Source organism: Bufo bufo, chromosome 2 (assembly GCF_905171765.1).
Source record: "Bufo bufo chromosome 2, aBufBuf1.1, whole genome shotgun sequence".
In the NCBI taxonomy this organism is placed as follows: Eukaryota; Metazoa; Chordata; class Amphibia; order Anura; family Bufonidae; genus Bufo; species Bufo bufo.
In genome coordinates, this window is record NC_053390.1 from 709,484,953 (window position 1) to 709,773,310 (window position 288,358).

The 288,358-nt window shown below is 41.8% G+C and overlaps 1 protein-coding gene across 7 annotated transcripts; it reads right to left on the reverse strand.

Moving 5' to 3' along the window:
- Positions 1-1,969: 1,969 nt before the first annotated feature.
- On the reverse strand, positions 1,970-229,160 carry FAT1 (FAT atypical cadherin 1). 7 transcript variants are annotated; one of them, XM_040418765.1, is made up of 29 exons: positions 228,565-229,160; positions 164,433-167,709; positions 134,725-135,039; positions 95,041-95,102; positions 90,920-91,249; positions 89,711-89,921; positions 79,171-79,310; positions 68,056-68,331; positions 67,567-67,777; positions 59,149-63,216; positions 58,254-58,450; positions 55,018-55,171; positions 51,938-52,171; positions 50,428-50,817; positions 48,608-48,822; positions 45,826-45,963; positions 45,526-45,669; positions 43,686-43,883; positions 36,523-37,324; positions 36,294-36,422; positions 34,062-34,219; positions 23,911-24,373; positions 22,376-22,529; positions 22,174-22,284; positions 19,964-20,598; positions 14,545-14,679; positions 7,583-7,642; positions 5,759-5,794; positions 1,970-3,463 (listed from the first exon to the last, which is right to left on the reverse strand). In XM_040418765.1, the coding sequence occupies exons 2-29, from the start codon at positions 167,683-167,685 to the stop codon at positions 2,832-2,834; spliced, it is 13,851 nt and encodes a 4,616-aa protein (XP_040274699.1). In that variant the 5' UTR covers positions 167,686-167,709; positions 228,565-229,160; the 3' UTR covers positions 1,970-2,831. The 7 variants fall into 7 exon arrangements, with proteins under 7 accessions (XP_040274699.1, XP_040274698.1, XP_040274700.1 ...); XM_040418764.1 differs by lacking the exon at positions 228,565-229,160 and adding an exon at positions 187,935-188,251; XM_040418766.1 differs by lacking the exon at positions 228,565-229,160 and adding an exon at positions 187,935-188,250 and having other exon boundaries at positions 36,294-36,419.
- Between the last annotated feature and the right edge of the window lie 59,198 nt (positions 229,161-288,358).

Genomic DNA, 288,358 nt, shown 5'->3' on the forward strand with positions numbered 1-288,358 from the left:
CACAAAAACCTGTCACAATTCTGACCATTCATTAACTTTCCCGATCAAGACATATTTTAATTGCAATAGTGTAGGGGTTATTTATGTCATTCATTGCAATATTTGTGATTTAATGTACATCGGAAGTACTTCGCGCAAATTTAAGAATAGGGTTCTGGAGCATTTGAATTATATATCAAACCCTTTGGCAATAAATATTTCCAATGCTGCCAAACATTTTATTCATATACAGTACAGACCAAAAGTTTGGACACACCTTCTCATTCAAAGAGTTTTCTTTATTTTCATGACTATGAAAATTGTAGATTCACACTGAAGGCATCAAAACTATGAATTAACACATGTGGAATTATATACATAACAAACAAGTGTGAAACAACTGAAAATATGTCATATTCTAGGTTCTTCAAAGTAGCCACCTTTTGCTTTGATTACTGCTTTGCACACTCTTGGCATTCTCTTGATGAGCTTCAAGAGATAGTCCCCTGAAATGGTTTTGATGCCTTCAGTGTGAATCTACAATTTTCATAGTCATGAAAATAAAGAAAACTCTTTGAATGAGAAAGTGTGTCCAAACTTTTGGTCTGTACTGTACATGATTGTAGGGTTAACTCATTTCGTGCTTTTGCCATTGAAAAAGTCTCCCCCCCCCTCGAGGGGGAGATCATAAAAAGAGGATTCTGTTGAGAGAAGCCTACTGGATTTTTCGATTGAACACTAGAATGCCGTCAGGTTTAAATCAAAGAAAAGAGTTGATGTATTTTTATCAATGACCTGATTGCATCACTTATGTTTTCTTTTCGCTTTTTGTACTTTGTATTAGAAGTCGCATTTAAATGCCATTCAGTGAATTAATTTTAGATTTTATTGCTATTATGTATGTCCACATTTTTTAAATGTTTTTTATGTCTTCATTCACACCATGCAGGTCTGTTTGTGTTTTAGGAGGACGTGTTTTTGCTTCATGTCAGCCAACTGCACGCTCCAAGCACCAGACCTGCATGCAATTCACATCAGGTGGTTGATGCTGGAGAGGTGATTTTCCTCCTTTTTCTCCCTCCCATTTTTGGGGATCGGATTTCTTGGTGGATTCATAAAATCTCCCATTTCAACATCAACCTTTGTTACGACTAAGGACATCTGTCCGAAACGCGTCAACAACCTCTTTGTGCGAGGATCTGTTTGTACTTGGATTTATGTTGCGTTCAATAAAGAGGAAGTTTTTTTACTGAATATCATTCCAGTGCCGGATATTTTTCCTTTCTTCATATCACCTGGATAACCTGTTCCTTCCGTGCACGTGGAGTTTCCACACAAGGTGAGCTGGATATGTAACATTTTCAACTCCCACCATGCCCTGCTGTAGGCTGATAGCTATAGGTGGTCTGGGCATGCTGGGAGTTGTAGTTTTGAAACAGCTGGAGAGCCTCAGGTTGGCCATCCCTGCCGTATATCATAAATAGATACTCACTACCTATTAGTAAAGTGCAAGTGCTAGCTGGCTGACACACTTTGAGTGTATCCTTACATCTTATGGGGAGCAATAGGATTGAGGGGAATATTTATAGACATACCTCTGATTAACTATTGCACCCTAGCCTGCATTTGACGCTTTAGGTGGGCTGTACTGCCCCAAATTTTAGTATTGAATCCGCAATAAAGTTAGTTTTTGTTTTATTTTAACCATAATTTGACCATAATTTAACCCTATAAGGGTGTCACAAGAATTCCGATCAGGGCTTCTTCTATCATAAGGAAACACTGATTTACAGATATATTTTCTGATCTGCCATTTTGCAGGGACAAGGTTGACCAAGGTTTAGGTGTGACACAATGTAAAGTTCTTGAATGCAAGCTGAATGGAAAGTGAAGATTGGAAACTCGTACTGTGGTCGCATCCTGACATCTAGTGGCTGCTTGGTAAAATGACAAGATATACTCAAAGAATAATGCATTGAACACAAGACCATGATTTTTTAAAATAATTTATTGTCAGTAAGAAAGACTGGCTAATGGTAGTTTTCAGTAAAAACCTTTACAAGACCATTGCATCACAAATATACAGACACCATAAAAACCGTGTCATGGTGATTTTGGTTCTAAACAGGTATGCAGTGGGTCCCCATTTCACTTTCCAAGAAGGGAAAAAAAATCTAAAATACTCTCAGATAAAGATATCTCTTGCTGTTGTTTTGCAGCATCAGGCTTACTCTCAATTATATACAGTTGTTACTGCAAATGTACCTGGAAATTCAGAAGTCAAAACCTCAGTGGAATAGAGATACAGTAAAGCCCTGGGTATTGAAACAATATGCTAACCTAGTAGAAAGGAAAACCTTGAAATAGTTCATGGTTAAAAAGGAAAAGAAATCCACAAAATATCTACAAAATCTAGTTAATGCTATTGAAATCAAAGCTGTACATTACATTTACATTTTGAAAAAAAAAAAAGTTACAATTATGGTTCACACTTTATAAATACAGATGTCATGCTACCATGATGCAGTGGTATGTTCTATTAAAATGACAAACAAAAAAGAACTAAAAACATGGAGTGGAAATAGCCTACCCAAATGGTCTATTTGTCCTCATGATTGTATATCTGGGAATGAAATACATTGTACACACTACTCTGACTTGGCATGACGCACTGCGGCTATACCATATAGATGTCATCAAATTATTATTTTTTAACAAAGCCACAAAGTAACACTACATAAAACAAAACAAAAAGAATAAAAGATGAAAACAAAATAATAATACATAATGAATAGATATAACTTTACTATGAAATGTTGAATCTGACAGATGTCCAGGCACTTTTTATGGTGTTAAACTTCTGTGTGATGTTGGGAATCTAGGGGAGGAATTGTCACATCTTGAAAGTGTCCATCGTCTCCACTCTCATAGTCACTTATCATGGCCTCAGACTCCATTTCACAGCATGCAGACACATCAGTGCATGAAGCTGCGGAAGTGTATCCTGACATGGACATGTTGTCCACCATGGGGACTTGAAAGTCTCTACTGTACCCTAACATGTAAGAAGCAGCATAAGGCTCTCTGTAACTATTGCCATCTCCGTTGGTGGAGGTTTGAGGTTCTGACTTACTCACTGGATATTGGTGATGTGGAAGGTACTTATTCAGGTTGAATCTCTGACTACTTTTTGTTGATGAACCCAAGCTGCCTATAGTAGTCAGCTCACTTGGTGGCTGCATGGAATCAAACTGTTCTGCATACTCAGGTGGCAGAGGTGGAAGTTCATCTGACAATGGAAAGTCTTCCGGTGGAGGTGGGAAGTCACTCTCTATGTCATAGCCACCAGGGTAATAATCTGTATCAATGGCATTTGGGTCTGTGTACTGAGGAGGAGGTTCTTCAACAACTTCATAATGAGGGTATTCCTGAATATCCGGCAGTTGGACATTAGGCATCCAGTCTGAAGTATCCCAGTGATAACCTGTACAGATACAGACAAAATGTATACGAGTAAATAAAAATACAGAAGTAGGAAGAAAAGCACATATACACATATAGAAGAATGTATTATCATGCAAAGCTTTACTTTAACCAAAAAAGCTGACATGACCACTAGTCTAAGGTCCTCCCCATTAAATCCGTCCTTCTATGAATATGTCGTTGGGTTGTCAACTTCTGAAAAGACATATAAATCTTTTCCATAGTTTCTGAGCCATATCTATTAATGGGCAGTTGCTTGAAAACAAAAATGGCCACCATTCACATTCTCCAAGGGGTTGTCACCCATCTTTCATATGTCATTGAAAGAAAAAATGGCCTTCTCCAGCAGCAATACTGGACATCACCTTTTAAAGGGGCTGGAAATTGTAGCTATATTGGTTGTCAACTAGGTTTCCAAGACAGAGAATCAAGATACAGCGGAGAAGAATTTTGAATATCTTTCTTGACATGTGAAATGCTTTTCCCATTAGACGAGGAGACTCAAAATCTATCAATTATATTTTGACTATTATTAATACCTTCTGCAAAGCAAAACTTAAACAGTCTGCTCTCTAGACACGTTTCTTAAACTAAATACTTGTATTCTCTGTGATATAACATTTCAGGAGCAACTTTCCTCTATTACTAGAAATTAATTAAGAACTGGATGTTACCTACTGGAGGTGTAGCCATACACAGTTGTACTGAGAGTATTACACTGTGCAGGGGCGTACCCCTTTGACAAGGAGAATGGTTGTACTCATTTGTCAAATTTTATAAATTTTGTAGGCCTAGGCCCAGAAGAGGCAAGTCTGATAGTGTAGTTTCCCATCTGAAAAAGCCACCTTACCACTGGTAGATTGGACCGAATACAATTCTGATCAAAAATGTGCGTAAAGAGCTGCAAATTCTTATGTATACAAAATAGCGTTGAGCGAAGTTTAGAAAAGTTTGATTTGGTTGCTTAGCCAAATTTCACAAAGAAATTATATTATATATTAGTAATTACACATTTTTACAATTACAAAAAAAATATATAAAATATATAAATTTAATTTAGCCTCTATCCCTGATGGGATTCAAACTCACAACCTTCTACATTACAGCCCAGAATGTTAACCACTAGACTATCAAGCTGCATGGCTTGTTTCTTAAAAAAATATAAATAAAATATGAGACTTCTGCTGTATAGGAATACTTACTACTAGTAAGTATTCCTATACAGCAGAAGTCTCATACTTATTTTATTTTATTTTTTAAGTAACTGGCCATGCAGCTCTATAGTGTAGTCGTTAACATTCTTGGCTGTAATGTAGAAGGTTGTGAGTTCAAATCCCACCAGACACTTTTCAGAAATAGAGGCTAAATTAGATTTAAATATACTGACATGAGCATCGCACTCGAGCTTATGCGATATTCGGCCGAACACCGCGATCTGCGGAGCATAGCGATGCTTGAGCCAAACTGGTTTTCGGCTGAGCATGCTCGCCCAACACTATTTGTGACCACAAAACACGAAGAAATTCGGCAAATCAAAGTTTTCCTGAAATTTGGATCGAAGTCCACTTTGGATACTTCAATTCGCTCAACTCTAATACTAAGTATAGCACTAATGCAATTCCAATTTAGCCATATTTTCAGTGTTTGTGCATGGAGCAGTGTGCTGCTGCACATAGAGGGAGAGTTATCAAAACTGGTGTAAAGTAGAACTGGCTTAGTTGCCTATAGCAACCAATCAGATTCCACCTTTCATTTTCCAAAGGCGCTCTGAAGAATAAAAGGTAGAATCTGATTGGCTGCTATGGGCAACCAGTTCTATGTTACACCAGTTTGATAAATCTCTTCCATAGTGTTTGTTTTGACATGTCAGCTATGGTAGTGTGCACCTGTACTTTAATCATATTGTTAGGAGGTACTGGTCTAACTTTAATTTTTTTTCTTTTTTATTCATAAACCTCTGAAAACAGATGAACAGAACAACATAGAGTTATGAGAAAAAAAGTTGCTCCGGAATTGTTATTTCATGGGCAACCCGCACTGGAAGGTCCCTGGATCAGTAAGAATAACCAGTTTGAAGGTGTCAGTACTTTTGTCTGTGTATAGCTAACACAGCAATGTTCTGTGATATAGTACATCACACACATAAAACATATAATAACACAGCAACACACTGTGCAGACCACACTGCCGAGTACACAAGGCTGCAAGTGAAGGTTAAATAAAAAGCAGCAACAAATTGCAAAAAAAAATAAGTTGAATGATTAGTATCAAGTACACAGCAACATGCAGGAGTCACCTCTTGAGTTCCTGACTTCAGGAAGTGCAAAAGACTCTTTGAAGGCAAAATTGAAAAGAATAGAAAATATAATACATTAGATGTCAGCAGACACATGTTTAAATGCACAGCAAGTCATTCCCAAAAACAGGTCAGATATTTCTGTTTCTGACCTATGCATTGCACTGATCTAACACACACACAGGGGTGAACTCCCAGGAAACACCTTTATTGGGCCATAAATAAGTTCATTAAGGTGTAGAACATGGGCTGTAACGACTCCTGGCTACATGGGTTAAGGTACCTTTACATGAGCCGACTATCGTATCAATTATTGTTAAGTCAAACGAAACTGCATGATTATTGAGCCATGTAAAAGCAATGAACAATAGAGCGACAACCGTCAATCGGTAGATTTCTCGTTGGTGAGATTGTTTGTGTGGGCACAAAAATCATCGTTGCACGTTAACAATTTCATACGTGTAAATGGGAATTGTTCACTGCACGTGCAATTACAACTGCATTAGTGTAAATGCAACAGTCTGCTTTACAAATGATGGAATATGTGATCAAAATTATGATTTTGTGAACCATAATTGGCACGTCTAAAGGGTCATTGTTGAAACATTCACTACACCAAGAAACGACTCGTTTGTCGCTCAGTCGTACCGATCATCCTCTCGTGTAAAGGTACCTTAAAGGTTTTGCACACCTTCAGAGGCAATTTTTGTTTATGACTGCATTTTACACATTTTTGGTTGAGAATCATTTTTTCAATTGGCCTTTATTAAAAATATTGAGCCATTCTGTCACAAAGGGTTAACTGTTTTTCTAGCTGTGTGACTGGAACTTTCACTTTGTGCAGGTCAAATAATAAACCTTATCTCTAAACTACTAAGAGGTCATAGACACTTATTTAAGCCACATTCTTATCCTTAAGGTAAGAACTGGGCTATAATGAGTGTTTATAATGTCAGAGAGCAGAGATAAGGAGTCAGTCTGCTCCTGATCTGACGGAAAAGACAGAAAATCCACAGGCAGCTAGTAGCGCATGTCAGCTCTGTACACAAAAAAGGATTTCATATTGTTAATAAAGACCAATTAAAAAAAAAATTTTAGCTCAAAATGAGTACAATGCAATAATATAAAAATTGCCCCCAAAGGTGTACATAGCCGTTAAGACTAGTAACTGATAAATGCATTGCACATAACATAGGAACAGTATTGTAATCTACCATAGGAATGTTTTCCAGAATGACTGCCTCTTTCACGACATCCAATATAAGACAAAGAAGTCAAGAAAAGTCCAGATGGGCTACTAGTGGAAGCTCAAGATGTTGCACCTTAGGTGAGCTTGTGCTGTGGAGTTTATTCCAGTTGAAATGGCAGCTCCAATGTGTTCCCTGACATGCTAAGAATTTGTATCAATTTATTTATTTTACAGTCTCCAAGCAAATTAGCAGAGCATCTGTTACACCATCCTCCGAGTATAGTTTTCAGTGATTTAGAAGCACAACGTTAAATCTTACTGGAAATAAACAGTCATACACGGTAAATACACAACCATATGACATCTCATCAGAAAAATGTTTTTCTTTACCTATGGCAGATTCAGTGAAAAGGCAGTCATGTGGAAACATTGCCATATATACAGTAGCATACTAGGCAAATAAAACCGACCTAGGCAAAAACCACATCATAATAGGAAGTATATACAGAAATGAGCAACAATGTTATCACACTGACGAACAGGCATCCATATAAAGGCATGCACATTTGTCCTATACAATAAATTAGGCAGCCAGAAGGTAAAGCACAGCAATAGTATCATGTACACATATATACCTTCATGTTCCACCGAGTCAACAACAGCATTGACAAGGTGTATTACTGTCACAATGGAAGCTTGTAAAAGGTGAGAAGAAAAAAACACATTAAAACAAGCCTATAGGTAACTGTACAAGAAATGATATCGACCATACTCTAGCCCAGGCATGCTCAACCTGCGGCCCTCCAGCTGTTGCAAAACTACAACTCCCAGCATGCCTGAACAGCCTACAGCAGGGCATTGTGGGAGTTATAGTTTTACAACAGCTGGAGGGCCGCAGGTTGAGCATGCCTGCTCTAGCCTACTATCACAGAAGATGTAGCTCTAGTTTTACGGGCATGATCTTAAAGGGGTTGTACAGATATTTAAAGGGGTTGTCTGAGTGTTAAATGTTAATAATGACCTATCCTCAAGATAGGTCATCAGTATGTGATCGGTGTATGGTGAAGCACAGCAAACCCCGCTGATCAGCTGTTTGAAGCACAGCTCAGTCCATTGGATATCGGCTGTGCTTGGTATTGCAGCTCAGCCCCATTCAATTCACTGCGCCTAGGCCATGAGAACGGAGCTCCATGGTTTCTTCAAATGGCTGATCAGCGAGGCTGACCTGAGTTGGACCCCCATTGATCAGATACTGATGATTTATGCCAGTGATGGCTAACCTCCGTCACTCCAGCTGTGGTGAAACTACGACTCCCAGCATGCTCTATTCATTTCTATGGAGTTCTTAGAACATCCAAGCAAGCATGCATCTTGGGAGTTGTAGTTTTACCACAGCTGGAGTGCCGAGGTTAGCTATCACAGGCCTCTGCTGAGAATAGGTCATTAGTAGTGTTGGGTGAGCATGCTCGGCCAAACACCAGTGTGCTCACTTCAGTGTATCTAATTTAGTCTCTATTTCTGAAAAGTTTCTGACAGGATTCTTCACAACCTTCTCCATTAAAGCCATGAATGTTAACCACTACACTATTAGAGCTGCATGGCCAGTTGCTTAAGAAAAATAAAATATGAGACTTCTGCTGTATAGGAATACTTACTATTAGTCCCGACACCCTCCCCTCTTCAGAGCAGGGGGTGCCTGGTTTAATGCTCGGGTTCTCCCATTGATTTCCATTGTGCTCGGGTGCTCTGTAGAGCACCCGAGCCTCGGGAAGTGTTCTACTCGAGCACCAGAGCACACAAGCACTTTGGTGCTCGACCAACACTACTCATTAGTATTAAACACTTAAAAAAAACTTTAATTATTTTAGCAGAGCCTGGTCGGCAGACATAGGAAGTAAAGAAACCAGTGGGGATTCTGGGAAGTGTCGTAACTGGAGATTCAGGGGATCAGTAAGGGTCCATTCACACGTCCGGAATTTCGTTCCACATTTTGCGGAACGGAATTGCGGACCGATTCATTTCTATGGGGCAGCAATTGCAGAACGCACATTGCCGTGGATCCGCAAAACACGTTGCGGACGTGTGAATGGAGCCTAAGGTGACTTTTACTTCTTTTTTTATTTGAAAGCATTCTGAGCTTTGTTTTTAATTTTAAGTGACACATTCTTTTTAATCACTTTTCTGGATCAGAATCTAGAGTAGGCCTTAAAAATTGAATGGAGCGGTTTAAATTTTTTTAGACTTTCTGTAGGATAGGATGCAACTGGAATCTATGTAGAAGTGGGATCTGGTTGGAGATGGTTATCCCTCCTTCCATCTCATCCATTATCCATTAATGTTTCTTTTTATTTTTGGTATGGATGATGGAGGGAAGAGAACAGCTTGGCGAATGCCAATGTGCTTGTCATTTTATTAAATAGATTCCAATTTAAGAGTATAGGTGGAAGTAATACTCCTGTAATATAATAATGTGTTACCATACACTCCAGTATTATAAGAAGAGCAGGCCCAATAAACACATACATGAAATGACTGAATAAGATCGATGAATGTAAGAGACATTAGGCTAAATAAGATCGATGGATGTAAGAGATCTTAAATACTGCAAACTGTTCAGGACCACATTTACTACTACAATAAGTGTCCATTCACACGTCCGTTGTTTCTTTCCTGATCTGTTCGGTTTTTTGCGGAACAGATCTGGACCAAATCTGTACCCATTCATTTTCAATGGGTCCTGAAAAAAAATCAGACATTGAGCTGTCCGATTTTTTTCAGGACCCATTGAAAATGAATGGGTCCAGATCTGGTCCAGATCTGTTCCGCAAAAAACGGAACAGATCAGGAAAGAAACAACGGACGTGTGAATGGACCCTAAGGCTGAGTTGTCACTTCAGTTATTTGGTCAGTTATTTTCATCAGTTATTGAGAGCCAAAGCCAGTAGTAAAACCTCCACAGAGATAAGCTATAATGGATCTGCATCTGTTCTGTGTTTTTGACTCGCACCCGGTTTTGGCTCACAATAACTGATTGAAATAACTGACCAGATAACTGAAGTGTGAACTCAGCCTTATGAGAGCATGCAAATGACATTTCTATAAATCACAAGCAGCGAGAAAGGAAAACCTACCAAAACAACACTGTGATAATGTATGACATCAACAAACAAAATGTGACATAGAACAGCCTGTGGATATTCAGAACAGGTAGGCTTCTGACGGAAAACCGCACCTTTATATGTATCTGATTATGTAATGTGTGGGCACAGGACTGGGTGATTTGTTACAGGCGGGTACACAATACACTATGGGGCCAAGAAGCAAAGAATTGGACACTCAATATAAAAAAAAAAAGGATGAACACAGCTGCTGAACACACGCGGCCAAGCCACACCACCATCCCCCCGGAAACCAATGGCTTCAAATTTTACTGCAAGCTTGTCCGACCATAGGATGTTGTGGGTGGACGTGGCTTGGCCCGCAGTGGCAAAAGGAGCTATCCAATTACCCATGTGTCAGACACAGACCTATGTAGGGCATGTAGATCTCACTCAGTTTTGAGTTCTGGGTGCTGGAACCTCTGGATTATCGCTTTGGGATAGAACCTTCAGCTGGAACAAAAGTTACCGTACTTGGTATGTGCAAAAAACTTCAGATGTGGTGTGCTTCCCATATACAACTCCAGTAAGTACTGGATGATGTGCTCAAAAAAATGGAGCTTTTATTGTTAAAAAGAAATACAGTAGATATAACAACAGGAGTATTTCTCAGTGGCAACACGTTGGGAGTAATAATCCTTTCCACAGGTCAGAAAAATACATATTGGGGGTCATTTACAAAGACCTGCTTTTTATACCAGTCCTTGGTTCCCCCCTGTACTGCCGGATACTTTGCCTAATTTATTACAAGACATGAGTCTCATCATAGATCAGGTGCACCTCTGACAGTCCGTGCGCCTGGAGTGAAAACTACTCGATAGTAAATTTGCTGGAGCCAAAGTCCTGGCCCCACTTCTGGCCCCCAAGCAGCGAGGAGAACGTAAAAAGCATGTTTAAAAAGTTGCAAAAAGGGGTCTTGCGACATTTTTTTTACACTATTGCAACTATTACATATCTAGTGAATAGAAATATTTTGTGAATATTCTGTAAACATTGAGACTGATCCCATTTCTGCTGGTCTGAATCCCTGGACCGTCATCACAGATACAAATATTATAGCTCTGATCACTAGATCATGGTCACGTTTATTTCTATGCCGACCTTAAAGGGGTTGTCCACTCCTTTTATACTGATGAACTATTCTCATGATAGGCCATCAATATCTGATTAGCGGGGGTCCGACACCCCGTATTACACCTGCAGCAACCCTCTCGATCGACTACACAATAGACGGAGCTGTGTAGTTCTGGCATTGGAGCTACAGGCTAACAGCCGGTAAACAGATATCGATGGCCTGTCCTAGGAGAATACATGAAAGTAAAAGGAAGGGGATATCCCATTTAAGATATTATTCATTATCATTTATTAATATTGATACTTAAAAAAAATAAGTAATCACCATACACAATCACAAAACACAGCACCAGGAATCACAATACTACACATGGACTCGAAATGGAGAAACAAAAGAGAACTATGTACTGTATATAAAGTTATGAGAAACCCAACGAAGTAATGAAGGAAGCAGCATCACATTCTTATAAATGTTATGGTATTCAGATAAATTGACTCTCTCATATCTAGGACCCAGTTCTTATAGGTCACAGTGATATATAATACTAAAGTGTTTCTAAAAATCCAAATTAAGCATGGGTAAATAATGCGAAAATCGATATCGCTTAGGGACATGGAATAAATTTAGAACTTAGCAATAAATAGAGAGTACTAAAATCTGCTAGAAAACCATTATGAGGTAGAGAGCCCTGATTGTTTCCATACACCTCATGACTCCTGAGCAATGCAGTTCTGCTACATCTGCTCGAGGGCCCTGGTTAGGTTGTTCTTTGTAATATATATATATATATATATATATATATATATTGCATCTTTAACTGCTTCCTTTATTACAAATTCCATCAAACTTACAATGAGCCCCTTGTCAAACTCTGCTCTCGCTCAGGGGTGATTTGATCCATATAGGAACTGTGGCCGCAGCATGAGAGAGAAAGGAGACATCTTTACAAAAGACCCACAAGAAAAGGCAACTTCTGCCTTAAAGTAGTTTTCCAATCAACAACTAATATCATCCATCACAAGGATTGGTGATAAATGTAGGATCGCTGGGGGTACGACCTCTGGGACACCCACCCCAATCATGAAAAGGGGGTCCTCAAGTCCCCTGTGTGAATGGAGTGGTCGTGTGCATGTTTCGCCATTGCTGTATTCACTTCTAAGGCTGTAGAAATGCTAAAAACGTGTCATTTTTCATAGTTCAGCGTGTGATTACAGAAGCAGAGCAAGCATTACTGCATGATTAACAGCAAAACCTTAAGAAGGAAAGTAAGAAATGAGGTTGCATCTGTTCTTGTGTGCCAGCATTTAACCTTAACAAGAAGGTCTAATTAACAAGTAATCAAGACGAGTAGCTCTTATACAAGAGCCTGGGTAGAAGCACTTTATACCACTGAACTGTAAATCATCATTCTGTCACTTCACTTGGAGTTTTCTTAGCATAATGGCTATGAGGTCTCTAAAATTAACCTCAAAACACAAGCTCTAGAAGCTTGAACATGAGGTATGGGGCGTATGGCTCCAAGCTGTGGCCCACTTCATTCTCAGGATCGGTGGGGTATCATTAGGATATGTAATTCATTTTTGACTGGTGTAGGTCTGAACCTCAGCACCCTACCCATTAGCAGAATGAAGAAGCTGAATATCTCCAGCAGATCCTACAGCCCTTTCATTGTTTACACAGCACAGTTTCTTGTCCATATGGGTGACTGCGCCTGGTATGGCAGCTCAGTTCACACCAAATCAATGGGACAGAGATGCAGTACCAAGTACAGAATCACTATTATGTACTGCAACAGGCCTGTGTAAACAATGGAGGGTCCATAGCACATTTTGCTGATCATTGGAGTCTTAGCAATGAGACCATCACCAATCACTGATAACCTTAGGATAGGCCACCACTGTTTATGTTCTGTAAAACCCCTTTAAAAGGGTATTCCCATCTTATAAAGTTGTAGGGTAGAGTTAAACCTCTAGAACCCCCATCAATCTTGAGAATGATGGGGTTTGCAGCCTTAAAGGGTTTTTTTTTTTTTTAACAAGTGCTGCCTCAACTCTATCCATCTTCCGGTCCTGGCACTGTTTACATCCGGTTGGCTAGGGGCATGGTCACATGCATCATTCCAGCCAATGACTGGCTTCAGCAGTGACATACTGCTTGTGGCCACATCACCGCTGAAGCCAGTCATTGTCTGCAGCAGCGTATGTGACTATGCCCATAGCCAACCAGATGTAAACAATGAGGGGACCCGCAATATGGAGAGAGTGGAGGCAGTGTGGACAAATGGTGCAGCGCAGAGCAGGTACAGTAGGTATGTATCTTCGGTCTCAGGAGCCATGCTGGAGAACCTGAAAAAAGCATTTTTACTGGAAAACCCCTTTAAAGTAGCACTCCCACAAAAAAAATTCAAATTGTGGCAGTGTTACTTTAATTTAGTGCTGTGCCCCCTTCACTCTTTTTTCCTGCACAGGTTGTGGCCAGTAAAACATAGGACACAGCTCTAAATCAACACAGTGGCCCCTTCATCTTCTGCATTGGTTGGGGGTCCTAGAGTTGAGACCTCCTTCACTTTACAAGATGGGAATACCCCTTTGAGTGTTTGATTGCTTCTCGATGGTGCCACTTAAAGGGAACCTGTCATCAACTTTATGCTGCCCATACTAACGGCAGAATAAAGTAGAGACAGGTGAGAAGATTTCAGCGGTCTGTCATTTATAAGTTAAAAGTAAGTGGTTGCCGAAAACCAACATCACAATCATTGCAGACTAGGCCTGGAAAAGAGTCCCGGCCACCTGAGAAGAGTCCTGGTTATTCATGACTTCCTGTTCTCCTGTCCACCTGCTGATGATTGACAGTCTTCTACCTAGTTTTCTCCCTTTCTCTCTAGGAGAGAACTGCCAATCATCAGCAGATGGGTGGGGACAGCAGGAGATTATGAATAACCAGGACTCTTCTCAGGTAGATTTGACTCTTTTCAAGGCCTGAGCTGCAATGATTATGATGCTGGTTCTCAGCAACCACTTACTTTGAGCTCATGAGTGACATACCGCTGAGATCAGCATTTCTGTCACTAATTTATGCTGCCCTCAGTGAGGTCAGCATAAAGTTGATGACAGGTTCTCTTTAAATTATCCCAATACCTTATTAACTTTTCACCTATACTTGATGAAGTTCTAAAACATACACTAGTACAAACAGTACTAGGGGACATTGAGCTTCACCAGACAAGGGCACAATTTTAAGAGAAATAACAACATTTTCTTTCACATATATTTCAGGATCTACGAGCTTCACACAGGCCAGCTGCGTTATACTATACATCCAATGTCAGATGCATACATCTGCAAGTATAAAACCTCATACATACCATTATCATCACAGGATTCTGATTGGAAGGAACTAAGAGACTGAATCTCAGACATGCTCTCCCGAGGATTGTAGAGATGACAAGGCTTTTCATCCAGAGATTTCTTTGAAAGACATGGGTCAAGATCAACTTTAGCTGAAAGCGGAAAAAGAAAAGACAATGTCACGATGTTAAGGACACTCAATTAATAAGATCTACCTTTGATCATTTCCCAAAGGGCCCTCTGTTGATGTTCAGTTCAAGCAAAGCAGCACTAAAATATGTTTCAAAGTAACAATCACAGAATTACTTTCAAATGAAATAGTAATTGAAATGACACAACACAGAGAACAAATCTCCAAGGCAGAAAAAAGCAATTTGGTTCAGTAGTTTGTTGAGATTACACGTGTACCACAGAGAGTATCATCCTTCGGGGGGTTATTGCCTTCTTATAAATGGGATAGAGAATACATGGATATTGTAAAATTGTAAATATCACCCCTCTGAAAACTGAGATAAGAGAATTCAGTTTCCAACCTGTGAAGAAGCCAACTTAAAAAAAACATCCAAACATTCAACAAACAAATCTTTTTATATATAATTAAGTGTAAATTTTATTGGCAGACATTAAGCTTATGAATAAAGCATAGAAAACCACAAAACTCATAGTAAAGTGCTCAACAGTCCAATGATTTAGGAATGAGAGCATATGAGAGTAGAAAAGTTTTGATATTACAGCCAAGTCTGTAACATTTTAAGGTCTACTTCTTAGGGCCTACGTCTTGGGCCCTTTTGAACAAGACTAGTCATACTAGGTCAGCTTTGAGCATTTTAAAATACTGCAATACAGAGTAGACACTTTGCCAAATACAGAACAAAACTATTTAATGGAGTTTGGCTGGAGTTGCAAATTAATTTACATATATTGTTCCTCCATTTGCCCCAAAAGAAAAGTAAGGAAAGCCTATAAAAATGTATACACACAACTATCTTGAGACACCTAAGATATGAACCTAGTAAAATATCCACCCATAAAGGAGTTCTTAACGGGGAAAAATTTGTTCTAAAAAGGGACAGAAGGGGTTAAAAATAAAAAGACTCATTATTCACTGATGCAGATACCATCCTGCAGGTGTTCTGATGCTGCTCTAGTGACCCACCTCAACTATTGATTAGTGAGTGGACACTGGGTGACCGGCCTCAGGCAGTGATTAGTGAGTGGACACTGGAAGACTGACCTCAGGCAGTGATTAGTGAGTGGACACTGGGTGACTGGCCTCAGGAAGTGATTAGTGAGTGGACACTGGGTGACCGGCCTCAGGCAGTGATTAGTGAGTGGACACTGGGTGACCGGCCTCAGGCAGTGATTAGTGAGTGGACACTGGGTGACCGGCCTCAGGCAGTGATTAGTGAGTGGACACTGGGTGACCGGCCTCAGGCAGTGATTAGTGAGTGGACACTGGGTGACCGGCCTCAGGCAGTGATTAGTGAGTGGACACTGGGTGACCGGCCTCAGGCAGTGATTAGTGAGTGGACACTGGGTGACCAGCCTCAGGCAGTGATTAATGAGTGGACACTGGGTGACCGGCATCAGGCAGTGATTAGTGAGTGGACACTGGGTGACCGGCCTCAGGCAGTGATTAGTGAGTGGACACTGGGTGACCGGCCTCAGGCAGTGATTAGTGAGTGGACACTGGGTGACCGGCCTCAGGCAGTGATTAGTGAGTGGACACTGGGTGACCGGCCTCAGGAAGTGATTAGTGAGTGGACACTGGGTGACCGGCCTCAAGCAGTGATTAGTGAGTGGACACTGGGTGACCGGCCTCAGGCAGTGATTAATGAGTGGACACTGGAAGACTGACCTCAGGCAGTGATTAATGAGTGGACACTGGGTGACCGGCCTCAGGCAGTGATTAGTGAGTGGATACTGGGTGACCGTCCTCAGGCAGTGATTAGTGAGTGGATACTGGGTGACCGTCCTCAGGCAGTGATTAGTGAGTGGACACTGGGTGACCGGCCTCAGGCAGTGATTAGTGAGTGGACACTGGGTGACCGGCCTCAGGCAGTGATTAGTGAGTGGACACTGGGTGACCGGCATCAGGCAGTGATTAGTGAGTGGACACTGGGTGACCGGCCTCAGGCAGTGATTAGTGAGTGGACACTGGGTGACCGGCCTCAGGCAGTGATTAGTGAGTGGACACTGGGTGACCGGCCTCAGGCAGTGATTAGTGAGTGGACACTGGGTGACCGGCCTCAGGAAGTGATTAGTGAGTGGACACTGGGTGACCGGCCTCAAGCAGTGATTAGTGAGTGGACACTGGGTGACCGGCCTCAGGCAGTGATTAATGAGTGGACACTGGAAGACTGACCTCAGGCAGTGATTAATGAGTGGACACTGGGTGACCGGCCTCAGGCAGTGATTAGTGAGTGGATACTGGGTGACCGTCCTCAGGCAGTGATTAGTGAGTGGATACTGGGTGACCGTCCTCAGGCAGTGATTAGTGAGTGGACACTGGGTGACCGGCCTCAGGCAGTGATTAGTGAGTGGACACTGGGTGACCGGCCTCAGGCAGTGATTAGTGAGTGGACACTGGGTGACCGGCATCAGGCAGTGATTAGTGAGTGGACACTGGGTGACCGGCCTCAGGCAGTGATTAGTGAGTGGACACTGGGTGACCGGCCTCAGGCAGTGATTAGTGAGTGGACACTGGGTGACCGGCCTCAGGCAGTGATTAGTGAGTGGACACTGGGTGACCGGCCTCAGGAAGTGATTAGTGAGTGGACACTGGGTGACCGGCCTCAAGCAGTGATTAGTGAGTGGACACTGGGTGACCGGCCTCAGGCAGTGATTAATGAGTGGACACTGGAAGACCGACCTCAGGCAGTGATTAATGAGTGGACACTGGGTGACCGGCCTCAGGCAGTGATTAGTGAGTGGATACTGGGTGACCGTCCTCAGGCAGTGATTAGTGAGTGGACACTGGGTGACCGGCCTCAGGCAGTGATTAGTGAGTGGACACTGGGTGACCGGCCTCAGGCAGTGATTAGTGAGTGGACACTGGGTGACCGGCCTCAGGCAGTGATTAGTGAGTGGACACTGGGTGACCAGCCTCAGGCAGTGATTAATGAGTGGACACTGGGTGACCGGCATCAGGCAGTGATTAGTAAGTGGACACTGGGTGACCGGCCTCAGGCAGTGATTAGTGAGTGGACACTGGGTGACCGGCCTCAGGCAGTGATTAGTGAGTGGACACTGGGTGACCGGCCTCAGGCAGTGATTAGTGAGTGGACACTGGGTGACCGGCCTCAGGAAGTGATTAGTGAGTGGACACTGGGTGACCGGCCTCAAGCAGTGATTAGTGAGTGGACACTGGGTGACCGGCCTCAGGCAGTGATTAGTGAGTGGACACTGGGTGACCAGCCTCAGGCAGTGATTAATGAGTGGACACTGGGTGACCGGCATCAGGCAGTGATTAGTGAGTGGACACTGGGTGACCGGCCTCAGGCAGTGATTAGTGAGTGGACACTGGGTGACCGGCCTCAGGCAGTGATTAGTGAGTGGACACTGGGTGACCGGCCTCAGGCAGTGATTAGTGAGTGGACACTGGGTGACCGGCCTCAGGCAGTGATTAGTGAGTGGACACTGGGTGACCGGCCTCAAGCAGTGATTAGTGAGTGGACACTGGGTGACCGGCCTCAGGCAGTGATTAATGAGTGGACACTGGAAGACTGACCTCAGGCAGTGATTAATGAGTGGACACTGGGTGACCGGCCTCAGGCAGTGATTAGTGAGTGGATACTGGGTGACCGTCCTCAGGCAGTGATTAGTGAGTGGATACTGGGTGACCGTCCTCAGGCAGTGATTAGTGAGTGGACACTGGGTGACCGGCCTCAGGCAGTGATTAGTGAGTGGACACTGGGTGACCGGCCTCAGGCAGTGATTAGTGAGTGGACACTGGGTGACCGGCATCAGGCAGTGATTAGTGAGTGTACACTGGGTGACCGGCCTCAGGCAGTGATTAGTGAGTGGACACTGGGTGACCGGCCTCAGGCAGTGATTAGTGAGTGGACACTGGGTGACCGGCCTCAGGCAGTGATTAGTGAGTGGACACTGGGTGACCGGCCTCAGGAAGTGATTAGTGAGTGGACACTGGGTGACCGGCCTCAAGCAGTGATTAGTGAGTGGACACTGGGTGACCGGCCTCAGGCAGTGATTAATGAGTGGACACTGGAAGACTGACCTCAGGCAGTGATTAATGAGTGGACACTGGGTGACCGGCCTCAGGCAGTGATTAGTGAGTGGATACTGGGTGACCGTCCTCAGGCAGTGATTAGTGAGTGGACACTGGGTGACCGGCCTCAGGCAGTGATTAGTGAGTGGACACTGGGTGACCGGCCTCAGGCAGTGATTAGTGAGTGGACACTGGGTGACCGGCCTCAGGCAGTGATTAGTGAGTGGACACTGGGTGACCGGCCTCAGGCAGTGATTAGTGAGTGGACACTGGGTGACCGGCCTCAGCCAGTGATTAGTGAGTGGACACTGGGTGACTGACCTCAGCCAGTGATTAGTGAGTGGACACTGGAAGACTGACCTTAGGCAGTGATTAGTGAGTGGACACTGGGTGACCGGCCTCAGGCAGTGATTAGTGAGTGGACACTGGGTGACCGGCCTCAGGCAGTGATTAGTGAGTGGACACTGGGTGACCGTCCTCAGGCAGTGATTAGTGGGTGGACACTGGAAGACTGACCTCAGCCAGTGATTAGTGAGTGGACACTGGGTGACCGGCCTCAGGCAGTGCTTAGTGAGTGGACACTGGAAGACTGACCTCAGCCAGTGATTAGTGAGTGGACACTGGAAGACTGACCTTAGGCAGTGATTAGTGAGTGGACACTGGGTGACCGGCCTCCTTTAGCTTCTTTTGAATAATTTGCAGGTACCTTTTGTGGGCTTACATTCTTTACTTTATGAAACTCAAAATTACGTAATTCTTCCTCTGTGAAAGGACACTTCAACATGAATTTCACTATATAGGCAGGTAAGGGAGAACATAATGCACACAAATTTACTCTTTAGCCATAAATGACCTAATTTTGCTTAGAGAGAGATTTTTATCCTGAACATCTATAGCATATCCATATGATTTGCCACAAATGCTTCGCACCTATGAAGCTGACATCTTACAGGAGAACGATTCAAAGCAACTACTTTCTGCATACAAGTGAATGGAGAGATGCCATGTTTCTGTCTATAGACGCTAATAACAAGAGCCATGTGCATGCACGGCCAGTTCTCCAATCCATTCTACAGGAAAAGCAGACATTAGGAATGGAGGAATAAGGGTCACAAGACTCTCATTTCTGAAAAGGAACCTAGTGCATTGTAACATGTAATACCACAGAAACAAAGCTATAAAGTACATACAATATGATATCTACTCACCATCATAGTCATAATCCCAGCTTGGTTTCTGTATGGAGTCACTGTCAGATGGTGAATTGGATGGAGGTGGAGGTGGCAGATTTGGAGCAACACTGCAAACTGCTACTGCCTTTCTATGTCCGTGTACAGAGTCTGGATTGAAAGTGCTGAACTCTGGATGCTCTGGAATGGTGGATCCCTCAAAAGAGTTTCGGTCCAGGTTATTTCTAGAGTCACTTGGAATGCTTGGAGTGTAGGATATGGGCCTGACTGGCACCTGGGGTGGAATGTCTGGGTAGATATTTTTGTTCACTTTAGGATCTAAAAATGGTCGATGTAAAAATGCTGAAGTAGTCCCGGAGTGTTTGTCCTCAGCTTTCTGCTGCCTCTTCTTCTTCTTTTTAGTGGATACTACTCTGCAGACGACAAAGATCACAACAAAGCAAAAAATCCCTGCTATGAACACAATAATCCCAATGACCTCAGCCAGGCTAATATTCCAGGAGGTTGAGACATATTTGTTCATGGTAATGTCTGCACAGTGCGTTCCACCATATCCGTGACTGCAGGTGCAGTTGTAAGAGCCATAGGTATTTTCACAAAGGGCGCCATTAGAGCATGGGTTATCTTGGCATTCATCAATGTCAGTTAGGCACCTACAATTATACAAATGAATCAAGATAAGTAAAGCTGTGCGTGTGAATTATACGTAAGGTTTTCATATCAGAATATGGCTTGTGTGGAAGTCCCACTTTCGAATGTTGCTTTTTCAGTGGCTGATGTGCCGTTATAAACTACCATGATGGCAGCTCACCAAGCACATACTGTATATACATATGGAATGTGCTGCAGGCAATTATTGCTGAATGGTGAAGTTCAAAGTTACATTAGATTATAGAACTCAACCTCTCAACTAGCGTTGTGAGATCCGGTAGGCTGCTTTGACAGGCAATAGCCTACCTGGTGTCTCTGGATCAGGTATTGCCGAAAGCCACTGCGTTCCCGTCCGGCCCCATTAAACTATAATGGGGACCGGTGGAGATCCAGCTGAATCGGCCGGATGAAAACCGCTGTGTGCTGGATGGGAACACAGTGGCTTACAGCAATGCAGGATCCAGAGAGACCCGGAAGGCTGCTCCCTACCAGATCTCCCAACGCTGGTGTTAAACTACGTTTAGACCTGTAGAAGCAGGGGTCGTCCGGTTTCACGACATTGATGACCTATCCTCAGTATCAGGAATAAAGATGGAACTGGAGATGCTGCCGTGACTGTGTTTTGATTGCTATCCTCAGGATAAGTCATCAATATCAGATTGGTGGTGGTCTGACTGCAAAAACATCAGCAGTTTGAAGCGGTTGCGACTAGAGATGAGTGAAGTTATGCAAAAATTCTAATCAGCTGCTGCACTGAATTTTACAAAGAAATTCACATCGTGACTAATTACTTCATCCTCGAAGCACATTTCTTTGTATGTAGCGGGCGGAATGGCAATGGCGCGGCCCCGGTTTTATCTCCGGCGAAAAAAACTGAAGACGCAGACCTTTAAAAATGAGAAAAAAATATATACTGGATCCGTTTTGCCTGATGACACCGGAAAAACGGATCCGGTATTGCAATGCATTTTTCTGACTGATCAGGCATTTTTCTGACTGATCAGTCAGAAAAATGCCTGATCAGTCAGAAAAATGACATGCGTTTGCATACAGTTCAGGCAACGGAACTGCCTGCCGTAATCAAACAACGCAAGTGTGAAAGTACCCGAAGTGCTATACGCCATTCCTCTTTTATTCCTCCTACAAATTGATAAATACATTGACAACCGATTTGTATTAAAGAGCATTGGTCAGCCCTCCTGATGTCTGGTATAGTAAATAACAATGGCAAGACATCATTACTTGAGCTGCCTTGAGGCACTCCTTTCTTATTCCTCCTAGAAACGTATAAATACATTGAAAACCAGGGGTTACAAGTTGGGGGGGGGGGGTGCACACTCCTACACAATCACTGCTGACAGTATCAAACTGTATAGGAACACACGCTTTGACAAGGAAAAGTGTCAATTTACTCATAAATTCCTAGGAGGTATAAGAGAGGGATGCTCCAGAATTATTATTTCACGGGGAATACAAATATTGACGATAATGGGCATGTCAGAGGTCATCTATAAAACAATGGGAAAAGTCTAGAAACTAATAAGACTGACAGCATTAATGGCAATGCCCTTCTATACCTTTCTCCATGGAAGCCACCTTCACATTCACACACGGGGCCGTCCAGACTGTCTAGGCATTTACCACTGTTCTTACATGGATTGTCTTTGCAGTAAGGACCCAACTGACACCTGCAGTAGTAGGAAACATTAATGTACAGTAAGTGAGCGTCACTCATCTATCGTCTCTAGTAGCATACAATAGTGAAAATGATAAACTCACCTCTCGCCGCTGTATTCACCTCGGCATTTGCAGAAAAAGTCGTCCTTCACCACAATGCAGGTTCCGCCATACAGGCACGGGTTGGTGGCACAGGGATTGATGGCAATCTCACAATGCGTGCCCATAAACAATGATGTACATTTACAGTAGTAACCTGGGAACAAGCAGAAACAGTGGGTGACTAACGGGCACCAGGGCGTAGTCAGAGTTCTGGGGAAATGCCAATATGGGCTCATTGGAGATACATAACTCTTCTTACTGTGGGTTCTGTGGACATAAGCTACTTACACTGCCAGCAGTCTCCATTAATAGCTGATATAGCTAGAGAACTAATAGGTAAGTGCTCCAGACAGGAACGTGGAAGCACTACAAATAACGGACATAGGGCGGCTTCACATTCGTGTTACAGAATTCCGTTATAGGGTTCCATTATAATAGAGTTATAACGGAATATAACTGAATTTTAGGACGGAATGAAAAACTGAACTCTTTGAGAGGCATTCCGTTTTGCTCCGTCCTAATACATTTCTACGGGCACATATTAAGGTTCCGTTATAAATGATGGAAAAAATATTCCTGTCGACTGTAACGCGAGTGTGAACCCGCCCTTATGCTTAACATGGCTCTTGCACTAAGGCCTCATGCACATGACTGTCGGCAAATCGCGGATCCGCAAAAATCCAAAAGAGGTCCGTGTGCCGTCCGCATGTCTTCTGTGGACCCATTGACTTCAAAGAGTCCATGGTCTGCATTCTGCAGGCAAATGATCTGTGTGCTTTCTGCAAACATATGTCCATTCCGCAAAAGGATAGAACATGTCCTATACTTGGACTATGGACCAATTTAAGTCAATGGGTCCGCAGAAAAGGCAGACTGCACACGGACGTCTTCCGTGCTTTGCGGATTCACAATTTGAGGACCAAAGAATACATACAGTCGTGTGGTTTTTTCAAAAGTAGATGAATAGCTGTCATCAATGTGATAGGAAAATCCCGATGCCAGTATCCATCCATCCTAATAAATAAATGCTGATCCGAGCTAAAGTCTTTTTCGTACACCATAAAGATGACATATAACATGGCTGAGGGGTTTGGAGACCATATTTTAATGGCATTCTAAATACCCCTAATCCATTATTTAGGCTGAGGATGTGGACCTTTGTCGCACCCTCATCAATTCGGATTTTGTGGTGTACAACACTGATCTTTTCCATGCGCTGCATTCATTCCACCTTCCCTTAAATAAAATCAGTATGGTATTCTGGCTCTATTAATATTTTAACAATAGCGCTATTAAAATGAAGGATCGGTTCTTTTATGTTTGATTTTATGCGAGGCTCTAGATAAAAACTAAAGATAGATTTTCTAATCTAGATTTTACTGCACAAAGGGGAACAGGTTGTAGAGTTGGTAATCAGCAGTTTTGGAATATACAGCCTCTTATGAAGAGTATTAAATAACATCCACAAAGAAGCACAGTTACGCTACATATTCGGATCATTAACAATAAGGAATCCCATTTCCAGAATGACTCACCTCCACTGGGCAAGGGGGAGCACACTCCACCATTGTGGCAGGGGTTGCCAGAGCAGGCATCAGCAGAAGTCAGAGAACATCCTAGAGAAATATCCACCAATTCTTCTATATGTACCAAGCTCTTTAACTTAGAATGAAGCGGAAGCTCCTGGCCATTGAGATAAACAGAGTCCATACAACCTCTAAAACCATTGGTAATCGGCAAGTTTCTTCCATGTTTTGAACCTTGCTGACGTATGTGTCCTCCAAAATACACATAGTTGTCAAGGTTGAGTGTCCTCAGAGCTCCTGGTGCGGTGCCGGATGCAGTATGGACACGATCCAAGACCAGTCTGGCATAGTTACCGTCCACTTCTAATGACACCGTGTGCCACTGGCCATCATTAACATGGATGCTCTGAACAGACACTATTCCAGGACCGCTGCCACAATCGAATTTATACTGCAGCTTTCCACCATGAATCTAAAAGGCAGCAAGAGTTCATGAGATTAGAACAGGTTTCAATGAGCGTATCAAACTGCACATTATATGTAACCCTTATGACTGCATTCATATTCTAAGGTTAGGTGGTAAGGATCTGATCGATGGGGGTCCTCTACCTTCTGAGGTCCTATGCCTCTTGTTTGAATAGGGGGTCAGTCATGCATGTGCACTGCTGCTCCAATCAAACTCTGTGGGGCCCAGTGTTGTAGTCGGCTATTTCCAGAAGTCTAGAAGACTATTCTGTGAAGGCTAACTCTATTTTTTGTCCACCGCCCCTGAGGGGCATACTTACAAACATGGTAGTTGGCAAATTCAGGTTATTTAAGCCTTGTCCTGGGAATGCCAAACCCACCCAGGACTGGCCTCTTATGGATGGTGTTTGCATAAGCCCCCACCATTTGTAGCCCTTGACAGCCTGAATTAGCAGGTAATGTCTCTGAAAAATGAAAATTAGGGAAAGTCCTAGCATGTTCAGGACTGTTGGAAACTATGATGAGAGTGGTGCATTTTACAGACCAAGCAACAGATCAATGGTATAGAAAGATGATTTCCACCAAAAGCGAAAATTGGCTCCATATTAGTAAATCAGATGTGATAGTGTGGTAATTATATTTTAATTTGCTTAGGCCTCATTCACACTTCAGTGAATCATGTTCTCCATGGACAGCACACATGTCCATTCATTTTTATGTGTCTGTTCACACATCAGTGTGAATCACAGAGACATGCACTACTTTGGTTATTGATGCGGACCAAACACACACATTGAAGTCTACAGGTCTGTGAAGAACCACTGATATAACATGGATGGCATCCGCGTTCATGGACCACTGATAGGAGGTGCTCTGGAAATTAAAGCTGAGCAGTGTCTGTGGAATATGGATTACACACGTAGGACAAAAATGGACACACAGCCCAAACACGGATCCTTCACGGATGAAGCACAGATTAATTTTCCATCTCCACGTCAAATGGACATGGAAATGTGAACAAGGCCTTACGACAACATTGACATCTTTCTGCTTTGTTGCAGTGGTCGTTAGTGTCAAGAGGGACAACAGGTTCGGCCATGTTGGTTGTCACTTTGGAATTAGCCTCTGGGAACCTGATGAACTATGGTTCTGTCAGCGTGTCCTGGCAACTAGTGGCTATTGACTCTAAAACAAGTTAATCAGTGCTTTAAAGGGCCTTTTATATTTGCTGATGTATAGGGAACACCTGATCATTAGTGAGATTGTTGCTCCCCCCCAAAAGTTTGTATATTGTTGGCAGCACATCCCCTGTTTATATGAAGAGATGTAAATGATTCTAACGTTAACATAAAAGATGTGAGTTTAGACACGTCGATAATTGGCTGAATGAATGTTCATGTGAAGTGCAATTTCTCTTCTCCCTGCTGAGTTACTAATATTAAGGGGGTCATTTATGAAACTGTTGTAAAGTAGAACTGGCTTAGTTATCCATAGCAACCAATCAGATTCCTCCTTTCATTTTTCAAAGGAGCTGTCAAAAATGAAAGATGGAATCTGATTGGTTGCTATGGGCAACTAAGGCAGTTCTACTTTACAACAGTTTCATAAATGACCCCAAGTGTTTAGTGAAAATCTGAGTATACCCATTGGCATAGCTATAGGGAAAGCAGGTGAAGTGGCTGCTTTGGAGTCCATACTCAGAACAGGCCCACCCATTTGTCAGGGCCCCCGCAACAGTATTCTAAAATTATTTTATGTACAGTGACAAAGTAGGAAATGGATGGAGAGGCTGCCTGGCCTGGTCTGAGAGAGCGATCTTGAATAGATGCAAGAGTGGGGAATGCACAGGAAGAGAGGGTTGATTAGATGCCGGGCCCATTAAGAAAATTTGCTGTGGGGCCCAGTCATTTCTAGTTATGCCACTGAGTATACCTATGTACTAACACACCCTTTTATTTTGAGGATTGTGGAGGTCTGGCATTCAGACATTCCTATCCCAGCAATATACTTAGTAGGAAAACACCTTTAGGTCCTGAGGGATAAAGCTATTTACTTCCAGGGGTGTCGCTGGTACCCATGGCATCCTAAAGAGGACCTGTCTCCTCTCCAGACATGTCTGTTTAGCAACTGTATGCATCCCCCATGTAATAACAATTCTGCAGCATCTTTTCATATAACTCAATGTTGTGTCATCCCTCAATTTTCCTGTTATGAATGACTTGTCAGCAATCTGCAATAAAAAAGTCTTACGAGTTGGGGTGCGTCAGTGCATAGTCCAACACTGGCACCACTGCATGGCTAATGTCAGACTGTGCAGGAACAGCCCCAACAGGTAACGCCCAGTTGGACCTTGCAGATTGCAATTCATAAACTTTTTGAATTAACAATAGAGCAGGGATGGGCAAACTGCGGCTCTCCAGCTGTTGTAAAACTAAAACTCCCAGTATGCCCAGTTTGCCTACAGCTATCAGCCTACAGCAGGGCATGATGGGATTTGTAGTTTTACAACAGCTGGAGAGCCGCAGTTTACCTATCACTGCAATAGAGGAACAGCAAAACATAAAGTTATAAGAACAGATGCTGCAGAATTACATGGGGAATGCAAAAAGTTACTAATGCAGACATGTCAGTAGCTACCAGGGGCGTAACTACCATAGCGGCAGACCATGTGACTGCTATGGGGCCCAGGGCAAGAGGGGGCCCAGTTTGAATCATCTCCTCTTCTACTGTGGGTGAAAACTTGGTCAGGACTCTACCCTCTAAAGAAACTCTGAAAGGGTTTTAGGCGGAAACCCTTCTGTCCTGTGTGAGGGGCCTGGTTTGATCCTTGCTATGGGGCCCTTACTTCTCTATGTACGCCACTGCTAGCTACAATTGACATGTGACAGTTGGGATGAAATCCAGTTACAAATTCTGCATCAGAGGCTTTAGGTCGGCATCTGCTTTCTGCTACGGATTGCACAGAACACTAATTTCTAGAAATGGCCATAAACAATTCAGAGGAGCATCAGTCAAGTTGTTTTTCATGAAAGAGCCCCAGCGAGAGTGATGCTGGTGTCATATGAGGGACAAGTCCCATACGTAGGGCCTCTTGTGTGTGCCAGGAACCGGTCAGACCTGTCAGAAAGGATCACAAAGACGGGACTTGGCTGTGTATGTGCTTGATGAGGCTGCATATGCATCCGCAGAGGAAATTCACGTTGTCTTGTCACATTTTTGTAAATAAAGCTAATCAACGTTGAATGTTGTAGTGACACCAACTAATAACGCTTTATTCACCGGTTATGTCTCCAGCAGAGCTGCTGTCTGGTAATGATAAATGTGCCTCTGCACAATAATGGAAATTCAAATTTAAGGAAAAATCAGTTTATGTGTTACATAGAAAAAGGAACATGACAAGTGAGCAAATAACAAAATACAATTCATTTTCATATGAACACTTCAGCAGTCATAGCCAGAGAGATGAAGAACAATGAGCGAACACGTCACATTTTATCCTCCACCGCCTGCCTCAAAATTACAGTGTCTGTATTTTGACTGCCGAATTGATATGGTGTCTCCTTTTGCAATCACATATGTTACGAATCCCCTTTGGCTAAACTTGAAATGCAATTCGTAAATTAAGGAAAAGTATGCAAAGCTCCTTCACTTATTACAAAGATAATCCAATTTCTCAAAGTGGCATCACTTAAATAACATCGGTGTAGGTTCATAGTAAGTGTCATTAAAGGGTTGTCTAATTTCTTCCATCATCAATATCAGACTGGTCGGGGCCCGACACCCGGCACCCCCGCCGATCAGCTGTTTGAAAAGAAAGCAGTACTCATACGAGCGCTGCCTTCTCTTCTCGGTTTACCTGCTCGCCGTCATAACTGCACTGACGTAATTACAACTATGGCGTTCCCATTCACTTCTATGGGACGGCTTCCATCTGTTTAAGTAAATAGCTGATCGGTGGGGGTGCCGGGAGTCGGACCCCCGCAGATCTGATATTGTTGAACTATCCTGAGGACAGGTCATCAATAGAAAAAAGCGGACAATTACTTTAAAGGAGTTGCTTACTTTAGCAAATGGCATTTATCATGTAGAGGAAGTCAATACAAGGCACTTAATGTATTGTGATTGTCCCTATTGCCTCTATTGATGGCTGGATTCATTTTTCTATTGCATTATAGATTTCTTGTTTCCATGGTTACGACAACCCTGTAATCCATCAGCGGTGGCTGTGCTTGTATACTATAGGAAAAAACACTCCCACAGTGCCGGCCTCCAGAGAAGTCGGCGCTTTTTCCTATAGTATGAAAGCACGTCCACCCCTGCTCTCCGTGGAAATAATAAGCGTATAATGTAACAAATGGATCAAGCCAGCAAATGAGGCAATATGGACAATCACAATACATTAATAAGTGCCTTATATTAACTTTCTCTACATCATAAAAGCCATTTGCTGAAGTAAGACAACCCCTTTAAGGTTGCAATCAAAACAACATAGTCTTTGAGCTGAAAGATTCAGTAAAACTTGTATATCATTCATTTAGTCAAGGAGGCGGTCCTATCAGTGATTGACAGCCTTCTCCCTATAACTGTGTATACAGAGATAGCTGTCAATCACTGATAGGACCGCCTCCTGGACTTCACAGCCCAGAATGAAGAACCATTTAAATGAATGACATACACTCACCTAAAGAGTTATCAGGAACACCATACTAATACGGTGTTGGACCCCCTTTTGCCTTCAGAACTGCCTTAATTCTTCGTGGCATTGATTCAATAAGGTGCTGATAGCATTCTTTAGAAATGTTGGCCCATATTGATAGGATAGCATCTTGCAGTTGATGGAGATTTGAGGGATGCACATCCAGGGCACGAAGCTCCCGTTCCACCACATCCCAAAGATGCTATATTGGGTTGAGATCTGGTGACTGTGGGGGCCATTTTAGTACAGTGAACTCATTGTCATGTTCAAGAAACCAATTTGAAATGATTCGAGCTTTGTGACATGGTGCATTATGCTGCTGGAAGTAGCCATCAGTGGATGGATACATGTTCTCATTCTGTTTACGCCAAATTCGGACTCTACCATTTGAATGTCTCAACAGAAATCGAGACTCATCAGACCAGGCAACATTTTTCCAGTCTTTAACAGTCCAATTTTGGTGAGCTCGTGCAAATTGTAGCCTCTTTTTCCTATTTGTAGTGGAGATGAGTGGTACCCGGTGGGGTCTTCTGCTGTTGTAGCCCATCCGCCTCAAGGTTGTGAGTGTTGTGGCTTCACAAATGCTTTGCTGCATACCTCGGTTGTAACGAGTGGTTATTTCAGTCAACGTTGCTCTTCTATCAGCTTGAATCAGTCGGCCCATTCTCCTCTGACCTCTAGCATCCACAAGGCATTTTTGTCCACAGGACTGCCGCATACTGGATGTTTTTCCCTTTTCACACCATTCTTTGCAAACCCTAGAAATGGTTGTGCGTGAAAATCCCAGTAACTGAGCAGATTGTGAAATACTCACACCGGCCCGTCTGGCACCAACAACCATGCCACGCTCAAAATTGCTTAAATCACCTTTCTTTCCCATTCTAACACACAGTTTGGAGTTCAGGAGATTGTCTTGGCCAGGACCACCCCCCTAAATGCATTGAAGCAACTGCCATGTGATTGGTTGACTAGATAATTGCATTAATGAGAAATAGAACAGGTGTTCCGAATAATTCTTTAGGTGAGTGTACAAGTTTTACTGAATCTTTTCCCATGAAACTATATATGAATTTGCTCAGCTCTTCCTGTTCTATAACATACTGCCTGCAGCTCAGACACTATGCTCAATGTGACAGGTTCCCTTCTCATTGACACTTTATGCCAAATATTCAAGTTTGTTAATATCTTTAGAGAAGTAAGCTAAAATACGACAGTTCTATCTGACGAGACGAGAGTTCAGTCGGGGTGACAGCCTAGTGTCTGAAGCTCATATCCAGACAGTTGTAGATGACAGGACAGTACAGCTACAAACTTGAAGATGTTTTTGCTTGCTCTGCACAGTCCCTAGATACACTAGAGATGGGGCTAGCGGTTCTCGCAGAGCAACTGCAGGAATCTCCAGAGGAGTCACAGAAAGAGATGAATGAACTGAAGGAACTAGAGTCACTAATAGAAGTGGAAATTCTCCAACTTCAAGAGGAACTTGCAGCTTCTGAGCGATCCAGACTTCATGCAGAGCAGGAAAGAGATGAGCTGGCTCATGAGGTTCTAAACAGCGCCTCAGAATAATCTGCTCTCTTGGAGGAGAAAAGACATTTGGAAGCCAGGATGGCTCAACTTGATCAAGAGTTATGTGATCGGATGGTGGACCTGGACCACCAGAGAAAAACTGTATCTAGATTGGAGAAGAAACAAAAGAAGTTTGACCAGCTCCTGGTTGAAGAGAAATACATATCGGCTCGATATGCCGAAGAACGTGACCGAGCGGAGGCTGATGCTCGGGAGAAAGAGTCCAAGGCCCTCTCCTTGGCTAGAGCCCTTGAAGAAGTGCTTGAGGAGCGAAATGAATTAGAGAGGCTGAACAAGCAACTCAGAGCAGAGATGGAAGCTCTCATGAGCTCAAAAGATGACATCTATGAGTTGGAGAAGCCTAAGCGTGCTCCTGCACAGCAGGTGGAAGAAAATGAGAAACCGGAAGAGGAAGATCCTCTAGAAGGTGCCAAGAATTCAGAGCCTGGTAAGAGTGGGTCTGGAGATGGTGGTGCCGGGGTACTGGCTGTGGCAGAGAAGATGGAAGATGCTTCTGCTGAATCTGTTGATGGGGCTGATGTGGATGCCGTAGACCACAGACCCATGGTAGAGTGTATCCCAGGCCTGGAAGACGTCCCCTTTGCCTACAAGGCCTTCCAAATAGCCAGCAGCCTGCTGGGGAAGAAGTACAAGGAGGGTGAATGATCAGTTTTTGGATCCGGGCTATTACGATGGGCTGTCTCTCCTGACTCCTCCCCAAAAGGAGAACAGTGTCTTGGGTGAGCCTCTGGAGAAAGTGCCAGAAGACGAGAAGTCTGCTGAAGACCCCGGTGCCTCCTGCCTCGATGAGAAAGAGGAGTTAAGAGGGCAAGTGTATGGTGCTATGTCTGAGAAGTCTGAGAAGGCTCTCAAAGAGACTGGAGACTCCAAGAAGACAAAGGCTGAAGAAGTTAAGGCCGATGTGTTGGTTGACACGAAGTCCCCAGGTGCTGCAGAGACCAAAGTTAAGACAAAGGGAGCGGCAGCCAAAGTGGAAAAAGCCACTAAAAAAGCAGAGGTCTCTGAAACTGCCACCATAGCTGGGGTAACTACTGCTGGAAAGAAGGAAGAAGTGACCCAGATGCCCGTAAAAGAAGTGAGCAGGGGCAAGCATGCTCTGCTGAAGCAAAAGCAAAGGAGAAAGTGTCTGGACATGACCATGACTGGGAACAGTTCAGTCAAGAGCTGCAGCAGTCCAAGAAATCACATGAGACGCATGTGCGGGAGCCAGAGGATCAAAAAAGAGAGAGAGTTCAAAATGTACGAGAGTGCATCATTATCACTCGGAAAAGAGTAGAAAAAGAGTATCTGGCCATGAGATGGGCACATGAGGCCTTTAGGCAGTTTATATTGGGCAAGACGTCAGTTTTGATGATAAACCAAGCTCTGCTGGCGTGGGTCTGGCAGAACAAAGGGAAAGTACGTGTCATCGAGGTTCCTGGCCTCGGTGAAAAAAGAACCGGTAATTTTGTGTGTCAGCGGCAGCTAGTGCTCGCTGACTCTGTGTTACTTAGTGTGGCTGTAAAGGCAATCCGGGCCGGTTCTTATAGGGAGCAGCCAAAAAGCAGGGTGGGTGGCTGTTCCCCACATCCAGGCCAGGTGGATGCCCTCTCACCAGCCTCCCGTGGTTATGCAGGTGTTCACCCTCACGGGCTTGAACAAAGGGGGGGGGGGGATGTGAGATGGTGACAGGTCTCACGCAGGTTAGAGGCAAGGAAGGGGTGGATAGTGCGGTCCACGCCCCTATTCCACCACAGGTGAGACCAGCTGGAGGTACTCAGCCTGGCAGAAAGCACCTCGCTGGGCAAGGCTGAGGGACCACAAGGCTGGGAGATAGCCTGGAGTTGGGTGACGAAGCGACGCCTAGGAGGGTCGCAGGGCTATAGTCAGGCGGAGTACTAAGCCCCAATCCCCCACAATAAACACTGAACTGGAGACAGTGGGCGTACTGGACTCTGTACAGCCAGAAGGCCGTGGGACATTGGCTGACAAAGCCGCATGGGTTCACAGGGTGTAAACTGTGACTTAGGTGAGTCAGAAACTTCATGTTTAGTTAGAGCCCAGCCGGGCAGGTGTTTATTTTGTATTATTTATATTTGGTTTGCTGAGGCACAATAAATGCACTGTTTGGACATGAAACCTGGTGTCCTGAAGACGATTCTTGTGAGAATGACCCCCGAATAAGAGACAATCCCTTACTAAATATATATATATATATACTAGCTGAAGGACCCGGCTTCGCTCGGGTATATTTAATCTATTTAATTTAATGTTTGTGTGTGTCGTCAGGGGCATAGCTAGAAATGACTAGGCCCCATAGCAAAAAAAAATTATGGGCCCCCCTTTCCCGGATCTCCCACCCCCACATACCTCTCGGACCTCCCACCCCAACATCCCCACACCACACTATTAAAGGGATTCTGTTATCAGATTTAACCCCTCTAACCTAAACATATGCTCATGTCCAGACTAATAAGAAGAATCCTAAGCTGGCCTTATTAAACCTCACTGTGGCTCTATTTGCCAAAAAAACTGGTTTTTATAACCTGTCAATCACTTACTTAAGGTGCCCAAGGTGAGGTCCGTTAATACAGGGTGCCTGGCCGCACCCCTTGCCGTCCGTTGCCCAGCGCCGCCTTCCCTGTCTTCAGCGCCGCCTTCTACATCTCAGCACCGCCTCCGCAATCCTCCCCGTCCCTCTGCCAGATCCCGAGCCTGCCGCTGCCAGGAGTCCACACGGGCGCATCAGGCTGAGCCTAGTGCGCAGGCGCGGGATCTGGCAAAGGGACGGGGAGGATTGCGGAGGCGGCGCTAAGCTGTAGAAGCCGGCGCTGAAGACAGGGAAGGCGGCGCTGGGCAACAAACGGCAAGGGGTGCGGCTGGGCACCCTGTATTAACGGACCTCACCTTGGGCACCTTAAGTAAGTGATTGACAGGTTATAAAAAACAGTTTTTTGGGCAAATAGAGCCACAGTGAGGTTTAATAAGGCCAGCTTAGGATTCTTTTTATTAGTCTGGACATGAGCGTATGCTTAGGTTAGAGGGGTTAAATCTGACAGAATCCCTTTAAATAATGCAGCTGCGCCTCCCAGGCTTGAGCAGGTATATGTGTGAATATGGATTAGGGAAGATGCTGAGATCTGGCTGTACCTCACTGTGAGGTACAGCCGGATCTCAGCATCTTCCCTATTCACACATATACCTGCTCAAGCCTGGCAGGCGCAGCTGCATTATTTAATAGTGTGGTGTGGTATTGGTTAATGGCATTTTGGCGAAGACACAGCCACCTAATCCTATCTGAGGGGTCACAGACATATATTATAAACTGTGTTTAAAAATAAATAAAAAATGTAATTTGCATATGATCGATTCCTGGAAGAAAATATTTTCTAGAATAATTTGTAAGAATGACCCGTAGCATGGACCTCACCTCGAGGATGCTGTAGTCGGTTCCTTTGGAGTACATGACAACCGCATGTGCAGAGTAGGTTCGAAGCTTCATGGTAAGTTTCATTTCTTCCTTGTTCTCATTTTCCAGCAGTCTGTATTTTATATAGCTGCTGCCAGTAAAGGTGACTGATGAGCCAACTAGGAAGAAAACAGAAATATATTTCAGCATTGTGAATTTCATTTGGTGTGTCTGCGATGGTAACTAATGTGCCATAAGAATCATTCACTGCTGATCCCTTCTCCAAAACAAAAAAAAATATAAAAATCAACCACCAACAAAACTGATATATTATTTACAATGAATAAGAGTAACCTAGACCACTGGTCTCATACCCCAGAGTATAGAGTACATTTCTGGAAACAGGCTTAAAAGTCACATCCAAAGGTCAATGGACATAGGTCAAATCCCATCCAATCTCAGCAACACAAGAGGGCAAAAAAAAGTGCAACCGATTTATGGAAGGCAGTACATGAGGACTATAATAAATTGAGTTTAATGTAGCAATAGCTGCAGGGACAGGGCTAGGAATTGTCATCAGCTTCTGTAATGTGCTTTCAAAATGTCTCATGAATTATGATAAATGTCTCTACCTCTGTCTAACCAGCCCTGGCTTTATTCAGAAAAACCTATGGGGAACTAAAATGAAAAGCAAAAATTAAAAGCTTATTAGGCCGGTCAAAGATAAATCTGTATATTTAGTGCCACACACTGGATCTGATCCCATGAGCACAATGCAGGAGAATATGTTGTACTTTGTCATCTTATGACCATCTAAACTAAGCCTTATGTGGTATTGCAGTGATTGGAAAATATCTCATAAATTAAAGATACTTGAGATGCCAACTGGACAGATTTCAAGACCCTCATGGGCAGGTTCTAAGGCTGCAGCACATTGTGCGGTCCATACTACCAGCCATATAAAATACATACGGTAAAACTGTTTGCCCATCTGCTATTGCAGTGATTAGAAAATATCTCATACATTAAAGATGGATTCCAACCTGACAGATTTCAGGACCCTCATGGGCAGGTTCTAACGCTACAGCACATTGTGTGGTCCACACTACCAGCCATATAAAATACATAAAAGTGTTTGCCCATCTGCTATTGCAGTGATTAGAAAATATCTCATACATTAAAGATGGATGCCAACCTGACAGATTTCAGGACCCTCATGGGCAGGTTCTAACGCTACAGCACATTGTGTGGTCCATACTACCAGTCATATAAAATACATAAAAGTGTTTGCCCATCTGCTATTGCAGTGATTAGAAAATATCTCATACATTAAAGATGGATGCCAACCTGACAGATTTCAGGACCCTCATGGGCAGGTTCTAACGCTACAGCACATTGTGTGGTCCACACTACCAGCCATATAAAATACATAAAAGTGTTTGCCCATCTGCTATTGCAGTGATTAGAAAATATCTCATACATTAAAGATGGATGCCAACCTGACAGATTTCAGGACCCTCATGGGCAGGTTCTAACGCTACAGGACATTGTGTGGTCCATACTACCAGTCATATAAAATACATAAAACTGTTTGCCCATCTGCTATTGCAGTGATTAGAAAATATCTCATACATTAAAGATGGATGCCAACCTGACAGATTTCAGGACCCTCATGGGCAGGTTCTAACGCTACAGCACATTGTGTGGTCCACACTACCAGTCATATAAAATACATAAAAGTGTTTGCCCATCTGCTATTGCAGTGATTAGAAAATATCTCATACATTAAAGATGGATGCCAACCTGACAGATTTCAGGACCCTCATGGGCAGGTTCTAACGCTACAGCACATTGTGTGGTCCACACTACCAGTCATATAAAATACATAAAAGTGTTTGCCCATCTGCTATTGCAGTGATTAGAAAATATCTCATACATTAAAGATGGATGCCTACCTGACAGATTTCAGGACCCTCATGGGCAGGTTCTAAGGCTACAGCACTTTGTGTGGTCCACTGACTCATGACATAAGTAGACAGGCTCCATACTACCAGCCATATAGAATACATTAAAAAAAGTTTGCCCATTTGGCAAAACTCTCCCCTCCTATATCTTTTACTGGTTAAACTGGTTTCCTGTCTACATTCATGATGAATATTTCTGTATTTACCCCCATTTAATATCGCATCACCATGGAGGATATTGGCGTATGTATATAATAATGACAATGACATCTCCTTGTGTCAGGCTTACCATTGCACTGCTGGCCTGCAGGGCACACACAGTTGTACATATCTTCTTTTGTATCGGGAACACATTCCATCCCCTCGGGACATGGGTTTACTTCACATACAGTGTTTATAATAGGACACTTCATTCCTGCATGATAAAAAAAAAAAAAGGGTGAAAATATGATCATTCAGATAAATCTAAACTCTGTAAATAGGACCCCCCACGTCCTCGCACTTCGTCATGTCATTACCTTTGCACAAGCACACAGCTTTCCGCAGGTGTCTCGGTGTCACAAAGCTCAGCCGGGCTGTACTATGTGTTGACATGACATTCTCATCTACGGTAATCTTCTCATCACAGTATCTCAAGGGACAGTCCACATCAGCGCAAAGCTTGTGGAAGACCTTGAGGATTTTAACTCCGCTGAAGTCTTCAATCTCAGCAACTGAAGCGTTTATCTTTTGGATAAGAAGCTTAGGTAGAAAATGTGTGCTGCCCGGTTTATCTACAGCGAGCAGGACGTCAAGGTTTGCAGGTGGATCAGATGGTTGCAAGCTCAGAATCTGAACATCAATTTTTCGCCCACCCAAAATGTTTTTCAGGGTTCTCTGGAAGTTGCGCCAATAATCTCCGATAAATTCCTCTGGAGAGAGGTTCGTAAAACGGAATGTGATGCTGTGATTTAGCAGCTCTTGCGTTATCTGCTTGATATGAACGGTTATATCGGCTGAGGTCGTAAACATCCCATCCGTTACACTGACATTGAGCAGATACTGGCCCACGTCCAATCTCTTATGTGCTATCAGTTTTCCTCCTGTGCTCGAGACCGAGAAGAGATTCTCTACTTTGGAATCTAAGCTATATGTCAACGTGTCATAGACATCCTGGTCTGTCGCATGGATCTTGCCAATCACGCCACCGGCATATTCTTCCCCAAATGTTGTAATGTAAATTTCCAGGGGTAAAATGGCCGGAGGGTAGATACTCTCTTCAATGACACGCACATCCATGTTTGTCACTGATGATAGTCGTGGCTTACCGTTATCTGCCACCTAGAAGCAAGAAAGGAGAATTGCAATGAATTAGAAGATCTAAGATACACCGCAGGGATCAACATATTTGCATCCTTGACATTATACAAGCCCCGCTGAAGATGTGTGACAGCGATTTGATCTGAAACATTGGCAGTCAGTATAGAAACCAACAGTGACAGTAATGTGTCGTGGAAATTATCAGATTTGCCAACATGGTTTGAATTTTCACTAGGACCTGTAGCTCTCCAGCAGAGACCACTTCATATTAATCAAGGATAAATGTCAGAGGAAAACATGTTCCCACCGGAGGCTAAAAACACACAGCTGAATAGTGATGAGCGACAGGGGCTATATTCCAATTTGTGATATTTCACGAATATTTGGGCGAATATTCGTGAATGTGTGAATTTGAGATTATTTTCTTGATTGCGAAAAATCGCCAATGTAATATTTGCGGAATGCGCGCGAAACACAGGCGTGGGTCACTTTTGCTACATTTTCCAAGCTGCTAGAAGTTTCCTGAGACTGGAGAAAATGGTTGGCACGGCAGAACATAAAAAATGGCTTTATATGCAGATAGAGTGCTCCAATATATTCGCGATTGCGCTAATCGGCACTAATGATGCAAATATTTTGGCGCAATACGTGAAACTTCACATTTTAGCAGGTCTGACTACATATTACTGATTGGTGCACTATGTATTGGTGTGACATCACAGCACTATGTCTATAGCATGTATGTATGGACAGCAGAACCTATCACATTACCTAATACACTGCACTGTAACAGCTACACTCTATCACTATCTAACCTACACTGACTATCTGTATTATATATATGAGCTATCTATCTATCTAATGTAATGACACAGGAAAGCACAAAGCACAGCAATAACACTGCTCTCTCTATCAGATCTGCAAAATACTGCATACAAGGGCTGCTGGGGAGGTTCTTATATAGTAAGGGGTAGGCAACTTTCCTATTGGTTGCTAGGGATGTTGCTAGGCTCAGACAAAGACATTGCCACCTTCTCATTGGCCCACAAGCAAGAAGGGAGGTTACTGATAAAAAAAAATCTAAATTACGAATATATATCACTATATTCTAAATATTGGCAAATTGCCGATATTCGCGAGTAATATTTGCGATTCGAATATTTGCGCCCAACACTACAGCTGAAGGTTTGTTACAGTGTAGTGAAGACAATCTTATATCCGCTATACAGCATGATACATTACAGCAAACCCTGACAACAGGTGATAGACTTGTGTTTAAGGCCCCATTCACACAATGGTATTATTGGTCCACATCCAATCTGCATTTTTTGCGCATCAGATGAGGACCCGTTCATTTCAACGGGGACGAAGAAAGTGCAGACAGTACACCGTGTGCGGTCCACACCCGTATGTCCGTTACTTGTCCGCTTTGTGGACAAGATTAGGCCTTGTTATAATGGGGCCCACAAAAAGTACAGGATGCCCAGGGACCGCATCTGTATTTCGAGGATCTGAGTTTACAGACTGCAAAAACAGATATGGCCATGTGAATGCCACCTTAGGGCAATGCCACACATTTTTTGAAGCAGATCTGCCCACAGGATTTTTGAGCTCTGAAATATACTTTAGAGAAGCACATATCATTTTATTAAAACTGGGCAATGCCAATTTCTTAACCTAACTCCTTCCCTCCCGCCATACCTGGAAAACATTACACACAGAGCTGCAAAACATACAGGGTAAGGCTACATGCACACGACCGTTCTGTTTTTTGCAGTCCGCAAACCGCGGATCCGCAAAAAACAGAAGCCACCCGTGTGCCTTCTGCAATTTGCCGAACGGAACGGGCGGCCCATTGTAGAAATGCCTATTCTTGTCCTCAAAACGGACAAGAATAGGACATGTTATATTTTTTGGGCGGGGCTACGGAACGGAGCAACGGATGCGGACGGAGCAACGGATGCGCTGCCCCTCCTCTTGCCCCTACCTGTTGCTGCCTGAGGCCATCGCCTCACCTCATTGGTGGTGCACCCCTGTTCTTAAGGAGACTGGAGGGTAGTATTGCTATATTCATTTATAAAATAATTTTGCTTTAAGATTTCTTGCATCAAAGGCTAGTCTGACATTTTACTTCATCTAAACCATGCATATAATGCTAATTGAGATGATAAATATGCTCCCATTAAAATGCACGCAGCGTTACTGAATAATAAAAAATTTAAAAAAGATATTCACCCAGCAATTTATAAGTGTAGTTTACTCTTTTCACCGGTAGATGGCGATACAGCTCACTTTAACATACAAAAAGTAGCTGCGGTGATGAATATATTATAAAAGTTTTTTTTATTAGCCAAATTCTTTATATCTGCAGCGTCTGACACACTGAGGTTTTATATCAGACATACTAAGATGTAAATTAACCTCTGTCGACAATCACAAAGCAACTAATAAGCTGAAAATGAGTCTATAAATTGACTTGCTTCAATGAACAAAAACAACTTTTATCGTTTTAATAAACTCATATCTGAATTAAGTAGGTTTGAGGAGTACGTCATGTAGTAGGAGGCATAATCAAATCCTAGCATTTAAAGCAAACATTCACTGGCGGCAATCCGAGATTACTTGCATGGAAGGAATTCAATGGGTGAGAGGAAATTGGGAAAGGAATAATAGGTCTTCTGTGTGCTTAGTGTTTGATTCTCTCTTATAAACCAACAGGAAATAGTTTGGGACAGTATTAGGCTTAATTAACCAAGTGTAAATTGAACCAGACGTCAGATTTCTGCGGCACTTGGGATCCCTGCCGCTCAGCTACACCCGGAAGTTTTCTGAACTTTTTACTACGGAATAATAAGGGCTCTCATGGACAGATGACAGGCATTCTGATTAGAAAGGTCTGCCCTCTATAAGTGTATCGGTGGGACCACCCAACAATGTAATGAGTACGGGAACCATACATAAGCCGAGTGTGCATGTGTAACACCCCAGAGTGGTGTTACCACTTCTGCACCTTGCTACTGTCTTTATTGGTCTAACCTGAATGTAATCTTATACATTTATTCCAGGTCCTCCACAATGTGCATTCCTATTTTGTTAATCAACTGTTATGTTCATATGGAATATCCCTGGTTCACCAGCAGGTGGCAGCAAACACGGCAGAGCTACAGTTAGGTAGAATGGAGCTTTCCATTCCATTCTAACCCCCCTCTGTGGAGAGGTGGGCTAGTCCCACTTCCTGCAGGAAGGGTGGGGACCAGTTCTAGTCAGGTCTAGCTTACCCCCTGCTTGGGGAAGGTGTGCAGGGCACATCTCTGCTGGATGTGCTCAAGTCAGCCAGAGCACCCTCAGCTCTGCTGGCCATGGAGGCTCAGGAGCCAGGAGGAAAGTTCCCTGGCCTAATCTAGAGACAGACCATACAGAGATAAAGTGTAGCATCAAGAAGAAAGCAAATATTATATTTAAGCCTGTCAGTACCACAATCCCAGAGAGAAACAGATGTAGTATAGACGAGTTTGCCTGCCAGTTTAATGCTAAAGCCTGCTGGGACCAAGACAAAGATTGAAGATTGTTTCTGATCAATGTTTACCAAAGTAAAGCTGCTGTTCGACTACAAATAAGGTCTGGACTCAATCTTTCTTTCAAATCCCTCAATTATTCCTCCTATTTATTGCTTCGGAGCCAAAGCCTGAGGTCCTGCAGTATCCAGGTAGGAGCACTGTGACACACATAAAGGGACATATTAGGCCGCACTATACCACTCGTCATTCCTACACCTGGGACACATTTTATATATAAAGGGCCCTAGGGGTAGGTGCTCGTTGCACATGTGTATGGGGGAATCGGGAGAGATAGCTGTCTGCTGAACAGCCAACAGCTATTGGAGGTATATGGACGCCTTTGGTCCACGCTCACAAATATTCAGGCTTTTAGAGCTAGAATCCCCCAGTATTCCTTGCCAACGCAATATCCGCACAGAACTTGGGGAGGGGGAGCTTCGACCACAGGATTATTGATTGCTAACAACAGAAACCAGTAGAACTAAAAGTGTGTCCATACACATTAGATGAATGTCAGTTTCAGAGGGACCGGTCAACCATCTATAAAGGTGTTCCAACTCTCAGCCTAGGGCCTCATGCACACGACCATTGTTTTGGTCCGCATCCGAGCCGCAGTTTTTGCGGCTCGGATGCGGACCTATTCACTTCAATGGGGCTGCAAAAGATGCGGACAGCACTCCGCGTGCTGACCGCATCCGTTGCTCCGGTCCGTGGCCATGTTTTTCGAAGCCCTTTAATGCTGGATGATAATGTGATCTGTATAAAGATCACTGCATGTAATATGGGAGAAGACATCATCTTCATCAGTGATTGGAGGCTGAAATATGCATAACACAGGATAAAACCATCTGGGGTATATTTGCTATTCTTACATAGTTCATATGGTTGAAAAAATACATAAATCCATCATGTTCCACCACGGGTGATGTGACTTTTAGAAAAGGGGAGCGAGACCCAGACTTAGGTCATTCCTGAACCTGTTGTTACAGATTGTTCCAGGTCTAAATGTCACATATTCTCCCTAATATTCTACGTCTGTGTAAGCAATGAAAAAGCCTTGATTATGACCAGTCGGTATCTGCTTCCTGAGTCTTTTTGGTCATTATCTGTCTTGATTATAATCTTTATGCCTCACTATTCCTTCTGTCATGGAAAATACACATTTTGTGTCGGGCTGATTTCGTTTCATCTCATCTTACAGTCTCCAGCCTGCTACGATTCCGCCTTGCTATCTTTCTGTCACTTTACTATGATCTCTGAATGCAATGACACAAATTAACTGTGCCTCCTCCTGCAGTCCCAGCAGTACTGACAGCGTACGACACCAATGGTGGCTATTCATTGTTTCTGACAGAGAATGGAAATTTCCAGGTTTGTGTACTTATACAACTGATATATATATATATATATATATATATTCCACTACAAAAACTTAAAAAGTTAAAGAACACATGTCAGTAGGATCAACCCTATCATTTTAATCGGTGCAATCAATCCTACCAGACAGTATAACTGGTTTGAAAGGGTTGACCCTGCTGACAGGTGCTCTTTAAAGGCTACGTACACCTTTGGGGGCAATAAATTTTTTATTGCATTGTACTCATTGTGAGGTAAAAATCATTTTTCAATCAGGGTTCTGTATTAAAAATATGGAGTCCTGTTTTCTGTACAGAGCTGAGATGCTGTAATAGAGGGATCTGAATTTGCTCTCTGTTCCGTCAGGCATTATTTATAAACACTCATAAAAGCTCAATCCTTATCTTACAGATAAGAATGTGACAACCCTTCGTGACAGAATGGCTCAATATTTTTAATAAATACCAATTGAAAAAAAAAGATTTTTAGGACAAAATTAGTAAAATGCTATCATAAAAACAAAATTGCCCCCGAAGGTGTAAATAGCCTTTAAAGGGGTCATCCAACCCCTAAAATGCCTCCCCATATGCCGGGGCCCCTCATACGGATTATACTTACCTCGCTCCCCGGCACCCGCGTCACTCCTGGTCCCCGCATGGATGATAACATGCTAGGGAGGTCGTTCCCGCTATTGAGATGCTATTGGCTGCCCCGACCCCCCCCCCCCGACGCTGGATGTTTTCAATCGCGTGCCGGGAAGATGCAGAGACGGCCGTGCCGGTATGAGAAGCAACGTGGGTGGTGGGGAGCTAGGTAAATACAATCCATGTCTAGGGCCCGGGGCATATGGGGAGGCATTTTAGGGGTTCAATGTCCCCATTAAATTATGCAACAAAGGCACTCCAAACTACAACTCCTAGCATGCATCATTCACTTCTATGGGAATTTTGAGAACAGCCAAGCAAGTGTGCCTGCTGAGAATTGCAGTTTGATAACAGCAGAGTGTCGGAGGTTGCACTATTATATACACTGTTTGTATACCTAGCATGCAATATATCGATGTCACCTCTACTGTTTTTTGCATATATCTGATGGACTAGCAAAGATGATTGTGCATTATATATTTTTTGTATTTGAGCAATAAATTGATTCTAAACAGATGACCCCTGTCTATCAAGTCCCTAATATGGCATATGAAATAGGTTCTTCAACTCTTTTATTCGCATATTAACTGAATGAATTTGATTACATTACAATACGTCCTATCACCATATCTACACCATAGAAATAGACAGAAATTTGCTTAAAGGAGGACGTCTTATAGAAATAAAATAAGATAAAAAGTCTAGTGTTTAATCTAGTGACACAATCACGTTTCCTCCATTATGTTACTTCTACATTATTCTAATAGGCATCTATTATATTTATCTGTAGGCTCCTAATAACTTTTTTTTTGCCAGCCCTCATACCTGAATTTGAAGTAAAAAGTGATCATTGGTTTTCCGGTTCAGTGCAGCCGCAGTCGATATTGCTCCCTGCTGGTTAATCTGAAAAGTATTATCCTCATTTCCACTCAGAATTGTGAACGTAAATGGAGGGCCGTTGTGAGACGAATCCTTGTCAGTCACCGCCAAGTGCAGAACGCTAAAGCCGATCGGCTTATTTTCCTGTAGAGATATATTTTTTTATATGATTATGATACTGTCAAAGCCAGATGTATTTGTCTCCAAGTTGACACAAGTTGCAGTGTATAAAAGAAAGCAAGGTTTTAGTTTCCAGTTTTCTGCCCAGGAATACACCAGCATGAAGAATGGATCTTCATAGAACCAATGAGACAGTACGGCCAATATAAAAACTGACAAGATCACGAGAATTACACTCGACACTTTGTATCTTCAACCTGAATTGAATGTACTCATAGATAAATGAGCTTGTTACAGTTTCAAGAAGGATAACAGAGGCTTCAAAGCCTAACTAAAGACAGGACGGTAAAAATCCATGTTTCTACTGCTTTCTTAGATACATGAGGTTCTACATTAAGGACACTTCCAGGGCTTGTTAGACATCACTCTGTAAAAACTATTAAACTAATTTAAGTTTTCCGAGAACACAACTTGCGGGAAGCAAAATTAAAGGAAGAAATGTTCTTTAGCCATCGGCATTTTCTGCCTGATAGGGTAGACGAATATAGACAGCTCACAGCGAAGCCTCAGGTTTCCAAACACTTGGGAACACTTGGGAATCAGAAAACATAAAAAAAACATTGAAAGAGAATATAAAGAGAGCAGACAGGAAGATCTATCTTCTGCCAAAATAACCCTCTATAGATATGTCTCTTCTCAAGGAAATACTCTGGAGGTGGTGGCTCAGGGTCTCAGGAGGTGGGCTGCATTTTCATACTGAATATAAGAAGACATACAGTCTAATGATATTCAAAGAAGACATAGTCTGCTTTCATATCCCAGGGCACTGAATGGACACCAGGCAAGGGGATTATTTAAATATTTATAATGAAGGAACTCATGAAAAGTACAGTCAAAAAGGGGCCATATACCTGCAAGAGCTGTTGGCCAAATGTTGGCTCGTCTGACAGCCGTTTCTCCTGACTCCCCCTATACACACTTCTGCTCGGTTCTCCAATAAAAGAGTTAGGCATCCTGAATCTTAGGATATCTGATCATTCTTTCCCCTAATGATCTATCAGGGGTGAGTTGATACATCCCCCCCCCACACCTAAGATAGTCAGCTGGTCCCAATGTGATCGGTGGGTTTGGATGACTTTGCTCTTATATGTATGACCAGTGACCACCTTAACATAAATTTGAAGATGTGCATTATGGCACTTATATACAATACATTTATCAACCCTGCCATTAAATGCCACACCAACAGAATGATGATGAGAATGTCTACTACTTATTATTATACTGGCGGCCTATTTAAAATGTATTCTTGCCCATGCAACATGAGCGTGTATGGAGTTAACCCAAGTTGATGAAGCAAGACTCATAATTTCAGATAATACGCTAGCCCCCAAGATTTATTCATGTACAATACTGGCAGCCACTATGCGTCCATATAGAACGAGGTAGGTGGCTGAAGATTTGCCCATTGTTTTTCCTTTTAAGCTGTGCTAGCAGTGTCCCCCTTCACAGACACCCTTTCCATAACCCTACCAAGCAAACAAGGGCAAGCAGACCAAGACACATGTAACCTCTATATAGGACACAGCTATAACTATTCTCCGTAAAGATTCCATGATCAAGGAGCAATCAAAAAACAATAGAAATAGCATCATCACAAACCTACCTGAATAATAATGCTGTAATTCTCTTTGGAGAACACAGGGGGGTTGTCGTTGACGTCAGACACATCAATGTTAACTCTTGTGGTGTTCATTTTGGGTGGCTTGCCATTATCTTCTGCTTGAACAGTTAAAGTATAACCAGAAATCTGTAAAAAAAAAAAAATATCATGACTCATTATGGAAACCCTGTATTGTAGGAAGACAAAGACGGAACTTGGGAGAAATTAATCATTTGAAAGCTGGTGCAGTAATGATGCTTTGGAGGAAAGTACTTGGGAGAATAAGAATGTGACAAGTCTTACCTTCTCTCTATCTAAAAGTTTATTCACTTTTACTTCCCCTCTTACGGGATCAATGATAAAGGTATTCCCCAGATTGCCATCTGTAATTGTGTAGCGGATGTGGCTGTTCAAAGGTCCATCGGCATCGTCTGCAACAACCTAGATAAAAGCACATTCTCATTTGGAGCAGACTCTGGTAGAAAAGTGAACATTTTTGAAATAATTCTTCCTCATGTCCCAGTTTTAAACTTATTAGATGAACTCCCAGCAGATTTATTTCAATAGATTCTGTGTTACCTTCACAAACTCAACCTACTGAACAGAAAAAGTGCCTGAAGGAACATAATACAATGTAACATCCTGCACTATTGTTGCGAAAAGGAATGTGATACATCCTTCCATGAAATCAAACCTGATAAACTAGGTTGGAATAAGAATTCTGAGGCAATAATTATACAATAGCAATAACCGTTTTCACAGTACAGAAAAATGTTTTCAGTTACATCTTCTCAGCCCCACCTTACAATATTTGCCTGTGGAACTGCCAATAACTGCGGATAAATATGACTATCCCTCCATTCTTCCACCAAAAACCTGAATGCCATTACCTATCTCCTGCGCTTCCTCCTTCGTAACCCCCAGCGTGGAGGTCTATAGATCAGTAAGAAAACTGTGGAGGTCATGTTGGTGCTTTTCTAAATTACCTTTAATTATATATAAACCTTTTGATGAATACTTCATATGAAGTTGTGAATTCAACATAACCTTTTCTAATTAGTGATGTGGAATGTGAACATAGATCCTGACATTGGTACATGTCATGTGTTATCATGAATAAAACGGCTGGAGATGTCAAATAAATGAGGCTCCAACTAATAATTAGAGACTGACAGCAAATGTGATTTATTATTAATCTATGGAAAAATCCAGTCGGAGCGGTGGTCCAGAGATGAAGGTAGGAGATGCATGTTAAATGGCCCGACACATGCTATGTATGGCATACAAAGCAGGCATTCTGTGAGGATAGCATAGAATTAAGAGTGGGCTTTACAGAAATTTGAATAAAGTATGTATTTCCGTGACATTTGTGGTTCTAATAAAGCAATTTATGACAGATCTTTTTAAATGTCATTAATAGAGATGCCATTCCTATAATTTCCCCTGTTATGCCTTCAAAACCTGGTTAATATTCAGAAATGTTTAAAAGTCACATGGCCAATGTATGTGTGTATATATTTCTGTATCAATGTATGCATGTGTGTATCTATATTTACACTCATTGGCAAAAAATAAAAAATATAGAAATGTTGGATGGCTGCAGAACTCGTCCTGCAGTTAGGCCTCAGGCAGATATGTAAATGATTGCAGGTGTGGTCTGATTACACACTTGGTCTTGCCACAAGAGACTGCAAAAGTGTTTCTCCCGCTGCCCTAAAAAAAGGCTCTCAGAGGCTACTTTTGGGTAGTGTAGCTTTTGTTGAGAAATTGTTGACTGCTAGACACGCCTCTATGATGCACTCAAACACATTTTGCCCAGTTGACAGACTTTGAGAAGGGGCACATCATTGGACTGAGAGAAGCAGGATGTTATTTTGACGAATCGTCCGTCATCTAGGCCGTTCTGTCCTAGCTGTAAGAAGGTGTTGGGAGCAATGGTTACTTGGGGGCACACAAACATGATGAAAAGGCACTTGACAGCCCAAACAGACAACCTGTAGAGAGGATTGTTTGATCCACCGACAAATACGATCAGTTCCCACAGTTTCACTGTCCATCATCCAGACGCAGGTGGTACCTTCATTACACACCTCTGGCTTTGCCCTGACCATTTGCAGGCTCTCAGCAGGAGGTGATTTGGTGTGACGGCACTCATTGCGTGTCCTGCCCTTAACTGCCAACCATTCTCGTCTTTGTGTGCCGTGGCAGGGCTTCCAACTGGCATTTTTCAGCAGGATAATGCTCGCCCACACACAGCAAGAGTTTCCCAGGAATGTCTCCGCCAGATTGCAACACTTCCTTGGCCTGCTCGGTCATCAGATTTATCGCCAATCAAGAATTGACAGGATCATATGGAACCTGTATGCCTCCATGCCTAACTGTATCTCATCCTGTATCCAGGCTAGGGGTTCTAGAGGCTCTTTTCAGTTGTATAGTTTTTCCAATAACCTTTATCCTTACGGTCTAATATTATAATCACTTACACATATCATCATTACATTCATACATAGAAAGTTTCATTTGATTTCAAATACTCCTTTTTGGTGCATTATTTTTTGTCAATGAGGGTATATGTCTGAGTCTATCTGTCTATCCATCTAATCCATGTGAATAGGTGTGCGTATAGTCTGTTTTCAGTATTATAGTGTCAACAAGAAAATAATATATTTTCATTTTCAATGATATTGTAATTACAGTTAAATACCTAATATGTAATTAAAGTAATTTATTACCTTGACTGAGCCTAATGATACATGTATGACATAACTATATGCTGGTAACAACACAAATGTAACTTTGTGTATTTTTATGTTTGATTTTTTCAAAAGGTATACCGTAATTATCTTTCTTTTTCAAAGACAGTAAAATAATATATTCCGTGTGTTTGGCAATAAATATAGCATAATATATGAATGAGGGAATGGGGTGTCGGGGAAAGGGGCTGCTAGTTCAACAGCTATCTAAAGTGTATGGCCAGCCAACTGCTGCTATAGGGAATAAACAGTCAGTTCTAGATCATTTCCTGTGCAAAAGGGGCTTAAGTCAAACAAGTAAAAATAAAAATAAATACTAGAAATCAAATTACCGTCAATACAGACTGTCCAGAAACAGCATCTTCACCAACCACAGCAGTGTATGAGCTCTGGCTGAAAACCGGCGAGTTGTCATTTATATCAGTTATGTTAATGTTAATAGTGGCAACGTCACTGAGAGGTGGCGTGCCACCATCTGTGGCTTCTACTGTCAAATAATACTCTGCTGATGTTTCATGGTCCAGGCTTTCAATTATGAAGAGAATGCCTAAAGAGAAAACAAGTAGGAAAATGAATGGTTACATGGAATGTTCCCGTTAGGACTATGGGTTCATTGTAAACCATGCACATTTTAATGGTTGTCTCTATTGCCTCTGCCAGATCATTTCTCTAAATCTACCTTCGCACCATAGAAATCAAGGGCATCTTGAATGATTGAACTCTTAAAGCAGAAATGTCACCTGAGTGCCAGGAGTTCAGAAATGAAATCGGTTGGAACATTTGGAAAATCCCCTTTAAAGGGGTTTCTCAGTATTTTTATATTGATAATCTAACTTTGGGATAGGTCATCTATATGAGATTGGCGAGGGTCTGACATCCGGTATGCCCACCAATCTGCTGTATGAAGAGGCTGTGGTGCTCCGTGAGTGCTTAGGCCTCTTCTTAGGCCACGTTAGTCCCATTCAAGTGAATACTAAGCAAATACTAAGCAAAGCCACTTATAAATGGAAGACGCTGTGGTTGGTAAGCTGAGCGGCTTCCGCAAACAGCTGATCAGCAGGGCTGCTGGGAGTCGGACCCTGACGATTTAATGGGTTGATCAGGACAACATCTCCATTTTTTTTCCTAATTCATATAAATATTCTTTTAGGCTACCTGCACATGGCTATTTTGCATAAAATTCTCCACAAATTTATGTGTGTATTTCTGTGCATTTCCACACCAAAATTGCACAAAAACAACATATGACCTGCATTGAAAAGGGTGAAATCTGCACAAAGGAACTGCAAAAACAATTGACACGCTGTGGGATTCAAAATCCAAACTGTAAGTCAATTTCCACATGGAACGAAAAAGCTAAGTGTACATGACATTTGTGAAATCTCATGCACTTTGCTGGTACTGTATTACGCTATAGTTTTTCCATGAAAAAAAAACTTGCAGGCAGCTTTAGAGTTTTAAACAATATTACAGCTAGCAACCCACACACCATTACAAGTGATGGAATTTCAGGGTGTGTTTTTGTAGGCATCATCTTTGTCTTACATTTAGTTCTTTATAGCAGCATGCCAAAACCTAACCTGTCTCACTTTAGTTGGCCAGAAAGTGATATTTCTCACCAACATCTACAGTTGTAAGCCATTTTTTTTCAGATTTGAGCACTCAACTGTTAGCTACTACTATAGTATAAAAAAATATGAATAAAATATGAAAATTTGGTTTCCCTATATTTTAGACATGTGAAATGTCCAACCATAGATGTATAATTGCGAGAAGAACCCGTACTTGTCTGATAAACTGAAATTCCAATGAAATGCTGTAACAATCACTACTAAGGCTTCATAACACATTTTCTTCTGTAGGAAAAAGCATAGCATTTTAAGACACTTCTGTGATTACAGCCTTTATCGCAGCTCATAAACTCAATGCCTGCAGTCTTTTTATGCCTTGTGATAACACATGCACAGGTTTCCAACAAACTGATATCAGCAAGAATGAGGGAGAAGGTTACAAAAACACTTGTGACTGGCTCAGGCTGAGTCTAAGGGTATGTTGCATAGAGACGATCAAGGAGGTTTAAATTTAGTAGCTAAGTATACTGTAGATTTCATATTTTAGTATATTCAGTTGGTAATATTGGTTACATGATTACCTGTTACTTGATTTATACTGAATTTTCCATGTTCATTGCCACTGATAATCTGATATGAAATTTCTGCATTAGCTTCAATATCTCTGCTTGTGGCATACACTTGGAGAACTTCTGTGCCAACCTCAACATCTTCTGGTAGAGTTGCAACGTATTCTCGGTGTTCAAAGACAGGTGGATTGTCATTTATATCCAGGACTGACACCACAACATGTGCGACAGAGGAGAGCTTTCTAGGTAAACCTTGGTCTGAAGCTCTAACAGTCAAGGTGTAAATTGCTTGAGACTCCCGATCAAGAGGTTTCTCCAGACTAATTATTCCAGACACTTCATCAATGGAGAAGTGACCTTCTGCCGAGCTGACTAATGAAAATTGAACCTTTTGATTAAGTCCTGCAATAAAAATATATATTGAATTTGAAACCCTATAATAATTTAGCTACTTGGCACTAGATATTACATGGCATCTTTTTAACATAAAATACATAAATTATCAAAGAGAACTTACATTTCTGTCTAGGGAAAATGCATTCGCATCAACTGCATACGCAAAGCACATATTCATTTCTTTCACATTTTGCATATAGAAATATTGAAAATGTATGGTTCATATACAGGAAAAAGATGAGTTATGTCATAATAAGTGTTATAATAATTTTACTGCACAAATGTTCATATAAACCTACATCTAAGGTAAGTTTGATTCTAGAAAAAAGCCTTGAGGACTTGGTCACGTGTTGCAATGCAATGGTTGAAAGCGACAGAAGGCCTGCTGCGATTCCTGCCGCAATGGCACAGCAAAAGCCGCCCTTTATAGGTGTTTTTTTGCCGAGGATGGATTTCAGAGAAGCCTGCCTCTGAATTTCCATGGCAGAAATTGAGCAGCTGACTCTATACATGTACATGTAAAGGGGTTCTTCGGGTGGTACGCGTAAGGCTACTTTCACACTCACGTTTGGTGCGTCATGGATCTGCACAGACGGATCAGTTCAGATAATACAACCGTCTGCATCCGTTCAGAACTGATCCGTTTGTATTATCTGTAACATAGCCAAGACGGATCCATCATGAACTCCATTGAAAGTCAATGGGGGGCGGATCCGTTTTCTATTGTGCCAGATTGTGTCCGTCCCCATTGACTTACATTGTGTGTCAGAACGGATCCGTTTGGCTCAGTTTCGTCAAGCGGACAGCAAAACGCTGCAGGCAGTGTTTTGGTGTCCGCCTCCAAAGCGGAATAGAGACGGAACGGAGGCAAACTGATGCATTCTGAGCGGATCCTTATTCATTCAGAATGCATTAGGACAAAACTGATCCGTTTTGGACCACTTGTGAGAGCCCTGAACGGATCTCACAAACGGAAACCAAAACTCCAGTGTGAAAGTAGACTTAGATTGTCGGCCAGCCACAGGCAAAAATAGCTTTGTCCATAAATACTGTAATGTGTATGGGGGCCTTTAAGGTGTTATTGTATTGTGTGAAGTTTTCTCTTTGTCATTACAGAACATAGTACCTGCATCAGCATCTATTGCCTGTATTCTTGTCACTGGAGTCTTAGGTTCGGTATTCTCAAACACAGTGACCATATAAGGATCTGAAGAGAACTCTGGAGCATTGTCATTTACATCTTCTAATGTCAATTCCACATTAACTTCACAGAAGTGACCGCCTCCATCTGTTGCTTTTACCAAGAGGTGGTAGACTCCCTGGATTTCTCGGTCAAGAAGTGACGAGGTCTTTAATTCCCCTAAGGAAAGAAAAAGATACCAATTATAAGAATTTTACTCACTGAGATACAAAAAATGGTACATCGATCTCTTTAGAGTAAATCATCATGGACCACCTTGGCTTTAATCTCAGCAACGATACATAATATTACCCGCAAAACTCTATTACCAGCAAAGTGCACTGTATTGAGTGTGCTTCCATTGTAGTACTCCTGGCTGAGTTAAGCTAGCCTCTATACATATGCATGTATGCACCACAGCTAATCCATTTATTACGGCTGCAGACTTTCCTCAACTGATCAGCTCACTAGAAGGTACTTTGTGCAGAGCACACCTTCATTTTAACAAGTCAGAACAGACTGCAGAAAAAAAATTATTCAGTGAAGTACCGGAGAACATGAAAAGTTTTAATGTGTCAAGATATTTCAATACCTACAGCTGGAGATGGAACTAAATACTATCGAGAATGCCAGCAGTGAATTATTCATATCTACGTTTTATTATTTTTATTATTCCTCCACAACACTGACTACATACAAAGTATCTCCGCCAAGTAGAACTTATCATTTTTGTAGTTTGGAGAAAGGTTATTTGCCTTGAGCTGCCAGCTTCCAGTGGGTCCTTCTGAACAAAGTTTTCTTATATATATTTTTTTTTCAAAGCTACTTATCTGTTCAATAGGATTATTACTGAGTTGGGAAATCTCAAGTAATTTTACGTATGTGTATAAGGCGATAGGGAAATCGCAGAACATTATTAAAGTCATCCATGTTTACATTGCCAGAAAAAAATTATAAAACACTCTGTACCATACTTCTAGAGGGTCTGTGGAGTCTATTCTTATTCTAAATCCTCCTTGAGGAAGCAAGTTTTAAACAGAAGGGAAAAAAATTGAAAAATGAGGGGGAAAATTGGTGTGGATTAGTAATAAGCGGCAGGGGCAATATTTGAATTTGCAATATTTCGCGAATATGTGGTAGAATATTCATCATATATTCGCAAATATTTGTATTTGAGATTAAATCTGCAATGTAAAAATCGCGTAAAATTATTTTCATGATTGCGAAAAATCTGTGATGTAAAAATCGCGTAATGCGAAGTGGGTCAAAAACGAATATATAGCACTATAGAATATAGTGCTATATATTAGTTTTTTAGAATATTCGTCATTTTTTCCCATCTGAAGTGAACAGTCATTGGCCCACAAGCAACTTAAGCAGGTAGGAATCATGACTTCAGATGGATAAAAAATGCTGAATATTCGATATAACAAATATATAGCACTATATTTCGAAATATTCGCAAATTCTCAAAGTTGCGATATTTGCGATAAATATTTGTAATTCGAATATTCCTGCTCAACACTAGTGTGGATACAACCATCTTCCAATGAAGCAGGCTGCAGTGGAACTGTTCATATTAGGCCTCATGCACACGACCGTTGTTGTGTTCCGTGTCCGTTGTTCCGTTTTCCGTGATTTTCTGCGGACCCATTGACTTTTAATGGGTCCGTTGAAAACTCGGATAATGCACCATTTTTCATCCGCGTCCGTGATCTGTGTTTCCAGTCCGTCCAAAAAATAGGACCTGTCCTATTTTTTTCACGGACAACGGTTCGCGGACCCATTCAAGTCAAACACGGAAGCACACAAGATTGTCGTCCGCGTCCGTTTTTTTCCTATCATTTGCAAGGGAAACTTGACTTAGATTTTTTTTCACTTTCCTTCATGTCTGGTGATCCTCCAAAAATCAAGGAAGACACACGGAAACAAAAACGGAAACGGATCACAGAACAACGGAACCCCGTTTTGCGGACCGTGAAAAAATACTGTCACGTGCATGAGGCCTTAAACAGGAAGAAATAACTGGATAGATCTTGGCTCTGCATTAACATACTAAACAAATAACAGACTAAATAACATTTAAAAAAAATCTATAAAAGGATTAAAAAAGATTTTCTTTATTCGGAACCAATTTCATAGACATTAATATAGGCATTAAAGGGGCTGTCGAGGATTAGAAAAACATGGCCGGGTGTTTTTTCTGTGATGTGTTTTGCAATCCAGCAGTGATGACTGTGCTTGTAAACTATAGGAAAAAACACTGGTCTCCTTGGTGGCCTCATATCTGCAGCTCCCGTCCCGGCTACCTCATATCTGTGTTGCAGCAGTGGCTGTAACCCCTGGATACGAGCAGTGTATAATGTGATGGAAAAATGAATCAAGCCAGCAAAGGAGGCAATATGGAGAATCACAATATGTCTACATGATAAATGCCATTTGCTGAAGTAAGAAAACCCCTTTATGTGAAACGGTTAAACCAACTCAAGAAAGAGCAGACGTTGTATAATACAATGGAACTTCTTATTCTGCCTTAACACCCTCTGAGGATCACTAAAGATTGCCGGGTAGCATTGTTTTTTTTCTTTTTAACATCAGTTTTAGGCCTCTTGCACACGAACATTTTTTTTTCTGTTTACGTTCCGTCTTTTTTCCGTTCCGTTCAAAGATAGAACATGTCCTATTATTGTTCGCATAACGGACAAGGATAGTACTGTTCTACAAGAGGCCAGGTGTTCCGTTCCGCAAAAAAAACTGAATGCACACGGATGTCATCCGTATTTTTTGCGGATCCTTTTTTGCTGACCGCAAAATACTGAAAAAGCCATACGGTCGTGTGCAAGAGGCCTTACACAAGTCTATTTGGTTCCATAATTAATATAATTCATGCAATTAAGTGACTATTCCTGCAGCAGGAAATTATGTCTAGCTTCTCTTTGAAAAGAATTAGCAGTAATGATGTCTGTAAGACATAATTAAAAGGTCACAGCTAAGAGCTTAGAATTTATTATATTTCTGGAGCTCACCTGTAAATGGATTAAGGTGAAATTTCTCTGAGCCGGGTCCGTGCAATGTGTAAATGATCTCAGCATTAGAGCGAATGTCTGCGTCGCTTGCTGAAACTTGAAGAATTAGTTTCCCGGAAAGAGCATCTTCAGATATAGTCTCAGAATAGGAGTCCTAGAAAATAATGGCAGGGAGGCGTTTGAAAATGTGATTGATAATATTCATTTCCTTGTAGGTCAGGATTAATGGGTCCACAGGACCAAACAGGATCACAGTTAAAGGGGTTGTCCAGTCTTATGTAAATAAACAAATAATTATCAAGTATATAATAACCAGCTATGCATCAATCTAATGTACTCTGTTTTTCAATTTCAAATTGAGACAATTACTGTTAAAACTCAGAGGCTATAAATTGTGCTCTGTAGGCTGGAGTCACACAAAGGCTTTTTTAGGTGTTTTGTATTTTTTTTTTACTGGTGTTTTTTCTTCATTTTTTTGGGATGTTGCATCTTTCAAGCAGAATTTGTTACACTTTATGGTTGAAATGGCGTTTGGGCCTTGAGAATAATTTTCTCTGAAGGGCCCAAGAAACCTCAGTCCTACCCGGTATACAGACTTCTTTTCTACACTACTCTCATTTTAAAAAAGGTCTGCAATAAAGCAGTCAAATCCTATCCCAAGAAAAGGCCTCTTTCTGACTTTGAGAAAATACTTGGCTTCTCCGGTTCCAGCATCCAGGAAAATCTCAACTTTATGCTTCTTTGGGTCTGTCTTTGAGGTTAGGCAAACCAGTCGATCTGCTTTCTTGGGAAACGGGACCTAATATTTCACTTACTAATGCCGAAGCATAGAATTCTGAAGACCTATGGGTGAAATTGTATGTTTTAGGGGCAGGATAGATGGTGGCTCCCTCTCGCATATATTTCTTCCGATTGGGAACAGACTGAATTAAGGGGATCTGCTCAGCTTTGATCCAAATGACTGTCTTAACTAAACCAAGTAAGCATTCTCTCCTTGTAAATTTAATTTGATTACACATTGTATTGCAGGTGTGAAAGCTTTGATGCCTGTCCATTTGTTTGATACTCAGCCTCCATCCCTAATGGAATAGGTAGGTAAAGTCAACCAGATTTGTGAACTGTATATTTGGATTAATGGGTCACATGACAGATTCTTAAAAATATGGTGCCCTTGGAGGTCGAATACCATAAAAATTGTTATACTTGCCTCACTTAGAGTGGAAGCTGACCATATTCTATCGATTATTTAAACACTTGTATTTTTTAGATCTGTTCATGTTTGCTTGACTCACTAGAGATGGACTGACGACACGACAATTCCCCTTCCTTTTATCCCCCTCCCTTATCCTTACCGCCAACCCTCCTTATACATGTTCATTTGTGCTGGCCACTATTCTTTGTTCGTACAAAGCTAATGGCCACATTACAATGTATTTTAAATCAAAATGGAAGAAAAAGTCATGGGTCATAGTGTGACCTTTCTGACATACATTACCCACAAGCTCCCAATGTAAGCACACATGTATTGTAGGATGCCTCTGTATAGAATAATGCAGTTGACTACGCTATTCTATACACTACAAAAACTGACATTATGCCATAGACACTCTTTCGCATACGTAGGATCAACAGGACCCAATGTGTACATTTGATGCATGTGCCGGGAGCTTTACTGGCATGTATGCAAACACAATCTGAATCCACCCTAAGATAAGCACTGAAACATATTCCAATCATAGCCTAGCAGCTGTTTTCTTTGAATCCATTTTCCATCTTGCTTTTTTTTATGATCCAACTAACAATGTCAATCAGAGTGGGTTAATGGTTAATGTACATTGAAATATTTTAATGTGCATTTCTCAAGATTAAGGAATGTTTGTATTCTTCAGTTATTTTTCTTTATCTCTTTGCAAATACATAACTTTCAGTGAAATGCATGCTGTGCGGTCTTCTTAGCAAATGTTTTATGCCGGAAAATGCAGACCTTAATGCTCCTGTCCTTGTACTAAATTTAAATATGGTAGCTGCTTCTTCAATCTTCCAAGAAGTGGTGGAGGAAGATGTGCACAGCTAATTTTTGCACAGATCAAGCAAAAAAAAAAAATTAATAGTCATACGTTTGGCAATATCTCCAGCAATTTAATGAACATGAAGAGAGATGCATTAGGCAGTGTGGGCAGTGCGGAGCAGCATGTTTTTCTTAAGAGATGGAGGGTCACAGGTAACTCAAATCATGTTCCCCCAAACACTTGAGTCATGACCTATCCTCAAATAACATGCATGCAGGGTAAAGAGTTCCAGCAGGCAGAGAATGTCCGACCGCTTAAAGGTTCCAGCCTCTGGATAGAGGCTGTGCTCACAACTCAACCTCAGTTTGTGCATGTGCGGGTCGAAAAGGGTCACGTGATACCTAATACTCACAGAGACGAATGACATGGTGGAATGAGGGAGACGTCTTCTCAGCAATAGTCAGCAAGTTTTATTAAAGGCAGTGTGCAAGAGTCACCAAGCACTGGCAGGAGCATGTGTGGAGAAGTGGGAATCAAGGCTATGTACAGGCAGGTGTGGGCACACAGTGTGGCTATGACTGGAGTCCCACCCTTTGGGGAGCAGCCAATTGAAGAACTCGAGTCACAGACTGCAGCACCATTTGTCAGTAAGTGGACTGCACAGTTGTGTGGGTGTATTATAGTGTACCAAGCCTAAAATCCAACACCATATAGAACAGTTTCTCTTTTTTGGGTTGGGATTTTGGGGGCTTTCACAAGTTTCTATATTGTTATGGAAGTTGTAATAGTTTTGTATGTCCCAGGATGAATTAAGATTTAAATGGACACTGAGTTTTCAGAAAACTTTTGATATGTAATAGTGACATATCAAAGGTTTTGATTGGCGGAGGTCTATTCATTGAGACCCCGAACCACCCCTCAGAACAAGGAGAGAAAAGCGCTCACAAAGAGTGCTCTCTCTCCTTACTGCATGAGATGGAATTCAAACAGGCCTATACACTTTGTATTGGGTCCGTCTTGCTTTCTCGTTCTAGCCAATATTACCAATTTATTAAATGTGAGGGAACACTGTCTGTGCACCCTAGTTTGACTATGCAAGGCTGAACATATTGTTGGTGTTATTTGCAGAAAACATTTAAAAAAATTATATTGTTAAAAGGTTAATTTTCTTTAGAAAAAAAAACTTTAGTATAAGAGCATATGAAAAGATGTAAAACATAAATGTACCTTTTCACAGACTGGGCTATTGTCATTGGCATCAAGGACCTTCACTTCCACCACTGCTCTGCTAGCAAATAGTCCATCTGTAGCAGTTATGTTTAGAAGATAGTTGTCCTTGACTTCTCTGTCAAGTGGTTTTCGAACATAAACTTTCCATTCCTGCTGTAAATTTCCAATAGCAAATTGCCCAAGTGAATCCCCTCCTAGAACAGGACACACAAATCTCTTACTCTTTAATCGAATTAACTAACATGTACAATCTAGACAAATAACAACATTCTTGGTAACATTCTCAGTAAAAGGAGAGAAAACATATTTGGAATTCCTGCTATCTCATCATCTTATCAGATATGTTCTTCTAAAGGCACGCTTTGTGATTGGCTTTAGTAATTACAGTTCTGAAAGTTATACATATTGAGTTCTAAGAACTGAAGATCTGGGAATAAATACACATAAATAATCACCAGTCCATGACAAATCACCACCACAACCATTATGTAGTGTTACGCTGATTAACATTTGAGCAGTAAATGATGCAATTCTGGATGTGAAGATAATGAAAATATCACTAATTATCATATGCTGAAAACAGATAAGAACGAGAAACATGAGGAATGATGATCTGCATTGTAGATTAGAAGAAAAAAGGCCAAGCTGCATCCAACTCAAAGGTTTGCGAGGGAAGAGTGACGAACAAAGCTTTTTGTCATCAAGAATGAGGCAGCAGATATAAAGCAGCTTTTTATGCACTGATGATCATTAGCTCAATAGCATAACCTTGTATTCAAGGACAGAGCAAGTATTTTCTAGTATATAAAGGAACAAAAATGTAATGTAATATACACAGCTAAAATATGGAACTACTTGTACAATTAAGAGAGATAAAACGTTATGTTCCTACCTGTAATATACATTGTGACTTCCTTATGTATATCTTCAAAGTCATTGTCGGTTGTACTCAAGATGGCAATTACTCCACCTGGAGGGTCATCCTCACTGACTGTGCCTTTGTATATTTCTGCACTGAAGCGTGGAAAATTATCATTCACGTCCATCACAGTAACTTCAATTATTGTAGATGATGAAAGCACGTTATCACCATGATCATAGGCAACCACTATAATGTTGTATTTGTTCCTGCTCTCATGGTCAAGCTCAACAAGAGTAGTAACCCAGCCAGTTTCCAAGTCTATTGAGAAAAGATCTTTAATTTCTTGTGGATCCTGTGTAGGTGCCAACATATAGGAAACATGTCCATTGAGTCCTGAATCTGCATCAACAGCTTTGACCTGGATGACCTTAGCTCCCCCAGGGAGGTTTTCCACAATGAAAGCCTCATAAGGATTTGCCTCAAAAATAGGCTTATTGTCATTAGCATCTTTAACCTGGATGTTAACATCCACAGAGGACATCACTTCATGTTCTCCATGAATATTTTGAACCAACACTGAAAACTGGTACCATTTTGTGGTTTCATGATCCAATGCTTTTTCAAGTTTTAGTATGCCATTTTGTTTCTCTATCACAAAAATGTCATCAACATTACTTTCAGGTGTGTCTCCTTTTATAATTTGATATATTATGGGCAGGCTACTTTCGGCTCTGATGAACTCAAGCTCTGTACCAATTGGAGTATCTTCAGAGATACTTAAAGAATAAAAAGGCTCAGAAAACTTAGGTAACTGAACTTCAGGTGGAAGAATTGTAACAGAGACAGGGACAACACTTTCTCTGTGCGGTGATCCTCCATCGGATGCTTTAACAAAAAATGGAAAAACTTCATCTTCTAACCCAACCAAGCTTTCTTTTGTAGTTATAATGCCAGAATATTGGTTGATTTCAAAATTTTCTTCCACACTTTCAGATTTGGCTTCAATGGTATATGATATATCAGCATTTGCCCCCTCATCAGTATCAGAAGCCAGAATTCTAACAATTGAAGTCCCTCGAGGAACATCTGATGGAATACTTAGTTTATATTCAGTAGATCGGAATTTTGGATCATTATCATTATAATCTGTTAGAATGATATTGACAATGCAAAATCCAACTTTTCCACCACCATCCTTAGCCATTATACTTATAGGAATTACTTTGCTAGCTGGACTCTCTCTATCTAGCTTCTCTGCTGTAAACAACTGCCCTTTCTCATTAATGTAAAAGCTGTCCTTTGCAAATTCATTAAGAATATGGTAAGTGACCTGTCCATAAATCCCTGTGTCCCCATCTACAGCATTTAGTTCAGTTACTAGGGTTTGTACTGGGGAATTTTCAGACAGCTCCACTTCATACTGATTTTGAGCAAATGTTGGGTTATGCAAGTTAGAACTTAATACTGCAATGTGTACCTGAGCAGAACTTCTAAAAACACCATCAGAAATGGAAATATTGAGGATGTAGAATGGTTGCATGATCTCTTTCTTTAAATGTGAAACAGTAATTATGCCAGTTTTAACATCAATGACAAAATTCATATCTTCATTTCCAGAAAGTATAGAATATTCCAGCTTTTCTGCATCTGTACTATCGGGATCGGTGGCTTTTACACACGTAACAAAGCATCCTTGTCTTGAATGCTCATTTATTTTGGCTTCATACAGCTGTTGGGTGAATACCGGGGCATTATCATTAAGATCAGTTACAAAAATACGTACAGTCGCATCACTGCTTAAGGTAGGGACTCCACTGTCCACTGCCCGGACTAGGAAGCTATATTCCTGTAAATATTCGTAATCCAATGGTTTTGCAATAATTATGAGTCCACTGTTGCTATCAATATGAAAAAACTGAGAACTATTTCCATGGCTGCTTACAATGTGGTATGAAATGGCTTTATTTTGTCCAGAATCTGAATCAGTGGCCTTTACTTGTACCACAGATGTTCCAATGACCGATGCCTCAGACAAGGTGGCAACATACATTTTCTGCTGAAACACAGGTGAATTATCATTAACATCTTCCAAGATGATATCGACAAAAACTTCGGCATGTGCTCCAGTGACGGAGTCTGTAGCCCGAACTCTGAGTTTATATGCTGGATGTGACTCAAAATCAAGTGGAGCTATAACGTTAATTACACCTGTGTTGAAGTTAATATTAAACTGGCTAAATGGATCACCATCTGTGATGCTGTATATTATTCGAAGGCCTTCTGGGCTGTTGGCTTGCACATGCACAACAGGACTGTGGAGCTGAGCATTTTCAGCAATCACGGCACTGTAGAAAGGCTTTTCAAAAACTGGCATTGCTTTATTCATTACTGTAATTGGGACAACAACCTCTGCTGAAAAGGATGGACTTCCTCCATCTTTTGCTACTATGGTTATAAAATATTCCTTATTAAATGCATCAGGGTCAAACTGCTTTTTTAATGAGATTGCACCAGATGGTCCAATCTGGAAATTTTGTGAATGTTCTTTTAGATAGTAATGTATTTCTCCATTTTTGTCTATATCTTTATCAACAGCAGTAACGTGGCGAATTACATAACCTACTTCAGCATCCACTGAAACCATTGCGTAATATGGAAGGTTGACAAATACTGGGCTGTTGTCATTAGTATCTTCAACAGTTACCTTCACTAAAACATGTGAAACTCTAGGTGGCTTCTGTTCGTCGGTAACTTCTACAACTATCTCATACAGATCCTGTAGTTCTCGATCAAAAGGTATTCCTGTAGTTGATAGGACACCAGATGTGTGGCCAATTTTAAAGTGGATGTCTGGGTTGAGAATATGGAAAAACAGAGGCTCATTAATACGAGTGCCAACTGCACTAATGACAGTTAATGTTTTTATCTGGGTGGCATTTTCTTGCACTACCGCTGAGTAGGAGCGTTGAGTGAATTTCAGTGAACTTTCTTTGCTTTCCTTCACATTAATTTTCACGTAAGCAAGGTTAGAGAATCGTCCATCAGATGCTCGAATGGTTAGCTCATACCGGCTTCTTAATGGACTTGTGCTTTGAACAGTTATGACTCCTGATAAATGGTCAATAGCAAATTTATCTCCAATGTTTCCTTCAACTATTGAATACATTATTTTGGAAAAAGATCCAGAATCATCATCTGTTGCATTCACTGTAATAACCCTCACTCCTTTATATGTTGGTATTAGAATGGAAGCTTCATAGACCTCTTGAGAAAACACTGGAGCACAATCATTAATGTCCACAACATATATAGTCACATTGGCCGCTTGTTCGGCAAATAATCTTGGATAGCCCATATCATGCACTTGTACGGTGAAGTGGAATATATTTGCTTTTTCATAATCTAAAACCACTAGAGAACGTATTGCACCAGTGCTGGAGTCAATGGCAAAATATTTATGGACAGATGGCTCAACAATCTGATAAAAAAGAAGAGCGTTTGACTCTCGGTCAGCATCAGTAGCCCTAATAACCAAAGGGGAGTTTTCATCAGTTAAGATGACACTGTTGGCTGGTGCAGATTCACTGATGAGTCCTCGATATTCTCTTTGCACAAAAACTGGAAAATTGTCATTTTCATCCCGAATGTGAACTACAAGAGTTGCATTTGTTGACCACCCAGCCATATTTGTTGCTTGAACAGTAAGTGTATAAGAGGGAGCAGTTTCAAAATCAAGATGCTTCTGAGTTATGACCACACCAGAATTTAAATTAATCTCAAATGCGTTCATTACATTTCCGCTTTTTATTTCATATGTAACGGAAGACTGGCTGTAACTGGACAGCATTGCAACAAAACTTCCAATTTGTGCTGATTCACTTATTTCTGCTGAATACTCTTTCTTCATAAATTTAGGGGCAGCATTATCGGACACAGTGACAAGAATATGCACAGATGTTATCTGACTCATTGTAGGAGTTCCATGATCTGAAGCTTTGATTACCAACTCATATTGACCATGACTTTGTCGATCAAGCTCTTTTGCTGTCTTAATAATTCCTAAAACTGGATCAATGGCAAAAGCATTTGCAGTGTTCCCTGGGAAGCAAAATAAAAGAACAAGAAAGAAATATCAATTTATAATGAACCATAAATCGTGGGTGGCTTCAGTAAAAAGAGCAGAACATTCATATACACTGTGAATACTGAGATTCTCAAAGAAAAACATCAATATGCAATGCTACGCAGATAGAACTTTAGTTACACATATAATAGAATGTCATTATAGCTAATGTGAGTTTGAAATTCTAATTTCAATTTTAATTAATGCAATATTGCTAGAAATAATGTTTTTATTAATAAAATAGCCATTTTCTAAAGAAAAAAATATAGTTCTCCATTTGAAAATGTTATCTATTGCATTGTTTGTGGGTCAGGGAACAGAGATGGGAAAACAACTGCGGCAGGAGAACAGGACAATGAGCACAAATCGGGCATGACAGAATAAAGAATGGCTTGAGATGAGAATTGTGTCAAGAAGGGACTTGTTTTGTTGTAGAAAAAAGGGAAGCACAGAAGATAATGTTCAGTGGGTTTAGTCCTGCCCCTTGGACTGTTACTAAAAGGTGAGGGATATTATTAAGCAGGAGATGTATACTTCCTAATTAGGATATGTTGGAGGCACCTCTCCCCGTAAGAGAGAAAAGAGTGTTCCGCATCCGTTCCGATTAAAAACGGAAGTTATGCGGATCCATTCATTTTCAATGGAATCCGCAAATAATCGGACAGCACTCATGGTGCTCTCCGATTCCGTGATTCTGTTCCGTTCCGTGGGTTCCGTTATTCGGATCCTGGAAAAAAAATATACCCTGTCCTACTATTTGTCCGATTTTGCGTTCCGTCATCCCATTCTAGTCAATGGATCCATCAAAAATGCAGATGACATGCTAAAAGCATCCTCATGTCATCCAGATTTTCGGATCCGCAAAAAACAGGAACGTTTATCTGGAAAGGTAAAAATACTGACGTGTGAATGCACCCTTACAAAAGAGATGGAGTAGATGTAGTCCAGGCATCAGCAACCTCCGGTACTCCAGGATGCTCCATTAACTTCTGTGGCCATTCCAAGAAGAACTGCATGCTGACGGATAAAGTTTCCCAACAACTGGAGTGCAGGAGGTTGATGGCCCCTGGTGTAGGCTTTCCCACAACTACTTAAAGGGGTTTTCCTATTCTCTGGATAGGTCATCAGTAATTGATCTGTGGGGGTCCAACACCCGGGACTAGTGTTTAGTGAATCAAAGTATCCGAGGTGGACTTATATCGAATTTCAGGAAAAATTTGAATCGCTGTGAAGCCAAATTTCCTCACGCTTCATGGTAATGAATCGATTTTCCCTGAAGTGGTGGTAAAAAAACAACTCACCACGAAAAGCCTGCCACGGCCATCTTGATTGAAGATATTACACAAAATCTCATGCATGGGGACATATGATATCACCACACTGGCAGGCGTAACAACATCATCACGTCACCACGCGAGATTTCGTATGGTGCTTCAATCAAGATGGCCACGGTGGGCTCTTCGCGAGCAAATGGATAAGGTGATAATTATTAGTTTTTTAACTGATTAACCCCTGAAAACCCTCATTTTTTATCTCAGATGCTGCAATCAGTAATGAACGTGGCATCTGAGGGGTTCAATGACAGGGGGAGGCGCAATTGCCGTTCCCCGTCATTGCACCCGCTACATACGAAGAGATTCGCTTTGTGGCGAAATAGTTTGTCACAAAGTGAATTTCTTTGTAAAATTCAACGAAGCAGCCAAATTGAATTTTCCATAAATGTGCTCATCTTTTGCTGGGACCCCCATGAATCAGCTGTTCAAGACGACAGCAGCACTCGCAGTAGCTGCTTACTCTAGGCCGAGTGATGACCCGTTCATCAGTCATGTGGTCTAGGCACAGCTCAGCCCAAAGGGTCATTAGTATAAAAATTTTGAAAAACCCTTTTAAATACTGAAGATATCAAAGCAGACAGTTATTTCTCCCACATTGTGGATTACTGCTAATTGCATTAAAAGCATAGTGACTACCAACCAAAATGGTGCCACTGCAGGGGTAATTTTGGCTACAGAATGTTACCGGGACATCAAAGTAGTGCTTTCCCTTCATAGGCAACATGGTGGTAGCAATGGCCTGAAATTACCAGAACCCTGCAGACTTTGCAATTTGTCCATTGGAATGTGACTGTTACAGGGTGAGATCTGCAGCAGAAAGGACATCCTTCTGAGAAAGGAAAAGCCCCCTAAGCCGCCAGCCTGGAGACAATCTAGCAGAGCAATCGGAGCAATGAATGGGGAGATCTCTGGACCCTTGTGAGGTACAGGGCTGGTTCTAGCTTTGTCAGAATAAACCTGTCATGTACTATATCATGTTTGATTTTCGTTTGTTTCATATAAATCATTGAATAACCCCTTTAAATATAGTTTTCCTCCTTGTTTGTACTGCCTATCTTGACTATTTATCATGATATCACAGTTTCTGGAACCTGATCATAAGTACCTGTGCCTTTTAATGATCACCCTCCCAATAATGTCACACATTACCCTTTTAAGCAAGTCATTTGTATTGCAAGAGAATCATCCCATCATTCTATCAAGTTCTCATGTGTAATTTCCACTGGTTATTAGCATTTACTGGAATATAATGAACACAGAAAAGTAGTTCTTAATGGAGAGAGGGCCAGTGTATAGTCATCAGATGTTCTCACAATATATTTAGTAGAAGTCTGGTTATGTGGGAGTCAGTTGAGCAGCATCATTACCATTTGTACTGTGGATAAAATGCTATCCCTTACATTACTCATTTCCATAAGTTCTAGATTTTTTAAGAGGTCATTGAAAAAAATATTTTACAATCTGCATAATGTCAATGCTAATGAAAGCTCCTGCGTGAATATATAGCACTACTAGACCATACAATATATACCCTCAAGTAAAGGTTTAAATGGTAGAAGAAAACCCTTAAAACCATGATTATACCATTCCATAGTCCTTAGCAAAGCAAATGTGATTTTTAAGTTGTGTTACAGGGCATGGTTTTGAAGAAAAGTATGCAACACATTAATATGAGGTCATTTGCTGTGAAATCTTCTTAAAATAGATTTTGTCTCTTCTACCAGATATATATTTTTTAATAACTGTAGAAGGAAAATGATATTTTCTAAAAGGGACCAATTAGCATAATATGAGATGCTCCATTTGTGCAGAGGGAATTACATTAGGGAGTTGGGAAATGATAATATCAGTTCAGACTGTTGTGCCATGAACACTATGTCAGTCTTAGAATAGAACATTACAAAGCCTATAAAATATCACAAGCATCCAAAGAATTCCTACGCTGCTCACTGGGAAGACTGTCAGTCATAATTTATTCCTCCACAATTTTTGATGGGAAAAATGTGACATTTAAACCCATTTTGCTGATATGTATCATCCGATCCTTCATCACGAAACCAAACTGGCAGCTTCATTTCTACCATTAATAATGCCTGCAGTGGTAAGCAGGCAGGTTACACGTGCTTGTCTTCACTAATCTGCTAATTGCAATTTTAACATTTTGGTGCTACGACATCCAGAACACATGAATAAACATGTAACTGTAGAGACAACATGGAGAGAGAGATTCCTATGGGGTTTTAATGATTTTTAAATGTAATATAAATGTGGTCCAATTATCACTGTTAGGACATGTCCATTGTTGTATTTAGCCTTGACAAAAATGTACCATATTTTTCAGATTATAAGACACTTTTTTCCCTCCAAAGTGAGGGGGAAATGGCAGTGCATCTTATAGTGCAAATGCTAATGACCGCTTCCATTATGGAGCCACGGGGAGCGGTGAGGGAAGTGCTGCGTTGGCTCTACTCACTCTTCCTAGACTTCTTCAGGGCCCCACTTTGCACTGTGTCCTGACTGCATACAGCGTCAGGACGTAGTGCACATAGGTCACAGTGCAATGCGGGCCAGAAGAAGAGCAGGCAGGGTGAGTGAGTGCAAGCAAAGTTTATTCTTTTAATGTCTGATGGGGGTCTGACCTGAGACTGATGGGGTCTCATCTGAGGCTGATAGAGGTCTGATCTAAGGCTGGTGGGGTCTGATCTGAGGCTTATGGAGGCTGGGGGTCTGATGGGGAGCTAAGCTGAAGCTGATGAAGGTTGGGGGTGTCTGAAAGCAAAAAAAAAAGGAAAAAAAAGTGTATGTTCTTCCTATTTAACATATTTAGGGAGTCGCAGAAAGGCATTTTGTGTAAGTGCAAGTGTTCTCCTGGCAAATTCATTTTCCTGATTTGGTATCTGCTTTGTCTATATGGTGATAGTTCTCATTGTGGAAAGTCATATATTCAAGCGCAACCAGTTGAATTTGCTTTTAATAATCCATGAGACATACCTGATTCAATGGAGTAAAGAACCTCAGCATTCTTCCCTTTGTCTTTGTCTAAAGCTGTGACCTGGAGTATAGCAGATCCAATTGCTGCAGATTCGTACACTCGGCCTTCATAGAAAGAGCTTGTAAACCAAGGTGCATGGTCATTGGTATCGGTCACATTAATAACAATTCTGGCAAAGTTGCGCATGACAGGGACATCTTGATCACGTACCTGAAACATGAATTCACAGTTATTACACAAAGGCGGTCACTGAATAATTCCAGGTCTTAGCTAGATACAACAGTGGAGATTTATCAATGCAATTACAACATGTTTGCTCATTTTAGCAATTGGAGGGGGTTTCAGAATCCAGACCCCCACCAATAAAAACTTATGACGTGTCCCTATGACAGGTCAAAAGTGTTTGGAAATGACTATTCCATTTTGAAGTAGTGTACCAGTGTAAATATCCAGATGCATAGCAGGAAAGATCTGGGGTTCGGTCTTACCATCACTGTGAGAATGTGTTGATGAGCAGTTTCATGATCCAACTTTTCCACAACATACAAAGACCCAGTGGCAGGATCTATCCGGAACTTCTTAAGACTAGCCGGGTCCGTGCTGCTTTGCAAAGTGTAAATCATTTTATTCTTTTCATCCTTGTCTGTAGCAATCACTTGCAAAATCTCAGTTTCTGTTCTGATATCTTCAGGAATAAGAACTTCATACACTGAGGTAGAAAACTTTGGACGATGGTCATTTGTGTCTATTACTTTAATATACACCTGAAAGAAACAGATTTAGGACTAAATATGGCAAATAGAAAATTGAAAGACAATTTAAATCGGCAACAATGTGAAAGATTCCAATATTTGTGTAGACCTAATAGAAATCTTGATCTTTTGAAGACAAGAATGTTTTTCCAATATGTTGAGGGAAGTTAGTCAAGAAGCTTGGCCTACATTTTATCTCCTGTGACAACAAAAAGATCACCCATGTTAAAATCCAACTGCCTGATCTTTCTCTCTCCCAACATCTACCATCCAGGGAGAGTCAGGAGGCCCTCATGCATAATATGGTTGGCAAGTCTTGCCCAAATTGTCTGTTATTTATAGCCAGCTTAATGACCAAAGTGAATTATCAGCAGTGATGTCGCATTGTAGGGATTAAGCAAGTAGTAGTATATCAAAGGACAGTGATCATGGTCACTGTGAACCACTATCTAGGGATAACGTACAAAGTGAAATAACAAAACAGTTGATGTCACCATACCTAAATAATAAGCACTGTGAAGTCATATAAATTGCACATAGTGATGTCACCATATCTAAATAATAAACACTGTGAAGTCATATGAAATGCACACAGTGCACACAGTGATGTCATAGAACATGGAGTACAAATATTATGATGCCACAGGAAAGAGCTATTATAATAGTGAAGCATATTATGGAAATAAAGCACATAGTGATGTCACTGAACAGGGATGACATTACATGACACTGATACTAAGTTCAGAGCTACTGGCTAAGGATGACAGTGATGTCACACAATAGGAATAATTTGATGAATTTAACACATTGTTATGTCCACATACAGGGATAATAAACAGCAATGTCACAGCACAGGCAATATTGGGCACCTTGAAGCCCTAGGGCCCATGTGTACTAGAACCTCTGCACTTTCTGTAGTTGCACATCTGAAGAACAACAGTACAAATCCATTGTGCATCATGAAATTCTAATACCAAGTCACATCAGACTTAGTAATGTTTCATATTTTCGGTGAAGCTATTAGTTATTTGTCCTTTTCGTAAAGCCATCATATTTGAGATGTAATAGACCTGTAAGAGCTGAAGACAGTTGACATTAAAGCTCTATTGATACTAAACAGAATGCCAGTTAGCTATTGTGTTTTCAAAGTGGCTCCCTGCTGTGTACTTTGCCAAAATGACTTTCCAGTGTATGAATAGTTATTCCAGCTCTGGCATATAATCATTTATACTACGTGAGCGAATGCCACCGTGGTTCTCTCATAAGAAGTTTACATGTTATTGTCAAACAGGCTTGTAATGCAGCAAGTCACACTTAACCGAAAGACGTGCACATGATGCCCACAGAGATTAGATATCTACTGGTAGAATGCCTGTGGGGCTGTCAGACTATCTTGTTATGTCTGATGCCAAGGAAAAATACACTGGACAGGCTGGCATTTTTTTTCTGTCCAATTCTATTGTTTTCCCTGAGATAATCTGGGCCAGAAGTGTCTTTCAGCTGCTCATCTCACTCCCTTCATAGAATTAACATTGACATTCAGTCTAGCCAAAGATTAATGTTAATGTGAAATAGGCACATTTGGCCAAAGATTAGAGCATGATCAACAAAGGAGTTGTCTAATTTTTTTTTATTTTTATCAACCTTTCCCCAGCCATTAGGACCTGTGGAGAAATCCATACTCACCTCACTTGCCGGTCCGTTCTGACTCCCAGGTTGTCTTTACTGGGCTTTTTGTCCCCATGTGTCAGCTTTCTGCATGGACAGGGTCAGTTGCACTGCTGTGTCCAATGACTGGCCTCAGCATTAACATTTCCCTTGGCGATGCCCATCACTTCTGAGGCCAGTCATTAACTACAGGGGTGCATGTGACCCTGTTCATGCAGATAGTTGAGAGACAGGGAACAAAAGTTGAGTGAAGACAGCCTGGGAACCAGGGAGCTGGAACTGTGCGGTGAGGACCAGGTGAAAATGCATTTCTCAACAGGTCCCAATGGAGGCAGATTTAAAACAAAACAAAAAAAAGGACAACCCCTAAGGCCCAGTTTACATGGACTGATGCATAGACAATGATTGGGAATGAACCCTTTGTTTCCAATCATTGGCTGATTGATGAGAAGAGATGATGGCTACATTTATATGAAACAATCATCTCCTCCGTATGGGGATAAAGTGGTTGCTGCTGCAATCTCTCATCCCCATACATTTTTTTTGCCAACAGGACATCCCTGTTTCCATAGGATGAAGTGATGCTGGCAAACAATGATGTCATCATGAAAAATTAGTGTTTTGCTTGTTTGTTGGGTGAACAGTGGCATATTTTGATGGTGTGCTCATTGGGAACCAGAGTTGTTAGGAACACATCCCTAATCATTTTCCTGATCCTCTGCCTGTGTAAAGAAAAACAAGACCGGTTCTTCACAGAAATAAGCAACGAGTAACCAAAATTGCTACACTGATCTTTGAACAGTTGAATTTGTTTTCTAAAGGTTTAGAGAAAAAAATTGCTTTTAGTGTTCCATCCCATAGATGCACAGATAACTAAACATAGACAGGGCTTCGAATGGTGTCATGAGTTTTTTCTTTCTATCAACTTTTAGTGAACTTTGCCAGTAAATTGATCTCTGCTGATGCTTTCCTTCTCTGCCCTCAACAAATATATCAGCAATGGGCAGATGGGCTGATGTTTTGTCCTGAAATGGTCCCTCACTAAGCTTCACTCCTCTTATGTAACAGAACACCACAAAACTGGAAACAGATCAGAGAATTGAAATTAAATACATTCCTTATCAATGCAGTATGCCAAATCATATATCGCAGATGGGAGAAAACTTACAGATACTGTAAAAAGAACCAAACATTATTTTCCTTGACACGGAACCAATATCAACAAAAGATCTTCCCATAGGATGACTTGTTACGTATACTTGACCCAATGTAGGAGCTAGAGCATGGGTTTATGCTGGACTATGTGGTCAACCCTTAATTTCCATGCCACTTTTACCTACTGTGGTATATTAGAACATACACGTATTCATATGCATGCCTTTGATTGCACAAAAATAAAGGGGTTGTCCAGCCAATAAACATTTTTTAGATTTGGAATGGTGTAAAAATATCCAAATCATACTCACTTCATCGTTACCCTGCAGCTCCCATTCCAAAGCGTCCCAGGTTACAACCATTCTGTACTCCCTGGTGTCTCTCAACATGCAGAAAACGGCTGCTCATCCAATCAGCAGCTGAGGTGGGTCACCTTTATGGCCATTGATTGGCTGAGCGGCCATTTCCTGTGTGCTGAGAGGCACCAGGAAGTAGAGACCAAGAGGAGTTGTGATGCATTCAAAGGGGAACGTCAGAGGATAAGTGAGGTGAGTATTTTGTACAGTTTTTATTACACTTTGAGACTTGTCTAAATACTCTTTATTAGCTGGACAACCCCTCGAACACTATATAATTGCAGATCAATAGTCGAAGAAGAACAATCCCAAAGTGTCTATTTATCTTTGAAAAACTTGTCCCACCCTAGGGAACAAAAATTAAAGCATGGAGAATTTAGATATAGAATTAGACAGAATAAGCAAAATTTGCTGAATAATTTGTTTGCGTCTTTCTTAAATGCTGCTATAACCTTGACCTTGGAGGTGTTGTATAGCAGTGTGATATACAGTAAAAACTGAATATGTAAGCAGTTCTTCAGCTCCGTGTGCTGGAAACCACTGCTGCATGTAACACAGTCCGGTTACTTAGAGGAATGCGCGTTAATTAAGATTTGCAAACAGAGCACATTCCCTGCATTCTTGATTGGGTAAATCCCTATGATTATTCAACAGTTTAAACCACGGGCTCAGTGCGGGTGAGGCTGGGATCTGTAGCTCATGGAATCCACAAGGAAAGTTTAGAAAGAAAAGCAGCTTGAAAATCCATATTTACAGTAAGCAACCACACAAGCATTTTATCAAATACTGCTCCAAGAACAAATATAAATGCCAGGGCCAATGTAATCACCACGCTAAAACGCTAATATAAAAACAGCGAGACTGCTGAACAAATAATAATGCTATTGCTTTCTGCTGCACTGATTTCTTTAACGGGCATCTGTCAGTAGATTTGTACCTATGAAACTGGCTGACCTATTGCATGTGCGCTTGGCAGCTGAAGGCATCTGTGTTGGTCTCATGTTCATATGTGCCCGCATTGCTGAGAAAAATAAAGTTTTAATATATGCAAATGAGCCTTTAGGAGCAACAGGGGTGCTGCTGTTGCACCTAAAGGTTCTGCTTTCTCTCTGCATCTGCTGCACCCTCTGGACTTGGGGCCTGTCATGATGATTTTCTAACAGCCTGGCTCTGTTAATCAAAGTGCAGAGGTAGCAGCAGAGAATGCTGAGCCTGTAGGTGTAACAGCAACGCCCCCATTGCTCCTACAGGCTCATTTGCATATATTAAAACGCCATTTTTCTCAGCAATGCGGGCACATATGAACATGAGACCAACACAAATGCCTTCAGCTGCCAAGTGCACATGTAACAGGACAAATGCCCTATACGCTTTACCAAGGGTACTTTCACACTAGCGTTATTTCCGGCACTAAGTTCCATCCTAGGGGCTCAATACCGGAAAAGAACTGATCAGTTTTATCCCCATGCATTCTGAATGGAGAGCGTTCCGTTCAGTATGCATCAGGAGGTCTTCAGTTTAGTCTTTTTGACTGTTCAGGATGGAGATAATACCGCAGCATTCTGCGGTTTTATCTCCGTCCAAAACTCCGGATCCGGCATAAATTTACATTGAAATGTATTAGTGCTATTAGTGCCGGATAGGGTATTAAAAATACCGCAATGCCGGATCCGTCCTACCAGTCTGCGCATGCGCAGACCTTTAAAAATGTGGGGGGGGGGGGAATAGAAACTGATCCGTTTGTCCGCATGACAAACGGACAGACAGATCCGTTCTTGCAATGCATTTGTGAGATGGATCCGGATCCGTCTACAAATGCTGTCCGTTTGCATGCAGAATGCCGGATCCGGTAGGCCGTTCAGGCGACAGAACTGCTTGTCGGATCACTCTTCTGCAAGTGTGAAAGTACCCTTAAATAAAATGTTGGGTTAAAAGGAGAATGTTTCCAAAATTAAAAAGGAATCTGTCAGCTCCAAAACACCCTCAAAACTAGAATACGTGGTGTATAGTGTAAGTGGTGCTGTGTCCGGTTATGCAATTTTTATCTTCATACTCACTTTATTCTGACGCTGTGCTCCCACAAACCAGCAGTAAAATGCATTGAGAGGACTCCTTTTTGAGTCCTCTCTTATGTGTATGATCTCAGGAGTCCTCTCACTGCATTTTGTTGCTGGTTTGTTGGAGTACAGTGTTGAAATGCAAAGTGAATTGAAGCACGTGTTTTCTCTATAGCTGCTTTACATAGGAATTTACATGGAGTTTCAGGCGGCACTCATGTACTGTAGTTGTATTTTAGTGTCCATATTACAGCCACACCTGAAACTTGTGCAGCTGTCCCTCAGGATTTGAGATTGTAGCTGAATTTAAGACCACTTCCAACCCATATATAATTTCAAGGTATCCAATCTATATAAGGCGTCAGCCCTTAATCAAGGCAATCCGAAGTGGTCCCTTCCTGACACAACAAGCTTGGCTCAGCCCTTGTCTCTGACCGAGTGATCTCGCTTCATCTAATAACTGAAGCAACTTGTCACAAGGTCCCTTGACTGCATTGCTCCGTACAATGTACAGAGAGAGGGGTGCGTGTTCAAGCTGAGCCATTCGGAGATAAATACGAATAATAAAAGGGCATCATTGTAATAAAGCCCAATAACATATTTAATTATGCATAAAGTAGCCAACTTCAAAAACATAATAATCCCAGAAACGACTTAAACTATCTTTGCCTCCAGCTGGCAGGTCATAAAATCCCTTTGCATACACAGATTGGAGAACTGAAGAAGATCCACTACCATGACTCCCATTAACCTCCTGCAGGATATTAACCCGTCTACTGAATATAGGGATATTTGTTCAATTACACTAACAAAATAGAAAAGGAGGCAGGGGTTGGATGAAGTATTTTAAGAATATTGAGTCAAAGCTCAACTAGTAAATCTGTTCCAACAAGTAAAACTGCAACTATAGCTTTTCTAAAGGCAGCAACATATATCATTTATAATACAAACCGTATCTGTAGCAAGAGATCTGAGTATTGCCCCGTTTCTCCTGAAGGCTGCTGCATTGACCCACTATGACCTGCTATACTCAGTGAATCTCAGCCTCCATTCTGTTCTAGCGAGGTTTGTGCAAATAGCTGAAAATGCTAAAGAAAAAACTAGCAGGGGGATTACACGGCCTAGAAGAGCAATGTTTCAGAAGATGTGCTATTGTTTTAGACAACATGGTAGAAATGTTAAGTTCAGCAAGGGAAGGCAAGTACAGGGAGATAGACCTAAATTACAGGAAAAGAGAATGAAGTCTAGCAAGCAAAAGGAGGTAAAAGCACCGAGGGACGCAGATTGCTAAAGTGTTCTCAGATTAAATCAAATCAAAAGGTTACAGGCCCGGCAATGAAAATGTGTATCTGGAAAAAACTGCTTCACTTAATCACTGAAAAATTTTGATTTACAGATGGATCTGGAGAGATTGGAGGCTTGGGCAGAGAAGTGGCAGATGCGGTTTAACACTGACAAATGTAAGGTTATGCACATGGGAAGGAATAATGCAAGTCACTTGTACATACTAAATGGTGAAACACTGGGTAACACTGAAATGGAAAAGGACCTAGGAATGTATGTGAACAGCAAACTAAGCTGTAGAAATTATTGTCAGGCAGCTGCTGCCAAGGCGAATAAGATAATGGGTTGCATCAAAAGGGGCATAGATGCCCGTGATGAGAACATAGTCCTACCACTTTACAAATCACTAGTCAGACCACACATGGAGTACTGTGTACAGTTCTGGGCTCCTATGAACAAGGCAGACATAGCAGAGCTGGAGAGGGTTCAGAGGAGGGCAACTAAAGTAATAACTGAAATGGGTGGACTACAGTACCCAGAAAGATCAAAATTAGGGTTATTCACTTTAGAAAAAAGACGACTAAGGGGAGATCTAATAACTATGTATTAATATATCAGGGGTCAGTACAGAGATAACTCCAGGGGCGTTGCTAGGTTAAAACATTCAGGGCCTGGGCCCCTGATGTTTTGTCCCAGGCCCTGAATGTCTTGCCTGCCATATAGATACAACTGTATTGATGTCCTCAGGATGGCAATACAATTGAATCTAATGCCCTGCAAGAGCTGAAGGACCTGTGATGACATCACAGTCTATGTGATCAGTTCTTAATGCAGTAGCTGATAAGGACCTGTGATGATGTCACCATCATGTGACCAGTGCAAGAGAGGAGGGCTCAGCAGTGAAGAGAAGTCCTGGGAAGACCCTGTGGGGAGGTCTGTACATAAGGAGAGGTAAGTGAAGGGGTAGATTACTCAGTGTGAGAGGCAGAGGGGTGATGTTATTTACATGGGACTGTATGTTGAAGCTGGCTGGGGAGGGGGTGATGTTATTTATGTGGGACTGTGTATTGGAGGGGGCAGGAGAGATGGTGTGATGTTATTTACATAGGACTGTATTTTGGAGGGGGCTGTAGATAGAGAGGGATGTTATTTACATGGGACTGTATATTGGAGGGGGCTGGAGAGATGGTGTGAAGTCATTTACATGGGACTCTATGGTGGAGAAGCTGAGGAATTATATTTTCTGGGGACAGTAAACAGAGGAATGTAACCACAGGGGGCACTGCAGGGAGCATTATAAACACTCGGGGCACTTCAGGGCGAGCATTATAACAGTAGGGGGTGATATAAATACAGGGGGTACTGCAGTGGCATTATAACAGTAAGGGGCAATATAAATACTGGGGCACTTCAGGGTGAGCATTATAACAGTAGGGGGCATTATAAATACTGGGGACATTAGGCGTTCTTATTACTACTGGAGGCTCTATAGGAGGGACTTATAGATCCAGCAGGATAACACAGTGGGGACTCCCGGTTGGGAGATGATGATAGAAATATGAGGAAGCTAAGATGTCTGTGTGTCACACTGTACAGAGATGAGGCGTGGTTGAGAGAAGTTGTAAGGACCAAATTGAGAAGATGATGACAGAGAAGATCTACATCAGAGGAGACGTCACCTGGGAGGCACTGGATGTGAGCAGTACGTGCTGCTGTAGAGGAAGTACAGCAAAATGTCTTCAGTGCTAGTGTTTTCCAGGTGGGTTGGGCTAGGAGGGTTGGTTGGGGGAGTGCGTTTGGCCGACTCAGAGAATTGGGCCATATGCATCGGGGCTTGGGCACCAGATATTTTGAGACCCTAGCAACGCCCCTGGATAACTCCCATCATCTATTTATTCCCAGAACTATGACTGTGACGAGGGGACATCCTCTGCGTCTGGAGGAAAGAAGGTTTGTACACAAACAAAGAAGAGGATTCTTTACGGTGAGAGCAGTGAGACTGTGGAACTCTCTGCCTGAGGAGGTGGTGATGGTGAGTACAATAAAGGAATTCAACAGGGGCCTGGATGTATTTCTGGAGTGTAATAATATTACAGGCTATAGCTAATAGAGAGGGGTCGTTGATCCAGGGAGTTATTCTGATTGCCTGATTGGAGTTGGGAAGGAATTTTTCCCCTAAAGTGAGGAAAATTGGCTTCTACCTCACAGTTTTTTTTTTGCCTTCCTCTGCATCAACTTGCAGGATAACAATCTCAACTCGATGGACAAATGTCTTTTTTCAGCCTTATAAACCATGTTACTATGTTACACGAGGGGCCCTCTTTATAACCAGCAAGTCCAATTTTTTTTCCCCTCTTTGTCATCTTTCCTAATTTACCGCTGTAAGTAACGACAAGGAACTATGTAAAAAAAATGCAATTTCCTTGTTACATTTTGTTTGCTTTCCTATACAGGGCTTTATGTTCTTTCCCAGCAGACAGCCACTTTTACTGTAGAAAGCATGAATATTATTGTCTTATTCAAATTCATGGCAAGGATATAATAAAGTCACTCATGTTGTTCTTAAGGCCCCCAAATCCATGTATTGTCTAACAATCTGTCTTTGGGGGAGAGCCAGGTAGTACCTGCTGAAATCGGAGGATTCAGCTGATATTTATCTATATGACCGACCCAAAAGGGGTATTCTGGTTGTTAAAAGTTAGCCCTTATCTGCAGGATAGGAGATACAGTGCCTTGCAAAAGTATTCACCCCCCCCCCTTGACTTTTTTTGTATTTTGGTGACTTACAACCTGGAATTAGGATGGATTGTTTGAGGATTTGCATCATTAAATTTACAGAACATGCCCATAACTTTGAAGATGTTTTTTTTTTTTTATATTGTAAAGCAAACAACAAATAGGACAAAATAACAGAAAAAGTCAATGTGCATAACTATTCACCCCCCTAAAGTCAATACTTTGTAGAGCCAACTTTTGCGGCAATCACAGCTCCAAGTCGCTTTGGATAAGCCTCTATGAGCTTGCCACATCTTACCACTGGGATTTTTGCTCATTCCTCCTTGCAAAACTGCTCCAGCTACTTCAAGTTGGATGGTTTGTGCTTGTGAACAGCATCATTTCACTAATTATGTGACTTCTGAAGGTAATTGGTTGCACCAGAGCTTTTTATGGGCTTCCTAACAAAGGGGGTGAATACATACGCACATGGCAATTTTCTGTTTTCTATTTCTAAACAATAGTTTTATTTATATATTTTTCTCATTTCACTTCACCAACTTAGACTATTGTGTTCTGATCCATCACATAAAATTCTGAACATTGAACTTAAGACTGTAATGTAACAAAATACGAAAAAAGTCAAAGGGGGGTGAATACCTTTGCAAGGCACTGTAACTATTAAATTGTTGGCAATCCTACTGCTGGGACCTTTTATGATCATGAGAACAGGTATGTCAAACCCCTTGGAGTGCCGCAAAATGAACAGAGTAGCAGGTCGAGCAGGGACACCACTGATCCATTCATCTCGATAGGAGTTCTGGAGACAGGACAACAGAGCTCGGCTATTTCCAGAACTCCTTTAGAGACCTGCACCAATATAATAGTTATCCCCTATCCACAGGATAACTTTTAGCAACCAGAATACCCCTTTAAGCCATCCTGTCCTTTTTTTGCAGGAACTCTTGGAAGGTACTGTTTTTTCCTTGTGGAGATGCAGCTGGTGTTGAGAGTCTCTCAGGCAATGCTTGCTGGTAAACGTATGTACCGTAAATTATACCGGTTTTCAAAATCTAAAATTATACTGGATTTAAAAATTATACTGGATCTAAAGTTAAACTTAATATAATAATGCACCAGTTATCTATGAGGACATTATCACTTGAATAGTTCAACCTACTTTAGGCTACATAATGAAAATGGTTAAACTCTGCAGATATCTTTATGCTGGCAGAGACAGAGCACATATTTCACTAAATGACTAAATAATAATCTACTTTACCATGGAGATTTTGTATCCGCTGAAGTCTAGTGCAGGCCAATGCATTTAGCTGCGAACAGTTAATGTGATTTTAAGAGTCTCCTGAACTGTTGCTGTCCTCGGTGGCCGCCGTCCTTTGTTACCTTTGATAAGTAGTAAATTACTTCTCAAATGTATTTGATGCATTTCCTCCATCGTCATATTTACCCATTGTATATTAACCCTTCCAGCTGCTGTCATGAAGCAGAAGCTCAGGCAAAGCAATTTTAAGTTCATTCAGTATACAAAATATGTTCGGCAGCCACAAGAATACAAAAGAAATTCTTTTTAAACACTTCATTAGCAATTCAATTACCTGTGTGCTGATAGATCTTGTCCCATCTGTTGCCTCCACTGTCAAGTTGTAATTAGATTTCTGTTCTGCATCGAGAGGTCTTGCAACAATGATGGTTCCAGTGCCCTTGTCCACATCAAACCTGCTGTCGTAGTTTCCACCTGGTTAGAATGAGTGAAAACTTTATGAATAACTGTTTGTATATGGTGTAGAGGCATTGAGAACAGAAGATCACCAGAGGCCATGCTACCACAAGAGAGTGAGGATGGAAAGTGAGACACAGAATTACAGCCAAGAATAGTGACGTCTACATACATGACATATGTCATGAAATAAAAACTAAGATATCAATCTATGGTAAGATCTGCAATTACACAGAATATGAACATAACTGGTGAACTCCACATCAAGTGTTGACAACCTGTGGCTCTCCTGCATGTCCTGACCACCACCCCAACATTATTCTTCGGGGACTCCTAGCATAACAACACAGCGAGAGCCACGGGCTGCCTACCTTAGACTAATACATCATACAAATTACCAACTGAACTGGATTGATAAAGGAGTATCTTGAGGATCAGTCCGCGGGTAAGCAAATGGGCAGACTACATATGCCAGTCTGTTGTTATCTGCAGTCACATTTAATGAGTCCCCATTAGCATCATGTTCATAGTCATCAAATGACATTAAGCATATAACGACGCTGTGTGTTATGCAGATTTAGACACGACTATTTTGTCAAATCAAATTGCATTCCTTTGCAGACAGCTCGTATGACTTTTAGATTGAAGACTGCTACAATTTTATAATTAGCTGTCATAAAATGATAGCCACAAGCTAATGCTCATGCCCTAATTACTCCAATATCAATCTTTTCAGGAAGCTAGTGATAAGGAACAGAAATCTGCCCTTGAACAGAAACAACGGAAATGCATACAAAGTTCTGAAGCTAAGCTTGGGGCGCCGGCAATGTGATAAAATACAAACACAGAAGTTCAAAACACAGTAATGGATCTAGAACACAACTATGGAAGGATGTCCCATGGTAGCAGATACCTTCTGCTACACAGCTCAGGTCACAAGCCATCTGAAGGATGTAAAATACTTCATTAGATTGGTCATCTCCTGGCAGCACTCATCGTAAAGACAGAACAGACACAGAAAAACATGGAAGAGTCAAAATTGCTGGCTAGGGAAAAGTCATTGTTATTGTGTACAATAGAAATCAGGATAATTACCATGCAAGTGGACAATCTAATGGAGCTGTGACTATGTACATGGATTTCAGGGATTAGGAGAGGTAGATGGATAATGGATAGAGATGAGCAAATTATTGAAAAGTTCGATTCGTCTGCTTCGCCGAATTTTACAAAAAAATTTGCTTTGTGACGAGTTACTTCATCACGAAGCAATTTTTTTTGTAAGTAGCGGGTGCAATGACAGGGAGCTGCGATTGTGCCGCCCCCATCATTGTACCCCTCAAATGCTGCGTTCATACATGATCGCGGCATCTAAGTGTAAAAACAGTGTAATATTAACTCAAACTTACCGCTCCCATTTGCTCGCGACGGGCCGGCCACCACCATCTTGCTTAAAGGTCTGGTGCGAAATTTCACGTGGCGCGAGATGACATCATCACGCCGGCCTACGTCACCACGCACGGGATTTCGGCTGAGATCTTTAATCAAGATGGCGGCTGGCGGCCCGTTAGAAGCAAATGGAGGAGGTAAGTATGATTTTTTTTTGTTTTTTACACTATTTCAGGTTAAATCTATTCACTAACACAAAGCACAAGGAAATTCGGCTTCGAAGCGAATCGAATTTATCCTAAAATTCGGATAGATTTTCCATTTGGTGGGATTCGATTCGCTCATCTCTAATAATGAAGAGAAAGGGATAGTAAAAAAAAAACATGGTCATTCATATACTGTCTACATTCAGAGCATGTTAATTATCTACTTTTGTATAGATTATATTTGAATATTCACCTCACCATTTAAGGGTACGTTGACATGCAGTTGGCCGGTCCGGCTGAAATCAGTAGATTCAGCTACAGTTTATATAATGTTTATGGGCCACTTAAAGGTGGCCATACACAGTCAACAGCCGTTGTCCAAACTCTCCCGACTCCCCCCATACATATACACATTCAGTTTGATTGGATGTGTATGTGTATTCATTGGGACAGAGGAGACAGCTACTGCCAGACACTTTTGGTGGCGGCTAATCTCCTGGGAGAACAAAAACATCTGGCAGAAAATTCTGTTGATTATTTTCTCCCTTGACATCATCAGTTGGAACAGAGTCGGGATCTCTCCATGCAGATTAGATTGCCAGCCAAACCAGCTGTACTCGGTGGGATTGGCAGACAATACACTAATGTGTATGAAGCCCTTAAAGGCTATGTACAACTATGGGGGTAATTTTTTTAATTACTGCATTGTACTCATTATGAACTAGAAATCATTTTTTCAATTAGTCTTTATTAAAGATATGGAGTCCTTTTCTCCTAACAGAGCTGAGATGCTTTACTAGCAGAATCAGAATTTTCTCTCTGCTCCATCAGGCAGGGAGCTGACAGGCTTACTCATCAAAGCTCAATCCTTATCTTACTGATAAGAATGTGGTTTAAATAAGTGTTTATGAGTTGACCTCTTAGTAATTTAGAGATAAGGGTTATTAGATGACCACAAAGTGAAAGTAGGATGCACACAGCTAGAAAAACAGTAAACCCTTTGTGACAGAACAGCTCAATATTTTTAATAAAGACCTATTGAAAAAATGATTTGTATCCCCAAATGAGTAAAATTCTATCATAAAAGAAAATGCCCCCGAAGGTGTACATAGGCTTTAAATCATCTCTTCCAGTTCAGATCTCTTGGAAGGTTCTGGTTTTCCTTTTGGGGATCTAGCTGATAGTGGGAGTCTCTCAAGCAATGTTCCCTAGGAACAATTATGCAAGTTAAACAGGATCTCAAAATGGAAAAAAAAATCAGATCTAAAAATCACAGAAAAAAGCCATGTGAATTAGCCCTAAGACCTCTTATGTTGTATCTTTTAACAATAAAATCTGCAGTACATCTCTAGCTTAGAGGAACCAAACTTGTGCTTATCCTGGTTAACTGGGTTGTATAAGATTAGAAAAACATGACTGTTCTCTTCCAGAAACAGTGCCACAATGTCCAAAGGTTGTGTTTGGTATAGTAGCTCAAACTCAGTTACATGGGACTGAGTTGCGATATCACACATGGAGCATTTTTAAAGCATTTTTTAAAAACTCCATACAACCCATTAAGACTGTACATCTAATTATTAACATTATATTCATCCATTAAACTGTTACTCGGAAAAGCTGCTGTTTACATCAGCCATTCAGTCAATGTCCTTGCTTCCTTCCTGCAGTTACACCTTACTGATTCCGAGTCCACATGGGGACGGCTCTGTATCACAACGTAATATTTAATGACATATTATACGAGATATGATGTGAGACATACTGAAACATCTGACAGCATGCAACGGAAAGCTTCCCAAGCTCAACTGAAAACTAGACAGCCAGAACAAGCTGGGGGATGCAGCATCTCCAGCCAGAAGGACCACTGTCTCCTAGCTCACGCTTCCAAAAACCTGGCATGGCACGCACACAGCAGCAGATAAAAAGCACTTGTCACAAATCCGTGGATCATGTATTAAATATATAAACACACATTAACTGCTGCATTGTAATTACACCCAGCAACATATATTTGCAATGTGTAAACAGCAGTTAGCAGATAAATCTTTATGAAACGGCATAATTGCACAACATCTGGTGGGATTAAAGCAAAATCAAGGATCAGCAGATGGATGGGGCAACCTTCTCTGAACATGTAAACCTGCATACAAATAGACTGCTAAGAACAGAAGAGTGGAGATAATAAAATATAAAATATGCACAATTATTATCATAGGTATTACTATTGTAGAATACATTTAAAACATTCCAGTTTTCAGTTCCTTGCAAAGTTCTGTTGGAAGACTGTAAGATGAACAGTTACGGGCCAGGTATGACTGCTCCCTGTGAATCCAACTATAATTACCCATTGTAGTTATTCTTTGAAGGAAATGTCTTACCCAAATTTTATCTGCCAGTTGAATCCCGATAGTAACACATATCCTTCTTTTAAATCTGTTTTTATTTTCTGATTGTAGATTTTTTAATTTTATTTTCTGAACATGATTATGGGGGCGGCCATCTTGCCTGAATTGTTCTTAGCAGCATTTACAGAATTGCTTTACGGCAGCCCCATGGGCCATAGACACAATGGTCAGGAGGGGACCTCATTGCCTTCTATGAGAGAGTTTTCTAGGCATGCTCTGTGATCTGTGCTGAGGTCATTGTACAAGGAAAGAAGAGATAACTAAGCTCTGACAATCACCTATTGTGAATGGTGGATCCTGTCTTATACACTCACCTAAAGAATTATTAGGAACACCTGTTCTATTTCTCATTAATGCAATTATCTAGTCAACCAATCACATGGCAGTTGCTTCAATGCATTTAGGGGGGTGGTCCTGGTCAAGACAATCTCCTGAACTCCAAACTGAATGTCAGAATGGGAAAGAAGGGTGATTTAAGCAATTTTGAGCGTGGCATGGTTGTTGGTGCCAGACGGGCCGGTCTGAGTATTTCACAATCTGCTCAGTTACTGGGATTTTCACGCACAACCATTTCTAGGGTTTACAAAGAATGGTGTAAAAAGGGAAAAACATCCAGTATGTGGCAGTCCTGTGGGCAAAAATGCCTTGTGGATGCTAGAGGTCAGAGGAGAATGGGCCGACTGATTCAAGCTGATAGAAGAGCAACGTTGACTGAAATAACCACTCGTTACAACCGAGGTATGCAGCAAAGCATTTGTGAAGCCACAACATGCACAACCTTGAGGCGGATGGGCTACAACAGCAGAAGACCCCACCGGGTACCACTCATCTCCACTACAAATAGGATAAAGAGGCTACAATTTGCATGAGCTCACCAAAATTGGACTGTTGAAAACTGGAAAAATGTTGCCTGGTCTGATGAGTCTCGATTTCTGTTGAGACATTTAAATGGTAGAGTCCGAATTTGGCGTAAACAGAATGAGAACATGTATCCATCATGCCTTGTTACCACTGTGCAGGCTGGTGGTGGTGTAATGGTGTGGGGGATGTTTTCTGGGCACACTTTAGGCCCCTTAGTGCCAATTGGGCATCGTTAAAATGCCATGGGCTACCTGAGCATTGTTTTTAACCATGTCCATCCCTTCATGACCACCATGTACCCATCCTCTGATGGCTACTTCCAGCAGGATAATGCACCATGTCACAAAGCTCGAATCATTTCAAATTGGTTTCTTGAACATGACAAGGAGTTCACTGTACTAAAATGGCCTCCACAGTCACCAGATCTCAACCCAATAGAGCATCTTTGGGATGTGGTGGAACGGGAGCTTCGTGCCCTGGATGTGCATCCCTCAAATCTCCATCACCTGCAAGATGCTATCCTATCAATATGGGCCAACATTTCTAAAGAATGCTATCAGAACCTTGTTGAATCAATACCACATAGAATTAAGGCAGTTCTGAAGGCAAAAGGGGGTCCAACACCGTATTAGTATGGTGTTCCTAATAATTCTTTAGGTGAGTGTATATACACAGAGGTGATATAATTAGGGTCCATTCACACATTTGTAAGTGTTTTGCGGATCCACAAATTGTGGATCCACAAAACACTGACACCGGCCATGTGCACATGCCCAGCACTATAATAGAAAATGCCTATTCTTGTCCGTGGACAAGAATAGGACATGTTCTATTTTTTTGTGGAGCCGCAGACCGGAAGTTCGGGGCCATGGAACGGAAGTGCAGATGCGGACAGCACACTGTGTGCTGTCCGCATCTTTTCCGGCCTCATTGAAAATGAATGGGTCCGCACCCATTCCGCATAATTGCGGAACATATCCAGACCATTCATACGGACGTCTGTATGGAGCCTTATAGGAAGGATTAGAATGAGTGAACTGTAGTAAAGTACTCTGTACAAACCACAAATTGGCGCCTATTATTAGACATAGTGGCCAGTGCAAAAAAGCAGGATTTTTGGTTTTAGTATAAATATAAAAAGTTACATGGAAAATTAAAAATAACATCATAAAAATTCTTTAAAATATGTTAAACTTAAAAAAGTGAACAGCCGGTCATTTTCTGATGACACATTCCCTTTAAGGAGTCTGTCATGCCCATTACTTCATGGTTTTATCTGCATCATATCTTATTGCTATTATTGCACTTTGCTGTTTAAATTTGTCCCTGCAGTCTCCCTGTAGGCAGGCTCTAGTGTAATCAGCTCCTCCCTTCTCCCGATGGTGGAACCCATTTTACATAACTATTTTGTACAGTCCAGATGTTCTGCTGCACCCTGGCAAAGAAATCATCTTTTCACCTACTGTTTTGTGCATAATTACAAGGATTCAGTCTTGAATAAACCTAATCTAGATTCTTCGTATATGCCTGGTCGGTTGAGTTGGCCTGTCTGGCAGGATTTTACTAGCACTGTTCAATACAGACAACAATAACTATAGGTCTTGAGCCAGAACAAATTCCTTACCTAGGGAATTATTATTTGACCCAGATATTTGCAGAGCCTCTGAATATGGTTGAACCACTGCCAGTGGTGCATGTTAAACATTCAGAACTTCATGCCTTTGTGAAGCTTTGTATGTGACTTCCAAATCTAGAGTTCTGGCATATCAAAAAGGGTGACGAAAGTGGCTGTCACTGTCAGCACTGAAACTAAAGCTGGCCATACACTTTCGATAGCTATCGGAGACATGCTCGGTCAGCCGATAGATTTTCCTCCTGACACCTCATACACATGCAAGCTCAGCCAAGCAAAAATTTGTTCTAAAAAAGCTAAAGGGGGGAGACTGCTGGAGACTCTTCTGATGGCATCTTATCTCCTCTGAGAACAGAAGGATAAGGCTTGTTAAAAACCAACAGCCCAATCCCTCTTTTCCATGACACATTCTTTCCATGCTACCACACACATTAGATGGATGGCTGTTCCCACCAAAACTGGCAGGTTCAGCTAATAATTATCTAATGTACATGATCAGCTTAAATGATCTCAAATGTACTTTTGGTGGGGCATGGCAAAAGCAGACTTGACACTCGTCTCTACAAAATCAAAGGTGAAATACATATAATTTTATTTTATTTTTTAAAATTGACTGAATTAAGATTAAAGCACTGAAGGTAAATAGCAGAAACTGCAGGGGGTAAAATAATTGTTTCATATTCATGACTGTTTATATAATTGTGATGCTAACATTGATTCCTGTCGAGGTTTTTCACATCTAATATATAAAGCTGAGTGTATGTATTTATGTATGGGTGTATGTCCGCTAAAGGAATCCTCACCGTCGCATTTACATTCATGAAATTTTGCACAGCTGCCTCCTGTGACTCAGGGAACGTCAAAGACTATGCTTTGTGTAGAAACTTTCACTCCGCGCTTTCCAATTATTTGCCCAAAAATATGCTTAGTAACCTAACTGCCAAACTACAGGAGCCATAGTCTGTTGGCTGTTGTGGCAGTTAGCCTGGATATTCATCAGGTTGCATATAGCAACCAATTACAGCTCAGCTTTTGCTACCGGTCATTAACATTAGCTCTGATTGGTTGCTATAGGCAATGAAGGACATTCTAAGTATAAGACAGCTTATGTGTGAGTTAAGCCAATGTTATTGTAGAGGCTGGTGTAATTCACATGACCTTAACTGTATACTAATTCTGTGAGATTTTATATACTGTCAATAAAAGACAATAATGACCCGCTGTGGAGGTCAATGTAAAGAAGCAGGTTGCTGTAAAGGTCAAAGTTAAAGGGAACCTGTCATGTGGAACTAATTAAATACAATCATTAACTACTAAAAAGTACCTTAGATGTATTCACTTACTGGTGTGACAGATGGTTACCTCATAATATACACACAAAGATGCCGCATGCTAATGAGCTGATTTGAGTCCAGCGTGAATTTAATTAACAGCTATAGCCACTCCCCTGCCCACCTGCTGCTGATTCATATGGAAAATAACTGTCAATCAGCAGCAGGCAGGAGGGTAGAGTCAGGAGCTCATAAATATTCATGACTCATCATTAGTAGCTGTAGCTTTTCAATACAAGATGTTGGCAGATTGACTGGGTCAATTAAAGAAAGTGACCCAGCATTTTGCTAAGAGAATCAGTCACTTATTTATGTTGCCCTTAGTTAGGACACCATAAAACTGGTGACAGGTTCCCTTTAAGGGGTGGGCTGCTGTGGAGGTCACATTTTAAGGAGGCGGGACACTGTAGGGGGGTTAGTATTAAGGAATGGGGGGCTGTGGAGGTCACTGGATGGGGGGAGGTGGAGGTCAAATTAAATAGATTAAATATACCCGTGCGAAGCCGGGTCCTTCTGCTAGTTCATAGATCAATGTATAAATGTACATAAACATCTACCACACACACTCACCATCTTACATCACCATTCGTGGACATCATTTTAATGTATACTAGACAGATATGATACTAGATATAGATATATAACTAAACAAATAGTAAATCAGTTTTGTTGGAAACAAATTCCATGCGGCTTCACAGTCAACGTCAACAGGAAGCCATGATGGGGCTCATTTTCATGATGTCATTAGGTAGCTGTGTGTGACTTCACTGACCTTGCTCGTGAAGGAACCAATCACAGAGCTAGCCTCTACAGAGAACAATTTTGATTGCTACAATATACATGTATTGAGACAACCTAATACACAGATCCCACCAATTCTATACTTAAAAATCAATTTTCCAGTGATGTGCATTAACTAACTGTCCACAAGCATATTCCTTTGAGAGTACAGGGCAAAAAAAGAGGTGGCAGTTTATGACAGAAGCGATTAGCAGCAGTCACCTGGCCGTCGGCTTCACACGTCAACCTTAATCAGGGACACAAATCTAGAGTGAGATTAAAAGTGCAATTACCCTGTAATTTCATAGAGCTGGCTCTATCTTTCACAAAATACAAGGAGTAAATGATATGAAATAACATTACAACCTGGGTTTCTCTTATAAGCTCTTCCCTCTCCATTATACAACACTTTCCAGAAAGCTTAGGAACTCCATTCATCTCATAGCTTTCCATTAGATCACAAATCACTGGAATCTACACTAAACAATAAAAAAAATCAAAATCTGTAATCTAATGTCCTGGACGGTGAATTAGCTTGGAAATTAGTTTCACAAAGGCAATAAAAGAGAACGTTGGTAACCTTGAATGTGCATTATACTGCTGCATATACACCCTCAGGCTTGGCTTTCATTCACATACAGCAGTGCCTTGAGTAGCATTACCATGTCAATGATAAATCTTGGCTTTTGCTTTTAGATGATCACTTACTTAAAATGTATTTAATTCCAACCAGTAGCTGGAAATATAACAAAGCCAAGTAATTGCCAATTGTCCCTGCACACTGCGTCAGTGATACTGGTTTTTAAGCAACTTGCCAATGTGTTCTTTAGTCAGTGGTGTTTCCATGTTACTAAGATTCAGTAACAAACACATAAAAGGGGTTGCCCCACCTGGACATTTTTGGTTAATTGATAGGATATGCCATAAATGTCTCATAGGTGAAGGTCCCATCTCTTTTATCAAGAACTGTGTCCTGGAGAGAGTGAGGACCAAGCCATGCATATGTGGCTACTTCTCAATTCACTGCTATTCAGATGTATCATTTTGATGAACCTTGCTTTAAGACTGGTATTATTATTATTATTAGGAAACTCTTATTGATCATGACAGTGGCTCAAAGTTTTGTATTTCCAGTCTGCATCACATCTAATATTCAGTGCGGCAATATTTTACAGCCCTTGCATAACCCCTTTAATAACACATCTGGATCAGACGTTTTAGGGAGTAAAAAAAATCTTTGAAACATAATATGTCAGCAATAACTCTCCTTGCTATCAGTCTAGTCTACTTTGAGGGCTCCATTTTAATGAAATGTAAGATAAACATAAAATAGATGTCAGAAGCATTCTTTTGTACAAAAATTTCCATTAAATAGAAGGGACTGGAAACATAGACTATTTTCCATAAACTGCAAAAAAATTCCATTCCTGCAAGCTCCAAAAGTCCCCAAATAAACTTCACTATACACTATCTTCTAACCAAAGCCCTTACAAACCAAAATGTTTTCCTTTGACTTTTTTCTGTATTGACTTTCAGAATTCCTTCACTTGATTTCTCCATTTCAGGACATTGCCTATTACATACATATCAGGTAGAGGTATTAAATATAATTTTTCTTTAAATTGTCTTTGAATCACTGAATAATTAATCTACATAATCTGAAGAACTTTTCATACTGTACGTCACGGCACACCTCTAAGCCTCTACTTTGAATCCCCATCTGATGCTCTATAAACATATGTTCTATTCTAGTATTCAGACAGGTTTCCAGATTAAGCATTACTTCCGCATGACTTAAATAATTGTATATACTTACCGGTAATGTCAAACCACAATGGAGATCCCACAGGTTGTGCAGTTATCATGCCAATCATATGAGCAACAGGATCACTCTCCATCACAGAGAAGGTGTAAACTTCTTCGTCAAAGGAAATTGGTTCCATTAATGGTGCTGGTTTTGAGATCCATTCTATATGAAGTCGAGTAGTGGATGATTTCTGAGGTCTCCCATTATCAACAGCTTTAATCTATAGGTGAAACATAAAACACATAAATCAACGGTGCGCAAATCAATAAATGCAACAATAAACCAGTTGTAATTAGTATTTATGATGCAAAAAGTGCCTAGTATCTCGCTGAAACTCTTCTATTATCTGATCGATAATAGCTCCCTAACATTACATACTAGAATAGACACGTGATTTGCTCCACAATTTGAATTATATGAATATACAAACTGCACCACAATTTTGTTGCATTCATGACATGTTGGACACAAGGTTTTTAGACAATTTTTGTCCCAACTTTTTGTCTACTTCTATTTTGCACCTTGTTTTGTCTTGTATCTTGTGGACAAAAAATATACCAGTTCCAAGGTGGAATGAAAAGTATAAAGCTCTGTGGTGCACTGTGTCGTAAATATGGATTTTTGTGGTGCAATGTGTCAAATATTCCCTTCACTGCTTTTGAAAAGAACATCACAGCTTTGGATATATTTAACAATCCAAATGCATACTGGTCATAAATTTGACACTAAGTAAAAATGTTGTTATTCTGGCACAAAATCAACCTATAGTAATATGTCTGCTCCACAGATAATAGACTCTAATTTATAGACCAGAGTTATCCAGGCCAAAATGAAGAAAAAAAAATAATAAATTGACAAAGGCTTCTGCCCTCCATTATGATTATTCTTTTTCTCCCTTGCCTTTATCATGTATTATGTCTTTGGTTAAGTCATTTCGCATTATATAACACTGTATTATATATAGCAAAATTTCTCCAAAAGACCACCTATTTAGAAGACCACCTTTCAAACCAGATTTCCTATGACAAATTTTCATTTTTACAATGTGCATAATGGTCATTTTCTTTCAGAAGACTCCCTCCAACACCCCAGAAAACCATTTATGAATGCAATCCTAGGTGATTTTCTCAAAGAGGCTTCACTGTATGATGTATTATGTTGATATTTGAGTCATTTTTTTAATAAACTTATAACATCAAAAGACAAAATTCAACTTACCGTAAGAATATCATATTCTCCTGCTCCAGAGAACTTTTTAGATGAAACTACTCCAGTTTTAGGTTCAATAAAGAATTTCCCATGCTCATCTCCATCCTCAATGCTATAAGAGATTTCTGCATTTGGACCATCATCCTTATCTACAGCAATTACTCTGTAGATGGGATCCCTCTTGGTAATTTTTTCCCGTTCAATCTTTTCTTTCTCAGGAAGCTGGATCTTGTAAAATTTTTGCAGAAAAGATGGTTTATTGTCATTCTCATCCAGAACCTTGACTATGACTCGACAAACTGTTGACTTTGAAGGAAATCCATTGTCTGTGATAGTCACCTGTTCAGGCAAGAACAAGATTTAACTGTATTACACCCTGCTGTACAACCATGAAGTAAGAAGAACGCTACACTTAAATGCTTCCAAAAAAGCTTTTTGGAGATGATGTTCATTTAAAAGTCTTCCTAAATTAATGCATAGCTTGAAGAACAAGCACAGCTTGAAATGTTCCTTTAGGGAAGAACAGAATTTATTATTCTTGTATGCAGCTAAACATTTAATCAGTTCCAGAAAAGCAAACAAATCTGTGTAGAGATTTAAGTGATTGGTTGTTCAAAAAGGCTTAATCTGAGAACATTTGTCACAGCTAGCAAACAGAATGTTGATACTTGTCGAGAGAAGCTTGGTCTCATCGTTTCATTTGTAGAAAAGGCAAACAAAGCCATACGCTGCTTCTCATGTTTTGTCATTAACTTCTCAAGTCCTGCCAATCGTTTGCCATTTGGTTATAGCATCTTCACATCAATGTGTAATGCATAATATGACAGATGGAAAGCGGAGAACTTATATGGGAAATCCTATGTGGTCATGAGGTTCATTATTCAACAGTATTAACCAGATATGGTTATGGTAATATTGTGAGCTTATTAAGGCATCATCATCCGCAATGGGTTAATAATTCACATTACATTTGCTTTGTACTTGCTAAAATAAATGTATCTGCATTCTCAGACTGTGATGTAAGAGACATATTAGAAAACTCAGACATCCAGATCAACACCCAAATCCAGGACAGATTGGGAAATTATGCATTTTCAGTTTTAAATAAATCAAATTTTTTACTCCTTAGTGTTATTTATCAAGTGATAGTAGTCCTAATAAAAATACATGTTTTTAAGGTGTTTTGTATTCAGTAAGATTACCTTTATTGAAACTAAAGAGGATTACAACAGGAACTCCTGGCCTGGGAGGGTAAAGTTGGCCACAGATGGGACAGTTTTCCATCCATGTGACGAGCATCCCTGTATTTTTCACAATATGAACACTAGTTGTCAAAAACAACCTGTCACCATAAAATGCAATGCAAGCTGCAGGAAGCATGTGATAGAGCAGGAGGAACTGAGCAGATTGATATATAGCTTTGCGGGAAAAGATTCAATAAAACTTGTACATTTTACACATTTAAATCTCTGCTCTTTTTGAACTCAAGATGGCCCATTGGGCTATTATATTTCAAAAAAAGATCTTTCATTCACAAAACCTTTGTGAAAAAAAAACTCTTTTTGAACAAAATATGTTTTGACTTACTACTGGATGAAAATTTCAAACATGGACAACAGACTATAATGGCCTGTTATCATTCAGCTAAAATAATGATCCATTGTTAAATTTCACCGGACGAAAGATCGTCTTGGTTAAAATTGTCCATTTTGATAAATTTTTGACTAATGTGTATGGCCTTCTTTAGGCTGGCCATACATATTTAGATAGGTGTTGGTTAAATGCTTTCTTAACCAACAGCTATGCCTCCTGGCCCCCATACACATGCATAAATGTGCATGTGCTTTCACTAGAGAGAAGGTTGGAAGCCACTGACAAACAAGTCTGGTGGTGGCTTATGTATGAGAACAAAAAAATCTAGCATGTTAAATCCAACTGCCCGATCTTTGTCTCCCCTGATATCTACCGCCAAGGGAGAGTCAGGAGGTTACACATTAAATGGTCAGCTGATCCTGCTAAAATCGGCAGCCAATCACTGTCATCAGCGGCCTATCCTGCATGTCACCAATGGCAACGGAGAAAGAGGCGATTACGTTTTTTTATTTTATTATTGTGGGGTTTCTCCAAGATTTTTAATTATTTTTGACATACCATTCAATCTATTAAATTTTTAGATTTTAGATTTCTAAAACTCTTCTATGCAGGTAGAATAGATTTAGTCATGGGGAGGATGCACTCAGCATTTTGGAGTTCATATCACTAAACCACAGTGCAATAGAGGATCAAATTTCCTTGTAAACAAGGAAAAAAACTACTAACCCATCTGGTCAACATTTTAATGTTAAATTAATTTGCCAGATGCACACAACACTTGGCTGTAGCTCCTCCAATCTAAATACCACTATGTTTCTGGGTTGCTTCCCAAACCATATTCAAGCTTGCCTCCATTAAGCAGACAAATAAGAATAGGCCCATTAAACCATTAAGGCTTGCATTACACTGCATAACAGTTCTTTATGTTGCCTTTGCTCTAACATTGAACTGGCAATAAAAAGACAGGAGCAAAAAAGACCAGCTGGGGGGAAAATAAAATAAAAGTAATGAAAAAAATGGCCAATTACAAATCACAGATATATTTTTCGGCACATTAACCCATGGCACGAAAAGAGCCATGCTAACTGTAAGATTCATGGGAGCTCTGTACCTTGTAAATAAAGATTAAAAATGGATCATAACAGCAGAGGCCAATAACCGAAATTCTGGCAATTTTAGCTTTTATTAAAAGTAACTCTGGCTTGACGTGGAAATGTAAAAATGGCTGCAGAGGCAAAGACTTGTTTATTACCTTTGCTTTTGATACACAATTTCATTTCTGGAACTGCACGTTACAGGAAGATACATTCAACTTTATATTCTAGGGTTATTCCTAGGCACATCTACTCAGCCTCAAATGTTGAAGGAAATAGTTGTGATACATGCTGGCTCAGTGGTTGGCACTGTTGCCTTGCAGCATTAGGGTTTTGAGATCAAACCTGAATAAGGACATATTTGAATGATGTTTGCATGGGTGTCTTCTGTTTTCACCTACATACCAAAAACATACTATGAAACTAGCTCTAGTGTGGATGTGGATGTCACAGAGAAATTAGACTGTGAACCGGATGGTACAGGGACTGATTGGTATGGGTGATAATCTCTGTGCAGCAGGGCAGACTATGTTGGCACTATATCAGCAAGCTAAGAAATTTACATTATTCCCAAAATGCAATGGTTTATACATGAAGACCTCATGCACATGGTAGAGTCATAGACACTCTTGGGAGATCTATCTAACCAGGTGGAAAAAGGAAAACTGGCTTACTTGCCAATAGCAACCAAATAGACTCCACCTTTTATTTTCCAAAAAAGCTCTGAAAAATGAAATATGGAATCTGATTGGTTGCTATGGGTTGCTATGTCCCTCTCTGTGTGCCTTCATGAAATGATGTATTGCAGTTTTATTGTCTCCTATAAGCAATGGTGTGCAGAAGAAAATATATCCATGACCCTACATCTGATGAAGCAACATTTTTTACTCTCAGATTTAAAAAAAAAAATACTTCCATATTAAACCAGAGTCATACTCCACTATACAGTAAAATTGATTGTTTTAGTATAACCCCCAGTGGATCACCAAGAGGGCATATCTATGGCTCACTGTGATAAGGTTAGAATTTCTTCATTCATTAAGTATTGGCTTTAAGGATTTGTATTTGAAATCTTGGTCCACTGACATATTGCCTATGCAAGAGATCAGGGATGAAATATTACTAGAGGTTATTCACCACTTACAAAAGAACTAAGCAACAAGCTTAGTCCCCGGGCTCATAACTACAGTGAGGAGGACTTTACATGGTCATGTATGCACCTGTGGCTCCACACAATGTTTATGGAGCCAGCCAAGCACTGTAATCTTTCTGGATACATGACCATTAGTCTATCCTCATTGTGTCTGTACAATAAAGAGGAACAGTGGTGGTGCTGGGGGTAGTCACCTATGGGACATCTTATTTAATTTAAACCAAGGATCTTTTCTACATGAAATGAAACTCTATATTGACCTTGTTCTATTCATAAAGAAGACAACATACCTCAAGTATATGTTCGGACTGCTGTTCCCGGTCTAGCTTTCTTGAGGTTGTTGTTATTAAACCTTAATAAGATTTAAAAAAAAACATAGTCTGGTAAAAAAAGTGAGACATTAAACATTCAAATCACCAAATCAAATCCGGCACATATAAATAAGTTGTGTTCTTTATGACATGCCTGAGGAACTCACATTTGTTTAACAGACGTTGTATGAGTTTTACAAAATCATCACGACTCTTGCCCATGGGCTGTATCTGATATTGTGCCTTGGGCAAACCCTACTTTTAGGAAGAATCAGTTGACAACAAGCTGATCACAAAATGTCCTCCTGATGAGACCCCACGTTCAACTATAATCTGTGTGGGAATCCAGCAGTAAAGGGTGTATTAGACACCCCAATCACACAGATGATTGCCGGGAGGGAAGCGCTGCTTGCTTGCTGAGGAGACCGCTGCTATTACATGCAGAGATTTCCACAGCAACATGGGGAGGTAGCATCACGGCTGTGGTATCGCCCGCCCCCATGCTCTACAGTGGTTTGCTGACAGCAGATCATAATTAAACAGCACGATCTGCTGCTGGCAAATCCTGATCTTTCAGCATGTTCGTTCATCGTGCAATCAGTGGTAGTATTTGATTGCCAGATGATCGTTAACGAGCTTTACTACGAATGCTAGTTAGCGTTCCTCGGGCAGAAAAACTGCCCATCTAATACACCCTTTAGTGTTCAATTCCCTCCGGCACCACCAAAGAGGAAACTAGATATTATTTTGGGCCCATTGAAACCAATTGATTGTCTGCATAAAGCAAGATAGGAGAAGTCCTCCAAAGCAAGAGATGATCTTTATTACTACTTTTCATTTTGGGCATGAACAGAGGACCTCAACTCTCCCTCTGTTAAAGGGGTTTCCGGTTTCTAGATATTAATGACAAGTAAATGGAAGCTGGACTAGAGCAAACTGACACTACACAGTGGACAGAGCGTTCTGCGTCTGGCTCCAGCCACTGTATACGTTCCTTCACCAAAACCAGCTGATCAGTAGATGTGGCAGTTGTTGGATCCGCACTGATTTAATATTGATGATCTGTCTTGAGGACAGGTGATTCATATCTAGAAACTAGAAAACCCCCTTCACCCCTTTAAGTTCCCAAAATGGATAAATTAAGATTGGTTTTCTGTAACGGGCACCAACTTTAAGGTTCCTGAACTGTACTATCAAACACAGCCTATGGACAAAGGTGGAACTTTTTTGAAGAAAATAAAAACTGGCTCATGTTTCATATAACTCCTTTTACACCTAAAATGTAGAATCTAATGAAATGCATTGAAGAAATATAAATTTCCCTGGTTGTATGTACACAGATCAATGTGATTTCCCACGTAAAGCATACAGTATGTGGCTGCTGAATAAAGCACCCCTGTTATAACTTACAACTGACTCAAAATGTGTAGAATTTAAAGCTGAACATATGCATTCATCCACTGAAGACTAATCTCCCAAATAATATGCACTACCAGCCATGCATGTTCATGTATTATCAAGAGCACTCTGCTATAGGTTTATGGCACACTAAAAGCCAGAGAAACTGCTTTCACATTAAACCCCATAATCTCTGGATCTATCATCAATTTGCTGTTTACATGCAAACTTGCTTTTGAAAGGAAATGGCATTTTGATAAATATATTTGTTTCAATAGACTGAATCATGGGCTTAACTTTCAATTATATGAGGTGAAGCGGAAATCGATTTCCATATACATTGGGCATAGTGGAACAAGACTTATGCTGCTGACGTTTTCTCCTCCTGCATTTCATTTGCATGTTAACAGCTAGCGTTGGCTGGTTTTCAAAGGTTCTGCTTATATGGAAGCCTGGCCCTGCTTACATGTGTTGTGTCTACCAACGTTATTTTGCCAGATTAATTGAACATCCATACAATGAATGAAACTTTGCAATGTAACATAGATAGCATTCAGCTGACTAAAATCTATCACCGTATCAAGGACAAAGGCGGCCAACCTGGTAGAACTACATAGAATTATTTTAACAACTCTTATGTCACCAAATGGGCTTTCTATAGACACGGCGTGTTTCTTATTAGAGCTGACACAGAACACTGTGTACATTAGATTGAACAAGAGAATTCTAAATGCGGTGTTTACCTCTTGGGGACATATCACTGAGAATTAATTTGAACTCTGGATTTTAAAGACAGCTGAAGCATTAATTCCTCCTCTTGAACTAAATATCTATAAAATCCTTCAGTAAAGCAATTTGGATGGCCAAACCATGACGGCTTTCATAACAACTCAACGCTGCCAACACGCCAAGGATGGCATGAATCATAACAATCACATTGTAGAAAGAACGGCAGAGAACAAATCAGAGAGAGAGAGATTGTGTGGAGCTAATCTATATTCCATTCACCACCTGCTGTAGTGAACATTCAGATTACATCTCAGCCAATTTACTTGATAGTAAAACTTTTGGCACCCAATTATTACTACCTCCGAAATGACAAGTTCATTTTTAGTGCAACACTTAATACAGCAGAAAATACCTTTTATGAATCAACTCATTAGCTATTAGTGTTGGTCGAGCATGCTCGGCCGAACACTAATTTAACTCGAGCATCGCGATGCTCGGCACATCGCGGTGTTCGGCCGAATACCGTATGTGCTCGAGCGCGATGCTCGAGTCTCCTCCCCGCACGTTTGTTGGGTGCTACACAGCCAATAAATGTTAAGGCAAGTACTGCCATTCATTGTAATGCCATATCCATGTTAGTTACTGGCATTACAGTGAATGGCTTGCCGGAACGCGTCATCGGGTGCTATATAGCACCCGATGACACGTGTTCGGCTCAGTCTTAGTCAGGGAGAGCTGCAGAGCAGAAGGGAGAGATAGTGTAGGGAGTGAAATAGAAATATTTTAGCTTTTATACTTATTATAGACCCAAAAGTTTTAAGGACTATTGTTGTGTGTGGCAGTGTGTGGCAGCAATATATATTTTTAGCGCAACTTGCGCTAAATTGCTAAAACTTATTTGAGACCCAAAAGTCCTTTTAAGGGCTATAGTTGTATCTGGCAGCAATATACATTTTTAGCGCAACCTATGCTAAATAGCTTGCAATTGTTTGGCAGCTGCAGACAGCGACATTATCTGCGCTACATCTCCTGTCTAACATGTGCGCAGCCTAAAACTATCTGTAACATCCAGTGTACTTTTTCCGTAGACGGTGTCCGCTGTGGACAGTTACATTACCTGCGCTACATCTCCTGTATAACGTTTGCGTATCCAAAATATCAGTGACATTCAGTCAAATTTTTTTGCTGCTGGGGGCAGAGACATTACCTGCGCTACATCTCCTGTTTAATGCGTGTGCATCCTAAATAACAGTGACATTCATTCAGTGTAATTTTCTATTAGGCGGTGGTGACAGCGACATTACTTGCGCTATACCTCCTGTATAACGTGTAAGCATCCTAAATATCAGTGACATTCATTCAGTGTAATTTTTTATTAGGCGGAGGTGACAGCGACATTACTTGCACTATACCTCCTGTTTAACGTGTGCGCATCCTAAATATCAGTGACATTCATTCAGTGTAATTTTTTATTAGGCGGTGATTACAGCGACATAATTTGCGCTATAACTCCTGTTTAATTCTAAAAATATCTGTGACATTCTGTGTACTTTATTTGCGCATACACTTACAAAACCTGCGCTACTATACGTGTGACATACTTACAAGCATATATACCATTTAATATGCGCAAGGCGAGCAGTAAGGGACGGGGAAGTGGCCGTGATGCTCATGGTGCATGCAGAGGCCGTGGCCCTGGGCACAGTAAAACTGTGCCTGCTGCAAGAGCACAAGAAACACACTCATCCACGATATCTAGCTTCATGTCCCAGTTTGCAGGGCGCCACAATTAAAGTTAGACCAGTGCGACCAGGTGGTCGGTTGGATTGCAGCAGATATTGCTTCCAGTCGGTTAAGCAACACCCTGTATTCCACAAAGTCCAGTCTCAGAAGCCAAGAGTCAACAGAATCCTCACCCTGATACTCCTTCCACCCACCATAGAGAGTCTTGGAAAACAAGTGACCCCACACTCGGATATTCCGAGGAGCTGTTTTCATCACCATTCCTTAATGTGGGCCTCTCACCAAGCCCGCTTGAAAAGGGACATGAGGAGATCTTGTGCCCTGATTCTAAAACTCTGGAGCATCCACAGTCAGAAGAAGATGATGTTGGGAAACGGCAATTAGTGTTTCAAGAGGTGGATGACGATGATGAGACCCAGTTGCCAATAAGTCAACCGCAATTAGTGTCTAAAGAGGTTCATAAAGAGGATGAGACACAGTTGTCAATAAATGAGGTTGCTGTTAGGTCAACAAATCAGGAGGATGACCAGAGTGAAGAAGTGGAAGAGGAGGTGCTGGACGATGAAGTCACTGACCCAACTTGGGAAGGTGGCAAGCCGAGCAAGGACAACAGTACTAAAGGTCCATGTTGACTGAAGAGAGCCCAAATGGCCTACTGGTCAGACCCCCCCTTGATTGTACGCAGTCCTCCACAATTATAACTTATCCATATTCCACATATTTAAAGTAGATAATTTTGCTTCCAAATTCTACTTTCTAGAGATTGCTTTCTTACTACAATTACCCTGATTTGTTCGGGTGGAGGGATCTTAAAGGAGTTTCCAGCTTTTTCCACTTTAAAACTTGAAGCCCAGAAAAATCCACAATTACCTGCTCCTAGGCACTGTTCTTTCTGTCCTCATTCTGTAAACTTGCAGATTGAGTGCACCATTGCAGCCAATGACTGGCCTCAAGGTGATGTGATCCCAAGTGGCACATGACCCTTTACTGATGTGGTGCTTGGGGGTACATAACCTCTGAGGCTAGTCATTGGCTGCAGAGGCACATCTGACCCTGTCTGTCTAGAAGTTTACAGGATGGGGACTGGAAGAAAGAAGAAGAAAGCCAGGGACCCAAGGGGCTGGGACAGAAGGAGAGGAGCAGGTTAGTATGTTTTTTTTTTCCAACAGGTACAGCAAGCTGGGCTTCAAATTTATGAAGAAGTACAAAAATCTGGAAAGCCTCTTCTACCTTACCCTCTCTTCTTCCAGGCCATGAGGTGTTTATATTCCGAGTATAATGAGATGATGTGCTGACATAACTGAAGAACATATTAGTCATTTGTTATTTTTTTCTGCTCAACTACAGTAGAATGAAAAAATGCTCAATCCTGCCAATAAGGCAGTTCAGCCCTGGGAATCCCCTGATTCCCATGCTAAGGAAAAAAGGAATGGAGGTGGATCCTGGGAAAGAACAGTTAACAAGCAAGACAAACTTAAAGTTAGCTCACCCTGTAGGCATTAATCATTTTAACGATTCGGAGAGAGCAAGTAGTGGACCTGTGCTCTGACTCTGCAGAGGGAATTAAAAGACAAAAAGATATTGCAGGAACCTGTACAGACTATAAACTAACCACAAGTGTAAAAACAAGAGAGTAGACAAACAAACAAAACCTATAACAAAAGTTTCCCTACCAAAAGCAAATCAAAGGTTAAAAATGACAATATCCGTGCTGTAGGAACAGTGATTTGTTCCGAGGACTCTAGTCTAGTCGTGCATGTACGGCTTTTAAAAAGCAATAGATCTGCCACCCGACAGCATCTGAATTAAACTCCTAAATCTTAAACTGAAATAAACGAGTAAATAAAAATCAGCAGGACAAGACAACATAATCTGCAGGCAATCTGCATTAAATCATCTTCCCTGTTTCTCTCCTTTACTTTGCTTTACATTTTTGAGATTTACTAAAGAAAACAAAATCATTTCAACCAGAAAATTTTCCTCTCCCAACCAGGCATCAAACTCTGCAATCCGCTGCCTGAAATGTGGCGGCATGACCTTTGTTAATCTGAATATTTAAGACCTACTTTGTTAAATAAATGCAGAATTAGGCCGTGTGTGATAATAGAGCATCTGGTATTAAAAACGGCAAGAAAACACTTTTCATTTTCCTTCTCTCATTTTCTAAATATTTGATTACAGGCTAGAATATACACTTCATCCAATCCATAGTAATGAGAAATGCAATTATGTATGGATATAACCTGGCCTCAGAATAAACAGCGTCTGCTTGTAATTGGTTTTCGGCTTGGATGAAATCGGAGATTTGGAAATGGCCAAGTGTCTGCTGTTAATATCTGGGCTCCTTTAGGACAGACTGAGTGAGGCTAGGTTTATAAATTCTCTTTATTGGAGACCAGGTGGAAATTCTTCTCTCGATATCCACAGATACCCCAACCTAACACTTACCATCACATAAAAATATCATAAAATGAAAAACGTGACAAGCCAGAGACTTCATTTATAGTATGGATTCTCATTGGTTCATTAAACTACTATCGATTAACGAAATTATCCCATGTGCAAAGAATAGGGTATTTCAAATAAAGTAGCAATGCAATATACAGCACATGTACAGAAATAAAAATACTGCAAGGTTTTAAATCTGCTTGACATTTTCCTCTCTGATAGCGCCCCCTGCTGTCTATGCATCTGGTCCACTTTCTCCTGCATTCAGCAGTGGACTATCATGCTCAGTAGCTTCCCTGCCTCCTTCCCTCAGGGCTGGCATAGGGATCTAACCTTTCACTTATTCATCTCTACTTCTAAATTCATACCACTATATTGTTATACCTTGCTCTAGACCAGAGAAAATTAGATTAGCCGAATAAAAATAAAAATTGCTGACTAATTAGTTTGTCACAAAGCACATTTTTTGTAAGCAGTGGGTGCAAAGACAGGGAGCTGCAATAGCACCAATCCTTATCACTGTACCCCTCAGATGCCGTGTTCATACATGGTCACGGCATCTGAGAGTAAAAACTGTGTAAAATTAGCAGAAGAAAAATGAAATCATACTTACCGCCGCCATCTTGCTTGAAGATCTGAAGCAAAATTTTGTGCGGCCCGATATGACGTCATCACACCAGCCAGGGTGGTGATGTCATACGTCACGAGCAAAGAAAAGGGGGTTAGTCAGCACCTCCCAATGCGCCTGCGCATTGGGAGGTGCTGACTAACCCCCCTTTTTTTGCAGATTTACAATGCTGGAGATGTGGCACTCCAGCGAGTCGTGCACTCCTGATTAGCCTGTCTGCCCTATAGGCTGATTTTAATTAGTCTCAGTATAAAGCTGTAGCCTGCTCTCACTGCATTCATTGGAAGCTGTCTGGCACAAGGAAAGGTATAGAGTGGGCTCAGCATGCATGTTGGTACCTACATCACTTGTAATGGAGGCCATTATGGCACCAAAAATGGTAAAAGGCAGAGTGGACCCAGCATGCATGTGGATCCAACACTCCCTGAATTTTATGGCGGCCATTATGGCGCATAACAGGTAGTATTTAGTGTTAGGACCCGTCTTACAGAGATCGCCTTGACGTCCAGCAGACGGGCTCAGATGATTTTGTACAAAATGCATTTGCCAAGCATCTCACTTTATAAATAAGCATAGCATGAACACTATAATATTTATTTGTGACTATGGCATTATTGTACTTCATCTGGTTTGCCGGGTGTTGTTGCATTCCCCCCTTTTTTTTCTCTGTCATACGTCACCATGCACAGGATTTTGGCTGAGATCTTAAATCAAGATGATGCCAGTTGTCCCGTCGTGAGCAAATGGATGAGGTAAGTATGATTTTTTTTAGTTTTTTACACAATTTCAGGTTAAATCTACCATTAAGCACGAGGAAAATCAGTTTTGTTACGAATTTAATTTATCCTGAAATTCGGATCGAATTCCACTTTGTTGGATTCGATTTGCTTAACTCTATTCTAGACAGTGGAGAAGGAAATTCTGGGGGCATTACAGACAGTATTTACCTCTAGGGCTATAATTGAGGGACTATTTTAACAGGGTTTAACAAGAGCTAATTACAACCCATCCTGGGAGATGTAGGACCTTGCTGAGCTACTACCCAGTCACAGAAAGGAAAGAAAGTCCAGTAAAAACAGATATGTGAGTAAAAACTGTTTTAACTTTGCAGGATAACCCCTTTAAGTGCAATTTTTCACTTGTGTTATCCAACACCAAACACAAGGCATCTCCATGCTATTATAGGAAGAGCCATGGCAGGTGAAAATTGGAATTGTAAGAGCGAAAAGAAGAGAGAAGGAAGTGGAGACACATAAAGGAACAGACATTACATTAAAGAGAACCTGTCATCAACGTTATGCTGACCTCACTGAGGGCAGCATAAAATAGTGGCAGAAATGCTGATTTTAGTGGTGTGTCACCCATGAGCTAAAAGTAAGTGGTTGCTGAGAACCAGCATCATAATCATTGCAGCTCAGGTCTTGAGAAGAGTCAAATCTACTTGAGAAGAGTCCTGGTTATACATAATCTCCTGCTCTCCCGCCTATCTGCTGATGATTGGCAGTTCTCTCCTAGAGAGAAAGGGAGAAAACTAGGTAGAAGACTGTCAGTCCTCAGCAGGTAGGCAGTGAGAGCAGGAAATAATGAATAACCAGGACTCTTCTCAGGTGGCCGGGACTCTTTTCCAGGCCCAGTCTGCAATGATTGTGATGTTGGTTCTTGGCAACCGCTTACTTTTAACTTATAAATGACAGACCGCTGAAATCAACTCACCTTATTCACTTTATTCTGCCTTTAGTATGGACAGCATAAAGTTGATGACAGGTTCCCTTTAAAGCCAAAAGCCGTTACCAATTAATGAATCAATAAGTACATCATGATGATAAAGTGACATAGGACAAATTCTTGAGAAATGGTGCCAGAGAGCCATCTTCGAATAGACTCTGTAAGTCTATTTCATCTGACAGAATGATAATTTAACCATGGTCCTGCACAATTGTAAAATATGCGTTATCTATTAATATCAGTTATATGAGATTTTTACTGCCAGCAGGAAGCAGATAACTTAGTGACAATGCTGCTCCTCCATATGGTCACATTTTAAATATGCAGAACTGCAATGACATAATTTCTTGCTGTCTTTTGATATCTCTATTACATATCTAATTGGCATAACCTGGCATTCACTTACATGACGTATGCCATTGGCAAAATCTGGCTGCTGGCACATATAATAGGTGCATCAGAATACCTCAAATATATATATTTGCTCAGATTGTGATATAATGGAAATTTACTACAATGGCATATCACAAAAATAGATAGTTCAATTATTAAAGAGGTTTAAAGGGTTTCTGTCACCCCACTAAAGTGATTTTTTTTTTTGGGGCTAGTTAAATTAGTTATATAGCGATATATGAAAATATAATTGTGTTCCTTACTTTGATCCAGCAGTTTATTCAAAAAACGAAGTTTTATCATATGCAAATTCGGTCTCTACCAGCAAGTAGGGCGGCTACTTGCTGGTAGCTGCTGCAGAAATCCGCCCCCTCCTCTTGTTGATTGACAGGGCCAGCCGGGATCTCCTCCTCCGGTCAGCCCTGTCGGCATTTCAAAAATCGCGCGCCTGTGTTGAATCGGCGCAGGCGCTCTGAGATGAGGAGGCTCGTCTCCTCAGAACTCCCTCAGTGCGCCTGCGCCGATGACGTCTTCTATTGCGGTGATGTCATCTGATGTCATCTGCGCACTGAGGGAGTTCTGAGGAGACGAGCCTCCTCATCTCAGAGCGCCTGCGCCGATTCAACACAGGCGCGCGATTTTTGAAACGCCGACAGGGCTGACCGGAGGAGGAGATCCCGGCTGGCCCTGTCAATCAACAAGAGGAGGGGGCGGATTTCTGCAGCAGCTACCAGCAAGTAGCCGCCCTACTTGCTGGTAGAGACCGAATTTGCATATGATAAAACTTCGTTTTTTGAATAAACTGCTGGATCAAGGTAAGGAACACAATTATATTTTCATATATCGCTATATAACTAATTTAACTAGCCCCAAAAAAAATAATCACTTTAGTGGGGTGACAGAAGCCCTTTAATATCGATGGCCTCCTCAGGATAGATCATCAATCTCTGATTGGTGGGGTCCATCTCCCGGCACCCCTGCCGATCAGCTGGCTGCAGCACTGTAAATGTATTCTGTGTGTCAAGAGGATATGAGGTTTAAACAAATCATTGAAGAAGTAACTGCGCTTGTCTACTGTGTTTTGCTTTCTTTCGGTTTTGCTAAGAATTTCTTAGGTTAATAGCACAGAAAATTCAAAGCACTAAACGTGAAACAAAAGATCTAGACAAACCAAAAATCTTTAAATGAGAAAACTACTGCAGTTTACCGATTTGAAAAGGAAGAAAAAGTTTTACTGACAATGCAGTCACACCCAGTCAATGTCCTTTAAGAAAAAGTCAATTTGAAAATCAACGCTAAGAGCACATTTCTCTTGTGTGACTAGACGTTATTGGCAATGTTCAGGCGAATAAAGAACATTTCCTTAATAAATCCACCTGACTGGGCACGCTGATTTCCCTTTTCTAAGAAAAGTTATCTCGAAAAGTAAATAGGGTCTATTCTGTGTAACAAATAGACACAAATGATTATTTTCCCCTGCATGTTCAGTGCCAGACTTGAGAAGGCAATGGTGAAGCCTATAACTCGTGGAAATGTATGAGACAGTACACCAAATGACGTATTTTCAAAATTCTTGTTTTATTCCATTAGTTTCAACACCAGTGGTATATAGTAGTGCAACGTTTCAGGCCCGAGTGGTTCCCTTCTTCAGATTTGGGCATATGGTGATCCTACGGCATGGGTGGAGCCTAAAAAACTTGTCCGTGTTCTGTCTGCTAGAACCTGATGATTTTTCTTGTCTCTGACTGTGCTCCGTTTGTCCATTGATTTTGTCCATGTTGCATCAGTATGTAAATGTTTTGTATTTTACCTCTCCCGAATCCAAATGCTGTATCCTGCTCTCCCTGCATTTATTAGAGGCCATTTGCACCAGAAGAGGTAAAATATAGAGTGGGCTCAGCATGCATGTGAAACCTGCATTCTCTAAATGTAATAGAGGCTGGTATGGCACCAGTGAATGTAATATTTAGTGTTGGTTCCTGTCCTAAAGAGATCGCCTTGTTGTTGGCGGACAGGCACAAATAATGTTGTACAACATATATTTGCCAGGAAGCTTACATTTATAACATAGCATTGGTAGGCACTATCGTATTTACTTTATTATTTGTGTTTTGAGAGTACTGTTGTATTAATTGTTTTGCTTTTGTGCTTTCAGCCATGGTGACGTACACCTACGCACTGGGATGTGCTGACTAACTGCTAACTGCTATTTCTTTCTTCCTAAGAAATGTCTATGGGAACTTTTGCCTTCTAACACAAAATAATAACATGCCATTTATACATAAAATAATAAGGCTAAAAAATATTACTCATTTTAAAAATGCATAAGTGTACTCTTATAAATTGCACGCACCCCATTAATGCTGGAAACGTGCAACACACAACCTACACAGAACATATGTGCTGTGTGATAAGATCTAACTTATTAACTGAAACATGTTGTTTAACGTAAAACCAAATCTGAAAAACGCAATCTGTAGAAATGGCACAGGCAGTATATGCAGACACGCTCCACCACATGGCATTGACCCACTACATGAAGTATGTGCTGATGTTTCCACATGTATGCTGACATCTTTGCCTTTCACTGTGCTGACATGTTAAATGCTGATGTACTGCAGGAAAGGAGTCTCCATGCAGTCTAATGACATACAGTATATACAGGTATATTCCACCTACCATAACCTGTTTATTCGTCCTGCCTGGTTGATTTCATCTTGTTTTCCTCTTTTTCTCAAAGTGCACAATTGTTCATCTGTATTTTGCAGAACCTATAGTCCAGCATATCGCTGCATATATTCAGCTTACATTCGGTTCATTTCTATCTATTTCCGACGTGTTCGCACAGAATGTACCCTTGTTAAGCCATTTCAGAGTGAATCACATTCAGCATGTGGATACCATTTAAACACAATAAAAGTGCAGCCTATTAATATGCACATAGAACTCACATTCAATACAGGCCGCTAAGAACTACCTTAGAATACAATCTTTTCCACTCAGTGCATTGTGATATATAGATTCCAGTTCTCCATAAATTATTTAAATGGGACCTAAAAGCTTTTTCATGATCCAGCAATTGTGTGATCATGGCATTCAAGCTTCTTCTAGCCTGGTATTGCCTTCTGCATATGCTTAGAGAGCACTGATGTGGTGGAAAGTGACTACTTCTCCAAGCATAGCAACATGACTTCAAATATTCAACCCTTTCATGCAGGACTGACCAAACTCCAGCCCCCGTGTTTCCATTCTGTGCAGCCCCCAACCTCTACCCCTGCCCCTAAGGCCTCTTGCACACAAACGTATTTTCATTCCGTTTTTTTTTTGCGGACCGTATACGGAACCATTCATTTAAATGGGTCCGCAAAACAAACGGAAGGTACTCCGTGTGCATTCCGTTTCCGTATTTCCGTTCCACAAAAAAAAAAGAACATGTCCTATTATTGTCCGCATCACGGACAAGGATAGGACTGTTCTATTAGGAGGCAGCTGTTCCATTCCGCAAAATACGAAATGCACATGGATATCACCCGATTTGCAGCCCGAAAAATACATACGGTCATGTGCAAGAGGCCTAACATTGAGGCTAGCTTGTAGTAGACTAACATTCACAGGAATACCCTGACAGCACATTGAAAGTCAATTTAAAGGGTTATCCTATTAAAAATACTGCCTGAGCTCATTGTTTATTTCATGATAAAATTAATATGTTTTAAAAAATGCTTATATGACCTTCTATTCCAGGAATAATCTTAGTATAGCTCCACTTGTTGTTTCTATTGAACAGCCTTTTGGTGTCCACCTTAGTGAATAATGCCTCTCTCTCTCTCTCCTCCTTCACGGTGAATCTCTGGTGGGAGACGGAGCACATGCGATAGCAAGCACTTCCAGGTTTTAGCACATCCAGATGCTGTGGTCAAGTTTGACCATGGCTTCTGAAGGGTTAAAATTTAGGAGTGGGGATGAAACATCAGGCATCTGGGGGCTATGGCGCTTGCCACGCTCGCGAGTGGGCACCATCTTTAAAGTCCTGGCCAGTGCTGGTTGAGAAGGTGCAAAAGCATTCAGTGCCAAGTTAACAACTACTACATCTGTAACAGTCAATCTATCATAGAAGAATTGACTGGATCTGCCAGTTTATCTTATGTTTATGGTTTCTGCCATTAGTAAGTACTACAGCATGTGAGCCTATATAGAGGGTTTATAGGAATTTTTTCATTAATTATTATGGCAGTGAAAGGATCCATAGCACACGTGCCTGATTATCCTCTGGAACCATGCTGATTGGCCAATTTGTCAAACAGCATCCAAAACACCTGATCAATACATGCGGTCTTAGCGCAAATTTTTTAATGCTATTTTTGAAAGTATCTGCTCATCCCCGCCTATTGATGTATTTGCATAATTGCTTATTAAGTATTTTCAAACATTGTGACTGTTTCTTATTTTATGTATAATATCGATTTATTCAGAATTTGCAGTGACAAGATTGTTGGTTTGTCATATACTATTGCACTTTATCATGAATTTTTATTATGACTGTTTCATTAACCTTATTATGATGTCAACTCAATTTGGTTATGTACTTTATATATTCTGCCTTTTGTATATTCCACTACTTGAGAAAAGCTTCATGTGGGAGCTGAAACATTGCTATGGATACAAGTGAATAAACACATTAAGGTTGTTCATCATCCACATTGGAGTGCTGTGATCCATTCTTCCTCTAATGTGTTGACCCTGGATCAAGGTCTGGATTGCAGACACTATTATCATTGGGTCTTTTGTCTAGTACATTCAGTATATATAAGATAGAGAGTCTAGTTTTTTTAACCTATAACCATTCTAAGTGTAGATTCTATAATATGCTGTAAACTAGATTTTCCACATTGCCCATCTTCCTTCCTCTCAGTGTAGCTGAGGTCTACAACTCGGAGTCAGAGCTAGGACACATGATGAAGGTACTTGACATCACCATCACAGGAAAACTTCAGTGCCTAGGTGATTATGTGGCAACCAATGGAATAAATTCCAGTTACCATAAATTCAAAAGTACCTTAAATTGCAGCAAAAAGCACAACCATATGATAAAAAAAGTGTCAGAAAACTCTTGATGTCCTAGAGACACCCTGGCCATTGCCACATAGTTATCTATCTCCTTCCCCACAGACAAGCTCTGCCCACTAGGGTATGGCCACACACTTAGATTTCCTGATGCAGTGTTGGAAGCCAAAATAAGGAGTGGATAATAAAAGTAGATAAAGTATAAGGAACATATATGACTTCTCCTATTTTTTAAATTTACTCCTGGTTTTGACTTCTAAAACTGCATCAGGAAACCCGACCATGTGGCTGTACCGTTACAGATCCATCTAGAGCAGGGATGCCTAACCTGCGGCCTTCCAGTTGTTGGAAAACTATAACTTCCAGCATGCCTGGAAAGCCTACAGCTATCAGGGCCTGTTGGGAGTTGTAGTTTTGCAAAAGCTGGAGGGACACAGGTTGGGCATCCTTGATCTAGAGGAACAGTAATCATGCTACCTCCATGCTTCCTGCTGCCAAGAGACCACCTTGATACCTGCACGTAGTATGGATTGGTCACCGATATTTGGGTTACAATATGGGTTAGATTTATTAAGTGGAAAAAAGAGCAGCATTATAATGGGGGGAGCTGATTAGGGTATGAAAGATAAAACTGCATAACATTTTATTGAAATATAAGACACTATAGACTTCAAATAGACCAAAACCATACCAAACAATAGGGCACTTACAATACAAAAAAAAAAATCTGGCTTTCCTGATGGTGTGCTGCACAATGGTGGTTAAGAGCAGAGACAGGACCATGAACGTTGATAAATCCAGACGGGCTTTATGGTGACTTCTCACCGCTGCGTAAACAGTCTGAGCATGTTAATCCCACAGTTTTTGTAGTTGCCAGTGACAGACAGAGAGGAACCATCGGCTCCAGCGCAGAACAGAGAAGGATTTGCAAGCCAATTTTGTTGCAACCGGGAAATTGATTTGAAACAATTCCACCGTTTTCCCCAGACTGGAATTACTTTTTGCGCTTTATGAGTCACTTGTATGAAAGACAGCAACCCAAAAAAAAAAGCCAGTTATGAGTATAGGGAATTAAATAGAATTTCTGCAGGGCAGGTGTAATTTCCATTAACTAAGTATGAAAATATTAGAGAAGAAGTGGAAGAAAATCTCTTTGCCAGAACGGAATCAAGGAAAAGCCTATTGCAGCTGCTATAAAATCTGAACAGCAATTAGAATATATTGGGATTACAATAATTACTGCCAACAGGATAAAGAATTGATCCAAAGTTTAAAAACATGCAGTGCTTCCAGATTTGATTAGAACATATATCCAGCATTGATCCGCTCAGCTCATAAACCCGATTTCTGAGAAACACCAGTCGCTTTCCAATGATAGCTTTTATACTTCATTCAAAAGTGCGCTATGTTTGTAGACAGCACAAAAAGCTTATTATAGCCCAGTAAAGTGGAGCATTTTAATGTTGAGCAGATGGAGCTCTGTACTTACTCTGATAGTGGAAGAAAGGCACGCTGTACATACTTTACATACCTTTTTACCATCCACCTGGCATGAAGACACACGTACTGTAAGAGTAATACGGCCATCTACAAACAGAAGTGCAAGCCTTGGACTCATCCTGTTATCTCTTGCCACTTATTCGAAGGTAACAAAACAGCAGAAGTACAAGATGGCAAACATCCCAGATATCTGCTCATTCTGCAATATATCACAGAACGTTCAATAAATGAACTTCACGCCTTCTGGATGACATGAACGCAGTGTGAAGTGAAGCTCCATCTTGGTACATTTACCCCTTTCCTGACCAGGCGCCTTTTCCATGATTTTAGTACATGCATTTTTTTTGAAAGCCATAACTATTTTCCGGTTCTCCTATTGAAATAAAAATGTTTTGCCTTTTCTGGTCATTGTTTATATTTTATTTTTATTTTAGTATTCTATTGTTTTTACATTTTGTACCCAGGCAAATGTAAAGAAAAAGGAAATAAAGTGCAGACAATGGAGGCAGTGCAGAGGACCGGAGAAGTGGGGAGCAGGCTATGGGCACTTGCTAAAAGACCATTATTCCTGAAAAGCTCCTTTAAGTCTTGGATAACCACGTTAATATTAGGATATGTATTTATTTATTTTTACAAACAATACGGTTTTAGTTTAATGAAGTGTCCCCTTGCCACGAGTACAGACTTAGTGCCTGGTGTGCACTTAGGTAAAACCTCAGAAAAAAGTTGATAGCGTCCAGCTCAGATGTTCAAGAAGTACTTTATTCCAGCGGTTATTAAAAACTTGCGGTACACACAATTATGTTACGTGTTTCAGACCATTATACATCCAGGTCCTTCATCATGACTAGTCTATTTTCAATTGCTGCTAAACTTCTAACAAACAATCTAAGATCTAGATGACCATCACTAAGGCCTCCTGCACACGAATGTGTGCTTCCCGTTGCCGTATTGCGGACCGCATTTGCGGATCCGCAATACACGGGAACAGTTCTGTGTGCATTCCGCATCACGGATGCGGCCCCATTCATTTCAATGGGTCCGCAAATCCGGAGATATGGAATGGTGCGGAATGGAAGCACGGAACGGAACCCACGGGAGCACTATGGAGTGCTTCCGTGGGGTTTGGTCCCGTACTTCCGTTGCGCAAAAAGATAGAACATGTCCTATCTTTTTGCGGAATGGCCGGATCGCGGACCCATTAAAGTGAATAGGTCCGCGATCCGCTGCGGCTGCCCCACAGATGGGCACAAACGTTTGTGTGCAGGAGGCCTAAGAAAGAGGAATTCATAAAATCTCTTACACTGCGCCATAGACAACTGTCCATAAAAATACTGCATTATTGCTAGAGATTAGAGAATTTTTTAAAAGTTTGATTAGGCTGATTCGCCGAAACTTTACAAAAAAAATTTGCTTTGTGACGAATTACTTCGTCACAAAGCGCATTTTTTGTAAGTAGTGGGCAGCTGGGTGCAATGACAGGGAGCGGGGATAGCACCGCCCCCGTCATTGTATCCCTCAGATGCCGCGTTCATACATGATCGAAACATCTGAGTGTAAAAACTGTGTGAAATTAACATAAATAATTTTTTTATCAAACTTACCGCCTCCATCTTCTCGCGACCGGCCGGCCGCCGCCATCTTGCTTGAAGATCTGGAGTGAAATCTCGTGCGGCGCTAGATTCCGCCATCACACCGGCCGGCGTGGTGACGTCATACGTCACCACACACGGGATTTCGGCCGAGATCTTTAACAAGATAGAGCCTGACAGCCTGTCGTGAGCAAGTTGAGGAGGTAAGTATGATTCTTTTTTTGTTTTTTACACTATTTCAGGTTAAATTGATTCGCTAACATCGAATTTATGCAGAAATTCGGATCAAATTCCACTTTGTGGGATTCGATTCGCTCATCTCTAATTATTGCTATACTTTTACTAATTAACCACAGGATTGAGCTCATTGTGCACATATGGTCACAACTTAGGCCGAGTTCACTTCACCGATTAGTTTTCAGTTCTTCTGATCTGTCAGAAGACCAAAAAATGAACAAAAAATTAGATCCTGTATTTTAAGCATCGGTTATGCTCAGCTATGCACATTTTGCACCTGTTTTAGCAATTTCCATCTCGGATCTGTAATTTTTGTGTAGAACTTTTTTTTCCCGTCTCAAATAACGGATGTCAAATGTAAATAATGGATGCTTAAAATACAGGATCCGTTTTTTTGTTTATTTTTCAGTTCTTCTGACGGATCAGAAGAACGGAAGAACGGAAAACTAAACAGTGATGTGAACCCGGTCTTAAAAAAAAGGCTGCCTTGTAAAAAAATCTTCATTTTGAATCACTGTCCATCAAAGAACACCATTCAGAGAAGATAACATATTCTACCCACATCAGAAAAAAACAGAAGCAGATGTTGTCATGAATAATACATAGGAGGAATCGCCATAGCAGACAACTTAATCATTACATTCAAAGGCTCCTCAGGTAATGTCACCTGAACTTACCTAAGATTATTTTCCAAATTACATAAATCAAATAAATACACCCCCAATCACACAACAATTTTAGAGTGTCTCTTCTCAGAACAGTGCTAGAGATAAGCAAATCGATTCTTATGAATAGATCCATTTTATCAATAGGAGTTCTACACCTGTGAGCGGCCGTCTCGGTTGCTGTACATGCTCCCCCTGCCGCTTGAATGGACAATCCCTTTGCCACTAGCTCCTATAGATAGGTCATCAGTATCTGATCATGGGGGTCCGATACACGCCGATCAGCTGTTTGAGAAGTTGGCAGCGCTTGCAGTAGCACCACAGCCTTTTCTAAGCTTTCCCTAGGCCATGTGACGTCACATTCATTGGTGACATGGCCTAGGAGCAGCTCATCCATGGAAGTGTAATGGGCTGAGCTGCTATACAAAGCACAACCACTATACAATGTATGGCGCTGTGGTTGGTTTGCAGAGAAAAGGTGGCGGCACTACTGCGAGCACCGGTGCCTTCTCAAACAGCTGATCTCAGGGGGTCCTAGGTTTCAGACCCTCACTGATCAGATACTAATGACATATCCAGAGCTTTCTCTGCTTAGGAGTCATGTGGGAGGTCTTTTCAGTGATAATGCTGTCAGTCGCTAAGCAGGACCACCTACATGACTCCTAAGTACAGGAATTTGAATAAATACCAATTTTTATCCTTTTCCACAAAACTATATATCAACCTGCTCAGCTCCTCCTGCTCTATAACATGCTGCTATCAGATTGCACTGCATTTTCACGGTGACAGACTACCTGTAAGTACAGTTTAGTGGTACATAAGCCTTGTATGGCAGTGTTATTTTTACACTTTACAGTATATTATTTTTGCACTTTATGGTGATGTGGATACTATACTGTATATTAAAATTTTTACACTGTATGATGGGTATACACCATCCAGTGGGAAGGGGGAAGGGGGTTAGGGATGACAGCAATAGAGGGTGTCACACAGGCCCCATTCCCTATAACGTCAGCACAGTACCAGAGTTTAATTCATCATATTCAAACATCACATCTCACAGTTATCAAGTCACAAAGAGTTAAACAACACACTCAGCACTGCCACTGCTGCATCTTCAGATCAACACAATAAAAGAAAACCAGTAAAGCAGCTGAAGAGGGATGGAGTAATTAGCAATAATGATATCACTGCGTGGTTGAAAGGCCGTATTCGTAAAAGAAGACATTTTATTTCATCTTGGGAAAATAGAAAAACTATGTTCCCTTTAGAGCTGTCTGGATGGCTACACGGAGGAAGAATTATGTAAATTATAGTTGTGTTTTATTGGGGAAGAATATGACATATACTACAGACTTCCAGTCCAATTATTGTTACTAGAGATGAGCGAATCTAAGCTGACAAAGTGGAATTCGATCCGAATTTCAGGAAAATATAATTTGCACCGAAGCCGAATTTCCTTGCGTTCGTGGTAACGAATCACATTTTTTCCTAAAATGGCTGCTGCACGTGTAGAAACATGGAGCAAAGAACTCTGGGAAGGAGGGATCACCCATAATGCCATGCATGCAGCCAATCAGCAGCCAGCCAGCCCTGTGATGTCACAGCCCTATAAATAGCCTCAGACATATTGGATTCTGCCATTTTCTAGTGTACTTAGTGCAGGAAGAGACGTCAGCAGGCGCTAGGGACAGTGCTAGGAAAGACTTGATTGTGCTAAAAAACTATTTACAAGTACAGGGAAAGATTATTCAAGGTGTAGGGAAAGGATAGGGAGGAATCATTCCACAGCATTTATGTTGAACAGGGTTCAGTAGGGGAGGTTACAGCCTGGGTAATCGTATTACACTTTGCTGCACTGACTGGAGACCCAAATTGCCATTATACAGTTCTGCAATTCCAGCAAACCGTTCTTATTAGGGTGCAAGTGCTGTTTGATACAACCATTAACAGGGTTTATTACAAGGATATATTTATACGTCTTATTTGCCCTTGTGCAGTGCAGTTATATATTCATAAGCATTTTTTGGCTTGTATAAGTGGGAAAAAGGGCTTATTTGCCGCTGTGTGGTGAAGAGCGAAAATCGCAGCCCTTTTTGCCGTGTATTAGTGGCAAAAAGTAAAATATATTTGCCATTCAGCGGTGCAGTTATATGTTCTAAAACCCTTTTTGTTGTGTATTAGTGGCAAAAGAAAAATATATTTGCCGGTCAGCTGTGCAGTTATATGGTCTAAAGCCTTTTGTGGCGTGTATTTGTGGAAAAAGAAAAAATATATTTGCCGGTCAGTGGTGCAGCTATATGTTTTAAGCCTTTTGTGGCATATATTAGTGGAAAAAGAAAAAATATATTTGCCGGTCAGCGGTGTAGTTATATGTTTTAAGCCTTTTGTGGCGTATATTAGTGGAAAAAGAAAATATATATTTGGCATTCAGCGGTGCAGTTATCTGTTCTAAAGCCTTTTGTGGTGTGTATTAGTGGAAAAAGAAAAAATATATTTGCCGGTCAGCGGTGCAGTTATATGTTTTAAAGCCTTTTGTGGCGTGTATAGGTGGAAAAAATAAGGGCCTATTTGCCATTCAGCGGTGTCATTCGCCACAAATAAATTCGGATAGAACTGAATTTATTTCTAAATTTTTTTTAAAATTCACTCATCTCTAATTGTGAAGTCAGAGATGGCAGGGAAGCATCGGCTGCCGCCATGATGTGTCTACACTGTATCTACTATACCTTTCACCAGGAAGATAATGAAGGTGTGACCAAACTACAAAGCATTACATCAAGGTTATTACACCATTTACAAGGCTGTAAAACAGGAGGATGAAGAAAACACGTGTTATGAAGTCATTTTTATCTTGTAAAACCAGGGGGGAAATACTTTAGTACACCCATTATGGCAGCTGGATATTTACAAGTGAAAAACAATATCCAGACTAAAACGATACATTACTGAGGTGGGAGAAGAGTCAATTAATATTAATCCCTAGATTTACTTTATAAACCTTTAATTGTATAAACCACAGCAAACGCAATGGTTTTATGGAAACCAGTCGAGTGCAAACATGTTGTCTTGTACATTATAATGCATCCATCCAAAATGAGATTAAACATTAGAAAATTACTCATCAGAAGCTTCATTGAACAATATTTAAGCTATTCAACAGACAGGCTTATTTATCAAAACCTGAGCTTGGTTTTCCAACCCCAAAATGCTGCACAAATGCCCGGGCCCCTCTCACAGATTGTACTTACCTCGCTCCCCTGCACCTGCGTCGGTTCTGATGCCCGCACGGCCGCCGCTGCAGCTCCCCATCACGCAGATCAAAACATCCGGTGAAAGGGGGCAGCCAATAGCAGGCTGTAACAGAGGCGAGCCTCCCTAGTGTCATCCGCGATGCTAGGGAGGCTCCCCGTCATCACCTGCTGTTGTCTGCCCCCCCCCCCCCCCCCCGCTCCCATCGACGGATGTTTTGATCTGCACTACGGGGAGATGCAGCGGCGGCCATGTGTGCATCAGAAGCAACGCAGGTGCTGGGAAGTCAGGTAAGTACAATATGCGTGAGAGGCCTGGGTATTTTGGGTGGCATTTTTGGGGTTGGAAAACCTTTTTAAGCTCTGTTCACACTATTCTGTTTTTCATAGATGGATTCTGACATCTCCTGTTGGACTTCATTGACTTAATTGCCATCTTTCAGATTTCTATTGTGTTTCCAGTGTTGTAGATGGCATATATAGTGCTATTCTTGCCTTCAAAAGTACCAAAATCGCTGGCGGTAAGCTAATGACGCAAGTGTTATCGTATCATAGCCTTAGACAGTCTTCTTAAACAACCTACAAAACTTTTATATGTATATTGCCTTAAAATGCAGCTCCTTTTTAAATTTCACCATTAACCTATTACTGTACTTCACGGTATTACATTTTGGTTTGCTTCTTCAACCATTTTAAGTCTACCTTTAAAGGGGTTGTCCCACGAAAAATATTCTACAGTTTTCAAACTAGCACCTGGATCTGAATTCTTTAGTAATTGTATTTAATTAAACATTTTGTATAGCCAGTGAGCTATTCAATAAAATGTGTCTGTATAGTGCCACTTATTTTCTTATTTCTTTGTCCTGCTCACTGAGAAGGCCGCACATGCTCAGTTTCATCCTTCAACTGCCTCCTGAGCTGTGATAGGGAGAGATGAGACACGCCCCCTGAGCTACAGCAGAAAAGACACTCCCCTGAGCAGTCAGCTTGATATAAATCTAACACAGCAATGAACGGGGAGATCTCTGGATCCATGTGAGGGATAGGGCTGGTTCTAGCTTTGTTAGAAAGGTATTGTTATGTGCTATTTGATATCTGAGTTTTGATGTCTTGTACAAGGCCTGGGTCAATGATCGGGCACAAAAGTTTATACAAATGCTCGTTCCAAATAACTGTCCTATGTGACGGTGCGGCCGTTCACCTGAAGAACAAGTTCGTTTGTCAGGCGTTCGTATCATTCAAGCACCACCTCAAATCATTATGGGCAGCACATCACCCTGTGTAAAAAGGGGTGTTCTGGCGACAAACAATGAAGCTACATGGGGACTAGTGATCTCTACTGCATCCTACTGCACCCCATCTTTTCCCTCTTTTTCAACTGCATTTGCATGCAGCAATCACCCCATTGCTGCATGCAAATGCAGTTGAAAAAGAGGGAAAAGAAAGCAATGATCACAAACTGTATGTTCCCAATAATAACCCCCAGAATTGGCGCAAAAATATTAAAACTGGGGCTACATGATGATCTTAGATGTGACACCCGTAGCTCGACCAAAGACTGCTGCACAGCAGTGTAGCCATTAAACAGAATCTGATCGCAACGCGACTCACAAGTTTCCACAACTGTGACCCCAGAATCACAAAAAAGTGTTGGATATTTTGTGATTTTGGGGTCGTGGCAACTTTCAGGCCAAAATTTCTGATACCTCAGCCTAAATCATGGATAGATATTACTTTTATTACTCAGGCTTTATTACTGTTAGAAATAGTTTACTAACCCACTTTAGAGGGGTGTTAAATTTTGACAACCACTTGATCAAGGGAGATGGTGCTGTTGAGATAGTTGAAACTAGTTGTTCTAATCAGAGGAAACACCATGCAGTCATTTCGTTTCCCTTTAATATGGATGCTCATTGATATCCATGCCAGTTCGGGAACCCCTACCATAAATTACCTTAATGTGAACCTATAGATGATATTACCATAACTCTTAAAGTCTTGATGTGACTATTCCATCCAAACATATCTCAGACACTTTCTTGGCTCCTTTAGGAGATATGCGATAGTGGTAAAAAAAAAAATCATTACACTCAACTTTTGCTTTTATGTCTTTTTAGTTAGGATACAGACAACCTTTAATGTATATCAGTAAGGTAGGACATTATTCAGATGACCTTTAATAGTTGACTAATCAGCCACAACCACATATGACAGACATCACAAATCTGTTGGCTGTCAAGGCCAACAAGCAATAAACTAAATATCCACCTTTGGGTCTGTGGCACATGGAAAAATCCATCTATTAGGGTTGTCTCAGATGTAATGTCACAGCACATTGCAGATAGTGGGATGCAAGGTTGGCATGCACAGGCATGGCAATGTAATAGGAGATAAATGAAAAAGCATATTTTTGGCCCATAGCTCGAATATTTCAGTGGATAATAAGATTAGCTACCTTGTGGTTGACCCTTGAAATATCTTCAAAGCGCAAGGAAAATTACAATCTCCCTAAACATTGAGTGCAAGCTATAATTCTCTCAACCTTCCAAACAGGGCATAGGTCTCTTATGCAGAAAGGGCCTTTTAATCATATTGCAATATAAAAATTTAGGGCAGGGAGGAGGACTATTCATTTCTACTTTATGTTGTGTTAATATAAAGCTGGAATGGGCAAGTAAAAAATATAATGTGCGCCATGGAGCATGAATCAAGAACGTGATGACGCCTGTGCAGTGTGATTATGTATTACTGCCATATATGAGCGCCCGTACACATTCAATAGCTGTCGGATGAACAATACTCCGGCCGAAAGCTATCTCTCCCGACTCTCCCCATACACATATACACGTTCAACTCAGCCGAATATGTGAATGCGTGTGTAGTGAACTTGGAGAGCAGAGAATGTTGCTGCCAAACACTTCTGCCTGTTATCAGGAGAACAAAAGCATTGAGCAAAAATATTCACTTCACCCGATCCTTCTATCCCCTTTCACCGATCCTTCTCTCCCCCTTCGCCCGATCCTTCTCTCCCACTTCGCCCGATCCTTCTCTCCCGCTTTGCCCGATCCTTCTCTCCCGCTTCGCCCGATCCTTCTCTCCCTCTTCGCCCGATCCTTCTCTCCCACTTCGCCCGATCCTTCTCTCCTCATCTGTCGGGGAGAGTAGGGTGCTAACCACATACACCAGACTGTTGGCCAGAAATACAATATTGTAAACGGATCCTTGGTGAACCCTATTTCATCAGAAATTTAACCCATTGTGTGCACATTGTATGTACTGTAGGAGGCTGACAACGTTCACTTTCAATGGGAATCTCCTCGAGTGCTTGTCAACACTACGGGAATCTACTTCTCAGTCAGACTGGCAACAGAGAATGAACGCTTGTGTTTTACTGCCTAACAAATGGAAATAAGTTAGCTTCCAAATCCCTATAAATTTAAATATCTTCTGGCTACTTTGGATTAACCGTTCAACAATTTTATGTTCTATCCTCAATGGAAATAATGTCTGTCTCTTAAAGGAGTTTTCTGGGCTTCTGACGTTGATGATCTATCCTCAGGATGGGTCATCAATATGCAATTAGCGGAGGTCTGACACCTGGCTCCCCCACTGATCAACAATTGGTTGCAGGCTCTGGAATTAGCGCCATAGCCAGAAGCACAGTCCACTATAGGAAACGGACAGAGAGGCTATCGGGCCTCATCTGAGACAGTGATCTTGACTAGCCACAGGAGTGAGGGTTGCATGGGAGGAGGGGGTTGCAAAGCAGTTGCTGGGGGGGAAGGGGCATGTTCAAAAAATTTCTTTGGGGCCTAGTCATTTCTAGTTACGCCAATGGTTAGGGAGTACAAGGTGGCTCAGTTCGTTTGGTATATTTCCTCCTGATGTGTTTTAATATTTAAGGCACTTACCATTGAGGGTCATCTCTGGGTTAGGCCTCATGCACACAAACATGTGCCAGCCGGGCCCGTGCTGCGGACCGCAAATTGCGGTCTGCAATGCACGGGCACCGACAATGGGGCCGCGGCATGCGGTTTGTGATCCGCATCTGACTGTGCGGAGAGACACGGATTTAAGTGATGCGGGGTGCACGCGGACGGTGCCCGCGTATCGCGGACCTACTGTTTGTGGGCCGCAATACGGCCACGGCCGAGCAACGACCATATGCATAAGCCCTTAAGCTGTGCTAGTAAATGGGTTAGTTTTGGTCAGTTTTCAGCTGTAGCTCTTGCTAGCTGTCAATTAGCTAATTAGTAGTGATGAGCGGCAGGGGCAATATTCAAATTTGCAATATTTCGCAAATATTTGGTAGAATATTCGTCATATATTTGCGAATTCGCGATTGTTTTCTTGATTGCGAAAAATCGGCAATCTAATATTAGCGTAATGCGTGCGAAATACAGGCGTGGGTCACTATAGCTACATTTTTCGAGCTGCTAGAAGTTTCCTGAGACTGGAGAAAATGGTTGGCACGGCAGAACATTACAATAGCTTTATATGCAGATAGAGTGCTCCAATATATTTGCAATTGCGAAATCGGCACTAATGATGCAAATATTTTGGCGCAACACGTGCAACTTTACATTTTAACAGATCTGACTACTTATTAGTGATTGGTGCACTAAGTATTGTTGTGAAATTGTGACATACAGCACTATGTACAGTACAGACCAAAAGTTTGGACACACCTTCTCATTCAAAGAGTTTTCTTTATTTTCATGACTATGAAAATTGTAGATTCACACTGAAGGCATTAAAACTATGAATTAACACATGTGGAATTATATACATAACAAACAATTGTGAAACAACTGAAAATATGTCATATTCTAGGTTCTTCAACGTAGCCACCTTTTGCTTTGATTACTGCTTTGCACACTCTTGGCATTCTCTTGATGAGCTTCAAGAGGTAGTCCCCTGAAATGGTTTTCACTTCACAGGTGTGCCCTGTCAGGTTTAATAAGTGCGATTTCTTGCCTTATAAATGGGGTTGGGACCATCAGTGGCGTTGAGGAGAAGTCAGGTGGATACACAGCTGATAGTCCTACTGAATAGACTGTTAGAATTTGTATTATGGCAAGAAAAAAGCAGCTAAGTAAAGAAAAACGAGTGGCTATCATTACTTTAAGAAATGAAGGTCAGTCAGTCAGCCGAAAAATTGGGAAAACTTTGAAAGTAAGGGCTATTTGACCATGAAGGAGAGTGAAGGGGTGCTGCGCCAGATGACCTGGCCTCCACAGTCACCGGACCTGAACCCAATCGAGATGGTTTGGGGTGAGCTGGACCGCAGAGTGAAGGCAAAAGGGCCAACAAGTGCTAAGCATCTCTGGGAACTCCTTCAAGACTGTTGGAAGACCATTTCAGGGGACTACCTCTTGAAGCTCATCAAGAGAATGCCAAGAGTGTGCAAAGCAGTAATCAAAGCAAAAGGTGGCTACTTTGAAGAACCTAGAATATGACATATTTTCAGTTGTTTCACACTTGTTTGTTATGTATATAATTCCACATGTGTTAATTCATAGTTTTGATGCCTTCATAGTCATGAAAATAAAGAAAACTCTTTAAATGAGAAGGTGTGTCCAAACTTTTGGTCTGTACTGTATGTAGCATGTATGTATGGACAGCAGACACTATATCACTATCTAACCTACACTGACTATCTCCCACTAACTATCTGTATTATATCTATAAGCTATCTAACTAACTAACTAACTAACTAACTATCTAATGTAATGACACAGGAAAGCACAGAGCACAGCAAAAACACTGTTGTCTCTCTCAGATCTGCAAAATACTGCATACAAGGGCTGCTGGGGAGCAGTGATGGCCAGTTCGCATTATTCGCCCGCGAACACATGCAGGCTGACATCTTTTCTCACAAGTCCGGCAAGGCACAGGTAAGCCCTTACCTGTGCCGCGAGCCGGTCTGAAATCAAATGCGGTCACCGGGAGCAGGCAGTTTCGAGAACAGCCACCGGGGGCCTTCATCGGGCTGTTCTCGGAACTGCCTGCTCCCGCTGACCGCATTTGTTTCAGACCGGCTCGCGGCACAGGCACAGGTAAGGGCTTACCTGTGCCTCGCCGGACTTGTGAGAAAAGATGGCAGCCCGCATGTTTTTGCGGGCGAACAATGCGAACTGGCCATCACTGCTGGGGAGGTTCTTATATAGTAAGGGGTTGGCAAAGTTCCTATTGGTTGCTAGGGATGTTGCTAAGCTCAGACAAAGACATTGCCACCTTCTCATTGGCCCACAAGCAAGAAGGGAGGTTAATGATGAAAGAAATTATAAAATATTCAAAATTACTAATATATAGCACTATATTCTAAATATTCCCGAATTCTCGAAGTGCTGATATTCGCGATTAATATTCGCTATTCGAATATTCGCGCCCAACACTACTGATTAGTTCTTTATGTTTATGGTGGGAAAATGTCCTCACAAAAGTAAATGTCAGAGGTGGTTCGGTGCCAGTTTAAGAACAGAAGAAGCAGTGCCGGCTCTCCTTCCCTCTTTTAATTGCATTCGTTATTACGTCACAGTGTTTATTAGTGGGGTTTACTCTTCCAGCTAACTCTGGGTGGACGGGGTTTCAGATATATGGATGATATATGGATGGTTTGTTTATTATAATTTATTAATTTTTTGATTATTATTTGTTGAAATAAATCATTATTTATTACCGTATATGTAACCCTTTATAAACATCAGGGCTTTTTAATGTAAAATGGTCTGTTTTTTTTATTAATCTTGGTATTGTATAACAGGAGATGAGCCACCATGGAGCTGGGCTTTCGGCTTTAATCAAAGTGCTAGCTCTGGCGCAAGGAACAGCTGATAATAGGGGTGTGAGGTGTCTGATACCCCCTCCCGATTTGAGACCTATCCTGAGGATAGGTCATCCATATTAGCAGCCCAGAAAATCCCTTTAAGAAGTCCAGACTCATCTGGCTTTACTGACTCCATCTCCCTGAAACAACTGCCAATTTATAAGCAGCCTTCAGAAGAAAGGCAACAGATGTGATAAATTTCAAAGAACAATCTGTACATAACCACATCCGTGTATTTTCCATAAAGCGCTGGATCAACTGCATTGACTAGTAATGTGTGCAGAAACATCTCAGGGGACAAAGTGATGCTGTGGTTTGTAGACACTTTATTTTATTAGAGAACAGCAACTCTCTAATTGTTGTGCAGGCTCCATCAACAGGATACAGGTAAAGGGCCCCAGTAGGAACTGTCACTATGCATCTGACCACAATGTCACCATGCATCTGACCACAATGTCACCATGCATCTGACCACAATGTCACCATTCATCTGACCACAATATCACCATGCATCTGACCACAATGTCACTATGCATCTGACCACAATGTCACCATGCATCTGACCACAATGTCACCATGCATCTGACCACAATGTCACCATGCATCTGACCACAATGTCACCATGCATCTGACCACAATGTCACTATGCATCTGACCACAATGTCACCATGCATCTGACCACAATGTCACCATGCATCTGACCACAATGTCACTATGCATCTGACCACAATGTCCCTATGCATCTGACCACATATCACCAAGCATCTGACCACAATGTCACTATGCAGCTGACCACAATGTCACCATGCATCTGACCACAATATCACCATGCATCTGACCACAATATCACTATGCATCTGACCACAATGTCACCATGCATCTGACCACAATGTCACCATGCATCTGACCACAATGTCACCATGCATCTGACCACAATGTCACTATGCATCTGACCACAATGTCACTATGCATCTGACCACATATCACCAAGCATCTGACCACAATGTCACCAAGCATCTGACCACAATGTCACTATGCATCTGACCACAATGTCACTATGCATCTGACCACATGTCATCAATCATCTGACCAAAATGTCACTATGCATCTGACCACAATGTCACCATGCATCTGACCACAATGTCGCTATGCATCTGACCACATGTCACCAAGCATCTGACCAAAATGTCACCATGCATCTGACAACAATGTCACCATGCATCTGACCACAATGTCACCATACATCTGACCACAATGTCACCAAGCATCTGACCACATGTCGCCAAGCATCTGACCACAATGTCACCAAGCATCTGACCACAATGTCACCATGCATCTGACCACAATGTCACAACCCCTATAAGAACTCCATTAACATAAATGTAACATAACATGAATGTTAACACAATCGGTGCCGTCAGTGTGTTGATGGCATCTTCAGGAATATGGCCGAGAATCTGATTTCCGCATTCCTCCCATTGTACTAGGAATAATCCCCATAATATCATTGTAATAGGAGCTTGTTCATCGGGCAATGGGCATCTTTCAGCAGGTTGAAAAAATACTGTGGAGGAGATTGCGAAGTTGAGCGAAGTGAGATTCCGATGAGGCAAAGTCCGTTATTCACAAAGTCGCGTGAGACTTTGTTGAGTAACTTCAATAACTGATTATTACAGTGAAAACCGACTTCAAAACTTGGAAGTGAACTCTTCGTTTCCGAGTGGTACCTTGGAACCAAAGCCAAGTTCGGTTTCAAGGTTTTTCACTGTAATAATCAATTACCAAAGTTATTCAACAAAGTCTGCCTCATCGGAGCCCATACATTATAACAAATGTTTTAGCGAAGCGACTTCAGATGTAGCATCCAAAGTTGCTTTGCTCATCTCTAAACATAAGCCTTACCCTAATATTCAATTTAGGTCCAAACTGGCTACAAACCGCAGGAAATCTGAAAGGAGTTGTCCCAAGATATAAATGTACAGTATAGGGGGATAAGTATCTCGTTGGGGGAGGGGCATCTGGGATCCCCACTGATCACCAGAACAGGGTTAGGAGTCATGCACACGACCGTATGCATTTTGCGGTCCTCCAAAAAACGGATCCGTAAAAAATATGGATGACGTCCGTGACGGAACAGCTGGCCCCTAATAGAGCAGTACTATCCTTGTCCGTAATGCGGACAATAATAGGACCTGTTCTATTGTTTGGGGGAACGGAAATACGGACATACGGAAACGGAATGCTCACGAAGTACCTTCCGTTTTTTTTGTGTGGACCCATTGAAATGAATGGTTCCGTATACGGTCCGCAAAAAAACTGAGCGGACACGGAAAGAAAATACGTTTGTGTGCATGAGCCCTTACTCTGATCCACCTTAGGGTTCATGGACACGAACATATTTTGTTACCGTGTCCGTTCCATAGCCTCGCAAAAAAGATACAACAATGTCCGATTCTTGACAAGGATAGGCATTATTTCAATGGATCCGCAAAAAAATAACACAGATGCAATACGGATGTCATATGGACGTCATCCGTATTTTTTTGCGGATCTGTGTTTTGCGGACCGCAAAATACATACGGTCGTGTGCATGAGCCCTTAGGCTGAGTTCACACTTCAGTTATTTCCATCAGTTATTGTGAGCCAAAGCCAGTAGTGAAACCTCCACAGAGATCAGGTGGAATGACTTGATTTGCACCAATTCATGTGTTTTTGACTCGCACCCGGTTTTGGCTCACAATCACTGATTGAAATAACTGAAGTGTGAATTCAGCCTTATGAATGGAGCAGCAGTCGAGCATACACACTGCCATAGCATCCATCCTTATGGGATTATGGGAGATTACAGTTTTCATCACTGGTATTGGCAGTTTACAGACTGTAGGCTTCTCGTTATTTCCTCTAATTATCTTACAGTTACAGTTCTAAAAAAAACAGCTATTTTTCCATCAGTGAAGAGAGTAAACCATGCGCCATAATAGGCTGCTGGTGAGATAGTAGCTTCCAGCCAGAAGTAAACAGGTAATAAATCTCAGGACCCCATAGCCCTTTATGGAGCGGCAGCATGGGTTTACCGTCAGTGGAATTTGTTGTTTCCTTCTAAAGATAAGATTCTAGGCATACCTTAAATTATGAATAAACATTGAAAGGCACTGGAGAATGCATTTCACGCCTCACCGCGTCCTCTATACTTCATTCTAAACTTAAATTAGAGCCAATTTGACGGTGCACATAGAGGTGCCAGGAATACGAGGCTTCGGGTCTGGAAAGAACGTTCAATGCCTATGAAGCAGCAAAGGGCGTAAAGCGTTTATCGCTGTCCAAGTCGTCTCCTTTTTTCAGCGCTACGTCAAAAGCGACTATTTAGGATTGTTGACGGGAATTAAAGAAGAATATTTCATTAAAGCCACGCCAACTTCCTTTCTGCAAGTCAAATTAGCGCAGAGAATGGGTGTGATTTTCATCTGCCCGGCTGAGAAAGCGTTTTCGGACAGTATGCCTTTAAATAAGCGCAGGCTGCACTTTCCTAGGGAGGACCTCATACTTCACGTGGCACAACGTCTGGCAATTGTCTTAGCTGATGTAACTTAGAAGGGAGGGGGCTCAGCAGGAATGTGGATGCGGCTTACATGAAATATCGCTTAGGAACCTGAGGTGGGGCGAACTTCGCCTTGCTATGTTGTCATCTTAGTAGATCTATATTGCCTAAGGCCTCAGCATACAAACGTAGTTTTGGTCCACCTTCGATCTGCATTTTTTTGTGGATTGGATGCGGACTCATTGACTTCAATGGGGCCGCAAAAAATGTGGACAGTACACTGTGTGCTGGCCGCATCCGCACGTCTCTTCCACAAAAAGGCAAGAACATGTCCTATTCTTGTCTGTTTCGCAGAGAAGAACGGGAATTTTAAACATAGAGTGGGACATATGGAATGGGAAAATGCGGCATGCACACGGTTGGTATCCGTGTTTTGCGGATCCGCAATTTGCAGACCGCAAAACGGATATGGTCTTGTGCATAAGGCCTAATGCAGGGACAACACATAAATGCTGGTGCTTATATGCAGTGATGGCCAGTTTGCCGTGTTCGCCAGCGAACACATGCGGGCTGCCATCTTAACTCACAAGTCTGGCGATGCACAGGTAAGTCCTTACCTGTGCCCGGAGCCGGTCTGAAACAAATGCAATCACCGGGAGCAGGTAGTTCCGAGAACAGCCCGATGAAGTCCCCCGGTGGCTGTTCTCGGAACTGCCTGATCCCGCTGACTGCATTTGTTTCAGACCGGCTCGCGGCACAGGCACAGGTAAGGGCTTACCTTTGCATCGCCTGACTTGTGAGTCAAGTTGGCAGCCCGCATGTGTTCGCTGGCGAACAGGGCGAACTGGCCATCACTGCTTATATGTCTTATATTCTGACTACTCCACACAGAAAGAACTTTACGGAACATTGTACCAGTAAATGAGACTTCTATTAAAGGTTGTCAACAAATGTGTTGGGAAAGTGATCACATGTAGACAGATATAATGTGTGCTGGGATCTACATCTTCTATTGGTTAATATTTACAGTATATTAATATAGATAGATGGTAGGTAGGTAGGTAGGTAGGAAATAGATAATATTATAGATAGACAGATAGATAACAGATCAGATAGATAGATGGTAGGTAGATAGATAGGAAATAGATAATATAATAGATAGATAGATAGATAGATAGATAGATAGATAGATAGATAGATAACAGATCAGATAGATAGATGGTAGGTAGATAGATAGGAAATAGATAATATAATAGATAGATAGATAGATAGATAGATAGATAGATAGATAGATAGATAGATAGATAGGAAATAGATAATATAATAGATAGATAGATAGATAGATGGATAGATATGAGATAGATAGATAACAGAAATAGATAGATAGATAGATAGATAGATAGATAGATAGATAGATAGATAGATAGATGATAGATAGATAATAGATAGATAGATAGATAGATAGATAGATAGATAGATAGATAGATAGATAATAGATAGATAGATAGATAGATAATAGATAGATAGATAGATAATAGATAGATAGATAGATAGATAGATAGATAGATAGATAGATAGATAGATAGATAGATAGATAATAGATAGTTAGATAGATAAAATATGACCTAAAGTCACTCTCCAGTTCACAGTAAAAATGTATTCTCATCTGGAGGGTCACTATAAAGGGAAGCTGTCACCTGATTTGGGGCCACTAAACCACTAGCATGCCGTTATGCAGCTGGGAGGCTGCCAAAAGAAATCTATTTGTCCATGCAAAGAATAGTAAATGAAAATCAAAGTTATTGGGGAAGAGTCCAGGACGTCAGGTATATGTGCACTGCAGCGATGCAGCAGATGGCAGGACACCCCTCACTGCTCACCGCCTGATGTCCAGTGAAGCAGGGTTTCCCACCCTTAGGCTCATCAGCGTAGAGCGCTGGGCACAGGCGTCCAATGCCACTGCTGAGTCCTGGACTCTTCTCCTGGTTTTCAGTTTCTATCCTTTGTGTGATCAGATAAATTTGCTATCAGCATATTTGGAACCCTAAACCCTAGCTGCATAATGGCATGGTGGTGGTTTCATGGCCCCAGGTCTGGCGACAGGTTCATAGCTGATATGAATCTGGCTCTGTGCACATTGATGGATTATGGCTCAGTGCAGGAGCCGCACATTTAAAGCCAAGAATGTGATTGGATCCTGTCCTTAGAGATCAGAAAAGTCTTTTACAGATGTGGCTTTCAGAAGGCTTTTCTAATCTCACAGGGCAGGATCCAATCCCATCCTGGCACCAAACCTGTGGCTCGTGGCACAATAATGCAGCCGTGTGCACACAGCCAAAACCATCCTATTTTACATGATCGGACATGTGTTTACGGCTTTCTTTTAAATCCTGATCTGATGAGACGCTTGGTGCACCTACTTGTAGGCTTTTCATTGGTAAAAAATCAACAAGGAAGATTCGAGGTGTTTTACATGATGAGGGTAAGGTGCTCCACAAAGCAGCATTCTCTTTTACTCCATTCACATGCTTGTAGAAAGGCCAGCTATCACTCTCACTAATGGAGTGATCTAGGTACAGAGCAATATACGGTAGAAAGCATTATATACCACATGCAAAAAAAAGGGGCAGTTGTATGTACCATACTAAAGAAATGGAAACGTAGTCCTAGATAGTCTTACCAAAATGCTTTGATGTTGGTTTCTTAGAGAAGAAGTCTAAATGTATAATTCCAAGAATAACTATTTGGGAATTGCTATTTGAGCAGCTAAAAAACTTTAAAAAAAAAAATAAGAAGCTTTTAAAGAGTCATTGTACATTCACACAATTTCATTTAATTTACTAGAGAATGATGTAACTAGCAAATTTCTAAATCACATTATAAAAAAAAAATATGCCTGCATCCACCTGAAAAAAAGCTATAAAGTCATGGCCACTAGGGGTCTCACTATCACCTAACTTGTAGTCCACTGCATGTTGTCAGATCCATCCCTAATAACAGAGACACAGAAGACGGCAGAGAGGAGGTGGGGGCAGGTCAGAGATAGCTGAGATCCTCAGCCTGATAAAACAACTGCTTCTACACTGCCTCAAAAGATCACAGGAGCTTCCTGTGTGTCTGTAAGTGTGAGGTATCCCTCCTTATCTGTTCTGTGAGCTCCAGAGCTGACAACAAACATAAGGGGAAGAAAGGGAAAGGACATCACAGTAGTTCAGGGCTGGTAGACTTGCATAGAAGGGAGACGCCCCCTGCTTCTGAGTGGAATGCATCTAGCAGTGCATCTGAAACATGGAATAATTATGGTGAATGATGATTTTAGGCAAGCCCAAAAAACACCAGTTCTATCACAGTTATAATTGTACAAAAAAAACACAGCCATTATGCAAACATTTTTTAAATTTTTTTAATTCAGGTACACTTCAAGTCTTTCTTATACACAGTCATAAAGCCTATATGTTAGAGTGCTATTCCTATCTACATTTATGGCATGTCCACATAATAAGCCACAAATGTCTGAAAGATGCAGGTCCCATGTCCAGGGTTCGCTGACATCTGTTTTGTCTGTTGCTGGCAGTTGCAGACATCTCTCCATTTATTCTTCATCTGGATGCAAATTCTAGTCACTAAAGTCCACCCCACCAGGCATGGCGGAAGTTGGTGGACTGATATGGGTCAGAGATGAGACGGCATCTATCTGACATTTGTGGAATAGCCTGCAGATACTGCATAAATGTCTAAGATAGGAATACTCTAAAGATGAGCAAATCATTTCTATATGAATTGAATTTGTTCCAAATTTCCAAAAAGAATCTAATTTTGACAAATCTAAAACTTTTGTGATTCTTGCTGTCAAAATCATTTAAAATGGTGGCCACCATCTTACAGATCAGACGACAGAGAAGAAGGCATCTACCTTCACAAAATTAAAAGATTATCTGACGGTGCAGGCTGTTACCTCCAGCTACCATCCGCTTACCCACAACCATTTATGTCACTGTCACCTTGATATTACTAAGGCTGTCTCGGAGTCAAAGTGATTAAAAGGGGTTGGATACAGTCCTAGGAGACCTTAGTGTCATACACAACTTTTAAGGGCAATTGGGGCACGTTGGATTCAAGTCAAATTTATTTGGACTGAATGGAAATTTGCTCATATCTAAAACTCCCCTTTAAAAAAACAGTAACCCAAACAGAGGTCCACGTAGCAATAGAAAAACATCTACTTTCTCTTCTAACCCACTAAACTAAGCTGCAATACCAGACACGACATGGGACTGTTCATTGAAGAAAGCGGCCATGTGTCCTAATCTTGTGCAACCCCTTTAGAATATGCGCCTTTCAAATGCAGAAAGACCTGTGACTGGACAAAGCGATATGTCCTCTGAGGCTGGAGAAAAAAACAAAGCTACCGCAGCCATTACACGAGGCTTTCTTCTGCAAAAGTTGATATTTTGTCTATTTGCCACTGAGCACAAATGACACAGGTGACCTTTAAATTCTTGTATTCATTGAACAGGATTTCACAAACCGCTCAATGATTGTTCTGAAGCATTTTACACTTCAGTAGTCCTGTCAGAGACATGCAGGACCTCCGTAATCCATTGTGAACAGCATCTCCAAAATACCTCCAAAAAACAAAAAAACATCTCTCCAACAGAAAACAACAATCCTATGTAATTGAAACTAAACATTTGTACAAATGGCAAAAAAAGAACTACTGTAGAAGTCTCCTCATCTCCATCAGAGGACGGCTGAGTACATTAATTACTATGAAAGCTTCTTCTGAGGACCGCAGTTATTGGGCGGTTATCTGTGCAGTATTAGGCAGTGCCATAATCATACCATGTTTCCAGTAATATTCACTAATCAGATAGCATTCTGGATTATTACTGGGGTCAAAGGAAAAGCTAATCCGTAAGTAATTTGCTTAAGCATAGATATTAATAGGGCTATGCTATGCTAGTGTCTAATAAACCTTCTCTTGAAGCTGAAAAAAGCTCATAAGGGGGTGAAAGGTCGTGATGACGCCACCCTGAAGATTAATTCACAACTAAAGCATTTCTTACATAGATTTTTACTCCTATGATTTCTAGTTATTGTTGCTTGTTTAGCGCTAAGATATCTTTCGTCTGAACAAGGGTTGAACATTTCATACGGTTAGTTCGCACCACTGCTATATATTTCTGTTGGTCTGCTCCATTAGCGGGAGGTAGAATTTGTGATGGAAAGCGTATCCAGGGGGGAACCTAGCCTTTCTGCTGCCTGAAGCGAAAACTGAAATAGCACCCCAACTCCCCAAAGCCAATTTCTTAACCTAACCTCTTCCCTACAGCTCTACTGTTAAAGACGTACTTTGAAAATATTACATACAGCTATACAAAACATACAGGGCAATGCAGCGCCACATACTGTGCCCACTGTGCTTCCCAACACTATACTGCAGTAACAGATAATCCCCCTTCTGCTGCCCCCTTTTTATGATTGCATATACTCATTTTGGGCTAAAAATAATTTTTCAATTGGTCTTTCTTAAACATTTTCAGCTGTTTTTGTGACACATGCAGTTAAAAATCAGTCTATTTGCAAACTGTCACTCCTGAGTTCAGTCAGCTGACGTCTCATGTAAAGTCTTATCTCTGATCTCTTGACTAGGGGATGAGCGAATTGACTTCGGATTCACATAAAAATTAGTTTTAATACTGTACGGAGCGAGCGCTCCGTACAGTATTAGAATGTATTGGCTCAGATGAGCCGAAGTTATTACTCGTGTAATAATTTCCGAAATTAATTTCTACTGTTAAAAACCTCTGTACTGAACACGGGTTCGGTTCCAAGGTATCACTTGGAAACGAACCAGAGTTTTTACAAAGGTTTTTTACAGTAGAAATTGAAGTATTAAAACAAAGTTTTATGTGAATCGACTTCGGAAGAAGCATCCGAAGTTGATTCGCACATACCTACTCTTGACATCATAAACACTAATTATAGCTAAGCTCTATTACAATATCAAACTGATATGAATATGGCTTAAATTAGTGCTTATGAAGTCAGGAGATGAGAAATAAGACTTCAGATGAGCCATCAGCTGACAGAACTCAGGAGTGACAGTTTGCAAATAGACAGATTTTTAACTGCATGTATCACAAAAACAGCCGAAAATGTTTAAAGGGAACCTGTCACAGGGATTTTGGGTATAGAGCTGAGGACATGGGTTGCTAGATGGCCGCTAGCACATCCGCAATACCCAGTCCCCATAGCTCTGTGTGCTTTTATTGTGTAAAAAAAACGATTTGATACATATGCAAATTAACCTGAGATGAGTCCTGTCCCTGACTCATCTCATATACAGGACTCATCTCAGGTTAATTTGCATACTGCATATTTGCATAGGCATAAGTCCATCCTTCATATAAGATAGGTCCAGGGGCTATTCATAGTATTCAGTATATTGGGCAGACTAGATGGGCCAAATGGTTCTTATCTGCCGACACATTCTATGTTTCTATGTTTCTATATGTATCAAATCGTTTTTTTCACACAATAAAAGCACACAGAGCTCTATACACAAAATCCCGGTGACAGGATATGGGGTATATGTAAAAATACAGCAAAGGTGTTCATAGCCCTTAAATGGTCATTGTTAAAGCTCTGATGGATACGTTTTCCATCACAAATTCTACCTACCTCTAATGGAGCAGACCAACAGATCATATAAAAAGGAATAAAAAGCTTAAAGGGATTGTCCCACGAAAAATATTCTGTAGTTTTCAAACCAGCACCTGGCTCTGAATACTTTTGTCATTGCATTTAATTAAAAAATTTGAATAGCCACTGAGTTATTCAATAAAATGTATCTGTATAGCGCCACCTGCTGTTTTTTTTTCTTATCTCTTTGACCTGCTCACTGAGAAGGCCGCACATGCTCGGTTTCATCCTTCAACTGCCTCCTGAACTGTGATAGGGAGAGGAGAGACACGCCCTCTTAGCTGCAGCAAAAAAGACACTCCCCCTGAGCTGTCAGCCTGCTATAAATCTAGCAGAGCAATGAATGGGGAGATCTCTGGATCCATGTGAGGTACAGGGCTGCCTCTAGCTTTGTTTTTCACACTTGCGTTGCTGGATTCCGGCAGGCAGTTCCGTCGATCCAGCAATCTGTATGCAAACGGATACCATTTGTAGACGGATCCGGATGCAGATCCGTCTCACAAATGCATTGCAATACCCGATCCGTCTCTCCGGTTGTCATCCGGAAAAACTGATCCGGTATTTATCTTTTTCACATTTTTAAAGGTCCGCGCATGCGCAGACCGCAAAACTGGATCCGTTTTTTCGGAACACTTGGGGCCAGATCCGACATTAATGCATTTCAATGTAAAATAATGCCTGCATTCCGGCAAGTGTTTACGGAATTTTGGACGGGGAAAATAACGCAGAATGCTGCAGTATTTTCTCCGTCCAAAAACCGTACACTGACGGAACTGAAGACATTCTTATGCATAGTGAACGGATTGCTCTCTATTCAGAATGCATTAGGATAGTTATTTTCCGGTATTGAGCCCCTAGGACGGAACTCAATACAGAAAAAGTTTAACTCAAGTGTGAAAGTACCCTTAGAAAGAAATTGTCATGTACTGTATGATGTCTTATTTTTTTATTTTTTTACATTAGTCATGGGACAACTCCTTTAAGTTTAAAAATAAAACAAAATAGAAGTCCAGAGAACCCGGTTCATACGGATTATATAGAGCCGGTTTTATTTTCATCTAGTCTCCTGACATCGCATTTCACTGACAGACTCGCTCGCCTTAAAGTTACCGTTTTCCATTCTTTATAAACCCATCTAGTCTTGTTGCTCTGCCCTCTCTCAATCTGGCATCTACAGATTTGGATGAAATTGCTGAAAAAAAAAAGGATTTCACCTACCTGTCTTTGGATTGATTGCGAAGAATCCCTGTGGGTTACCACTTGAAATCTTATAAGTCAACTTGTCATTAGAGCTGGAGTCAGGATCAAACGCAACAATCTGCACGACAGATAAATCCTTTGGTGAGTTCTCCGTGACCTCTGGGTAATAAACAGGTTCGGAGGTTTGTGGCGCGTTATCGTTGACATCTTCAATTTCGATGTAGATCTCAATAAAGGAGGACAGGGGAACAACGCCGCTATCAGTGGCATAAACCGTCAGCCAGTAATGAGAAGTCGTTTCACGGTCAAGACTATCTGCGGTCCGTATAATACCTGAATAATAAAAAAAAGATGGAGTGCGCGGTTAATGGAAATTTCAGCACTTAAGGTTAAGTATCTTTCAATTTCTAATTGCACTAAACACATATAAAGTACAAAGTATAATCAATCAGGCAGCAATAAAGTGATGCTTCTGAAAACGTATTAACATCCAGGAAGAGACCTGAGGAGACGAGGAGACTCATCCCTGCTACCCCGAGCATTGTCACCGCTCCCGCCATGTCTGTTTTAGTAGCTACTTGTATTTATATGTAATAACAATTCTGGAGCATCTATTCTTATAACTTTATGTTGTGTCTTTCCTCAGTCTGCAATGAAGTCCAACTTGGTTTTTCCAGTTGGGGTTGTGTTCCGGCACAGTCTGACACTATTCAATCAGTTCTGCTAGTGTAAGCCCTCGATCACATTTCCGTGTCCTTTTGAAGTCCATGAAAAAAATCAATCCCCGTTTCATCCGTGAAGATGTCTGTGTTTGGTCCGTGTGACCGTTTTTTGCTATCCATGTGTCGTCCGTATGCCACGGACACTGCTCAGCTGAGAGTTAATTTCTAAAGCATCCCTATCAGTGATTAGTGAAAAACAGACCAATAGCGGACGCAACACGGATGTCGTGTTTTTTCACGGACCCACAAACTATAATGGGCATGTTTGGTCCACATTACAGACAAAAGTAGGGCATGTCTCCGTGATTTTTTTTCAGTCAGTAAAAAAGTACTGAGGTGTGAACAGACACAGTAAAATCACTGGGTACACTGTCCATGGAAAATGCGGACAACACGCATCAGTGAAGAACGGAAATGTGAATGAGGTCTTAGACTGTGAAGGAACTCACCCCAAACTGGTAACACCCAGATTGACGGTTATTGCACACTGCTGGAAATCTATTTCTAAACTTGTAGGAATAATAGAGGAACGGTACAACATAGAGTCATAAGAACAGATGCTCCAGAATTGTTGCAAAAACTTACATGTCAGGAGAGGTGACAGGATTATGGATTATTGCTGTGGATGATTCCTTTAAAATACGGTAATATATTTTGGACATTTCAAGAACTTTTGGAAACAGACCAAATGAGACTTAAGTAAGTGAAGATAATAAACTGAATCCCTTGCATATCTGTGCTATGAGTGCAAAAGTTCACACAGTATAGAGTGAGCCAACTTTACTGTCCCTCACCAGGAAAAAAATGCTCATTATCATTCCAACAAATCTGAGATGAAAAAGACGTACAGAATACAAATTCTTCCTGAGGAACAATCAAGCCTTTATATACTCCAGGGCGCTGCATGTTACATAACATACAGGGGAGCAGCTCCAAGGCTTGGACTAGGTCACGGTCCTGTCTTCAATTAATTACAAGTTGGGCATGAGTCCTGGCACACAACCGCTCCACTATCTGGTCTGCGTTACTTTTTGGTCGACCATGACCTCTTCCTAGGAATGTGTATAATAAGAGTCCTTCAGGGACTGGGCAGTGATCTAATTACCCTGCCATGCTATATTTCTTCTGTTATGATGATTAGCTATAAAGTAATATGTTGTAGCTGAGATGTTTCTGTCCAACCTCCTAACACAGCCAGGGGCGGACTGGGCAAAACCCTATAGAGAAACATTCTGGTGGGTTGATGCCTAGGAGGTCACATTAGCCCTCCTAATGACCAACAGCCATGGTACATAAGTAAGGATCTGATGCTCCTCTGCTGACTCCTGAATTTAACTGTATTGCCATCCCAAGGCAAATGGAGTAGGAGGACAGAACATGGCAGCTGGCGCTGGCCACCACAGAGAGGCAGTTTTTGGGGAGCTTTTGTGATTCTGCGGTGGTATAATGTGCCGAAATATGGTATTGATGGTCCTGCCTACTTGTGTTGACCCTGTCTTCTGTGAATTTGGGCCCCAGTAAAAAAGGACTTCTTCTTAGGAGAAGATACAAGGCCTTGTACAACAGTCTCAGTAATTATAGAAGTCATGTAACAACATTAGGGGGAATCAGCCCAAGTGCTAGGTGCTTGACAGAAGATCACATTGGTTGAGTCACCAAACATGGACCTCCACTGACACAGTGTCCATGCCGCTTCGGCATTAGAAATCACTAGAAATCTTTCCATCTCATTCCCTCACTAGAAATCACAATTTTCCATCACTAGAAATCACAATTTTCCATCACTAGAGATCATAACTTTCCATCACCAGAAATCACAACTTTGCATCTCATTCCCTCACTAGAAATCACAATGTACTACATGGAAATCTCCAAGTTTCTGGAACTTGGTGGTAGTTTCAACTACATCAGTTTGGTCTTCAGACATATATATCTATTACAAGTCAGAAGATCATTTTCAGACTTGATTTTCCCTAGTAATAAACTATTCCTTTCATTTCTATCAGGAAATAAGTGCTAAAGAAGTGAACCCATTGGATCCAATTTAAAGAATTGACCTTGATAACATTATACTCCTAGAGGAGCCTTAACTCTGCGTGTTCCTGATTGCGAAGCTCTGAAGGAACCGCGATTAAATTAACCACAACTTTAGTTTCCTTTAGAGAAAGTTCTCTGTATCTATTTTTTGGTACCCATCAGCTTACAGAGGAGATCAGGCAGTGGAGCATCTCACAATGTTCTCGTTTGAGCTAATTAAACTACTTTCACAAAAAGCAGAGGCATTTGTTGGCTCACTGCTACCTGACTATAAAACAAGTCCAGGCTGATAGATTTTCCCAAATCCTGCATCCAGACCATTTAGCAGAGAGTCAAAAGGTGTTTATTTAAAGACAAAACGGTAAAAGCTTTTATCTGAAATATGTCAACGGAGATTTTTGGGAGGAGGGAGCCTCTCTTTGTCAGAGGAGAAGTGATTGTTCCTGCCCAGAGAAATGGTCAGCAGGCATGTTATACAGATAAATGGGAAGAGATGATGCAATTAGAGAATCTCGACTGAAGCTGCTTCTCGATTCAGCATGTTACTTCCAGTCCACAGAATCCTTTGGAAAAAAGCAGACAGCTTCCACCGTCATCCACCATTTATGCCTATTTTAATAGCGTGGCTTATTCCTGTCATCCTGCCGCCTCTGTGTCAGAAGTTTTTAGAATAATAGTTCTATAATTGGCGTACAGAAAAAGTGCAAGCTTAAAGCTTTCCTGATTGAATATATGATAGAGGTATTCCAGGAAGCCCCACAGAATGGAGATAAATATACATTGGGTACAGTAAATACATAGATAAATTAGATACATTAGATAGATAAATTACATACATTCGATAGATAAATTACATACATTAGATGGGTAAATTAAGGGCCCTTTACATGGGCCAAGAATCCGCCATATAATCGCTAAAGAGCGTTCATAGGAATGATCGTTAGCGATTATCTGATGATGTAAGGGTACTGCCAATTACCCCATGAACAAGCAAAACGCTCATTCATTGGGAAATAGCTCACTTATTCAGACACAAAAATTGTCGTTTGCCAGCAGCAGATCATGCTGTGTAATCACGCTCTTCTGCAGGCAAAAAACAAGTCTGTATGGGGATGCGTGATATGTTAGCGATAACTTCTCCCCATACTGTGGAGGAGACTGCTGCATGTAAATGCAGCGCTCTCCTCTCCTGACAACCAGGAGCTTGCTGGGAAGGAACGCTTCCTTTCCGAAGATCGTCTGCTGTATTGTCCCATCTAAAGGGACCTTTAGATAGATAGATGATAGATAGATGATAGATAGATAGATAGATAGATAGATAGATAGATAGATAGATAGATAGATAGATAGAAGTGGCATACCGCCAATGGCGGTAGACCACACAGTCGCTATGGGGCCCGTAATGTTGGAGGGCCCGGCTGGGAAGAATGGTCCTGCCCCTTAACTCTCTAGTCTCTGAAAGTGTCTACACCAGCAACAGCAGGAGGGAAGTTTTGTAAAGAGAGAACTATCCTTCCTACTGCTCCCTGTCTGTCAGCCAGAACAGCTGGCCGATAAGCGGAGAGATGCTCTACTGCTGTCTCTGCGTATTGGCCAGCTTAATTTCGGCACCTCTAACCTCTTGACTTGCGTCTCATTCCGGCTTCCAAATCCATGGCAGAGAGGTGAGGAGGGGACCTGTAGTTCTTGCAGGTGTACCGGTAGAGGGAAAGGTGTCAAAGTTGCCCGCCAAGTGTGACCAGTCAGCGACCTCAGTGAGGTGACATTGTGTGTGAGTATAAGCCTAATATTAGTGCTGGACACACAGCAACCCTTCTACACACAGCACCCCCTCTCACCCTCCCTAGACATATGCTTCAAGTTCTGAGTTCAGTCCTCTGCTCCTCATCAGGGGTGCACCACCAATGAGGCCAGTTGAGGCAATTGGTGACTTGGTGAGGCAGTACCAGGTAGGGACAAGAGGGAGATTTATATATATATATATATATATATATATATATATATATAAAAAAAAGGAAAGAAGCAGCACACAAAAAAGGTATACGGTTGCAAAAAAATCCTCCTGAGGGACCTGTGATCAAGATCCCAAGTATGGATAATAAAACAAAAGAAGGCAGCACTCCAAGTGGTGATGAAAAAAAGTGGATGGTTTATTCACTCATCAGCAACGTTTCAGCTCTCTCTATGGAGCTTTTGTCATAGAGAGAGCTGAAACGTTGCTGATGAGTGAATAAACCGTCCACTTTTTTTCATCACCACTTGGAGTGCTGCCTTCTTTTGTTTTATTATATATATATATATATATATACTAGCAGAAGGATAGGTATATTTCATCTATTTAATTTAATGTTTGTGTGTGTCGTTAAAAGATATCGACAGTATTCACTATAACAGTGACATCTACAGTATCCCTCCCTTTTATAGTGACCTCCACAGCAGCCTTCCCCCTAAACAGTAACATCCATAGCGCCCTCCCCTTTAACAGTGACCTCCACAGCGGCCGCCCCTTTATTAGTGACCTCCACAGTACCCCGTCTTGTTAACAGTGATTTCCATAATAACCCGCCCCCTCAACAGTGCCCTCCACAGAACTCCTTTCCCTTAAAAAGTGACCTCCACAACACCCGCCCCCTTAACAGTGACCTCTACAGCACCCCGCCTCTTAACACTGACCTCCATAGCAGACAGTGTCATCCACAGCACCCTGCCCCTTTAAAGCTGACCTACAGCAGTGAACAAAAATGGCTGGGTTTTTATGGAAACCTGGTGTAAAACTGTGTGTATGTGGAGACTAAGGGCCTTCAAGCTTCTATTGGCTTATAAGGGTAATGTGACCAGGCCTCTATTGGCTAATGCATTTTTTTGGGGAATATCTTAGGAACGGTACGTGCTAGAGAGCTAAGACCCGGTCTAAAACCTTCCAGGATACCTGATGTACCTGTGTGCCAAATTTCGTGATTGTAAATGCGACAGTGCGGATTCCTTAAGCGGACATACACACACATACATACACACACACACATACATACACTCAGCTTTATATATTAGATTAGTTACAATAATTGTACAAAATATTTTTATTTGCAGGGGCCCCATGGTTTGTATGGGAAAGATTAGATAGATAGATAGATAGATAGATAGATAGATAGATAGATAGATAGATAGATATGCTTTGCAGCACTACCCTGTATGGGCTAGACCTACTTAGCTGTTAATCCTGAATATTTTGGTCCAAGAATATAACATCAGGCCTAACAAACTGCTCCTCTGATCTATGGTGCATGCCGCAGGATATATGGTAAGAGCCTGGATAGATTGTCTGTTATCTGTAAGGCACTGGTGTCCTATAATATGAATTGTAAAAGAAGTGGAATAATAAAGCACAGAATTTATGAGCCCAGGAAAAAAATAGAAACCCTGTTCACATTGCTAAAGTTTATGCCAAGCATGCAGCATTAACCACAGGAGCACTGACTGCAATCTAAAGAGGCATCGTGCACAATTAACTAATATTGTATAGAGATTATTTTTCGCTCCTATTACTATATCACTATGTTATTACTATAAAATCTGTGTAATCTTTACTTTTCGCTGAAACGGGAGATTCACACAGTATACCACTGATCTTGCAATGAAGCATATTACCAGTCCAAGGGACTGGATCGCAGCAACGGCGGTGTAACACCAGTGTAGCTGCCGTACATGACAGTCTCCACGTTATCCATCACCATACTAACCTACTACACCTAGTGGAAGAAGAATTCAGTGGGATCACTCCTGACAATTACAAGTTGGATCAAGTGTAACAGTGCCCCAAGCTACAGAAGAGTCTACGCTGAAAACGATCAGCCCCCTGGCCTTATCCATAACCCTTTTTTTCTTACTTTTTTCTTTGATCCTTTTTTACAAATTCACACTTGTGTCTCCTAAATACATGAATATGTCCTTCAAAGTGATATATAAGGCCATTGAACATCAGAGGGCTTGTCTGGCTTGTCCCGCACCGGTCTCTACTTACTACTCTACTCTAGTGACCACTCAGCCAAGGGGGAGCAGGCAGCGATTGGTAAGGGGAAAATGATTTTTTCCCGCAACATTCTGGGCCTATTTTTATATATTTTTTTTTTTACTGACCTGTCCCCTTTAGTGGACCTGTCTCCTGACATGTCTGCTTTAGTCACTACCTGCATTCCCCATGCAATAACAATTCTGGAGCATCTATTCTTATGACCCTGTGTTGTGTTATGCTTTAATTATCCCTGCTAGAAGTTACAAATAATTTACTAGCAGTCTGCAATAACGTTCCAAATGGGTGTGGCCAGTTAGGGGTGTGTCCCTACAAAGTCTGACACTATCCAATCAGTGGACAGGAACACATCCCCAACTGGTCAACAAAAAACAAGGAGGTGACAGAGTGGCAGGTCCTCTTTAAGGTCACATGTGGCCAGAGGCGTAGCTATAAGGGAAACAGTGGAAGTTGCTCCTTTGGGGCATGAACTCAGAAGATGTCCATCCAAGAGGAGTACTAAAAGATTTTAGTGACAGGGCCCCCTCAACAATATTATAAAATGACAGTATATACAGTGACATGGCATACAGTATATACATAAAGGAGCTGCTGTCGGGCCTGGTCTGAGAAAGCGATTTTTACTGGCCACAGGAGTGGGTGGTTGAACAAGAGAAGGAGGTTGCAAAGAAGTTTATGGGGGGTGCTGTTCAAATATTTGCTGTGGGGCCCAGTCATTTCTAGTTGCGCCACTGTATGTGACATATTTAGCGGGTGTAGATTTTTCTGCAATATCTGCAAGCTACATTGCAGGGGGTGAAATCTGCTATGAGAATGTCCACTGTTTCTCCAATAGAATAGACATGTTGTGCATCAGAAAGACTCATTCCATACTACCTGTGCCCAGGGTGTTAAAAAGCCAAATGTGTCGTATTATTGATTTTGTGCGAGTAATAGGCATCGAAAATTTGCCACATGTGAAATCACATTAACTGGATTTATTGATCTATAGTCATTTTTCCATCCCTGTCTATAATTATCCTGAGATATACCGGTAACATATAATACAGAACTGAATTTACCATTCTAGAAGATTCATGGCTGAAATCCCCCACCGTTCCTTTCTGGCCCGGTCTCTGCGCTGACCCTGCTCTGGTGATTTGTCTTCTGGAAGGTCTTTCCACCGGGCACTATACAGTAAGAGCTCTTGGCTATCACGCATTATGTACATCCATGATGACTACCGTATGTTGAATGCGTCAAGACAAGACCTATTCATTCACATTGTAGCCCATCTGTATGTATGGTGCCTGAAGACCTAGGCTAGATGAAGGGTGACTATCCACACAAACATAATCCCTAAATACTCTCTTCCTTTATTCTGTATTAAATTTCCAAGAATCTGTTGAGGCAAGAGATAGAAAGACGCAGTAATTGGGGTTAATCTTTCTCCGCTTGCTGCTTGCAATTCGCAATTTTTTCTCTTTCCCTCCTAAGCAAGATGAATTATGACTTTTCCGGCTCTGTGCATGTACATAGTCGTAATGCTTTGAAAAGCTCCAGGCTGAAATCAAGTCATCATCATCAAACAATACCTGGGACATGCAGCCACTCGTTTGCTGTATGATGCATAACCACCTTGTGATAAATCTTGTTGCTGATCAGGTAAAAGGTCGATCCATCAATTCTAACAACCTGTCAACTTATAGTAATTCAAACAATGGTCTATTGAACATAAACTGAGCTATTGCCAAACCTCTATGGGAGGAATGTCCACTATTGTGGAAAAAAAATGAAATGCGTAGCAGTAGATATATATTAGACTAACTTTATTGGCAAAAATGTTCAAAGATAAGCCATAGATGGCTCCCAAATGGCTTGCCTGCTACAGACTCCCTCATATAGACACCACATATCACAGGGCAACACAGCAAAACTTAGTAAAAGGCGGTCTCTTAGGGTGGGTTCACACTAGCGTTGTGGAGTCCGTTATGGCTTTCCGTTATAACAGGGTTATAACGGAACATAACGGAATCCATAAAACGGAAGGGCGGACCCGTTTTGCTGCCCATAGACTTGCATTATGACGGAATGCAAAACGGTCGCCTTTAAAAGGCATTCCGTTTGCTCTCCGTCCTAACAGAAGTCTATGGGAATCAAAAAGGATCCGTCTGGTTCCCGTTATGCAAGACGGAAAACAAAGGACTTTGCATATAATGTTTTACAGGGTCAGCTCACCTGTAGGCCCTCACATATAATTTCTTAAAGGGTCAGCTCACCTGCAGGCCCTCGCTTATAATTTTTTAGAGGGTCAGCTCACCAGCAGACCCTCACATACAACCTTTTAGAGGGTCAGCTCACCAGCAGGCCCGCACCAAAAATCTTTCACAGGGTCAGATCACCAGCAGGCCCTCGCATATAATTTTTTACAGGGTCAGCTCACGAGCAGGCCCCCACCTAAAATCTTTTACAGGGTCAGATCACCAGCAGGTCCTCGCATATAATTTTTTACAGGGTCCGCTCACCAGCAGGACTTCACCTACAATCTTTTATGCCTAATAGGTCATTTGCGCGCATGCTGCCTTGCTTGGATGTGGTAGCCGTAGCTGTTTCTCAGGCTCCCTCTCCGGAATCGAACCCGGATTCCCCGTTACCCGTAGTCACCATGGTTTGTGCTGACAATAACATCGAAAGTTGATAGGCCAGACATCCGAATAAATCGTCGCCCGTCATAGGGACGTGCGATCGACCCCAGGTTATCTAGAGTCACCAAAGCGGCAGCAGGCCCTCACCCATAATGTTTTAGATGGTCAGATCAGCAGGCCCTTGCTCCAAATTTTGAGGGTCACCAGCAGGACATCAATAATAATTTTTCAAGGCTGTGTATGATGCCCTCCTTTATGTGTAACAAAGGGTGTATTGGAGTGCCGGTTCCTTGTAATTTTTGGCAGTCCTTTCACTTAGTGCATAGGCTTTATGAGTGTAGGAGTCCCACTACCTGAACAATTGTACCACAGTGTGAATGAGGCCCTCCTTTATGTGATATACAGGTTGTATCGGAGTGCCTCTTCCTTGTAATTTTTGGCAGCACTTGCACTTTATATACAAGTAAATATACAGGAAAGAATGTTTCCTAACAATTTTTCATTTAAAATCGATTTTATCTTCGGTTTTGTGCATATTATTGTCAGTCTGTAAAAGTCGCGTACTACTCGGACAACATCGTTCCCAGCAGCGACCTGGGAGTCCAAGATGCATCCAGACATCCTCCCCATGCTGTTTCCGAACCATTTCAGTGGTGTTTCCATCAATTTCTGACCTTTTCCTATGAACCAGGCACCCTCCCCTCTTCAGAACAGGGGGTGCCTGGTTTAATGCTCGGGTTCTCCCATTGACTTCCATTATACTCGGGTGCTCAGTAGAGCACCCGAGTATCCCGATGTGTTCTGCCCAAGCCCCCGAGCACCCGAGCACTATGGTGCTCGATCAACACTAGTAGATTTTAAACAGATATAGAGTATATGAAGAAAACTTCACTCCAAAAGGAAATAAATAATCTCTCGGTTATAGGTAATGACACCATCCACTAGTAGTAGCCACTACCATTCCATTATGCAGAATTAGAGGTCTCATTGCATGTACACAAGTTATACATTCTTGGATTATAAAAGGGATTATCACTTTTTCCCATCATGTGTTAATGCAAGAATATTAAATAGGCAGAATAAATTAACAAAGAAAAGAAACATTTGAACTTCACGCTTGATGCCAAGCAGCTAGTGGTAATGCAGCTTGACTGGGGTGGAACATTGTAATCAATGTGTCATTGTGAAGAATGCAATGGCAGGGTTCTGCATATATTTTATACGACAATATACCAAAAATAGAGCAAGCTTTGTTGGGTCTACCCTGTTCTTGGCAAAGAGAAACTCTTCACTTGTAGTACTGGGCAGATCACAGTATCAGTTACCATTTCTGCTAGTCTCGTATAGGAACTATTACATGGGGTAACCATAATGTATTTATATCACTCCTCTACATACAAATTCAGTCCCGAGCCAAGATTTTGATGTTCTGGCAGTGGTGTTCCCATAAACTATAGTTGGTTCTATGGATAACATACAGTAAATCGTACCCAAGTTCATGGCTCATATGTGGCCCATTGATAATAGTCTCAATTCAGGATCCACATTTCTGACAGAGTAAACTGCAAAATTGTTCAGTTTTCAGTATTATAAAGCTAAATCCCAAAGGACTTGATCTAGTATAATATGAATGGCATGATTGCTCGTACTCTTATATACTTTGGGGGAACATTTATGAAATCTGGTCTGCCAGTATTTTAGGTTCCAAATTTTGCAAGCAATGTTGCACGCAGCAACTTGCGCAAAATTTTGCAACACTTTTGGAGTAAAGAAAAAATGGGCGTGATTTCAGTCTAGATCACCTTTAAGCTACATTTATTATCTGAGACTTGTCAAAATGTTGCAAAAGATCTGAAGTAGTATTTCTAGACAAAAATGTTTGCTTTAAAGATGTGTTAAACGTAGCAAATAATGTAGGTCATTTGGCGCAAAAGTACACCAACACAGACTCCTGCAAACCTGACTTCAAGTATTACCCTTTATGATAAATTTCTGAATTATTAGTGTAGGTAGGGACAGACATGGACAGTAAACCCAAACCTAGAACCCAGCTCATTTTCCCTACCTACTTGCAGTGCAAGCCCTAATTAGCAAGATTGCAACTGGTTGATAGTCCCTATGATACTAAGGTGCAAAGACAGACACCTAGACAACCAACACAAAAGATTTGTATGAAAATGAGTCAGAGTCAGTCTCTCCCGTCGTGGCCATGCCGAGGCTGAGGAACGCGCCGCTGGTGCTCAGGGAGATTTGTTTATGACAATTGGGTATCTTAAAGAGGCTCTAAAACAATTGCTTTCCATTTGGCCTATTAAGGCACATGGGCTTCATAAAAGGGGGTCTGTAGCTCAGCCCTCTGAATTAACCTGGGCAAACACCCTCTAAGACAGGGTGGCTCTTGGTGGCTGGGGTTGGCTTCAATTGTAAAGGAACCCAACCACTTTAATGGAGTTTTTCCACTATAGGCATGAAAGACATATAAACGTACTCGTTGTTTCTTCATCCCCTATTCACCATAACAGATAGCGACTAGGGATGAGCGAATCGACTTCGGATGAAGCAGATTCGCATAAAACTTTGCTTCAATACTGTGCGGATGAGCTGAATTTATTGCTTCACGAAGTCTCGCGAGACTTCAAGTAATAACTTCATAAATTAATTTGGACTATAAAAAACATTTCCCGAACTCGGGTTCGGTTCCAAGGTACCACTTGGCCAACTCTCCACCAGTAATGCGGGACAAGGCACCCTGCTCTAATATCTTACTGATAAACAATAAATGTCTCCAGTGAGAAAACATTTCTTAGTGAATGACTTTTTACTGACTGCAGAAATACGGCAGACATATAGTTAGCTAATATTTCCGAGTTAGCTTCATAGGCTTTTCACATTGTGACAGGTAGAGGAATTGCTTTTCCTTTGTCCATCATCACTAGTAGTACACTGCAATATTGCAATGTCTGCTCTGTCTGATAAAAGTTTTCTTCAATGTGTGTTCCCGTGGATGAAGAACTGACCTACTTTTACCTCTCCCTTATTATTGTGAAAGTACTTTCCCTCCCATAAACATGAAAATGGAATATTAAACTCATGGGCAGGAGAGATAATGCAAATAGCAAATAAAAAGGCCTTAAAAGTGTTTTAACAGATATGATCATGTAGTTATTTACCTCATGTACATCTTCTCCATGTTTTTATTTTTTCAATTTGAACACCTCTGAACACCATGTCAACCAATCACTTTGGTTTCTTTCCATCCTGTATTTAGCACTTCCTGTTCTTGTACCCAACCAAACCAATGATGCACCTCTTCTTTCTCTGCCAAAGAACCACTCCGAACAACGCCCAGCTAGTTACATAGACACTCCCCTATCACTGCCCCTAACACCCAGCTAGTTTATAGCTCCTCCCACCCAGCTAGTTACATAGACACTCCCCTATCACTGCCCCTAACACCCAGCTAGTTTATAGCTCCTCCCACCCAGCTAGTTACATAGACACTCCCCTATCACTGCCCCTAACACCCAGCTAGTTTATAGCTCCTCCCACCCAGCTAGTTACATAGACACTCCCCTATCACTGCCCCTAATACCCAGCTAGTTTATAGCTCCTGTAAAATGTATACAAGTCCACCCGCGCTCCCAGATACACTCAAAACTACGTATCAGGCAGAGAATCGCTGCAGGTTCACTGCCACGGTCTGCTGCAGCGACCGTAATGTGAAAGTATTAACAAGGTCTGATTTGGACACAAATCAGAATCGGAACCTGCGCTGATTCAGATACGTTGCAGATTATTGGGTAGGTATGTAGAGGAGGGGGTATTCACAGTGTTAGGTGGGTGTGTAAGGGAAGAGATATTCACAGTGATCTTTGGTGCGGTTACCTTATTTGGCAGGTAGTCTATCCGTGGAGTGTCCGTCTTTCTGGATCCGGTGGGTAGGTTTCCCAGGTGCCTTCAGGTTCAACCTCTAGCGTAGGTGATGCTCCGGCCGGTAGCAGATCACTCACGCGAGGGAACCCTCCTCTACATACCTACCCAATAATCTGCAACGTATCTGAATCAGCGCAGGTTCCGATTCTGATTTGTGTCCAAATCAGACCTTGTTAATAGTTTATAGCTCCTCCCACTCAGCTAGTTTATTTATTTATTTTATACACTTATATAGCGCTACTATATTCCGCAGCGCTTTACAGACATTATCATCCAACTGTCCCCAATAGGGCTCACAATCTAAGGTCCCTATTAGTATGTCTTTGGAGTAATTACATAGACATTCCCCTATTACTGCCCCTAACAACCCCCAGATAGTTTATAGCTCTTCCCACACAGCTAGTTACCCAGACACTCCCCTTTTACAGGAACACCCATGGACATAGCATCATAGGAAAAAAAGAATGAGCTACATGAAAATTGTCATGTGACCAGTGCCCAGAACGGAAGATAGGTGCAATAATGGTAAAATAAATACATTACAGAATGACAGTGACCTTCATAAATGATTATTTCAACCACAACGCCCCCATTGCTCCTAGAGGCTCATTTGCATATACTAGAACATCATTTTTCTCAGCAATGCGGGCACATATGAACATGGGACCAACACAGATGCCTTTAGCTGCCAAGTGCAACAGGTCAGCCACTTTCATAGGTATAAACCTTCTGACAGATGCCCTTCAAATAAGGCTGCTTTCAGACAGGTATAAAACTGACACTTTATTACTCCCGTACTATGGATACAATACCTGAACCTCCTGTAGTTCATCAGAAAATGAGTTAGAGTGCCGCACCTCTGGTTCTGATAAACTTCAGGAGGTCTGGGTATTGCATTCATAATATGGGAATAACAAAAGCCTCTGGTCCAACCGTCCTACTGAATTGCCACCTGCCAGGACTTTATTTTTTTTGGTCATTGTAAAGGCCCTGCTTGGTAATGATAATGAGATGACAGGATTGTTAGGGATTAGTAACCAGACTGAAAATTGGAAGATATCAGGATTTTTTTTATACACATGGAAAAAAAGAAAAATCTCAAAACTTCTTAAAAAAATCTGTGTAATATAAAAAATAAACATTTTAATGACACATTGCCTTTACTCTCTGTCCAGTACCAGTGGATGAAAAGATTCTTGTTCACATTTAGAGACCAAAAACACCCGCCCCAAACTACACTAGTCCAGAACTGGAAGGTTTCTACAATGTACCAGGGTAGGTAGCAGTCATCAGTCTGGACTGGACGGCAGGAGACCTGTGCTGTTGTTGGGTTTAGTTTGTAGAAGATTGCCTGGACTGAAACATGACGGCTTTTGTTAAGGAAGGACACCTCATTTTAGATTATATTTTTTGTTGGCTCCTTTGAGAAGAAATATTGAAAAAAAGTCGTCCACAATGGCATACAGTTTTTGTTTCATCAACCATACTTGACTCATTACGATTTGGTTCTTAAGTTGACCATGTGAAGCTCAAGACAACTGCAAACCAATGGAATGTCCACCAAGTATTACATTTCTTGGAACTTTTGTTATGGATCTGACTTCAAGACAAAAGAAGCCATTAACTTGTCCTTCCTCTTTTAGACCCTGTTCAACAATTGAGTAGCCCTACAAAACAGTGTTAATCTGAAAATCCCTCCTGACAAAGAGCGGGTCACATTATAAAGATTCTTTAGGCAGCCAGGGGAATGTTTGTTAATGATTAAACACCAGAGTGGCGGCCAGCAGAGGTTGATCACACAAAGGAATTCCAAGCTGCACCGCTCTGTAGACATCTAGGATACACAATCACATGGAGGCTGCATCCTTGGAATATATTACACTATTTACGTCACAAAGTAAAATAAAATGCCACATGCAATCTCCATGGTGACTCATTATTTCTCAGAATAGCAGTCCAATCCCAATCCTTGGCTTTAAGAACAATCTGTGCTTAACAGGGCACTAAATGTGGGTAAATGGAGTTTTCTGTTTATCTGCCACCAATACCTCCGAGGCCAAGCTGCACACACATTCCTTTCTTATCTAGTATCACAGATTATAAAAAAAACACATAAAACCACCTTTTATTACAGGAAGGAGACAAGCAGAGAATTACTCAGTCACATATCCTTCAAAAAATCATACTCATATACCAGCTACAAAGCAACCGCACATACTTACTTCCATCGGATAGGAATTTTTATTTTTTAGAAAAGTGATAAATGATAATGATATTCTGAAGAAAACACTGCCTTCTGCAAATTCCTGCACAAGCAAGAGCCGAATCCACCAAACAACATATGTTAACTGTACGTAAATGAGAAGTAAACTGAGGCTATGCTGCAGAAATGGGCTTCATTTCCTAGGAAAATCTGAGGGAGGTTTACAATAAATGTGTATGAAAATGATTGCAGCGCAAGGATTTATTTTTTTATTTCTTTTCAATATCAGGAAACGGATTTGATACAATAGTCATAATTCCCTAAAGATGGGTAGGGAGAAGAAAAAATGGCCATATTGTCTCCAGAAAGCATGCTGTATAACGCCTGTTTGTCTGTAGTATATCGGCATTTGATCCATTTCCTGCACATTTTCTTAGATATGACACGTAATACAGTCCGTTATGGTCCTAACTCACTGAATATGGAGCGAATTGGGATCCAAGCCGGATTTTTTTTTTCAGAGCCATATTACTGATGCGATTATTTTGAACCTATGTTGACTTCTGTGGGGAATTCTCAATCATAAATCACTGGATGATGCACGCTAAGTTTTTAATTTTTACAAAATCTGACTTTGCTTGTGCTCATGCAGAAAATGATTCATGTGAATCGTAGGGTATGTGCGCGGATAGTATTGGGCTCCCTTCAGACTAGTACATCAAACACACGCAGAAAAATTATAATGTGTGTAACGCCCCGTGGAACATGTCGGTGCTATATAACTGAGTAAATAAGGAAATGATAATACAAAATAACAGCATCAAATTATATACTGTATATATCTATATAGATTGTAAGCTCTTGCGAGCAGGGTCCTCATTCCTTTTGATCTATTTATTGACTTGTCTGTTGCTATGTTATTTATGACTGTTTGTACATGTAACCTCTTAATTGTAAAGTGCTGCAGAATATGTTGGCGCCATATAAATAAAAATTATTATTATTATTATTAATATTACCTGAGCCCTAAGAGTATACACATGGGTGAATTTTCTTCATTCTTAAATGATTTTGGAGTGCTGCCTTTTTGCTACTTTGTGTATTGGGCAATAGTCTAGTCCCTTCGGTCGTGCACCCTTTTTTGTTTAAGGCTACTTTCACACTAGCGTTTTTTGCGGATCCGTCATGGATCTGCAAAAACGCTTCCATTGCAATAATACAACCGCATGCATCTGTCATGAACGGTTGTATTATGTCTTCTATAGCCAAGACGAATCCGTCATGAACTCCATTAAAAGTCAATGGGGGACGGATCTGTTTTCTACTGTGTCAGAGAAAACGGATCCGTCCCCATTGACTTACATTGTGTGTCAGGACGGATCCGTTTGGCTTCGCTTCGTCAGGCGGACAGCAAAACGCTGCAAGCAACGTTTTGGTGTCCGCCTCCAGAGCGGAAAGGAGATGGATCGGAGGCGAACTGATGCATTCTGAGCGGATCCTTTTCCATTCAGAATGCATTAAAGCAAAACTGATCCGTTTTGGACCGCGTGTGAGAACCCTGAACGGATCTCACAAACGGAAAGCCAAAACGCCAGTGTGAAAGTAGACTAAGTTGGACGTAGTGCGGCCAGATTTTTGCTTTAGATAGATAGATAGATAATCATTATGTATACGTTACGTAACTGGAGTAGGACCATAATAATATTGCGAAAAAACAAGAAAACAGAGCTCATAGTACCAAAAGTAAAAATATTATTTTATTGTAACATGATTAAAAAAAAATATATAAAGCAATAAGTAATGAGCCGTTAAAAAGTGAACACATTAACGGCACATTACTTATTGCTTTATTTTTATTTTTTTAATCATGTTACAATAAAATTATATTTTTACTTTTGGTGCTATGAGCTCTGTTTTCTCTCGGGAGCTAGTACAGAGTTACAACTACGGGTGTCCTTTTGGTTTTATTGGGTGGACGCTGTCTTCCTTTTTTTATCAATTGGACACCTTTGGTCTTTATTGTTTTTTCTAATATTGGTATTGCTAGAGGAAAATAGATGGGTGGATGCAGATGAGATACTTGTACATTTAGAAGCTAAGGTTAATTACGTAATCTGCCAATGAACGAAACAAGGATAGCAATTACCAATGAAGTTCCGCCGACATTGTTTCAAGGATCATATTAAGTAAACTTTTGCTTTTTTTTATTTATTACAAAAACAGTAATTAAGCGCTTACTACACTTAGCCCACTGATTTCCTGAATGATGACACAGGCTTAGAGAGGCAAGTTTCCACAAGTATTCAGACTAGTTAGGAACTATTTCTATTCCTAATCCCTTCATGGCTGTGTCTTCCCTTCCCCCACTGGTTATTTGGAGACTATGCGGATGCTAGGCGTTATTTTGGTAATGCCCTATTGAACAATGGCAACTGTGCGATCATGGAAAGAGGTCTCACATACATGAAGGTTCAGGGGCCGAGGACAGGTCGGGCTGAGGACAAGCTATGACACATTACTGATTTAGTGAGCAGAGTAAACTACTAGAGCTGCAGAAGGATAGATGTACTGGTAAAGTACACATTTAGTATGGCATTTTGAGGCTCTTTTCCATTTTTTTTAAATGCTGGAGGCAAAAATTTTTTTTACAAAAGGGAGGGCCGAAGTGTTAGCACTGGGTTAAAAAAGCTCTGGTGGATCCCATCAATTTCAATGGAGATCACAACACTTGTCTGTGGATGTTACTAATTTCAACCGGATCTGCAAACAATCGGTTATCTATGTGAGCAGTCTACTTCATGTGTATTAGGGATTGGGTAAAGATAGCTGTTATGGCTTTATTAAAGGGTCATTAGTGCATTTGGCTTTCTGTTGACTGACCATTAAAGTGGTTATTCCACTATCCCATGGCCGAACATGTAACTGGAGTGAATAGGGAGAGAAAGAGACACCTCTGATAGCAACTTATCTCCCCAAGGCCAAAAGGTTCAGGCAGTTGATGTCCTACATGCCTGATCCTCATTAGTTGTGAGGTCCTGTACACATTAGATACACACTAGAAAATGGAAGATTTGTTCGACATTGGTATCATGTGTACGGCCAGCATAAAGGTTGCCATACTGTTGCAGCAGATGTGGAACAGGGACAAGCCAAGGTCATGGCAGGCAGTGAAGGGTAAATCAGCAATAGTTCTGGTCAGGCAGCAGAGAACCAGAGTCAGTAATTGGGCTAAACTGAGTATACGGGCAGACAAACGGAACAGCACAACTTCACAGGAACCAGCAAGCTAGAATAATCTATTACTCAGGCACCTTCCCTTAGGCCTCTTTCACGCGACCGTTTTTTTTTTTTGTTTACGGGCCATTTTTTGCGATCCGTATACGGAACCATTCATTTCAATGGTTCCGCAAAAAAAACTGAATGTACTGAATGCATTCTGTTTCCGTATTTCAGTTTTTCCATTCCGATAAAAGATAGAACATGTCCTATTATTGCCCACAAATCACATTCCGTGGCTCCATTGAAGTCAATGGGTCCGCAAAAAAAACGGAACACATGTGGAAATGCATCTGTATGTCTTCGGTATCCGTTCCGTTTTTTGCGGAACCATCTATTGAAAATGTTATGCCCAGCCAAATTTTTCTATGTTATCACTGTATACGCCGTACGGAAAAACGGAACGGAAAAACTGAACCGAAATGGAAACACAACGGAAACAAAAAACGGAACAAAGGATCCATGAAAAACAGACCGCAAAACACTGAAAAAGCCATACGGTCGTGTGAAAGAGGCCTTAGAGGAAGATGCCTTAAATACCTGCTAAGAAGCTGAGGCCTGCTTTGAAGAGGAGCACGAGAACCACTGCTGGAGGGAGGAGAAGGGCCAGGGGACCCAGACTGCTGAAATGACAGCAGCAGAGTGAGTGAAGCAGTGCCCATGCCTGCCTGATCCACATACACAGACTGTTATCTGTTGGTCCCTGTTTTTGAAAGGACTAGGTGACAATCGAATATGTATGGAGGCCTCCTAACTGTCTTGAATTTCAATACCCAATCCTTTTGTTCTAAAAGGAGAGGTTTAGCAGTGGTTTCTCCTCTCCCCCAGTGAAAACATATACTCGCTGGACCAAGCCCAGCATGTGTGTATGGAAAAATCTGGAGAGATAGATGTCAGTCGAACAAGCATTCTGCCTACAACTATTGAAGGTGTACGGGCATCTTTATAGAAATGGCAACCTCAAAAACATCATCTGTCAGAAAGTATGAAAAAGCTCCAGCGCCACAAAAGTTGTATTTCTACCTCTCTAAAGCATTGGTGGCAGAACCAGGCTTATGTGGTTCAAGCTGCTCTGGGTCTGATCTGCAGAATCTACTCTTTATAGAATACAAGTGTGAAAAAAGGTAAAATAAATGCAAACATGTTTATAAAAATAAGAGTGACCATTTGAGGGCTTTAATGGGTGTCTTTACACTGTGGGTAACCCTTTAAAGTGTAAGACGCTTATACTGCAGCTGTATAGGCGCGGCAGACTTTGACCGATGCTGCTGTTCTTTGTTATGTATGAGAGCAGGCACTATGATTAAACCTCAGTCTTCAAAGCAAAGAGCAAACATCACCTAATCATTCTCAGCCTTTTGTTACTTTGACCCAAGAAAACACCTTTAAAGTAAAGCAGATGTCCTATTTCAAAACATAATCATGTATCAAAGACCACAGAGCAACACAGTAAATATTCTTGATTACCTTGGTTTTTGTTAAAAAAAATATAAAAAATGTGAATTTTTTGTTTGGCTTAAAATAGTAAAGACAATTTCAATAACTGTTCTTCGACAGCCATTCCTCTCCGCTCCCCGTATACATGCATGCTCAGCAATGTAAGAATGCTTTTCTCAATGTCAAAAAGAAAATAACAATATTCTAATTTGCCTGAACCTCCTTTCCCTTGACATCATCTGGTAAAATGATTAAACTTGCCTATCCAAAGGACTGCTGAGATTATAAGAATGAGGGGTCCCCGAGTCCTCTTCCAGACTGGAGCAGTAGTGGGCAAGTTGGTCCACAGCTTCATTCCCTTCCATTAGTCTGACCATCCCAAAGAGTGAACAGGAAGGTGGACCCACATGCATAATAGGCTCCATTTAGGCTACTCTCACACTAGCGTTAAAGTCTTCCGGTATTGAGTTCCGTCACAGGGGCTCAATACCGTATAACAAAAAAAAACGCTTCAGTTTTGTCCCAATGCATTCTGAATAGAAAGCAATTTCTTCAGTATGCATCAGGATGTCTTCAGTTCAGACCCTTTTATGGTATTTGGCCGGAGAAAATACCGCAGCATGCTGCTGTATTTTCTTCAGCCAAAATTCCGGAACACTTGCCGGATTGCCGGATCCGGCATTATTTCCATTGAAATGTAATACGCTGGATATGGTACCAAGTGTTCTGGAAAAACGGATCTGGTTTCCTGGTCTTCGTATGCGCAGACCTTTAAGTCTGTGAAAAAGATAAATACCTGATCTGTTTTTCCGGATGACACCGGAGAGACGGATCCGGTATTGCAATGCATTTGTCAGACAGATCTGCATCCAGATCCGGAAACAAATTATATCCGTTTGCATACGGATTTCCGGATCCGGCAACGGAACTGCTTGCCAGATTCTTCTAACTTTAGTGTGGGTCCTAGGAGTCGGACCCCTCATGATCTGTTATTTCTCACCTGCAGGGGGCATACATGTGGTTGCTACCAAATTAACTCTGTGCAGACTTTTGGAGCTGATATCCAGTTGTACACATTTTTACAACCAATCTGCTGAGTATAAAAATATGATTCACCTTCTCCTGCCTTTAGGATCATTCTCAGTTTTTCTTAAAATAAATCAATAGTTAAAACCCCCATGTGAACACACCCTAGGAGCACATTATTAATAAAGACTTATGCAGAATCGTACTTTGCATTATTAATCCCATTTTTCTTCCAGTACATTCAAAGGCTGCTTTTAATACGTTCCCACAACAATTCCCAGATATTTCTGAATATCGGTTGGGAGTCACATGATATAATACATCTATCTGTAGAATGTGAAAAAAAGTAGATAAAGCGAAGCTGACACAAAGCCTTCGAAAAACTCCAAAAGACAGATCTTTGCAGGTGGCAGATACGGGAACAATAACCGCTGCCTGGTATTCACCTTTGAATTGAGGTTAAAACCACCTACACAATTTTTCTTCAGTGCAAATGTGATTGAACATTTCAGTATTTCATCTCTGATGGCCCTAAATACTGTGTGATATTGTATTTTACCAATGGGAACTTTCCAGTACTTTCTGTACTTGTGGACACCTTCCCAATATAGTGTCCTGTCATAGTGTACAAATATCAGATGCTTATAGGGAACCTGTCACCTGGTTTGGGGCCACTAAACCAGCATGTGTTGTAAGGCAGCTAGGGTATAGGGCCCCAAACCTGTCCATTGCAAACCCATCTGTCCTCACAAAACAACTTACTAAAAAGAGCCCAGGATTCTTCTCCGGTGGCATCAGACACATGAGTACTGTGCCGATAAAGCGCTATACCCTGCTTCATTACATATGGGCTCTGTGCATGCGCAGTGAAGCAAGATGTGATGCCCTACAGCTTCATCTGCTGCTGGAGAAGAGTTCCCATACTTTGTTCCCAGTAAAACTGGTCATACACATTAGGCTACTTTCACACTGGAGTTTTGGCTTTCCGTTTGTGAGATCCGTTCAGGGCTCTCACTAGCGGTCCAAAACGGATCAGTTTTGCCCTAATGCATTCTGAATGGAAAAGGATCCGCTCAGAATACATCAGTTTGCCTCTGTTCCGTCTCCATTCCGCTCTGGAGGCGGACACCAAAACACTGCCTGCAGCGTTTTGTTGTCCGCCTGATGAAGCAGAGCCAAACGGATCCGTCCTGACACACAATGTAAGTCAATGGGGACGGATCCGTTTTCTCTGACACAATCTGGCACAATAGAAAACAGATCCGTCCCCCATTGACTTTCAATGGAGTTCATGACGGATCCGTCTTGGCTATGGAAGACATAATACAACCATTCATGACAGATGCATGCGGTTGTATTATTGCAATGGAAGCGTTTTTGCAGATCTACAATGTAAGTCAATGGGGACGGATCCATTTTCTCTGACACAATCTGACACAATAGAAAACAGATCTGTCCCCCATTAACTTTCAATGGTGTTCAAGAAGGATCCGTCATGGCTATGGAAGACATAATACAACCGGATCCGTTCATGAAGGGTACATGTGGTTGTATTATTCTAACGGAAGTGTTTCTGCAGATCCATGACGGATCCGCAAAAAATGCTAGTGTGAAAATAGCCTTAGATAGAAGTTGGTTGATGGTTGAACAGCAGTTGAACATTCATCTGGTGAACGATCATTAAGCAGATTTTTAATCTGACAAAAATATTGAACACGGAAGACTTCTTTTCAAACGATAGCGGTCTATCATCTAAAACGATCATTTCAACCAACGAACATTAGTTTTGGTTTAAATTGTCCGTTTAGACTAATGTGCATGGGTCTGAAGTTCATTTACTTCCTTTTATGGGGATGGATGGGTTTACTACTGGCAGATAGGAAACCCCAGTTACATAACAGCGGGATGGTGCATTAGTAGCCCCAAACCAGCTTAGGCTACTTTCACATTAGAGTTTTCAATTCCGCTATTGAGATCCGTCATTGTCCCCGTTTTGTCCCCATTTATTGTCAATGGGGACGGATCCGTTTTCTCTGACACAATCTGGCACAATAAAAACTTGACTTTCATGACGGATGCATGCAGTTGTATTATTGTAACGGAAGCGTTTTTGCAGATCCACGACGAATCCGCAAAAAAACGCTGATGTGGAAGTAGCCTTACAGGTGCCTTATAAATGAGTATTCTCAGCCTTGACATGTACGGTATATCAAAAGAATATGTTATAGATGTCTGAGAGATGTGGGTTCCACCTCTGGGACCTACACCGACCTATGTGGAAAACAGGGGTTCCTCACTTGTGGATATGCCAAATATTTCCAAGGTGGGAATATCTCTTTGATTATAAGTTCCATACAATGTTATATAGTGCTACTTCCATGCTATACTACAAATTATTCTACAAAGTGCCTAAGTGGCAGTGCCAGGTGATATCTCTGCAATACCCCAATACAGTGCTCAAGAAACATACTGTGACCAAACAAGAGAATCACGCCTCACCCCTCCGGCCCTGCTACACTGCGTGCAGAATTATTAGGCAAATGAGTATTTTGACCACATCATCCTCTTTATGCATGTTGTCTTACTCCAAGCTGTATAGACTCGAAAGCCTACTACCAATTAAGCATATTAGGTGATGAGCATCTCTGTAATGAGAAGGGGTGTGGTCTAATGACATCAACACCCTATATTAGGTGTGCATAATTATTAGGCAACTTCCTTTCCTTTGGCAAAATGGGTCAAAAGAAGGACTTGACAGGCTCAGAAAAGTCAAAAATAGTGAGATATCTTGCAGAGGGATGCAGCACTCTTAAAATTGCAAAGCTTCTGAAGCGTGATCATCGAACAATCAAGCGTTTCATTCAAAATAGTCAACAGGGTCGCAAGAAGCGTGTGGAAAAACCAAGGCGCAAAATTACTGCCCATGAACTGAGAAAAGTCAAGCGTGCAGCTGCCAAGATGCCACTTGCCACCAGTTTGGCCATATTTCAGAGCTGCAACATCACTGGAGTGCCCAAAAGCACAAGGTGTGCAATACTCAGAGACATGGCCAAGGTAAGAAAGGCTGAAAGACGACCACCACTGAACAAGACACACAAGCTGAAACGTCAAGACTGGGCCAAGAAATATCTCAAGACTGATTTTTCTAAGGTTTTATGGACTGATGAAATGAGAGTGAGTCTTGATGGGCCAGATGGATGGGCCCGTGGCTGGATTGGTAAAGGGCAGAGAGCTCCAGTCCGACTCAGACGCCAGCAAGGTGGAGGTGGAGTACTGGTTTGGGCTGGTATCATCAAAGATGAGCTTGTGGGGCCTTTTCGGGTTGAGGATGGAGTCAAGCTCAACTCCCAGTCCTACTGCCAGTTTCTGGAAGACACCTTCTTCAAGCAGTGGTACAGGAAGAAGTCTGCATCCTTCAAGAAAAACATGATTTTCATGCAGGACAATGCTCCATCACACGCGTCCAAGTACTCCACAGCGTGGCTGGCAAGAAAGGGTATAAAAGAAGAAAATCTAATGACATGGCCTCCTTGTTCACCTGATCTGAACCCCATTGAAAACCTGTGGTCCATCATCAAATGTGAGATTTACAAGGAGGGAAAACAGTACACCTCTCTGAACAGTGTCTAGGAGGCTGTGGTTGCTGCTGCACGCAATGTTGATGGTGAACAGATCAAAACACTGACAGAATCCATGGATGGCAGGCTTTTGAGTGTCCTTGCAAAGAAAGGTGGCTATATTGGTCACTGATTTGTTTTTGTTTTGTTTTTGAATGTCAGAAATGTATATTTGTGAATGTTGAGATGTTATATTGGTTTCACTGGTAAAAATAAATAATTGAAATGGGTATATATTTGTTTTTTGTTAAGTTGCCTAATAATTATGCACAGTAATAGTCACCTGCACACACAGATATCCCCCTAAAATAGCTAAAACTAAAAACAAACTAAAAACTACTTCCAAAAATATTCAGCTTTGATATTAATGAGTTTTTTGGGTTCATTGAGAACATGGTTGTTGTTCAATAATAAAATTAATCCTCAAAAATACAACTTGCCTAATAATTCTGCACTCCCTGTATAGGCACAAAACTATATAATTTTTACCTGGAGTGTTCCCATTAAAGAAAATGACTCCATGCTGCCGTACTAGGGACAGATCATCAGGTGGCATGCATCCATTTTTCACTATACTGAGGGTAATGGCGGATGCTAAGAAGCCACACAAATACATTCTGGAGCATCTAGAAAGGACTGCACTGGCAAGAATTATTTGAAAGCATTACCAGTGATGGTTCCAGTATAACATGGACTGGCATAAATAACAATCTAGTAATGGAATGATATTATTGGAATCACTCCCTGTAGCCTTGGGAGCTTTCCAATAATAACCTTGAGAACTGAGTGGGTTCTCAAATTTCCCATAGTTCCCCAGCAGAACCCTGGAAAACAGCCTATGGTCTGAGAATAAACTCTGGATTAGAGACTGCTACCATAGGAATCCTCAGTGACTACAGAGAGCAATTGTCAACAGTGTCAATTGTCCCAGAACTCTCCACAAGCCAGTGTGAGACTAGGGTGTAGGTTATGCTAATTTACATCAAAAGGGGTTGTTCGGGAGGGGGAGAACGAAGTAATTGGGAGGCTTGCTTAAAATGTCCTGCAATATAGGACTCAAACACTAGTAATATAGTTATATTAATTAATAACACACTGTATATTAATAATATGTAATATAATAAAAGTTGTTCCACTATTGGGAATCACTTAAATTTATTCTTGGTACATCTCAAATTTGCCTTCATGGCATCAGTGGGCTCATGTTTTTCAAAAACTGGTGCAATGGAAAAGTGGAGTAGCTGCTCGTGGCAACTAGGGGTGAACGAATCGAATGTACTTTGCAAGCAAAAGTCTGAAGTATCTCAGTACCGATGCCGGCTCCGCAAAGCACATACATTTAATGCTCTACAGAGATAGGTCTCCGTACAGCATTAAAACGAAGTTGGGGAACAAATTGACTTCAGATTTTGGATCTAGTGGTAACCAATCAAATCTTTGCTTTCAGTTTTCAAAGGGCCTCTGAAAAGTGAAATTTGTCCTTGTACTAGTTTTGAAAAATGTTCCCAATGTCTTTTATTTAAAAGAGGTTGTGTAAAAGTATGGAGGGTATCTCCTATCCTATCTATGATTGGTTGAGGTCAATCCTGTAGAAAAAAAACAACAAAAAAAAAAACATTACAACCTTCACCAACCTTTCCGATGCTGGTCCATTTGCTCGTGCTCTTAACTTCCTGGTCCCGGCTTGACATGCCAGAAAGACCAGGAAAGTTGAGCTTAGCCAACCATTGCCCATAGATGTGCCCCACCTCAACCAGTGACTGGCTGGACAGGCATTTCCAGCATGTGAGCCAGGAGCAGAAAGTGAGGAGCATCAGTGGCCAGACCACCAGGAGCAGGAAGTGGGAAGCAGCGGTGGCCAGCATGGGAACAGCAGCAGAGGGAAATCAGTGAGAGTGGTTTATTTTTGATTTCTTACTCATTGTCTTTTTTTTTTTAAATCAGATTTTCCTGGAAAATCCCTTTAAACATTTTTGGGAAGTGCTTGTTCTCTTATTATACTGTTTCTATGTAAATATTTTTTAGGTAATTGCTGAAATTACTGTCTATACAATTCTTACTCTGTACAAGCCTACAGATGATGTTAAAGCTACATATGGAAATCTTTATTAAAATGAGGCTGTAACCTATACTAACAAACTGTAAGCAGTGGGCATTTTACATTTAAACAATGGGGGTCTTTCTTATGTCCAATGTGTATTTTATTAAACCATGTACAGGAGGGGGTTGGTGGTGTTTACAATACGTGCATGTCATAAAAGACAAAATGCGGGTGGGGACAAAGTTCCATCTATTTACCTGCCAGCCTGCCTCACTCAGCAGGATGTTAAAAAATGCTTAGGCTGCCTCAGCAGATTCCCAGCCCACAGCAAAAACAAACATGTTTGCTTTAGATCAAAGAAGGCTAAGCAGTGGAAAAAAGCTATAGAATTTAAAGACTGATAAAGCCATAATATAAAGCACACAGCAAATTCTTCGAAAATGGATCTGCAGTTAGTCTTGGAGATAACAACATTAAATTCTTTGCTTTTCATGTGTGAAAAAAAAACAAGAACATGTATTCTTGATAATATTAAGATTATGATTTCCTATACTTTATCTTTCCAAGTCAAAGTGAAAATAGAAGTTAGCAAATACAGGAATACAAAGCTTTCCCCATAAATTAGCATAAAGAACTTACTGATGAATAGTGCAAAAGGGAAGAGGAGAATCCATTTCAACGTTGTAGTTAAATTGCAGCTATTTTTTATTTGGTTTTCAGGAGTAAAATATTGATGACCTATCCTCAGGATCTGATTGGTTGGGATCTGTCTTCCAACACCCCCACCGATCAGCTGTTTGAAAAGGTGCAGCCTCTTCCTAGGCCAGTGACGTTATGTTCATCAGTCACATGGCCTATGCGCAGCTCCGCCCTATTCATGTGCATGAGCCTGAGATGCAATGCCAAGCACAGCCACTACACAATGTATGGCGCTGTTCTTGGTAAACTGTGAGGAGGCGGCAGCTCTCAAAGTAGTGCCATGGCCTCTTCAATCAGCTGATCGGTGTTGGTGCCAGGTGTCAATCAGATACTGATGACCAATCCTCAGGATGGACCATTCATATTTTGTAACTGGACTTCCCCTTCAATAAGCCCAAAATTCAGTGCTCATTAACTTAATAACTGTATGGGAGCTCAGTTTTATTGAAACATGGCTGCAAATCCCCTGATCTCTTTTACACAGCCAAGGGAACCTGTCAGCTCAGCTCTCCTCATCTGGCTCGATTTGTATATAGGAAGAGTTCATTGCAATGAAGAAGCCTGTCAATATTTCATGCTGTGTGTGGTTAGGGTAGCATGGGTCTGTTGACAGGTTCCATTCTAACAATAAAATTTAGGCAACTAAACCACCAGGGATGGTTAGACGTTTGAAGATTTATCAATAGGAGTTGTATAAATCTGTATATTGCAAGCTCTCCCTATTGGTAGACAGCATTTATCATTAATCTTTTTGGTTATATAGGGAGTATGAAAATGTTTTTGATAACTATAGAGAAATATTATGAATTAATACCAAATTCCAGGTGCATTAAAAATTGAAGATACGTACATTTTAAAGTATTTAATAAGCAAAACGAAAAAGAAGGATCTTAGAAATGCAGCCCACCTGACGGAATCCCAATCAATGCTCATAAATCTAACTGGTGACCTTTTACCATGAGTCTTATGGAAAAGTCATGTTTAGACTAGAGATGAGCAAATCGATTCTAGCAAATCGATTTGTCTCATCAGCAGAACTTCTTCAACTGTAAAAGGTTGTCCCCGCTGGTGAAGAAGCGCCCACCTGCTGCCAGACTGATACATGTAGCTTGGCCCCAACAATTTCCTGCCAGCACCACTACTCTGATTAGCAACGCCTGCACAGTCGCAGAGCCGATGCTGAAGCAGATCCTCTGCCTTTGCTCTGCTAATCGGAGCAGCTGCTCTGGCAGGTCTAGGATAAATGTCTGGCCCTGTCCCTCTAATGGCAGGTGGGTGCTTCTTCACCAGCGGGGACAGCCCCTCACAGGTGAAGACATACTGCTAATTAGACACCGGTTTGTTAGAATCGACTTGCTCATCTCTAGTTTGGATCTTTTGTGCACCCTACTGTATTACCCTGCTGTATTCTCCACTGCAATGTCTGGAAATACAGAAAAAAATGCTGCTTCCTAAGGACTCAAAATAGGGCTTGTCTAGGATTTTTTTTTAACCACCTCCTTTACATCCCAACCAACCGATGTCCGTGAAGAAATCTAAACTTACCTGCTCCATACCGCTCCGTTCTGGCTCTGTGGCTCATGGGCTTTCTTTACTGGACATCCGGTCCCTGTCTGTCAACTTCCAGACGGATGGGGTCACATGTGCCACTGCATCAAATGACTGTCCTTAGTGGTGATGTGTCCTCAAGCAGCACATTAATGAAGGGTCATATGCCACTTGGGAACTTTTCACTGCTCAGGCTGGTCATTGGTTCCAGTGGTGCACAGGACCTGCCTGTGTGGAAACTGACTGACAGGGACCAGAGGTCCAGTAAAGAGAATCGGAACAGAGTGGTGGGAAGCACAGAGTATAGATTTCTACTCAGGTACCGATGGGTGAGGGTTAAAAAAAACTGCTTTAAGGAAGTCTTGGTTCACAAAGTAGTGAGAAACCTGAATATGTACAATAACATGTTCAGTGTAAAATCATCAGACAGATTGTACTAATAGCACATGCCTAAATACACATGATTTAGATCATAGACTATTTTAAATCAAATGTACATAAAAATAAAGATATATATAGTATTTATCGCTCCTTACCTTTTTCTTCATTAATGGTAAAAACTCCAACCCCAGATCCATCCCTTATGGAGTATCTGATTTCACCATCCCGTCCGGAATCCTCATCATGAGCTGAGATAGTCATCACTGGAGTTCCGATAGGAACATCTTCTCTGATCACTGCTTTGCTTACAAAATTCGAAAACAATGGTGCATGCAGGTTTTCATTCACATCAACAACTTCAATAGTGATGAAACAAGTTGATGAGAGAGAAGTTGGTTTTCCCCTGTCTTTAGCCCGGGCGGTCAGATTGTAAATCTGTTTCTCTTCATAATCTAACTCTTGTATTATCCTCACTGCTCCACTCAGTTTATCTACTTCAAATTTTCCATCACCATTTTCCAAAAGGCTATATCGAATTTGACTGGAAAGCCCTACATCGGGATCATAGGCATCTATCCAAGTCACCAACGTTCCCACAGGAAGGTCTTCTCGAACTTTAACATGATAGTTGGATGGAATGAACATTGGGGAATTGTCATTTACATCTTCAACCAATATTTTCAGGAACACGGTAGAAAACAATTGAGGTTCATTCTCTGCTTGGTCTCGTGCTTGTATTTTGAGTAAATGCATATGTTGCTTCTCTCTATCTAGTGGAGTAAGTGCTTTCACTATCCCAGTCACACTGTCTATTGTAAAGATATTTGTATCTGTAAGAATAGAATATCTCACTTCACCATTAGCTCCCAGATCATTGTCAGAAGCTTCTATTTTAATAATAGCTTGGTTTCCTTCCTCATTTTCTTTGACCTCCACAACATAACTCTCCTGAAGAAACTCTGGTGGGTTGTCATTGGCATCAAGCACTGCAATGTCTAGAAGGTGCCAAGCAGATTTTTGTGGTAGTCCAAGGTCATAAGCTGTGATGTTCAAAGTGTATAGATCTTTTAGCTCTCTGTCAAGCGGTGAAAGAATTTGTATCCAACCATTATCTATATCTATAGTGAAACAACTATCATCGTTCCCTCCAGAAATAGCATATACTAATTTACCGTTGAACCCAGTGTCAACGTCATTTGCTTCCATATGAATTATACGTGTTCCCACATCTGCATTCTCCTTGACTTCAATTCTGCTAGGGATTGTGCTTATAAATTGAGGGGCATGTGAGTTTGCCAAGTGAGTGTCAAAGTAAGTTTCCTCTAGGGATCCACGATTAAACAACTTGTTGGCCTGTAGAAGTTTCTCAGCAAGCATTTTGGCAACCCCAGTTTCTTCACAATTTAAGTGAACAACCTTGCGGCTTGAAGTTACAGTAATATTAATATAAATTGGTTTGGCCAAGTGTTCACCATCCGTAGCTGTAATCCTCAAACTATGAAAGGAGACTTTTGCTGCAGGGCCTTCTGAAAGAGACTGTTTCAAGGAAAGAACTCCAGAATTGGGATTCAGTGTAAATAAATCTAACTCATTTCCAGATTCTATCTGGTATTTCACCAACTGAAGCTCGTCAGCATCAATAGCAGAAACAGTAGTTATTTGTTCTCCAATGCCAAGATCCTTGGGGACTGAACCTTCACAGTTTATCTTCTCAAACAATGGTTTGTTGTCATTTAGATTATTTAATGTCACTGTGATAGGAATTTCAACTTCTCTTCGATAAGGCAAACCCCAGTCTGATGTTCTAATCTTTAATGTATAGACTCTTGGCATTAGCTCATAATCTAATTCTTCTGCAGTGCTAATTACTCCTGAAAAGGCATCAATGACAAATGGCACAGGATTTACGTTGGCTATGCTATAGGTGACATACCCATTCTCCCCTTCATCATGATCGATGGCACTGACAGTAAGAACATGACTACCTATGGGCACATTTTCATCAACCATGGCTTTATATGAAGTCTGGGTGAACTCAGGGGCATTGCTGTTCATGCCAAGCACTTTGATCATAACTGTTGTGAAGGCTTTTTTGTCACTGGTCATAATATCCAACTCAATATGGGAAGAATCCTTTGCTTTTAATGGGGCTAAAGTTGTAATGAGGCCAGTGATGGTGTTTAATCTGAATCTATTTAGGTCTTTAGTGTGTTTAAAAGCATATTTTAAATGTGGGTGACTTGGAACTGCTTTCACCATGGCAATGGGTGTATTGGGAGGAGCAAACTCACTTACTTCAGCCTTGTACACATCTTTTTCAAACTTTATTGGACCATACTTAAATTGGGAAGATTTAATGTGGATGACCTTTGGGTGCGAAAACTGTGGTGGGGATCCTTTGTCTTTAGCTTGTAGGGTCAAGTTGAAACCAAATGGATGGGTATCCCAATCAATCTCTTTTACAGCTACAAGCTTATATTCTTTACTTCCCGGTAATGACCTGTTAGTCCTGAAGTACTGTAGAGAGTCCCCTGCTAAAATACTTAAAGAGGAAATTTCTCCATTGGTTCCTTGGTCCTGGTCATCCACAGTTAAAATTGCATAAGTCAAATCTTTATCAAGTTCAGAAGGAGTGAGAGTAACAAAGATGACAGGGGCATGCAAATTTGCTTGTTCCACGTGAATAACTAGCCTGGCCATACTGCTAATCCCACTACTTCCATATAACTTCATTCCTCGGTCCACTGCAAGAATTTCCATGTCATACTGCTTGGTCTCTGAATAGTCAAGTTTGCTAGTTAGTATAATAGCACCGCTAGTTGGATGAATAGCAAACATATCAGTTCTCTCTTTAAAGCTGTAATAAAATTCCCCATTGGTTCCAATGTCTGCATCTGTTGCACTGACTTTTGCAATACTGCTCCTTATTGCTGTGTTCTCCGGCAAAGAAACACTGTACAAAGTTGGTGAAAACAGCGGCCTCAAATCATTTGTGTCCAGTACCTGAACTCTAACTCTTGTGCGTGCTTCAACATTTGAGCTCTTCTCCACTGCCTTGATAGAAAGGAGGTAGTGATCTCTAACCTCTCTATTAAGATTTCCTGTGTTACCACCCTTGGTACGTATCCTCAGGAAGCAAAAATCCCCCAAGATGTGCTCTTCTGCTTTGAAAAGGTTTTCATTGTCCCCAGAGACTATTTTATATTTGATGTCCCAATCAGGGTTTTTAAGATAAATACCCATTTTTGTTGGGTGGCCAACATAAGTCTTTGCAGCTGAGTTTTCATAGATAGTGGCATTGTAGTGGTGCTGAGTAAACCAAAATGATGAGGAATGATGGCTTTCATCACAGTCACCAAAATGTTGCAGTAACATCAATAAGAGAAGCGAGGTCAAGTATTTGCCCATGATGGATGAAGTACACAAAATCACCTGGAAAAGAAAAGAGAAAGGAAATGAATATAAACCTCCAGGACACATAATTAATTATTATTAATTTACATTTACTTTGTGTGCATGCTTTACATTTGCTGTGTACTGGATGGAGACCACATTAATTATATTTTCAATATGTACAAAAATAATTATTTACATCTGTGAGTAATGACATCTGAACCCCAGGCAAAGCACTGGGGACAAAGGAAATATAGCAGTATCATTAAAACAATCACAATCTCTCACCACAGGTTGGCGTGCACCTAATCAACTGAGGCTATTAAGCTTATTCTTACAGGTTTTAAAAGACACTAATTTAATTACTACGAAACCTTAAGGTGGCCACACACATTACATAGAAGTTGGGTAATGGTTGAACAGCAGTTGAACAAACAATCATCAGGTGTACGATCAGACATCCACATTTTAGTCCATATTGACCGTTATAGTTGTACAAACTGCCCATACATGTTCAATGAAACCAAGAGATGGCGGAAAGATTTTTCTGGGAATGTTCTTTAAAGAAATATCTTTTGTTTCACTATAGGACAAAAAATATTGAACCCGACTGACTTCTTTCCCAATGATAATGATCTTTCATTGGTTGGCTAAAGCCATTTTTTATTGCTAGACTTCTCCTGACGAAAGTTCATTTTGGTTGAAATCATCCACTTTGATCAACTTTAGACTAATGTGTATGGGTACCTTAACTATGCGTAAGAATTTTGCTTCTATTAAACAGGTATCTAAATGACTCTGTATAAGCTGAGTTCAAGTACCTATGTAGAGTACTATGCAAAGTCAGAAGACAGGGCGATCTAAGCCTCTTATCTTATGATATATGGGTTGGGATTAGAGCTAAAAGAGTAAAATACTGCAAACCAATTGCATTTCTGTAAATTATTGTAACACATACAGTACAGACCAAAAGTTTGGACACACCTTCTCATTCAAAGAGTTTTCTTTATTTTCATGACTATGAAAATTGTAGATTCACACTGAAGGCATCAAAACTATGAATTAACACATATGTGGAATTATATACATAACAAACAAGTGTGAAACAACTGAAAATATGTCATATTCTAGGTTCTTCAAAGTAGCCACCTTTTGCTTTGATTACTGCTTTGCACACTCTTGGCATTCTCTTGATGAGCTTCGAGAGGTAGTCCCCTGAAATGGTTTTCACTTCACAGGTGTGCCCTGTCAGGTTTACTATGTGGAATTTCTTGCCTTATAAATGGGGTTGGGACCATCAGTTGCGTTGAGGAGAAGTCAGGTGGATACACAGCTGATAGTCCTACTGAATAGACTGTTAGAATTTGTATTATGGCAAGAAAAAAGCAGCTAAGTAAAGAAAAACGAGTGGCCATCATTACTTTAAGAAATGAAGGTCAGTCAGTCAGCCGAAAAATTGGGAAAACTTTGAAAGTAAGGGCTATTTGACCATGAAGGAGAGTGATGGGGTGCTGCGCCAGATGACCTGGCCTCCACAGTCACCGGACCTGAACCCAATCGAGATGGTTTGGGGTGAGCTGGACCGCAGAGTGAAGGCAAAAGGGCCAACAAGTGCTAAGCATCTCTGGGAACTCCTTCAAGACTGTTGGAAGACCATTTCAGGGGACTACCTCTTGAAGCTCATCAAGAGAATGCCAAGAGCAAAGCAGTAATCAAAGCAAAAGGTGGCTACTTTGAAGAACCTAGAATATGACATATTTTCAGTTGTTTCACACTTGTTTGTTATGTATATAATTCCACATGTGTTAATTCATAGTTTTGATGCCTTCATAGTCATGAAAATAAAGAAAACTCTTTGAATGAGAAGGTGTGTCCAAACTTTTGGTCTGTACTGTATATACACAAAAAATGTCCAGGACCATAAAGAACTGATTAGTTACAGATTAATAGAAGGGTCCATGGAAACATGGCACTGTGGCTAAGTGGTCAGCAACATTACTTTGTATAACTAACTACATCATTTCCACTTTTTACCTACCATAACAAGTAACTACTAGACCAGCCAACCATCTGTTTGATGTTTGGCCAATGTTCATTTGGCCTATGTAAACAGGAGATATGCTATCGATACTAACTTAAACAAACCGCCGCACAATTGATCGCAAGTATGAATTATCAATCATATGGCTTTTATTGCTCGTTATCTGCCTGTGTAAAACATCCTTAACAAGTGCTGATTGACTTGCTATGCTGCTGATTACCACTCAGCAGAAATAGGACTTTTACTCCTCTTGCCTCATTCTGAATTCAGTACAAGCTCAGCCAAACCAAACATTTCTGGATATTGGGTGATATGGAGTAATAGCTATTGTCAGTTATAGAATGAAAATGGTCAAACTAAAGAATTATTCCAGGACTTTGTTATTGATGGCCTAGCCTCATGATTGACCATCCATATCTTATTGACACGGGTTCAACACCCCGCACCCCACCGATTGACTGTTTCAGAGTAGTTCCGGTGCCGGAGCAGCAGCTGGAGCAAGATGGCTGTCCCCATTTACAGAATAAAAATCTACCATCAGAAAAAAATAAAAAAAATGATTAGAAAAAAAGAATATGTGCCACTATCTGGTATATTAAATGGGTGACTCATTCCCTTTAAAATATTTCCACATTAGGCATTGGGCTACATAACCTTGTCTAATAAGTTGCATAAGTTACTATTAATGTGAATAATGAAAAAAAAGTAGTAGATCCCTACTGATTAAGTTATGTATCCTGCACCATGCTGTATCTTCAGAAACAATACATCTGAATAATGGCTAAATGGAGCACAGTGATGTAGTGCTGTTTTTCTGGCAAACAATGAATCTGTATGGGCATCAGTGATCGTAGCAGTGAATGTTCGTTCCTGAACAAAGGAGAGGATTGCTTCTTGTAAATGCAGCTACAACCATTGCCGAAAATTAAGCAATTATCCGTATACTTAGTTTGTTCCCAATTTTAGCCAGTGCATCGGCCCATGTAAAAGGTGCCTAACAGAATGTTACTACTTGGTTTGTCAAATCACAGTAGTCAGTAATCAAAAATTACAGATTTCATGTCACCTCCTCGACTCAAGTTTGCTGTCATGTAGATGAACCGATTTCTATTTTATCCTCACGATGAATTTGATAATCTATTGAATTGTAAGCAGCCAGGCATCTGTCAGCAATACTTTATATGATTGAGGAACCTGGCAAATACGTAGCATGTTTTCAATGAGGCCATTTGGGGACTATTCCACCTAAGATGTTTATGTCATCTGTCTAACTGAGAATGCAAAGTGGTACACAGGAAAAAAAAAATGAATAAAAAAATGCTATTAAAACTTTACTATGGGAATAAATCAGAGCGCCTTGTCAAGACAAATGCAGCAATTGTTTAGGGAAGAGGTGAAAAAAATGAATAGGACCTCTGGGGAAATGATTCACAATGTACATACACCTACCAATTTGAGTGTCATTTGTAGTCTTAAATCAGTCTACCTACTTGTCACATTTAACAATGGTTAACAGCTTATTGACCAATTCACTGTGTGTGTTATGTGCTTTCTGCCAGAGCTCTGGGGAATATTAGAAAATCTATGAAACTTCTTTTCTGAGAGGAGGAGAAAGAACTGTGCATCTTCATTTAACTAAAGGTCAATGTTGCACAGATGTTTTAGTCCCAGAAGAAGGACTGTTATAATTCTGTTCATCCTACAGAATGAATGACCCATTAGATTTTGGGAACCAATAGTGAAAATAGAAAAAAAGAAAAACTTTCCATTCCTGTGCCTGAGACTGGCATCTGGCTTGGCTAAAGAAGAGCTTGTCCAGCACAAAGGGTAAAAACCGATGTACCCTTATGGAGGTCCAAGAATGATAAAATTACAGTTCAGGTGCTCTTAACCCAAATTAAGGTTAAGAGCGTCTTCAGCCATCAAGTGGCTTCTGATGTGTTTATTTAAAGTGACCACTGTTAAACTTCAATAAATTTGAATTGGCTTTTTATGCTGTCAGGCTCTTATTCATGATGAGAACCACTGCAACTTCCATCAATAAAAGAAGATGAACAATTTAATATGAGCACTTAATAACGCCTGCTCACTGTAGAAAGGACAGTAGAAACTGCTTAGAGCACTGCTGTCCAGGATTGCCAACCAGAAGTTTCCTTTCTTTCTGGACAACTTATCCCAAAATCACAGACAGCTTTTTGTGGACAAATTGGAAAACTATCATAAATGATAAAGATTATGAGTAATACATGTCTATAGCTCAATATACCGCTAAGAACTCATTACCAGCATTTACTGTGAGCTGTAAAATGATGATAATTACCACTATCTAGTCTAGTACCACAAGCCTAAAAAAAATCACAGAAACAGGAAAAAAGTAGCCTATTTTTATGGACTGTCCAAAAATTTCTGAATGGTTGGCAACACTGCTGGTGTCCTGACCAGGGGCCTCAATGTAAAACCTGTCAAATCTGCCATTCAGGTGTCAAGTTCTTGTGTCGCCCTTATTTCCTCTTAGATTGTAAGTTCTCACTCCTCCTTTTTGAACTATTCATTTCTTATAGAAATTAGCAAATTTCATAGGATTTGTTTCCTTCTGATTTGTCCAAATTTGATTCCGGTACAAACTGATTCTACTGGAATTTAAAGTGTTTTAAATGCCTAGACAATCTCTCTCTCTCTATTGCAAAATTCTACCTGAAAAAATCTGAAGAAATTCTGATTTAAAAAACAAAAACACTGGGTCAAATTCTTACTTTAATGAATCGATTTGCTTATTTTTAGATACTTACTTTGTAATGTCAGATTTGGTTGTACTTGTACATGTACCATATAAAATATAAAGTGCAGCAGAAACATTTTCTTTTCACTAGATTGGAAGTGCTGCAGTTTTTCTTTTTTCATTTATTTGACGATTGGTTGCGTCTATACTGCTGGCACTCAGACTTCAAGTACGGTTTGTGCTGCCTTGGACTTCCTTTTTATATACATTACAGACCAAAAGTTTGGACACACCTTCTCATTCAAAGAGTTTTCTTTATTTTCATGACTATGAAAATTGTAGATTCACACTGAAGGCATCAAAACTATGAATTAACACATGTGGAATTATATACATAACAAACAAGTGCGAAAAAAATGAAAATATGTCATATTCTAGGTTCTTCAAAGTAGCCACCTTTTGCTTTGATTACTGCTTTGCACACTCTTGGCATTCTCTTGATGAGCTTCAAGAGGTAGTCCCTTGAAATGGTTTTCACTTCACAGGTGTGCCCTGTCAGGTTTAATAAGTGGGATTTCTTGCCTTATAAATGGGGTTGGGACCATCAGTTGCGTTGAGGAGAAGTCAGGTGGATACACAGCTGATAGTCCTACTGAATAGACTGTTAGAATTTGTATTATGGCAAGAAAAAAGCAGCTAAGTAAAGAAAAATGAGAGGCCATCATTACTTTAAGAAATGAAGGTCAGTCAGTCAGCCGAAAAATTGGGAAAACTTTGAAAGTAAGGGCTATTTGACCATGAAGGAGAGTGATGGGGTGCTGCGCCAGATGACCTGGCCTCCACAGTCACCAGACCTGAACCCAATCGAGATCGTTTGGGGTGAGCTGGACCGCAGAGTGAAGGCAAAAGGGCCAACAAGTGCTAAGTATCTCTGGGAACTCCTTCAAGACTGTTGGAAGACCATTTCAGGGGACTACCTCTTGAAGCTCATCAAGAGAATGCCAAGAGTGTGCAAAGCAGTAATCAAAGCAAAAGGTGGCTACTTTGAAGAACCTAGAATATGACATATTTTCAGTTCTTTCACACTTGTTTGTTATGTATATAATTCCACATGTGTTAATTCATAGTTTTGATGCCTTCATAGTCATGAAAATAAAGAAAACTCTTTGAATGAGAAGGTGTGTCCAAACTTTTGGTCTGTACTGTATATATATCTCAATTACACAACACAATGGATGACTAAAGCAGGCCATACATGCTCACCCAGATGGCAGCTACAGTATCTCTACTGACCTCCCCCATACCTATGGATTGTCAACTCCGATGAACATGCATGGGTTCTGAGGCGTGAACCTCTGCATGACACCTCTTCCTTCTGTAACCCTGACATCTACCGTCCAGAAGGCTCTCATACACATCAGCTGTTTAGCCAATCCCGCCAAGATCGGTGGGTTTACCCAACATTAAGGTGCATGGCCAGCTGCAGCCAATCTATGTTACTATAACCAAATTGTATTTGCCAGCCCTCTATGGCTCATATTCTCATAACTGCCATATATCAAAAGTCTACATTTATTGAGCAGCACTTTGTAAGTCTTATTTAGTAAAGGCTCTAAAGTTGCTGGGAATGAGTTTGAGTGGCCCTTCAATTTCTTAGTAATCACAGTGATTGATACACAGTATATTGTCCAACAATGCTGCTTCTTCATGGTCAAGTCTAAAATAGAACGGTTCACCACCATGAAGTAAATTCCTTCCCTACTGTTCTTTTATGACTTGATACTACTGGAGATTTCATACTATCTCAATAAATATTGCATTTATATAGCTTTTGTGCTCACTTCCTAGGGATGCTCTCCATGAGCATAATAATACAATGTACTGTGCTACATTAAAGGAACAGCTCCTGGAAGGATAAAAGTAAATCCAAGAAAGCAACTTGTTTAATAAAACAATATGTGCATGAAATATACAGAGAGATGAAAGTGTCTGAGATCTCTCAGGCAGAGGTTTCTCTTTGTAAACTGCAATGCTGAGAGGCACAGAGACCGCTAGATTTGGAGTATGTACTGTATGAACTATCTCCCAGCGCGATGCATTCTCTTCCATTTATTACATTGTTTAGACAGAGTTGCTGCTCCTCTAAGGTTTATATATTCTGCATATCCTTACACAACGCTGTCCTCACAAGAGGGACAGATTCATTCCACAGTGACACATGTATATCTGAGAGATAAGGGCAAAGGTATCACCTAAAGCACTCTGTCCACTTAAGGGTGGATTTACACAGCCCGAATATTGGGCCGATTATGTGGAACGAACGCTTGTTCCCAATAATTGGCCAGTCTAAAGGTGCCGCAAATCATCCGATGAACGAGTGAAGCGATCATTCAACTGGTGATATGATCGGAAGTGCGGACACCTCTATCACTGTTCCCAGGCAGGAGATCGTGGTGAAGAAGGAATTCAAAATCACATGGATCTGTGAGGATATTATATATATATATATGCAGTATATACACACAGGGTCAAAATCAGGGGAATGTAAGCCGTGTGACCATGAGCAGCGGCCTGGAAGGACTTTTTTCTATTAACATAAATCATTATGATTTGACTGGAATATTTTTTTTCAGCTCTGAGACTAAATTCTCACTATGGCATTGCACTATTAAATGAAAAATGCCGTGGTTATAATAGAGCGAGGTGTGGCCGTAGGCAGGTGTAATGAAAATAAAAGGGTACTGCTGGTATACCACAGTTGATATTATTATATGGGTATGTTGTCTCTATAGTTGGGCAGCTTTATCCCCGCAAATGCTACAACTTTTACCTCTGCAATATTAGTACCATTCACCAAAACATAACAATCCAATGACATATACAATATATATATATCATTACACAGAAAATTGTGACTAATGCTAAAACCAAAGTATAGCAGTAACACAATTCAGATTTATCCATGTTTCCAGTGCATGCATGTGTCTTCGCGCAGTGTGCTGCTGCATATGGTGCTTGTTTTTGTATGGCAGCCATGGTAGCGGGCACCTGTACTTTATTTCATATTGTTTGGAGGTACTGGTCAAACTTTGTTTTTTGCATGCTACATTTGGGGGAGCGACTGTCTCCATTTGGACCGTGCACTCCTGCCCATCTATCCAGGGCTTCTAATCAGAGTATAGTATAGCTGGATTCTACACTTCCCTGAATTTTGTAGGCTTAGGCCCCAGAAAAGCAAGTCTAATAGTGTAGGTCCTGTCCGTTAGAAGCCACCTTGTTGCTGGTAGATGGGCTGGACACAATTGGATCAAAAATGTGCACAAAGAGCTTCTAATGTTCATATAGTACAGTAAGTATAGCAATCATGCAATTCCGATTTATCCATGTTTCCAGCGTACGCATGTGTCTTTGTGCAGTGTGCTGCCTATACTTTATGACACATTGTTTGGAGGAGCTGGTCTAACATTGTTTTTTGTATTAAAACTTTTATTAGGAATACAATACATTAAAATTATGCTGCTTAAAGGGGTTGTCTCACTTCAGCAAATGGCATTTCTCATGTAGAGAAAGTTATTACAAGGCACTCACTAACGTATTGTTATTATCCATATTTCCTCCTTTGCTGGCTTAATTCATTTTTCCATCACATTATATACTGCTCGTTACGACCACCTTGCAATCCAGCAGTGGTGGTCATGCTTGCACTCTATAGGAAAAAGCTCCGGCCTCTCTGGTAGCCGAAACCACGGGATCGCACTATAGTGTGCAAGCACGTCCACCTCTGCTGGATTGCAGGGTGGTCATAACCATGGAAACCAGAAGTGTATAGTATGATAGAAAAATAAATCAAGCCAGTAAAGGAGACAATATGGATAATCACTATACATTAGTAAGTGCCTTATACTAACTTTCTCTACATGATAAATTAAATTTGCTGAATTGAGACTTTAATCTAAATTAGCCAATTATACTAAGGTACATATATATATATAGGGATACAGAATATATATGCGCGGTATAAGATAAAACTGCTCTTTATAACATGTCATTAAACAATATACCTATAATGTGTTCTTAATAAAATCTAGGTTTTAATATTAGTCAACATTTTTGTTTAAAAATATACAAGATTTGTTTGTTTACGTGTCCGTTCAGTTTATTTTTGAGGATAGGATGCGGACCCATTCATTTCAATGGGTCCGCAAAAAATGCAGACAGCACACTGTGTGCTGTCCACATCACTTTGTCCGTTCAGTAGCCCCGCAAAAAAAAATAGAACATGTCCTATTCTTGTCCGTTCTAGGCATTGTTACAATGGATCCTCAAAAAAGACGTTTTTTTTTGCGGATCCGCAATTTGCGGACCGCAAAACACATACGGTCGTGTGCATGCAGCCTTATCTTAATTGATGACTATTTCTACTATATGTTTAGCTATTAGATAATCTAACATGGCTTTCTATTGAGACACAGCACAGCTCTGATGGGGTCTTTCATGGAATATTTGATTATTTACGGGTCTGCTTCTTCATAATTCACAAGGGATTCTTTGTTACTGAGTAGAAAGGTGAAAACGTAAAGGAAAGCAAACAATGAGTAAACAAGCGCTGCATAAATCACACAGGCGCGTCCCACGCTTACTGTACAACCTTTAATAATTTCCTATAACTTTTCCGACTGCCAGACTCAGGCTCCGCTTTTTTCTTGAAGACCATGGGTATTGATTTGTGCTCTTTCAACAAATGCTATGGCCTACAGCAAAGTATCCTCTGAACAGATTCGATGCCTGGCAAACTACCAGCAAAATGCTTCACGAGAGCAAATGAAGACAAATATTGCGCTAAAATAAAAGGTGAGCAGACGCTTCCTCACTGTATCCTTAATACTGCAAAATATACATCTGCCCCAAGTGAAGGAATATAATGCTAGCATATAAAGCACAATGGGGCACATTTATTAAGACCGACATTTTAGACGCCGGTCTTAATAAGCCCTTGCGCTGGCGGTGGATCGCTGAAGTTATGTACGGGCACCAACCTATTCCTAACTTTGGCGTAACCACCTCTGATTCTAAGGCCTCATGAAAGGGCACCATCCGTGCGGCTGCCACAGACGGATCCAGACCCATTCAACTTGAATAGGTCTGCGATCCGTCCACACCATGAACAAAATAGAACACGTTCTATTTTTTTTGCAGTGCGGAAGCACGGAGAAACCCCACAAAAGCACATTCAAGTGAATGGGTCTGCATCCGTGATGCGGTGCACAAACGGACAGTGCCCGTAGATTCTGGACCTCAATACGGGCAACAGCCATATGCATGAGGCCTAAATGTAAGACAGCTTACCTCTATCCATTGATTTGTACATTGGTTTTCTGTGGGAACTTACGTTTCCACCCAATATACTAAACATGTTGATAACTTATAGCTTTCCCGTAGAATTACCAGCGCCCTAGCGTATGTTTGCATTACATGTCTGTGAAAATCTAGGACGTAAACTCCACCTGGGCAGAACCTGAATGAGCACTCATTGACTGTATAATGCTTTTCAACCAAATGCTTATTATTACTTTTAGCAATCAAAACCATTAATGATTCCCTATAGTTGGATTCATTGAGATGACACAGTGGGAAGGACATCATGCATAATCAGCAATTTTTTTTAAATCAAATATTGCAGCACTTTACAGATATCATCATCCCTTACCCACCCACCCAGAGGAGCTCACAATCTAAGTTCCCGATCAGTATGTCTTTGGAGTGTGGAAGGAAATAGGAGTACTAAGAGGAAACCAACATAAACATGGGAAGATCATACAAACTCCATGCAGATGTTGTCCTTGGTTGGATTTGGACCTAGGACCCCATAGCTGCAAGGGTCCAGTGTTACCCACTGAGCCACCATGCTGCCCAAACCTCTCCTGCAAACGGGATCACTTGACGACAAAAACATTAAGTATGACATCCCTCCAATGTACCAGAAGTGGTAATAATCCAGTTGATGCATAAAGCAGGTGACACTAGAAAGGCTCATCCCCATTGCGGCCTGCTATTGGCTGCCCCCCTATCGCCGGATGTTTTGATCCGCGCGATGGTGAGATGCAGGCCTGGGGAGCGAGGTAAGTGTAATCTATATCAGGGGCCCAGGCATTAGGCAGGTTTTAGACTTTGGATAACCCCTTTAAGCTTTCAGGCTGCTTTGATTGTTAGGACCAGGCAGTGGTAAAGCAAGAAGGGTGCAACAAGACCAATGGTGATGCCCTCATTACACCAAAGGCCTAATTTGAATATTAAGAAAAAGAATATAGAAGGAAAAAACAGTGAGGGAGATTTATCAAACTGGTGTGAGGTAGAACTGGCTTAGTTGCCCATAGCAACCAATCAGATTCCTCCTTTCATTTTCCAAAGGAGCTGTGAAAAATGAAAGGTGGTATCTGATTGGTTGCTACGGGCAACTAAGCCAGTTCTACCTCACACCAGTTTGATAGATCTCCCCCAGTGTTTTAATCAGGTGAAGCACAGCTCCGTGTCTATGCAGTTTGATAGGGAAGTCGCTGGTGACAGATTCCTTTTTTAGTGGGAGTAGAGGCGTGCGTTATCCTCCTGTGTACCGCTGATAGAGATGGGGATTATTACAGTACATTTTATTTCCCACCTGGAGACTGTTTTTCTTCATCTTATTTCTACAGCAACCAAATAAGAGATAAGAGGGAAAAGTTGTGCGTTAGTAATAAACAGATCAATAGGCCGACACAGCAGAGCCCGGGGTGCGCAGTCAGTTATTTGTTTACAGACAGAAACTATGCAATTCAAGACATGAACTATGAGCTCTTCAACCAGGAGGCCGCACACCCATGTTTGGTCAAACGAGATAGGAAAAATGAATCACAATGCACTAATTACCGAGCTGATTACCGAGAAAATAGTCAAATAGAACCTAAAGAGGAGAGTGGAAAAGAGACTACAATGCCCTTATAATCTGGGAAAACTTAAAGAGGACCTGTCACCGCTCCTGACATGTCGGTTTTAGGGTGGGTTCACATCACGTTTTTCCCATCCACTTAACGTATACAAAAAACGTACCGTATACGTTAAACTGATGCCTCAGACTGATGCCATACAGTGGCATCTGTTCACCATAGAGTTCCATTGTTAAAAAAAAGTTTTTTTCCTATTGTACTTTTTTTTACTGGACTGCAGGACACAAGAACGTGGTGTGCTGCGTTTTTGTATCCTTTTTTTCCTAATGTATACGTCAAACGGAGGCATAAAAAGTGCCTTGTATTCCCCATGTAATAACAATTGTGCGGCATCTATTGTTATGACTCTATGATGTGGCATCCCTCTGTTATTCCTGCTAGAAGTTATGAATGAAGCATCAGAAGGCTGCAGTAAAGGTAAAGCTGGGTGTTTGCCATTTGGCAGCACTGATCTGGCACTGGCAGCACTGATCTGACACTGGCAGCACTGATCTGACACTGGAAGCACTGATCTGACACTGGCAGCACTGATCTGACACTGGCAGCACTGATCTGACACTGGCAGAACTGATCTGACACTGGAAGCACTGATCTGACACTGGCAGCACTGATCTGACACTGGCAGCACTGATCTGTCACTGGCAGCACTGATCTGACACTGGCAGCACTGATCTGACACTGGCAGCACTGATCTGTCACTGGCAGCACTGATCTGATACTGGCAGCACTGATCTGACACTGGCAGCACTGATCTGACACTGGCAGCACTGATCTGACACGGGCAGCACTGATCTGACACTGGCAGCACTGATCTGACACTGGCAGCACTGATCTGTCACTGGCAGCACTGATCTGACACTGGCAGCACTGATCTGACACTGGCAGCACTGATCTGTCACTGGCAGCACTGATCTGACACTGGCAGCACTGATCTGACACTGGCAGCACTGATCTGACACTGGCAGCTCTGATCTGACACTGGCAGCACTGATCTGTCACTGGCAGCACTGATCTGACACTGGCAGCACTGATCTGACACTGGCAGCACTGATCTGTCACTGGCAGCACTGATCTGACACTGGCAGCACTGATCTGACACTGGCAGCACTGATCTGACACTGGCAGCACTGATCTGACACTGGCAGCACTGATCTGACACTGGCAGCACTGATCTGACACGGGCAGCACTGATCTGACACTGGCAGCACTGATCTGACACTGGCAGCACTGATCTGACACGGGCAGCACTGATCTGACACTGGCAGCACTGATCTGACACTGGCAGCACTGATCTGACACTGGCAGCACTGATCTGACACTGGCAGCACTGATCTGACACTGGCAGCACTGATCTGACACTGGCAGCACTGATCTGACATGGGCAGCACTGATCTGACACTGGCAGCACTGATCTGACACTGGCAGCACTGATCTGACACTGGCAGCACTGATCTGACACACCAGCTCCTGGTAACACCATGCAGTACTTTCACTACAGACTGTTGGGAACTTTTTATTAAACTTCTAGCAGGAATAATGCCTCATTCACACATCAGTGTTTTGGTCAATGATTTCTCTCAGTGATTTAAGCCAGCTCACAGCAAAACACAGAACAGGTACAGATCCTTCCCTTATACCTTACGTCTATGGAGGCTCCAAATCGCTGATGGAAATCACTGACCAAAACACTGACGTGTGAATAGGGTGCCCACTGGCTTAACCCAAGAAAGCTGGACCTCACCGGCCAGGCCCCCAAACCGATAAACCATGCCCACATGGGTGAAGCCACGCCCTACCTCCGTGAAGCTATGCCCCCATCACCGACCGGGGAAAAAAATGGGGGGAGGAGAGAGAAGAGGTTTCTGAGGGGAAGGCGTGCAGGGGGCAGCCCGGGTGCTTCTCTCCCTCAGTCAGCCACAGGGAGCCATGTCTGCGGCTCTCGTGACTGACTGGGGGGGATAGAAGCCTCAGTCAGATTGCTGCAGCTCATGCTCAGACAGCACAGTGCTGAAAGGGTGGACATCCCTGTGTCCGTCCGTCCGGAGGAAAGGGAGCCAGAAAACTGGACTGTCCGTCATAAAACTGGACGTCTGGCCACCCTACGTGTGCATGAGGCTTAATATAGGAATGGCACAGCACTGAATTGTAAGAATAGGTGATCTAGAATTATTATTACATGGGAAGTGCAAGTAGTAACTAAAACAGACATGTCAGCAAAGGTGACAGATCCTCTTTAAAGGACTCCCAGCACACCCTATTCTCAGGACTCCCAGCACACCCTATTCTCAGGACTCCCAGCACACCCTATTCTCCGGACTCCCAGCATACCCTATTCTCAGGACTCCCAGCACACCCTATTCTCAGGACTCCCAGCACACCCTATTCTCCGGACTCCCAGCATACCCTATTCTCAGGACTCCCAGCACACCCTATTCTCAGGACTCCCAGCACACCCTATTCTCAGGACTCCCAGCATACCCTATTCTCAGGACTCCCAGCACACCCTATTCTCAGGACTCCCAGCATACCCTATTCTCAGGACTCCCAGCACACCCTATTCTCAGGACTCCCAGCATACCCTATTCTCAGGACTCCTAGCACACCCTATTCTCAGGACTCCCAGCACACCCTATTCTCAGGACTCCCAGCACACCCTATTCTCAGGACTCCCAGCATACCCTATTCTCAGGACTCCCAGCACACCCTATTCTCAGGACTCCCAGCACACCCTATTCTCAGGACTCCCAGCATACCATATTCTCAGGACTCCCAGCACACCCTATTCTCAGGACTCCCAGCACACCCTATTCTCAGGACTCCCAGCACACCCTATTCTCAGGACTCCCAGCATACCCTATTCTCAGGACTCCCAGCACACCCTATTCTCAGGACTCCCAGCACACCCTATTCTCAGGACTCCCAGCACACCCTATTCTCAGGACTCCCAGCACACCCTATTCTCAGGACTCCCAGCACACCCTATTCTCAGGACTCCCAGCATACCCTATTCTCAGGACTCCCAGCACACCCTATTCTCAGGACTCCCAGCACACCCTATTCTCAGGACTCCCAGCACACCCTATTCTCCGGACTCCCAGCATACCCTATTCTCAGGACTCCCAGCATACCCTATTCTCAGGACTTCCAGCACACCCTATTCTCAGGACTCCCAGCATACCCTATTCTCAGGACTCCCAGCATACCCTATTCTCAGGACTCCCAGCACACCCTATTCTCACAACTCCCAGCATACCCTATTCTCAGGACTCCCAGCATACCCTATTCTCAGGACTCCCAGCACACCCTATTCTCAGGACTCCCAGCACACCCTATTCTCAGGACTCCCAGCACACCCTATTCTCAGGACTCCCAGCACACCCTATTCTCAGGACTCCCAGCACACCCTATTCTCAGGACTCCCAGCACACCTACCAATTAGCTGCATGAAGAGGCCGTGGCGCCGCAATACCCAGCACAGCCACTATACAAAGTACGGCGCTGTGTTTTGTAAGATGCAAGCTCTCTCAGGATCAGGATCCTGATCAGTCTTAGGCTACTTTCACACTTGCGACAGTGTGATCCGGCGGGCAGTTCCGCTGCTGACTGAAAGCATTTATGAGACGGATCCGGATGCGGATCCGTCTCACAAATGCATTGCAAGGACGGATCCATCTCTCCGCTTGTCATGCGGACAGACGGATCCGTTTTGTATCTTTTTTCAGGCCGGAAGAACGGATCCGGCATTCCGGTATTTTGAATGCCGGATCCGGCACTAATACATTCCTATGGGAAAAAATGCCGGATCCGGCGTTCAGGCAAGTCTTCAGTTTTTTTCGCCGGAGATAAAACCGTAGCATGCTATGGTTTTCTCTTTTGCCTGATCAGTCAAAACGACTGAACCGAAGACATCCTGATGCATCGTGAACGGATTACTCTCCATTCAGAATGCATGGGGATATGCCTGATCAGTTCTTTTCCGGTATAGAGCCCCTAGGACGGAACTCTAGAAAAATGCTAGTGTGAAAGTACCCTTACAAATGCCACCAGTTGGCATACGTTTTGCTTGTTCCCGCAGGCAGTTCCGGCAACGGAACTGCTTGCTGGATCACTCTGCCGCAAGTGTGAAAGTAGCCTTACCCGAGTTCCGATGGATTAGTTGATATGTCTAAGGCCTCTAGCACACAAACGTTTATTTTTTTCCGTTTCCGTTCCGTATACGGACTGTATACAGAACCATTCATTTCAATGGATCTGCAAAAAAACGGAAGGTACTCCATATGCCTTCCGTTTCCGTATTTCCTTTCCGTTCAAAGATAGAACACGTCCTATTATTGTCCGCATAACGGACAAGGATAGTACTGTTCTATTAAAAGCGGTTAATAGATGCGTGTTTTTTATCATATGTATCCATCTATTTCTCAGACCGCGTGTTCCCACGCTCTGTGCGCGCGCTGGTGCCGGCACCTATTGCCTAGTGCATGCGGGTTAGAGGCTTTGAGACCCTGACTGTGCTCCGTAGCTGCATGAATTGCATCTTAGTACAAGTTCTTGCGCTCTGTGTTTATTGCTGCGTTTCTCTATTCTCCAATCTGGAGAAACGAGAAACGCAGCATGAATCCTTTATAAATCCTCAAATTGTCTGATAAATGTTATTAGAAATTACTTCAAGGGGTTGTCAAAAAAAATAAACTGCCTTTTACGAACTTACCTTTCCAACCTGCTCCGATCCAGCGCCCCATCCTCTTCTGAGGGCTGCAGCCCGTGATGTAATATTGAGGTTGCAGTGGTGATGTCCTGTATACTGCCTCAGTGGTCACACGTGGTACACTGCTGAAGCCAGTGATAGGCTGCAGTGGTAGACAGGACATCACAGCTGCAACCACAATATAACATCACTGGTTGCAGCACTGGGAAGAGAATAGAGCACTGGCATAGAGCAGGGATAGAAGGTAACTGTAAGACCTCTGTCACATCTCAGTGAATCACGGACATGTGCTGTTCATGGTCTCCATGGACAACTAATGTATCTGTTGACTTTAATGTGTGCATTCACACATCAGTGGTTTCTCCAGGACCATGGGTCCGTGGTGACACCATGGAAACATGCCCTCATTTTATCCATGATTACGGATGCCTCGTGCACGATACAGTCAATGGCTATTTGAAAACCACGGACACAACACGGATGCCACGGATCTTTGCCAGGATACGCCCTGAAATTAAATTTTCAGCCTAGCAGTGTCCATGGAACACAGATGACACAGGGAGGGCCATAAAACGGACACACGAACCAAACATGGACTCTTCACAGACATCTTCACACTGACCGTCTTGTCACGGATGTCGTCGAGGCCTAGTATTTTTATTATTATTTTTAATTTGTGAAATAAAAATCACCTTTATTCGGTTTATAGGCGGTTAATAGTAACCGTGTAATTGTGACGTGCATTGGGAAATCCGTGAAAGCACAACGTATACACAATATCGGCCACTGAACTGTTTTGTGGGACACTTCGTTATTTTAGAGAAAAATCATGAGGTCTGGACTCGATTCAGACAATAGGTTATGGATCTGCACATGTGGAATAAACAGCCAGCAGACACACAAAGGATGATGGGAGTTCTCATTCTACAACAGCTGGCAGGACAACCAAGCAGTACAAAACACCAGGACAGATCTATAAAAGTGAAAATGGATTGTTCAAGAACCTGCAGCTTCCATCATCCTATAATCTCGCTGCTCAAACTGTTGCACAGCCTGCCCCCCCCCCCTTGTTTATGTACCCCCCCAGCAACGAATAGGTTAATGTTGCAATTAGACTTTCCATTGTGCCCCATATAGTGCAGGCAGATCGGGTAACACCGCGTCCTGCATTGTCAGAGGCGTGCAGAGGTAAGAAAAGTTTTCATTTGTTTCTCTCCACCCTAAAGAGAGCCTCTCGTTCTTTCCCAGCTCATGAAGTCCTCTCCCTGCCCCCACTCGCTGGGACCACAGCCAGCAGCAACCCCCACCGCAGAGACCGTGTCTGCACCCCTCATCCACCATGCTCTCTCTCAGGCCATGGCTTCCCCTGGTCACTGGAGACATGCATGTTCCATTCTTCCTCTCCTCTCCCCTCCAGGCTATCTCAGAAAAAGTACAGCGCAATTTACACAATGACGTCTTATTGTGTCCGAGACAATCCTCCACTTTGTCACATAAAAGAGTGTAAGCTTTGCGGTCAACCTCTGCACTCCAGCGAGCAGCCCAGCCCTTTCTGGGGGTCACTGGCCAAGCCAAAGTTTTGAGGGTACAGCACGGTGGCCTTGTATCCTTTCCTTCTTTCTTTTCGTTCCCCTCCCCCATGGCTCCTGGACAGACTTCATCGCCCTCCATGTGCTGAGGCCCAGGCTAGGAACCATTTTTTTTTCTTGGCACAGTAAACTAAAGTGCGCTCTGTGTAAAATCGGCAGGAGCCATGTGGCTGCTGGAAGATTATAGCCCTCTGTGAACACAAAAGCAAACGCCTAGAATCCTATATCACAGAGGCTGCCAGGACTTGCTACTTCCACCCAGTCATATAGAAAGAAAGAACTAATTCCTCGCTCTGTGCTTAACTCTTTTATTACCAGGTCTTCGTATCGGGCAACAACAAAAAAACTTTTTTTTCTGCAGACTAAAGTTTAAAGAACGAACAGAATATGAAGGTCGACATATTGTTCTGCTCATAAACTCAGGCACTGCATAGGGGGTTCCTTCCCACCAGAAGACCCCGATAATTCTGGGAGCAGACCCTGTATACACAGGTGGGGACAGGTTGTAAAAAAAAGACAATCTACAGATGGAAGCGAAAAAGAGTGTCTTGTTCCCTGCAGCAAAAAAGCACTAAACTCAACATTACAGTCTCATAAATCAGGGGGAAGAGAAGGACAAGGTCTCTGCTTCATAGACTCAGGTTTAAGACTCTGCTGAATTTGTCAGCCTGCTGCTACATTCCTTCCAGCAAGGTCACAGATATGGTGGGTCAGCAAGCAGCCCCGGGGGCAGCTAAATGGGCTGTCACTGGTATCAGTCACTTATTGGAACGGTTCTAGAGGATGCTCATTGCTCACTGCTGCGATGACTGCGGGCAGAAGTGTTCCTTCACCATGTCAACGGTTGCAGCCCATCGCCCTCCTAATATCAAACGAATCAAAGCTCACCACTTTGCAAGGAATGTAAGAAAGTTGGTAGAACTTCCTTGGAGAGTCTAGAAGATTGTGATAGAGGATATATATGTAGGCACCTGAATCATTGCTCCTAGGAGGTATGCCCTCCCCAGAGAGTCTTAGGGCATGGCCACATGGTCAGGTTTCCTGATGCAGTTTTGGAAGTCAAAAACAAGAGTGAATTATAAAAAGAAGAGAAAGTATAAAGGACTGATAAGACTTCTCTTCTTTTTTTTGTAATCCACTCCTAATTTTGGCTTCTAAAAGTGCATGCAGAAACGTGACCATGTGGCCGTACCCTTACAGAGAACTTTCCTTCTCCACACAGAACAGGCGTTATCTCAGCAACCTTCCAAGGAAGGAGAGCACAAACATTGGCAAAGACTTTTAGAGAATTCAGGGATCGGATGTGCCCGGCTGATGTGATAGGAAGTTTTACATAGTTGTTAAGGTTGGAGAAAGACACAGGTCCATCAAGTCCAACCTATAATCCTACAGGGTTGATCTAGAAGAAGGCAAAAACCTCTGTGTGGTGGGTGCCAGTTGTCCTACTTTTATTTCAAGGTTTGATCACTGTTAGAACTGTTGAGCTTACCGGTTGTTATACATTGTTATAGAGGATCCTAAGTACAAGAATTCACAAAGTATTGTCATCTTTTTCTCATCTGAACTTTGACTTAAGATGATATTGTTGTGATGGTTACAGCTTTGACAAAGAAAACCCTCCTGCCTGCCTAATCAATATAGTAATACATATCAAAATCCCATCAATGCTGGCCAATTACTGGTCCAACGCAAGTGATGATTAGTGGTAATCGGTCAGGGTAAGAAAGGGCAAAAACAAATATAGTGTAATAATAGTGGTCATCCAGTGGAAAGATGTACATAAAGGTGACAATTCCTTTCATTAATGATGGTAAGTTCTGCTAATGTTGGAATTCATTTTTTTCTATCCAATCGGTAAGGATTGTTATTCTTCCTTCAAGATATCTGCTGGATAAGGTGATTGGTCATTCCGCCCGTGGCCGCTCCAAACTTTAATAACATCTTTCTAGAGAGCAGATACCCAGGGAGCCTCAAGACAAAGACAAGCCTCTGGTTCCTTATAAGGAGCAGTGAGCTGGCACATTATGAATGATCACTCACAGTTTGCCTGGTGGAGAAGGGGGAATATATCTTAATTATTAACCGTCAGTCTATCTGCTGCCTTGTGGGAACTCTCCCCAGCCTGTTGTGTGAGCATGCAGAAGTTACAGGGCAGCCTCTGCTCAACCACTGGACCTCGTTAACGCAGAAGTACCGCATTCACACAAAGATATCCCAATTCTGCACTTACCTGACTACTGGTTAGGTCCTATCTCCTTTAGTCCGAGCTAGAATACAAAACTCCATGGGGACTCTCACCTCTTCTTTTTCTTTCTCAACATATCCAAAGCCAAAAGAAGCAACAAGTCCTACAACAATCCGCAAGCCTGGATCATGGTGCCTCCAGATGCTACGTACTAGGGGGAGACTCCTTTGTAGCAAGAATGGTGGGTAACCTCTGGGCAGTTAGGACATGTCCCAGCAGAGCACAAGTGATTGAAGTTGTGTAGAGAGTGCGGTGCTCCCTGTGCCTGCCTCTTCTGCACTGGGACAAGGCTCACAGGAGAGCTGCTGACATCATATCCTTCTCCTCCCCCACTTTTGTGGACTTAGGATAAACTGGAAATTTCAAGGGGGGAGCTAGAAGGTGCTGCTGCAGCCTGTGTGTCCAGTAGTGGAACTGCTGCTGCACTTCTGTCTACACAGGCAGTAAAATGTAATGGGGACCACTTCCACGGGAGAAGTCATTATTACACCAATCTGTTACAATGAAACCAACGCACCTCTGTGTATTTACTGGAAATACAAGCGCAAAATATGGATTTTTGAACTAGAGGGGAAGATTTGGTGTGAATGAAAACTGTCTTAGATGCCCATAGCAACTAATCAGAGTCCTCCTTTCATTTTCCAAAGGAGCGCTGAAAAATGAGAGATGGAATCTGATTGGTTGCTATGGGCAACTAAGCCAGTTTTCATTTGCACCAGTTTTGATAACTCTCCCCCTATGTTCTTTAGAATTAAAAAGGGACGATTTCCCACAAGTCAGGGCCGTCACTTACAGATCACAGCACTAAAACTTTCACTTTTTAATCTCATTTTATATACTCAAGCTGACTGAACAAGCAATCTATGCCTCTTTCACACGACAGTATGGCTTTTCAGTGTTTTGCGGTCCGTTTTAAACGGATCCGTTATTCCGTTCTTTGTTTCCGTTTCCGTTCCGTTTCCGTTCCGTTTTTCCGTATGGCAAATACAGTATACAGTAATTTCATAGAAAAAATTGGGCTGGGCATAACATTTTAAATAGATGATTCCGCAAAAAACGGAACGGATACGGAAGACATACGGATGCATTTCCGTATGCATTCCGTTTTTTTGCGGACCCATAGACTTTAATGGAGCCACGGAACGTGATTTGCGGCCAAATATAGGACATGTTCTATCTTTCAACGGAACGGAAAAACGGAAATACGGAAACGGAATGCATACGGAGTACATTCCGTTTTTTTGGTGGAACCATTGAAATGAATGGTTCCGTATACGGACCGTATACGGAACGCAAAAAACGGCCCGCAAAACGGAAAAAAAAAAACGGTCGTGTGAAAGAGGCCTTAGACTGTCTCTAAGGGTCCATTCACATGTCCGTAAGCGTTTTGCGGATCCGCAAAATACGGACACCTGCAATGTGCGATCCGTAATTTGCGGACCGCACATCACAGACACTATAGTAGAAAATGCCTTTTCTGATCCGCAATTGCAGACAAGAATAGGACATGTTCTATTTTTTTTTCAGGAACGGAATTGCTGATCCCGAAAAAACGGATCCCGGAAAAAACGGATGTGCATTCACACGTCCGTAAGTGTTTTAGCGGATCCGCAAATTGCGGATCCGCAAAACACGGACACCTGCAATGTGCGATCCGCAATTTGCGGACCGAACATCACAGATACTATAATAGAAAATGCCTTTTCTGATCCGCAATTGCGGACAAGAATAGGACATGTTCTATTTTTTTCTGGAACGGAATTGCGGATCCCGAAAAAAGGGATGAAAATCCCGAAAATGCGGATGCGGATCCCGGAAATGCGGATTCGCATTCGTTCCAGCCCAATTGAAAGTGAATGGTGGGTCCACAAATTACGGAACGAATGCGGACCCAAATTACGGACATGTGAATGGACCCTAAGGCTATTTTCACACAGCAGATTGGGACAGTAAAGTGTTCTGCGGCAGAAGCTGCAAAATTCTTCCACTTTCAATGCTGAGGACCCACTTGTGGTTTTAAAAATCTGCAGAATGTCAATTGTTTGTGCGATTGCGCATCTTCTGTAGAATGGTATTTCCCGTAGACTTCAATGGGGTTGTTAACATAAACAGAACAAACGCACAAAAGTCAACAATAAAAAATCCACCAAAAGCGTGATAAATAGTGCAGATTTATGTATATATATATTTGTTTGCAGTTTTGATGCAGATTTGATGCAGATTTTCTGCACATTAATCTGCCCCTTTATTGCTCCTCTTCTCTAGAAGAACAAATACTTCATTTGTTTACATTAAAGGGGTTCTCCGGGCTTTTAACATTGATGACCTATCTTCAGGTCCTGTAGGAGCAGATGGCGCGGGCACTGTGCACGTGCCGTCTCCATTCTCTCTTCCTGTTCGCTGCTGCTTTGCCATAGACATAGCAGCAGCAGGAAGAGAGTCGGGAGACGGCAAGTGCACAGTGCACGTGCCTTCTCCTCATACGGACCCCCGCCGATCTTATATTGATGACTTATCCGGAGGATAGGTCATCATTAATAAAGGCCCTGAGAGTTCCCCAGGGCATACATCTTTTGTAAAAGGGGCCAGGATGGAGTAGAAATAGAATACCATCATTATGCTCCTCACCAATGCCTCACTACTTTCGTTCCGATGCCACTCAGGTGCTCTTCACTTACTGGTTCTGGCTCGACACACAGCAAATGGTTGGAAGTCCCCACTAATATCATCACTGGCAGAGGTGGGTCACTTCTGTGACCATTGATGTTTGATTTTGTAATAATTCATATTTTAGTTACTGAGCTTTGATTTCAGTCAGACTTTTTTTTCATCTTTATTGTCTCGTGCACAAGACTGTTTTCCTGTTGGGTTATGTTATATGTGCCATATTCCACTGGGTGTTGTATTACAGAGGGATTATATCACCGTAATTTAGTGTTGTACCAAAGAACCAAGTGGCCTACTGTATATGAGGACTACAACTAACGCAGCATTTATTGGGGCTCTGTATAAGGCTTGGTTCAAATTTGCCTCGTAGACTACTGCAAATTTTGTCATTAAAATTGTGGTCAACTGGAGCCATTTTGCTTCCTAATTTCAAGTTCTTCATCCTGGCACTCCTGCAATGTCTAACAATGTGCAATTCTGAGACGAAATCCTTCTAAGTGAGGAATAGAAAAAAAAAGAAAAATGTTCTGCACAGAACATAAAGGACAAATATTCAGCCTGGTGTCTTCTCATCTGCTTCCATCCTACCCTAACGTGAATGCCTACATTGAGGTTAGATAGTGGATTTCCACCCACGTTATGTGAAATCTACACAAACCCTCACATATGCTTCTGTTACAAAGGCCCAGGGTGTTGTATAGATTGTATACAGGTTGTGATGTAAAACTTGATTCATGATGACAGCTCCACTCTGAATACACTGACCTATTAACTGTGTCAGCGGCATCACATACTAAAAAAGGTCCACATGTATTTAAGTTCTAAGGGTAATGTCAATGCAGGTTCAAAGGGCAAATGCAAAGACCATGTGGAGCTTTTTTTTCAAGGAGTTACAACTATATACGTTTTAGTACATTTCATCAGACTGTAAATTCAAAAGGTTGTTTACTTTAACAAGCCCGTCTCTTATTACTGGTCAACATCCTAAAAGCTTGGAGTACCCACTCAGTTATTTTCAGGTGGGACCCCCAAGTGGTGATTACTGATTTTGAACAAGTAGCTCAGGGTTTGGGTGTTTCATCAATGGGTCTCTTGCTTTTGGGAGAAAGGTAGTACTGTATATAGTGTATATCTATATGGTCCTAACTGCATACCCTGAGGATTCATAAGTAGAAACATGGTGGGTCTCAAGTTTGAGGGTTTTAGCTGCTGAATGTATACATGAACTGCCTACCAGTGATGGATATAATTAGTCGGGGTGTTAAAGGGACCCTGTCATCAACTTTATGCTGACCTCACTGAGGGCAGCATAAATTAGTGACAGAAATGCTGATTTCAGCGGTGTGTCACTCATGAGCTAAAAGTCAGTGGTTGCCAAGAACCAGCATCATAATCATTGCAGCTCAGGCCTTGAAAAAGAGTCAAATCTACCTGAGAAGAGTCATGGTTATTCATAATCTCCTGCTCTCCCCGCCCATTTGCTGATGATTGGCAGTTCTCTCCTAAAGAGAAAGAGAGAAAACTCGGTAGAAGACTGTCAGTCATCAGCAGGTGGCAGGAGAGCAGGAATTCATGAATAACCAGGACTCTTCTCAGGTGGCCGTGACTTTTTTCCAGGCCCAGTCTGCAATGATTGTGAAGTTGGTTCTCGGCAACCACTTATTTTTAACTTATAAATGACAGACCGCTGAAATCAACTCACCTGTCTCTACTTTATTCTGCCGTTAGCATGGGTAGCATAAAGTTGATGACAGGTTCCCATTAAGGTTCTTGTGGAGGTGTTGATTTCTTCATTTTTATCATCTTATCATCTGTTTTATGTCATCAATACTGCCCGGTGTTCTTTTTATTTGAAATAGACCCTACTGTGGTCTAAATTTGGTTTAGTAGAACTCATGGGGAGAAAGGGGGCTGTTGTGGCCTACTGCTCAAAAGCCCTAAAGGGGTTTGCCAGGCTCCTGATATTGATGATGTATCTTCAGGCTATGTCATCAATATCCAATTGGAGGGAGTCCAACACCCCACACGTCCATCTATCAGTCGTTCCCTGCAGCCTCTGGCTCCAGACTAGCACTTTGAATAGAAACGGAAGCACAGCTCTGTTTAGCGTAGTGTCCATGCTGGCTTACTGCAGCACAACTCTCATTCATTTCAATAGTACTGTAGCTGAGCTGCAGTACCCCGGCACGACCATTACACTCTGAATGGAGAAGTACTTACGACTCCATTCAAAGTGCTAGTTCCAGTGCAGAGAACAGTTGATTGGCGGGTATGTGTGGTTTTGGACCCCACCGATTGGATATTGATGACTTATCCTGAGGATATATCATCAAAATCAAGAGCTTGGAAAACTTTTCTGGGTACCCCAACTATAATGCATGATTTATACAACTGGTCTCCTCATATAGGGCTGACAAACCTATTGACATCCTATGGCTTTAAAAACCTAGTTTGATTGCACCCTGTGAACAGCCGTGTAGTTAGGGTATGACCAAGTGGTGTAGCCAATGGCTGCATGATTTAGCGACAGAATTGTGCCTAATTTGGTTTTACCATCACTCTCCTGCCTATATATTTTTGCTCATCCAAAATCAATATATATATATAATATTCAATGTAGTACTGTACATCCTCTTTTGTATATTAAGAAATATCTGTGTTCCATTGGAGCTTAATATTACGTAAATTTATGTAAATCTCACATTTGTCTACAGGCACAGTCACTCTGCGCTTAGATGACTCTGCTCCTAGTGCTGACAGATGTAACATGTCCTCTTCCTCCCAGATAAACTGGAGGATTTTCTGCAAGTAACTTCTCCAGAAAAGTAGATAATCCCACTCTACAAAGGCCATTTATCAGGGGTCTGAGAAAACACACCAACATTTATCGAGCACTCCAAACCATGTCCATAAATAGTCATTTACCATAACAGAAGGAGATTATGGAAGTCTGTGATTTAAAGAGCCTGAGTCCTGCAGGCAGAGAGGTCTTCCTACAGGTTTAAATTAGCAGCACAGGTTAACACAGGTCTTGGCCACAGACCTTTTGTAAATAGCTCCCAAGGGTTATGGTGGCACTTAAGTCACTGGAGGTGAGTGGGCAAATCATCAGTAAATATATCTGACACTTGAGAAGGACTGTGCTCTGACTCTGAAGTCTCAGAAGACTTTCATAAATTGAACCAGCAAATGTCTTTTCCAGCTGGACTTTGAAGTCACTTGTTGTAAACTTGGTCTTTAAACAACCTAAACAGGGCTGTCATCTGAAGTATCTGGGCCCCATCCAGACAATGTCCATCTTGGACACCACTGTATACATTTAGTGCACACCAACCATCTCCAGAATAAAGATTATTTTTCCTCTTTACCACATACAGTCACCAACGGATCTGTAGGTCCCATACCACCTATCTGGTGAATTGCTGAGGAAGGGGCAAACAGATAACTGAGGCTTGTGCAGGTTCAATTCAACACTATCTTTGAATATAAATATGACTTGTGACAGTAATACTGCCTGTACCACTCCAGCGATGCGCCTGCCTGACCCAAATATATAAGAGTGATTAAACAATAATGCGAGGCTGGCAAATTAGATTTTATTTGATTAGAGATGTAGGTTTCAGTTGGGTGACCTTACAAGCAAATTACACAAGCAGCAATTCTCTAACATACATTTATGATGGGAACAGCACAAACATCCATTGTCCTGCCAACCGTTAGGCAGAATGCAAACTGCAATTTACCGGAGGAATGACAATTTAGATACCAATACAGGAAAGGGTTCTTTACAGTTAGAGTAGTCACACTATGGATTGCCCTACTCACAGCAATGGCAAATATGAATCTGTCACCAGCGACTTCCCTATCCAACTGTCTGCACAGACCCACCCCTGATTAAAATGCTAATTAGGCCTTGTTGCACCCAAGCTCCACTCATTTCTATGTCTAGACCCTACCTCGCTGCTTTGATTGACATGGGCAGGAAGTGACAAAGCATTAATAAAAACCCTGCATGCAAGACTTTTTGTCTTCTGGTTTTTGATGGAATCTGCGAAGGAGGCCCTGAATGGAGATTCTGTAGAAGATGTAAACTTAGCCTAACAGCACAACACAGAGTTCTAGGAAAAAACACGTAGTGAAGGACTTATTTTTGCCATTATAATGCCCATCAATGTTGTCCCGGTCTTTCTCCAGGGCATGCATAATTACTATGGAGAATTATCAGCACTTTTGCAGTCTGCCTCACTGTTTCTGCTCTTGCTGTGTGTCAGTCTTTACTATAGTTCTGACATTCTGTTCATGAGCCATGAGGATCTGCCAGAACAGCCTGCCGGAATTCAAACCGGAAATGTGAAAGTAGCCTAACAGGTCAGGGAATAAAAGTTTTTGTGGGAGTGCTTACCTATAATGATATCACCTCCTTTGCTTAGTTGCAAAGCAAGTATGAGCTACCGCCAACTGAAATATTATGCTATCTCCAACTGAAACACTTTGTCAGCTCCATTCTTAGAAACACATCCACCCCTCTGTCCGGGACCACTTTTGAGACTTATTGTCTACATTATCCCCAAGCTAGAGGCCTCATCTCGGCAATATACGCAGATCTCACCTGTAATTCAAACGGAACACGCCCTTCCTATGTTTCTAAGTGGGAAGCTGATATCGGCTCAGTGCTACCTGATGCCAAATGGACACAAATCTGGGAAGCGACACACAAGAGTGCCCTGAATACTCTAATGTTAGAAACCTACTATAAAGTACTACTTCATTGTTACCTAATCCCCTCCCGTATAGTTCATGCAGTACCAGGCTCCAACATGCTTTAGGGGTTGCCCCTCACCAGGTGATATGTTACATGTCTGGTGGAGAGTGAAGAGATCATGGATACGGGTGTACAACCTTGTTCATTCAGTGACAAGTTTCAAAATTTTAAAAGATCCCTGGGAAGTACTACTCAATAAAAAGATCCCACAAATCACTGCACACGCAAAATAATTTTTTTCTTTTTGGCCGTGAAACAGACAATAGCAGCGGCTTGGAAGAAATTGTCCCTTGACTTTTCAGCAGTCAAGCGCAGGCTGCACTTCTACATGATAAACGAGTAACTAACTGCGATCACCATGGACTAGCAAGAGCAGTTACTGGAGATCTGGAAACCCTGATTTGATTACTCTCTTCAGGATCCTTCTCTTACTTCCCTTTTCTCTATTAAGGACCCGGTTTCCTGTGGGTCCTGTTGTGTCTGATCTGGGCTCGCCCATCTGTCTACCTTCTTCTCTTTCCTGTCGCTTGTTGCCGAGTTCCCTAGGTCAATGCCCACAAGCAGGAGTGGAGCCCCTGCTACTGCTTACCTAATGCTTGGCCTACCACCCTGCGAGAATCCCCCCCAACTACCCTTCCTCTTTTTTCCTAGTACATCATTAGTCTATCTCCCCTGTATTGTTAGTTCCTTTCCCAAATTTTTTTGTCTTGTACCTCATAGTTTTGATTTTTTTTTTGCTTTCCTTTGGATCAAAAGGCTGAACTGAAAGGATGGATGTATTTTTTTAGCCTTATAAACTATGTTACTATGCTAAATGCTTCTACCCTACTTTTAATCAGTTGACCCTGGAGGTCTTATCTATGCAGAAAGGTTATACCTTACATTATTTTACAGGAACGATGCAATAACGATGAATATGCTTTTTATTTTTCTTGTGTAGACCTCAATTATCCATAGAACATTGCCTATGCTGCAACCCTGCATTAAACATTTAAAAAACAAAACAAAAAAAAACTGCATGAAAAAAAAAATGTTTGTGGGAGTGCTTCTCTAACCTTTAGCAGTGATCCACTGCGTCACTGCAATATAGCGTGGCCAAGTATTTTTCATATAGACAGTTCCTGTAGTGGGATGACAGAAGATCTGCAGACTCTACAGAGGATGAGGATCGCACTATATTTCCATAGTAACATCTATTAAGTTTACAAAACAGAAGATCTCGCACTCGGTGCAGACATTCCTACATGTCTTCCGCAGCAGAACTATGTTTAATATAGTAGGAGGACTACACCATCATTTTGCTTAGATGCCAGTGATGGAAACCTGGCCAACTGCGGATTTAGTACCAAGCACATTAATATTTTGCTGTAAACTGATGTGCTATCACTGCAATAATTACTGACATCATGACAGTGTAGCATCATCCAGCAAAACAACGCACCATAGCAAGGCAAGTTGTGGATTGAAATGTAACTGAAGGAATTCAGCCCAATACTAAGGCTAGCTGCACACGACCGTATGTGTTTTGCTGTCTGCAAATTGCGGATCCGCAAAAAAAACGGATGACGTTCCGTATGGCATCCGTTTTTTTTTTTGCGGATCCGTTTTTTTTGCCGATCCATTGTAATAATGCCTATCCTTGTCCGCAAACTAGAAAAAAATAGGACATGCACTATTTTTTTTGCAGAGCAACGGAACGGACATACTGATGCGGACAGCACATGGTGTGCTGTCCGCGTTTTTTGCGGACCCATTAAAAAGAATGGGTCCGCATCCTATCCGCAAAAAAAAACGGATCGGACACGGAAACAAAATACGGTCGTGTGCATGAGGCCTTAGGCAGTAAATGAGTTTACTGACAATAGCACTATCCACTATTGTGCAGCAGGCATACTCTAGCGCTATTGAAAAAAGTGGACCATGGTTTGGCACCAGGGCCTGCATGTTAGACCAAGAATAGAGATGAGCAAATTGATTCTTAAGAATCAAGATTTGACCTGATATTTCCACTCGGGAGAATTTTTCACGAGACAAAGAGAGAGAGAGAGATATTTTCCAGACATTTAAAGAGGACCTGTCACCATTCCTGACATGCCTGTTTTAATAGCTACTTGCATTCCCCCTGTAACAACAATTCTGGAGCTTCAATTCTTATCACTCTATGTTGTGCCATTCCTTTATTATTTCAACTAGCAGTCCGCAGTAAGGGTACAGACAGATTGGGGGGGGGGGGGGGGGGGGGGTGTCCCTGCACAGTCTTAGTCTATCCAGTCAGTGCTGCCATTGTCAGATTGTTCAGGTACACCCCCAAAACTAGTTAACACCGCTCTGTACACTTACTGCAGACTGCTAGGAATTCATTCATAACTTCTAGTAGAAATTATAAAGGAATGATACAACATTGAATCATAAGAATGGAAGCCCCAGAATTGTTAATACATGGGGAATTCAAGTTGTTACTAAGCCAGACATGTCAGGAGAGTTGACAGCTCCTCTTTAAAGCACTTTTAATTTGGGTAGAATTGGTTTGTTTCCGAATCAAATCACATGGTCGATTCAGAGAAATCGGACCCAAAACTAATTGTAAGAAATTCGTCCATCTCCAATCAAGACCACAAAACTATGTTAAAGGGTTTCTGTCACCCCACAAAACTCATATTTTTTTTTTTTGGATAGTTAGATTCCTTATAGCGCGATATAGGAGAATATAATAGTCTTACTTACTTTCATGCGGCCGATTCTTTAGAAAACGAAGTTTTATAATATGTAAATGAGGGCTCTACCAGCAAGTAGGGCGTCTACTTGCTGGTAGCCGCAGCAGAAATCCGCCCCCTCGCCGTGTTGATTGACAGGGCCAGCCGTGATCTCCTCCTCCGGCTGGCCCTGTCAGTATTTCAAAAATCGCGCGCCTCTGGTCATTCGGCGCAGGCGCTCTGAGATGAGGAGGCTCGTCTCCTCAGAACTCCCTCAGTGCGCCTGCGCCGATGACATCACCGAAAGAGAAGACGTCATCGGCGCAGGCACACTGAGGGAGTGCTGAGGAGACGAGCCTCCTCATCTCAGAGCGCCTGCGCCGAATGACCAGAGGCGCGCGATTTTTTAAATACTGACAGGGCCGGCCGGAGGAGGAGATCACGGCTGGCCCTGTCAATCAACACGGCGAGGGGGCGGATTTCTGCTGCGGCTACCAGCAAGTAGACGCCCTACTTGCTGGTAGAGCCCTCATTTACATATTATAAAACTTCGTTTTCTAAAGAATCGGCCGCATGAAAGTAAGTAAGACCATTATATTCTCCTATATCGCGCTATAAGGAATCTAACTATCCAAAAAAAAAAAAATGAGTTTTGTGGGGTGACAGAAACCCTTTAAGCTGTTCCATATAATCCAATGCTTTATGCAGCCTTACTGAATTTAAAGAAATAGGAAGAAGCACTTTGGGGGAAATAACTGTTACACAATGGCCTGTTCATCCTATCACACATTGTGTAATAAAAACACAGAAGTAGACATTTTGCTTTAATTAATGATAGTTGATAACTGATAAGAATATAGACAAAGAGTTGGAATGCCTGAGAAGACTGAGATTGGGAACAAGGACCATGTGGGAACTGCTACTATGTGGAACCATGGTGGTAAGAACTATGCCATCAACCCTGGCTGCAATATGGGACTGAAATGTTACCAGATTTTATGACAGGAGATTACTGATAACAAAAATATAGACAACAGTTGGAACACCCGAGAAGAACGAGGTTGGGGACAAGGGCAACTTAGGAACTTCTCGCTAGAGTGTTTGTCAGGTACCCACTTTCTTAATAGCTGAGAAAGGTGAACACACCTCCATCAATCACAGTTAGATTGACCTGCTACCATGTGGAACCACAAGTAGTAAGAACTACGCCTTCACCCCTGGCTGCATTGTGGGACCTGACATTTTACCAGACTTTATGATAGGAGATGACTGATAACAAAAAATAAGGACAAGAATTGGAACCCCTGAGAAGACTGGGTTTTGGGACACGGACCATGGTGGAGCCCCTTTCTCAGAGTGGTTGTGCTAGGTACCTACTTTCTCTATAGTTGAGAAAAGGAATTACACCTTCATCGGTCATGGTGGGAGTGAAATGCTACCATGTGGAACCACCATGGTAACAGCTATATTCCCCCTTCCCCCTCATTATGGGACCTGACATTTTACTAGATTTTAGGACAGGAGATGACTGGTAATAAAAAATATAGACAAGAGTTGAAACACATGAGAAGACTGAGTTTGGGGACAATGACCACATGGGAGAACCTCCTAAGAGTAGTTGTGAAAGGTACCCACTTTAGCTACAGCTGAGAAAAGTGAACACATTTCCATCGGTCATGGTGGGAGTGAACTGCTACCATGTGGAACCACTGTGGTAAGACCTATTCCCTCGCCCCTGGCTGCATTATGGGACCTGAAATTTGACCAGAGTTTATGGTAACAGATAACTGATAACAAAAATATATAGAAGAGTTGGAACATCTGAGAAGACTGAGGTTGGGGACAAGGACCATGTGGAACCACTGTGGTAAGACCTATTCCCTCGCCCCTGGCTGCATTATGGGACCTGAAATTTGACCAGAGTTTATGGTAACAGATAACTGATAACAAAAATATATAGAAGAGTTGGAACATCTGAGAAGACCGAGGTTGGGGACAAGGACCACTGTTTTTACTCAATCCAACTGGACTTTGGTAAAGTGATAGACTTATATTAATTTTTATGCACTGACAGCTCAATAATGATGGCTGGTGGCCATTCACATTTCACTTGATAAACCTCTCAATGTCCACACTTTTATTGGAACATGCTGCAGCTCCCAGGAAAAGAAACTTGGCAGTAATATTACAAGAAGTATGGGAAGGAGATGGGAGCTGACAGGGACTGATGTGAATGGATTGTCTGTGCTGAAAGCATCAGTGCTAATGCCTAATAAATGCAGTTCTCTTTCTTCAGCATTCTTTGAAACTCAATGTGCTAGATATTTTAAAATGCAAAATAATCAGAATATGTTCCATTAGGTGCCATGTTGTGATGATGCCCTGCCCGCTCATCTTTCAGATTCTCAGTTGGATACAGCAAAAAAATAAATTACAACATTGTATCTCCCACTATACCGCTACTAAGGTGTCGTTCTCCTATAGAGAGAAGAGCTGCTACTAGTCCCCTCTTGATGAGATCTCAAACTGACTGCAGTCTATAACAGCCGGGAAAACACCAACACTGTCTAAAATCCATCAATCAAATGTCTTGGAAATAAATGAAGAAGCACACATACCTCCTCAACACAGCATGGGCTTTAATCCTAGCATATGGGGTGCAGAGGTGTGAGTGTCACTTTAATACACATATAATTGGTTTTCAGATTTAACTTCAGCCCAGGCAGCAGCCGCTGTAAGCATTATGGCTTCCATGACAAACACATCATATGTCTCTACTTAGATAGACCAGTAAGAAATCATTTAAGGCGAGGGTTAATCAGAGCGCCTCTCAGGATGAGCTGCCCTTTCATGGATTGGAGTGCGAGGCATATTGTACATACTTATGTGAACAAAGGATCTTTGGTGTTGTGACTGGTTCTTACTGAAGCAACACAGCACTTCTTTGATGCCAATAAATGTTTCCTTATGCGCCGTTCTATCATACTTCAATGTTCAAACAAGGGCTTCATGAAAAATGCATCTCCTAATATACTACAGAATGTATTTTTCATAAGCATCAAGGAGGCATCAAGGAAATAAGAAAGAAATCCCATTCAATTAATCTAGATATCCTCTTCAATTATATTGGATGGCAATCTCAATTTAGATGGCCATGTTATGTGAAGGGGTTATTAATGTTCTCTGACAAAGGAACCAGTGGCAAATTCTTGCTCTCTGCAGGAATAGAAGGCCTAATGAATAATTAGATGAAAGAAGCAGATGGGTTTGGTTTATTTATTAATTTATTTATTATTTTCAATTAAAAAAATCTGCTCAATTGCATGTCTCCGAGAAAAAGATTTAACAGCCAGGCGCAGATCCGTGCAAATTCAGAAGATGCAGATTGGCAGCAGGTGGTCTGGAAGACTGGCATATGAGTTGCATGTTATTGGGTGCTAAGGGTGAATATAGCTGTGCACCAGGAGGATGGCTCCCTGTGCCCTCACCCCTCAGGAAGGAAAATAAACCTCCCTATACAACTGCTTGCATAGACACATAGCTGTGATTCACCTGATTAAAACACTGTTTCTCTTTTGTTGATCTGAGGCTCTGTTCCCGATTTATGGTACTTTTTTTAGTATGCAAATCAGGCCCCTGGTGCAATGAGGGAGTCATCATTGCACGTATTGCATCCAAGCTCTGATGCTTTTTGTGGCCAGCCCCTCCCTGCCTGTTTTGATTGACAGGGCTTAAACAGTGGCAAAGCAACAAAGCAGGGGCTGGCCACAAAAAGCAGTGCAGCTTGGGTATAATAATAGCAATGGTGACGCCCTCATTGCACCAAAGGCTGAATTTTCATATAAAAAAAAAGTACCATAACTCAGGAATGGAGCCTCAGATCAACAAAACAAAACCAGCGTTTTAATCAGAGGAACCACAGCTATGTGTCTCTGCAAAGAGTTTGATAGGGAGGTCACTGGCGACAGATTTCATTTAAATCGGTCCCGGGACCCCACCTATGTCACCCTTGCATTATATGAAAGGACTTTTATCTTAATGGTTGCCATGTAATACTATATTTCCCCTGTAGGGAAAATGCCTGGCTGACTGTCGCTTCTATTGGCACAATCAGCCACATTCTGAAAGTTGTCTCTGGTCATTATTTTTACACAGATTTACTATGATGTGCTATAATATAAAAATCCAAAATTTTTAAAATGCTAGAAAATTGCTCAATCAGTTCTTCACTCACATCTCTACCTCTCACCTATGTCAGTTGAAGTAGATAGGCTTTTCTACACCTGGGGCACAAATCTTAGCTTCCTAAATATCCTGGACAAGACAATACCTTACCTATTAGAGCTTAGGGAGAATCTAAGAGCTGTCCTCTGCTTAAAAACCTCTTACTTTGAGCCAGAGTGGAGAGGCGCTAACAAAGAGAGCTTTCATACTGATGGACCTGGCTCAAGGTGGCTGTTAACTGCTACTATGTGGAACCACCGTTGTCAGAACTATGCCATCAAACCTGGCTGCATTATGGGACCTGAAATGTGACCAGATTTTATGACAGGAGATTACTGATAATAAATATAGACAACAGTTGGAACACCTGAGAATCAGGTTGGGAACCAGGGCAACTTGGGAACTTCTCCTGAGAGTGGTTTTGTCAGGTACCAACTTTCTCTATAGCTGAGAAAAGTGAACACATTTCCATCGGTCACGGTGGGAGTGAACTCCTACCATATGGAAACACTGTGGTAAGACCTATGCCCTTTCTCCTTCCTGGACCTGAAATTTTACCAGATTTGATGGTAGCAGATACATGATAACAAGAATATAGACAAGCGTTGGAACACCTGAGAAGACCGAGGTTGGGGACAAGGAATGGAGAGGTGATAACAAAGAGGGCTTTAGTTCTGATGGACCTGGCCCATCTATGTATTACATGGCCAGTTATTTATCTAAATGACAATATAACCTCCATGCAACATCCATTGTAGGGGAAATCTCTGGAGTGTCCACAGCTTCCCTTTACAATAAGAGCATGTGGCTGAGGGTTTCTGAAGGCAGACCCCAGGTGATCAGCTGCCAGTCAAGTTGGCCTTAACTGCAAACCGGGTTATTTTCTTGTGAGAACCGTTTTAACTACATTTGACAAGAATAAAGGTAGCTTTACATGTGCCAATTATTGTTAAATTGACCGAAACTGCATGATTATTGAGCCTTGTAAAAGCAATGAACCATAGAGCGACAACTGGCAATCGGTAGATTTTTCGTGGGTTCGATTGTTTGTGTGGGCACAAAAATAATTGCTGGACGTCACTGCATGCACGATTAGAGACGCGCAAGATGTGCACGATAATCAGCTTGTCTAAAAGGACATTGTTGAACCATTCACTACACCAAGAAACGACTCGTTCATCACTCAATCGTACTGATCATCATCTCGTATAAAGGTAACTTAACAAGATGTTCTAGATCATCAGTAATAAAAAGTAAAAAAAAGTAACTGTGTTGTGTAAGGAATGACACGTGTGGCTCTATAAAGGTAAATCAGTAATCTGTGGGCAATAAGCGGGATGACCAGGTATGAAGAATGGTGAACCCAGTCAGTTTAATGAGGGAGCTCATAAATATAAGTCAGCCGGCTATTTTATGATTTCGTCAAACAACACTTCACAAGATTACTGTCCTCAGCTGGAACAGGAGGAAATCTAGCTAGCATCGTCGGATATGTCTCCTTCACACCTCCAGGTTTTTTTGTTCCACCAAAGCTGTTTTATATGCTGTGATAAAAACCTGTGCGCAGCTGTAAATTCTTTTTCTAAAAAACCTGAATGCTAAGTTTACTTTCTGAAAAAGGCCAGACAAAGAAAAGTTCAGGTTTCTGTAAATGGCAATATATAATTTTTCTGTACCTTACCATTCATGACATTTACCAGACAGGATACAAATCACATCCATAAGCCCAGAAACAATTTCCACTAATCCTTGTAAGAAAGACGGGGAAGCTAGAACAATTCCAATCTGCTTAAACAAATGGCTCCTTGTAATTAGCCAATGTGAATCCGTCTATGTTTCCATGATGCGCAAAAAATAACAGATTACTTAAGACTTTAAACATTGTCTGCATAGTTGACAATATTAGATTCTTTCATTCTGTGCCATGATTTCAGGGTGTTTTTTTTCAATTTGTAATTTTGAAACCCTCACTGAGCTCCACCCTGGAACTAGCATGTGCCAAGGTTTCATATATACATCTGTTCAAACATATTACACTGGCATGCTGCCTTTACAGAATACGTCTTACCCTAGAATACAATATTTCTTTGTATGGACAGCCACTTATACACTATCACTCTGTTTATACAATATCTCTTTGTTAATAAAGTACTTTATCTAACACCATAAGTGCCACAGAAGCATTAGCAATGGCTGATGGGGCTGATGGAGAGGACGCATCAGCTTAGCTTTAGCCAATCTTTCTGCAGAGAGTTCCTGGAGAGCTGGTGTAGAGGATGGGAGTGGTAGTGGCCCTAAAGAAGTATTGGGTCATGGTCTACTCCCTCAGGTCATTTCGCCCAAGGGATAAGTGCAGTGGAAATGTAGTTTAGAAGATTGAGGCCAGAATTAAATGCATAAAAGTCTTTTACTCAAATACATACAGCAGCAACAGCATCAACAGATTTTAGGCACAATCTTCTCTCTGGCACCAGTAAGGATATGGAAGCAGGTTGGATGGCTGCAGTTTAATACTTAGGTGGTACTGGCTTAATAACAGGTGATGGGTGTCTTGGCTTAAATCCCTCACCTTGCAGCAGTTTCTTTAATGCTGGTTATAGCAGATCTCTCTGCTGTCTCGTGTCTCAAGACTTCACTTAAGGCAGGTTTGAGTCATTTTCTCTGGACAATCTGTAACAGGAGCTCTGAACTGTTCTTCCTCTCCTCACACTGGTAACACAGGAACTCTATCTCCTGCAGGAAGCAGGGCCAGACCACTCCTACCAAGAGGAAAGTACAGGGTGGGCAACCCTGTTTTCTGTTAACCCTTTTCTATCTATATCCTGCTGGAACATATGGCCAGATAAAAACAAAACAATACAAAATGCAAAACAATTCAAACTATATAAAAATTGTAGTACCTCCAGATCTGGGGTACTACATCTCTTCCACTGGGGAAAATGAATCCTGCACAGGGTTCGATCTCAACAGCACCACAACATAATCAGACAAAGGAGGAAGGAACAATAAGCACCAAGTCCTCTTATGCAGTATTGGGAAAGGGGATGAATGCTGTGAACTGCCATGGGTATCTGGACCTATTATTCCTACAATAGGGTTCTCTCCTTCCTATACATGGTTGGCTTTATCTGTCTTTTATGCATTAAAATGACATTTCCATCAGAGATGGATATTTTTTTTAATTCAGTATTCATAGAAAATCATTTTTTGGCTGTTTTTCTTTTTTCATTTTGGAAGTATAGGATGGGCCATTTATATGGATACACCTTAATAAAATGGGAATGGTTGGTGATATTAACTTCCTGTTTGTGGCACATTAGTATATGTGAGGGGGGAAACTTTTCAAGATGGGTGGTGACCATGGCGGCCATTTTGAAGTCGGCCATTTTGAATCCAACTTTAGTTTTTTCAAAAGGAATAGGGTCATGTGACACATCAAACTTATTGGGAATTTCACAAGAAAAACAATGGTGTGCTTGGTTTTAACGTAACTTTTTTCTTTCATGAGTTATTTACAAGTTTCTGACCACTTATAAAATGTGTTCAATGTGCTTCCCATTGTGTTGGATTGTCAATGCAACCCTCTTCTCTCACCACATTATGGGTGTCAGGTCCGAGCATTCCTAGATGAACAGTTTCCTGGAAAGTGGATTGGTCATCGTGGGCCAGTTGAATGGCCGCCAAGGTCTCCCGATCTGACCCCCTTAGACTTTTATCTTTGGGGTCATCTGAAGGCAATTGTCTATGCTGTGAAGATATGAGATGTGCAGCCCCTAAAACTACGGATACTAGAAGCCTGTGCTAGCATTTCTCCTGCGGTGTTGCTATCAGTGTGTGAAATTTCTTGTGAAATTCCCAATAAGTTTGATGTGTCACATGACCCTCTTCCTATTGAAAAAACAAAAGTTGGATTCAAAATGGCTGACTTCAAAATGGCCGCCATTGTCACCACCCATCTTGAAAAGTTTCCCCCCTCACATATACTAATGTGCCACAAACAGGAAGTTAATATCACCAACCATTCCCATTTTATTAAGGTGTATCCATATAAATGGTCCACCCTGTACTATACCATTAAAGATTAAATACAAAATATTGTCCTTTTCTTTTGTATCAGAGAAAACTAATCCGGCACCTATTGACTTACAATGATTTTAGTGCTCGATCCGTCTTGGTCATTTTAGAGATAATACAACTGGATTCGTTCATAACGGTTGCAGACGGTTGTATTAACATAACGGAAGTGTTTTTGCTGATCCATGACGGATCCAGCAAAAATGCAGGTGTAAAAGTAGCCTAAGACAAAATGTATTTATTTCAATTGGCAGTAGATCTTTTGAGGAAGGTAAACATCAGTATAGCTATGGGTACTATCTATACTGTGTATAACAGGTAACTGAATACTGAAAACCAATATAATCCCATTATTTGAGGCAGTATGTCAAGATACACATTCAAAATGTACTTAAAAAGGAAGGTGTAACCAAATGAAGGCAATCACCAAGTGAAGGAGCTTGTATTGCTATTGTATATGTTAATGGTTGGCCTTCATATGAGCATTTCCAATTCCTCCTATGTATTGAATTAGAAAAACATGTAGGAAAGGCAGCTCTGAAGCACAAAATGCTGCTTTAACAAGAAAATATTCATATAAATAAGCACTGTAAACACAGTATGTAAAATAAAAGTAACATAAAACTGTGTTTAGCACAGCATACTTTAAACACTTCTTACATCTAATGACCGATCTTGTAGCTTTATAAATGTCATAAGATTTTATTTTATTAATAATAGTTTTGTGTTTTGCCAGAAGCTTACATGGAAATACTGAAGTTGGCCTTCACCAATAAATAAAGCTTGTTTACTACATTTAGAAATGTCACTTCTACAGGATAATTCATCTCGACACAGAAAGCGTGGAGGAAAAAAACAACATGTATAACAATAAATGGGAAATGGATGTTAAAGTGCACCTCCGGCTCTCCCCGAGACATTTCAGGAGTTTTTATTAGTAAAGTTCTTGAGCTAGGATCCCCATAATTGCTACTTCACATGCGTTAAAGTGCACAGATTTTTTCAGGACATGGTGACACTGTGATTCAGTGTCATCCAATCTCTATATATTGTTTGGACTGTAAGGATTAAAGGGGTTCTCTATACTTTTTAAGAAAATCCCGGAGTCTTCTCACTTGTGGATGAAAGATCATTTCCTTAGTACTTACCCCTTCATTGTGCTACCTTCTCTGCTGAGCTCCGACTGGCTAGGGGCTCTTCTGCTCAGGTTCTGGCCGGCTGGTGTTTGATTCTTCCTGTTCAGCCGTGTAAATCGTATATGCAGCTGAACAGGAAGACTCAGGATCAGGAACATATCTGGTCGGGACCTGAGCTGAAGAGCTGGCAACCAGTCTGAGCTCAATGGAGACAGTGGCATTGGTGCCATGCAAGAGGGGTACTGAGGAAGCAATCTTTCATCTGCAGGTGCTTGGCCAATCATGCATGTGTTATCGATGGACAGAGAAGAGTGGGTTGTTGCCACATTTCTGGTCATGGCTCATCTCCCTTGAGACAAAAGGATAGGGAATGTTCAAATCCAGCATTCCCGAACCATTATCTCCTGACATCTGCTGTGGAGGAAGAGTCGGTGAACACCCATACACATAAGATAGTCAGCCAGTTGTGCTGTTTTATGTATATGGACACTTTAAGAGGACGCCATCAAAATGCTTGTTTGATGAGGCAGAGCTAACGTGTAGGCCTTTACAAAGTGCAGTCCACATGCAATGTACATTCATAGTTAACTGTTTATTGCACTGGCTGCAGGCGTACAATGTCTGGTCTCCTTTTCTCCTCCACCAAGTCTCCACTGACTTCAATAGCTCTCACAGATGCTGCCTCCATGCTCCAACCCCTGCTCATTGTGCAACTCCATGCATTCCTGAGGGATATGGCGATGCACATCCCACTCTAAGTGATTTAATACTGTTTAGAAAAAAAAGTCATATTATTATTATTATTTATTATTAAAGCGCCATTCATTCCATAGCGCTGTACATGTATTGAAGCTGATTAGGTTTACTTGGCAAACGGTATATGGCACTATAGGTGTAGGTCTGCAGACGTGGATGTAATGCTAATGAAAATCTATGCATATAATACAAGCTTCCAGCAAGGGCTCTATCGGCTCACAATCCTCAGCAGGGACCCCTTGCCACTATATTCTAAAAAAGCTTCTGCTTTGGCAGCCTGAAGGAGCTTGATCCCACCTCCTTGGATTGCATACAATAAAAACCATGCTGAGTCTGCCTCTCTTTTTATAAAGACTTGAAATTTTCTCACCTTACCAATAAACCCTGCCAATAAATTCACTAACTCTGGGATGTTAACCCAATGCAGCGTGTACAGAAACTAAAGAGGAGACATTGTTGGAAATACACAAAAGGCTCATTGTAAGAAGTGATCTATACGTCCATATAAAAAGTTAAGTAGCAGCACTGGGCTAGGTTAAAGAATTTTTGGACTGGTCTAAACATGGAGCTGGATGTTTCTGATATCAGTTTTATATGTGTTAACTAAAAGGGTTTAACAGGTAGGCAAAGTCTCTCTTCAATGGTGGCAGTCCGTGCCCGCCGCTACTCCACTCCCCATGGTAAGCATGGCCGCCACTTTGCTCACCTGATCTACTGCTCCCATTCTCTGGCAGTTTAGACCCAGCACCGTAGCTTTCCACCTGGTCCTCCACTCCACACCGGCTGAGGCCTCCTCCCTGCCTATGCTATGTTCTGTGCACATGGTTCCTCCAGCTCTTAGAAGGCCAGTGCATGCACCCTAATTCTCCCAGTCAATGGCTGGCCACCCTGGGTACTTAAGGCACATTCCCCAGTGGGAGAGTGCCTGAGCATTAGGTTTTAGTTCTTTACGTTCCTATTTGTCTGGTTTGCTCTCATGTGTACCAACTTCAGCCTATCTCTGGATCTGGCCCTTCTTTTCCTGAACTGACCTTTGCCTAATATCCATATTGACCCTGAGCTGCCTACTCGAACCCTCGGCCTGACTTTGGACAGCACAAACTGTGCCTGACCTGGGCTTGTCCCTGACTAAGGTTTTGCCTGATCTCTCTGTGTTTTGCATTGGCATCTTTTGACCCCTGTGGGTCAGCATGCTATTGAACAGATACTACTCCAAGAGGTAACTCCCTGTATAGCGGTTAAAGGGTGAAGACCAAGGGGGGGCGGGGGCATATAGATAATGCCCATAGAGTGGTCCCAAGTCAAATCTGTTCAGTAGACACAGTGGGCCCATATTCACTTCATAACAATTCATATGTCCTGTTAGGACATACAGTGCTGCCCATAATTATTCATACCCCTGGTAAAGATTGACTTAAAGTTACTTTTATTCAACCAGCAAGTAATTTTTTCACGGGAAATGACATAGGTGTCTCCCAAAAGATAATAAGACGATGTACAAGAGGCATTATTGTGGGGAAAAAAACATTTCTCAGCTTTTATTTACATTTGAGCAAACTTGCTGGTTGAATAAAAGTAACTTTAAGTCAAATTTTGCCAGGGGTATGAATAATTATGGGCAGCACTGTATGTACATGATAGAGTTGGATTTCCATATATAACACAACTTATCAGCCAGAGCAGAGGGCAGCAGGCACAGTCATGGCAGGTGTTACCCTCCACCCATTCAGTTAAATACGAATATCAGTAGCTTCCCCTGATCCATGACAGCAGGTGGTTTCAGCAGCAATCATCTGAGCTCCAGGAGGGCAATGACTGAAAATGTCTTTGCTGGACAATCCCTTTGGAGAAAACACATCTGTATACTGTAATACATGAAGAATAGCTAGTAAACCACAAACGACTATGTATCTTCATTTAAATGTAGAAAACCATGATGAGAAATACCATTAAACCTCAAATTGAGCAGGCAGACACCGCTCATCCTGTCTAGACACCGACTCACATTTCACTTATTACATGTTAATTATATATCGGCACTGTACAGAGAGCGCCCTCATCATTAGTCCTTGTCCCAAAAGGGGTCACAATCTATTTATTAAAGTAGTCAAGCAATCAGGTGTGATGGATATCCAGAATATCTGGAGGAGACACCTGAACAAGGGGGAATCATGTATATTATGTAGTTGTGGATAAATATGAACACAGGACCTATTGTTCTAAGGCAGCAGTGCCAGCCCCTCATCTCATATAGATTTACAGTATATGGCTATGGAAGTCGCGTTGTGCAGTATTGTTGCCCACCACAACAAACACATGTTCACACAAGCTAAGGAAGTTATGTTGAATCGCTGGCACTGTGGGCACCGATACAAGGCAGCAACTTATTACAATGCGATAAGAAATGAAATAAGTAGAGATTAGCGAAGTATTGGAAAATTCGATTCGGCTGCTTCGCCGAATTTCACAAAAAAATTTGCTTTGCGGCTAATTACTTTGTCACGAAGCGTTTTTTTTTTTCTTTAAGTAGCGGGTGCAGTGACAGGGAGCTGCGATAGCGACACTCCCCATCATTGTACCCCTCAGATGCCGCGTTCACACATGATCACGGCATCTGAGAGTAAAAACAGAGTAAAATTAACAAAAAAAAAATGAAATCACACTTACCGCCTCCATTTGCTCGCAATGGGCCAGCCACCGCCATCTTGCTTGAAGATCTGGCGCTAAATCAATCAAGATGGTGGCGGCCGGCCCGTCTCGAGCAAAAAGAAGAGGTAGGTATGCTTTTTTTTTTTTTACCTTATAGCAGGTTAAATTTATTTGCTACCACAAAGCACAAGGAAATTCAGCCTCGTGGCGAATGGAGATTATCCTGAAATTCGGATTGAATTCCACTTTGTTGCTCTAGAAATAATGATGAATATATATGGCATAGGAAACATTGGAATAAACACAATGTCACATTTTGGTCACTAATGATAAAACCACACTATTTCTTATCCACAATATACATGGATACTGTATTATAGTTTTCCTTCAGAGTGTAATATTACCCGTTAAATACTGTCTGTAATGGTAAGGTACAATCCATTCATTTCTATGGAGGACTTTGATCTATTTTAGTACATAGGAACTTTAATCGTGTTAGACAATCAGCAACTAATAGGAAATGTGCTCTAAACAAACAGTCCCCTAACGAAACAATGGCGAGTTCTGCTTCCTGGACAGGCTTTAATAACTTCCTATTGCTTTTGGAACAGGATACTTGAAGCATTTTTTTTTACTTGGAAATAAGGTGAATTGTTCCATCCTATTTGATACAAACCCTTCTCATATTCTTCCCCTCCGACAATAGCACAGTGAAATGGTTACAACAGAAAAATAATCTCTTCCGGGAGGTTGATACTAGACTAATGTAGAACAGCCAATGTCGGGATGGGTGGTGCAGGTGTAAACTCTACTGAATGTAAACTGAGACTATATTAGAACGGTTTCCCACTAACAACACTGATCACCGATCCACAGCAAAAATTATACATGTATGAACGTTGAGGGTCCCACCTCTGGAAGGCCCACCAGTCATGATAAGACCCCTAGGTCAATGGAGAAGTAATGTGCATGTCTTCCCCTCACTCCATTCAGTGTCATTAGAACTGATGGGGATAGTCAAGTCCTGTTCGGGCTGCCTAGTAGCTGTAATAGGCTAACCTTTCAAAGAGCAGCATGTTAAGCTGACAGATCTAGGGGTAGCTCCGCTGAAAATAATGATACCTTTCATTTGGTGAGGTGTCCCGCTGCTACGGCAGTGGTCCACTGCTAAAGGGGTTAAAAATGTGCAAAGGTATTTTATGCATTTCCCATGTAAGGGGCAAAAAGCAGTTGACAGGCCTTAGCAACCAATCTGTCGTGTAGAGGGGCCGCCCCATGGTTGTATAGTGGAAAGAGTATTGTGCATCCCTATTTCCAGATGTTCATGCTAAACTCAGTTAGAGAAGTGCAGTGTGAAGAAAAATGCTTCAAAGAAAGAATTTGGCCTGTTTAAAGGGTTATCTCATGAATATTGTAAAAAAAAATTAAAATCAGACATCATATAGTACATGACCATCTCTTTCTAACAAAGCTAGAACCAGCCCTGCACCTCACAAGGATCCAGAGATCTCCCCCCCATTCATTGCTCTGCTAGATTTATATCAAGCTGACAGCTCAGGGGGAGTGTCTTTTCTGCTGCAGCTCAGGGGGCGTGTCCATGCTCTGCCTATCACAGCTCAGGAGGCAGTTGAAGGATGAAACTGAGCATGTGCGGCCTTCTCAGTGAGGTGGACAGATAAATAAGAAAAAGAACAAACAGCAGATGGCGCTATACAGATACATTTCATTGAATAACTCAGTTGCTGTACAACATTTTTTATTACATGAAATTACAATACTGTAGGTGCTGGTTTGAAAACTGTAGAATATGCTTTGTGGGACAACCCCTTTAACTACTTATGCAGCTATGAAAACTGTTAGAACTGTGTAAATTTCACATTGTTTAAGAACTGCCAGCCCATGCATGCTGCGTGACCAATGTACCTGAACTTGATTCTCTGGTAAAGAACCGTTCTGCTGTTAACTTGGTGTCATTATTGCCTACACCGACACATTGCACCAACAACAATGTGTAGTAGAGCAAAACACCACACTCACCTGGGAGTCAAAATCTTCTTGTTTTAGTGTTTTTTGCGGGTCACATAAACATGGACATGAACATCTAGGCGACAGCCGTTTCGTGCATACCTGCACTTCGTCTGGCCTTGACACTGGACCAACAACATCATCTGCCAGGGACCCTGCCTTGCACTTCACAATTCATCATCACCAAGTGCACTCAACCCAAAACCAGGCGGGAGAACAATCAAATGCAGGGTGTGCCCCGAAAGGGAAGAAAGGATGCACCTTTGCCATTACTTCATGGTCCAGGCAGTACAGAGTGAGTAACTACAACCACCATTTTGCTACTATCATTCCTATCCACTCCTGGCCTTGCTCTACTAGTTATCCTTCATTCTGGAGAAAAGTTTTTTTAATCCATACGTAAATGAGAAGTTAAGTGCACCAAAGGCAGACCTGAATCCCTCTGTCCATCCTTGCTCCTCATACTTCTTCTGACAGCCCTCCCCACCTCCTTTTTAATAGATTGGGCCAGTTTACTGCATAGTCATTTCACCTGGCCCTGTCAATCAGGAAGCTGGCAGAGGAAGCAGGAGGATCTAAGGTGGTCGAAGTGGCTTGAACCTGCCCTCAGTGCACGTAACTGCTAATCTGCATATGGATGATATGTACTTTTTCTCAAGAATGAAGCAAAGGATTGCAAAGGGAAAGGTGTCTTTACATTCAGCGGAGCCAACCCTACCAAATATTGTAGTAAAATTACATCAAGGGCCACAAGTCTAAGATAGGCCCCAAATAACTCCTCATACAATATACAATGGGTGCTTCATGTGACTGCAGTCCACCCAGTATATACAGGGGACAAAGGGTTGCCCTGATATGGCCCTCAGAATTGATAGCTAAATATACAGGGCTCATGCCTTCCAAGTCATAGCCTAATCTTTACAGTAAGATTTACTGAACACTACCAGGGATATGACCTAAAGAAACACAGCATGACAATATGTGCGCCTACAGAGACACTGTTAGGTTAGCTCTTGTCATGTTTGAAGAACAAAACCGACAGGACCTTCATGGACTGTGAACCCTGACTTTAAAAAGTGAATTTCAGCCACACCTTGGTTATACACAATGCAGGCCTGTAGAATATTATCTCATATTGCAAAATTAGATCAACACATCTGAACAAAGTGCAATGTTAATCACACCTTATAGTCAAAGCCGATGGTGCTCAGAAGATTTATTGCAATGGCTGTCGACACAGTCACATTGAGTTCAGTGTCATCATGAGTTAACATCTGATAAGTGCGGTTCAGTGTAGGTGTGACAGAGTTATATTGCCTGTAGCTAGCCTTTAGTTAGACGCTGTGATAACTCTATGCAATATGTTGCAACCTATCTTGTCAAGGTTTAGGTGAAATTTGTCACCTGTGTCCCACAAAAGCTCCTTCTGCAGTTCCTACCTGTCTTTGGCCATTCTTGCCATGGTATTACCATGTATGTCCCCTTACTTACAAACCTTGAATGGAAGCCTTTCTCCACCATTTGAGCTTCAGGCCTATTCTTCTCCCTAAATGGTACCCATGCACATAGGATGTTAGTTGGCTGAACTTGCTGATTTCAGCTGTACTGACTATATAATGGGTAGGGGATGTCCTGACCGCCTCCCCCAGTGGCATATATCAGGAAAGATTGGACTGGATTACGCACATGCCAGATCCTTTGTTTCCACAGGAAATAAGCACTTGGAAGAGGAGAACGGCAGCAGCTTATTTCACCATTGAAAAAGCATGCATGCTGGAGTACGCCAAACATGCAGGTGTATGTGGGAGTCAGGAAGAATAGATATTGGCCAGAACAGCACTCAACTGCCAGCTATCTAAAGTGTACAGGCACCCTAAAGCTGGGAACACACATTAGATACAATCGTTCGGCCAACAGCTATCTCTATTGACTACTTAACAGTTCCTCCGTATACATGCACTTTCAGCTCAGCCAAACGTGTGTGTGTATTCAATGGGTAAAGCAGAGAAAGCTGCTGGCAGACACCTTTGGTGGCTTATCTCCTGGGAGAACATATTAATCTCGACTCTTCTCTCCTCCGACATCACCTGTCAGAGTTGGGCGTTCCCTTATACATTCTCGGTGGGTTCAGCCAACAATAACATAATTTGTATGGGGCCTTAAAGAGGTTCTGCAGCTTTTTCCTACTAAAGATCTGTCCTCTGGATATCCTCTGGATAGAGCATCAGCATCTTATTGCTGGGGGTCGTGGGTATCCCAGGACCCCTGCCAATCAGTCGTTTGAGAAGGCAGCGGCGCTGGCAGTAGCGCCGTGGCCTTCCCATTGTTTCCCGCAGGCCCACTGATGTCACAACTAGTATCACTGGCCTGGGAGTGGGTAAGCTCAACTGAAGTGAACAGGGCTTAGCCATGCCCAGTCCAGTGATACTAGTTGTGAAGTCTCCGTGCCTGCGGAAAACAACGAGCAGGCCGTGGCGCTACTGCTAGAACTGCTGCCTTTTCAAACAGCTGATCGTGGGACTCCAGAGGATAGATCATCAGTAAGAAAAAGCTGCAGAACTAGAGTTGAGTGAACCGGAACTGCAAAGTTCAGGTTCGGTGTTCGGGTGATGTACCGCCATGACCAACTTAACTCGCACCTACTGTGTCCTTCTCCCATACCATGTAGATTGTAAGCCCTCATGGGCAGGGCCCTCTCTCCTTCTGTACCAGTTTGTAACTCGTCTTGTTTATGCTTAGTGCAATTGTCTGTATTATGTACAGGGAGTGCAGAATTATTAGGCAAGTTGTATTTTTGAGGATTAATTTTATTATTGAACAACAACCATGTTCTCAATGAACCCAAAAAACTCATTAATATCAAAGCTGAATATTTTTGGAAGTAGTTTTTAGTTTGTTTTAGTTTTAGCTATTTTAGGGGGATATCTGTGTGTGCAGGTGACTATTACTGTGCATAATTATTAGGCAACTTAACAAAAAACAAATATATACCCATTTCAATTATTTATTTTTACCAGTGAAACCAATATAACATCTCAACATTCACAAATATACATTTCTGACATTCAAAAACAAAACAAAAACAAATCAGTGACCAATATAGCCACCTTTCTTTGCAAGGACACTCAAAAGCCTGCCATCCATGGATTCTGTCAGTGTTTTGATCTGTTCACCATCAACATTGCGTGCAGCAGCAACCACAGCCTCCCAGACACTGTTCAGAGAGGTGTACTGTTTTTCCTCCTTGTAAATCTCACATTTGATGATGGACCACAGGTGAACAAGGAGGCCATGTCATTAGATTTTCTTCTTTTATACCCTTTCTTGCCAGCCACGCTGTGGAGTACTTGGACGCGTGTGATGGAGCATTGTCCTGCATGAAAATCATGTTTTTCTTGAAGGATGCAGACTTCTTCCTGTACCACTGCTTGAAGAAGGCGTCTTCCAGAAACTGGCAGTAGGACTGGGAGTTGAGCTTGACTCCATCCTCAACCCGAAAAGGCCCCACAAGCTCATCTTTGATGATACCAGCCCAAACCAGTACTCCACCTCCACCTTGCTGGCGTCTGAGTCGGAGTGGAGCTCTCTGCCCTTTACCAATCCAGCCACGGGCCCATCCATCTGGCCCATCAAGACTCACTCTCATTTCATCAGTCTATAAAACCTTAGAAAAATCAGTCTTGAGATATTTCTTGGCCCAGTCTTGACGTTTCAGCTTGTGTGTCTTGTTCAGTGGTGGTCGTCTTTCAGCCTTTCTTACCTTGGCCATGTCTCTGAGTATTGCACACCTTGTGCTTTTGGGCACTCCAGTGATGTTGCAGCTCTGAAATATGGCCAAACTGGTGGCAAGTGGCATCTTGGCAGCTGCACGCTTGACTTTTCTCAGTTCATGGGCAGTTATTTTGCGCCTTGGTTTTTCCACACGCTTCTTGCGACCCTGTTGACTATTTTGAATGAAACGCTTGATTGTTCGATGATCACGCTTCAGAAGCTTTGCAATTTTAAGAGTGCTGCATCCCTCTGCAAGATATCTCACTATTTTTGACTTTTCTGAGCCTGTCAAGTCCTTCTTTTGACCCATTTTGCCAAAGGAAAGGAAGTTTCCTAATAATTATGCACACCTAATATAGGGTGTTGATGTCATTAGACCACACCCCTTCTCATTACAGAGATGCACATCACCAAATATGCTTAATTGGTAGTAGGCTTTCGAGCCTATACAGCTTGGAGTAAGACAACATGCATAAAGAGGATGATGTGGTCAAAATACTCATTTGCCTAATAATTCTGCACGCAGTGTATGTGCACCGCTTATCATATGTACAGCGCCATGGAATGAATGGCGCTTTAATAATAAATAATAATAATAATAATAATGTTCTGTTATAACATGGTTATAATGGAAAATAATAGCATTCTTAAAACAGGATGCTAAATAAAATGTCTATTGAGGGGTTAAAAAAACCAAAAAACTCACCTTATCCACTTGATTGCTCAGCCGGTATCTTCTTTTCTTCAGGACCTGAAAAAGGACCTGTGGTGACGTCACCTCGCTCACCACTTGGTGAGCGCGGTGACGTCAACGCAGGTCCTTTTGCAGGTCCTGAAGAAAAGAAGATACCAGCTGCGCAATCAAGTGGATGAGGTGAGTTTTTTTGTTTTTTTAACCCCTCAATAGACATTTTATTTAGCATCCTGTTTTAAGAATGCTATTATTTTCCATTATAACCATGTTATAACAGAAAATAATAAAGTGAAGTTCGGGTCCCCACTGACTTAAATCAGGCGAACCCGAACTTCTACAGATTCGCTCAACCCTATGAAGAACCCCTTTAAGTTAATAAGAGGAGCTGCCATTTTACTGATACAGTTGAGCTGCAGTCCGGTCAAGGTCACCGTATATACAAGCCCGTTAGCTCAAATAACACTTGTGCTAAAATGAGAATTTCTACAGAAATGCAAATATTGGTCACTAACATAGGTCTGGGACTAAATAATGTCAAACCTATATTCTAAACTCAGGACTTATTTAGTCTAAATTCCCAAGTGCATCTATTGGGATCTCTTAGCTACAGGTAGTAATAAATGATCGATGACACTGATTTCAGGCAACACAATTTAAAGGGAGTCTCTTAGCAGTTTTCACAATTTAAAAACAGCTCCTCGAACTAGGTAGGGCCATGAAAGAGGAGAAATATTTCTTTTTGTGAAGATAATCTGGAGTGGTATGAAAATGAACTTTTATTCTGCCAGGGCCCTGGAGGAGCTTCACTGTGAAATGCTCTCTGCTCTGAGCTGCTTCATAGCCCCTCCCCTCTGCTCTGAGTGACAGCTGTAGGGGACTCCTAGTTGGATGCTACAGTTGTCACTCAGAGCAGAGGGGGACGGGCTATGAAGCAGTGGAATGCAGAGAGCACTTCACAGTGAATCTCCACCTCCAGTGCACTTGCAGGAGCATTGCCTCGCAGAATAAAAGTTCATATTTACCCTATTCCTGCTAACAAAAGCTTCACAAAAGTTAAGTTTGTACTGCTCTACCAAGCTCCTACCTAGTCCTATCAGCAGTTTAGCATGATCAAAGCTACTGACAGACTCCCTTTAAATGAGAAACACAGAATATACAATAGGATTAGACTTGACACGCATGTTTGGAACTTCACACAGGGTTATCAAGAATGTAGCTCACCATTTACCTGGAAAACGTGCTCCATTTGAAATTGCTCAGTTCTTATGAATACATTTGCCCCTAAGGAGGCTTCCTCCGCAATGTGCAGATGAAAGGCTTGACTTTACAAGGTGGTATTTACATTTGCTTTGACCCATGGGTATTTCTTTTTACTGATTTAAAATAAAAAATCTTAAAGAAGGAGCCCCTAGGCTACCTAAGGTTAACGCCTTATGTCCATAATACACGCAGTTCTAAAATTGAGGTGACTCATATTTTATATCCTGAAAAATGTATATGACTTAGTTGCTGTTAACATCTGCATCTGAGACGCACATCTCAACAGAACCTGTCGGACCAACTTATAAGTCACTGGTATTCAATGGGGGCTGCTGCTGGATCTGCTGCTTCTGTTATAAACTGAAGGCAAACCATAGATGTGAACCGAGCCTGAGGCTGTATCTTTGTCTTGTATTGTGCAATTGTTTGATTACTAGTTGCAAAGCAGTTTTCAAACATTCGTTCCCAATAACTGGCTTGTGGAAGGGTGCTGCCGATCACCCCAGGAATGTGCAAATGCTATTTATCGGGTGAAAGCACTGTTGATGTGGACACCATAATCATTGTTTCTGAGCATCACATTGTCCCCTGTGAGGAGGGATCTGCTGCCCAGAAGCAATGAATCTGTAGTATTATCACAGTAGTATCATACAACAAAAGTGACTGATGCTTGACAATCCGCTGACACAAATGAACGGTTCATTCCCAATATTTGTCTGCAAAGTTGGCCCAGGTAATAGGGCCTTTAAAGCATAACAAATGTTTCTACAAGCTTTGCATTAATCAATAGTACAGTGAGTGAACATGCAGAATAATACTATTTCGGTCCATTATATGACTGTATCTGCCATTTTTACCAGTTTTTCCCTGTGCATGCTAAATGTCTAGTTTGCTGTTCTCCTAGATCTGGAGACTAACTGCCATCCACTGCACACAGAAAGTAGAGGGGAATTTGCTTCCTAACCCTCTCCTACTCACTCAGAAGCAACCCCTGGCTCATGGAGGACATTACAAAGAAGTACTAACTTGTATGGTTGTAAATAAAACATTTGGACTGAGATAAAAGCTTTCTGTTGATCTGCAGCAGTCTCTTTGGTGTCTCTCCTGGAGTGCTGTCTCTCCTGCTCACGCCTTTCTCTCCCATCTCTATAGCCTTGTATTGACATGTGTAATGTGATCATTCTGTGGAGCTGATCTACCTTGGATGGGTTTAAAACTTTCTCAAAGTGAAAAACAATTAGCAAGAGGAGCGGGGAGGAGGTAAATTGAAAATAACTAGATATTTATCTCTGATAAGATATATTACAAAGTTTCTTATGGTCGTTTGGACTATTGATTTATGCAAAGTTGTGTGAAACATCAGCGACCATTTAAAGCTGTTGTGTACTTCGAATTGTACAGATATAATAAGAGGCCAGCTTTTCCTCAAACATTGATTTCTTCTCCTAAAATTACTGGCTTGCAGTGACAAACAATATCATTAAACCTCACTGTAGCCATAAAGTAATCAACTTACAGCCATCTTCCCTTACTAGATCATAAACATCCCTGATTGTCTTATCTCATGTCATTTATATTGAGAAAACCAATATGATCAGATTGGCTAAAGTAACAGACAGGACTGATTTTGGGGAGGGGTGGAGATGGGAGATCTTCAGAAGCAACCCACAGTTACCTATCAATCCTTGACTGCACTAGGTGATATAAAAAAGACTTTTAACTTCAGGGATTAAAATGTTTTTGAACAATTTACCTTAAATGTAAATGTATGTTCTCTAGGGGCCCTAATGGTGAACCTCTATGACCACTAGAATGGGAGTCCCAAGTTTCCCAATCCTCCTCCTCACTGCACAACTACAATGGACCTGCTGCTCCGCTCTACAGTACGTGGCTAACACTAAATCTAAAATAAATGCAAAGCAAATGTAATCTTACACCAATAACAGAAGGTTTAAACAAGTATTTAATGTATTTCATGGGTTTGCCCACCATCAGATTACATAAACAGTACTCAACGAACAGCACTCAGCTCAGTGTTCATTCTGCTCCCACCGTGTTTCCTTCCTGCAGAGTCTTAGTGGCCTACGTAAAAGGTCTGCCAATCGGCCACCTTGTTAGCTTGTTTGTGATTGGATCATTAATGTCGGCATACAGAACATATTACAATTTGTAAGCAAGGGATTTGCTTCCTACAATGAACAATCACAATAACGATCGTTCTTCCTCCATTCATTTGCATCTGACCAAGTGTAGACCGACTTATATATCTTCTATTGGTGCTCGTTCGTGGATTGAAATTCCTCTGTATAAAAGGACTCTTGGGCACCTATGTATTACTGTATACACATTAGGCCTCATGCACACGACCGTAGTTCTGGTCCGCATCCGAGCCGCAGTTTTTGTGGCTCGGGTGCGGACCCATTTACTTAAATGGGGCCGCAAAAGATGCGGACAGCACTCCGTGTGCTGTCCACATCCGTTGCTCCGTTCCGTAGCCCTGCAAAAAAAATATAGCATGTCCTATTCTTGTCCGTTTTGCGGACAAGTATAGGCATTTCTACAATGGGCCTAAATTGCGGAAGGCACGCGGGCGGCTTCTGCTTTTTTGCGGATCGCAAAAAATGGAACAGTCGTGTGCATGAGGCCTTACACAGATGGAGGAGGAGATCCAGGAGGGGTACCATTGTTCTGATCCATAGTTTTTTGCCATTATAAGGGGCTCTACTTGATTGACAATTGGTAACTTTGTGTTCCTGTTTTCAATTGCTTTTCTGGTGGTCTGAGAAATAAAGTTCCAATTAGTTGGCTGTCATTCTGGATGTGCGCAGTTTTTGCATGTGTCTGTCTCTTGAACAGGAGGGGCATCAGGGTGAACATCACAACCCATGGTACCTGTTGCCCACCTACTGGAACACTCTGTAATTAGACGACATAATGCTGACAGTACATCACCTCAGTCCTTGCAGAATAACAGGTTTCTCCATAACTGCAATCCCTTATGAATTGCAAAATATTTTCAGGAGCAACAAAGTATTGTTACTGTGGAAGATGAAGGCAAGATACAAGATCGTGTTCCTAATGCCTAGAGGGAAATGTAAACCATGTGCTCTGCCTTGTGTCGTGCACACCCGTCAGCCGGCGTTCTGCTCTCACATGTGTTCATATGAACTTTAACCTTTATTTTCAAACAGTATATAATATATGGATGTGACATCAATACTTCTTTACAGGGAAAATGCGTCTTCTTCATGTTATTCTGTGTAGAACATTGAGCCTAAGCTTAATAAATGACACGCTGGGGCAGCAGAGATGCCCACTGGAGACATTCGGAAAAACAGCCTCCTGGACTCAGCTCTTCTGTACAATAACAGCGCCTGCTAAGTATAACCGAGATAACCCAATACACAAACAGCTAGTTATCCTAGACTAGATCATTCCATAGCTTCCTTCATTATCTGTGACACAGGGAGGAGGCCTCTGAAGACCACCAATTCATGCAGGAGCAGAACATCACTTCATACAGTTCGAAGAACCTTAGGCACTCCAGAGGAGATGATTCTGAGGGCCCACCCGTTGGGCATACAGGACATGTGCACATCCATAATCATTTTGCCCATGCAAGATGTATCATCAACAAGAATTAAAGGGGTTGTCCTATAAAAAATATAGTCACTGAGCTGCTCGATAAAATATAGCTGTATAGCGCCACCTGCTGTGTGTCTCTTTCCATATTTTTTGTCCACCTCGCTGAGGTGGTCGCACACAAGCTCAGTTTAACTCTTCAACTGTTATCAGCTGTATCTCCTGTTAGAAGCTATGGCAGTTACAAGAAAAGAGCAGCACCAGGAAGGACATTCCCCTCGAGAAAAGACACGCCACCTGAGCTGTCAGCCGGAAATAATTAGAGCAACGAATGGGGAGATCTCTGGTTCCATGTGGGCTACAGGGCTGGTTCTAGCAATGTTGGACATTTTCATGTACTATATGATGTCTGATTTTAATTTGTTCACCTGAACCATGGCATAACCCCTTTAATAGGATATCTAGTTCAGACACAGACTGCAAGGGGCCCCTATGGAAGAAAAGTATGTGGGCCCTTTTTAACAATAGTTAACAGTCGTTTATATGCAATGAGGTAGACATTAGGAAGCATAGGTTTCCTTGATTAGATGGTGGTGGGTCCCTTTCCTGCTGGGCCCCTGTGCAGCTGCACAGACTGCAGATATCTTATATCCAGTCTCTCCCGTTTTATTAGGGTCCCATTATTGGGTCCAGGCTTGGGCCCACTCTGGGACTCTGGTTAGCCAGACCGACCCTAGAGGGGATTATAGAGTTAAACAGCCAACATTTGGATTATAATGCACAGTGGCTCCTTTGCTTCTAGGACTCATGCACTACCTGTACTACGTATGGCCAGATGTCCGTTCAGACTATCAGTCTCTTTAGAATAGAACATTTCAATGTGACGTCTGCTGTGAATGTAACATCTGTTATTAGGCATTAGGTAATAAATGAGCGTGCAAGGTGCTGAAAAGTTAGATACCTGAGATGAAGCAGAGCTGAGTTTGTCATTAGTAGTATAAGGTCCATTTATGCAATTTTCAACATCAACAGTTAGCAAGCGTCAACTTCTGAAATGGTTAATGGCGTTGTCCAAGATAATTAAAAATCTCAGACAAGCCTTGCAATAACCGAAAATAAAAATAAATCATCTTATACTCACCACACTCTGGTCCGGTCTTCCTGCTTCTGCTCGATGTGGGGATGTGCTGGTTTATTGCACATGACTGCTGCAGCCAATCACTGCCCTCAGTGGTCTAAGGCAGAGCACAGCGACTGGCTGGAGTGGTGACGTTCTGTACACCTGCATGTCACTGTGCACGTCACCGTTGTAGTTAGTAAGGCTAGGTCTGCACGACGACATTTGTCACGCAACATTTTGTTGCACCAATGTCGCGCGACAATTTTTATAATGGCAGTCTATGGTGTCGCATTCGAGATGGATTTTTCTGCGACTGTCGCAGTCGCAGCATGTCGCAGGTTGCAGTGCGACACCATAGACTGCCATTATAAAAATTGTCGCGCGACATTGGTGTAACAAAATGTTGCGTGACAAATGTTGCAGTGTAGTTGTGCCCTATCTGTCGAGTGACAAATGTTGTCGTGTAGACGTAGCCTAAACCAGCAGCAGCAGGAGGACCAGACCAGAGCGATGGACAACGGAGCTGGACAGAGGAGAATATATATAAGCTATTGCAGGGCTTGTCTGGAATTGTAGTTTTCTTTGACAACCTCTTGTAGGAAGACCTGTAACCTCTCCTGACATATTTGCGGAATGAATGCGGACCTAAAATTGTGGAACGAATGCGGACCTATTCATACGGTCGTGTGAATGCACCCTAATGCGTAGGAGAGTCTCCTTCGATGACAGATGTTGGGGATAGAGACCCGGGCATGTTGGATTTCAATATGTCTAATCCTTTTGTTCCCAGTACATGCATGCTCAGCCAAATAGACGGTGCAAGTGCATAGAGGAATCGGGGGGGGGGGGGGGGTGTATGGCTGGTTTCAGATAGACGTGTACATTTACTACCATCCCTAGTACTATGTAGAAGACGGGGGACAGCAATCACGTTATTGCTGATAGTTGCTGTTTTACACTGCGGAATCATTGCTAAATAAGCCTATAATCAGTTCGATTTTGTAACTGCTCTTATATTGGGATAGATCTCTCCGATTATGGTATCACTAGGTTTGTGCCTGGGGATTATGTACAGTATGGGGAATGCACTTGTTGTAATTACACATACAACAGTCGATGCACAAGTTGTCCCGGTGGACCGCACTGCATCCTCCTCCCTTCCTCGCACACAATGTGGCGGTGCACATTCCACACTATTGTATTTCTCTTGTATACACAGCTGGGAATCCAGAGGAAAGCAAACTATCTGCAGCCAGGGGAGAGAGGAACCATGTGCCCTGCAGCCTCCCCACCACTGACTCATGGACGGAGAGGGGGAGGGGGAATAACATCTGTCTCGCAGACAGAATCCTAAACTTTCCAATATTGGTCACTCTGCTGCTAATAAACAGACGGTTCTCAGTTTGTGCACAACATTAGAGTGAGATGGGAGGGGGAGTAATATCTGGAGAGGACCTGCCAAGTATCACCCAGATGTTACTCAACGGTCTGGACAACTTACACTTTATTATAGAGTGCTGCCACTTGGACACTAAATCACTGGTGAGTTAGGGTCAGCTCCCCAAGACAGTGAGACATCCCTGCCCACAGATCATGGTATAATTCAGAGGAGTTAAGGTATAGCCGCATGGTCAGGTATCTGCATGCAGTTTTCTTTCATATGAGCGGCACAGAGATCCGCCAAAAATGTCTAAAATCGGCCAGCGGTTTGTGTCCAGCTGATTCTAAACATTTTTGCTGTAATATAGCTGGATTTCCCGCCGGACCCCATTATACTTAAAGGGAACCTGTCACCGGGATTTTGGGTATAGAGCTGAGGACATGGGCTGCTAGATGGCCGCTAGCACATCCGCAATACCCAGTCCCCATAGCTCTGTGTGCTTTTATTGTGTAAAAAAAACAATTTGATACATATGCAAATTAACCTGAGATGAGTTCTGTCCCTGACTCATCTCACACACAGGACTCATCTCAGGCTAATTTGCATATGCATTAAATCGGTTTTTTAAGGCTGGGTTCACACCTGAGCGTATTCGATAAGCGCTGTTTACAGGCGTTTTTATCGGGCGTTTTTGAGGCGTATTTTGGGGCGTTTTTGTATTTTGGAAACGTGCGTCGTACACGCGTTCTTGCTATTGACCACAGAGGCGTACAATGAAAAACAGAGGTGTTACACACGACAATACGCCCCAAAGAAGCTCCTGTACTTCTTTGGGCGTAGGGCGTTTTACAGCGCGTTCATACGCGCTGTAAAACGCTCAGGTGAGAACCATGCCCATAGGGAAACATTGGTTTTTGCCTGTTGAGCGTTTTACATTGCGTAGGAACGCGCTGTAAAACGCTCAGGTGTGAACCTAGCCTTACACAATAAAAGCACACAGAGCTATGGTGACTGGGTATTGCGGATGTGCTAGCGGCCATCTAGCAGCCCATGTCCTCTATACACAAATCCCGGTGACAGGTTCCCTTTAATGAGGTTGTCCGGGCTTTTTAATATTAATGACCGATCCTCAGGATAGTTCATCAATATTAGATCGGCAGGGGTCCAACACCCGGCACCCCCGCCGATCAGCTGAACGGGGAGATGGAGCACACAGTGCACACGTGCTGTCTCCCCTCTCTCTTCCTGCCCACTGCTGCTGTCCCATAGACATACAGCAGTGGACCCACACCAATATGATATTGATGACCTAACTTGAAGATTGGTCATCAATATTAAAAAGCCCGGACAACCCGTTTAACAGGGCTGGCGGGCATTGCAGTTGCATGCGGCAGTGCTCGATGTGAAAGTAGCCTCAGGAGTGAATTAATAAAAGAGGAGACATCGCATCTGTCCTTCATACTTCCTCCCCTTTTATGATCCTCTGCTCCTGATTAGGGCTTCCAAAACTGTATCAGGAAACCCTTACTATTCAGAAGCCTAGGAAAGATGGGTACGGGCCCCTTCACATATATCCAGTAATCTGTTTCAGTTCCTCATCAGCCGGGAAGTAGACAATGCCATAGGGGAACTGAAGCCGGAACTGACCCTATAGTTTTCTATCGGATTGTTTTCATATATCGGCTGCATCGGTTATGACGCAAGACGTCAAATAACGGTGGACAGGAAAACGCCACATGGTCAGGATTTGTGCCTGGCGCTATCAGTGTATAGAGGCCAGATCTGTGTACTGAAGTGCAGTACAGTATATGAGTTGTGTCCGGCTCCGGCATAAAACAACTTATATGTGAAGCACACCTAACAACTCGTATAAGAGTAGTAATGGACAGCAATGGACAGATTTATAACCATCTTGACAGCAGAGGGCAACTCAAGGACTTCCACAGTAGTTGCTGGTGTTTTTTTTTATATTTTATTTTCTGTAAAAAAGCAGGATAACTTAGGAAGACGCAGCCTTTTGTTGCAGACTTCAGAAGCTACTAACCTTTCCGGAGGTACTATTACTGGGAGTTAACAGCTTCATGTCACCTTCTGAGGAAGAGGCCATTAGTCATGAGGGAAGTCAGAGCTAGAGGGGTTGGAATGATACAAGGAAGTCCACCGACCACCCTCATTTTCACACCATCATTCAAATCACAGCAGTGCTAGAAAAACGCAGTGAGGCAAGCGGTGGCCGACCACCAGCGATAATCCAATATTCCTCTATTAATGATTCTTAAGTAAGTTCAAAGACGGCTGAGACACCATGACATCCCAGCAGCTCAATGCCTGCAGTGTTTCAGCCGGTGATTTATTGTGTTTAGCCCAATAAGTGATTGCTTGTGGCCATATTGCGGTGAAGTTAGCAGAACGAGGGTGGCCTTTTCAACCACGATACATTTATCAGGAAAACACCATTAAAGTGCGTCTTGTATCTAATTCACTAGCGGTAAATGATAGAAGCATTGTGTTGCTGGGACTAGGAAGCTATGGCTGATATGGCTTTATAAAGGATATTAACCTCTGCCAGACTAAGTCGCTAATTAGTGTAAACATAATAATAACAATACTAATAATAAATAATAATCATAATAAAGTCTTACTCCCGATAACAGACCTGGGAGTAAATCTAGATGTCAGATTTAGATATTTCTTACTCATATAAGGTTTTAGGAAAGCACCCACTTTCCCTCACCCCACACTTAAAAAGGGCAAGTCTGGGGGTACTTTCCCTCGCTCCTGTGTAACTGATTGACTGACTAGATTTGCTGTTCAGGGCTCTAGGAAAGATCCGATGTCTTGTCATCCAGCTTTCCCATTAGCAGATACAACATCAGAGCAGATTTCCACGGTGGAAGCCTTCTTCAGAGACAATCTATGATTTATGATGTATAAACAAAGCCGGGCTTCTAATCCTTTTAATGCATTGGATTTATTATTTTGCGTTGTGATCGTATTAAATATATCAACATAATACATATATCCTATATTTATGATATATATATAATATATCGTAAAATAACACTTCTCAGCTTAGGACCCTGAGGATATTCATTATTTAATAACGCCCAATACAATTCTGCAAATAATACTAGTAACGTCACACAATACAGCAACGATGCCAGACCCCTAATGGAACAAGCAATGCAAACCAAAGGAGCGGGAACATGTAAGACCACCTACTACTTGGATATTGTAAGCGGTCTGTTTGAATTCTCTTCATGGATACCTGTTACTGAACAGCAGAGATTGAGAATTTTCATATTCAGTTTTGCCCAGACTACCATTTGCTAAATAATCCTACATAAATTATTCAATATGACAGCTGGAGAGACTGCATAGAGCACACACTGCCATGATAACCTAGCTAGAAACATTCTTTAAAGTGATTGTCAGTGATAGCACCATAATGTTCCCCCAAAAAGGGCAACACCATATGCATTTTCTTCTCAAGACCCTCTAAAATGAGAACATTTAATACCGAAGGTCTAGGCGCAAACAGTGTTTTTTAACTTTTCCCTCGATGAAGATGCACTACCACTTGCATGGCATAGAGGGCGCTGCACTACAATACATGAAGTTACCTGCAGCTGAAGTTGGATGTAAATATACTATATATATATATACAGCTATGTAGCTTTACGTTTTCTTCTATTGAACATAATATTACATTTTCATGTGATCCAAAATCACAAACATCTGTGCTATGAAGGCACCACCATGGCATCCAGGACCCTGTGAATACTGGGGCTACATAGTGTGGTGGGTGATGGAAAACTTACCAGACCAGCTGGATCTTTTATTTCTCTTCTAGGTTATTTTATGGATAACCCATCAGCTTCTGCAAATGGATCTTCTGCTCTGTGAGAACTTTTAGCTCTTGCAGTTCCTTTTTTTGCATAGCCACAAGGAAAAGTGCAGGGTCTACAGTCAGAACATCCACAATCCAGTCTCAGCATCACCAGCAAACCAAGTATCCTCAATCTCTGGACATTGAAGACATGATAGATACAGGAAGAAAGGAGTAGCCCACTCTGGAAGAAGGCAAGAAGCAAAACACAAGGAATATCCGAGGGAGAGAGGAAATCCAAGTTGTCAGGACATGTCTGAGCAGAGCACAAGTGATTGAAGTTGAGGAGCTGCTGTAGCAGAGTGTGGTTCTCCCTGTGCCTGCCTCTCCTGCAGCCACCACTGGGACAAGGCTCTTGGTGACGTCACAATCTCCTCCACCACCCCCTCACTCCATGGACAGGGTAGCCTGACAGCCCAGGGACTGTGCTCTGTGCGTCCAAATAGTCACTTCTTCTTCTTCTTCAACCCTACCTGGGATTCATTGTATTGCAGGCTGGCTTCTCACTCTCCTTGTTTCGTTGTATCCTGCTAAGCTATTGCTTATCCTTCCTCATGTGTATTGCTCTTGACAATCCTTTTCCTTATTAAGCTTTTGCTTTTCCGTCTTCATTTTTTATTTTTTTTGCATCCCTGTATGTTTCTCCTATCAGATCCCTTGTCACATGCTCCCTCCCCACTATTGATGGGCACCTGAAATGAGAGAGGAGGACTAGACACAGATGTCCCTGAGCTAAATTTAAAAAGCACTGATCATTTGTCTCTATTGACTTGTCGAGGAAAAAAAAGATTCAGAGCAAAACCCTGCTGATCCGTGAGCCATGGCTTTGTGATTAGACATCCCAGGAGTGACACACATCCCTTTACCTTGATTTAGTTCAAAGAACGGAAATGTTAACGCATGCAAAAAAGATTTTGTGGTGGGGGAAATGTTCTACGGTCTGTAATAGGATTGGAGGGGGTCATCATGTGTCTTGTCTGAAAGAAATCTAAATCTTGGTTGCGTTGGATTGGGGAGAGGGAGGGTTGAGAACCTTTTTGGTTGGTGTAAGATGAGGCAGCTTCAGACCAGGAATAGCAGGCTTTCTCCGAGTTGTCGACTGCTGAGATAACTACGCTGATTTTAAGGCTCCTGCCTTTTCTTGCGCTAATTAATGTACTATTTCCCGATCGATGCAGCTTACAAGACTTTTATATTCAATTCCATCCAACTCCTGAGACTGTTAACATACATTTTTTATAAGCCTTGCTTGTTTTTGCTTCAAAACATGATGCAATTTTAGAAGTGAATATTGGTAAAGTTGAAGACAGATATAATTGTCATATATATATATATATATATATATACAGTACAGATCAAAAGTTTGGACACACCTTCTCATTCAAAGAGTTTTCTTTATTTTCATCACTATGAAGGCATCAAAACTATGAATTAACACATGTGGAATTATATACATAACAAACAAGTGTGAAACAACTGAAAAGATGTCATATTATAGGTTCTTCAAAGTAGCCACCTTTTGCTTTGATTACTGCTTTGCACACTCTTGGCATTCTCTTGATGAGCTTCAAGAAGTAGTCACCTAAAATGGTCTTCCAACAGTCTTGAAGGAGTTCCCAGAGATGCTTAGCACTTGTTGGCCCTTTTGCCTTCACTCTGCGGTCCAGCTCACCCCAAACCATCTCGATTGGTGTTCAGGTCCGGTGATTGTGGAGGCCAGGTCATCTGGCGCAGCACCCCATCACTCTCCTTCATGGTCAAATAGCCCTTACTTTCAAAGTTTTCCCAATTTTTCGGCTCACTGACTGACCTTAATTTCTTAAAGTAATGATGGCCACTCGTTTTTCTTTACTTAGCTGCTTTTTTCTTGCCATAATACAAATCCTAACAGTCTATTCAGTAGGACTATCAGCTGTGTATCCACCTGACTTCTCCTCAACGCAACTGATGGTCCCAACCCCATTTATAAGGCAAGAAATCCCACTTATTAAACCTGACAGGGCACACCTGTGAAGTGAAAACCATTTCAGGGGACTACCTCTTGAAGCTCATCAAGAGAATGCCAAGAGTGTGCAAAGCAGTAATCAAAGCAAAAGATGGCTACTTTGAAGAACCTAGAATATGACATATTTTCAGTTGTTTCACACTTGTTTGTTATGAATATAATTCCACATCTGTTAATTCATAGTTTTGATGCCTTCAGTGTGAATCTACAATTTCCATAGTCATGAAAATAAAGAAAACTCTTTGAATGAGAAGGTGTGTCCAAACTTTTGGTCTGTACTGTATATATATATATAGATATGAGGGACCCTGGTTTCCTTGGGTCAAAATTCATTGACTTATTAGGAGCATGACTCTTTCCTGTCCTACAGATGTACCTTTCCTTACCTTGTCTCTTGATTCAGAATATCCTAATATGTGTGGTGTGTAATGACCAGCTTTAAAAAAAAAAAAAAAAAAAAGATACTATGTCACAAGATGTCTATTATTTTTTTGTCTGTGTCCAACCAATGGTGGTTTTGTGCATTGTGACCTGTCAAGGGTTTTGCTAACCTGGTGTGAAATTTTATTGAATCAGTTTCATGAGAACCTACAGGCCTTAAAAGGAACTGATCACATTGAATGTGCACTCCAATCAGCATAATATAGAGCAGGCATGGCCAACCTGCGGCTCTCCAGCTGTTGTAAAACTACAACTCCCACCATGCCCTGCTGTAGGCTGATAGCTGTAGACTGTCCGGGCATGATGGGATTTGTAGTTTTGCAACAGCTGGAGAGCCTCAGGTTAGCCATCCCTGATATAGAGCATGAGGAGCTGAGCAGATTGGTATTTAGATTTATGGGAAAATATTCAGTAAAACCTGCATTTTGTGAATTGAAAAGTCTTCATTTTCTAGGTTTAGTAGTCCAATGGATGGTCCTATTTGTGGTTGACAGCTATTTCTGTATGCACATTCATATAGAGAAGTCTGTCAGTCACTTATAGGACCATTCACTGGACTCCTAAGCACAGTTAAATAGATATCAATCCGCTCAGCTCTTTCATATGTTATACAAAAACACTCTGCCCATAAATTGCACAGTATTTTCAATCTGACATGTTCTCTTAACCAAATTAGAGCTAAGGTTAGGGTGGACACATCTGTGTGGTGGTGAGCAAAGCGCTTCGGATCAGAGATCTGAAGTTGCTTCGTTCAAATTTTTGTTTGACTGCCGTACGGAGACCCGTCTCCGTACAGCATTCAGATATATGGGCTTTGCGGAGGTGAAATTTGTTAGGTCGGAAGTCTCACGAGACTTCGATGAAGAACTTTGGCATTCGATTCTTCAACTTGAAAACCATTTTAAAATTGGGATCCGAAGTCGACTTTGGTACTGACTGGTACCTCTGTACCGAAGCCAACTTCAGATTGCAGTTTTAAATTGGTTTTCAAATTGAAGAATTGAATGCCGAAGTTCTTCACCGAAGTCTCGTTAGACTTCCGACTTAACAAATTTCACCTCCGCGAAGCCCATAAATCTGAATGCTGAACGGAGACTGGTCTCCGTACAGCAGTCAAACAAAGATTTGAACGAGGCAACTTCAGATCTCTGATCCGAAGCGCGCTTCGCTCAACACTACATCTGTGCAGCAATGTCAGATCACATAAAGGTTAACTAGAGCTCCAAATGTGCAAACCTATGCATCCCTCAATGGGGCACCACACAACAGCGATATTTGCTGACAAGTTTGTTCTCCTTAAAGGAGTACTGTACCTAGAATTCATATTGGTATCAATATGGTTCTGTGAGATGAGATTGTTATTGATTCCCAAACTGAAAAGCTAGGCAGTCATTTATTGTGTGTTATAGGTCAATTTTTGGCGCATTTAGGTCACAGAATCTGTGATTTTACCCCGCTCATGTCACCTTTGCAAAGTGGCAGAAAAGGGGGGGGGGGGGGGTTGGCATGGGTGGGGAAGAGGGAGGGCTGGCCGACCTATCTTATTCATCATTTTCCACGCCAGTTTATGGCATGGAAAATGGCCTTAAGCTACGTTAGCAAGGGAGCTGGCGTACATTAAAGCATGTCGCACGGCTTGCGGCAGCAAGTCCCAAAGTTGCATAACTTAGGTGCATGCACCATCAGCGCACAGGGATGGCTGCACACAGGGATTAAGACCGGCGTATCAATTGCCGGTCTTAATAAATGTTCCATGTAGTGTTTTTTTTTTATCACCTCAACCTTCGAAGTGGGAATCGGACTTGGGCTCTTCCATTTCTGATAGACAGTAGAAACACATTTGGGACTCCAAACACATTAATATTAGAGACGTCATTTCAGGTACTTTTTTATTGGTACTTCTAACTGCGTTAGAGGATGCCATTCTGTGGGTGACATGCTTCAAATCTGGTGGGCTTGCCCTCGAGTAAAAAGACTCCGGATAAGAATTATTTACACAGTAACAGGTTCTAATATCAAAAAATACCCATGGGAGGCACTACTTAAGAGAATCCCTAGAATTCCCTCGCACCCACAATGGTTGATAGACTTTTTCTTTTTGGCCACCAAACAATTTCTGCAGACTGGAAGTAACCTTCCCTAGACTCTTCTGAATTGAAAAGTAGGCTAGACTTTTATATGGTTAATATATATTTTAACTTTATTCTAGCAGACCGTCATGACCGATTCTTAGAAATTTGGACGCCTTGGACAGGATACTCCCTCCCTACTTCTTACAGCAGACCCCTGCTTTCTATTTATGAGTCAACCTATATGTGTCAATAAGTGCTTACCTTGAGTCTGCCACCCCATGAGAGAGATAAAGAAAAAGTGGAGTGTGAAAAAAAGGCGGCGGAAAAAAGGATTGGGGGGAATGGAGGGATAGGAGGGTGGGGTAAGGTTGGTGTGAGTTTTTGGGCAGGGAGGGACACCAGAGGATGTCAAAACGAAAGCCAAAAAGTCAAAGAATAAAGTGATGAGGCTGCTCACACTAGGCAACGGTCTGACTAGCAGGCCGTAGTGGACAAGACTTAGAAGGGAAAAAAGAAGATAGTGGAGCGCCAAGACAAAACACAGGAAAGTTAAAAGCTAGATCAGTCAGAAGGAGTCTAGCTGTATGGTGTCAGGATAGGGACCATGGAATCCCGAGGTGTGGGGTTAACAAGTTGTTGAAAACCCACTATAAGGTGATAGACACCCAATACCTGAGTGGTCCCAGAGGGTGGGTACACAAGAGAATTTGTCTTAAGAAATAAGCAAATAAAAATAAAATCACTAACAGTAAAATCAAAAGGTATCCGTAAGATTGGATCACATTAGGATATACAGTATACACACACTGTGTGTTACTCACTTCACTAGGGAGGGTGGCGCAAGATAATCTCAAGACACTTGACGCCAGCCCCTCCCTCGCCAAGGTCGCATGTACAATGGTAAACTCCTTGACGTCCTCCAAATAGATGACCCGGTGGACTCTCAATATGAAACAAGGTAGTTCTTTATTAGGATAAGCTCTGCGAGTTTCGGGGTATTAGACAGAGGAGTAACAGTTAGGCATTTACAAGGGTATATAGACACTACACACATTAAAGGGAGAATGGTGCCACATGGTGAGACGTGTACTTCCGGTCACTTGACTCCGCATAAAGATGTGACTTTTTGTTAAAAAGTCGCATTTGTGAAAAGAAAACCAACTCGTCGTGGTAACAAGTGATAGATAAGTATTAAAACAGGATGCACTTATTTTTATCTAATATAAATTAGCTAAACAACAGGGTTTTGTCACTAAATTGACATTCAACAGAAACAAAACAATAACAAATGCGTCCAGAGAGACAAAAAACACAATTTACCAGTGGAAATGTCACAAATATGCTTCAAAAGTCGCAAATATGTTTCAAAAGTCTCAAGTGTGGTCTGGTAGGGGGGTGGCTGAAATTTTGGTTTAAAAAAGTCACATTTTAGTGCCATTGGCGTTAAAATGTCGCAAATCGAGAGATATAGGCAGATAATCAAGTTTAAATTTTAAAAAGTCACATTTTAAAAGTGGCGTTTACCTTTTGTATATGAGGTGAAACAAATCACCTCTTTTGATTTGTAATGATAGTATTTTTTTGGCACAAATTACACCATTATTGATAAATGCTCCCCATTATATATTGTCAGTGTCTGAATTATATGTTCTAACTGTTATACTTTGACTGACAGAATGGTTCTTAAACCGGTTATCACTTAACTTTACCCTCTACTCATTACCACTTCTGCACCCTGCTACAGTCTTTATTGGGCTAAATACAATGTCATCTTATGCATTTATTTCAGGTCCTGTACACTATGCATTTTTATTTCTTGCAACTGTTTATGTTCAAGTGTAATTTACCTGGTTCACCAGAAGGTGTCAACAAGTAGCTACAGTTAGAGAGAATGGAACCCTTCTTTCCATTCTAACCCTCTCTCTAGGGAAGGGAGGAGACTAGATAGTTAGAGTTAGTCTAGCTTACCCCCTGCTTGGAGAAGGAAGCAAGGGCTGGGCATGTCATGTGCCCATGCCAAGCCTTGTCTAAGCCAGCTAGAGCACCTTCAGCTCTGATGGATATGGAGGCTACAGCTTGAAGCCTCTGAAGCCAGGAGGAGAAAGTTTTCCCTGGACAAATCTAGAGTCAGACTACAGAGAGAAGTTGCAGCATACAGCTAAAGCAAAGTTATTCAGTCAGCCTGGCAGCACTGCAGAGCCAGAGAGCAACTGATGTAGCAGAGTTTAGTTTTTTTTTGCCTGCCAGAGTTAATGCTAAAGCCTGCTGGGAACCAAGATAAAGCCTGAAACAGTTGGAGAAGCATTTATTCAAGTAAAGCTGTTATTGAACTTCATCACAAGGTCTGGACTCAATGTATTTCTTCAAATCCCTCAATTTTTCACCCTATTTGCTCTGCTTTGGACAACAACGCCTGGGATCCAGCGTATCCAGGTAGGAGCACCGTGACACGTGCATAAAACATTAAGGGACATTATAGGCTACCCTATACCACTCTGGCATTCCTACACCTGGGTACCATCTACCACAGTATCACTAAAAAGGGACCCTGTGCCCTTGTTGCTTGACTGCAACAGACGTCACGAAAAACATTTACTTAAAGGGACCCCTGGCCGTTGTCATGCGTCACATTTGTACCATGCTCAAAGGCTGCAATAAAATGTAGAGGCATTCCCATCTGGGTATCTGAGCTGTGTAGCTCCGGTTCCTGAGTCCTAGGGAAAACAGATGATTGGCCACGGTCCCAGGAGTCGGGCCACCATTGATCTGATACCGAGGAGAGGTCATCAATAAGTAAGTAAACTCCACATATAAATATGAAAGCCACATTTTAGAGTTCAGTTCCTATGAAAATTGCCCTTAAGACGCTAAAAAGATGAATTCAGAGGTTGTAAAAGATTTTGAACTGTTGAGGACTCCAATGCCTGCCACAGACGTACCCTTGAACTGTATGTGCTGATGATGCCATGGTAAGGACTGTGTTATATACTGGTTTCTGTTACTCTAAATATTGTCAGCAGGATATATATGTATACTATCTGACATGTTTCATTTTATGTGGTGAATGCTTTTACTCATGGGTGAATCTAAAGGCTTATGGGCCCTGGTGCAAGAGTTCAGCTTGGGCCCCCCTTCCCTTAGGGCTTTGTGGACAGGGACAGGGAAGCACATTGCCTTCATGCTGCCTGAGGCAAAAATTTAAACAGCACCCCCCCTTCCACCCTATGCCAAATTCTTGACCTAACACCTTCCCTCCAGCCAGAGGTGTAACTTGACCAGAATGCACTTTTTATAATACTGGTTGTCTTCTTATGTGACACAAGGGTCTTTGGGACCCCTCAGGGTCCCGGGCCTGGTAGCGACTGCTACCTCTGCACCCCTATAGCTATGCCCCTGTGTATAACAATGTAACGTATGTGATTATGTACACAGTTGCTTTAACCCTTTGCAACCTTGTTTTTACCTTCCTGACAGCCAAAGTTTGCAAATCTGACATGTTTCATTTTATGTGGTGATATCTTTTGATTGAGTTTACTTAGGGGCATAGCTAAAGGCTCCTGGCCTTAGGCTCATGGAAGTACATAGCCTGCCTCCTGCCTGAGGCAAAAATTGAAACGACCCCCCCCCCCCATGCCAAATTCTTGACCTAACCCCTTCCCTCCAGCCAGAGGTGTAACTTGACCTGCATGCACTTTCTATAATACCAGTGTCTTCTTAGGCATCACAAGGGTCTTTGTGCCCCTCAGGCTCCTGCTACTGCGACTGCTACCTCTGCCCCCCCTATAGCTGCACCCCTGCTTTTACTTATCCAACCGATTCTGAGAATGTTTTCTTATGACACATCATACATCATGTTAGTGGTGAATTCGAGTCAATATGACTTACCTCTCTGCTTTTAAGACGGATGTTTATACCTCATAAAGTAGTTATTAAATAACATTCACCATATGTCTTCTTGTTGGCAATATTTTTTAAATAAAGTGAGCTAATGATACCCGCGCTGCCATTACCGTGAGAAGCCACACTATACTGTAAAGTTTTGTGTGAGTCCTGTCGCTGCTGGGTTTGAAGGGGTTAATTGCCTACACCCTTAAATTTAGTTTCTGAATATTTGTGTGTTGCTGAACCCGCGCTGACTCTGCAAAAATGTCTTGGGCGTGTGATGGGTGGATCGCGGTAAATGAGCGACCTATCTTATCACAGTTCAGTATAATACATATATGAAGAACTAAGAATAATGAATCCTGCTGTTATTTACATTCATATGGAAGTACTGTATACAGACGCAGAGAATTCTTGCCAATATCACTGCGCTGTGAAATTAATCCAAGGGAGTCTTTCTTCTGTGTTCACTCCCGGCTCTGATGCTGTCTTCTGCTTCCTCTTTTCATGCGCGTGGCTCCATCCGGCAGCACAAACGCGCGGGGGAAGCGGCGTTGTTGTTTCCAATGGAATCTTCGGTGTGACGTCACACACATGTACTACGGATGCCTCCTCAGTCCACCAAACCTCGGACGCGTTTCGGAATAGACGTATTCCCTCCTCCTTCCACAAGGGTCTTTGTGCCCCTCAGGCTCCTGGGCCCGGTAGCGACTGCTACCTCTGCCCCCCTATAGCTACACCCCTGCTTTTACTTATCCAACCGATTCTGAGAATGTTTTCTTATTAGTGGTGAATTCGAGTCAATATGACTTACCTCTCTGCTTTTAAGATGGATGTTGATACCTCATAAAGTAGTTATTAATTAACATTCACCATATGTCTTCTTGTTGGCAATATTTTTTAAATGTCATTTTTTTTTTTTTAGGAGGTTAGAAGACTTAGAATTTTAGAAGCAATTTTAAAAAATGGAAAAAGATTTGAGAGACGCACAGGACTGAGGAAAAGGTCTGGAGGAGGTGCTGCCAGTAAAGAGGATCCGCCCTTCCTCTAAAGTGTATAAATATAGATAAAGAGTATACTGGGCACACTCGCTTATGCAGAATCATACATTTTATTAATACACATGTAAAATACAACAATTTATTCTATAAACGCATAATCACATTAAAACCATATATGGGTAAAATGGAATATGATAAAATATATAACACCCTAAAATCACTGACTTAGCGACAATAGCTAATAAAATAAAATATAATAAGACCAGCCGTCAGAGGGCTAAAACTGGAGAATAATCAGTCCATGCAAAACAGAAAATCGGGAGATCCCGACTGGTGACTTATGCTAGTCTAATAACTAGCCTAGTAATGTCATATAGGGTTCACAGTCCTGGCCCGTTAGAGGAGAGTGAAAATGCTGTGGTTTAGAACAGTTCACTTCAGTGAGTGTCTTTGCGGCGTCCCGCTTGTACTCACTGTGCAGTGCGGTTATTTCTGTTGGTAAGATTGGAGACCAAGAGCCTCTCGGATACTCCTGTCGTAGCTGGATGGTGCTGTGGCTTTATTCCCGTGACTAGACAGTCCTCTGCCTACCGCTCCGTAATAGACAAGAGCCGGCAAGCACTGGGACTCAAAGTTCTTTTCCCTACGTCGGCTGGCCTGCCTCACGCTCCTGTGAGTATCCACGTGTATTGCGCTTGTAGCCGCTGGCGTGTCAGGGTTTAGTAAGACACGGAATCCTCAGTAGATTTTAAAGTTCCAGCATATCCTTCTTTGAGATTACTTTGGGGGTCTCTTCACCATTTACAAATTTTGTTAACCCTTTATATGTTCTACAAGATGGGCGCCATGTCACTTTTGAAGAGACTTTGAGGTACCTCTACAGTGGAAACTGCATCCTAATTTGATCCCAGTTTGGAAAGTACGTGCCTAAAGAAATTTATTGAGGTGTGTACTGAACGCTTTGAACCCATAGGAATTTCATAGAATTTAGAAATACTTGCATGTGAAAATGGAAAGTTTCATTTTTTTTCAATAAAACATTGCATAAGCCCCACATTTTTCAATTTGACAAGGAGTAACAGGAGATAAAGCATCCCAAAATATGTTACCCATTTTCTCCTGAATAGGGTACACTCCTTCTGTACCAGTTTATAACTCATCTTGTTCTTGCTTATTGTACTTGTTTTTTTATTATGTGTCTACAATGCCATGGAATGATTGGCACTTTAATAATAAATAATAATATCTAGTCGTAAACTGCTGTTGGGGCACACTGCAGGGTTCAGAAGCGAAAGAGCACAATTTGCATTTGAGGCCTAGTTTGGTGATTTATACAGAACTGGCCCATGTTAGAACATACACCCCTCACATTATTCATCAAGGAACTGTAGTGAGCATTTTGACCCAACAGATGTTTTTTCAAAAAAAGAATTCACAGCAGATGGTGCAAAGTGAAAACTGCAATTTTTACACAAATATGCCAGTTCAGTGCCTAATATGTTGTGCCAATTGTGTGCCAGCATGAAGAGCAAGCTCTCGTATTATTCAGCTGTGCCCTCTGGTTTTAGAAACACCCTACATGTGGCCCTAATGTTTTGCTTGGATATACAACTGGGCTCAGGAGTAAAAGAGCACATCCACATTTGACCTCGGTGACTTACACATCTTGTGCTGACAACTGTAGAGGCTCTGGGGTGAAATAATAAATGGAACCCCAGAGAAGTGAGCCTATATCGTAAACTATACCCCCCAATATATTTATTGAGGGGTGGAATGAGCATTTTGATGCCACAGGTATTTAGCAGAAATTAATGTGCAGTAGACTGTGCAAAGTGAAAATTTTAACTTTTCTACAGATATGGCATTTCAGTGCCCAATATGCTGTGCTGAGCTGGTGCCATCTGAGACTCACACCACTCCTTTCAACTAATAGGCGGATTCTACTGGGTACAGAAATGCCATAAATATGGACATAATATAGACACCTCTTCACATTTGGATGCTTTGATAGGGACCGCAGGCCAGAAGGGCAGGATCTCCCAATTATATAAATTATTAGTTAGGTCACTTTTTAATGAAGTCACTTCCCCAGGTCAGAAGGCTTGGGAAATTGACTGTCCAAGGGTCACGTCACAGGAATGGGGAAATATATATGCCTATTTAAGATAAGTATCACATAATGCGAATCACATTTTGGTACAGTTTATTTTTCTACACAGAGTGTATAACACACCGAGTTGGCTTAATAAATGTGGATTAAGAGAATCTTCGAAGTGCCCATGATGTGATGAACAGCGGGAAGATTTCTTGCACATGTTTTGGTTATGTCCGCATCTTAAAAAAATTGATGGTAGTAAATCTGTTTGCACCTGAATGTTGGATATTGAGTGACTTAACCAGGGTAAATTGCCATAAGGATAAAAAGATTCTTTTGATCAGAATTATGTTTCTAGCCAGACTATTGATCGTTCGAGTTTGGATCTCACAAAATATTCCTAAGTTCAATGAATGGTTGTACCTGGTCAATAAAGTTAGGAGATATGGGAAGGTTCTATGTAAAAAAAAAAGAAACTCTGAGGATAAATGGTCCAAGATATGGGGAGGTTGGAACTGGTACTTCTTTTTTATGGCTTCTCCCCCCCCCGCACACACACACACTTTTTTATCTAAAAAGAGACACATTGCAAGAGAGGGAGGGTAGGTTTGGGTTGATTGGGATGGGTAAGGGAAGGAATAAGAAAGAAAAGGAAAAGGAGGAATAAGAATTATGATGTAATTGATTAAATATGTATTTGTTTTTGTTCGGTGTTTCCTAAATAAAAATGTTTAAAAAAAAATATAAAAAATGTGTATATTGTATGGGCACACGGCAGGGTTCAGAAGGGAAGGAGCACCATTTGGCTTCTGGAGCATGGGTTTTGGGCACTACATCACATTTGCAGAGACCCTGAGGTAGCCATACAGTGGAAACCCCCTATAAGTAACCCCATTTTGGAAACTATACCCCTCCAGTTATTTATCAAGGGGTGGAGTGAGTATTTTGACACCACAAGTGTTTTGTAGAAATTAATGAGCAGGGAACTGTGCAAAATGAAAATGTCAAGTTTTCCACAGATATGGCATTTTAGTGCCCAATATGGTATGCCCAGCATGTGCCATCTGAGACACACTACACCCTTTAAATTGTTAAGTGGGTTCTACTGCCTATTTTCTGAGAACCATGCAATTTAAAAATTTTTAACTTTTTTTTTCTCTTTATGAAACTGTGTGAGGGCTTATTTTTTTTTGGGGGGGGGATTAGTTGCCTTTATCATTGGTTCTGATCACTTTTGATTTTGCTTTTTGAGAAGCAGGATAAAAAAAAGGCAGCTACTCTGCCATTGTGTTTTTGGATTTTGTTATTGCAGTTATCATTGTGTGGGAAAGAAATTTAGTTATCTTTATTCTGCTGGTTAATATGATTACAGAGATACCAATTTTTTTTTTTTTTTTTATGTTTTACCTCTTTAAGGCTACTTTCACACTAGCGTCGGGGTTCCGCTTGTGAGCTCCGTTTGAAGGCTCTCACAAGCGGCCCCGAACGCATCCGTACTGCCCCAATGCATTCTGAGTGGATGCGGATCCGCTCAGAATGCATCAGTCTGGCAGCGTTCAGCCTCCGCTCCGCTCAGCAGGCGGACACCCGAACGCTGCTTGCAGCGTTCGGGTGTCCGCCTGGCCGTGCGGAGGCAAATGGATCCGTCCAGACTTACAATGTAAGCCAATGGGGATGGATCCGTTTGAAGTTGACACAATATGGCTCAATTTTCAAACAGATCCGTCCCCCATTGACTTTCAATGTAAAGTCTGGACGGATCTGTCTGAACAACTTTCACACTTAGAATTTTTTCTAAACGGATCCAAACGTCTGCATTATAGGAGCGGATCCGTCTGTGCAGACACAAGCCAGATCTGCTCTGAACGCAAGTGTGAAAGTAGCCTTACATAAAATATTTTCGTTAAAAAAATTATTTTTTTGCATCACTATTTTCTAAACCATACTTATTTTATTAGTCTGGCTATGGTCTTGTGTGAGATCAAATTTTTTGCGGGATAAGCTGACATTTTCATTGGTACCATTTTAGGGTAGTTACGACTTTTATTATGATTTATTCAATTTATAAAATTATGATTTTTGTGAGGTGAGGTGACCCAAAAATTGCCTTTTCGGCATATTTTATTTTTTTAACCGTGTTCATGTGATGTGATAGATCATATGATTTTTATAGTGCTGGTCATTATGGAAGTTTTTTGAGGAACAAGTTGTAGTTATTAATGGTGCCATTTTGGGGTACACATAGCTTACTGATTGCCTTTTATTAACTCTTTCTGTGAGGGAGATGGGAAAAAAATCAATACTGCCACTTTGATCCAGGCGATCTCTATAACAAAAAAATTGTAAAAGGCAGAGTGGACCCAGCATGCATGTGGAACCTGCAATCCCTGTATTTTATGGTGGCCATTATGGCACATAACAGGTAGTATTTATTGTTAGGTCCCAGTCTTATAGAGATCGCCTTGACGCCAGCAGACGGGCACAAATAATTTTGTACAAAATGTATTTGGCAAGAGTCTCAAATTTACAAAACAAGCATTAGCACCAGAATGTTGTCTATAATTATGGCATTATTGTACTTTATTTGTGTTTGCAGAGTGCTGCTGCATTGTGTTTTTTTTTTTCTTTGTGTTTCTAGCCATGGCGGCCTGCACCTGCACCTAGTACTGGCTCTGTCATTTATCCTTATGTCTAGGCAGGAGAGCTAAACACGTCAGGAGAGCTCCATTAAAGAAATTAACCCATTTTGGACATGTTTTAGAATAAAATTAATTGTACAGTAAATTCCTGTGTACGATTTACCTTCTGCAGTATGTATGGCAATTCTATTGCAGTGTATTCATTATGTACAGTGTAGCGGTGTTATGTAGATGAATATGCTGTCATTAACTGACTGACGTTTCACTTGATGAAATGATCATTTCATATGTTTTCTCTATTTATATTTGGTGCAAATTAATTGCTTTCCATTCCACATCAGCAGAGGCCCTGGGCGGTCTGAAAACTTGCTAATTATCTTTCATAGCTATGAATTCTTTGCAGGATTTCTATATAGGTGTGTATATTTAGTGTAAGACACAGTAAATATGTATGGGCCAGGTAAGATTAAAGGAGGGTTCTTTAATAACGTCCCCGGACAGTTGGCATCTATACATTTGGGAAGCATATTAGAAAGCTGTGCTGAAAACAGTGTTTTAGTAATAAGTAGTGTGTGATGTGTGATATAACCTGAGAGCAGGGACTCATTGTGCGAGCTGGACTTGATTTCTTATTAGTGTCAGAATAATGGAAGTCCATCTTTTACCCTCATCATTATGAACACAGCCGGTGTCAGTCAGAGCCATAAGATGTAGATTCAAGTACATGTTTAACTGACTTTGTGTTCATTACCTGTTATGGAAACTGTTCACTTGTTGAGCACCTTCAGGCTCATTTACTTGGAGTATCTCTGAAGAAGGCAGCAGGCGTAGTGCATTATTCATCTCATTCAGTCATCATAAGCAGATGATAGGTTTCTTTGTCATTTTGGGGCCTATATCTCAGCGTGTTATTGATGAGATGGTAAGAAATATGCGTTTTATTCAAATTCCAAAGTCTTTGTATTCCTTGCGGAGCCTGGGTCTGCCGTAAGCTATTCTCTTGTTAAAGGCAAGTACAAGATAAACCTTGTGAGAGCGGAGGATGAGTCAGGATAGAAGCTTGTAAACAGGTTTATCTGATGAGAATGCTAAATGTAGAGAAATGCATAAAATGACATATAAGCAGAGCCCTTCACCGGAAAAAAAAAGAAGAAAGTCTTGAAAACTTTAATCCAGCCCTAATAGGTGGAAGGTTTTCAAATATTCTGAATAGTCCTAAAGTGCCTTTTCAAATGCTAATATAAAATATGTCATATACCATGTCAAATGGGTTGTTACAGTTTTTTAAAAGAAGCCCCCCCCCCCCCCCCAAGAAGAAATTGTCATAATAAAATGACATATACTTACTGTCATGGTAATGCTCCATGGCCTCTGCACCAAAGTGGAGAGGGTGCGGCAGTTGCAGAAAGAGCAGAGCCTCTAGGTGTAACGGCAACGCCCCCGTTGCTCCTAGAGGCTCATTTGAATATATTAAAACGTTATTTTTCTCAGCAATGTGGGCACATATGACCAAGGGACCAACACAGATGCCTTCAGCTGCCAAGCACAGATGCAACAGGTCAACCAGTGTCATAGGTACAGACCTGCTGACAGATGCCCGTTAAATGTAGTAGAGTCAGTTTAATGCTCAGATATAGCTGATGGTCTGTAAAATAAAGCAGCTACCTCTACTCAATTATTTTCTTCACCTGCTGTCACTGTAAGCATGCAGGGCCATACATTCCCTTATTATACTGTGTCTTACAGAGTTTGTCAATTATTATTGTACTTGTAATTTTTCCTTTGTATAAGAACTGTATCTCTCTGACCTGTGTTTCACCGACAGCATTGTATTCCACCCTGCTGTTCACTTCTCTGACCTGAAGCTCTCTCAGTCATAAAGGTAATAATACAATGGACTATAGGTTTATGTGGCTCCAGAGCTTCAGTATAAAACTTTGTTCACCCATCATCTTCCTCTGAATCTGCAATACAAAGTCAATCTAAATGATTTGTGGATGAACCTGTATATATTTAACACTCTCCATATGCTTCAGTGGGTAATTTGTGATTGTGTGCTGCATATTTCAAGTCTATACTTTAGATAACCCTGTGAAAAACCTCAAAATCTCAATATGGATGTGACAAGGATGCTGAATTTGACAAAGAAGCAAGGGAACCTGCCACATTAGATATAATGTCTGCTCTACAGAATGAGCTGAGCACATTGATATGTAGGTTTCTGGAGTCCAGTTAGTGGTCCTACTCAAGTGACTTTCCCTGTATGACTGTGTCTAGAGAGATAGCTGTCAATCACTGACCAGCTCTGTTCACTCCTAAACATACTGTAGACGCATCGTACTTAATGAATTATAAATTATGACGAATTGTTTGATATATACCTCTACAGTCGAGTCACATTATTATGACCACTTCTTACTTTCTATGTCAGCAGCATGCACAATAGGTCATGTAGGAAGTCACATGTTGTCAGCTGGCTTGGTGGGTATATAAGGTTTGAGATAGGCTGTCTGCACACATATACCTTGTTGTTGTGATGGGTAAAAGGGGAGCTTTATCAGAGTTGCAAAAAGGGATGATAATTGGCTTTTGGGCCAAAAATAACAGTATTTTAGAAACTGCACAATTTGTGACCTGTTCACATGATTCTGTAATTAAAGTGTATAGTGAGTGGACAAATGGAACTATTGAGAATAAGCGACATGGAAACTGCAAAGCACCACATGCCATTGATATGAGAGGTGAACACCAGCTACAAAGGTGTGAAAGGGACAGACTGACATGCTACAGTGGAGAAGATTACCGTCAAAATGAACCGGGGGCTACCATACGTGTGTCTAAAACAACTGTGTATGGGCTCTGAAGCCAACAAAGCTGCATCATAGAAAAGGCTTAAATTTTCACTGCAGTATCGGAATTGGACCTCCGCTGATTGGCAAAAGATTGCCTTCTCTGATGAGTCATGTTTTCTAATTCATCAAAGTATGGACATTGGTGTGTCAGGCGAGAAACATCAGAGAGCAAACACCCTGCAACCATTGCTGGAAGAACACAAACTGGTGGTGGCATCTTTATGGTCAGGAAAATGTTTTTGTGACATTCTCTTGGTCCACTCATCCATTTGGAAGTCACCCTAAACCGATTTGGGTATGAATTCATCCTGCAGATCACATACACCCATAAATGCTGATTGTCTTCCCTGGTGTAGATGGGATCTTCAGGCAAGACAATGTGACATGTCACATGAATAGAAAATGGATTGGAAAACCATGACCAATACTTCCAAGTACTATCCTGCTTCCCTAATTCCCCAGACTTGAATCCAGTTGAGCATCTGTGATACCACCTTGATCATTGTGTTCACTCTATGAATCCTCCCCCATGCACCCTCCAGCAGCTGTGGGATGCACTGCAGTCAACATGGCTCCAGATATCTACTAGAACCTAACTGAGTCACTACCAATAAAAGTTGAGGTGTCTTGTTATAGACAGTGAACATCCACCTTTAACACATTCCTCTAGCCAGCAATAGAACAGCCAGATGGTTTCTGTAGTCACGTCCCACGTCCCCTTAGGGTTGCATTTGCCATGAGGCGGTGGCCAGCTGCCTCTATGGGGCAGCAATTTTTATTGGAGCATGGAAGCCTGTGGCTCCTACCCCTTCTGTTAAGCCTCATAGACATGAAGCAGTAGAACAGCAGAAGAGGTTGCGATGACATCATCAAGAGTGCCAGTTCTGAGGTGGCGTAAACATGTGGTCATACTGCTTGAGAGGTTTTGGACCCCCCCCAGTAATGCAAAACTGTGCACATTTCAGAGTGTATCTGTAAAGAATAAATCAAGGCAACTGGACGTACTGTAGATTTCTTGAAAACGTTTCACTCGTTCTTCCAACGAGCTTTCTCAATTCTGAGTGACCGTACAATAATTTTCTGGGAATAAATATGTAACTGAATCAACATCTGGTAATTATACCCAGCATGGGGTCAGAGGTCATTATATCCAGCATGGGGTCAAAGGTGTTGATCCCATTATCCTAATTGGAGTCAGTAGGTGATAAATACTTCCCAGAAAAAGGTGTCAAGACAGCATTGTATGTGGCAGACAATAGATGTCTAACCCCCCCGCCTTTATTCAAGCTTGGCTTCTCCATTTTTACGTAGATGGCCTCCTTCACACCTCGTTTGTACCAATCAGCCTCCTTATCCAAAACACGTACTTGACTGTCTTCAAAGGTGTGACCTGTTTCTTTTAGATGTAAGTACACGGCTGAATCTTGACCAGAGGTATACCCATGCTGGGTATAATGACCTCTGACCCCATGCTGGGTATAATTACCAGATGTTGATTCAGTTACATATTTATTCCCAGAAAATTCTTGTACAGTCACTCAGAATTGAGAAAGCTCGTTGGAAGAATGAGTTAAACGTTTTCAAGAAATCTACAGTACGTCCAGTTGCCTTGATTTATTCTTTACAGATATACCATGACCTGGATAAATGAGAACCTTCACAGACGCATTTCAGAGTGGTCTTTTATTGTGGGCACTCTGAGGCACACCTGTGCAATATTCATGCTGTCTAATCAGCACCTCGATATGCCACACCTGTGAGGTGGGATGGATTATCTTGGCAAATGAGAAGAGCTCACTAACACAGATTTAGACAGATTTCTGAACAATATTTGAGAGTAAGGGGTCTTTTCTGTACGTAGAAAATGTTTCAGATCTTTGCGTTCAGCTCATGCAAAATTGGAGCTAAACCGATAGTGCTGCGTTTATATTTTTGTTCAGTGTATGAAGGGCGGTATGTATCTCAGAGAATGGGGCAGGAAAACTATTAGAGGGGATGCATATCGTGGTTTGCTGTGGTTCACTTGAAACGTGCCACCTAAGTACCCGGCCTTGGTGGAGTGGAAGCCAGTAGCTATAGTGTCCACTAAGTTAGATAGTGGACGTTGTTGCTACCTAGTATAGCTGGTATCAGCTACTCCGGGCCTGGCTTTTACTGGGAATAAGCAAAGAGCTGGGTGGATGCTTATTCCCCACGATCCACTCTGGGTTTTATACGTGGCTCATGTCCACGATTGTGGTTTAAAAGTCAGCAGCATGAAGCAGGGTGTGTCTGATAAGTGAGAGGCTGCATATCACACCCTGCAAGGCATGTGTGGAGCAACACTGGCCTGTGGACTGATTACCTGACCCGGCTGTAATCCGGCTGAACTGTAAGTTTGCTGGAACAAGCAATAAACCATGTTGAAGAGACTTTGTTGTGTCCCTGCCTTTCTTCAAAACTGGTCATAGGAGCCCACAGCAATAATATATATATATATATATATATATATATATCAGGGCCGTCTTTAATATTGATTGGACCCTGGGCAAGAATTTACTTGGGCCCCCTGGATCCCGCCTGGATCCCGCCTGGATCCCACCTTCCCACACTCTAGCATGCAATCACGCCCTCCACCACAACACACACACACACACAAAAAATCCACACACCTCGTAGAGTAGTAAACTTTAATAATGATGAGTGGCCACTAGAGGTGTTCCTTGGCTGTAATGTAAATACTGCCTTTTTTTCTGAAAAGGCAGTGTTTACATTAAAAAGCTTGCAGAGACATGCTAAAGACACCAGAACTACTACGTCTAGCTGTTGTGGTTCTGGTGACTATAGTGTCCCTTAATATAGAGGGGGGGGGGGGGGGGGGGAAGACTCAGCACAAAAGTATCAAATATTATGGCTGTATCATTATTCTAAAAATTAAAAAAGCACAACTTCTGACACAAATATATAGTATTTTGCAGATTACTTTTTTTTTACAATGTGCATATAGTACTGTATTACTAACCCCTCCATCCACCCCTACATACAGGATAATACAGCGCTACATACCTTTTACATCCAGTGACGTCTCTTTGATGTAGATGTTCTCTTTCCTCATCTTCTCCTTTCAGACCTTCAGACCACCATTTTTCAGCCATTTCTCTCCTCCCATCTTCTGGACAAATCATCCTACCACCCCCAATACTGTGCCGCTGTGCTCCCCAATACTATACTGCAGAAACAGATAAACCCCCTGATAATAGTAGTACCATGCAGATAGTGCCCTTCAATAATTATTGGCACACAGTGTCCTAAAATAACTGCGCCCAGCAAATAGTGCCCCTGACACTAATAGTGTAAACATAACGTCCCCCAAAAATAATTGTGGTAAGCTGATACGGTGCCAGGGTGCCCCCACAGTAATAGTGCTCCCAAAAGTCCCACCAATAGGAATAATTTTTCGCTAGAGCACACATGGTAGTAATAGTGCTCCTACAGTGCCCCCAACATGTCCCCACTGTGCCCCAGAAGTAATAATGCTCCCATAGTGCCCATACTAGTAATCATGTTCCCCATAGACCCCCAGTAGTAATAAAGCCCATCATAATGCCCCCCAGTAGTAATAATTCTCCTTATAATGTGCCAGTGCAAAAAATACCCCCTTTTAATGCCCCCAATTTAGCTAATGTCCCCATAGTGCCCCCATAATGTGCCAGTATAAAATACCCCTATATAGTGCCCCCAGTAAATGCTCCATAGTGCTCCTCTCCCCCTTCTTCCTAGTGCCTCCATAATGTACCAGTATAAAATGCCCCATGTATAGTGCCCCAATAGATACCCTCAGTGTCCCCCATAATTTTCAAGTATAAAATACCCCTTATTAGTGCCCCCCATAGATGAGCCCATAGTACTCCTCTCTCCCCTTCCCCATAGTACCCACCATAATGTGCCCCCATATAAAATACCCCTTCTTTGTGGCCTCAGTAGAAGCCCCCATAGTGTTCCTCTCCCCCTTCCCCCATATAAAATACACCTTCTTTGTGGCCTCAGTAGATGCCCCTATAGTGCCCCCAATAATGTGCCAGTAAGAAGTGCCCCCATAGATGCCCCCATAGCGCCACCCAATAATGTGCCAGTAAAAAGTGCCACCAATAATGTGCCAGTAAGAAGCACCCCCATAGTTCCCCCCACAGTGCCCCCAATAATGTGCCAGAAAGATGTGCCCCATAGATGCCCCCAATAATTTGCCAGTAACAACTGCCCCCATAGATGCCCCCAATCATGTGCCAGTAACATGTGCCACCATAGATGCCCCCCAATCATGTGCCAGTAACAAGTACCCCCATAGATGCCCCCAATCATGTGCCAGTAACAAGTACCCCCATAGATGCTTCCAATCATGTGCCAGTAACAAGTGCCCCATAGATGGCCCCCAATCATGTGCTAGTAACAAGTGCCCCCATAGATGCCCTCAATCATGTGCCAGTAACAAGTGCCCCAATAGATGCCCCCCAATCATGTGCCAGTAGCAAGTGCACCCATAGATGCCCCCCAATCATGTGCCAGTAACAAGTGCCCCCATAAATGCCCCCCAATCATGTGCCAGTAACAGGTGCCCCTATAGATGCCCCCCAATCATGTGCCAGTAGTTGTACCATATAAAAAAACATAAACACTTATACTTACCTCCATCAGGCTGGCAGTGATGCGATGCAGGCCTCTTCCGGCCAGTGTCCTGCGCTGAACGGCTCAGGCGCATCCTGAGGACAGCGATACAGATGACTATAGAGATGAGCACTTCCACAATGGAAGCGCTCATCTCCCTGTGCCCTGCGTCTCCCCCACGTCACCAGTGGCCTGCGGGGCTCAAGAGGCAGCTGCCTTGGGCCCCTTAGGAGGAACTGGGCTCGGGGGCAGTTGTCCCTTTTTCCCCGCGTTAAAGACGGCCCTGATATATATATATATATATATATATATATATATATTATTTTTTTTTTTTTTTTAAATATCCTATTACATTGACATTGGCTTTAACAAGTGCAGCTGGATGGATGACTAAGCTTCCAGTTATTTGAGGTGTGATTATGAATTCCTCAGAGTCAAACCAAAACTTTTATCATAATCAAATTGAAATATATGAGTAGAATTTTTTGTTACTTAATTCCGATGCTTATTGCTCAGTGTCTAGGTAGTGTATGCACGTCAGCCCCTGAATGTTATGTCACTACAGGAGCAAGGGTTTAGGGATATAGATAGGAGAATCGATTCTAAACAAATCAGATTCATCACAAATTTCACAAAAATTCTTCCAAACAAATCTGAAGTTTTAGCATTTTGTTTCAGATGAATCACACAAAATTGCACCCACCGTTTTACTTTCAAAATTTCCTACACTAGCAAGGTAAACAGGGAGAGGAAGATGAATACAGAAGATCATATGACCCTGAGTGGGCCCGGTTGGCACACACACACACACCCAATGCTATCCAAGCAGCCTGACAACCAATCAGGAAGCAGGATATTGCCTGGCCTATCAGGCTTTGTTGTTTGTTCTGAAGCACACAAACCATTGTGAGCTCAGCCACTGATGTGATAGGACATGTCTGCCATGTTTCCAACAGACAAGAAATACAAACAAGACAATTTAAGGTCTCACAGTGTAATTGCGGGGATTGAGAAAAAAATATATTTAGTCAGGTAGATTGAATTACTAGGTACAAAGTCAAGTTTTAAAAAATAGCATAGGAGCAGTTACAGTGTCCTTAGCGAGGACTAGAGCTGATCATATAAAGTATGCTGCACTGCAGAAAGATCATATAGAGACAGTACTCTTTTTTTATGTGTATGAACAACCCTTTTTCTTTCCAAAAACCTGTTCCAAATAGAGATGAGCGAATTTTTTAAAAATTCGATTTGCCGGTTCGCCGAATTTTTGGGAAAAAATTTGGTTCGATCCGAATTTATTTGTGGCAAATTATGTTAAAAAACGTCTATTTCCTGGCTGCAGAGAGCCTTTATAGTGGTGTAACACTATGCCTTGCAGTAACACGCATAGGGAGTCTGCTTTGGTAGTGAAATAATACTGTGAGTCCGTATGACATGCAGATGTCTACAGAAACTGTTCTATTAAACGCTTATACAAGTAGAGCCCCCCCGACAGAGTGGAGAGGGTGTCAGCAGTAAGTTTGTGTTGACGTCACTGATTGTTCTTTTGATCCGTCAGAACAATAACCCCCAAAAAGCGGATCCTGTCTGTGGAGCATCCGCCTTCACTCGGTCAGCAATTGGTCAGTAATCCATCAGTATTGCTAATGCCAAAAAAACACAGGAGTGGATCCAAAACAGAGATGACACGTGAACGGAATATTTGCAAGTCTTCTGTGTTTTGTACTCACTCCTGCTTTTGGCTACCAAATCATAAGCCAATTATGATACAGACCATACAGGCCTTACAGCTGCAACACAGAGAAGATCCGTTGTGTGTCTCATTTTACCTTCCTTCTGATAGATCAGAAGGGTCAAACAAATGATGATGTCAGCCAATCCAAAAAGGCTAAATAGTAGCCCAGTCATGAAGTGTGGAGGGTGGGAACAGCATGAGAAGTCCACAGAGTGGCCCTATGACATCCTGGTGAGGTGGAAGCAGCATGAGGAGACCACAGAGTGGCCCAATGACAGAGTCTGTAGGTGGCGACAGCATCAGAAGACCACAGAGTGGCAAGATGACATAGTGTGGATATGGCAGCAGCATGAGGAGACCACAGAGTGGCAAGGTGAAATAGTGTGGAGGTGGTGGCAGCATCAGGAGGCCACAGAGTGGCAAGGTAACATAGTGTGGAGGTGGCAGCAGCATGAGGAAACCACAGAGTGGCAAGGTGAAATAGTGTGAAGGTGGCGACAGCATCACGAGGCCACAGAGTGGCAAAGTGACATAGTGTGGAGGTGGCGACAGTATCAGGAGGCCACAGAGTGGCAAGGTGACATAGTTTGGAGGTGGCAGCACAATCAGGAGGCCACAGAGTGGCAAGGTGACATAGTGTGGAGGTGGCAGCAGCATGAGGAAACCATAGAGTGGCAAGGTGACAGAGTAAGAAGGTGGCGGCAGCATCACGAGGCCACAGAGTGACAAAGTGACATAGTGTGGAGGTGGGTGCCAATACCAGTATCTGCTGAAGATGGTGGGTGAAATAAGGAGCACTTGGCATCAGATGTGTGGCATTAGGCAGGTGGCAGCTAGTGATGAGCTGCAGGGGTCATATTCGAATTTGCGATATTTCGCGAATATTTTGTAGTATATTTGTCATATATTCGCGAATTCGTATATTCGTTATATTCGACATTCTTTTTTTTACGCGAAAATTGGCAAGGTAATGATCGCGTAATATGCGAATATTGTGCGCTCAATACAGGAGTGGGTCAAAAACGAATATATAGCACTATAGAAAATAGTGCTATATATTCGTAATGACGAATATTCATTTTTTTTCCATCTGAACACATGTTCCTCCCTGCATCTTGCTTGTGGGCCAATAATGTAATTGGCCCACAAGCAACTTAAGCAGGGAGGAATCATGACTTCAGATGGAAAAAAATGACGAATATTCCAAAAACAAATATATAGCACTATATTCAATATTGTGCTATACAGTATATTAGTTTTTTAGAATATTCGTCATTTTTTTCCATCTGAAGTGAACACATGAATTCCTCCCTGCTTCTTGCTTGTGGGCCAATGACGTAATTGGCCTACAAGCAAGAAGCAGGGAGGAATCTTTTACACAACACAACATGCTTTTCAACAGATAAATGCAACGCTAGACGGCAAATATATTTTTATTTCGCCACTAATACACGGAAAACAGGGCTTTAGAATATATCACTTCACAGCTGAACGGTAATTAGCCTTAATTTTTTTCTACTTTTACACTACACAAAAGGCTTTTCACCAGATAAGCGCAATGCTGGACGGTGAATATATTTTTATTTCGCCACTAATACACGGCAAAAAGGGCTTAACATACAACTGCACCGCACAAGGGCAAATAAGATATACTGTAGAAATATTTTCTTGTAATAAATCCTGTTAATGGCTCTATCAAACAGCACTTGCACCCCAATAACAAGAACGGTTTGCTGGAATGACAGAGCTGTATAATGGAAATTTGGATCCACAGTCAGTGCACCAAGGTGTAATAGGATTGTTCCTATTACCCAGTCAACCTCCCCTACTGAACCCTGTTCTACACAAATGCTGTGGAACGATCCCTCCCTATCCTTTCCCTGCACATAAATCGTTTTTTCACCACAATCAAGTATTTCCTAGCACTTTCCCTAGTGCCTGCAGACGTCTCTCCCTGCACTAAGTACACTGGTAAATGGCAGAATCTAAGATGGCTGCGCTATTTATAGGGCTATGACATCTCAGGGCTGGCTGGCTGCTGATTGGCTGCATGCATGGCATTATGGGTGATCCTGCCTTCCCAGAGTTCCTTTCTCCATGTCCTCACATGTGCAGCAGCCATTTTGGGAAAAAATGTGATTCGCGATTTGTTTGGCGTGAATCAAATTTTTCCTGAAATTCGGAACGAATTCCACTTTTTCAGCTTCGATTCGCTCATCTCTAGTTACAAAGCTTATACAGCTTGAAAATTTGCAATAAACATATTTCTCAGCATCACCAGCAGCATATATTCTGCTGCATATGCTGCACAATTGTGTTTTTTTCTTTCCAAAAACCTGTTGCAAATTTTCCATAGTTTATAAGTGTGTCAATTACGTTGTATAGTTTGGTCACAACCAGGGGATGTCCAGTTGGGGATATATGTTTTGACCCAAAAAAAACGGCTGCAATTTTTTAAAGGTTTTTTAATTTTCAAAAGCATAGATCCAACAAAGTATTGCGTTATTAAACAGGCTATGTTTACCCATAGGTATATACAGTATGTCATGTCAGTGTCACTCTGACGTTATTTATTATTGCTGTCTTTGCATTAAAGAGGGGGGGTAATAAGAGAGAAAGACAAGAAAGAAAAAAATATGAGTCCTAGGAGTGTCATACAGTAATTTTCAGGTCAATTGGAGTAGCTTTGATTTAGGTATAATTGCTTTGTCCCTGAATACATTTTTGAACCGATTTGCTGGAATCAGACCTGAAAAGAATGTCAATAAATTTGTTCAACTCTAGTTAGGGAGTATGTGCAACTGCATCTCCATTTAATTATTTTTAATTGCTATTTTTGGTATGAAGAGAACACTATATTATGCAGAAGTCAAAATATACAATGGGGCACATTTACTAATACTTTCTAACGGCCCTTTTATAGGAGCAGATAGAGTGGGCAGTAACTGGCAAGAGCAACATTTATTTCTGATCACTGCCTACTTGTTAAATACATTTGTGTACAGCAATAATTGTTGCTCTGTGGGGACCACTTACCGGTTACTTAAATTTGGATTTTTGGTGCAGAACTTCTCACTCTATTCAGAATGATTTAGTACGATCATTTGTACCCAATAATGGCCCAGTGTAAAAGTGCCCCTAAGATCTCTTTACAATTCAACAGGAGATTTTTCAAAAGGAAGCGTTCCTTCTCGGCAGGTGACTGCTTATCAGAGGAGGAGACAGTTGAATTTACATACAGCAATTTCCTCCACAGTATGGGAAGGAGTGATCGTTAATGCTATCGCTCATGCCCATACAGAATCATTGTTTGCCGGCAGCAAGCGCTGTTTAGACAGCACGATCTGCTGCCGATAAATGACTGTTTAGGTGTCTGGACAAACTAGTATATTACCTGATGAACGAGCGTTTTGCTCATTCATCGGGTAATTGGTGGTATCTTTACACGGGTAGATTATTGCTAATAAGTGTTCCTATGAATGCTTGTTAGTGATTATAAAGCCAAGAATTGGCCCATGCAAAGCAACCTTTAGATTTAGACAATATAAGTAGAGATGAGCGAATCGAATCCTACGAAGTGGAATTTTATCCGATGTTCAGGATAAATTCGATTCACCTCAAAGCCGAATTTCCTCATGCTTCATGTTAGCAAATCAATTTAACCTGAAATCGTGTAAACAACAAAAAAATTCAAACTTACCACCTCCATTTGCACGCGATGGGCCGCCAGCCGCCATCTTGATTGAAGATCTCGGCTGAAATCCCGTGCATGGTGACGTATGACGTCACCACTCCGGCCGGCGTGATGACGTAATCTTGCGCCACACGATATTTCATGCCAGATCTTCAAGCAAGATGGCGGCGGCCAGCCTGTCTTGAGCAAATGGAGGCAGTAAGTTTGATTTAATTTTTTTAATGTTAATTTTACACAGTTTTTACACTCAGATGCTGTGATCATGTATGAAGGCGGCATCTGAGGGGTACAATAATGGGGAACAGTGCTATCGCAGCTCCCTGTCATTGCACCTGCTACTTACAAAAAAATGTGCTTCGTGTCGAAGCACATTTTTTTCAATAATTCGCTTATCTCTGAATATAAGCTTTGACTAACAATACGCTAGATTTATCACAGTGGCTGATACTGGGTGATAAATTTATTGCACCTTTCTAGGTTAAGTTTATACCACCTATTAGTTGATGTACTTTGCGCCAAAATTTTGTACAAAAATTTAGGCACACCATATTATAAATTAAACCTTGCTGTTTCTGCTAAGCAATGCCCCCTTCCCCGCTAAGTGTTGCCCACTTGCTGAGTGAGTTGCAAAAGATGTCTAGGAAATGTAATAAAGGAGACTTAGCCTGATGCATTATTCTGGCACATATTCATGAATAAATATTCTCCACAAATACAATACAGTTGTGTACCAGGGTTTGGAAATATCTAGTTCAACCTAAAATATGATAATTACAAATATTAATGCAGTGAAAAAAGAGAGCAAACACTAATAGGATATGAGGGAAATGAGAATTCATTACAGAAAAAAATAAATTTAGAAGTGGGATGGTCTTCTTAAAGAGTTGATATTTTGTGAAAATGTGCTTCTATTAAATAAAATTGTTAAATTATATATATTTTTTCAGTTAATTAATATATAGTAAATTTCAAATGTATTTTTGTATATACTTTTACTTAGGGAAGACGTGCTGTGTGACTATATATAATTACATAATATAACAACTAAACAGGGAACCTGAAGCGTCCAGGGAACGTGAAATGTCTTGTTATTAGTCTTGTTTTGTATCGTCAATCATTCGTTTTCTATTGTTATGACATTGAGATACCCTCAAAGTCAGTATATATATCTTACTTAGATCATAATGTACTAGATCCAAGCTCAATAACTATTTAGTGGGAGAATTCACCATCCCCATAGCTTCATGTCCTGATAAATGGTTACATGTATGAGGCAGACAATGGATAATGCTCACATCATTCATGCACCTTGGATAATTGCAATTAAGAAAACCATCTCAGGTTAGATGGAAATGGCACAGCAGAGCTTGATTGAGTTTCAAGGCTTTATATGTATTCACTTCACTGCTGGGTTTGTATTTGATTTTTGCAATGTTTATTCCATGAACACAAATTGCTGTTTAAAGAGGACCTTTCACCATTCCTGACATGTCTGTTTTAATAGCTACATGCATCTCCCATGTTATAACAATTCTGGAGCATCTATTCATATGTCTGTATGTTGTGCCATTCCTTTATTATTTGCACTGTAAGTTATGAATTAATTGCTGTTAGCCTTCAGTAAGGGTACAGAGGGGAGGTAACAAGTTGGGGGGGGGGGATTCACTCTATCCAATCAGTGTTGCCATTTTCAAACTGTGCAGGTAAATTCCCCAACTGGTCACCTCCCCTCTGTACCATTACTTCAGACAGCTATCAATTATTCATAACTTCGAGTAAAAATAATAGAGGAATGGGACAACATACAGACATAAGAGTAGATGCTCCAGAATTGTTAGTACGTGGGGAATGCATGAAGCTATTAAACAGACATGAGTGGTAAAAGGTCCTCTTTAAGTTGGAGCCTACGAAGGAGGGAGAGAGACCAATGCATAATACTCCACTGGAAATGAGATGTGCAAGTCAGTTCTCCTTCCAAAAGGACAAGAATACTGAATGTGCCATGTTATGGTTCTCTCACTCCAAGTCAGTTCTCCTAAAGGTAGATTCACACATTGGTTAAACTGATCTGGCAGTGTGTTCCAGCAGAGAACGGCCTGCTAGAGTTCACTTGATTTGGCTTAGCCAAATGCAACCATTCACTATTGACTATAATGGGATCCAGCTGCTTTTCAGCAAGATCCTAGCTTTCATCCAGACAAAAACCAGCACTTATGCTGGAAAGCAGCTGTCCCCCCATTATAGTCAATGGGTCTGGCAGTAAACAGCAGTATTTGTCTAGACCAGTTCTGATAAACTTCGGAAGGCTGTTCTCTGCTGGGATAACATGCTGGATCCATTTAACACAAGTGTGAACATAGTCTCAAAATAAAATTGCCCTGGTTACCTAGATGGCCTTTTTCAGTGTCTTGGTGATACTCTTCCCCATTAGGGAAACCATCTTATATGCATGAGGAGTATTATACTCCAGCCAATGTTTCTCTGCATTAATGGGAAAAAACGTATGCAAATTAGCATTTTTTACTTCTACTGGCATCACATAGGGTTAGTTTTATTTTATTTTTGGAAAAAAGGATAATTTTAATATCTTTCCCAGGATCCAAAGGTATGAAAATGATTGAACAGTTTGAGGCTATCAACAGGAGAAATAAATCTGGTGGTAGCCTCAAATTGTTCAATCAGTTCTTTTTGATTGTAAGATTTTCAGTACTCTTCTCCTTGTAGTAGGAGAATTGCCTTTCATGTATCTTTTCCAGTGGAATATTACATCTTATGTCTTATGTGTGAGTCTTTCATCTGTTTCTCTATCTCTTTCTCTTTGATTCACCCAAAACAAATCGCAAGAAATTTAGGTTCGTTAGAATCCATATTTTTGGGGAAATTATGAATCCCAAATCAGTAGAATTGATTTGTTTATCTCTTTTCTGTACATTTTCTGTATGCAAAATAATATATCACAACCCATTGTATTACCCAAGATATAAATCTTATACTTTTTTTTATTAATGTTACAATATCAGGTATATTGTGAGTCTGGTATTGCTGCTCACCCCCATTACTGAAACATGGAAATGTCAGCGGTGTATGTGTGTATGGATTCCACTGTGGGGCTGCAGTGAGTGTTGTACACGCAGGAGCATACATCGCTGCTCCCGCCCAGGGCCGGAGTCAGCACCCGGCACACCCGGGCAAGTTTCAAGGCCCACTGCTCCTGGGGGGGGGGCCCACTGTGCCCGCTCACTCCTGCAACTGTGTCATGGTCTTCATTAATTTGGCTGTTCTGAATTCTAGGGCAGCTTACCCCAGCAATGCAGACAACTTTTGCTGACTGCACTGCTGCCACAGTCTAGCCAGTGCCTAATGGGTTACAGTTTAGACCACCTTCTGGTAAATGTTGATAATTCCCTTTTAAACCCCAGTCTATGTCTCCTCAGTACTGGGAATCAGTGGGAGTCATATTAGAAGGTAACAAAAGGTTAGAGCATAACTATAGTTGGAATTCCCTTTTAATGTCCCTACAGGTGGCCACACATATTAGATAGAAGTTGGTTGATGATCTCACCATCACACAGGTGTCTGTCCATATGTATGTGTCTGTCCATATGTATGTGTCTGTTCGTGTGTGTGTGTGTCTGTTCCTGTGTGTGTGTGTCTGTCCCTGTGTGTGTATGTGTCTGTCCCTGTGTATGTGTCCGTCCCTGTGTGTATGTGTGTCCATGTGTGTGTGTCTGTCCCCGTGTGTCACCATCACCATGCCCACAGTGTTCCTATGTCTTCATGCAGCTGCATCAGGAAGTTCTGTGCGGGGCAAGAAGAAGAAGATGGAAGAGGAGGCAGCGCCGCCAGCATGGAGTCCCGTGGGAGAGACACAGGGAGGCACACTAAGGACGTAGGTAACACTACCACATGATCTACACTAGTGTTACCTGTGGTTTTACATAGGACTACAGGTAACACTACCACATTATCAGCCCTGGTGTTATCTGTGGTTTTACATAGGACTGCAAGTAACGCTACCACATTATCAGCACTAGTGTTATCTGTGGTTTTACATAAGACTGCAGGTAACACTACCACATTATCAGCACTAGTGTTATCTGTGGTTTTAATTAGGACTGCAGGTAACACTAACACATTATTAGTAGGGATGAGTGAATCGACTTCGGATGACACATCCGAAGTCAATTCGCATAATACTTCGTTTGAATACTGTACAGAGTGAGCACTCCTTACAGTATTAGAATGTATTGGCTCTTGCATTTGCCCATTCCGCTCGCTAAAAGCTATGCATAGCACATTGTTACAGAGTATTGTGCACTGATGTGCTATGCAAAGCTTTTAGCAAGTATAGCAAGCGGGTACAAACAGGAGCATATAGCACATCGCTATTTTTGCCTGTGCTCAATTTGCCAAAGACTGGCATAGCACATCAGATGTACTATGCCATGCTTTAGCGGCGATGGCACAGGCTGGAGCAGTAATGTGGTCTTCTCCCTGTATATCACTCACAGCAGCCCTGCAGTGGAACCATACACCAGTACACCTCTGACATATCAGCGGTGTACGAGGTTACGGATTCTAAACCACTTTAGACATCTAAACTTATTTTGTAAGTAAAATAAAAAATATATATTACAAACTATTTTTATGACATTTCGAATAAGTTTTAATACAATTGTTGAGACGCTTAGGTAGACAAAGTAGTTAAAGAGTATGTAACTTCACTTTTTGACATTTTTGATATGTCATAGGGACATATCAAAAAGGGGTTATTCGACGGGGTTCCCAACTCTGAGACCTCCACCGATTGCTAGAGCGAGGGGTCAGAAGCGCTCAGCAGTGAGGGGTATGCATCGCTTCTAACTCCTCGTTCTAGCGATCAGTGGGGGTCTCAGAGCTGGGATCCCTGCCGATCAACACTTTTGATATGTCCCACTCCCTATGACGTCAAAAATTTCAAAGAAGTGTTGTTACTCTTTAATGAATGACTAAAAAAAATGAAAACAAAAATTTAAGAACAATTTTAAAAAATCATTTTTTCTTATTAAGACAGGGAAATATATAAATATTTTTCTAGATGAAAGGCAAGCAATGTACCAAAATGACCCTGTTCTCATAGTTTTTGCATTTGGCACCAGTAACAGGCAGAGGAATGGTTAAGATTAGCCGCCTTAACTGCATACAATGCCTTCGGTTTTGAAGGCGCAGGCTTTCTACATTAAGGTCCATGGCACAGTCCTGATTCCCCTGAACAATCCAGTTGCTCTCCAGTGTTTGAGAATTCCCTATAAACACTTCTGTTAGTGCAATCAGCTTCTTTAAAATAAATGAGGAACACTTTGAGCCCGAGCCAGCTTTGTAATTCGGATACAAGCAGTTCTGATTGTCAAGATAACTGTGATGAATACGAGCCAAGTCACGACTGATTTAGACAAATATCCAGCTATTTCTTTTCTCATCTCTGTGGGAACTCAGGCGCCTTGAAACCGACAGATAGCTTCTCTAAAATTGAAGCTGATGGCTAAGGCAATCAGAGGGTTAAAACTGTATAACCTCTCCGTGCGCCTCTGTCAATGAAAACATATTGTGAATTCTGCTCAGTGTTTCACACACGTAGAACATGCAATCTCTTTAAATATCTGCACATCATCTGCATTTTCTCACGTATCGTTTTTTTATCTGTCACCGGATGCTTCACGTTTCTCCTTATACAGCGGAATAATACTGACCTCGGTCACCGCACGCTGATTAATATTGTCCCGTCTGTAGTCAAGCGAGACACAACATTCTATGATTAGTCCCTTTGTTTCCTTCAAAACTTTTTGATACAGAAATAATAAATTGAAGAAGCGTTAGGTTCACATGATATTTAGGAAGAGGCAGTTGATAAATCTGTCTCCGGAATCAGCACTTTCTCCAGGTTGGTTATAGCCGTGGATTTCAGAATACACCGTTTTTTAAAGTAGCATTCATTTCAAGAACGGATTCCAGTGCACTTGTTTTTTTTTTCAGTGCACTGAAAGCATTAGTGCTACATAATCTTGATTACAGATGAGCGAAGTATTAATAAATTCTATTCGGCTGCTTTGCCGAATTTTACAAAAAAAAATTGCTTTGTGACGAATTACTTCGTCATAAAGCGCATTTCTTTGTAAGTAGTGGGTGCAATGACAGGGAGCAGTGATTGTGCCACCCCATGTCATTGTAACCCTCAGATGCAGCCCTGATTGATTGTGGCATCTGACATTGATAACATAATGTAAAATAAAAAAAATCATACTTACCTATCCATTTGCTTGCGAAGAGCCGGCCACCGCCATCTTGATTGAATATCTAGTGTGAAATCTCGTGCGGCGATGACATCATCACATCGGGATTTCATGCGAGATCTTCAGTCAAGATGGTGGCGTCCAGCCCGTTGTGATCAAATGAATGAGGGAAGTATGATTATTATTGTTTTTTACCGCCATTCAGGGAAAATCGATTCGCTACCACGAAACACAAGGAAATTCATCTTCGCGGCAAATCAAATTTTCCCTGAAATTCGGATCAAAGTCCACACTCAACACTAGTCTTGATCAATAAAGAACACAACAAAAGGTTATTAGTCTTGTTTTGTATCGTCAATCATTTGTTTTCTATTGTTATGACATTGAGATACCCTCAAAGTCAGTATACAGGTGAAACTCAAAAAATTTGAATATCTTGCAAAGTTAATTTATTTCAGTAATGAAACTCAAAAGGTGAAACTAACACATGAGATAGACTCATTACATGCAAAGCGAGATATTTCAAGCCTTTATTTGTTATAATTTGGATGATTATGGCTTACCGCTTAACAAACCCCAAAGTCACAATTTTGAGGTACCCTTTGCTCAGGGGTATGGATTAATTAGCTGACTAGAGTGTGACACTTTGAGTTTAGAATATTGAACCTTTTCACAAAATTCTAATTTTAAGCTGCATTAATGCAATTCCTTTTAATTAGCATTACTGAAATAAATGGACTTTTGCACGATATTCTAATTTTTCGAGTTTCACCTGTATATATCTTACTTAGATCATAATCTACTAGATCCAAGCTCAATAACTATTTAGTGGGAGAATTCACCATCCCCATAGCTTCATGTTCTGATAAATGGTTACATGTATGAGGCAGAAAATGGATAAGGCCTCCTGCACACGACCATATGGCTTTTTCAGTGTTTTGCGGTCCGTTTTTCACGGATCCGTTGTTTCCGTTGTGTTTTCGTTTCTGTTTCGTTTTTCCGTTCCGTTTTTCCGTATGGCATATACAGTATACAGTAATTACATAGATAAAATTGGTCTGGGCATAAAATTTTCAATAGATGGTTCCGCACAAAACGGAACGGAAACGGAAGACATACGGATGCATTTCCGTATGTGTTCCGTTTTTTGCGGACCCATTGACTTGAATGGAGCCATGGAACGTTATTTGCGGGCAATAAGGCTCCATTCACACGTCCGCAAAATGGGTCCGCATCCTTTCCGCAATTTTGCGGAATGGGTGCGGACCCATTCATTCTCTATGGGGACGGAATGGATGTGGACAGCACACAGTGTGCTATCTGCAGCCGCAATTGCGGAGCGCGGCCCCGATTTTGGGTCCGCAGCTCCGTAAAAAGATAGAGCATGTCCTATTCTTGTCCGCAGCTTGCGGACAAGAATAGGCATTTCAATGGGGGTGCCGGGCTGGTGTGTTGCGGACCCGCAATTTGCGGGTCCGCAACACACCACGGACGTGTGAATGCAGCCTAATAGGACATGTTCTGTCTTTAAACGGAACGGAAAAATGGAAATACGGAAACGGAATGCATACGGTGTACATTCAGTTTTTTTGGCGGAACTATTGAAATGAATGGTTCCGTTTACGGACCGTTTACGGACCGTATACGGAACGCAAAAAACGGCCAGTAAACAGGGAAAAACAACAGTCGTGTGCAGGAGGCCTAATGCTCACATCATTCATGCACCTTGGATAATTGCAATTAAGAAAACCATCTCAGGTTAGATGGAAATGGCACAGCAGAGCTTGATTGTGTTTCAGGGCTTTACATGTATTCACTTCACTGCTGGGTTTGTATTTGATTTTTGCAATGTTTATTCCAGGTCCTCTGGAAAATCATGAACACAAATTGCTGTTTCAGTTGGAGCATAAGAAGGAGAGAGAGTGAGACCAATGCATAATATTCCACTGGAAAAGAGATGTGCAAGTCAGTTCTCCTTCCAAAAGGACAAGAATACCGAATGTCAGAATTATCTCCAGAATCAGCGCTTACTCCTGGTAGGTTATGAATGCACAGTTTTTGCCACTGGCTTTAATTTCAAAGGGAATTTTAGGAACTTATTCCAGTGCACTTGCTTTTTCAGTGCACTTAAAGCATTAGTGCTGCATAACATCCAGTGTGGACATTTTTTACACTGATTCCGACATGGTAAATGTGTAGGAATAAGCATTAAAAAAAAACTCCACGTGAGCACACCTTTTAAGTGGTTTTCTAGCCATTGGTTGGATCCCCCAAAGCAGCTCTGTACTGAGAGGAGTTATAGGGCTCCACATACACGTGCCACGCCATACAACTCTGAGGTATACTCGAGGAACTGAGTGCAATGGCTGTTCTCATATCTTCCAAAGAGTCACTGAATTGCTTTTGGGTATCCCAGTGGTTGGAACCCCATGAATCTAATTTGATTACCTCTCCCCCAGGTAGGTTATACATGGTAATGGCTGGAATACTCCTTTAAAGGGAACCTGTCACATGGAGTTTGAGCTGCAGGTAGCATTTTACAGAGGAGCAGGAAATGCTAAGCAGACTGATAAATAGTTTTATAGGAAAAAATTAAAGGGTTCTCCGGGCTTTTAATATTGATCCTCAGGATAGGTCGTCAATATCAGATCATCGGGGTTCCAACATCTGGCACCCCCGTCGATCAGCTGTATGAGGCGACGGCACGTGCAGTGGGCCTTCACCATTCTCTCTTCCTGCTGTTGCTATGTCTATGGCAAAGGAGCAGCAGAGCAGGAAGAGAGAAGGGAGACGGGACATGCACACTGTGCGCACCTTCCCTTCATACAGCTGATCGGCGGGGGTGCCAGGTGTCGAACCCCCACCAATCTGATATTGATGACTTATCCTGAGGATAAGTCATCAATATTAAAAGCCCGGAGAACTCCTTTAAAGGGGTTGTCCCATGAATAATGTAAAAAATGAAAATCAGATATCATATAGTACATGACAATTTCTTTCTAACAAAGCTAGACCCAGCCCTGTACCGCACATGGATCCAGAGATCTCCCCAATCATTGCTCTGATAGATTTATATCAAGCTGACAGCTCAGGGGAGTGTCTTTTCTGCTGCAGCTCAGGGGGCGTGTCTCAGCTCTCCCTATCACAGCTCTGGAGGCAGTTGAAGGATGAAACTGAGCATGTGCGGCCATTTCAGCGAGCAGGACAAAGAAATAATAAGAAAAAAAAACAGCAGATGGCGCTATACAGATACATTTTATTGAATAGCTCAGTGGCTATGCAAAAATTTTAACAACATGCAATTAGAAAAGCATTCAGATCCAGGTGCTGGTTTGAAAACTGTACAATATTTTTCGTGGGACAACCCCTTTAAGTAAATCTTGCAATTTATTCATTTATATTCCTGCACATTCAGGGCCTTGATGTCAATGAGATACTGACTGTGTATATAGAGATAGCTGTCAATCACTGATAGGACCACCTCCAAAGCCCAGAATGAGCAGAAATATAAAATAATAAATTACAAATTATACTGAATCTTTTCCCACAAAACTTTGTATCCATCTGCTCAATTAGGGAATATGGGCATCATAGAGGGGGGATTCCCCTGCTCAAAACCACTGTCTACCAGCCAGAATGGAGAGGCTTTCTTTAGGAGCGGCTGCCTTTCTGGTAGACTCATGCAGTCCATGTAATACTATATTTCCTTTACAGCCACTGCTGCAGTAGAAGTGCCTGGCTGGCTGCAGCTTCCTCTAGGGCCTGCAGGTTGTTTCTGTAACTCTGTCCCCTTGATATGACATCAATCATAATGGCTCCATAGGCTCCCCCATCCTGCAGTATTGCATGCTCCTGTCCGGTGTTCTACTGCGCAGACTCCATAGCAAGCGTTCGGGGTCTGCACAGTAGAATCTATTCCGGGCTCCTAAAGGGCCTTGGGCATTGAGCGCTTTCATTGTGGCAAAGGGGTTAGGTTAAGAAATTGGCATGCGGAGGGGGGGGGGGCGCTGTTTCAGTTTTTGCCTCAGGCAGCAGAAAGGGTAGTTGCACCCCTGCTAATCTCCATTATCTTCCCCTACACAAAAAACTGTGACCAAATATGAGGAAGTATCAAAACTAACATATATTCATTGCTCAAATATGGGGCCATACCTGGTGTTCTAAAAAGCCCCATAATGTTTTAATAGTGCATCCAAAGATGAGTTTACATGTTACAAACACACCTCAGCCAAGACAAGCAGATTAGTGGCAATTAAAAGAAGTTTTGAGGTTTTCCAAGCTCCTGATATTGATGAACCGTTCTCAGAATATGTCAGCAATTTATGATCAGTGGGAGTCTGACAACCTGCACTTTGGACAGAGCCTGACAGCTCTATTCAAAGTGGTTACTGCAGCTCAGCTCCCATTCACGCCTGGGTATAGGCTATCAGTAGTGTTGAGCGAATTGAAGTATCCGAAATGGACTTCATTCTGAATTTAAGGAAAAATTAGATTCACCACAAAGCCGAATTTCCTCTTGCTTTGTGATAACGAATCAATTTTCCCTGAAATGGCGGTAGAAAAACCCATACCTCATTCATTTAAATGTGAAGAGGTCGCCATCTTCATTGGAGATCCCACGCAAAATTTCATGTGTGGTGACGTATGATGTCACCACGCCAGCCAGCATGATGAAATAATCACGCACCGAGCGAGATTTTGTGTGTGATATTCAATCATGATGGCTGCGGTGGCCTCTGTGCTAAAATGGATGAAAGGCCTCTATTTTTACATCAGATGCTGCGAACAGCACTGAAAGTGGCATCTGTGGGGTTCAATGATGGGGGGGGCACGATCGCTGTTCCCCATCATTGTGTCCGCTACTTGCAAAGAAATGCACTTCGGGACAAAGTAATTTGTGAAATTCGGCAAAGCAGTCAAATTGAACACTAGTTATCAGTATCAGGAGCCTGTGAAATAGAATAAGGAATTTTTTTAATATGATATATATTTTTTAATACTTTAACTTTTTTTTACCCTTTTTCAGTCTCCTAGGAGACATTAACCTGAGATCTTATAATCGCTTGTGCTATACACTGTGATACTCCTTTATTACAATCTATTTACATGAGCCCTAAGGGAGTGTCACTGCACACGCTGTCCAATCAGAGCTGCCAGTGTCAGACTGTATGGCGACACACCGCTTTAGCACGTTAAATTATATCCCCTGGGCAATTCATAGGTTTCTCAGTGGAACAGCCATAGCAGAGTTATAAGAAAAGATTCTCTAGAGATTTAATTTTTTGGGGAATATGCTAACACAGACATGTTAGGAATGGTGGCTACCATGTCCTCCTTAACAATGCGTTAGTAGTAAATTACAGAGTTAATGCAGGTAGGTATTTTGAGGATAAAATTGTCTAGGTTATTTTTTTTTTCAAGGAAATTGGTTTTCTCTCTATTTATTAATTGCTGTTAAGTAGCTCTTCTCCTGGCATCTGGAAAGAGAAAAATCGCACCTTTGCTAGCAAAGTGTGAGGCACGAGGCCGGCTTGTTAGCATATCACCGATATTTTTAGCCTATAAAGTGGTCAGAAAGGCACAGGTTATATTGTGTAATCACGAGGATGGTCGGGGAAATGAGAAGCGGGCTATGATGATAACTGAAAGTATGGTAACTACATATATTCTAATATATCCTCATCTCCTTGCACTGCAGTCATTGACCATAGCATTCTATTCTCTATTTCAATGCTCCTGGACACAGTACAATGGTCTCTTAAGTTAATGGGGTATTCCCATCCTGGACATTGGGGGCATATCGCTAGGACCTGCAGCTATAGTTAGAACAGAGCCCACAAAGTGGAACACCGAAAATAGCCGAGCACTGGCTATTTCCATCAGCCTCATAGAAGTGAATGGAGTGGTGGCCGTGCTTGCACGGTCCATTTCCCATTCATTTCAATAGGACTTCCAAAAAGTGCTGCTTGTCTATTTTTGGTGTTCCCATAGGAATGAATGGAAGGTCACCGTGCATGCACGGAATACCCTTCACCACTTTGCGGTCTTTGGGACCTGCACCTATCAAACTTTAGTGACATATGCTAGAGATATGCCCCCAGTGTCCTAGATAGGAATACTCCTTTAATTAGTTACTACTTGCTTCCAGGACAACCACTGTCGATTGAAACCATTGTAAGCTGAGGTCATAACTCTATGGAAAGTAGCACTTAATTCTGACGCCATTAAACTGTCAAGATATCTAATATAGATAAAGCAAGTCTGATTGTTTAGGGTCCTTTACAGTACACACACAGGGGGTCAGACTGGCCCGCCTGAGTACCAGAGGATCTTCCAGTGGGCCCAGTCTATGATGCCATAGTGGGCCTAAAGGTCCAGGTTCATGAAAATTCCTATTTGGAACTGCCTTTAGAGCTAATCTCTTGCCACTTGACAATGGCATGGCATGGCATGGGGGAAGGGGCAACTGCTCCAGGCGACAAACAAAAAGGGGGCATTCAGCTGCCTGGGTACTGTTACAGACAATGTATAGTAGTCAGGTTTGGGGTGACCCAATGCTATGCTGTGTCCCCCGGACACCGTTGAGGTGTCACCTCGTGTTGCTGCTCTTTGAAAGGGATGGTAAGGCAAGGTGCATCCCAATGGGAAGCAAGTCCAGAGAGTCAGGGTTTGCAGTAAACCAGTGTGCTTCTTTACTGGAGGATTTCAGGTGCTCCTCCATGGCAGAATACGGATTTGATGCTGAGGAAAGGCCTATGCTAGCTGTCCCTCTCTCTCTATCGTCAGAAGGCTTGTACCCTGGTCAAAGGCTGGAGGCCCATGGTCTGTAGCTCAGTAGTCATGGTGGCTCCTTGGTCACAGGGCTAGTGACCCATGATCTGTGGCTCAGTATCCACATCTAGGCTTCTTATTATGGTCACCCATGCAGTCTGGCATGAGTCTCCCACTCCATAACTGGTGACTGACTAAAGAGCACTAGGGGTTCTGATTGCTCTGCTTATATACAGTTTGTAGCTAAACTAGAACCTTCTAGTGGGAGCGGTCGAGTGGAGAAACTGATCACAAACAGTTACAACGTTACAACTTCTGTCTCTAGACTTGCATTAGAGATTCAATGATACTTCATGGCAATGATACAGCAGTTTTTTACAGACACAAACAGGTTTTCAGACATAACAATATAGCTAAACCAGACATTCAAAAGTTCAGTCTGTCTGGATGGTAAACAAGTATAGCCTTTTCCTTCCAAAACATGCTGTTCTTTAAACCTAATGATTACTGTGGAAAATTAACAGCTTCTCATTCAAAGTCCCAAAAGTCCCTCAGTATTCATTTACCCTTCCCAAAGAGCCTTGTAAATACAGTGCAAATGAACAGGATATATATTACAACACATATATAATATGCAGTTACACAGTTTTAAACAATATAAGTCAATGGAAGTTAACCCTTTAAAGTGAAATAAATTAAGAAGTTTATAACTTTGATAGGGGAAATAGGCAACTGTCCAGACTTCAAAGTACCCCTGTTCCAGGGCACTACAAATGCCATTCACTATGTTGCAGGCAGTGCACTGCATGCACCTCGCCATCACAGTTCAGTGCTTGCAGTGTGCTGGTTGTGACAGAGTGAATGACATTTACTTCTGTGATGCATGTGCTTTGCCAGTGAAATGTCCATGCTGACTGGCTGGATCTTCCAGTTAATTGCATGTGACAAAGTGTGCTGTTCAATGACTACCCTAGAGTTTGAGGGGTTGTTCAGTGGGAGCAATAGTAGCCACATAACCTAGTGGTATTAAAGGGTCACTAAATTTAAAAAAATAAAGTCATAGAGACATATCAAAAGTTTAGATCGGTGGGGGTCTGAGTGCTGAGGCCCCCACAATCTATAGATTGAGGGGAGAAAACTGCTTACATATCAGGCTCCATCTCCTTGCTGCTGAAGTGAGATAGGCCTATATACTTCTATGGAGCCGGTCTCATGCAGTGAGGAGAGAGAGAGTATTACTGATGAAAACTTTTGATATGTCTCTATGACATATCAAAAGTTTTTTTTTTTTTTTTAAGTTAGTGACCTTGAAAAAAATCTAAAAAACTTTAGTGACCATAAATGCACCTTTTTTTACTGAAGTAAACAAAGGGAGTTTAGGCTAGACAGCTGGCTTTAATGCACCATTTTGGGTACATATAATGATAGATTAACAACTATAACTTGTCCTGCAAAAAATAAGCCATTGAATTGATGAAAAAACTAAAGAGTTAGAGCTCTTGAAAAGTGATGATGAAAAAATGTTTGTGGTCACCAAGGGGGTTAAAGCATTTATTAGATGCCCTCATTTAAAGAAGTCCATTTCTATGATAGTTCCACTAGAGCAGGTTTGTAACAGTCAGCCGACAGATAAATGTATAACAAGAAAAAGGTAGACACACCTGTAAGAAAAAGTAAGTGAACCATTTGGAATTATGTATCTGGTTTCTTTACTGAATACTAATGAAATGTGGTCCTATTGTTATGTAGTTCCTAGGTTAGAACAGTGCATCTGTCAGGACCTGTGAGGACATCATCTTCAACATCATAAGTCCTGCAGGATCTAGCAAAGGAACTAGATCACTGCTCACCAAAACCTCAACTCACCCATCAAGCATGGAACAGGAAGTATCAGGGTTCAGGGCTGCTTTGATATCTCAAGGACTACATGCCTTGCCATCAGTGATAGAATAATGAATTCTATAGTGTATCAAAAATATTTTTATAGGAGAATGTAATGCAGCAGTCCATGACCTCAAGCTGAACAGATAGTAGTTGGGGCAACATGACAATGATGTAGCACACCAGTAAATTTACTAAAGAATGTTTGAAATAGAAGAAGATCTGTTTTGGAACATTCAGTCAGAAGAGGCTGTGCACACAAGGCATCCCAGAAATGCTAATGAACTGAAAGACATATGTAGGGAGGAATGCTTCAAAATTCTCATCAGTGTTGCAAATCATATTCACAGGCAGCTATGGACACCGTTTGGTGGAGGAGGGGGATCTACAGGTTATTAAATTCAAGGGTTCACTTACTTTTTCATTCAGCATTGTGATTGTCTACTCAGTGTTTTCAATAAAATGCAAGGTACAACTGTTTGCCTTTTATTAGTTAGGTTGTATTTATCTACTGTATATTTGTGACCAAAGTAATCACCATTTAATAAAAAATCAAGGTAGAAATCTAGGCTTCACAGTGGGCGGGAGGGGAGTTTGTGGGGTTCTTTATGTCAAGCATCTTGTTTATTGTTTATTTACATTTTTACACTGTACTGAACAAAATACGTGAGACAAGAAATTTGTAATATGATATTGTTTATTTTTTACAAATTTTATAAAAATGTATTAGATAAAAAAAAAAGAAGCCCTGGAACCTAAGATCACCCATAATTCAGTGCAGCCAGCCAATCTGCAGGTAGCCATGCCCTGTGATGTCACATCCCTATAAAACCCTCATACTTCAAGGTCTCCGCCATAGGGAGAGACGTGGTAAAGGCTCATGCGCTAGGGACAGTGTTGCTGCAAAGTGTTTTAAAAAAACAATATTGGAGAGGGAGACTGCAGGGAGACTTCAGGGAGAGTGTATGGCTGTGTGAATCACATTCTCGTACACCAAGCTAATCGGTTATTTCAGTCATACAGCTAGTGTGCCTCATTATTAAAGGCAGTTTTAATATATCAAATTTAAATTGATAGGTAAGCACTCAACCACCATGGAGCAGGCACAATATTTAATATAAGATATAGGTACAATAAAATTGGAATAAAATACACTCTAAAATTACTAAAATAGTATAAAAGTAGAATATACCTAAAACACACTATAAGGTGCAGATTGAATTCAGGTTCCAACAGATAATGTCCTTTTCAACTGATATCAATGTTGAATGGCCGGCACCTGTACCCTTTGGTGTAACGTTTTATCCAAAAAATCGCGAAAAGTTTCGCGGAAAAAAATCGAGAAAAAATTTGCGAATGAATCGCAAGTGACAATAGTCCTATATTCGGTTGATATAGCAAGTCAGTGGTTGCCACTGCACACTTGCCTGACCTATGGATAAGGGATCTTCACACTAGCTAGTGTGCATTCAAATATATTTTCAAGTGGATTGTTACTTTTATTGGTAGCAACCTTTGCGTTTGGATAAAACGTTGCATCCACCACAATCGCATCCAAAAGAGGTACAAATGATTATGTTGCCGCACTATACTGGTAACATGCGGATAATCGATTGCTCACTGAGCACTCACCCAACCTGCTGATGTGTAGTCCTCACACTGGCTGGTGTGCGCTCAGATGTATATTCTCAGGGTGGGTTTGAACCTGTGTTCCAGTGAAAACTTTCAGGTTGCCTTCACTGCCTCTCTGTCCCAATTTGCATGCAGTTCTCACGAGAGTTGAAGTGCAGGTTCACCTGATTCAGGTCTCTCCTTGTCTTTGCTGTTCCAGATTATTGAAAGATTATATTCGGATAATCGTAGAGTTAAAATCGCATGGCCATGCTTCAATTGTTTGTGGAATCTTTCATAGCATCGGTATCCAGCCCAGACGCATTTCGAAGTCTAACTGACCTCTTCCTCAGTGGTTAGGAAGAAGTCAGTTAGACTTCGAAACGCGTCTGGTGCTGGATACCGATGCTATGAAAGATTCCACAAACAATTGAAGCCTGGCCATGCGATTATAACTCTACGATTATCCAAATATAATCTGGGGGTCAGCCAATAGCAGGCTGCGATGGGAACGAGCCTCCCTAGCATCGCAGGTAGCGCTAGGGAGGATCATTCCCATGGTGCCCTGCTATTGGCTGACCCCCTCTACCCCCGAATGTTTTCCTCCACGCGAAGGGGAGATGCAGCAGCGGCCGTGCAGTGGTCAGAAGCGATGCGGTTGCCGGCGAGCGAGGTAAGTACAACCTCTGTGAGGGGCCAGGGTTTATGGGGGGGGGGGCATTACAGATCTTGGATAACTGCTTTAATACGTTATTTTAGGGATACAGTTAGTGTGCCTCATTATTAAAGGCATGTGTAATACTGTATATTGCAGTGTACATCATGTTCTAGTGCACCAACATTCAGAGTGAATCTGTTATTTGAGTGATAGAGTTAGTGTGCCTCAGTATTATATACAGGTGTCATATATTGCTGTGGGTATCACAATCTAGTGCACCAACATTCAGAGTTACTGGGAAACACATTGTAATCCTGGGATTTCTGTGCCATTGTCCTCCTCGGCCTCCACATCCTCTATCTTGTCCTAACCCTCCCCTCTAGGCACAATTCACAGTGGTTCTCCAGCATATCACCACCTATGCAAATTTAGGTTTTGTCACGCAGTTCTGCATCTAGTCAGCCTGGCTGAACGGAGCCACACTGGGGAGGAAAGTGCTACGCAGCATCGATAGAAAAATAATAATACTGGCCTCCTCGCCAACTGAAGATAGAAGAATATGGTTGAAGAACATTTTGTCTTCACAGTGTCATGGAGAGCTGACACATGCACCCTGCATGGTAAACATCTCATTGTCACTCGGTTCCTCAAGTCTGCCACTGAACTGCAAGAGCTGATAAAAATGTCCATGAAACTGTGCATGCACTTCAGCCACTCTTAACGTGGAAAAAACAACCACTTTGAGTTACAAAGGCAAAATGCTCTTCTGCAACATCGCCTGATATGCAACGTTTCCACCTGTTGGAACTCCATGCTTCAGAGGACAGACAGAGTACTTTTATTACATATGTAATAAAGGAATATGACAGTAACAGATATGCAGGTTTGGCAATAGTGGTAGAACTACCATAGAACCAAGTGCATCGGCAGACCAGAGGTAAAACCCAGAGGGTGAAGAGCCAGTGAGCCCCATTCTTCACAAAGCCCCAGATGGTGGGGATGAACTGGACCGAGGACTCAGTGGTCGCAACCCTGGGAAGGTCCCGGTACCTTTGGCCGCTACCAGCAAGAACCACACAGGTACAAGCACCAGTGAAACGGACAACTGGACAGGTACCCAAACAAACACAGGATATGGATCAGACAAAAACCAGAACCAGCACAAAAGCAGATGCTTGGACCCCATGCAGAACGGAAGCATGACGATCTCAGTCAGAGCTGCACACAGACAAGCGATCCTCATTCCGGAGAACCCAGGAGCCCTCTCACAAAGGCAGGACATACACAGGACAGGAACAGAAGCAGTAAGGCACTGCAAACAAGACATTGAACAGACTGGATCAGAAGGAGTAGGCTCTGCCAGGCTAGAGATGGAACAGACAAGGATTAAATGCAGTAGGCACTGCCAGGCTAGACATGAAACAGGCAGGATCGGAAGCAGTAGGCACTGTCAGGCTATCAGACACAATTAGAGCACTGCTAGTGGATCAAGACACAGAACAGGTACAGAAGATCAGACAAGGCATGGACAAGGATAACAACATTAACAGCCACAAAGCTTTACCAGGCGACAACACACAGAATGGCAGATGGCAAAAAACCCTGGGTCAGCAGCAATGGGCTACACCCAGCAAGGCAAAAGACAGACTAACACAAGCCTCACAGCTCACAGATAGATATGCAGTGGATATAAAAAGTCTACACACCCCTGTTAAAATATCAGGTTTCTGTAATGTAAAAAAAAAATGAGACAAAGATAAATTATTTCATAACTTTTTCCTTTAATGTGACATATAAACTGTACTGCTCAATTGAAAAACAAACTGAAATCTTTTAGGTGGAGGGAAGAAAACAAAAAAATATATATAACTAACTTATAACTGGGGGTGTAGCTGTGTTCAGAATTAAAGGGAATCTGTCACCTGCTTTTAGCATTTTAAGCTGTCACCATCGCTATGTTCACTAAAGTACTTTATTTCCAGCAGTCTTCTTTTTACTTGATTTCGTTTTGTCCTTTTGATATAAAAGCGCTTTTTATGATATGCTAATGAGGGTCCAAGGTGCCAGAAAACTCTGGCCTGCGGCCTGCGCCTGCGCGATCATCAACCTCCTGAGGGCAACAGCCTCAAAAGTCTCACTGGGCATGCACCGAGCCCAGTGATGTAACCTGAGCGCTGTTGCCCTGAGGAGGTTGATGATCGCGCAGGCCGCAGGCGGTACTACGCAGGCCGCAGGCGGTACTGCGCCTGCGCGAGTTTTCTGGCCGCCGACAGGAAGAAGGACGGGGCATTTCTAGAAAGTAGACTATGACGTGGGGAGGGGGCGGAACCGTTTGCTGGGCTGTGGGAGGTAATTTCAGGATCAGGAGGCGTTCTTGGGCACTGCAGGGGGCGTCACTGGGTACCGGAGAGGGAAAAAAACGCCCCTCTGGGCACCTTGGACCCTAATTAGCATATAATAAAAAGCGCTTTTATATCAAAAGGACAAAACGAAATCAAGTAAAAAGAAGACTGCTGGAAATAAGGTACTTTAGTGAACATAGCGATGGTGACAGCTTAAAATGCTAAAAGTAGGTGACAGATTCAATTTAAGCAATCACATTCAAAATCATGTTAAATAGGAGTCAGCATACACCTGCCATCATTTAAAGTGCCTCTGATTAGCCCCAAATAAAGTTCAGCTGCTCTAGTTGGTCTTTCCTGAAATTTCTTAGTCACATCCTACAGCAAAAGCCATGGTCCACAGAGAGCTTCCAAAGCATCAGAGGGATCTCATTGTTAAAAGGTATCAGTCAGGAGAAGGGTACAAAATAATTTCAAAGGCATTAGATATACCATGGAACACAGTGAAGACAGTCATCATCAAGTGGAGAAAATATGGCACAACAGTGACATTACCAAGAACTGTATGTCCCTCCAAAATTGATGAAAAGACGAGAAGAAAACTGGTCTGGGAGGCTACCAAGAGGCCTACATTAACATGAAAGGAGCTGCAGGAATATCTGGCAAGTATTGGCTGTGTGGAACATGTGACAACAATCTCCCGTATTCTTCATATGTCTGGGCTATGAGGTAGAGCGGCAAGACGAAAGCCTTTTCTTACAAAGAAAAACATCCAAGCCAGGCTACATTTTGCAAAAACACATCTGAAGTCTCCCAAAAGCATGTGGGAAAAGGTGTTATAGTCTGATGAAACCAAGGTTGAACTTTTTGGTCATAATTCCAAAAGATATGTTTGGTGCAAAAACAACACTGCATATCACCAAAAGAACACCATACCCACAGTGAAGCATGATGGTGGCAGCATCATGCTTTAGGGCTGTTTTTCTTCAGCTGGAACTGGGGCCTTAGTTAAGCTAGAGGGAATTATGAACAGTTCCAAATACAAAACCTTCAGTCTTCTGCTAGAAAGCTGAACATGAAGAGGACCCAAAGCATACATCCAGATATAAATTCACAATCCATTTACACAAACAACTATAGTCACCAGATTGAAAATAGGGAAATCACCGGAGATAGTATAATAAATGTAAGTTTAATCACACTAACTAGTTCACAACAAAAACTGTTGGCAAAGGGCTAAAAAATTTTCCCCGAACACCAAATTGAACAAGTTTGATACCTATACATCCTGTACAGAATTATTAGGCAAATGAGTATTTTGACCACATCATCCTCTTTATGCATGTTGTCTTACTCCAAGCTGTATAGGCTCGAAAGCCTACTACCAATTAAGCATATTAGGTGATGTGCATCTCTGTAATGAGAAGGGGTGTGGTCTAATGACATCAACACCCTATATCAGGTGTGCATAATTATTAGGCAACTTCCTTTCCTTTGGCAAAATGGGTCAAAAGAAGGACTTGACAGGCTCAGAAAAGTCAAAAATAGTGAGATATCTTGCAGAGGGATGCAGCACTCTTAAAATTGCAAAGCTTCTGAAGCGTGATCATCGAACAATCAAGCGTTTCATTCAAAATAGTCAACAGGGTCGCAAGAAGCGTGTGGAAAAACCAAGGTGCAAAATAACTGCCCATGAACTGAGAAAAGTCAAGCGTGCAGCTGCCAAGATGCCACTTGCCACCAGCTTGGCCATATTTCAGAGCTGCAACATCACTGGAGTGCCCAAAAGCACAAGGTGTGCAATACTCAGAGACATGGCCAAGGTAAGAAAGGCTGAAAGACGACAACCACTGAACAAGACACACAAGCTGAAACGTCAAGACTGGGCCAAGAAATATCTCAAGACTGATTTTTCTAAGGTTTTATGGACTGATGAAATGAGAGTGAGTCTTGATGGGCCAGATGGATGGGCCCGTGGCTGGATTGGTAAAGGGCAGAGAGCTCCAGTCCGACTCAGACGCCAGCAAGGTGGAGGTGGAGTACTGGTTTGGGCTGGTATCATCAAAGATGAGCTTGTGGGGCCTTTTCGGGTTGAGGATGGAGTCAAGCTCAACTCCCAGTCCTACTGCCAGTTTCTGGAAGACACCTTCTTCAAGCAGTGGTACAGGAAGAAGTCTGCATCCTTCAAGAAAAACATGATTTTCATGCAGGACAATGCTCCATCACACGCGTCCAAGTACTCCACAGCGTGGCTGGCAAGAAAGGGTATAAAAGAAGAAAATCTAATCACATGGCCTCCTTGTTCACCTGATCTGAACCCCATTGAGAACCTGTGGTCCATCATCAAATGTGAGATTTACAAGGAGGGAAAACAGTACACCTCTCTGAACAGTGTCTGGGAGGCTGTGGTTGCTGCTGCACGCAATGTTGATGGTGAACAGATCAAAACACTGACAGAATCCATGGATGGCAGGCTTTTGAGTGTCCTTGCAAAGAAAGGTGGCTATATTGGTCACTGATTTGTTTTTGTTTTGTTTTTGAATGTCAGAAATGTATATTTGTGAATGTTGAGATGTTATATTGGTTTCACTGGTAAAAATAAATAATTGAAATGGGTATATATTTGTTTTTTGTTAAGTTGCCTAATAATTATGCACAGTAATAGTCACCTGCACACACAGATATCCCCCTAAAATAGCTAAAACTAAAAACAAACTAAAAACTACTTCCAAAAATATTCAGCTTTGATATTAATGAGTTTTTTGGGTTCATTGAGAACATGGTTGTTGTTCAATAATAAAATTAATCCTCAAAAATACAACTTGCCTAATAATTCTGCACTCCCTGTATAGGGATAGAGAAGTATATTAAGAAATTGATAAGGCAATTGATAGACGATACTACATATATACAATTACAAACAGATCCTGTTGAACTTTATCATAGATAATTGTCCTCGATCTCTAACCAAGCAAGGGAAAGAGGCATTCTGAATGTGAATGAATAAAATTTTATGTTGGGGACTCCTAAAAGAATTCCCGTGTTCTACTGCCTTCTCAAGGTTCACAAGGACCCTATAAATCCCCCAGGTAGGCCAATTGTCTCTGGCATAGGGTCTATAACATCTAATCTGTCCCAATATTTGGACAGATTTTTACAACCCTATGTCACTGACACAGCTGCCCATTTAAAAGATACCACGGCGGTTGTTACATTATTGGAGAATATGCATTGTCATCCCCATTGGATCCTCGCCACACTTTATACCAAGTTCACTTTATACCTGCATCAACCATAGTCAAGGTATAGCGACAGTTTCAAAAATACTTACACAAAGAGGTAACCTGCCTCCAGACCAACTGCGGTTCATACTGGATGGGATTAATTTCGTACTTTCCCAAAATTATTTTAATTTTGACTCAAAGTTTTACCTGCATATCACAGGCACCACCATAGGTACCAGGTTCGCTCCCAGCTATGCCTATTTATTTATGGCAGCTTGGGAGCAGGATACCATCACCACCAAGCTGGGGGCTAACCTGGTCCTGTGGCGGTGATATATTGATATTGTTTTGTTAATTTGGGAAGGATCCCACCAATCTTTACTACAGTTTGTCGATGAGATTAATGAAAACTAATACAATTTGAAGTTTACTCCTAATATAAACACAAAAACTGTGGAATTGTTGTATTTGTAGATTGTTAAAAAGGAAGGGACATTTGTATGTAGCACATTGCAGAAAGATGTAGCCAAAAACAGCTTTATCCTTAATACAAGATGCCATCTTCCGGGTTGGCTGAAATTTCGGCGTCTAAGAAGAAACTATACGGTTTAACTATAAGTTGAGCATTTTGAAAAGGAGGTGGTAGTTATGAAAATACAATTTTTGACAAAAACAGTATTCAGAAGATTTACTTAATGAATCAATACAAAAATTGAGACAATTGGATCGAGCTTCCTTCTTCAAACCTAAAGAAGGGGTAGCAATTAATAAAAATGAAGAAATGATGGCCAAAATAGTTTTACCCTTTAATAAGGATTACAAATTGATTAATAACATAATCCATAAACATTGGCACCTAATAAAGGCAGACAAATATTTGGGTCCTCAACTCCCAACTCAACCCCCAATAACATATATACACCAGAGCACCCAATTTGGGATTGCAGGTGGCACTGACGGTAAGAAGATACAAATCAAAAACTCTAATAACCCCGTGGTCTAATTTGAGAGGGTTTTTTAGATGTGGCCTTTGCCAAAATGTCAAACAAACTTTGAAAGAAACACAAAGGAAATAATATCAACTTCAAATAATTTTAAAGGGGAAATTAAAGAGATTTTATCATGCAACAGTATAGCAGTGATCTATCTAATACAATACCCATGTTCAAAACAGTATATAGGTCACACAAAATGAGTATTAAAAATAAGGACTGCAGAACATATGAACAATATTAAAAAAGGGTCAGAGATACATTCCTTGTCTGACCATTTTAAAACACATCATGCGAGTGATCCAAGGAAGATGAAGTACATGGCCATTCAATCTGTGAAAGGCGATTGGAAGGGGGAGATTCTGTGTCTAAAATGTCCAGGTATGAATCAAGGAAAATATTTGAATTTGGATCCTTAATGACCTTGGGATTGAATTCAGAACTCAAAATTTTTGGTTTCTTATAGAGGGAGGTGGGAACGGTGACATGGTGAGTCAATGTCTGGCTGTATATCAGCACACCGACTCCCCCTGCGCCTTTCCCTCTTCCCTACTTCCGCTTTGATAATGATTTATTTATTTATGTATTTACTAATTTTTTTACAGTTCAGGAAGTTAGTTGTGTTATTGTTTATATTATTGAGTTTTAGAGGAGGTGTTTATTATTTATTATATATATGTGGCTATAATACAGATATAGGGCCATTTTAATAGACACTGTTAAGTAGAATCCATTCCATGTATTATTTTATACCTAAGAGTGGTATAAATAAGCATGATTAACAACCCAGTCATTTACTTTTTTACTGCTGAGGAAGGAACAATTGTTCTGAAACGCATCTAGTGTGTATTGGACATCAACAAAGCGGTATTATAATTGTCTGTGCTGTTAAGACTCTGTGCACTATTGGATATCAGTTCACATTTAGTGCCATTGTAGCTGGTCACCGCAAGCCAGAGAGTTGCATTGGCCTTTTGCACCTTGTTATCACAAGCTAGAGAGCGGACTAAACTCTGCTATATTCAACTAGTGCCGTTGATAGCACAAGCTGGACTCTGCTACACGTACTATGCTCAAATCAGCACAGTTAGCACTTGCTTCATTGACCTTTTTGCACCTTGTTACTACAAGCCAGACTGTGCCTACTCCTGGTTTTGAGATCTGTACTGGCGGGACTACATTGCGTCGAGTAGCACGTGGGACGCTGTGCACACATCGAGGCGAGACATAGCAGATGGGGCACGCAGACAAACAGACCGCACCTAAGGGAGGAAGATTGAGTGCTGGCAAGTCAGCAGAGCCGAGCGCAATCAAAGGAACATAACAAGCTGAACTAGGAGGGTTCCAACAACTGGTAATGTGGCATTGCGGCCAAAATTGAATATTGGTGATAACATAGCCCACAGAAGGAACCAAAAGCCACACAAAGTATTAACTTTGCCGGGGAGACTAATAGTTATAGATACATCTTTACCGCTGTGGTATTATGTTACCGTTAGAAGCCATAGTATATTATTTGAGTAGTCCAAGAACAGTTTTTAATCACATGCGCGAGCTCCGCATTTTTATATGTTTATTGTTGTTGGAATGGATTAATGATCGATGACATACATGGAATGATATGATGTTTATTTTATAATAAATGTGTTAGTATGATTGTGGTGGTAATAAATGGTATTTATATGCAAAAGTACTGTGAGCCAGACGTTTATCAGATTATAAATTTGTGTGATTACAGCCAGCTGGTAACAGGAAGGCTGAGCTCTAGTAGTTTGCTGGTTGAGCTTCTCTATAGTGTAAAAACTCAATAGTGCTTCGGCTTTTGAAGATGGCACAACCCCTGTGGTCGCATGTCTTACAATAGCAATCATTATTCTTTTTATATAAGCAACAGCAAATACCATATTTTCCGGCGTATAAGATGACTGGGCGTATAAGACAACCCCATAACTTTTCCAATTAAAATATAGGGTTTTATTTCGTGTCACTACATAACCTTTTTGGCGATACTCATTCACCATGTCTGCTACATGTTTTTCGAGTTCTGGCCAATGTGGGGCGCCTCTTTTTAATGCACACTTACCCCTTGGCATACTCTTTAATGCTTTTTCATTTGCTTTCCAGTCCCGAACCATCTTTTCTGTTACTCCATATTGTCTTGCAGCAGCGCAGTTATCATGTTCATATTTCTTTCTTCTTGCTGGTAGAGCCATAATTGGGTCTTGACTGTTCGCCATTTGTATACTGTACTGTATGTACTGGTGCTGTACTGTATGTAAAGATACTGGTGCTGTACTGTATGTACAGATACTGGTGCTGTACTGTATTCAACACCACATGTATCTTTTCCCCAGATAGACTCTGTTTTTTCACAACAGATAAGATGCACTCCAAACTTCATTAGAGATCCGCCGTTCCAACAATAGAATTGTCTGAATTGCAGATGCTCCTGCTTCCCCTTGCCTTCTCTCCGAATCGCCAATCCAACCCCGTATACAACAACCAGCCAATCAGGGCAAGCGATGTACCGGTATTTTCTATGCACACGGCATACAAAGCCTGCTTAGATTGGGTGGGTCAGCTCTCCCTGCCTGCCCAGCCCTCCCTGTCTTCAAGACGATCTGAGCGGTAGTACGCAATGCTATACTGCCGACATAAGAAAACTAATGATAGCAGGGTGAGGGGGCTGCTTCAGGAGCAGCTGGTCGGGATGCAGTGCACAGTGGCTCAGCTAGCCTCCAGTCCGGCTAGGAAGTAAATTTCAGCACGCCGTATACCGGCATATAAGACGACACCCGGCGTATAAGACGACACCCGACTTTTGAGAAGATTTTCATGTGTTAAAAAGTAGTCTTATAAGCAGGAAAATACAGTAAATACAAAATAGAAAACATTAATAATAAAAAAAATTAAGAGAACGTGATCAAATGTTCGCAAACCGCAAGTTCGCGCTGGCCCCATTCACTTTAATGGCAGGTGAACCTGGAAAACGTTCAGGTCATATTTGCAACCACCAAATACTTACTAGAAGTGCACAAATTGTCCCACAACATGGACAGTGACATACTAAAGGGGGATTAATGACAAAAATTCCCACAAAAAAATATGTATTTTAATAAGGGGCCATTTTTATGCGTCTTAAAGGGAAATTCGCAAAAATGTGCCCTGCTGGAGCCTAGAAGTTTTTTATTTTAGGCCACGGGAGTATGAGCTTTAAAGATTTGGTATTCACTTGACATAAAAAAACAAGTGATTATGTGGCTCGAGGTATATTAGACGGTCATGGAAAACAATATTACTGCAGGCCAGTGGAGTACAGGCCCCAAACATTATTCATTCACCGGACAGAAAATATCAAGTGATTATGTGGCTAGAGGTATATTAGACGGTCATTGGATATCAATTTTACTGCAGGCCAGTGGAGTACAAGCCCCAAATATTATGCATTCAACGTGCAGAAAAGATCAAGTGATTATGTGGCTAAAGGTATAGTAGACGGTCATTGGATATTAATTTTACTGCAGGCCAGTGGAGTACAGGCCCCAAACATTAGGCATTCACCGGACAGAAAAGATCAAGTGATTATGTGGCTGGAGGTATATTAAATGGTCATTGGATAACGATTTTACTGTAGTCCAGTACAAATACATGTCAAATACATATGTTTAAAAGAAATAAAATTATTAAATTGGATTAAAAACATGGCTAAAGAAATCCCCCTTCTTGATCAAACCCCAAATGATAATAGGTGAAATTCGATAACACGTGGTCGTCACAGGTGTTGAATTCCTCCGAGGCCACAACAATTAGGCATTCACCGTACAGAAAAAATCAAGTGATTATGTGGCTGGAGGTATATTAGACGGTAATTTGATAACAATTTTACTGCAGGCCAGTGGAGTACCGGCCCCAAACATTAGGCATTCACCGGACAGAAAAGGCCATTTATGCCGCTCTATTTACATAAGACAGGGACCATTATTTGTTCCGGGTGGTGGCGGATACGTGTGGGCTGGCATGAGGAAATTCAATTAAACATGGTGTTGAATTCCTCCGAGATCCATGCCTCATTCATTTTTAGAAATGTGAGGTAGTCCACACTGTCAAGAGCTAGGCGAGTGCCTTATTGGTCACGATCCCCCCTGCTACGCTGAACATGCTTTCGGACAGGTCACTCAATGAGGGGCAAGCCCACAGTTCCATGGCAAATTGTTCCAGCTCTGGCCACACACCCAGTAGTCCAAGGGTTCCTCGCTTCTCGAAGCGTCCACATCGGCCGTTAACCTGATGTAGTCGGACACCTGTCGGTCTAGGCGTTCCCTGAGGCTGGATCTGGAGGGCGGCTGTTGATGGGTTGGCTACAAGAATGATCTCATATCGGAAGTGACCAACACATCGTCAAACCGCCCTCTTCTTGCATGCGCTGTAGGATTGGTACCCACACCTGTTTCGCTGTGGGCAGAAATTCCTCTGCCAGAGCCCGCAACATCAGAATGCAGCATCTCTCACAGCAAGGCCTGGAAATGCTGCATTCTCACAGCCCTCTGTGATGCTGGTAACATGTCAGCCATTTTGCGTTTAAACCGGGGGTCTAAGTACGTTGCCACCCAGTACTGGTCCTTGCCCTTTGTGCTTTTTATACGGTGGTCCCTCTTCAAACACTGGAGCATGAAGGCCCCCATTTGCATTAAATTGGAAGCGGTGGAGCGCCCTGGCTCCTGCTCATCGCCCTAGAGAATGTCATCCTCGGTCTCCTCCCCCCAGCCACAGACAACACAGGCAACACCAGGGATCCCCAAAAAGTTTCAATCCTGCTCTTCTTTCTCCTCATCCTCCTCCTACTCCCCTCGGCTACCATCCTCCTCTGACTCCTCTTCAGACTCCTGCTGACTTGTCTCAGATGGAGTAGCCCCCCTGGGAATTCATTCAGCATTGCTCCTCGATGACTCAACGCAATGCACACTCCAGAAAGAAGGCGTAAGGTACGATGTCTCTGATGGTGCCCTGGCTGCAACTGACCAGTTTGATGATCTCATCAAATGGCCGCAGAAGTCTGCATGCGTCGTGCACGAGCAGCCACTGGCGCAGTGAAAAGAAACCAAGATCCCCAGAACTTGTCCTGCTGCATAGTTCGTACAGGTAGTCGTTAACAGCACATTGCTGCTGGAGCAGCCTATCAAGCATATACAAGGTGGAGTTCCAGCGCGTCGGGCTGTCACAAATCAGATGTCTGATGGGCAAGTAGTGTTGCCACTGAATGTCAGGAAGACGAGCCATAGCCGTGTAAGATCTTCTAAAATGGCCAGAGATTTTCCTGGCCTGCCGCAGGACGTCCTGGACCCCGGGGTATTTGGCAACGAATCGCTGCACGACTAAGTTTAGGATGTGTGCCATGCACGGCGCTTGTGTAATTTTGCCCTTTTTCAGCGTGCTCAGCAGATTGCCACCGTTGTCGCACACCACTTTACTAACTGTCAAATTGAGGGGGGTTAGCCACTGATCGGCCTGTGACTGCAGAGCTGAAAGTAGGGCAGAACCGGTGTGCCTCTTGGCTTCCAGGCACAAAAGCCGCAGCACAGCATGCCGACGTCTCACCTGGCACGTCAAATAGGTTCTGGGGAGCTTGGGGGGTGCAGCAGAAGAGGCGGTAGCAGTGGAAAAGGAGTCAGCCGAGGAGGAGACAGAGGATGGAGTAGGAGGAGGAGAAGAGGCAGGCCTGCATGCAATCCGTGGCAGTAACACCAAATCCACACGGGTGCCACGGGTTTCATGCTTTACAGCCGTCATAAGGTTCACCCAGTTGGCAGTAAAAGTTATGTACCTTCCCTGCCCGTGTTTGCTAGACCACGTGTCTGTGGTCAGATGTATCTTGGCACCGACACTGTGTGCCAGAGATACATTCATTTGGCGCTAACCATTGCCCTATAGCTCTGGGATGTGCTTCTGGGAGAAATATTTCCTTCCGGGGACCTTCCATTGCGGTGTGCCAATGGCAACAAATTTTCTGAAGGCCTCCGAGTCCACTAGTTTATATTGAAGTAGTTGGCGGGCTAGCAGTTCTGACAAGCCAGCGGTCAGCCGTTGGGCAAGAGGGTTATCTGGCATCATCAACTTTTTACGTTCGAACATTTGGGCCACGGAAGCCTGCCTTTTGCAAGATGAACACGACGACGGCACAGTGGAAGGTGGAGCGGAGGACAAATGGAAGGAGAAGGAGAAGAGGCAGGACGTGGGGCGCCGGGAGTGTGGCTTTGTGGGTTCTGACAGTGTTGCTCCCACTAGGCTCGGTGATGGGAGATGGCTAATGGTAACACTATTGTCAGCAGCTGACATGTTAAAAAAAGCCCACACTGCGGAGTCATGTGCCGGCATCCTGGGAGCGCCAGATGTGACCATGCATGGTGGATGGCACGCACCAGATACATTTGCAGTCTGCTTTTTGCCTCCTGTGCACTGTGAGTTCTGCCTGCTTCTTCTCCTACTACCCCCTATCTGCTGCTCTGTCTCTCCCTCTGAACTCCGCTCCTCTTCCCCTCTTGTGGGCACCTACGTGGCATCCATCAACACGTCATCATCGTCACCTTCACCACCACTGACATTAAAGATTTCGGAGTAGGTGTCTTACCCTGTCCTGTGAGTGATCTGAGAAGATCTGTCAGACTTCCTGCACGTGAATCTATCTGACAGATTGCTTTGTTGTGACTTTGGGCACAATCCCACTGCCTCACAGGTTCTGGTCGTTAGTTTGCTAGTGATGCTATTTATACCTGCCTCTCACTATAGCCCTTGTGGTTTATTGTTTCTCCTGGAGTTCTCTGCTGGTGTTTTGTGGATCTCCTGCTTCCAGTTCGTCTGGCACCGCTGGTGGGAAACCAGGTCAGCCTTAAACCAAAGGTCACTCTCCCAGATAGGTTTTCTGGGGAAAGTGATAACTTTGTTTAGTTTAGGGAGTCTTGTAAATTATATTTTCGTCTGCTTTCTATTTCATCTGGAGACGAAAATCAAAGAGTCACTTCTCCAATAAAAGGTGATGCTCAGACCTGTGCTTTTTCTCTGCCGATCGGTTCGCAGTCCCTCCGATCGGTGGACGAGTTTTTCAGAGCCCTGGGCCTGATTTATGATGACCCGGACCGGGTCTCTCTGGCCGAATCTAAGCTGCATAACTTGTGTCAAGGGGAACATACGGCTGAGTCATATTGTGCTGAATTTAGAAGATGTGCAACTGACTCGGAGTGGAATGATCCTGCACTCCATAGTCAGTTCTTTCAGGGGCTGTCTAAGAAACTAATAGACGCCCTTGCGTTTCATGAAAATCCTGATTCTTTGGAGGCGGCCATAGCTCTAGCTGTAAGGATTGATAGACGTCTGAGGGAGAGGTGCAAGGTTTCACTCAGGCAGGAGGCACTGTCATTTGGGGAATATCTCCCTCCTGTCCCTCATGGTACAGTGACACTTGAACCTGGGACTGGAGAGGAACCTATGCAGTTAGGTCAGGTCTCTTCTTGCCTTGGTAATAGGAACTCAAGAGTGCAGAGAAGACTGTGCTAATGTGTGTCCTTTTATTAATTTCATTAATGTGTGTATATTTATTAAGCCTCAAAGTGGTAAAAAAAACAAAAGGAGGGTTCTTCCAAAAAGAAAACAAGTTCCCTTACTCTTTGTAGTGTGAATGAAGAGTCAGAACAGATACATTTGTTTTCTCCTTGCCATACCTGATTCCTCCTGCCTGCCATGGTGGCGCTAGACTCTGAAAATATTGAATTAGAAGTATTTGTTGACAGTGGCGCAGGGGTTAATCTTGTTGATTATCAATTTGTTCAGAGTCATGATTTTAGAACTAGCGCATTAAGAAAAGAGATATCGCGTTTGCTATAGATTCTGCTCCTCTCTTGCAAAAAAGTCTAACTCATATTGTGCAGGATATTTATTTGAGGGTGGGTGATTCTCATGTTGAATCTATTTCTTGTTTTGTTCTTAAAGGTTTGCCTGCTCCGCTGGTTCTGGGTTTACCATGGTTGACCAAACATAATCCGACCATTGACTGGAAAACTAGACAAATCAGTAATTTAAGTCATTTTTGTATGGACAACTGTCTCGGCACATCTATTTCTGGGGTATCCACTAAGGTGTTACCTCAGTTTCTTTCTGATTTTTCGGACGTATTCTCGGAGAGTAAAGATCAGGAGTCCCCCCCCCCAACGAGAGTATGATTGTCCGATCAATCTTTTCCCCGGAGCAAAATTGCCCAAATCTCGGTTATATAATGTTTCACAACCCGAAAGAGTAGCTATGCGGGAGTATATTGCCGAGAGTTTGACAAAAGGACATATTAGATCATCTAAATCACCTATGGCAGCGGGCTTCTTTTTTGTAAAAAAAAAAATCCGGGTCCCTTAGATCGTGCCTAGATTTCCTGGAACCGAATCTCATTACTGTCCGTGACCCTTATCCCCTTCCCTTGATTCTGGACCTAGGTTATCAGATTGTCGGTGCCAAGGTGCTTTCTAAGTTGGATTTAAGAGATGCTTATAATCTGATAATAATCAGGGAGGGGGATGAATGGAAGACGGCCTTAAATATCCCTGAGGGTCACTTCGAGAACCTGGTTATGCCCTTTGGTTTAACTAATTCCCCGGTAGTCTTCCAGCACTTTATCAATGACATTTTTCATCATTTGGTGGGGAGGTTTATCGATGACATACTGATTTACTCAACTGATATGGAGACTCATCAGGATCATTTAAGACAAATATTATTGACCCTTCGGGAGAATAAATTGCATGCTAAGTTGGAAAAATGTGTTTGCTGTTCAGGAACTGCAGTTTCTGGGTTACTTACTTTCTGCCTCAGGTTTCCGCATGGATCCCGAAAAGGTCCATGCAGTACTAGAATCGGACCAGCCGGAGAATCAGCAAGCTCTG

Bases quoted from the DNA above. Each gene is read 5' to 3' on its own strand.
- FAT1 (XM_040418765.1), bottom strand. From the start codon at position 167,685: ATGGGCAAATACTTGACCTCGCTTCTCTTATTGATGTTACTGCAACAT. The intron at 79,311-89,710 runs GTAAGTATATAC...CATTCTAACCAG, and splicing joins ATTGTGGTTTGACATTACCG to GTGGAAACTACGACAGCAGG. The intron at 45,964-48,607 runs GTAATTTGATTT...GCTTTTATCTAG, and splicing joins CTGGACAGTCTGTATTGACG to GTTGTTGCAGACGATGCCGA.